We start from the raw sequence: 237,136 nt of genomic DNA, 5'->3' as shown, positions 1-237,136 counted from the left end.
CCAAATTAAAATTTACTTCCCTGACAGTTCTTTTTTATGTTAGGACTAATGACAATATTGTAATTTTCACATCTTTCCGATTTTATTCTATCTTTTCAGTTATTTTCTAAAATCAGAAGCTTTTTCTTAAGCTGGTTGAGGCAACTATCGAAAATAAGTATTAAGGATGAATTAAAAGAATGCACTTTAATTTTAATTTAATGTATTAAGGCAAAGATTGAAACTTTTGACTTCTCCATTGATTAAAGATATATCTTAATGAGTTGAATTGGGTTCAATCGAACCTTTTATGACATAAAAGCTACATAGTTAATTGCAGAATTTTGTATTTTTCAAAATTCTTAAATATATTGGCAAAAAAGAGCGAAATATAGAAGTGAAAGTGATAATTATAAACGAAAATTTCAAAAACTTTAAAAGTATATACGTACATATACTTAACCGTATAGGGTTTTGTTTGTTAAATGTTAGGTCTTATTATGGGCTTATAAATGGTGAACCATGTGGAATAAACTCTTTAAAAGCCCAAACAGAATAGACAAATCCCGTAAAGCACTCTGCGCCTCTACTTTGCCTGTCAAGCAGCAACCCACCGACAGCCACTATCTATTTATTTTTACGGTTAAGTATACAAACCATACACATTATACATATTTATAATAAGTATCAAAAGCTGTGTAACGGAGAATTTTTAAAGATCTTCACTTTTCTAACCTTTTTGACCAGTAGATTATCCAATTTGACTCCTTTCTCAACCAAACATGTTGTTCGAATATAAAATAAGTTGATAAAATCCACTTTTATTATACTAAATTCACACACCATCCCTAAATGAAAGTGAGCTAATTTTTAAGTTATTACTATCGATGGCTTTTAAATAAATGAGTTAGTTTTGAAGTTATTAAAAATATTTGCGAGTCTATCAATTGTTAAACTTGAAAGATACGAAACAAATTCGAGTTCTAAATACCACAAACTGGGAAGGCGACAACTTTCTCCTTTATTTGCAATAAGGAAAGGACGAGAGTGGATATAAGGAATGAAGATTATAAATTTGGAAGAGAAGAACAAAGTTGGAGGGCTCCATGTTTGCAAACTCTGTTCTGTGCTCTGTGAAAATGACTAACAACATATCTTCGTCCACAGTCCTCTAATGGCCACGACGCCAACCAAAAGCCATTCTCAATTTCTAACCACAAAACCTTCTTTCACAACCCTACCACATATTAACTTTACTGCACCAAAATATCCATTCCACCATATATTTTATTCATCCTCTGTTTTCAAATCATACTAATGGTTCGGAAATTCTTTGTTGAAAAATTTATGTTGCGGATCCAAAAGACCCAGTTGAATCGAGTGAAACATCAAGCAAAGTGAAGGGAGGAGTCCGTACAATTGGTACAGCTTCGATTGTATCCCATGTTCTAACAGAATCGAGGAAAAGGTGATATGGGATTTTAATGAAATTAATTACAACTACATTTACCTAATTGAGATTTTAAAGAAAGCATAACATTTAATTTCATTTCATTTAACAGCCACACATGACAACCACCGCCACAAAATCGTAGGACAGTACAGGACACCACAACAATACTCGTGAATTTTTAGTTTTTTAGAACAGCACGTAAGTTAGCTAGCTTGTTGAGTCAAAAGAAGAAACTTTCATAAATGGAAGCTAATAACAATACTAAATAATAAATTGGAAAATTTTTCTTGGTATAAACCAACCTGAAATCATGAAGATTGAAGAACACCTCCAGTACATGATTGATTCTGTCGTTCTTTATTTCAATTTACATCATATATATATATAAATATTCAAAAAGAAGAAAAAGAAGAAAAAGAACCATGATCTTGCCAGATTCTAATATATATATTTTTTGTACAGAAACTATCCAACCAAAAAAGGAGGAAAAAAGTACAAACCTATAATCGAGAAGAAATTGGACTCACCTCGGTAAGGAGAATGAGGCATCGACATTACGCCACAGCAAAATCCATACATGAGTCATACTCACAAGACAAATCAGAATTCATGAGACAAGCTCGAACGAATCCGATTTGATTCTTCTTCTCATGGGGTGTTTCCTTTCAGTATATGAATCAAATTTGCAGCATTTGCTCTGATCTTTTCACTATCATCATCAATCAATGTCATACAGATTCCCAAAACGCCTTCTCTTCTTGCCTCCGCGCAGAGCCGCTCGCAATGGCAGCAAAGGGAAGTCAGTGTTAGAAGAGCATATTGAACTCCTCTTGGTGATCCATTTCTCAAAACACGACTCAAAATCTCCACACATCCCTTGAACCATTGCATCTCTTCTCGACCTTCCTTGCACTTAGCCAAAACTCCCAGAACCTCCACTGCTCTATCCAACCCAGAATTTGCGATTTTAAGCAAAATGGGAACAGCCCCACATTCCACAACCCGCAAACGGTTCCCAGGGAATGAACAAATGGCGTAAAGCGCAGTTGCAGCTTCTTTCTGCTCTCTGTTGTTGCCGTTTCGTAAGAGATAAACCAGAGAACGAACTGCATAGGGATATGCCCCAATTGTAGCTTTGTTTACCTCCACAACCGCTAAGCTCGTCAGCATCGTGGCCGCTACGGCTCTGCAATCGGCGGACCTAGCTTGAAGAGCAGCGACGATGAGACCAATAGCCCCTTCTGCAACCAAACCCACTTTGTTATCATCGTCCAAACTAAGATTAAGCAAGAGGGAGAGAGCTTTCTCTTGGAGACTGGGATCGTCAGAACCAACGCATTTAAGAACGGCCGAAACGGCACCGGACTCGGTCAATCTTCGACGCACAGCGGAATCGCGCTTTGAAACCCTGGCGAGTTGATTGAGGCAATCGAGCTTGGAATCAAGGGAGGAAGAAGGAGAGATGAGAATCGAGATTAGGGTTTGAGGCGGCGGATGAGGGAGAAATGGCTTGGAAAGGGAAACAGGGTTGAAATTTGAAATTAAGCTTCGAAGGGCATGGTTAGGTATTAGAGAAGGGTTCTGAGGAAGGGGCAATTGGGTGATAGGGCAAGTCCGGTGACCGGCGTCGAGCCAGCGTTGGATTGAGGAACGATCAAAGGTGTGGCCGGAGGAAAGTATTACAGGGTCCGACATTATCTCCAGAGAAATAGGGCACTTGAAATCATCAGGGTATGGAGCCGCCATTAACGCCCACACTTAGTATTTCTTCTGAGGAATAAGAAATCTAACAGTGAGTTGAGGGTTTATGAGGTTTTGGCTTTGGATGCTCCAACACCATAGACTTCCATTACAGAGAAAGAGAGAGATAAAGAGGAGAGGAGAGGAGAGAGAGAGGCTCTCTATGCTCTTTTATCTAAATCCATCTTTCTTCTTTGATTGAAGCAACAAAGCACACACCCTTCCAATTTACCTAAACCCCACTCACCATTTCTCTTTACTTATAAAATCATCATTTCTTCACACCATCAATTCATTTTTCACTTTTTTTGTTGAGGCCGAAAAGGAACGTCCTCACGATAAATATACCTGCGGTGAAAAATGGAGCCTCATTAGTCTCTTAATTTCCTAAATTATATCACTTTCTAATATTCCTATTACCTTAATAACCTTATAAATGTGTTTGAAGCGATGAATTGGTTATTACAGTCGATGATTAATTGAATTATATTACTTTTAAACTTAAATGGGTGTCACAAATGTAAATAAATTTAGTAGAGGAAGAAGTCTCAATTTTACAATTGGTTCCAACAAAAGAAAAAGAAAATATAAGAAAGGGTATTTTGGAGATTTGAGACGTAGGTTGGTTGGTGGTGTGTGTTTTTGGACTTTGGTGAAAAGGAGTTTATGAGTGAGGGAAGAAGAGACTTTCTTAATTTCATTACTTTAATCCTTGAGTTGACAATCACAAAGGTTGCGTATGTATTATACCTTTGAGTTTTCACACCATCTAACCATATTTCCCCATTCCAACCTTCTTAATATTTCAATTTCAATGCTTTTCTTTTTCTTTTTCTTTTTCATTCTGTCTAAATTTAGGTCCTTTTCCTTTTTAATTCAATATTTTATAAAAGGACAAATAATACTATTGTTTGAATTTTTTTTATAAATTAACCTTTTAAAGTATTGAATTGTTATTTTCATACAAATTTTAAAGACTAAATTAAGAAAGGAAAAGATCAAATTTTTACATCATTGTTTTTCTCATTCAAGAATTGAAAGATAAGATTAAAGATTGACACCAACATCAACCTTCAACATTTGATTTGATAGTTGATATTTTACATAGATACAAATTCATTAAAACTAGAGTTTGTAAAAATAATAAAGAATAATTTGTGGTTGAAGAATAGAGATGATTGGTGGTATTATCACATCGGCTCTTAAAGAAGTTAAAGTTAGTCATAAAAATAGATTGAGATACCTTGAGCTACTTCCTTTACCAACGGTCTCTCTTTTTCCCCCTTTGAAAATTGCTTATTCTTGGACCACTTTTTGTCTTTCAAGAACCTTAACTTTTCGTTTCTAACTATCGGCAGGATTGTATCTCTCCCTCTAAATAAAACTAAACTAAACCATATTCTTTATTTTAAATTAATGATAAACCTTACCTTCTCCCTATTACTATGAAATATAGAAATATTAATGATCCATTCTTTTCATCCAATTAATTGTAAAAAATCAACGTTAATATACAGTTAACCTTTGAAAAGTGTTGATATCACAAAAACATAAATTCAAGTACAAGTATACTGATAGTTTTACGGAGTTATTCATAATGAATAAATAGTTGTTTATTTGTCAAATTTACTTTAGCTTAATGTTGTTTACATCGTTTTTATTTTTAAAGGTTTAAGGTTCAATCTCCCTCAACTAGTCTTATTAGTCTTATTGTTAAAAAATAATTATCAATTTCTAATACGGTAATTAGTATCTTACCATTTAAATTATTTGAGTTGATTTTAATAATTATTTATGTATTTGAAATTTAATTAAATGAAAGTTTTATAAAATTGCCTTCTGGGTGATTTGTAGATAGGGGAAATATTTATGTCCATGAGAAGATAAGGACCAATTATTTAATGAAATAAAATTTATGCCACTATTTGATTGCTATGCCATAATTTGATATTGTATTTTCTCAAAGTGATATTATTAAGAAAAAAAGAAAAGTTGTCCGTATTATTATTGAATATATAAATCTTTATAATTTAAAGGGAAAAAAAAAAGTGTGATGCCATGTAGTTAGGCCATTGGATTAAGCTACTAAAAATGACTAACAATGCAACTAATCGAACATATTACTTTCTTTTCTTCCCTACTAAATTAATTAAGTTATCTTTTTTCTTTCTCACACATGGTCTAGTATTTGGTGACGTACGATTTAAATATGTATTTAGTGAATAAAAAACATGTGCACTAATGTTTTTTCTTTTCTCTTCTTGTTATGTACATGGCAGAATTTTAGTATTGTTACATTTTGTGGAAGCTTTTCCTAACAACATAAAATAGTTGTGTTACCAATGGATCATCTTGCAGATATGACTGAAGTGACAGGGTTGGACACTGAGAAAATAATTTAAATGAGAAACCTAATCTATCAACCAACAAACCACTTCATTTCTCAACTCATCAATTGTTTGCTTCTGCTTTAACTTACCTATCAGAAAAATCAATCAACCCAATCATTTATATGAACAAGATTACTAAAAATGACTGTACTCACTTAACAAACTAACTTCCTATGCTTTGAAGACGCACAAAATGGCATATTAACATTAGGAGGAAAAGAAAGAACTGAAACCAAAATATAATACTATCTACCATCCAACATTGTTACCGTTACGTCATTTGACGATACAATGTCGTGGCCTTCTGTAAACAAATCTGTATCAATTGAGGCTCTCGTTGAAGTATAGGTGGGTTGTCTTGGTTGTTGCAGAGAAGAAGATTCACTCTCCAGCATTAGAACCAATGACTGCAGTGTTGGTCTATAAGCTGGAGAGTCTTGAACACATAACATTGCTACATGTATGCATTTCAATACTTCATTCTCAGGGGATGAATCGCGAATAGAAGGGTCAAGAAGTTCAATCGCTCTTCCTTCATTCCAAAGTTTCCAAGCCTGAAAAAGGTTTCCCATATTTAGTCTATGATTATCCACTCCTCAACATACATATTCAAGTTTACCAGAAGACGGTAAAAGAAAGGGACTTACATAGCTAATCAAGGTTAAGTATTCAGTGGAGCGAAAGCTAGTGTTCCTCCGACCACAAATTAATTCCAATAGCAAAACACCAAAACTATATACGTCTGATTTCACCGAAAATAAACCTTCCATTGCATATTCCGGAGCCATGTAACCACTGCATATAATGCTTTGAAAGGTTAGATTTGTTGGATCACTTAAATTAAGGGTGTTGTATAGGTAAGTTGCTAGTACTTACTATGTGCCAACAACTCGAATTGTATTGGTCGCCTCATTTTGGTTTCCACCAAATATTCTAGCCATACCAAAGTCCGATATCTTTGGATTCATGTCTTCATCTAGTAAAATATTGCTAGCTTTCAAATCTCTATGAATAATAAGAAGTCTCGAGTCTCGATGAAGGTATAGCAGCCCTCGGGCAATTCCCTCAATGATTGACAACCGTTTTTTCCAATCTAGTAGTGCCTGCTTGTTTGGATCTGCAGCATTAACATCAAGGAACAAAATATTTAAATCCAAAAATTCATGTTTACGAGTTTCAATTTCTTAATAACAAGCCAAAGTAGATACCGAAAAGAAACCAGTCCAAGCTTTTGTTTGGCATATATTCATAGAGCAGCAACTTGTCCTCTCCTTGAATGCTGTAGCCCAACAATCTGACGAGGTTTCGGTGCTGTAACTTTCCAATTAGTATAATCTCATTCTTGAACTCTTCTAGACCTTGGCCAGACCGGACTGAAAGCCTCTTGACAGCAATTTCTTGTCCAGATGGAAGCTTTCCCTGCCAAAAGAAAATAGAAAGAGAAGGCTTGTTATTTAACACCAACTGAGCTTATTTTCTTTGTTCCGCAGCAGAAAATACAGGAAGGCTTGGTTACCTTGTATACAGGGCCGAAGCCTCCTTGGCCAAGCTTGTTTTCCTCGGAAAAGTTATCGGTAGCTGCAGCTATACAGTTGAAATTGAACATTGGCAAATCTGGTCCACTCAATTGTTCACCTTCTATGCCTAATTCGTATGGCCCTGAAAGCTCTGCAGAAAGTTCTTTGCTCTTGCTCAGGTCAAACATTGGTACTTCAGTTTTGTTCTGAGGTTCACTTGTAGAAGCAGCTGGTGAACCAGAAATTGCGAGAATTTAGCATGGGAATGGAAACAATTTTCTAAGCCAAGAGAGAACCAGAACTAAATATATTATTCAAACCTTTCGTTTTGCCTCTGAATTTCCATAGCAGCAATGCTATTATGGCCACGGCAGCTGCTCCTCCAAAACATATTGCCACTATCACGCCAGTTGACAATTTGCCCTCGCTATCTACAGGTGCTATGAGTAGAAAATGACAAGGGTTAAACATCTCCAAACAACATGAAAAACATCAAAACATAGCAGATGTCTTCCGAAGGCTTTCTATTTCTTTCTTTCAATAGTCATAGAAGTTAATGTGGATTTACTTCTTGTTAATGAAATTGGAGGATATCCTATAAAAGTATTAATGAGGGAAGGATATAAAGACAGCAGGCATGAAAACGAAAGAGACCTAACCAATTCTAAACCACGTCCATTAAAATCTGGTATAACATAAACTGGAGAAAAGAGAAAAGGAATTACAAAGTTTTGAAAGCTTACTCAAATCAGAATGAGCGAGACGAAGGTGCAAAGTATTCCCAGCACCCTCAAATCTCTGAATATCTTTTAAGGGTCCATCCCAAGTAGCGCACCCAATTCCAGGAGCATCCGAATATGCAACACACGAAGAATTGCTGGAACAACTATCTCTACACGACTCCACCACAAATATTCCAGTTATGAAATCGGGCAATTTCACAAATAGTAGATCCACAAATCCGTCTTGCTCACCATCTTCAATAGTTCCATTTGGATTACTTTTCATTCTCTGCTCAAGCAATGGAGTCTTCCTCCGACACCCATCTGACCAAATCCCTCTGTCCCATCGTTCTTTGTTTTGGGGTATAAACCCTTGAGGGCAGCTACACTTAGGACGACTCTTTTCAGAACAAATCCCAAAATCCCCACAAAAATTATAGAAATCGCAATCGTTCGAAGGCAGTAAACGAATGGTATCCCATTTGCGAGTTGTTTCATTCAATCGTTGCTGTGCTTCTTTACCATCCCACTGAATTTGAAATTTCAGCTTATCCAAATCATTCAGAGCTTGAAAAGTTACGCTAATGTTATTTCCATCTTCAGGGGTAATCTTGAACCCGTACAACGACGTAGAACGCATAGTTGGAATCCCAGAGAAAATCTGCTTATCCCAGTGGCCGCTTCTCCACCATCGATTATTCCCATTCCAAACGATGATCTGTACAGCTCCACGGGGATCCACACCCAGACAGTAATTTCCGACGGCCGGATTAGTCTCTGATTTCCACGACATAAACATTCGTTTCTCGCCCATTTGTGGGTTCACTCTCACCACCATGTTCGGAAGAAATGTATCTGTGGGGTGTTCGAAGCTGCTCCAATGAACTTTCGACGAGTCGTCTCCACTCGAGAGAACCAAATTTCCATGGTTATGAAGAGTTAAGTTTCTGGGCTCAAACGAATTCGCTGTGACATTGCTTGTCCAAACAGAGAAGTTGTTACCGTCCTGAACGACCAAGTTCCCGTCGTCTCCGATTATCAAAACCCCATCTCTATTACGAAGTGGGCTATCTCTATTCGCAACCCAAATAACAGACTGTTCCTCGATCTTGTGATACCATATTCCGACGTATCGTAATGAAGAATTTATGGGGCTGAAGAAACCCAGTTCGTAGGACTCGTTCGGGGATATGAGGGTTTCATTACTACCGTCTCTTAAACCTCTACCCCTTGTAATTGAATTTGCTGAATCGCAAAACAGAGGAGAAGAACAAAGGAAGAATGAAATAACAAAGAATTGAAGAAACCCAACAACCTTTCTGCAATTACTAGCCATATCAAGATGTCTTTGAACAGAAATACTGGCTGTTCGGAAGAGATGAAGAAGAAGAAGAAGAAGAAGAAGAAGAAGAAGAAGAAGAAGAAGAAAAAGAAGAAACAAACAAGTTAAAATATAAAATTCAAAGAAAAAACTTCAATGGCGGCGTATTGCTAACATTCTCTGACTTCAGAGAAACTGGTTTGATACGAACAACCAACATAAAGCCCTTTTAGGTGAAGATATGTATTCGTTTTCATCACAATTGGAGAAGTTTCAATGAAAATGTTTGGCGCAAGACCACTCAAAATTGCAGTCAGACTCATCTCTCTCCTACGCCTTTTTTAATATTATAAAAATTTACATTACACAATTGTTGTGAGGTAAGATATTTAAATTTGAATAACTCCTTTTGTCGTTTCCATGAGCTAATATTTTAACTCAACTGAAGTTACAAAAACAAAAGAAATAGGTCATTCTAATTGCTGAGGAGGAAAATTTGCGAGCTTGATATTAATTTCATATAATTCAGCTTACACATTTTATCTTTTAAAAGTTAAAGTGAATCCAGAGATTCGAATATTACCATTGTATGAAGTTTAAATAACACTAAGATAATGGTGGGATTAGGTTCACTAGACATCCACCATGAATAGTACAGAGATAGTAATTTAAATATTTAATTGGGCAAATGAGAGAGTGGTGGATCCAAATTGCAATGCCTGCAAAATTTTAGTGGTAGGGTTAGTAGGGTTGAGTTGGTCATTTGATTCAAATCATATATTTATTGATCTTCATTTTTCAACTTCCTTTTTTGACATTTGAATATCATCGATGTAAATTTCATATTTAAAAAGAAAAAATGGATTGATGCAATTGCAATTGTTACTCTATTTAAATTTTATGAATATTATAAAGATAATGAAATTAAATAGAAAAAAAAAAAGATGCAAGATTCATCAATCCAAGAAATAAAAATAATGTAAGAAAAAAAAAGTTATAATATTAATATAAAAATAATAAAGTCCAAAAATCAAAGGGGGGGGGGGGGGTCAGAAGAGAACACCCACGTGGAAAATTCGTTGAAAAAGGTAAGAGTAGCCAACTCTGACCGTCCTAGTTGGACTGCGAGGGTGGCATCAAATTCAGCCACGTGGTGCCCACAAACACCTTAAAAATGGGTCCATGTTAGTTGGTATTTTACTATTATTATTAATTTGATTTTGTGTCTCTTTCATTACCATCGCTAACCTTCCCAATCACCATATCATTAACAACTCCATATACTAAAACATTTTCTTAATTCCCACTTTTTTATTCTATTAAAACTAACTCCAATTAAAAACATAAAACAAAATTATACCTTTTAATCGGTACACCTGTTACCAACAATTATAAACTTAATTCTAAAGATGATAAAATTCCAACATAAAAGTACAAAAAAAATAAACAATTATTTTATTTAATTGTTTTTTAGGTCAAGGTCTTTAAATATTGCTATTTGGGACTTTGCATTAATCTATAAAAATAAATAAATTGTATTAATAAGGGTTTGAAAAAGGTCAATATAAGGGCCCCGATCGACTTTGTTTGATTCATCGACTATTCGTTTTTATTCAATACATAGCATAAATCAGACACTCACATAGTCTATTGATTGTTTTGTTTTGTCTGGATAACTTTTGGCAAATGGAATTTAGAAATGACAGTAGTTGTACCTCTCCACATGATATATGAATTGCTTCTTCTTTTTTTTTTTTCCTGATAAATTGTTAGAAAGAGTCTGCATCTTTTAAATCAACTTTTGGCAATAAAGTAGAATTTACAGCTTATGAGAGATAGAGAGAGATGTCCAATTATTTAACTTTAATGTTATGTTTCATAAGTACTAAACCACTTTATTAATGGATTTTAAAATCTTTTACCGTCCCGATTTTTATGCAATCCCCTGTATATTTAAAACATAAATTATGAAAGTTACCATAATTACACAAGGTTAAAAATAACCGATTTAATTTGGATAGAAAGTAATTTTAGAATCGAAAGTCTAATGTACCATATTTATTTAAATTATGAAATGAAAGGAATAAAGTGGGACCCTTTTACCTTCGTTCAAATTACAATGATGATAATAATAATAAAAAAAAAGAATAAATAATGTTAGTAATAAGATGTGTGAATATATTTAAAGATCACGAAAAGGGAATTGATGTCGAGGAAAACGCATAGAAATCATATAGAATTTGTTAGATTGGATGAAATCTATGTATGAATCAGGATTATGAATATTATATTGTTTTGACTTTGGGAGGAGAAAAAAGACACCCCAATGTCATCACACGTTGAAAGATAATGTGAATTGCAACCTCTTTTCTAAATGGTGTGTACTCTACATTATCAGTATAATGTTTTCTTTTCTTTGCTTAATTAAGTTTTTAAAATGTTTCGAAATGACATCATGATAGTTTTGAAAGGTATTTTAATAACAATTTCAGTATTGAGAATTAAACTTATAAATGTAAATTTTCAAAATATATATATATATTTTTTTTGCTCAGGTTTTAAAATGTTATCCCTTGATTTATGAGTTTTGGATTTAATTTTAACTTAATACTTATGACTTAAAGTGTCACAATGAATCCAATATTTAGTGGAAAAAGGAAGTTTAAGAAAGGTAAAAGGTTGAGTTATAAAAGTTGTTCCGGTTTTAAAAATGGTTTTAAGGAGCGTAAAACGTTTTGAAAATGGTAAATGGAAAGGTTGAGGACGAACAATAATGAAATGGCTGAGGGTAAGAGGCGTTGGCGTGTGTCGTAAAGTTAGGCAACGTGTGCTCTATTCCCTTTCAACGCCTTTCAGTTTTTCTTTCCTTTCCTTTTTTTTTTTGTTTCTTTCCATTTTATATATTTTATTTAATTTCTTCTGCCTCCCAAATCCACCATTTCTTTTTCCCATGACACAAAGCTTTTTGTTTGTAATAACTTAAAAAAAAAAAAAAACAACTGGCTAAAGTGTCTAAAAACGCTCTTATATTTGATAACTCTTACTTAAAAGTGTTTTTATATACAAGTTTGTTTGTTTTGTTATATGCTTTACTGTAAAAGAAAAAATTAAAAAATATTTTGAATTAATATTTTAAAATAATGTTCGTCGGAGTTAGTAGAGTCATCGACGAATAAAATGGTTAGACGTAGCCAAAGTTGGCCTTCAATGATGATCGTCAGAGTTGGGTCCAGATGGAATTTTTTTTGACAACTGATCAACGTTGGCAAGCATGAGTATAAAACATCAACTATATACGTACAAGATTAATTATTGAATTGAGTTTATTTGCCCAACTCACAACAACAAACATCCTTTTAACTTCGACACGAAATAATTTCAACATGTTGATTTAATTGTATGCATTTAATAATTAAAAATGAAAGTGAGTTTAATTAAAAAATAAGATCTCCAACAAAAGTTGTCATTGTTTTTTAAGCCATTGTATTACTATTATTATTATTGTTGTTGTTGTTCTTCTTGGATAGCCATCTCTATTATTAGTGAGGATTTGTTTTTAGAGAAATGTTGTTGTTATTATTATTATTAGTAGCAGTGAAAGTTGACAGCTGCTAACAAAACAATTTTAATTATATCAGTATACTTTTAGTGAGTTCTATATTGGGCAAAGTAACTTTTGTTAAATTTTATTTTTCTCGCATCATAATATAAAATGAAAATGAAAATGAAAATGAAATATACATTAATTAAATTGATTTGCTTATATACCGTACGAGTTTAATTTATATACCAATTAAAAATTGACTTTTATGAAAATTCAAAAGTTCAAATTAGCACATTTATTAATTTAAAATTTAGTCAATACAATACATGGCCAACATTTAAGGACATAAAGTTAGTATTTATTTATTTATTTTTCCAAGTTATTGTGTGCATGAATGAGGTAGGAATTGAATAAGGAAAATGTGAAAATTAAATAAAAGAATAATACCTAAAGAGAAATGGAAAAAAAAAAGGGGTCATATTTTGCTTTGTTTTATTATAAGAATAAAACTTTTGTCCCACACCACTGCTATTATAGTAGTACACGTTGTACTCAACTTTTACTATATTTAATAGATACAATTCGTTTTTTCTTTTAAATCTACATGACCTTCCACCAAGTTTAAAATATTTACGTCCATCAAAAATTTAAAATTGATAAATTATTTACACTACATACAAATTTCTATGCCGAGTTTTTGTATTGAGAGTGAGTCTTTGCCGTTAGATATAAATATTTTGTTCTTTTTTGTTACTCTTAGAAAAAACCAAACTGATAGTGTGAGGATATTGTATTCATTTAATATACCATAATATTTTTTGGAAAAAAATCCAACGACACTTTCTTAAAATATTAAGGCAATTCTTCCAAAATCGTTTATTTATCAAACTCATTCACCAAAAAGAAAAAACACGAAAAAGTCTTATAAATAATTCTGAAATGGTACAAAAATCAAGAAAATGACATTGTCTTTCTATATATTCTTAAATTAAAGACTTTAGAAAAGTTAATCAAAATCCAAAAAGAAAGAAATTAGCAATAAGGAGGAATTTTCTTTAAAGACAATGAATGTAACACCTAATTGTGTAAATAACAATTCCAAGTACTTTATAAAATTAAAGTAGATGTTGATTAAACATCAATACATATACTGTAAAATGGATTGTTGACTATGTTGAAATTGTAATACATTTTTGGAATTCAAAGCAAACCAAAAACGAAAACAAGAAAACCATCAAAATGTATGGAAAAAAGAACCTACAAATGTTCGCCCACAGAATGGTATTCATTGATTTTGGCCACAAATAATTACCTCAAACACCCACTTGCCCCTCCCTCCCCCCAAAAAAAAAAAACGTCATTACAATAGCCCACATCTTCCCCCTTTCCATGATATTTCTTCGTCCAAATACAGAGTTAAAAACCCAACTTGGTGTCCTTACAATTATCCCATCTGCATATATTCTCTTCGTTAACGGCGTCTTGTGTTATATAAATGAGTGAGTGATAAGGGGCAACGCAAAAGCTAAGTTGAAATTTTTAAAAAAATAAAAAAAAATGAAGAAGTTGTGCGAGCTGTGTGGGTGTGTGGCTACAGTGATGTGCGAAGCAGACGCAGCCATGTTATGTTGGGGCTGCGATTCGAAGGTCCATGGGGCTAATTTTCTAGTGGGGAAGCATTTGAGGGTTTTGCTGTGCCATGATTGTCAAGCCCCTACCCCTTGGAATGGTTCTGGTCCTAACCTTGTGGCTACGGTTGCCTTTTGCCACAATTGTGTTCACAAAAAAAGGCTGAATAATGGGAGACGGTGTGAGAAAGCTTGTGGGAGCTCTAATGGCGGAACTGCACCTATTGGTTGTGATGATGACGACGACGACGACGACGACGATGATGAGATTGAAAATCAAGTGGTTCCTTGGTTATCTTTGTCCCCTAGCTGATTGGGAATTACTTTTTGGTTATGTCTAATGATGTAAAATGTAAATTTATCCTTTAAATTATGAGTAGGAATTTCATTTTTTGTAAGTACCATTCAATAAACGTAATGTAGAAAGTTTGAACTTTACATCTCAATTATCTGTTCTCGCCCAACCAGAAAATTGTGTAAATGAGAGTTTGATTGTGTGATGATTAAAACTAATGAAGAAAAATGGATAGATTGTGGTATAAAACAAATATATTATTACAAAATAAACTATTGGTGTTGCTACAGCTCACTGTTTTCAAAACCATGTATTAAAAACTGTAGACTAACGAGTAGAGAAAAATAAAAACAACTCTAAGTTTGTGGGCGAAAAGAAATTTAATTACTTCGTTCTTCCTCTTTCATTTAATTCATGTTAGTTAAGTGTCTTTTATCTTCTTCCTCTTCAACATACCTCTATGATATCCCGATGACCATATTAGTGAATCATTGTTGATTGAAACGCTCTTTATAGAGAAAATAAAATAAAATAGAAGAACATATGTATATATAAAGCGTTTAGGAGAAAGGGGGGAAGTAAATAATAATTGATAAAGTCCTCTTATGGAATAAGCCATTTCTTATTAAATCATCGCGTTTGGTTTTTTACTTGCATGAATATAAAATTAAACCAATTACTTGCAAATTCATCATCCTGTTGACTATTTTAAAATCTTAATTAAGCAATGTTTTATAACTACAAATTTAAAAAGGTAATTGAAATGAATTCGATATCTAATAATAATCGAAATGTATAAAACATTTTTAAATAATTAAAAATAAAATATAATCTATTAATAATAATTTTTTATTAGTGATATGATGTATCACAAATAGATTCTTATTACTATATTTATAAAAACATATATAGCACAATACTAAATGATTTGTTGATATTTTAGATTTAGTTGTCGTATTTAAAATGAAGTTTTTATTTTGTTTTACTTTACTTTTTAATTAACATGTTCAAGAATTCAAATATTTAATAATATGAGTTTCACTTCAACTGACACCTATATATGCTTGAGAACGAGAGATTTTGGATTCAAATTTCTCGCCTTAGGTTGTCCCGAAAAAGATTTCAAATCTTTTGCTTACTTAAAGAACCAAGAGGAAAGAATTAAATGATTTTTGATTAGACAAATTTCCAAACATGTGCTTTATTTTTTTTGGGGTACTCAGGTTTTAACCCACTTTGTTAGAAGGAACGGCTCACGGCCCAAAGGCCAACGTCTTGTGTTGCTGCTACTCTCGGTTTAAAGCTGAACCGCAATCACGTTGGAATCATAAACCAATGGTTCGGTTTATTTTCTTGTTTTTCTTTTCTTTTCTTTTCTTTTGGGTTTAAGACATTTCCTTCCACACAATTTTACAAACTTCTATGGCCAAGTTAGAAACCCAGCCTCCTCCTTGTCTCCTTGTTTAAAAATCAAATTCTAATCATAGATACTAATTGTTATTTCATTACAAATACATAACAAAAACTTCAGTACATGCAATGTAACATTATGAATTGTTTTTACACAACCGACAAATATATGATTTATGTTTAAATTACTACTTTGAATTGCTTTCCATTCTAATAAACATGTGTTAAGATGACCACCTATTAAATTGTAAGAGGGTTTAAATTTGTACTTTACACTCCCTAAACTGAAGAATTAACGAGGACTTTAATTTGATATATTTTTTTATAGCACTTGATACTAAATAAAGAATTTCAAATCGTTTAGGTCTTGGTGGTATATAAATACTATGTCTCTTTTAGCTACATTAGCTTTTTTTTATCGATGTAAATATATAGTGGATTATGTATTCTACTCAAGGCCTTATTGGATATTGAAACTAAAGCACTAGGATTTGATAACTACCTCCTTTAATCACTTGTTAGGATTCTTACAAAGAAATTGAATGTTGGCATCTTAATTCACCACGAGTAGTCATGGTTGTAAATATTATTATTTGTAGACAAACTATCATTACTATTCTCGTTACTTTGATTTTAAGCTTAATCTTTAGATTTACGCCATATAGGCGTTTTTTAAAAAAAACTTAATAAAAATCAGGTTAAATCATATAAGATATTATTGAATTTATGATAAAATCTAATTATGCTCTCTATATTTTGAAAAGAAAAACATGGATTTTTAAAACAAGACTTTGTTGGAGAGATTTAAGGCTAATATAAAGAACACAAGTTAACACGAAAATCATTAGAAAACATGTAATATACTATTAATTTTAATTTTTCGTAACATGAAAACGAACATTTGAAAACACATCGGAATTGAAAAATGAACTAAAATCAAGAAGAGAAAGAGTAAAAAAGTAGTATTGAGAGGAGATTGATTTTTGGATTTTACAAAATCAAAACTTCAAAATCCCTCTCTCTCTCTCTCTCTCTCTCTCTCTCTCTTTCTCTCTCTCTATTAGCATAACACAACACAACATAACAAAACAAGGGTTAAAAATGAATGTGAGTGATGCAGTGAAGTTGACCTTAAAAGAAAAAGAATGGCGTGAAATTAGGAAAATGCAGATCCAGCTGTACACGCAAAACACAATAAGGGAATATGGATAAGAAAGAAGCTGACCTAACTAACTCACAACTCCTCACAAAAATAATAAATCAAATTTGTAATAAAATTATTGAGACAAATGGGCCCCGCCCACGTGGCTTCCACCCTCTCTCCAACAGCAAATCACTAAGAACACCTTCTCCCCAGTTTTGCCTCCCCCACCCCTCGCCCGTCGATGCCATATCTTTTTAAATTTCAAACAAAAGCCAGTGGGAAAGGGAAAAGGGTAGATAGTATGGTATTATTATTAACAACGGGGCGTTAATTTTGGCGAGTAGATAGCATAGCATAGCATAGGGAGAGCACTAATATTGATTTATCGATTTCTGCTTACGTGGCACCACCTGTATCGTTCTTTTTATTACAATATAGGGGTCCCACCATTATTGCCCGCCAATTTAGACCCCATTTTAAAAACGGATAATATTATTCGTACTCACTCTCTTACAACAGCATCGTCGAGAGATTAAAACCCAACATCCGAACAGATTAAACCAATTTTGCAATTAATAGTAACGCACTCTATAATTATATTGCTCTTCCTCACCCATTCTTTTTGCTGTGTTTTCTTTTTCCCTTTCTTAGCCAACCCCCACCCCCACCACCACCACCACCCCCCCCCCCCCCTTCTAATAAAAACCCTAAACTTTCTTCCTTTTTTTGTTTTTTTGTTTTTTTTGTTCTGCTTTTCTCACAATGGCTGATTTGGAGAAGCACGACAGGGTGGTTGGTGGGAATGCTTTTCTTTCTGCAGAGGAAGACAAGCTTCTCGATGGAGTTACATTGTTGGATTTCGATATGTTGTGTTCTACCGTCGCGATGCAGACCCAGGGCAAATGGGCCAAGTTGGAGACTACTGAAGATGCTACTACCGGACCTGAATTTGGTGGAGTTTTTAGGATGTGGGAAGGTGAACTACTTGATTGCTACGATGACCGCCGTATCGCTATTGAATCGGCATGGTTAGACTTTCTTAATCGACCTTTTCTTTTCTCTGTTCAGCTTTTTTTTAGGGTTTTTCTTTTGGGGAGCTACATAAATTGTTCTTTCTTCCTTTTTTTTTTTTTCCTTTTCTATGCTCGTTCGAGCAAAGTGTTCTTTCCCCCTTCTTTTTGTTTTTCCCTTTTAGGGAGGGGAGAGGGAAGAAGCGATTTCTTCTTAGGTTGAGTTTTCTCTGCACAATAAAAAGGGTTTGACCAGGATATTTTCCTTTTTTAGTTGGAATATGTCTCTCACGTTTCAACTAGTGAGTCTAGAAAAGTCAAATCGATAGTCTCTGTGCATAATTTTTCCTCATGGTTTCGGAGCATCTGTAATTGGTTGTGCTTGTCTAACAGGGGATTTATGTTATGTTTTGCCCAAGTTTGAAACTGATAATTTTCTATGAACGGGATGTTTGCTATATTTTCTGTTCTTTTCACATCAAATTAATTATGTTTTTGATCTTCATGTGGTAACAGTAGCCTTTATTAATGATGCAGCTGTCCGTGTCACAGATTTGGGAAGAATATGGGAAGGGCTGGTTTTGGCTCTTGTTTTCTTCAGGTAAATTTTTTCTTGGCTGCTTGAAAGTTTGAAAGGAGAGGCGGAGAAGTTAGATATTAGTTTTCTTTACTCATCAAATTTTTGTAATCCGTAGAATTTAGTTCTTTAGTTTTGAATAATGTACTTTTTGCTATAATTTTAAATATCCATTTGCAGGGAACGGTTTATTTAGTTCTTGCTCTTGGTGCCCTGTGCACCTTCATTGCATTTCTGGTCACCAAACGCCATTACTTTTTATATTCGGCAATTGCTTTCACCATTTCAACAGTTACATATTTGGGGTTCTTCCGCACCCAGATGAGAAGAAAATTCAATATAAGGGTGAGACGTCTTTTTCTATCAGCATTTTATTGTTAGCTGTTTCCTATTTCTACTTGATCATTATTGGAATTGTAACACGTTCTGTTTCAAGATTGCTGAAGTTGCTATGCTCTAAATTTGTCTTTTGCCTTCTCTGAACAATTTCTTTGTTTTTTTCCCGTTTAGATCGAAGTTATTATTAATTTTGTAAGAAATTGCCCTAAAATACAGAGGTTCATACAGGCGCAAAAATATCCTATCCCCAACAGAAAAAAAGTGGAGTCAACCTAATTATAGAAAAGGACTCCATCCCAAAAGAACAAGATTAAGCTAAGGCCTGCTGAACAACGCCCACGAGGGTGCATTAAACCTAGCCACTCCCAAACTTTCTTGTCTTATCTTTCCACCTCTTTAAAAACTTTATAATTCTTCTTAGTTCAAATGTCCCACAAAAACTACAAAGAAGTTTGTATACCACAAACTTTACCCTGCTCCTTGCATAAAGAACCTTGTGCCTCTTCGAGAGTGCACCATTGTACAACCTGCCATGTAAACATCCCAATCTTCTTTAGAATTCCCTTCCAAAGTGAGGAATAAGTAGGAGCAACAAAGGATGTAGAACAGGACAACTTATGAAAAAATGAATGGCAAGAGAAACCCTTAGAAGGATCGTGTACTATCCTAGCATCGTGATAGTAATGGGGTCGGAGTATTATTGGAGTATTAAGGTATAGTAGTAATTAGCTAGAAAGTTTGCTGTACTTGTTGGTTATAAATAGAAAGGGAAGGGAACAAAGAAGATGACACTATTTTGGTGAGCGATTTAGGGTTTGCGAGTGATCTCAAGAAGGGAGGGTCTAAGTACCTCGAATAACTTGGTTTATCTAGTAGTTTGGTTATCTATTATATCTCAAAATATTTGGGTTTTATTACATCCTTTCTCTTAGAATAACATGCTAGTCTCGCAGAAGAGAAATTAGTCAAAGTTGTAGTTAATTTTGTGTGTAGATCGTAATAGACGGCATACCACGGAGTTGTGCTTGAATGAGTAAAAAAGGTTTAATTAAGGCTAGAAGTCAAACTAATTCCTTCATCTTCCTTTTTGTTATTAGATTGTGTAACTGATAAGTTGATAGTCATAAGTAGCCAAGTAGGCAAATGGAAAGATATAGAAATTCAAATGACTAATTGTATGTTTGTGATGGTCCTTTTATTTCTTAGGAGTAATTGTGGGTAGAGAAAGGCTAGTGTGAGAATTTTTGTGTGTTGAGGGAGAATATTTAGAGAAGTTAATGAGACGAAGTGAGATAAGTTGAGAAGGTGTGTATGAAGCGAAGTAGAGTGAAATTATTGAAAGATGTGTAGAAAGTGATTAGGGAAAAAGAATGTCACCATGGTTAAGCCTAATGCACCCTCCCAATCATTTTGATGTTATCATTGCTTGCAAAACTGGTGTAAATCATGCCATTTTCAATCCCATTTCTTACCATGTTTGAGGTTACCATTTTTTGCTTCCATCTCCATCATTCATACATGGTTTAAAGTTAGAGCTATTTTGTCAACTTTCTCATACTATTGTTGAATTGGAAATGTGGCAGCGGTTTCTTAGTGGCTAATGTGTAGGCTAATAATTTTTGTTTTAGGGAGGAGATAATTCCTTGGACGATTGCATCTACCACCTTATCTGCCCCTGCTGCGCCTTATCTCAGGTCCGTCCATCAGTATTTGCACATCAAAGCCTTATATTTGTTTTCAACTTCCTACTTCTGTCGTCTTGTGTAGGCAACCTAAACTAATTACTCAATTGTCGCTAATATATTGTCAATGTGGAACAGGAATCACGAACGCTGGAAATGAATAACGTCCAAGATGGCACATGGCACGGTCGGGGTGACACAATATGTATTGGTAGTTATGGTGATCCCAGTCGATTTGTGGAGCTAAACCCACCTCTTCCTGTCTCAACCAAATTGCCTGAAGCCTGTGGCACTCTAAAGGATGTGGCAAATGAAAATCACTCTTGAACCTGTGCGTGCATGTTGCAAGACCTCGGTAGCTCTGCCTACCACATGCTTCCGAGACTCTCCATCTGATTTATACCAAAGATAACCAGGACACTGTCATGTTTCAGCAATTGCGCCCTCAATTGATGAAGGTCAAATTTGGAGCTGCTGCTTTACTCTTGGGGTGTTGCCTCCTAGAATTGGTTAGGCGACTCTTGATGCAATGGAGATGTGGTTTTGGAGGTTTGGGGAGTTGAAAATGACTTCTTTCTTGGATGAAGATTCTGTTTTATTTTTCCTTATTCTTTCTTATTTATCCTATGTATGTTATTCTACCACTGTAAAACCCATGATAGCGTGTTCAGGTCGTTAAAACATCACTTGCAAACTTGTATATACCATACCAAAATTTTATGTATCAGGTAGATGATGCAGCCCTTGAATCTGGCTGTTTTCATAATTTATTCTTCTTAGAATCAACAAAGGTTCAGAATTCCTTGTGAAGGAAATGAAACGGAAATTTCTGATTTAAATCCGATGCTTTTATGATATCATTTACCAACTTGTAATTAATGGAAGAATTGGCACATAGGAAAGTCGTGGGTTTGTAAAAAAAAGTTATTCTTTGAATAATTTTATAGTAATTGAATCATATTACAACAAAAGATTGAACCATCTTCGATTTTAACGGTAAGGAGTATATTCTATTCATTTATTTGCTTAACATTACAATTACATTCATACATTATTTCTTAGTTAAAAAGCAAATTAAAAGAATAAAATTTCGTCGGGCATAAAAAAGTCAAATTCTAACAGGTGCGTGTACACACACATACAGAGAGATACATGACGAGTCAAATTTAGAAAAAAAAAATAAACTATGAAGGATTAAATGTAATGTTTTAGCCTAGAAATGTTTGATTTTCTTATCAAGAACTTGATGGTACACTAGTCCTGTAAATGAACATAACAATCAATTGTATTTGTTATTATTACTTTTTATTATAATACGTTTGAGACGAGGGGTCAAGAAAACTTAGCTTATGTTCAAATACTACCAATATATGCTAAAATCGAGATAAAAGAGTTAATCGAATGTACGTAGTATAACAAATATTGGTTGACTATATTTCTTTTTCCTTACAAAATAAAGTAGTCTTTTTCATTGTGATTGTTTATTTGAAGAAAAATGTTTTTAAGAAATCGTTGATAATATAATCATATTTGAGTTGGTTGATAATTTAAATACTAATATGAAATGTCTACTGTTTTTTTAAATCTTGTTTAGTATATCTAATTTCAATTTTCTTGTTTTCTTGTTACATCAAGCTAGATTAGTCTAATAATAATAATAATGTTATGTCATCCATTTTGTTGCTTTACAAAAAAAATCACTAATGATAGCCTAAACCATAATAAAATTATAAATTAAAGTCAAAATGAGATATCATAATAAATATCATAATTAATTGTTAATATAAAGACAGAATGCCGTCAAATTTGGTTAGACATATAACTTCTAAAAAAACGAAAAAAGTTAAAGGTTCCAATTTTTAAAACAAAACAAATAAATGAAAATCATGAACTAAATTATTTAGGGAACAGTGACTCAATTTTTCTTTTACTTTTTAGTTCAACATATAGAATATAAGAAGGATTTAAATCTTTCCGTTATCGAAGAACATGTAGATGTCAAAACCATTAAGTTTCACATTAACTCCAAAAAATTAACTATATACCAAATATTGGTTTTAAAAAAATCCAATCGAATCCTCAAACTTAAAAATAACTAAATTAGCAGATACATAATTTAGGTTTATGTTTGGAGTTATTAATCCTGAAAGCATCCTAATATTTTTTTTAGTTTTAACGATAGCATAGCATGTTGTAGCAAAATAATTTTTTATAAAAGTAGAAGTGATTTTAATACCAAAGGAAGGGATATGGTTTTTAACATTGAAGTTTTCTCAAGAATATTCCAAGAAATATCTATTTGACAGCCATTATTTTAGAAACAAACCTAAATTTATTTATTAAACAAAAGAAAGCAATTTTTGTTTTGTTTTTTTTTTTTTTTTTGTAAAAAAAAATATGTATGTATAGTTAAATATGGAATGAAAGTAATTTATATTACCAATTAAAAACAATATGTATGTAGAAGTAAAAATATTGTATTTGCAGCTTGAAAACACCAATTTTACATTATGGGTTTAATCAATCAACCAACACCCAAAATTAACCACTAATTACAAATCCCAATTTTAATCAAATTCACTTTCAACCCTCTCTTGCTATTGCTATGGCGATACTCTGCTACCCGTTCTTGTTTCCGATCCACTTCCCCGAGCTTCTTCCGCCACCGGACCTCCCATCATACCCATCGCATACGGCGGAGCCCTCGCAGCATTTTGGACTCCATAATACATCTGCTGACTTACGCCATCAGCAGCCATCCTCACCGCTTCCGCCTGTGGATCATAACCACTTACCGGACCCATTCCTCCCCCGTACACTTGACCGCCCATCGTAACTGGGTGGTGATATGCTAAGGGCACTTGACCGCCACCCACCGGTTGGAACTGTTGAACGTACGACGGCTGAGTCTGGATCGGAATATGCTGGACCGGAACATTTCCAGGCGGAATCTGTCCGGGAAGAACGTATACAACCTGTTGGTGGTGACCCGGATAATTTGTTCCCGGGAAATAATGCATCATCGGGCTATTCGGATACCCCGGCGGTTGAGAGAAAGGTATAGCCGGAGGTTCACAATTCTCCGGCGTTTTATCAACCGGCTCCGCCCTCGGCGACGGCGTGTCGGGACGGGTTTTAACTGGGGGAAGATTGGGCATCGAAGTCACACAAGTCGCCGACGGCACAACAGGGGAAGGCGATCCAGGATCCGAAACCGAAACATTCTCAGACGGATTCAAATTAAATCGACTCTTCGATTTGGGTTCTCGTGAATGAGTCGAAGTATCATCCTGATTGTCCAGACCAAACAAATAGTCCGGTACTTCAGAGACGATGGATGAAACTTCCGACCGGCCACGCTCGAGCTCTGGCACTGGAGCACCGCCGTTGAGAGCGTCAAGGAACCAGTGATCCCGATTTGTAGAACCGCCGAGCAGGGAATTAATACTACTGGCTCTGGAATCTTCCCCTCTAGGAAACAGAAACAATCGGAGCCTCGCCGATTTCGGATTGTGATTCTGTACAAGCCGGTCGTACTCGTCCATCATATTTTCCACATCCTCGTCTGTTGACACTGAAATCAAGGCGTCGAGATCTTCATTGGGAAGCTGGTACTTTATGCTCATGTTAATTGTACCTGAACAAAACAAAAATTCAATTCCCCTTGTCGAAACTAGAATTAATTCATAAACCCCCAAATTTCAAAGAAAAATCCGGGCATCGAAGTTAAACTTGCCAGTGATCTTAGCGAGTTTGGCAAGGAAGTGGGAGAAAGTGGTGGAGCGTTGAACAGCAACAATGCGAGTCTCACCACCGACGTATCGGAGTTGATTATCGTGCGGTCGGGGTAAGATATTGCCACCGAAGCTGCACATGAATCGAACTCGAGCATGTGGGTCGTTAGATAAATTAAAGTGGTGGTCGGATCTCGGCGACGACGCTACTGAGTCGGTGGCGTTGGAGTCGAGCTCCGACGGATGAATCGACGCCATTTTCAAGCTTGAAGACTAACCAGAAACACACCTACAAAATCAAGAAAAATAGATGAAACTCTAATACACACCCAATTGAGGGAATTTCTTGGTTCTTGTCTTCGAAAATTATATGGTTGGATTTATATTTACAAAGGTGAATCATGATATTAAAATTACCGAGTACAAACAATATATACTCACCCCACAATTCAAATTCATAAATTCTCATAAACGATCGATCATTCATTTGTTTGCTTTTCTGTTCTTTTGTTTTTTTTTCACGCTGCAAACAGCCATCCTTATTAGATCCATCTTTTTTATTTTCCTTCAGTTTTATTATTATTATTATTATTTTATTAAACAAACCAAAGATCGTTCCATCTTATCTCAATCCATTTATTTTTTCAACATATAATTGCAACCATAGAACAGTTCCTCAACTCAAGAAACAAAAATAAATAGAACAGCACTTCTTTATGCAAATTTAGATGTCATTTGAAGAGTAAATTCGAAAATAATTATAAATAAAGGAAATATCAACTAAGAGCAACAATTCTATATATCTCCGCCGCACTCTAACCAATCCCAAGAAACAATATGACATGCAAAAAAAAAAAAAAAAACCCTATAATACTGTAATTGATTACCAAAGAAATGGTTGAAAGTAGCAAAAAATTATTTAAGAGAGGAAAAAAACGGAAATAATTTGAGAGATGAATTACCAAAAATATGAAGGGAATTACTTGAAGTTGAAGACTGAAGAGAAAATGAAGAAGAGGAGGCTGGTGAGTTGAGTTCACCTTTCTATTTTTTCCATATAGCGTACATTTCAGGCTTTAAATCTGTTTCATACTTTTTTTTCTGGGGGGGGGGGGGGGGGGGGGGGGATTAAGAAAAAGGCAAATTATTAATTTCCTTTTCATAATCTTGAGTTAGAGTGGGAACCCACAGGGCCCACGCCTTTTCGACAAATTATAATCTGCGACGTGGTGGCCTATCCACCAAAGGGTATGCTATCCTACGCCGTTCATATTGCCGCCCCACCAATAATCATTGACATCTGGCTTTGGGCCCCACTATCAACGTGGTTCTCTCTCTTTCCACACCACTTGATCAGCATTCCCACATGGAGAACCCGTACGAGCGCCCGCACCTGAACTCTTTTCTGCTGTGATATATACACACGTGTATATATTAATCTCCTGAAACGGTTCGTTTTGCGCGCCACTTGAGCGAGAGGATATTTATTTATTATTGTTATTATTGTTTTTTTTAATTCTCATAAATCCGAATTATTGTTTTTGTGGATTCCGGAGGGGACTTTGTTTCGTTGTTGTTTTATTCTCATTTTTTCTTTTCTATTCAATTTTGAAAGAAATTTGGTTGTTGAATATTAATTAATTTACTTTAAAGCGCAAAAGTCAATTCTACCCCTCATCCTTCATTTATATATATATATATATATATTGGTTACATTTTTTTAAAAGAAAAAGTGTCCTTGAAATTGGTATTTTGTGGGAAAAAAAACTATTTAAAGCTTTCAAAAGTTTAAAAAGTGTCCTACTATGTTAGACGAAAATTGATGTTAAATGATTCAAATTTTACATATTTTCTCATCAACCAAAATATTAAATTAAAATCTTAATTTTAAATTTATTTGATTATTAACACAAATAGATCACGTACACAACTGATCTAAATAGTTATTTTTGTAATTAACATAGAATTTATTGTCAAATAAGAAAAATATTTTGACTATTAATTATACACCAATAGATTTATATGGTGTTTTTTTATTTGAGTAATTATTGTTTTAGTGCGTGTTTAAGGAAATTTTTATATATTTTTTTGTGAGATTTTGTAAACATCGATGTTGATGGATATTTCAAAATCTTAGTTTTATATAAATTTTGATTTGATGGATATTTATGAAAAAATTATAAAAGCACAAAATTCAAAAAATAAACTTAAGTTAGTAAAAAAAGTATTTTATTTTTTAAAAATAAATAAATATGTCTATTATTTATATTAGTGTCATGTTGATATTTATTTCATGTGATTTATGGATTTTTTACGATATAATGAAAATATCAGTTCATCCCTTTTATCGATATTAAATCCATTAAAATATAAATATTGACATATCGATGTAAATTTTAATTGTAATTAAAAAAAAAATTATTTGGTTTAAAAGTTGGATTAATTAAAATATTTTTTTTTTGTTTTTTAAGTTTAAATGTATTTATGAAATATTTTCAATAATTTATAGGTAACTTTGAAATAAAACAATAACATTTTTTGTAAGAATGATTTTTTAACCATTTTAAAAAGCTTAAGAACATTGTTGAAACCTAAAAAGTGGTGAGACATTTTTTAGCCAAATAAGAAAGTTGAAGTTATTTTTTATAATATAATCTATTTGTTTTCCTAATAATTCACTACCTCTTCCTTTTATATTTAAGTGGATGATGACGCAAGACAATAATTAATTCATCATAATGATGGAAAAGATTCAGTTTTGGTGTGAATTTGATGCTTCCTAATCAACACAAATCCTTCATCCAATTGGATGGTTTATTCTTATAAATTTTCAATCATTTACTTAATGCTTTCTCTTTTTTTAATTAACCTAACCTAACAATCTATCATTTTTCAATTCAACTATAATTTAGTTCAAAAACTTCAACTACCATTTCACAAGCTGTGGTTTCTAACTTCACAATCACTATTGTAAAACTCAATAAAAAAAAAAAATAATAACTCTCCTTTATCCAACAATAACATCTAAAAAAAACTAAAATTATAATCAATTAACGATGGTTAATATTTATAAAGGTCGATGTTCTATAAATTTAAAGCTTATTACGAATAGATGTTCGTATTACTTAAGTTGAAAATGAATGAAAAATAAAATACATTTCCATATATTTATTTTCTTGAATTTCCTTTTCATATTACTAAATACTAATGTAACATTATTTTCAGAAAGAAAAAAAAAATCATGTAATGTAGTCTCTCAAAATAAATTTAATTTAATATTAAAAGATAACTAAATTAATTTAAACCACAAGTTTCTCTTTTTTTTTTTAATAAAGAAAATGACATCACAATTGTATTAAGATATTTAATTTACGAAAAGAGTCGTTGATACTTGATATGTAAAAGTATATTTAATATAATCAAATTACTCAGTCCTATTAGATAATCACTCTATTTATTATTAATAATAATAATTTAAACATATTTATCCTTAATTTCTTATAATGATTTAATTTGGTATTACTTGAAAAATTTATTCTTAGATGAAATCCAACCAATGATGTATTAGGAAAAGCGACTTTCCCAGCAATGATTGAAGTATTTAAAACACTGAATTTATATTTGATGTTATGAAAAGCAAGTAGTAGGAAGAAGATAAGCGATGGGCAATGTATATTTTAATTGGAGGGGAATGAGTTATGAGTTGTTGGTTTGGTTGTGTGTGCTAGCTTGGGATGGAAAAGGACATTATGTAAGTTAGTATTTGCACTCTTTCCCTACCTTCCGAATCTTCAATCTTTGGACAATATGCCTTTTTCTTAATAACCAAAACAACCTTTTTCTTCTTCGCTAACTGCCATTTAGATCTACGACGAAACCCCAAAATTATGCATCTCCATTTACGTGGCCCCACCGAAGAATTGTCCCCCACTCTTTCTTTTGTATTTTGAAACGAACACCGTAAATGGAAATCTCCGACTCTCTGTGGTACTGCCGTGGGAGATCGCAGGCCCAATAGTGGAAGCCCATATTCTCTTACCTCATACCTATCACAAAATTCTCTTAATAAAATTTTGAATGTTGTTAAAAAAAAATGGTAAAATTATATTGGCAAAATATAAATAAAAAAAATCATATATTAAAATTCGAAAAATTATCAAGAATTTCCATTTATAATTTCATTCAATTATGTAAGAAAAATAGATGCATATTGCAAAACCATTTTACTATAGATTTTCCCATACTCACATTATCGAGAATGATTTTCCGATTAATGCCTTCTTCAACCCATAGGAAGAAAGTAAATAAATAGAATGCAACACCCTAATATTAACTAGGGATAGTTTGGAGGAATAACTATTTTAAAACTATAATGATCATCTATTGTTACGGTAAATACTATTTTATACTTATCGATTAGTTATAGTATTTAATGTTATTTGCTATATATATAAAAACTTTTGTTAGGATATCATTCTTTTAACATTTGAGCATTCATGCAATAAAAATGTGTTAGGATAGAGTTTTATTGAAATACCTAATATGTTTTGACAATTCCTCACGATATTCTTTATGCAAAAAGTTGTTTCAAAGTCTATCTATCTTGAAATTTGAAGGATCACTCACTAATAAATATAAATATATATAGTTTTGATCAGATGCTATTTTATGACTGGATTTTTAATTAAGTATATTCTATTTTATTTTTCAAACTTTTAAAGTAAATGTTTTATAAAGTTTAGTCAATAAAATTTGAAAATGGAAGAAAAAAAAAAAAAAAGCACCCTACTTGACATAAATAATATGATATGATATATATATATAGATTATAATGACGGGCTAGTGATGTCATCAACTACATAAGAACTAAGAAGGCAACTTGGAGGAATGGCAAAAATCAAAACGAATGAATGCTATGTAAGATTTTCAAATCAAAGCGGAACAATACATTTATATTTTAAAATTTTTGAAAAGACAGCCCAACATTAATCAAATACTATAAAATCAGTGGGAAAAACCTAGTTTGATATGATTTGGGGATTGAAATTATAGTTCATATTTGGAAAATTAATTGGCATCTTAATCCTTCCATAAAGGAAGAGTTGGAAATTCTTTTTCCACATAATAATGTACCATATATACCATATATACCATTTTCAAGTGTGTAACCTAAAAAATTAAAGCTTTAACGACCATTCAAAAAGTTTTTAAAATAATTTCAAAGTATATTTTAAATCATTTTTATTAAAAATGGTTTTTTAAAACGTTTTTTAATCCACTCAAATGAACTTAAAAATTCATTAGAAAATGAAAACTAGTAATTGACAAAATAAAATAAAAATACAATGGAACTCAAATAATTTAAAACATATAGGGTAACACATAGTACACTATTCGGGAAATGAGCCACAAATTATTATTATCTTTATGAATTAAGCTTATAACTCACCACCTTTATTATATATTTTTGGTGTGTTTCCATGTCAACATCTCATAAGTATTTTCTAAACCAAAGCTAATTTACTTTTTTTTTAAAGAAGAAAATTTTTATTAGGACAAAACAGAACCGACAGCACAAATCCTGCCTAATAAAAAGTCAAAACTAAATATTTAGGATGTGGTCGGAGAAAGGAATAAGAGGGAAAAGGAATAAAAAAAATGAGAGATTGTGAAAAAAAAATATAATAATTTTTTGTTTGGGGAAGGAATAAGTGATTATTATTTGGAAGAAGGAATAAGTGGAAAGATTATGAGATATTATTTATAATATTTGATTGGAGAAAGAATAAGTGGGAAAGAATATGACAATTTATTATTATTATTATTATTATTATTTTAATTTATACAAATATAATTTTTTAAAGATTCATATTGTAAATCTTATACACAAATATTCGTATTTTATTTAACAAAATTTGAAAATTTTATCAAAAAAACATGTCCCATTAGTTTTCGTAAATACGATGTCAATTTTGAATATTTTGTATGTAAGTTTTCCGTGCCAAAAAAATTAATTGATGTGTTACATGTGAAAGAAAGTATAAGTATTTTCTTTAAATTGATGTTGTAAGTGCAATATCGAAAAATTGGGTGTCGATTTATTTTTTTTTATTATTTTTTTAATTCGTACCCATGTATTTTTAAAAATTCGAATTATAAATCCAATATACAAATATTTATATTTTATTTACCGAAATTTGTAATTTTTATTGGAAAACATGTTTCATTAGCTTTTGTAAATATGATGTTAATTTTGAACGTTTCGTTCGTAAGCTTTTCGTGTCAAAAAATTAATTGATGTATTACTTGTGAAAAAAATTACATGTATTTTCTTTAAATTGATGTTGTAAGTACAACGAAAAATTACGTATCGTTAACAATCGATTTAAAAAAAATTACAACCAACGTAATAGCATTGAAATAAAATGAAATATGAGAAACAAATGTTTTTTTTTCTAGTGCAGTTAAATGATGAACATCAATTATATAACTCTATTTTGAAATATAATATTAAAATATACAAAATAATAATAATAATAACTTTCCATCTTTTAAGGAAGAAAGAGAATAAATAAGAAGGAATAAGAGAGGATTGGGAGGAAGAAAGATAAAGAGTAAAAAGGAATAAGGGGATTAAATATATTTCTTTCCCTCCCCTTATTCCTTGTCCCAAACATGGAAAGTACTACATAGTTCTTTTCTTTTCCTTACATTCCCCCGATCATACCCTAAAATCAATCTTGTTTAATAATTATTTTATTTATTTTATTTTTTTTAGGAAACTTATAAACTAGTTGAAGGATTTTCGACGTAAACTTTTTATATGTGGTTTGAAAAAGACAAGTAAAATTTTGAAAACTAAAACAAAACGAAGTAGGATTGTTTTCTAAAATTTGTGTGAATATTCATTCGCATGTTTACTAGAAAAGATAAAAATCATTTTAGATATTTGTTTTGACAATAAATACAATTTTTAAGATTTTGAGAAATTGCCACGTGGGTCCATGATCCAAAATAACTATTATTTTAGATTTCTCAGAGAGAGAATTATCGTTTTTAAATATCTTAAAACTAAAGTTAAAACATTTATTTATTTATTATTCTTTGATAAACCAATATAACAACGTTTTAAAATTCAACCTTTAGAGGAAAGTATAGGATAATTTCTTAATAGATCGTCAGTTTCTAAAATTTCAATACATAAACAGGACGAAAGAAAAAAAAAAAAACGTCTAAACAAAAGAAAAATATTATATTATATTATGTTTATTTATTTATATTAAGAATCATTATTCGTTTTATTATTGTATAATCTTCTCACTCACATGTTCTTATTAGACAAAATTAAATGAATAAACATGTAGGACAAGATCCCTCGTTAGAGCATTGAAATAATAATAAATTTGAAAGATAATAGTTTTTTTATTTAAGCAAAGTTAGATAAAAATAACAATAAAGAGAAAAGCAGTTTTCTTTTTTCTCTTTTTCATAGCCGGAAAAGGAAATTTCAACCAAAACGACGCTATCTCGGCTGGAATTAGACGATGGAACCCCATTCCAGTTTGACTCCATATCTTCAGGTCTGGGCTTTATGAAATTATAGAATCCTCCCCTTGTTCTACGTTTCTTCATTATCGTTTGTCAAAATCAGTCGCTATAATCTTCCCCACTTTTCATACTTTGCTTCTGCTTCGAACCCATTAATCTATTCTTTTTTTTTTTTTTCCCTTTTTTCAGTCTTGTTTATATTACCCATTATTCACCTTCTTCTTCCTCGCATTCATACTACCAACTTTGAATTTCCTTAGCTAAGGTGCGCGTTGACTCTCTCTCATACGTTTCTCACTCTGTTTACTGAATTAATTTATTTCTCACGTTTCTTAATATTTAATTTGTTCGTGTATTCATGTGTTTTCCTCTTATTTTAATCATTCATGCATTTGTCTTCATTACTCCTCGTTTTCCTCCTCGATATTCTGGATTCCCTCTGGTATCTTCACTTCGTTTTTTCTTTCTTTAATAGCCCATTTTGAAATACCCATCTGCCAATTCATGTTTTGATGTATTCTCCTGAATAGAAAAGATTCACTTTGATTTGTCATTTTTCTTTGATGGGAAAAACGGTTTTTCTCGACTGTAACCTCCCTCTCATCCGTGTTGATAAGGTGTTGGAGAAGTTTTTTGGTTTTTTTTTTGCTTTCTCTGTTTCCAAAACAAAAATCTCGAGCTGTGTGATCAAATGTTTTTGGTTTAACTTGTGGTAAAACTTTTACCAATTATGGAAATCACCAGCCCCCTTAATTATTTTTCTGCTAAAATTTTCGCCAAATTTGTGCTAGATTTTTTTTATACAGCTCATTCTTTCTGTTCTCCAACCTGTATATTTAATGATGCTCATTCACACTCCCTCTCATTCTAAATCATACTTTGCATATAAGAACATCAAATTTCTACAACTCTCTGTCACTGTGTTTTGATTTTTTTTTTTTTATACTTTGTTTTATTGTTTGGGAATAGGGATCTACCATGAATGGTGCTACTGAAGAATCTGGGGCTCCAGCAAGGACTGAGGTTTGTGCTTATTCCTTTATTCTCATGTTTGTGCTTAATTAATCAAGGAATAGCTATTTTTTAAAAGGTAAGTTGTTTGATGATTTTTCTTTTGACTTTTTAAGCAGGGGAAGTTCACAGCTCTGGCAGTTTGCTGGGTTCTCGGTTTGGGTTCCCTTGTTTCTTGGAATAGTATGCTAACTATTTCAGATTACTATTATCAATTGTTTCCGGTAATTATAATCAACCTTATGTTTATGCTTTTTGTTTTTTAAACACTGACTATGTCATGTATTGTGTTCATATTAGTCATATGAGTGATTTGGGCTATTTTCTTTTAGCTTTATAGAGTAAAATATTTCCAAACTTTGAGGGAAGATAAAAAACTTTCATGTTTTCAATATTCATTTCTAAATTTTAATGATTACATGCCAGCCATCTGAGTGATTTGTGTTTTTTCGAGTTTATTTCAGCTGAAGAATTATAATCCTCTACTTTTTTTGAAATTTTGAAGCACTATCATCCATCGAGAGTACTGACTCTTGTGTATCAACCATTTGCACTTGGAGTGATTGCAATTCTAGCATATCACGAAGCAAAAATCGATACACGATGGAGAAACATACGTGGATATGCTCTCTTCTTCATAAGTACTGTGTTGCTCATAGTTGTAAGTAACAGCCACTACTCTTTAAATTGAGATGCATGTGTACATGATTTATAGTTCTCTGTTTCTTATTTTCAGCAAGTTAAAAAGACACTGAATGTTGTTTGCTGATTTTATTCTTATATTTTACGATAGTTGGATTTGGTTACCTCTGGAAAAGGAGGAATTGGACCATATATTGCTTTGTGTGTCATTGTTGGTTCCTTTGGAGTCGCTGATGCCTTCGTGCAAGGTGGGATGGTTGGAGATCTCTCTTTGATGTGTCCTGAATTCATCCAGGTCCTTTTCTAATTATTTTTCTCTTTATGGGGCAAGGGGACAAAGATTTGATTTTGTACCTACTTATGTATGCAATTCTTTTACAAGTTGTTATTTTCTCACTGCAGTCTTTTATGGCTGGATTGGCTGCCTCAGGAGCTCTCACCTCTGGGTTGAGGCTAATAACAAAAGCTGCTTTTGAGGACTTTCATAGCGGTCTTCGTAAAGGGACTAGTACGTAAATAAATTTCTATTAATTGTTCAACCGCTCAAAGCTTATAAATTGTGAAATAAGCATCACGTAGCCTGTACTTTGTGATCAGTTCCCTTAGTTCAAAAGATGGCCTCGCTCTTGCTAACTACAGTTCAACTTCTTCTTTACTATTTTATGCAGTTCTATTTTTATCGATATCTGCTGCTTTCGAGTTCCTTTGCGTTGTTCTCTATGCCATAGTCTTCCCTAAAATCCCTCTAGTGAAGTTCTACCGTAAGAAGGCAGCTTCCGAAGGATCGAAAACTGTGTCATCTGACCTTGCTGCTGCAGGCATCCAAATTCAGTCAAACCAAGAAGTATGACAACATTCACTATGTTCTTTAAATTATATTACCAAAAGAAAATCTTGATTCTGATCAATAAAGTTGTTTTTTGATCTCCATAGGACAAAACCGAAATACTCAGCAAAAAGCAACTATTTCAGAAGAATATGGACTATCTTTTTGGCGTGTATCTGATATATGTTCTCACATTGTCAATCTTTCCTGGCTTCTTGTATGAAAATACCGGAGAACACCAATTGGGTTCATGGTAGGTACTCTTGCGAATTAGACATACAAACCTTGAAATCTCTGAAAAATAACCAAACTTATGTCAAATGTCTTCTGCTGCTGATAATTCAGGTACCCACTTGTTTTAATAGCAATGTACAACGTCTGGGATCTGGTAGGCAGATATGTACCTCTCATCAACTGCCTCAAGTTGGAGTCGAGGAAGGGCCTGTTGATTGCGATTCTAAGCCGTTTCCTACTAGTCCCTGCATTTTACTTCACAGCAAAGTATGGTGATCAAGGGTGGATGATCTTGCTCACTTCATTCTTGGGATTGAGCAACGGCCACCTTACAGTTTGTGTCTTTACTGCAGCACCTAAAGGCTACAAGGTCAGTTGATGGCCTGCAACAAATATCTTAACATACTTAACTTTATATTAGAAAACATATGCACATAAGAAGCAAGATCATTCATTTTGTGGCGAATCTGATATATAATTTGGTTATTTTGAAGGCACCTGAGCAGAATGCATTGGGGAATTTGCTTGTAATGTTCCTTTTAGGAGGCATTTTTTCTGGAGTTGCTCTTGATTGGCTGTGGATCATAGGAAATGGAAGCTTTTGAAGCATAAGTTAATATTCGCTTCATGAACAACGACAAAGTGGGGATATGGAAAGCTTTTAGATTTTAAACAACAGATAGATGTTATCATTATTCCTATTTTATGCTTTTCCTAATTGTAATTAAACCAGTTGAATTTTAGAATGCTATCTGAGTTCAATCCATCTTTTTTTGCTTCTTTTATTTTTATTAATATATATATATATTTGAAGCTTTCAAAGTTTAAATAATAGTTTTTTACGAAAATACATTTTTTGTCTCTATGTTTTAGGTATAGTTTTCATTTCATCATATTTTGTTTTTATCTTTTTTTTTTTTTTTTTTTTTAAATTTAACAAAAATTTGAGGACTTTTCCAAGTTCGAACAGTGAGTGGGCCGATCATTGACTCTCGGGTCCATTGGGCTTCATTCCCTCCTACGAATCAAAATGATATCATCATTTCTCGAGTCTATTACTTATTGCTACTAGGCCCCGTCTCAAAATAAAATGGGCTCTGGCCGCTAAACATTTTTATAAATATCAAAATTCATAAGATTCTACAATTGTTTCTCATCGATGCTAATAATAATAATAATAATTTCAAAAATAATTATTTACCTTACTCTTAGATGATTTTATACGAATGTATAAAATTAAGAATTTTTGGCCCATTGAGGTGTTTCTTGGTTGAAGAGGAAGAGATAAATGAAGAAAACAGAATTAAATGAGAGAATTTTCATGTTATTCAGTGTTTCCATGCACATAAGACAATGAGTTTCCTTGTCCTAAAAATAATAATATTTTGAAGTAATAAATTTTGGAGGCCTAAAATAGATTAGAATCCTCAAATGCTAATGGTCGGCATGGACTGCTACAAAGCATAAACACATGAGCGTTTTCACAATCTCATTTCCTTTCAATCTAAACTCAACCATTAAATTTTCTTAACAATTTAGTTCACCTAAAATATAATACAAAATGTAGTCAATTTTGTTGATAAAACCAGTACAGTTTTTGAACCAAGTTCATATTTTAAAAGTCTTCATGTTTTAGACAATATGACAGTAGGGTGCCATCTTCTACACCAAAATTCTGTTTATATTCCTTTCCTCTCCAACCAAATAAAATTATTTGTAAAAGAGCAAAAGTAACATCATTGTAATTGTAATGAACAAAAGAGAAAAATAGTAAATGCATTTAAGACAATTTCAGTTGGTTACTGAGAAATTAGGATTCCAAAAAAAGAAATAAACAGCAGAAGATGGTTGTTCTTGCTTCTCACATCAGATAAGACATGTAAATATTTTTGTTTAAAATAAAAATGTAATTTAGAAAGCTTGGGGTTGATTTGGATGGAGTGGAGGGACTGATATGAGATTACTGGTTTTATTTTGCTAATGAATTAGTCAAGCTTTACGAGAAGATGATAAACATCTCGATCTTGAATTGAAAATCGTACTTAGTTTCAGTAATTTGATCCTAATCTGTTACAAAATCAAGATTTGGGGTTTCCGATTATTACGGATGTGCCACTTCCTTCCTTTTGGGACTCTCTCTGTTTCGTTTTTTCCCTAATAAATGTTCATTATATTTTAACGCCTCTTCCTTCCTCTTTTTCACCTTTTCTACTGCATTTTTCTCTGCTGCAGAGATTTGGGTTTTTTTGGGTTCTGGGTTTTGTTCATCTGATTGTCTTCTCCAAGAAAATTTGATCTTTTTTCGGAGCGATAATGGAAGAAGAAGACGAAGCACTTCCAGACCATTTGCGGTGCAAGAGGACTGATGGGAAGCAATGGCGTTGCAAAAGAAGAGTGATGGATAATCTAAAGCTCTGTGAAATTCACTATCTTCAAGGCCGCCATCGTCAGTGTAAGGAGAAAGTTCCTGATTCTCTCAAACTTCAAAGGACGAACAGAAAATCGATTGATACAGATTCGAATGTTGAAAACGTCGTAATTAGGGCGTCTCCGAAAGCGGCAACACTAGCAAAACTAATGAAGAGGAAGAAATTAGGTGGAGCTTCAGCCGCATTGGATGGGATGCTAAATAGAATGAAGATGAAGAAAGGGAGTATGCAGTTTGAGTTGATAAAGATGGTGCTGCGAAGGGAAGTGGAGAAGAGAAGAAAGAAGAAGGATGTTGAGAAGGCTAAGAAGAGGATGAAGAACTCGGGGAATGAAATTGAGTTGGAGGAGAACAGTGATAAGGAAATGACGAGGCAATTGCCTAATGGACTTATGGCAATTTCTCCTTCTCCATCCCCTCTTCAATCTGGCAATGAAGGTTCTTCTTGCGGAACCAAGATTGGGGCAGAATCCAGACCGATTCAGCCACGGCGATTTCGTTCCAAGAATGTCAATATTCTTCCAGTTGGCGACTTGCAGGTAGAGCTATTCGCTGCTGTGTTCCACTCATATGGTTTGATTGGAGATTCTATTTGTTGATTTCACTGGTTTCTTCTATTTAGTTGTTTGGTTATTTTCCCCTTAGGTTCTACCATATGGGCGTAATGTGGGGAGATCGAGAAAATGTAAGAGGAAGAAATGTCATGGGTGTCAGAAAAGTACTTCTTGGAGCTTAACTCAGTGTTCAAGTTGTCAAAAAACCTTCTTCTGCATAGACTGCATCAGAGAGAGGTAAGTGTTGGGCATTTTGTTCAACTCGGCCTAATCCATCGATGATCACTAACTGGTAATCAGATGTTGGTTGGTTTAATCAGAGTAGGCATTATTAAAGTATTAGAATGTAAACAAAGATTTGTTTGAGGTAGTTAAGTTGCTTAGGTTAGTTGATACAAACGCTTGGTATCTCCTTATCAACACTTCTATGTCTTACAGAAAGCCATCCTTTTGAAGCAGGCAGATGGTACTTTTCTTTTAATTGTATCTTCCTCTTCCTCGAGGAGTAGATTGTATATCCCATAGTTATCGTATATGAAATTTGTCAACTTGAGATAAATGGCTTTCCAGGATGGTTATTGTATATGAAATTTGTCAACTTGAGATAAATGGCTTTCTTGGGAAAACTTACACAAAATTCAGATTATAGTGCGTTGCATTGAAAGAAAGAACCCGAAGCAACACTTTTAGACATCATCACTGTTCCCACAGAATTCCAAGCTTTCATGAGAATTTTGTCAGTACACTGATGAAACGAGAAACATCTTTATGTTTCACACTATGAACTTTACTTTGTTGAGAATCCCACCTTGGAAAAACCATGGGACCTTACACTCTTAATGAGATAGGCGAGCTACTCCTTTCATTAGAAATTGATTTTGAGATGGAACCTCATGCTATCTAATATGATATTAGATCTCATAAAAGCCAAATGGTATTAGGTTGAATAAAAAGAATTGAGATATGATCAAGAATGGTGAACCTAAAAGAGGCACCATCTTGAGGGGCACGTTGAGAATCCCATGTTGAAAAAATCAAGATACCACCCACTCTCAATAAAATAGATGAGCTACTCCACCAATATTCAATTGGTTTTGAGATTCTAATGTACTTTTCACCCTTACCCTTTGTTGAGATGAGATGATTCTTGATGATTCAGGTACTTCGATACACCAGAAGAAGTGAAAAGGGCATGTCCTGTCTGCCGTGGGATTTGCAACTGTAAGGACTGCTCAGTGTATCAATCTTTGCACACAGAATGTAAGGTCTGATATGAAAGGCTTATTTGTGTCTAGACCATGGTTCTTGCAAAGTTGAATGTCGGTGCTCATCAGATAAATGAATTTCAGGATTTTTTGGGAGATGGCGTTGGAAAAATTCTACGTTTCCATTATTTGATTTGTGTTCTTCTCCCTATACTCAAACAAATAAACACAGAGAAGGACGCCGAGATAGAAACAGAGGCCATGGTAAAAGGTAGTGTTAGATTCATCAACTTTTTGGTGTTATATTATTAATTCTGATTTAAATCTGAATTTGTTATTTGTTTGCAATTTCCCTCTGAATTTCTTGTATGCAACAGGGATAGAACTTTCTGAAGTTGATATCAAGCAGGATGAATTTGGCAGTCTTGAACATTGTTGGTATGCTGCTTCATATTCTGGAACATAGTACTTGTTTCACTTCTTTTCAATGTTTGATTTCCTTGTTGTCTTCTTTATGATTGGTTGTGAAATTGATGTACAGCAATAACTGCAAAACTATTATTGCGGATCTCTACAGAAGTTGCCCAAGTTGTTCTTATAATCTCTGCTTAAGTTGCCGCCGTAATATTTTTCTTGAGGATTCCAGTGGAGTCTGTAACATGTCCATTCCGAAGTATCTTAATGGAAAGAAAACCTGTCTGGCTGATAAAAAGAAACTTGTGAAAAACAAGAAGTTAATTCCTGGTACTTGGCTTCCTTCTTCTAAGTCGTTGCACAAAGGAAGAATTCATAATAGTGTTAGACATTTCTCTTGTCCGTCAAATGAATGTGGCAGCTGCAGTGATAATAGCCTTCTTGAGTTGAGATGTATTTTTCCATTAAGTTGGACAAAGGAACTTGAAGCGAGTGCAGAAGAAATAGTATGCAGCTATGATTTTCCAGAGTCTGTTGATGCATCGTCACACTGTACTTTGTGCTTTGGTGAGGATCGTGATGTTGATGAAACTGAAGAGTTCCAGAAAGTGGCCGTTCGAGAGGATTCAAATGATAACTATTTGTATTATCCCAGCCTTCTTGACATCCGTCTTGATGACCTTGAACACTTTCAGAGGCACTGGGTTAAAGGTCATCCGGTAATTGTACGTGATGTTCTGGAAAATTCAGATCTGACTTGGGATCCAGTAGTGATGTTTTGTACTTACCTTGAGAGAACCATTTCTAGATTCGAAAATAGTACGAGCCTCCCAGAAGCTTCTTGTAACATGGACTGGTGTGAGGTCAGCATTCTCTACCGAACTTTGTTTTTGCCTCTTTGCATAATGATTTTTTTTTTTTTTTTTTTTTTTTTGTTGATGGTTTGGAAGATTCTATCTTGTTTGCAAGTTCCTTTGTATGTGACGGTGACCTTTGAATTCTTCATGCAGGTAGAAATTGGCATTAGGCAGTGTTTTATGGGTTCTCTGAAGGGACGGACACGCACAAACACTTGTAACAACATGTTAAAATTAAAAGGTTGGCTCTCTTCCCATTTGTTTCAAGAGCAGTTTCCAGCTCATTATGCTGAAATAATTCGAATTCTACCACTTCAAGAATACATGAACCCCATGTCTGGTCTTCTAAATCTAGCTGCAAAGTTACCACAGGAAATTGCCAAGCCTGACATGGGTCCATGTGTCTATCTTGCCTATGGATGTTCTGAAGATCATGTTTTGGTTGACTCTGTCTCCAGATTATGTTATGACTCGTATGATGTGGTATGCTTATTTCTTCTCAATCATTAGTTAGAGTGATAACTTTCATTCAAATATTAGATGGGCTGTTAATTCAGCATTTGTATGGCAGATTAACATTTTGGTCCACAGTACAGACGTCCCTGTTTCAACAGAACAACTTACAAAAGTTATCAACTTGCTTCAAAGGCAAAGGGCTCTAGGTGAGTCCTCCAATACCTCTACTAATCATTCAAGTGTGGAGGAAGTGGAATCTTGTAAAGCTGGCATTGAAACACCCGTCAGTAAGAAGTTTGCAAAAGTACCCTGTTTCTCTGCATCCACTGATCAAGTGTTTGCTCAGGGCATTAAACGCCCTAGTATGACCTCTGACAGTGCATGTGACTCGGATCCTGAACCATTAATGTTCGAATGCAAATCTTCCCAAATTAGTGAGACAACTGGACCTCAAACAAAATTTAGGGAACAGATAGAATCATGTCTTGTTGTTGGAAATAAATCGTCGAAGACTTGTGGTGCCCAATGGGATGTTTTCCGGAGGCAAGATGTTCCTAGGCTATCAGAGTACCTTCGGAAGCATTCTGATGAGTTCATTCATAAGCAAGTAAGCCCAGAAACATGTATTGCCCTGTGTTTGCATGTGTTGGTTGACTAATCACTTAGTGCATATCATGCAGGTTGTGCATCCAATTCTAGACCAGAGTTTTTTCCTTGATGAAGCCCACAAATTGAGGCTGAAGGAGGAGTTTCGTATGTATTGTTTACATTGTTTTTCCATACTGTGTTTCTGTTGAATACTGATGGAGTATTTTATACTTTGTGCTGTTAGAAATCGAACCATGGACTTTTGAGCAAAACATTGGAGAAGCCGTTATCATTCCAGCTGGATGTCCATACCAGATACGGAGTCCAAAGGTCTGAAGAATAATGCAGTCTTTTACAAATTTCTTTTCAAATGTTTATTTTTTTAAGGATTAAACTTTCGTAGGGCCTTCTTGCTAAACATTTATTGTTTCTTTAAAGCCCGTGATTTCATTTAGAGTTCTTATTAGCACTATAGAAAGCCTTGGATGTATTTGAAAAGGTTAAAGTTATTGGTTTGGTCCCCCCTGCAAGGTTTATTTATCCCTTATGCAAACATAGATGTATAATGGTTTTCTAGATGGGAGAGGGGCTCACCTATTCTAATTAATGGGGAACATGTAGGATCATTTTTAAGCCCTTTTTTTTCTTTAATAAATAATTATTTTGATGTGTCCTTGTCCTAATTTTATTTCTCGAGTAGAAAAAAGAATCAACATCTTCTAATAGATTATGTTATCTTTTCTATTTGAACTGCAGTCTTGCGTACACGTGGTATTAGATTTCATCTCACCCGAAAGTGTTGGCGAAAGTATCCAGTTGACCGACGAGGTTCGACTACTTCCAGAAAATCACATAGCAAAAGAGAAGACATTAGAGGTTAAAATCTCAACCATCCTAAGTGGAAATGCATACATACATTTATTAACTGGTTAACAGCATGGTTTTAAGGTCATCTTTGTTCTGAAAGCAGGTAAAAAAGAGGGCCCTCCATACTATAGATGCAGCTATAAGACAAGTTCGGGAGCTTACAAATGCATTGCAAGAAGTATCCCATTGATTGTGTAAGGGTTTTTTTTTTCTTTCTTTTTTCCTTTTTCCTACCTTTATTTTTCTTGGCTCTCAGCATTCTTTCTCTGCCGTTGTCGGTGGCTAATATGTATCGAATTGGTTGATTTGATGCTCAATTTGACACACTTATAAAATCTCTTTGGCATTCTGCCGTTCAATATCTCCTGGGACTGTTTCAAGATGAATACATAATTGCACCTCACGTCAGTCTTATGTTTGTGGTTTCAAAGTTCTTTTAACGGATCCATGAGTTCTATATAACGATAACAGTGAAACTTTTGCAACTGTGTCATAGTGTTGTGGCCCCAACTTCGATTTCATTTGATGTGTTTCATACATACCTCTCTTGTAATTGTCTTGGTATTACAATTGAAATACACGTCTTTTGCTGGTCAAGTTGCTCTCGGTTGAAGCATTTTGGATTGTGAAGCCTTGGCTGATTCATGTTTTTGCTAACTTCCTCTTCTTAACTTAAGAAGCTGAAGCTCAAAGATAAAATTTGTTTTCATTAATCTTAAGCTTGGGACCAAAAACAGTTGCATAGACCACTCCGTCCCGTTGGTTACAATCTCACCTTCAACTTTCAAAATGATCTCATCTTCAACTTTCATGTTTATTAATGGTTACAATTAGCCGATTGTTTTTAAATTAATAGTTATAGTTGGGTATTTTTAAATTTAAAAATAAAATAAAGATAAAGATTCCCTCTTATAGCACATACCTCCGGCTCCCTCCTCTCCTTCCATCTTCCCTCTTCATCTCAATCTTCATCTTCATTAGAAATTACCGGATTAATATAAACAATTAGTACTCGAACAGTAGTCATCGCCACACCTAAGGTCACGTTGTTGGTTCAAGCGAGCATTAGTAAACAACAGAGTTCGAAACAAGAACCCATAGGACAACCCATCTCATCAAACGAAACCCATTTGATTTCAAATAAAATGAAGAAAGGGGGTTTTAGCGAAGCCGCCAAAACCCTAAACGTCAAGATTGGAAAGGAACTGAAATGAAGCTATGGTGACATGGCGACAAAATGAGATTGAAAAGCTTAAGGAATTGAAAGAGGAAAAGGAGGTGAGAAAGGGAAAGTAGCATAGAGGAGAGTGAAATCGAAAGAGGAAAAGGGAATTGGAAAGAAATTCGAAGAGGTGTTGAAATCAGAATGTTTAGTTTGGAAGAAAGATTTTGGGAATTGGAGTTGGAGAAGAAGAGAGTGACGTTTTGAATGTGCAAAAACTATGAGAATGGAAAACCATTTGGATTTCAAGAGTTTTGTTGTAGGTTTTTGTTACTCTGTTTTGAAGTTAGACGATGGTCACTCCGATGTTCCATCAAATTTTCTAACAGAAGTAAATATTTCGTTCAGATCCACCTATGTCTACACTTTTCCGTTTACATGTGGATTTGGAGTCTGGATTCTGATCATGGAAACGAAGATGGGGATGGAAGGGGGAAGGAGAAGAGAAAGGAATGTTAGATGAGACACAATCTTTATTTTTATTTTTATAATTTCAAAATATCAAATCATAATTATTAATTTATAGTTCTTTATGCAATTCTTCAAAAAATGAAAAAACATTGGCATAATTTTTTACTTTTGATTAAAATAAAACTTTAATAGGTTTCTTGTTTGAAAAGAAAAAAAAAGTAAATTAGTTTATCGAACAAACTCTTTTATAAAAGATTAACTCTAACAAGCCCTAATCTATTGATTGATGTATCAAAGGGTTAAACTTCTAATTTTATATTAGACACAAAAGTTAAGTCTTATACCCAATATGTATTAGGGACAGTAGATTCATTAGTTACAAATATCAAGACCTAATTCACAAAATCAAGAGGTCGGCAAATTGAACATTTACTAAATGAGTTCTTTGAAGTTTAGAGATAAGAATACCGACACGTTTAACCTCTACTACACAGTCAAGAGACAACTTATTAGAAATCCTCGTGGAAAAAAATTGAGGGTGTGTTTGGGAGAAGGAAAGAGTTATAGAGGAAAAGGATTATAATAATCCTAGGATTATAATAATTCCAGTGTTATGATAATATGTGTTTGGGGGAAGATTATTATTGGTAGTGTTATGGTAATATGTGTTTGGGAGAAAAAATATGAAAGGTAGTGTAATGATAGTATGTGTTTGGGGGAGGGATTATGATAGTAGTGTTATGATAATATGTGTTTGAGGGAAGAGTTATGATTGTAGTAATTTAAAAAACAATAATAAATTTTTTATTGGATTATTTGGGTAGGATAATGTAGGGTTGTAAGAAAGTAAAAATATGATAAGATAGAGTTATTTAGGGATTAGGATAATCCTAATACCCCTTTATCATAATCCTTGGGCCAAACACGGTTTGGCTCAATTCCCTAATCTTTTTCCCCCTAAAACCCCACCCCAAACATACCCTAAAAATAAAAGAGGGACAGTTGGGAAGTAAAATACTTTCCCTGTTGCTTCAGTTAAAAGTACCGTGTAAGTCTCAAAAGAATTGGGTTTTTATACCACATTATTTGCTTTTACTCTCGTCTACCGCTTTCCCCCTCAGTTTTGAACTCAAAAAATCAAAACAAAAGTTCGGTGGGAAAATGAGGTGAAAAGACAAAACTTGAGTAACGTGGATCCAGCTTATAGTAAGTAATTTGGCCTTTACATTGTCAAAATTGTAGAGCAGAGAGACCCTCTCTATGGCGCCATCAATCCTTCTATTGTGTAGGAAAGAGATTTCGCCCAATCGGCTCTTAGTAACAGCGTTTGCAGTGTTTGCATCACATTATACTCCGGATCAAGTTTCCTCTGCCAACCCTATTCAAATATTAAATAAGATTAGAAGTAACAATATGAGGCTTAGCCAATTTTCGGGTAGTCATCACAAAATGATCTGTAAATTTCCAAAGCAAAATTAAGATTGTTTTCTCCTAAGAAATAGCTTGTCTCAATTAAGATGGCAAACCACCCTTTATGACCGAGGGGTTTGGGCGAAAACAATTCCTCTGCTGGAATTAAAGGGAAGAACTATATGAAAAATAAGGAAATGGATCGAAATTTAACTGAAAATATGCTCTTCAAAAACAAAAAAAAAAAAAAGGTTTTTAAAAAATAAAGTCCATTGTTGAAGGAGAGAAGACCGTGGTGGACTAATTTTAATATAATTGAAGAAATCTCAAGAAAAAAGAAAAGGAAAGATCTCTTGTTTAATGTACAACTTAGATCAGAAGGCAGTGCATGAGAATATATTCATCATTCAACTGCAGAAATATGGGTTATCATCATCAAGATTCAAGCCTTTCAAAATCAGCCTTTATCTATCCCCGTTTTAGTTAAAACAGAAACTCAATCAAGGACAGGAATTGTACTGGAAATTGGAAAGACAATGTTGTGAATATGGGAAAAGCAGATAGACCGTAGACGGTACCTCAAGAACCAAGGTTGTAACCATCACAGTGCAGACATTTCCATCAATGTTGACTCTATAACGCCTCACTTTCTCCAGTAATTGCTGCATGGCTTCAGCAGGATGCACTAAATCAGCTTCTGGCGTAGCCCAGAAAGAAAATGCCTCCGTCACTTCCTGCAAGCATGAGATCAGAAATACTCTCACAAAGAGCAGAATGAAAATCCACAAGAGAAATTCAAGTGGCGAAAAAACAACTTGTCTCAAATCCACAAGGGGGAACAGACATGAATACTTCTTACTTCTTGACTATATTGAAGATCAAAGATCACTCCCTAAGACTAAAGTTAACCACCAGGTTCATTCTACTGTTATAGGTAGGGCTAGAAGACTAAGGGTCTGTTTGGTTTGACCTCTTCATAAATGTTTATATACAAAATTGTGTTTGTTTTGGTTTATATTTATGAACAAATTTCATAAAAGATACGCACATTTCTTTTTTTCATAAATATATTTTAAAATTAATTGTACGTTATCTTAAAATTATTAAATTTTTAGTTACTAGAAACTAGACATTAATTTAAATTTTTGTATTAATTTTTTTTGAAAAATTCAATTTTAAAAGCACAAATATCTTGAAAAGTAAATATATAATTATAAAAAAGAATTGATTTCCATCAACAAAATACAAATAAGATAAATAATTTTTTTTCGAGATAATATAATATCAATTAGACAAAAAGATTTGCAATTCGATCACGTTCCTTCATTTATCTTTATTTCACGAACCGAACGATCATGTTCTTCATTAACGTCCTCATGATTTCTTTCACATATGATAAGTCGAAATAGATTTGGCCGAGAGAGAAACATTTGCTAATCTCTATATTTTAATGTGTACTCATATACATTGAAAAAAAATATTCAAAGTATTTAAAAATAGAAAACAAAAGAAAAACAAAAAGAACGACGGAGTAAAAAATAGATAGTAAAAAGGAATAGAAAAAATAAAGGAAGAAAAATAGATATTTGGAAGGGATTTCTAGTTAAACATAAAATAAAAATTTATTCAAAAATTTGGTTGCATGTGTTTTCTTTAAAATGATTTATTTCATAATCTCATTTTTTCAAAAATTATTTCAAATGAATGTCAAACACCTCAATTTATCTTAAAATGAATTATTTTAAAAATTAAACACTTCAAAAACTAATCCAAACATAACCTAATACTCCTTGTTTAATTTTTCTTCAAAAGAAAAAACAAAATAAAAACATTGAAGCTACGTAGGTAGGGCTAAAAAATATGGGTTGCCTTTGAAAGAAAAGCTATGCTTATTGCTTAAGCAAGATAATAGATCTATGTCAGTTGACCACGAGAAAACTTACAAGCCATGTACTTGTTTTCTTATTTGCTACTAAAGAGTGACCATCACACCGAAAAATTAACTTCAAATTCCAGGATCTAATTATAATTACTCCAGAAGCTCAAAAACAATAGAGATGTACTGGGATTACCTCAATAAATGCCTCTGGATCAGGGCAATTTTGATGTTTTGATAACCTCAGGGTGCATTCTGCAACGGTGCGGCCATCCCTTCGGGCAACTGCCTTAAAAAATTCTAGTAAATTTACTCTATCGTTTCCAGAAAGTTCAGCAGTCATGCCTACATCGAGGAAAACAACGTGAGGCTTTGAATTGAATAGTCGCTTCCTACGGGACTTTCCATGAGGCACCCTAACAAGGATATTCCCAGGATGCATGTCTGCATGTATAAAGTTATCCACCTGATAAGAGGATATCAGACTGTCGTTAGAATAAAAAATATGCAATGCTAAATAATAAAAAAGAATGGCAGTGCTGGACAAAAACATGCACGGAAAAGAAGAATGCATAAATCATGAATTTAACTGATTGCCTCGAAATAGAACAGAATTCTTCATAACCCGAGAAAAACAAGTAGAGTTTTAAATAAGGAATAACAATTGACAATGCTGTAGAAATGCAGAAGTTACATTACCAGAAGCATTTTAAGAAGTGCATGAGTCCCAATGTGTGCCAATGCAGACTTCAGTCTTTCATTTCCTTCCAGCTCATCAACGTAGTGTGAAACACTTTCCCCATGTTCATAAGTCTCCACTAAAACAGCAGGATGTACGAGGGGATACACAGGTTTCGGAAATGAAACATCCTTCCACAGTCTAAAGTTATAAATAAAGCGGCTCAAATGAGCAGCTTCCCTTGCAAGATCAACTTGAGACATCATAAAAACTGCAAATTGTTGCACGCTTTCATCCAATCTCAACCACTTGAGAGTGGGAATAAACTTTGAGATTTTTGCTACCAAGTCAATTATAATGAAATCTCTCCTAATTGATTCACCGACACCAGGGTGTCTAACTTTTACAGCAACTAACATAGGTTTCACTTGTTGACCAGGATATCGAAATTTCAAATAAGCTCGATGTACTTGAGCAATACTTCCTGATGCTACAGGAGCCTCTTCAAAATTTTCAAATATCTCAGAAAGCCTTCTACCAAATGCCCGTTCAATAGTTCTTTTCGTGTAGGAAAAACTATGTTCTGGAGCCTTAGTGTGAAGCTCTGATAACTTGGTACATAAGTCCCTAGGGAAGAGATCTGGCCTTGTTGCTGCCCACTGACCCCATTTAATGAATGCTGGACCTCCTTTTTCCAGTGAACGGTGAACAACCTGAAGCCAGAGTCTTCTGAAATTGCATCCAAAGGTATCCACAAATGGAGCCATCAGAATGCAAGGTGAGAACAAGATGGCAAGATATAGTGCTCTAAGTAATAATGTCATAACTTCTAATGTGGAACGTAGTAGTGAAACCATGATGGCATGCCCATCTTCTGCACGTACATAGAAAGAATTAGGAGATGGGTAGTGGCCTGCATTTGCGAATGTTCTTTGGGCTGCTAGCTCTCCACAAGCGAAAGCAAATATACCAGGAACTATCAGGTAAGAACGTGAAATGGCCAAGATAAATGCTTGAGCAGCTTCGGTTATGGGGGGAAAAGCACGACCATTGGAGGAGAATTTGTAGGAAAACCTTTTCCGGACCAACTGAGCATGTAGTTTAATGGCATTACTGGCTGTGACGACACCAAAACTTCTGGAGTTACTAGTCCCGTAAAAGCTTCTCCAAGTGCAGTGAGATGGGGAGGAAGGATGTCCTCTGGATAAAAAACTATAATGTGAGAAAATTTTATTACGAAAGAGAGGCCAAACTGCAACAACTATCCCGCTCTTCCTTGCTTCTAAATGGTTCAGTCTTTGGCTTGTAATGAGGGAACCTGCTGTCTTCTTTATATTCCCCAGCATCAAATACCTGAAAGCATATTAAAATTAGTTTAGCACAAAAATCGATAATTAATACTAAGAAGTAAGAATGCGGGAAATGTTCGGTTTAATTAATTCATGTTAATATTCTCCAAAAAGAAGATGGCAATTCATGGTTTCCACAAGAATGCAAATTGCAGTCGTAAATTATGTAACTCATAATTGATTTATCCACATCTACAAAGGTATTCCACGGACTTACAAGCAAATTACGCTATCGAAAATATAATGAACGATAAATGAAAACAACGAAACGTGTTTGCTTTAACGCTTGCGAGCTCGTCCCTTCCATTCATCAACGGAAATTTATAGAACACAGAAAATGAACAAGAAAATACTAACTGCTCTTGTACGCCGTATGAACGGCACTGATGCAAAGTATAGGACCACAAATCACGATATTGTAGAATAAAAAAGTCTTAAAAGAAATGTATCCAAATACATGCCAAGAGTTGCAGAATTCATAAGCTCACGCCCAAACTCTTGTTTCGTTTACAGGAAATGGAGACTTAGAGAAGAATCAACACAAAAAGGACTTGCACGATATATATATGAAGAAATTACACTGTAAGATCAAAAGGCACAGTACCTCGACATGGTGATCGAAAACTTGACGAGGAAAGGATCCGGGAATCATGCGCAGGTGGTGAAAGATTCCTACCAGCATTTTTTTGAAGAATTCAACCTTAGGCACTCTCCTTGAGCTTGGGCATCACCTGACCAAATTGAGATTCGGTTTTTTAGGGTTTTTCAGAAAGCTAAGTTACCTAAACGATGTAAGAGGTATAGGAGTAACTGAAAACGCCGTCGTTGCATATATTTTCTTTTTAATTGGGCTCAGTCTTAAGGCCCAACTTTCCAATGCTTCTCATGGGCTTTACGCGATTCGGCCCAATCTGGAATCACATTACAAAGGGTTTAGATTAGAGAAAAAATGAAGTTCACATAATCTTTAGAGAGACAGAAATACAAATTTTAGAGAATTTGTAATTAGGTACGTTGTTAAGCTAAGTTCACGTTGACAATATGTTAATCACTTATAATTAGGTATATGGGTGAGTTGTTAAGCTAAGTTCATGTTGACAATATGTTAATAACTTATAATTAGGTATATGGGTGAGTGTGAATAAGAGAAACTATAGACAATGATTAAAAGATTGGTATTGTATTAAATATATCTTTGTTATTTCAATATTCACATCAATACATATAAGATACATCGTTGGTATACGTTAAATGTTCCTAACAAAGTATATCAATTGCATGTACAATCAAGTATAAAACAAATATACCAACTATTTTTTTGACTACATCATTACAATAATGACGATGACAGCAACAACAATAATAATAAAATCTTGAAATATAATTGTAGTTATTTAATTTCGTTTTTTTACTTCCACAGAATGTGAAAATTAAAATATTTATTAATATTAAAAAAAAAAAAAAGAACTTTACCTTTGGTTAATGTGAAGTTGTCATACATCTGAACAAATGGAAAAAAAATGATCAACCTAACAATAATAATTATGATTTGGTGGGGTGTTTTATTAGAAAAGAAGATGTATAGATTGATGAGAATATATGATAATATAACTCAAATTATTGCTAGATTGTGAACATAATTGGTGGTTGAATTTTCTTATATTCTCATTAAAAAAAACAAACAAAATTGAAATAATTGGTTCAATGTATGAATTTAAACATGAAAAACAATTATTTAAAAGCGTAATTAGGAAAAGAAAAAAAAGGTTAGAAGATTAGATAATGGTGCCCACAGGATGAGAAATACAAAATGTAAAAAGAAAAATAAAATGCTTTTGACTTTTGAAAAGGAGGATGAAATAATTGAATTTGGAGTAGAGATGCACAAAATAAAACAAAATGGTTATGTGTAATTAATTTAAACATTATTCGACTGAAACAGTTCAAATCAAAAGTTGAAGAGATTTATTTTTAATAGTGTATTTTTAAAAATATTGCCAAAAATATGGTAGAAAGTAAAAAAATAGAGTGATTTCACGTTATTTAATATATATATTTTAATATTTAATATTTTATAGATCCTATACCTTTTTTCAGATATTTAATATATATATATAAATTTAATATTTAATATAGTGTAAATCCACACTTTATTTTTAAGATAATTAATATATTTACATGACTTTGTCCAAATCACTCTATTTTTCCTTCTACTTTATTTTTGACAATATTTTAAAAAAATATATTATTAAAAATAAATCTTTCAAATGAATTTCAAATCAAAAATCCCTCTTCCCGCTCAAATAAGTCTTTGTCGATCTCAAACTCACATTTTTATATTTTTATATTTACATTTCATTTGATAAAATTACAAACAAAGCTGGGACACTTCAAAAAAGAAAAATAATGATAATAACTAAATTAGGTCTACTTCGATTGAATTTTTTAATTACAATAAATTCGATCCGATCGGTCCAAATTTTAAAAAGTAAAAAATACGTCTTATTTTTTAAAACAATTTAATTGTTACGTGATTATCGTTTGATTATCTTTTGCATTTTTGTCATTAAATTACCTTTTCATTATTAATTGATTATTTTCTATTGTTTGTATTTTAAATTTTAGTTCTCGATTATTTGATTATCTTTTAATTATCATTTGATCACTTTTTTTTCTTCTTTTGACCTAGTAATTTTTTATCAACCAACACACTTTGCCGGTGATCACCACCATTGCTTTGCTTAACTATTACCGTTCTACTTGTCTTCGGCCAAAGCTACGATTCTTCCATGCACGTTTGCTCACTACTCTCTCTTAAACGTCTTCCAACTGTAGCCAGCATTTTACCTTCGTTAGCAACCTCTATACTTGTCGTCGACCACTGTTGCATGTTCAGTCGTTGAGCAGAAACACACTTGCCTTCTGTTTTGAAATGTGAGAGTGAGGGTGACGGCTTAAGTGTGTGAGGAGGTAAAACATCTCAGGGAAAAATGGAAATATGGAAAAACTATATATGTAATATTTAAAAAGCCCAAGGTACATTTTTTAATTTTTCTAAGTGGTTTTGCACTATTACAATTTTCCAACAAAACTTCTTTCTCCTAGTTTCCACGTTCTTACAATTTTTCGATGAAACTTGTTTTTTTTAATTTCCACATTCTTGCAATTTTTCAACAAAACTTGTTTCTTCTAATTTTCACGCTCTTACTACAAATTATCATGTCTCCCGACACACGTGGCTGACACATATTTGTGCACTTTTTTTCCATTGTTTCGTAAAAATTAAAACAAATCACCAAGACTCCTTTTCGATCCAAATTATCATGCTTTGTTGAAAAGTACGTGAAACACATCTAAAAAAACTATATTATATACATGTTTGAGCTTGCTTTAATAAACGAGAGAACTTTTGAAAGAAAGAAAAAACGTCTAATTTGAACCGAATAGAGAATAAATCATAGAAAACGTAACATGGATTAATCACTTTAGCTCAAGTTTAACTTGATGTCTCTACTTAAGAAAAGTGACCTACAAAGGTAAATTTTATAAACAATATTGAAGAATAGAGAGAGTGGGGAAGTGGACGAGAGTGTGAAAACAAATGCACATCTCAATGGAAGATGACTGGACCTAACTTTAATACATATAAATTGATTAAATTGTCATAATATCATGGTCAAACGGAGGGAAAAAGTCTACATCAACCGAGAAAAAAAGTAGTTTTATCTTGTAATCACATCAACAGAGTATTGAGCTTCTAGATGATCACTTTAACCAAATCAGCAAATCAAAGTCTCATTTTCCCAAAACACAAACTTTCTTCATTGATAAATAGTCAAAATACGAGCCCACAAGTCGACACCTTATTATTATTACTTTTTTGGCCTACTTTTAGGCCACAACCTCAGAATTAAAAGCATAAATGTAATGATAAATAATCTGTTTTTATGCTTACTTGAGGATATTGACACAACAAAGCAAGCAAACATGAATCCCTAGCAAACGACAAACCCACTTGAATTGGAAAAACTCGACATTAGGGGATATGGGATGATAATGGGAACCCCAATTATTAATCATTGGACATTTTTCTCCTTCTAAAACCATATTATTATTATTGTAATGCCACAAATTTCTTCTCTTGTATGTTTGGGTTAGTTTTGTCTTTAAGTTGAAGCTAAGTGAGAAGAAGAAAAAATAGAATAAAAACTACGGCGCGCCAAGAGACACAAACCCACTTTAGGGTTTTTAATTTACTTGTTCAAATTACTCACAAACGTTGTTTGTTTTCTTCGTTTTTTTTCTTTGGGCGGCTGTGAGAGAGAGAGTGTGTGTGTCAAACTTATTTTTTTTGAGTCAATGGTCGGCTTAGTCAAAGATGAAGCTCCATAGATATACACATTATTGCCAAAATTTTACATATTACTTCAATCTATTGTTCTTGATAATGATAGGAAATTTTTCAATAAATTATGAGTAATACTTCATTTTTGTTTGAATGTACGTCTACTTTCATGCATTTTTTTCCTCATAATTCATCATCCTTCCTTCAAACAATAATTAATTTTTTTTAAAAAAATATATAAAACAATAAAATTAATGAAACACATAAAGATATGTTATAATCAAAATGCAGTTTAAAGTATTTTTCATAAACTAATTTGTGGAATGAAAATAGAAGGAGATAAGTTATGTAGAAGGTTTTTAATTGGACAGGTGGAGGGTGGGATTTAAAGTTGATGATATATCCAGCTAATGGGCAATGAATGAATAATTAATGAAAGTGAAGTATGTGTGTTAGGCAGATTTAATTCGAAATTTGAATGTGAATGTGAAAGATTTTGAGGTGTAAATGACGTTTACCTTACGTGTGGTGGTGAAGGAAGGAGTTCTTGGGTTTTGACCTTTTCTTCGGTAAACTGAGTAGTAGTATGCTACAATAATTGCCTATCTACATCTTCAATTATAAAATATTTGATTATAACATTGTCTGAAGTTTAACTGCTCAACTCTGAGATTAGAAGTTTAATGTCTTCTATTATTAAAGTTTGTATTACTTTAAGGCTCGAAATAACTATCTAATTTTATTATTTTATTTTTAATAATTTTTAAAAATTTTGGTATGATTAATCTCTAACAAATTGAAGTAATTTTATTTTGAAAAAATCAAAATTTTTTTGAAGTGTTGAACATGATTATTTTTACCATAAGAATAGTAATTTTAGTAATGTAAAAATCAGGCTAAAAGCATATTGATTTTAAATGATTGCATTTAATATACCATGTCTAAATTTAGTAAGTTGAGTGGCACGTGCTCCTTTTGTCCCATTCTTAAATCTGCCTTTGCATGAAGTAGATTATTATTTTTTTATATATATAAGCAGTCAAATACACATACAAATAATCCTCATCCAATTAGCATCAATAATTTTGTAAATTTTTATAAATAATTTTAAAAATATAACAAAAAAAAACGTCGTAAGTATTCACAAAATATAACAAAAAAAAGGAAAAAATTATCAAAATTCTTCGTGTCCCTTTCAAATGTATTGCTATATTTTATAAATAATTTTATTTACTTTTTTATTCATAACAACTCTCCTTCTTTAGAAGTATTTATACTAACCTTCTACTTTTAAAGAAGTTTGCAGATTGAAATTGCTAGCATGTTTCTTATAAACAAAATGAGAAGTTTGTAAAGCTAGTCTATCAACCTTTTAAATTTACAATATTGCAATATACTTTTAAAATCTAGTTTCTCACAATTTTTTTTACTGTCATTTTCCTCTTTTCAAAGTAAATTTTTAAATTTTAGTCAAATGCAAAATAATTTGGTGAATTTGATTGACGATGAAGATAGTTATTTTCATATACATACTTATGATCATTTATTTATCTAAAAAACTTTGGTTACAATCTCAATAGTTTTAAAAATTCTTTGAACATGAAACTAAGTTATGAAAATAAAAAATAATAGTTTTTAAAATTTAAACTAACAATTAATTAGTTGTAATTTTTTTAATCATAAAACTATAATATCTATTTAATTATAAATAATAATAAAGAAAAAAGCATAAATTTTGAAATAACAAAATCGTTATTAATTTAGAGTGAGATGATATATATATATATATATATATATATATGTATGTATATGAAGTCAATTAAAGAGGAAAGTATAACATAGAATCCAAAATAAAATGTTTTATAAAAGAATTTGGTGGGATATGTTTTCATACCATTACAAAATATATATTCATGAGAAACATGGTGAAAATTTTGAACAGTATTTTTAGTTATGAAAAATAAAGTTCGAGACCGCCGACCTTTATTCCAAAGATGTGTTACTAAAATCTTGTAATTTACTACGAATTTTCCTCCCCTAAATTTTCAAAAAGCATTTTTTTGTTTTGTGTGTATGTTCACACATTTTTACACTATTATTGCTATGTTGTCCTTATTATAAAAAGAAAAATGTTGGAAATTATGTTTAATACCCAATGAAGAAAAATGTGGGGTTGAATCCTTTCATTCTCCTTTTTCGTTTTCTTTTTCTTATTCAGTAATTAGTTTATATATATATATAAACATAGAGACACATGATAGTTGACAAGATTTTTATTTATGGAGTTTGAAGCTAGATTCATTTTCCATAAGTTTTAAATTGCTTTCATATCATCATATTGTCTTACAATAAAAAAGATATCCCAATTAATAAACGAAAGAGCATTACCATTAAAAAAGATAGTATATTATTTACGTTGATAGGGAACAAAAATTAATTTAGCAATGGAGAGAGAAAGAGGAGGTTGGATTAAAAAGGAAACAAAAAGCCCAAAATTACACAAGAACCTTGCCACTATTTTTTAATTTTAAAAAAGAAAAAGAAAAAGAAAAAGAAAAAAGTAAGCTTTTTTTAAAATTATAATATTAATTTCAGATTAAAATTGAAATGGTCCCCAGGAGTAAATGCGAGGGGGTGAGAGGGTACCACGTGTTATGGCCTTTGTCAACCCCATTGCCACGGAAATGAATATAATATTTATCACCTTTTATATTTTCATGAAAAGAGACTGTTCCTCCTTCCAGCTGGACTCGACAGCTGTCCCAACCAAACCCCTCCGCCTCCCTCCGGGAACTTAGACTCACTGTCGGGTAGCACTACGACACTCCATATTTCTCTTTTTTCTTACCTTAATTTAATCCCCACCCCCCCTAATTAACACAAATCCCTTTTTTAATTTTAATTTTAATTTTAATTTTAATTTCCCACCACTTAACCTTACCTTTCAATTATTAAACACTCATCAAATCATTAAATTTATCCAAGTATAGGTCAGTTTTTTTAAATTGATTGTCTCAATTGTAGATTATTATTGTTTTTTTTTTTTTTTTTTTTAATTTGTATGGATTAGCATGAAAAGTACAGTGTAACGTGTAAATAAAGTATCCTTATTATATTAGGAAAAGCAATTGTTTATTAGTTTAATAACACTGTTTTGTAATACATGTCAGTGACGCCAAAATGATATGATGTAAATACAATCTATAAGAAGATTTTGTTCGATTTTTTAATTGATGTAATTAGAATTAATTAATGAACTAAGAAACCAAATAAAGAAAGGAAAGGGTAATTAAATATTAAAGATGTGATAGATTAATGATATGGAATGATAAAAAGCTTGCCATTCATAGTTTGACATGCAAGGAGGAAGGTAAGATTTGCTTCCGAATGCAGAAGGTTATGGTTATGAAAATGGATATACTAATAATTAATTATAATCTAAATATATAATTATCTAAATTATTTATTTATATAATTATTGTTTATCTTAATTTATCAATTTAATACCTAACCTTTTAAAAAGTTTTTACTTTCATCCTCCATGCGTTGATTTTTTTTCTCCATCAAGTCATTGTTATTTTCATAAAATGATTACATAATGTCAAAATCTACTTTTTTTTTTTTTGGTTGAGTTAAACAACAAAGACATATATATCAATCACTTCTAAAATAGTAATTATGTAATTGATATCATATGAATTAGGGTAACTTTATCCAACACAATCTTAACCCTCACAAAAAAAGAAAAAAAGAAAAAAAGAATATACACTACCTTTTGTTTTGTTTAATTTGTGTGATTTATAAACTTTAAATTTCACAATAACTCATTTTATTTTTAAGATTGAGTTAATTAGGGCTATTAACGCATTCAATTAGTATCTTACGATACTATTTAAAATATAAAATAATTATTAAGAATTTGAAATATATCAAGAATTTTTTAGATACAAGATTGGTCATATATCTAGTAAATTTCTTCAAAGTTGATGCATGTTTATAGTTAACATAAAATTAATGCTTTAAAAGACTAAAATATTCACTTGAAAAAATATAACCAAAGGAAAATATTGGCATAACAATACATTAGAACAAAGATCTGAACATTTGATCTGAAAGTTAAAACATGTACGTCAATAAATAACTCATGTTGAGCACATATGTCCAATCATAAATACTAACCTAAAAAAAGAAGCATAAGAGATAAAACTGAGAGAGACTTGTAAGTTTATTGATTTTTCTGTATTCCTTGTTACAAATATTACAGCATACATGTATACTTATACACAAAATTAAGGAAATAAAAGGGAAGAATAATGGTGATAAATACAGCATAATCTCCTCCTTGATATTTGAGCATAATCTCCTCCATGAAATTTGAGCATAATCTACTCCATGATATTTGCTCTAATTTCATTAATAAGACTCATTAGAGAAAAAAGAGAACAAAAAGGACAGAAGATGGTCTAAATCATACATTTAGGCACATAATGAAAAATATTGAAAAATTTTACAAGGCATCATTTCTAAAATTAAAGCCTTTATGATAATATCTCAATATTGGGAATTACATGAAGGCGGGATTAACATCCAAAAAATCGGAAAATTCAAACTTAAAAAATTGGCTGCAGTAGCTTTCTCTATCATCTTGATCAGTCCCATTCCCATTGGTTGTACTGAAATATGTTGAATTTGAGTTCAACGGCGTCGAGCTTGAATTCAGAGTCGACGTTTCCGGCGACGCCTCCATAATTTGTTCGTGAAATTGTTCTTGTTCTCGTTCTCGTTCTCGTTCTTCATGTGAACCATAAAAACCGTAACTTTGAAACTCTTCTAAAGATGAGTAATTAAAACCGTTCATATTATTATTAATTGAGGCCATTTCGTCATTTGGGTGTTGACAATTTTGGGAGTAAAAGTCAGTGGTGAAATTTGATGATGACTGGAACAGTAATTGGTGGCCGGAGGAGTGATAATAGTGGGGTTCTCCGCCGTAAGAGGTGGTGGTGGACGGACTGCAACCGGCGGAGACTTCATGGAGCGGTGGAAGAGCTGAGGATGGGTCAATTTGGTGTTGGGGTTGTTGTTCTTGTAATTGTAAATGAGAGATGATCATTTGGGAATATTGTTCTTGATTTTGATCAACGTTTTGAAGTAGAAAATTTGGAGTGTGATGTTGAGAGAGACTGTTAGAGGTAATGAAAGAGCTGGCAAACCTAAGGACTTCAGGGTTAATTGTTGAGTTGTGTATTCCAATTAACCTTGAGAAATTGTTGATTTGGGAATTGGGACTATTGTTGTTGTAAAAAGATGACCCCAAAATTGAAGATAAATCAAGAAGATCAAGCCTGGGGTTGTGGGTTACCGGATCAATTCCCATTCTCAGTAGCCTTTTCCTTATGTGAGTGTTCCAGTAGTTTTTAATTTCGTTATCGGTTCTCCCTGGCAATCGAGCCGCAATTGCAGACCACCTAACAAAAAGAGTTGAAAAATAAAATTAATTTAGAAACTGAAAGTAAACATAAGTAAAATAAAATTAGTTTGGTTCCATAGTTAATCATATTTCTTCTCAAACTTTTTACCTTATTTATATATATATTTTTAGTAAAAGAGTCTAATTATTAGCTAAATTTAAGAAAAAAAAGGTTTCAAAAATTACATTTCGAGGTGTTTAAAAGCATTATTTTCAAAAAAGGAAAACTACATATTTGGTAGAACTTACTTGTTGCCCAAAATGCTGTGAAGTTGAATGATAGTTTCTTCTTCCTCAAATGAAAATCTTCCTCTCTTAATATCGGGTCTCAAATAATTTGTCCATCGAAGACGGCAGCTCTTCCCACATCGTTGTAGACCTAAAACAATCACAACAAAGTTTAAGAAAATAAGAAGAAAACACTAAATTTTTACAACAATTTAATAACAAATTCGAAAACTTGATGGATTTAAAACAATCTCTCAATGGAGAAACTTTTGAAAATTACCTGCATTTTTGGGAAGAGTTCTCCAATTTCCATACCCATGTTTCTGTATATAATCAATAAGTTTCTGATCTTCTTCAGGAGTCCATGGACCTTTCTTCAAACCTTCTTTCTCACAGCATGGGGTTCTTCCCATTTTCGCGTGATGAAAACTTCGGAGATTTCGGATTATTCGACGGTGAAATTCGAATACGAAGTTTGTATGTTGTAAAAGGGAGATTTTGGAGAGATCAGTGAAAAATATGGATATATGTAGGGACGTAAATGATATGAAACTCTATAAATAGAAGAATGGGAAAGGAAGTCAAATGGGTTCGGTGCCGTCCACTGTTTATTACTTTGGGTGAAAACGATGACGTGTCCTCTTTTTTTTTTTTTTTCTCTCTCTCTAATGAAAAACTAAATTACCAATATAATTTAAAAATTAAAGATGGGATTATTGGAAGTATATGTTTTAATGATAACATAATTATGTAAATCATATGGTATAATGTGTGTGTTTTATTTTTATTGATTAGTGTGATTGTGAAGCATCACTTTCTAGTCTTCACATTATAAAAATAAAGCTGTCATTGACGTGGTGAAGCCACGTGGCTCATCTTGTTCATAGATCCTATGGCGCCACCCCTCTCATAGTTTTTCTTTTTTTTCCTTCACAATATTACATTTGCATGGCTTCCTCTCATTGGTTAGTCCAACTAGTCAACATTTTCCCCTCTAAACTCCAAAAAAGAAAAGAAATTTTTGTTTGATAAGCTGAAACATTGTGGCAGGTAGTTTTATAGCAAATCAAATTGTGAATATTTTCTTTCCAATTTTGTTTGGGGGTAACAATTTTTTTCTCCAATAACTTCAATACATAATAGTTTAGTTTATCACCTTCGTCTTATATTATATTCCATACCTCACACAGTCTCTATATTTAACCGTTTGTAATGATATAATTTTTATCCAATGTTAAATATATATGGTTTATATAATGAGATTTCATAAAACATATAGACAAATAAAACAATTGTGTTATGAATTATAAGTATTGAATTTTCTCTTTTTAATAAAAAAAAAAATAATAAATATCACATCAAGAGATCTATTCGGTGATAATAGGAGTAATTAAGATGGGAAGAGGAGGAATTCTAAAAATATTGAATTTATGATATGAAAGAGGAAGATAACTTGTTAAATTATATTTTCTTGGATGGGATAGTGATAGAAAAGGGGGGGTTGGATTAAACCAACCAGTTTGTAACACGATAAGCTTATCAACCTCCGCACGCTATTAATTGCTATTCTTATTTTTATTTACAACTTTGTCTGCTCCATAACAACCATTTCTCCCTTTCCCCATTTACCACACTTTTTCCAGTCAACATATGTACATAACATACCTAAGGAAAAAAAACAAAACAAAACAAAACAAAACAATAAAGGTAAAATCAAATGAAAAGGCATATAATTTGTGAAACATTTGTGAATTTGTTTTTGCTTCTTTCTCTCTCTCTCTACCAATCTTGTCGGTCTTAATAAGTAATCAATGGCACAATTGCTATTAAATTTGAATTTATGTGATGAAAAACCATATATTTTATGAATATTATTTTCCATGGGCTATAAGGAATAGAGGCTCAATCTGAAAGCTTCGAAAAGTTAGAGAAAGACCCAAAATTGGTCGAGCTTTTGGGTGGTTTTAAAGAGAAAAAAAAGAAATAGAAAACGATAATTGTCCTTTAAAAGATACTCACTACTAATTATTACGTCGAGTTTTATTGATTGGGTCCCTGAAGGGTTAAAAGAAATGTAAAAGGTATTTTGATATATTTATTTATTAATCGAAGGGGAAGGGCAAATTTGTCCAAGAAAGAGGAATTTTTGCAAGCATTCACACTGGAGATGTGTACGGAACTGGGAGTTGTCTTCAATGCCCAATTATTAGATGATTAACTGTAGTAGTTGCTTAATCAATCATTTGATTTTCTAAATCTTTTCAATTAGGGATCTTATGCGTGTCTTCATCGGAGCCGTTCAAACTGACAGATCGTATGACCTCATCAGTCCATTCCTGAGCTGCCACGTTGTCCATGGCTGCTTGTCGGTCCAGTATCGACATCAAAAGAACGTCTCGTATTTTGTTTTTGTTGGAAAGTCTACCCGTTAAAAGATTTTCAAACTACGTTATGTATTTATTTTCTTTCAAATCTGTTAAATTTGGCATATTTTTCCCTCTTCTATATTGTGTTGTTTGAGGGTGTGAGAGTTGTATTCATGCATGAATGAGAAATACGACGTCGGGAAACAAATACCAAATGATATTAATCCATGCATAATTTTAAAATTAGTGAAAATTTCAAAGTATTGTATCTTTAAAGTTACAATAAATACTATGATGATTAAATTAAACAAAACACTCTTTTTAGGATAGGTTTAAATTATGTCTATAGGTTTGGAATAGTTTTGGACTTTAAAATTAGTTTTAGAAGTACCTTTAAACTTAAACTAATGTTTTAAAAAATATATTTCAAGCTAAAACTGCAAAAAAAAAAAAAAAAAAAAAAAAACACACACACACACATTTATTATTTTAAAAGTTGCTATTACTCTTTGCATTTCATGAAATCAAAACTACCATTAAAACATAAAGTTGTTTAAATGTTTCCCTTGAACAAAAATTGAAACCTAAACATCACACATTATTCCAAGTCATTGCCACATATTCCAAATACCATATTTGTTTTCAAATGAAGTGCCTGTTTTCTTTTCTTTTCTTTTTTAAATAATAAATGACAAGGTTTTAGAGGCCGTTTACCTTTTTCTTTTTGATAATTTTTATTTTGCTAAAATGAAACTTTTTAGAATCTATAAAAATAATCGAATCTTACTTCTCCAAAGTTTAAGAATATTTTAATACAATTTAAACTATAGATTAACGATACCCTCCACAAATTGTGAAAAACTCTAAACATGACGCATGGCAACTTTTGGAACATACCAAGAGGCTTTGTAGTGATAGTGCTAACACAAGTTAGCCAGTGAATTCTGGTCACTATAAAACATAACTAGCTACTAAACTCTCATCAATTGAACACCTCTTTAGAACTAACATACACTTAAAAAATACAGTATTACTATTACTTGAGCTTTTTTCAAAATTACTGAAGAAATTACATGCTAAATAAAGTATGATGACCCTTTTAAAAAATTAATTTAAGAATTAGGTTCAAGCTAGTCAATGGGCTTCATATTAATATTTAACAAAGCTATGACACGTATAAGTTAGATATATGATATATAGAATATTAATGAACTTTTAATGGTTGAAGCCAGCTGCCCACCAATTCTACTTCAAAATTTATTAGTAATTTTCTATTGCCTATTGGTCACTTCTACCATGGAAAAAGTGAATGTATGCGAGGACTATATTACACATTGAAGTTGAAAATCATGTCTACAAGTTTCTCACCCATCTTAATCTCAAATCAGTACGGTCAAATAATATTTTATCAACCCTGCAACATTTCCTCTGGAAGGTTTTCTTTCCTAACCAGGAATTTCTAAGTTTCATATTGATTAAACTTTAGAATAATCTGATGTTTGTAGAATCACTTCTAGATGTAATACATCCATATAGATTAATAGTTGCATTCCTTCATAAGAAAAATGTTTTAAGAAATATCATTGAGAAAATGCTTATCAACTAAATGTGAGCCAGGCTCACATTAAATTATCTAAATCAACCATTTAAAACAAGCAAATGATCCGATTAAAAAAAAAAAAAACTCTGTTCCCCATGCATAAATTAATTAGCTTATTTGGTTGGATTTTCTTAAATCTAATAATATCTATAAATTAGTCAAGGAACTTAATATATGGATCATTGCTAGAAAAGACGAAGAAAATCAATTTAAAAAATAGGTCTATAAAATTTATCGGATTCTTTAACTTAGAATGGCACACTTTATCAAACATAAACATATACGTGGCTAAAAGTAAGTTAAAAGACTTTTATAGCAATTAATGTCAACTAATAAGACTATAAATATATATTTATTGTGGGCAAATTACAGAAATCTTAACTTGAAAACCCATGTGAGCGACGGTAGATGCAGGGAAATGAGAACAATCCAAGTCATCGGGATCAAATTTATCGAGACGGGCCATAATTCTCGTGGTAGCAAATCTTATATCCATCAATACAAGGATACGGAAAAGGGGTTTTTCTTCGTTTACTTCTATAATTATTTTAATTGGATCCTTGGAATGCTAATAAATATTAATGGTCCACAGGGTCATGCTACTGTATTCTAGGCTTCTAGCCAATTAGGTTTATTACTTGTCCAAAATATGTGCTTTGGGGATTGTTTTCTAAAATTAATTGCTACGTGTTTACAATTGAACGGAGGGCAAACATTAGACAAATTGGAAGATTAACAAGAGTATATGTTTGATAGTTTAATTCTTCGCCACTTCAATCTTTCAAGTTTCAACAAACGTTGAGTAGAGGGTGGGTAAGTGGCTTTTCTTCACCATCAGGTTTGTTTATCAGAGTAGCGCAGTTTAGGAATTAGGAGTACTTTTATAAATAAAAGAAATGAAGTATAAGAATTGAACTCCTAATATCTCTTTATCAGTTACTACTAAATATTATAGATTGATAGGAAAAGCTAATAGAGTATTTGGATCGGTCATGTCCATCTTATAAAAGTTCAAAAACCAAATTTGATTTTAATCAACTTTTGGTCACTTTGTATTGATTTGGTTTATTTTTGTACTCAATTCTAAACTAATCATGCCAATTTTTTAGGTTACTTTTTTTTCTAGAAGGATGCAGATCTATTTGCGCACCTAATCGGAAGTTTGGAAACACACTGACTTGAGAACTATCATTTTATTGATCCATGTGGGAGGAGAGGGGACAAAAGGCAAAATAACAAGTTTGTTCCGTGAACTCCCATGATAGAGGAATTTCCAAATATCTTCAAGTTTGTGCAAGGTGGGGTACGAGAATTGTCTTCATTGGAATAAACCAGCCCAGGTGGCCAGATTTCACAGGACAGGATGATTTGAAATTGGATTGGCGTACAACCCAAAAAGGACTAACTTTCCCGTGGTAATTTTATAACTAGATTGGAGCCTATGTTTATAGCCATATTGACATTTTGGCTGAAATGGTAACCTAGGGCATTTTGAGCACAGCGTGCACAATAATGTACTACCAAAATCGCAATAAAAATCCAAGGTTGTGGTTTAGCCTAATAATCGAACTTAAGGGATTGAAATTATAAAAATAGTCGTTTAATTGGTCAACCATTCACATTATGGAAGATAAGCTTAGTACTTTACCGTAATTAACTTCCCCCAGGTCCTTTTTTCCACTGTTGATCTCCAAATGCGGATCTGCAGAAGAAGTGATTTTTGTTAGCTCAACTCCACCAACTGAATATCTAACTGCCACAAAATAAACAACTTCGTTTCTATGTTGATAAAAATAGCAACTGGGCACATTCGGAATTTCCCAAATTGATTCCACGTGTCGTTGAGGAACAGGGAAGAGGGATCTTATATACAACTACAAGTCTCTCTGTATTAGTTCTTACAGAAACAGGTCGCATATATTCTTTTGGGAGAGTATTGTCAGCATCACGTGTAAACCAAAGGTGAACCCAGCTCATATACTGGCTAAATAAGGTAAAGGGGGGCAAGGGCATATACTATTAAGGTAAGGGCATGGAAACAAGTACCCTTTATGTGGACCAAATAAAGGAGGCAATACTTAAACTACATATATATCGAATGTGCTCATCCAATATAATGACAATAATTATAAAAAACATACGTGTCATACATTTAGCAATGAAGTATATATTATTAATCAAACAAACTTCAGAATGGAAAAGTCCGGTGGGAACGTTTAACTTTTGCAGCAATGTAAAATATTAAATCAATCAACCACCATCCGTCGCTCTAGCCCAAAGTGTTTTCTTTTTTGGTCAACTACTTGTTTAACTGTATATCCAAGGATCTCTCTTCATTTGATCGTCTTTTGGCCAGGTTTCAAGGAACTAAAATTTTGGAAGATTCAGAGGGTTATGTAAAGTAAAGGCGTTGGAAGAGAAGATGGGATGCCTTACCAAATTTAGGTATGATAGACTGATAGGTAGTCTCAGCATCAAACAATTGATGAAGTGGATGCAGTCATCTCAATTATAAGATCGTGTAGGTGACCATTACTGACAAGAACGCCGCCTGAGGGAGATAAAATCCTACGGCCAGCTTGATCAGCAGCAAGATCAATGTCATTGCCTTTCCAGTCAGTCACCTAATCAAACAGAAAGAGCTCCATTATCACTTCATTTAGGTGTTTCGGACAGAAGTAATTGCAATATTCCATGATCGTACAAAATATAAAACTTCAATGATGAAGATTGCCAATCCAAATATCACCGACAGTCGAATGTAATTTAGTAGTAGCATGAATCATAATCATTAAGTTCTTGCATGCTACAATTTTAATTTTCTAGATCAACTAATTAATACGAGACTTACAGTCATTTTAAATTCTGAGCGGCCATTTCTTTATTGAATAAAAAAAAGGCCAAGGTTTTATCACTTAAAGCTACTAAAGCCATTTTGGGGGAATGCAACCAAGGAATAGAGTAGTATTCCCAGGAGAAGAGGTACCCTTGTTCGTTGGGAAATTTTTGTTTGTCCTTTTAGTGCATCACATAACTCCACTGATTTTTTTTACAGTTTTCACCTGAATAATAATTTATAGGTGTGTAGTGTATCAAAAGTAATAATAATCGTCTGTAGATGTAGATGTAGATGTAGATGTAGATGTAGATGTAGTAGAGAAATCCAAAAATAACGAGAAAGTTTAAGAAATCCTTTGCAGTAAACTGATGGCTGTGACCATAAAGTTGGTGTGATTATCATTCTAACTCCACGATAACTTTATATACCATATATTGACGTTGACGTGTAATACTCTGAACCAGGATGGTACAGTACAATCACTCGGAATCTCAGATATGCAGAAGGAAAGAAGCAAGGATAAGACAAGGCAGAATTGCTTCTAATGCTTTCGTGAAGCATCAGAGTCAGACAACATATTAATAAATAATGAATCTTGTTTTCTTCAGCTATCAAACGAAGTTTGGATTTACCTTGTAATATTTTGAAGATTTCTCCAAAAAAGGAGAGAAAAACGTAATGACAATAACATTGGAAATGACTTGGAATCCTGACATAAATTTCCAAAGCTTTAACTATAGCAATATAACTATCGTTCTGGCTTTTTCAAAGGAAACCAATCGTGTAAAAAATATAGTTCATTCGTTGACTCTAATTTCATTTAACGCCAAAACTTTAAAAGAAATGCCACAAACGTGCAAATGAACAGGGAAAACATCAAGCTTAAAACCCTTTTCAAAAAGAGTAATGTGGCATACCTTCCCACCGGCTTCATGCACACAAATCATGCCAATTGCATGATCCCAAGTCTGCATAGCAACAACATTAAATTCTTCTGAGGTGGCATTGCTATTCTTTGACATCACAAAAGGAAAACATAAAAATACCTTGATAATAGTTTGAGATCTTGCTCGGAGAATGAAGACAGATGCCCTACCAGAAGCCACCATGAAATACTTGCACAAACTGCATAAAAATGAGATGAAGAGGAATTAGTGAGAGTATTTATTTTATCTAAACACCACAAATTGAGGCATACAGACGATTAAATTATTTAGGTCATCTTCAAATAAACTTTTAGCTGTAAAATGCCGATGTCTAACTAAATATGTGTGGTGGAGGGGGAGGACATATTCAAGAAAAAGATACACGAGTCCTAGCAGATCATTAATCTTCGCAACTATACTATTGATGATCAAACTTTAGAAACCTAAGAAACGATGCACTGCAATTACTCATATTAGTGATTAGAAATTTAAGTGAATGAGTCTTGTTAGGAAAGGACACGTATATTATGTGGGTTGCAAATAGCCAAATACCTTCCACAACATGTTCGGAGAAGAAGAATTTGACCATTCCCAACTTGATCAGCGTTAGTTGTTGCTTGCAAGGAAGTTGATGGGGGAAGCGATTCCCACGTCTGACTATCTGGGATACAGAAACGTGCCTCACGCACAAGGCTGTATTCATCAACAAAGCATCTTGTCCAATTATGAAACATTTTGCTTGGGCTTTGTATATCTGACAATCTCCTTGTCCATGTTCCAGATCCAGCATGGGCAATCATTATGGCTCCTGACCTGGACCAGACACCTCCACGCTCAAGATCTTCAGAGTTGGACTCTTCAGACAAATCTCTGTGCCAGTTGGGGCATCCCATAACACCTAGCACAATTTCTCCTTCAACCACAAGAGCCAATCCGACCTGCAATTTTTCGGAGGGTTGGAAGATAGAAAAACAGATACCCAAATTCCAAAATTCATACTAAATCTTTCAAGCGCATCTTGTCTCCACAAATACAACATAAGTACTATGTAAAAGACTGATTAAATGGCATACCACATATAAGACATCATTTCCTCTAAGAAATCCCCGTGTACCATCAATTGGATCCAATACCTTCATTGGAATTCATTTAAAGCACATATTAGGTATGTTCACAGATAAATGAAACAGTATAAAGGGGAAACTTCAAGCCCTTCTATTTCAAATGAAGAGGTCTTCATAACTTAAAATCACATTAGCTGCGATGAAATATAGCATATGGAATTTCAATGGCAATTACAACTCTCAAAAACCAGAAAGTCGAGGAAACTAAAAGTTAAAACCCAACATAGAGAGAGACTTCTCAAGATGTTACAAATCAAAAGATAACAACACAATTAGGAATCCCCACCCAATATGTGGCTGGCTTACTTCCGAAAGCAAATGCAACATTCGCTCCCCTGTCGATTGCTTCCAGCACATCATCCTGAGTCAACTCATTTGGGGAACTTGATTTCTCAGTCACTACTGTCAGTACAGAATGTGCCAAATTGTTTGCACGCAAAAATGTAGAGTCCTCCTCAGCTACTAATGGAATAGATGGAAATAGATTACCCAACTCTGCAGCAAAAAAAAAGTGGAGGGAACAAAGGAACGATCAATTAACAATTACTTACGTTGGCTTGAAGAATTGTGTATCACCATAACGAACACCAAAAACGCATAGTGAGATTTAGAAATAAGATATAAAATGTGAAAACCAACAATTATTTTAAAAAATAAAATATAAAACCCCCAGCAGCAGCAACAACAACTAGCAATCATAGCGAGTAGAATGGTTGAACTATTGCATCATCCGCAGAATCAGGCACAAGTAGTATTTACACGACCAAAATTATAATAGGAAAAACCAACCAGTTCGATTGTACACAATGTAATTTTTTATTACCCAAACTGACAAGTGCCTGAACTCCAAAATCGGCAACAGTAACTGGAGTCTGATCGTTCTTTTCCAGAACCTGTCCATCAGCCGATAGAAGCGACGATTTCACCTGCCAATTATCAAAACATAAATTCATCTAAACCATTAATAGAGATTGGATAGACTGACCTCCCGGTGGTTACTCCCATACCATCACAGTAGAAGGTTCGATTCATCATACAACCATAATGCAGTCTTGTTAAGATTTAGAATTTAATATTTGTAATCTGTAGCTCACTTCCTGGACTTATTTACACATCCGCATCCAAAATGAACACAGATAACAAAATTAAATAGAAGAAGACAGACAAATTACGTCAACGCATATACGACAAGCTCTCTGCACCACATCGATAGCTGCTTCAAGCTCTTTTCTATATTTGGCATTCTGCATCGGCAATGGCAGACAGGACCTAACGACAGAAATTAAAAAAAGAAAAAAAAACCAAAGTATCAAGCACACATATGAATTTCCCATGAAAGACAAGAAAATCACAAGGATGGAAAGAAGAGACCTTACGTTGCAGTATCGACGTCGTGAAGTTACAGAGATACGATGAGACGAACGAGTCCATTGAACAGTTGAGAAATGAGAAGAAGAGTGAAGGAGAGCCATAGTGAGACTCAAAAGAGCAATTGTTATGGCGAAGATCAGCTCAACTGTGGCTGGCAATGAGCGGATTCAAATGACCACCATTAGAGAGAGAAAGAGAGATGGAGAATCCAATGGGCCGAATACAAGGCCCATTCCGGCCCAGTAATGACGACCTTCGACGAAGCTCCTCTCCACTCCGATTTCGTACGTAATGACATGGAAATGGAAAATTGAAAATTCCAATTCCTTATCCAAATAAAATAATCAACAAAAATGGCTTCCAATGGCAGCAACTTTTCTTTTAGAACACGCTAATTCATCCTTATCCATTCGCTTTTCTTTGCTTTTATATAACCAAACTCCTTCATTTCAAGTTCTTGGAATTTGAACCGGATTTGATTCCACCATCAATTGTTCGTGGCATGAGCAGGGTGTTTGGACAATTCGCGACACGGTGTATACAGAAGACGAGAGATCAGGCCGTGAAGAGCGATCCCGCTGCCTTGAAATCTCTCAAGGATTCTTCTTCTTCTTCTTCTTCTTCTTCTTCTTCTTCTTCTTCTTCTTCTAAATGCTACTCCGGTAATAAACTCAGCGCTGGTGAGGGCCAGAATGTTAAGATAGCTGAAGAATCTTTAAGAACTGTCATGTATTTGAGTTGTTGGGCTCCAACTTGATTTATTCATCTCTTGTACTGTTGCTTCAATTGTATTTTTGTAAATGTTCACTTTCTAAATGACATACTTTGATTGAATCTCTACTTTTGTTTTTACGCGATGATGATTATAGATCAACTTATTTTAATTCTGCAAAAGTGAACTTAACTCCCCACCATGGCTTGTTTGACTTCTTTTCTTTTCACTCTTCAATATTTCTATTTTTCTTACTCACTCTCATCCTTGTAAAACTAAACATTAGGGGAAATTTTAACAAAAAAAAAAAAAAACAAGTATACAAGACAGATTGTCCAATGAAACGTTGAATTTATGATGTTGGTAGAAATATTGAAATCCCAGTTTTATGACAAAAAAAATTAACCGAAATTGCTATAAATTAGTTCGTAAAAGTTTGCTTATAGCATAGTTAGACTAGGTTTGACATATATAATGTAAAAGTTTGGAGATGATGTTTCGAAAAAATAAAGTAAAAAAATAATTAGAGAATAATATTAGTTATTTGTAATTAATTTCAAAATTGAAGAAAATAAAATGTTTGCATACAAAATATTTATAAATTACATGTTTAATATCTTTAGTTTATTGTAAATAAAATTTTTATATGGTTAAAGTAGCTAACACTGATATGAAAATATAATAGAAAAATGTTTGAATGAGGTTAACCTCTCACCATAATTATATGTTATTATTTTTCAATTTCGATTTCTTTAATAAAGACCAAAACTTTGGAGATAGTAAAAGAATTCGAAACCAATTCAATCTCAAGATTAAATTAAACATTATTGTGTGAAATTATACTGTCCCTCCCATGTGCATGTTCATGTCCATCCATAAACCTTGAAAATATATTCAATAAACTAGTGTAATTGTAAAGAAATAAGAGAGAGAAAAAATCATTAACCAAAATTTACACTACGGTGGGAATAGTTAGCGGAAAAATTAAAATTATGTATAAAATATAGAAAACAAAATTATCAAATCCCCCACCCAAAAAAATGTCCAATCCCAAAGATGAGGGGAAGAAGGAATTCTCATTTATCCCTTCCTCCATCTCCCACCACATAAAAGCAAAAGCCGATAACCCTCTCTGCATCATCTTCTTTCTTTCACACCAGTCTTTCACTTCAACAAGTAACAAGAAATGATTTCACTCAAACCCTCCACTCACCACAACGGATTTAATACCTCATTCCCTTACAACTCTTCGAAATTTCAACAAAACCCCACTCCAATCATTAGAATAATTAAGCCCAATTTCGCACATACCAAAACAACTTTCAGAACCCACGCCGAGCAGACCGGATCGGGCAAAGGCGCTCAAAAACGGACTTTCTTGACCATCGAAGAAGCCGGCCTCGTAGAAGTATCCGGCCTCAGCACCCACGAAAGATTCCTCTGCCGTTTAACCGTATAATTTCCTCTGTTTTGGTCTCTTTTTCTCTCTTTTTTTCTTTATAAACTATATATATATATATATTATTGATGGTGTTGTGTGTGTGTGTCTGTGATAGATATCTTCTCTGAATTTACTGAGAGTGATAGCGGAGGAAGAGAAATGCTCGATTGAAGAGTTGAATGCGGGAAGATTATGCGATTGGTTTCTCAAGGATAAGTTGAAAAGAGAGCAGAATTTGGATTCTGCTGTTCTTCAATGGGATGATTCTGATCCTCTTTTCTGATATTTTATCTTCTACCAATTACACTCCCTCCTATTCCCACTTTGATCTCATATTCATATTTCCTCCGCATTCTGTTAAACCACAATTAATTTCGCATTATATTCGATAATTTAATTAACTTTTCTTTTTCATTCTTCTTTAAATTTAAGATTAACCATATTAAATTAGGTTAAAATGGTCTACTAACATACATCTCAACTAGTTACCATTCATAATTTAAATGGTTCTTTTTATCTTTACTTCTTCATTAATACGAGTCAAATTGAATTACTTACATAAATCAAGTTCTTCTTTTATTTGTTTTAATAAAGGAATGATTCGTATTTGTAGAAAAATAACGGTAAAAATCTATGCATCATCAAATGTATTTGTTCAATCCTTGAAGACATGCTCGATGTAGAGTAAGAATTTTTCCCCATCCATATGTCCTGCTCTCACTCTAAGTTAAGCGTTGTATAGCTAGACTTTCTAGTCTGTTTGATCTTTAGTTCACAAGTCCATTGCCCTTTGTCGTTGTATTTTTCGATCATTCTCCATTCGCTAACAAGTTGTGATTCCACCCTTCCTGATATGGTTCTTTAATATTATTAATGAGTTATTTTAAAAAATAACTAAATATTGATTTTTTTTATAAAATATAGCAAAATATATCTTATCTAAGTATTTTTACTATCTATAACAACTTTTTATTATTATTTATATGTTTTTTAAATGAACAGTGAGAATAATTGAAAAAATAAATTAAACGTAAAATAATAATTTATTAGACACATATGTATCAAAACCTATTCATTCATAAACTATATGATAGACAATTCCTTTCAAAATATGCTTTGTTTTTAATTGTAAAATAAATATGATTTTAACTAACACTTGTTTGTATGTTTGGTTACAGAAAATTAGTTATTGGTTTGGTAGATTACAAAAAATTCAAAGCATTAGGATAATGTTTATTCATAAGAGCCGAAATGCTATATTCTTCTCTAACTATATGATTATGGGTTTGATTTCTCTCTTTAAAAAAAAAAAAAAAAAAGGAAGTATAATTATGGGTGGATGGGAGAAAGAAACCAAACTTTCACCCGTTAAATACGCCAAATAGCTCTTTAATTATAGTTTCTTTTTTTCTAATAAGAAAATAAAACTCTTTAATTATAGTGGCATTAGTGGGGGTTGGACTCACTAATGTTTATTTGTTTCTGTCTACCAATGTTGAATATAGATACCAGTTTTGCTCTTAAATTAATCAAATTGCTACTCTAATACAACAATCACATATTTCATTTAATTCACACCATGTGTCCACCGTTCCATTAATAATACGAATTACTTTAGTTTACCAACTTAAACGATAATGGTCTCCTGTTATGAAATAAAAATAATAAATGCTTAGTCAAATTTATTGTTTATCCATATGTTAAATGAAAAAAATGATGAAAGTTAGGAAAATTGACAAATCGTATCCATAACTATATATATATATATATATATATATATATATATATATATTGAATTATTATTGATTGACTTTAAAATTTTTTTGTATATTATACTAAAATTATTACAATTTAGAACTCAATTGCAATATTATACCATGTTAGTGACTTGGTGTGTTTTTATAAAAGTTTACAAACACTCGATTGAAGATTCTACAAATTTACGATGAAAATTATGTGCCGTATCTTCAAATTTCAATAATTTGAGGTGGTATGTTTTCTTTCATCTACGATGGAAGAGTACTCAAACTGGAAATACTGATACATCATCATTCTTACAACAATTCAACAACCAATATAACTATTTGCTAACTTTGAAAAAAAGAAAAAAAAAAAAAAGAATTGAATTGATTAGATTTAAGGGAGGGGTGGGGGGAAAGAAGAAGAATATATCCGGAAGTGGAACCAACGGAGGGAAAATGATTTAAGAATTTGAACAAATCAAACAAACCTTCAAAGTCAGCACCAGCAACCACCTTAGACGATTGGTTATTATATTTTAATTTTACCTTTTTATATTTTTATATTTTGAATTTGAGACCAATAAGAAATGGTCAAGCAGTCATCCACTTATTTTAAAAAGCGTCGAATTACATCCAATATTTTGTATATAAAAAAAAAAAAACCCCACGATTTCGACACTAATTTCATATTATATTTTATTTTTTAATTAAATTCATACCACTACTCAATTGTTTTCAGTATGATAAAAAAAAAGAAAAGAAAAGAAAAGAAAAGAAAATAGTTATAGGTGTAAGTAATATAGAAAATAGAGATTGGTGGTTTGAATTTTTGGGTATCCAATAGTGTCTATTAGGAAAAAGAAAAAGGAGGAGAAAAATGGGGGGTATGAGGAAGAGGAAGGAATGATATTTTTGAATGAAAAAGGTAATTTGGATATAGAAGACAAAGGTTTTAGACGCGTGGATCGATCAGTTTTCCCCCGCTAATCATGAACCAAAGGACAACAACATTCAATAAAAAGCTAAAAACGCCCCTCTTCCGGACCTCAACTCTTTTTTCTTCACTTTAATTTTATTCTCTTCACTTCCGCTACTTCATATCTCTTTCTCTCTCCACCTTCTTGTCTTCCGCTTCCATCGAACTAAAAAGCGACCCCTCCTCCTCCTCCTCCTCTTAACGGCCACCATCAACTGCCCTGGCTCCTCCTCCTCCTCAATTCCGAACTTCAACGACGAGTTTCTTCCACTGTCCGATGCTCTGATTCAGTCTCGGAGGTTTCAATGATGGCTGTTGAAGACCAAAAGTCAACGTCCGACGGAAAGGTCTGGGGTTTTTTGAAGCAAACGTTTAGGCATTCCACTACCGGTGCTACTACTTCGTCTCGTACCTCTCATCAAACTCATCCGCCTGTGGACGGGACGAATCCTCATACCTCCGCCTCTGTCTCCTCTGTTGCTAGGTCGCTGCTTCCGACGCGGCGTCGGCTCAAGCTTGATCCATCGAATAAGCTTTTCTTTCCTTGTGAGTTTTTTTTTTTTTTTTTATTCCTACTTTTATTCGTTATATGAATTTTGTTTGATTCTTTTTTTAGTCGGATTTGTTCTGTTCATTCTAGGTCTAGTGCGTATGATCTCGATCTGCTGTTGACTTTTAACTATCAGCTACATTTCGGCTTTAGACAGCTGGAGTTCTCTAATTGATTTGATATTCTGGTTGATCTTAGTTTTAATTGATTCGTCTTTCTGTTTTTGAAGATGAACCTGGCAAGCAGGTCAGGAGTGCCATTGGAATAAAAAACACGAGCAAATCTTATGTTGCATTCAAGGTATGAATGAACGTGCTATTTGAGGCATACTGTTTTGCATCTTTGTATCCATATTTCGAGCATACAGATTTTTTTTTCACCCTGGACAGTGAGTTTGTGTGTTAGTATTAATAGCTGTAATTTCCAAAAATAGCTTTCTTTTTAATACTGTCTGTAGAATTCGACTTATTGTGATCATTGATTCATTGTGTTCGATCTTTCATACAGTTTCAAACAACTGCACCAAAAAGCTGCTTCATGCGTCCTCCTGGTGCAATTCTTGCCCCAGGAGAGAGCATCATAGCCACTGGTATTAATTTTCTCTCTGTTATTAAGTCGTATGTAACAGCTTCGATCGTTAATTGTGCTTAATTTCTTATATCATCTTATTATTATATATATTTTTAAACTGCTGTCGGTGTTGGATGGATCTTCTAGTTTTCAAGTTTGTTGAGGTTCCCGAAAGCAACGAGAAACCTGTGGATCAAAAGAACAACAGGGTTAAGTTTAAAATTATGAGCTTGAAGGTGAAAGGACAAATGGATTATGTGCCTGAACTGGTGCGTCTCAATCTTCCCTTAGCTCGTTTTTTCCAATTATTTACGTTTTGTGGGATGTTTTATTCAACAAGTTAATTAGGTCTTACAAATGTTCAATTTTGTCTTGTTTCACTTTAACTTGATGAGTCCTTAAGAGGAAACGGAATTGTCAATATCTAGATTCTAGAGTAGTTTCAGTTGACACTTGTCAAAATCAGAGGGCTATGTTCATCTGTGAGCCAGGTTTGGATGCTGTTTTAGTTACAAGTTCCACACTGAAAGGAGTATCGCTTGCGCACAAGAGTTTCCAATTCCGTACAAGAGTTTAGGCTGATAATTCGATGATCGTGAAACTTTCGTCGGATATTCTCATTAGAGTATTCATAACTTACTGTCGCTGGCATCCTATTGCATACTTTAATTTTGTTTCTAAGAGAGTCTTGGCAATTTTCTTTTTCTGGTTAGGATGTGTAGTGATAAGTTCATTAAGGTTATATACAAACTTTTGGCCTTCTCTTGAATGGTGTAAATGTTTCTTTCCGATTTTTATAGATTAGTTCTCAAATGATCTAATTGAGTGCGTTTTTATAACCCCAGTTTTGGCTTTCTGCCTTCCTGTGTATTTCATTTACCTGATGACTTAAAGATACTTAAACTTCAAATTTATGATTGTAGTATTCCTTCATTACTTGTTTTAAAATGTTCGTATCGACTAGAAAGTGCAAGTAAAATGAGTACTGATCGAACATTCTTTTTCTTCCTTGTTCTAGTTTGATGAGCAGAAGGACCAAGTGTCTATAGAACAGATATTGCGGGTTGTTTTCCTGGATCCAGAACGTCCCAATGCAGTAAGTTGCCTCCTTGGATGATAAGAATAAAAATTTCACTAACCCTCCCAATATACTCTAAGATTTTGTGAAAAGTTGAAAATCATTTGACATTTGTGTCCTTTTTGGAACGAGAGTTTTTGTGATGAATATAATTAACCCCTTTGTTTGGAAGTTCAAGGAAAAGAAAACAAGAAATTTACTAGTCTAGCCACAATCTATTTTGAAATCTTGTGATTTGAGACATAAGTAGTAATCCCTTTCATGTCTGATTTTTTCAAGGCTTTAGAAAAATTGAAGCGCCAATTAGCGGAAGCCGATGCTGCACTTGAGGCACGCAAGAAACCACCAGAGGAATCTGGCCCAAAAATAATTGGCGAAGGGCTGGTTATAGACGAATGGGTGAGCTTATCCTTGCTTACTTTTGTTATACAAATCTACTAATATTTTGAATGTAATGAATATCACTCTTAATGATACTTCCACTTTGTGGTTTTTCAGAAAGAACGGAGGGAAAGATATCTGGCAAAACAGCAAGTTGAAGGGGTAGATTCTGTATAGGTTTGGTTTCAGAGATTTTTTTTTTTTTTTTTTTCTTCCGGCAATGGTTCTGTAATTTGAAAGGGATTTCCAAATCAACTCTCGAGTATCGATTCTACCCTTAAAAAGTCATGTAATCTTTTTCTTTTTCGTATATTATCCAAAGTATTGTTTAGGTGAAGATGAACTTGTTTTATTTTCATTGAACGAAACCCCCCAAGGTCAAGTCTTGTGTAATTTGGGACACCGACTGGGATTACTCCTTTTATATGTAGATAAAGATAATATGATTTGTTTCTGTCTCGCTAATAAATTGTCTGAGGTGGAATTTATCATAGAATTCTACTTGTATAATCTTATTCTATTAGCAAATATGTTGAAAATTTTATTGTAAATTTGGCAGCAAAAAATTGAAATTTCTGTTTTAATTTTGTTCCATAGTTAAAAATCAGCACTGTTGTCACGTAGTGTTCTATCTCATTTAATCCTACCCGAAAGTTTTAAAGTTGGGTTTAAGACGAATTTGTGAATTAAGTGTTTCTATTTTTTTTTTTAAAAAAAATTATTTTCTTTTTAGGAATTGTTTTTTTCAATAGGACTTTCAAGTGGATTGATTTTCAAATTTTCTTTCCACTAAATACATTTTTGGAAATTTTGTAAAGTGTTTATTGAGTGTAAACAATTAAAGATAGGATTATCTGTGATCGTCACTAGCTTGAGACTTTTTAGAGCGATTCCAAAAGTAACTATCACAGAAGATTTCTAACAAAAATGAAGTATATGATACTCTCAATATGTGTCGGTCCTATGTTATATAACTCCGGCTTAGTTGTGTGTGCTTGGAACCTCATCCAATCCAAATAGAGCATCGTCGTTTACAATTTTCTAGTACCAAACGCCTACACAAAGGCCGGCTTGGAACTTCGATGGCAACGCTAGCTTTGTTCTGCACTTGCTCTTCTCTCTGCTCAAAACTTTTCAGCTATAAATTGGAGGAGTTTCATGTGTGACCTTGCTAACACCACCCATAACCACACACATACACAGAAACTGAATTATGGCCAAGGCTACCATCCCAATTGCCATTTTCCTATTGGCTTTCTTTCTTCTCATTTTCTCTATTTCTGTAAAAGGTCGTACCTTGTTCCCTAGGTTTTTCTTTACCATTCATTCTAAAATATAAATAATATAATTATCTTTATGCTTTGTTTGGAACAAAAAATGAAATTTTTAGCACTTGAAAAAGTCATTTCAATTTAAGATGGTTAATAGATAACAATCAATTATATTATTGATAAGTGATACAGAGAAAAGAATAATTTTATCCAAATTATTTTGAGTTGATTTTAAATGTATTCGGGTGTATAAAATTAATTTTTTGTCTTTTACATTTATCTTGAAAAGAAAAATAAGGATGTTGAGAATTAAAGAGAAAGGAAAAGAAATTGTTGATTCTGATTTTGTGAGTTTGAGAATGCAGGTGAGGTTGTTGCGGCAGAACCAAGCTTGGAGTTGCAATGCAACAAAGCTTATGGAGTAAAGAGTGGAGACACATGCTTTGCTCTTGCTCACACATTCAAGCTCTCCACCGACCACTTCAATTTTATCAATCCAAATCTCAATTGCTCTGCTCTCTTCGTTGGCCAGTGGCTCTGTGTCAATGCCTTCCTTACCTGAACTTAATACTATTCCTATTCCTATTCCTATTCCTCCTTTGTCTCGAATAATATTTTAAATACTTAAAAAGTCACAAGGCATATTCTCTCAATAATACAACCCTAGATCTTTCTTTATACTTATTGTATTTTCACTCAAAAGTTTGTTTGTATGTTTGGGTTAATTAATTATATGTAATCTGAATAAATTTAAGTCTTAATTTTGCATTATTGGAATATTATTTGATATGATGAGCAGAATATATTGCAGTTATCCGTAAAGCTAAGGTACACATATCAGAAATTAAGTCAAAATAAATACGTAACAACAACTCCCAAACATCTTTCCTCTTTATCTTCGCAACACCGTGAATCGAATCACGTGTTTTCCTTTTACAACCATCCTTACATTATCTATTCGCCCAAAATTGATTAACGTTAACCCTTTTCAAAAAAGAAAAAAAAGATAATTAATAACTATTTCGATTTTAGATTTTGGTAATTTGTATATTTTCTTTTCTTAGCCATTTTTTCAAGGATACATTTAAATTCTTAGCAAATTTTAAAAACTATTTTTATCTTAAAATTTTAAAACTTCAATTCAGATTTCTTTTTCTTAAACAATACAAATAAATGGACAAATATAAGCTTTTATATGAATTCTAAACCCTAAATTAATTTTTTCAATCCAAAAAACCTATTGTAAAAAAGTATTTATAATAATTCAAAAAGACAATTTAAACCAGTTAAAAATCATTGTTTAACTTGTCAAGTAGTTCTATCACATTGTTTAATCCTATATAACAAAGTTTCAAAGTAGAGTTTGAGATGGCATTATGATGTTTTTCTTAATAGAACTTTTTAAGTGATAGAAGCCAAATGAAAATCACCTAAATGGTCAGTCACCAATCCCTAAAACAAATTCTGAAATGTACTTCCATATATATATTTCTATTAATATTGTATTAATCTATCAATTTAATTTTTTAAATTCACATTTTCAATTTGTACCACATTTATTATTGAAAATTTTGATTAGTATTTTTTCCGAGATGAGAAATATATCACTCTACATCTCATATATAACCTCTACAGTTTAGGTAAAAATAAAATTTCACATTGGCTAACAAATGTCATTTATAGTTCGAGTGATGGAATAATAAAAGGAGAAGATTAATGTAGATAGAAAATATTAAAGTAAATGTGATATACAATGGTAGATTATACATAGGGAGGATCCAATATTGTAATTGATATTGAGGCAAGAATTTATATGGATGGTGGGGAAGCAAGTTGGTGGGTGGTTGAACTTGAAACATATCATCCAAATCCAAAAAACGTATTATAAATTGTATAGTACCATCCGCCGCCTACTCATTGCTAGGGCCGGCAGGTATATACGTTTTGGAACTTTGATGGCAACGATTTTGGCTTCTTCTTTACCACCCCAATATTATTAATTTTGGACCTATATAAATAGAGATTACACTCACCCTTTTTACCTTACCAAAATCAAATTAAACAAAAACTAAATAATATATAGTATATAATAATGGCTAAGGCTATGATCATCTCCTCCTCATTGCCCATCTTCCTATTGGCTTTCTCTCTTCTCATTTTCTCTATTTCCGTCGAAACTCGTTCTACTCCCTTCCGTACGTTCATCTTTCATACTCTCCTTCAATTCAATTCAATTCAATTCATTAATATATATATTTTCAATTCAATTAAAATGAATATGGGAGATGAAGTGTGAGTTATAATTTAATTAACGAGTGAATTAATTGAAAGTGCAGGTGACGGTGCTGAAGGGTTGGAGTTGCAATGCAACAAAGTTTATGGAGTAAAAGATGGAGACACATGCTTTGCTCTTGAACAGAAATTTAAGATCACCACTGCCCACTTCAATTTTATCAATCCAAATCTCAATTGCACTGATCTTTTTATTGGCCAATGGCTTTGTCTCGATGCTGTCCTTATCCTCTCCTAAATTAATCACCGAAGCTTGTAATTTCAAATAACTCTTTTTTGGTGCTTACTGGAAAAGTAATTTATCAAACAAGTCTCTACCACACACTCAATAAACCACCCAAATCTCCTCTACCCTTTGTGTGTGTGTTCTTTGTAATTTTACTTTTGTGTCTTTTTCATGATTGTGTTTTTGTTTCTTTTCTCTTTCGGTTAATTTTGGTTTTATGTAATCTCAATCCTATTCTTAACTTTGTTGGTTAAGATATGATTCCTATAGCTTTAATTTTGTATTGGAGAATTCGATACCTAAACTTTTCTTACATTTTTACCTTTCTTCTTAAAGGATGAATTATACTTATCCATTTTGAGTCAAAATAATACCTACAACAACTTTCATCCTCTTCTATCTCTCTCTCTCTCTCTATTTTTTCTCTCAAACGAACGCGGTTGGAATAATTTAAATCTTTTCCAAATGAGATCAAATATACGATCTTTGTTTGGTCCCGATATTTTGAAAAATATGCTATATACAAACTCTCTATCATACTTAGAAATACATTTGTATCGTGAAATTTTACGATATTTTCATTTTAATAATAATAATATTATCTTATTTCTGCGCTATTAGAACTTTTCAAAATTAGCTTCTATTTTGAACATATATCCATCTAAATTTGTTTGTTTAGGAGGAGGATAAATATATGTTTGTAAGATTAAATTTATGTAAAAATCAAATGGTTAAAGCTTAAAATAACAATTTTTTTAATAAATTAATTAATAGTAAAGTTGGCCTTTTTAGTTAAAATCTATGGGTAAAAGATGACATTTTATACTTGACCTATTTTTGTATTGAATACGAGAATATGTATATATATATATATATATAGGATCAAAGAATTTGAGAAATCCATATTCTTTCCTTTCTAACGAAAATGAGTATAAATAAAATTTAGAGATATGGGAATTAGGGAGTAAGATTGATGACTAAGATCATAGGTAACATGGGGATGATATGGAATATGATTCCTCAACATCGTTAATTAATTTAGGAGGAAAAAAAAGTTATGAAAGCGAAAGAAAAAAAAAAGTATATAATGTGTAAATAATATTTGAGTGAAAGTTATCCAAATTAAAGTATGAAAAAAGGGATATATATGATAGTATTTAGATGTTCATAGAAACACCGTGAAGAAGTTAATTGAGCATCTTTTTAGCTTTTTTTTTTTTTATTTTTATTGTTGGTTTGGAAAAAAAGATAAAAAAGATTTTGGAAGGGTCTTTTTCAAATATATATATATATATATATATATATATAGAAAGAAAGAAAGAAATTAAAAGAAAAAGATTTGGTGAAGGCTTCTTTTTTCTGCATATACATATACATATACATATATGACATTCTTCTATTATCTTCTACTTTCCTTTAATATTTTCACCATTAAAGGGTAAATCTCTTAAAAACAATCTTCATTTCTTTCTTTAAAAACAATATTTACAAAAGTAAAGGGTTCGTTAATTGATTCTCTACAGCTTCTTCACTATTTTAACAACACAGATTGTGTGTGTGACGTCTTATTAGCTTCTTCTTTATTCATTATTCATTATTCCCGTGAATCAAATTAAATGCAAATCTTTCTTTACAATCCCCATATCTATTTGTTCACTTCTCAACTTTTCCTATCAAATATGTCTCGATCTTCTATTTCCCAAAATTTTTCATTCATTTTTTTTTAATATTTTTCTCGTTACATTGGGACCGAAATATTCGGATATTGTACTCTTCTTGGTCGAAGATATATACTTTAATAAGTTAAATTAAGTTTAAAGTGATGGAATGAGTTTTACCCTTAGACAATGCGTGGATTAAGGGTTTGATTAGGTTTAAAGTGATGGAATGAGTTTTACTTTTAGACAATCTTGTTCTTTTGCAATGAATGAGTTTCATCACTTTATGATTAAGATCAAATCTCACTCTTTAACTAATTTATGGTTGAGAGGTAATTTGAACCCGTAATCTCTTGTCCTTGAAAATATACATATGTCAATTAAGTTAAGTTCACGTTGGTTCACCGATAAATTTTAAGATAGAATTCTATACTATCAAATATTGATTAGATAATTGGTTTACGTCTATTAACAATAAAACATTAACTTTTAAATTTGTGATATATTACATCACTAAATTTTAGTTGAATATATAAAACTTAATTCAATAATAATAATTGGTATATATATTTCATCGGAAGGTTTGATTTTTCAATTTTTATAATTATTTTACGTACTAGTAAAATTAGGTTAGTGAACTAAAAATAAATAAATAAAAGGAAATTATTTTTTAGAAAAAAGGTTAAATAAGTTAAAAAGGATATATTAGATAGAGGATTAAAATTAATTGATAGGAACAATGACAAAATAAACACTTTAAAGGCCTTTTAGAACATTTCTAAAGTTTAATTAGAAACATATTATTTAATAATGTTCATTTCCTTTCCAATGTCGGTCGCAGTTGAATATAATACATAAATTGTTGACATGCTATGACTGTTAAATAGAATATTAATTTTTGTAAAGTAAACAACATGTGTTGTGTAAGCAGTAAGTAAGAGAATATTAATTGAAAAGTGTAGTTAAAATGAGAGACATCATAAAGTACTCCAACTACACACAATGACATAGCACTGATGTGTATCAAATTTTATCTAAATTCACAGATTTACACAGCAATCAAAGATCCCATAACCTACAAAAGAATATAAAAGGAGAGAAATTTATGGGTAAAGTGAATAAATTTTCAAAATTTTTGGAATAAAAATGATGAAACAATTGAAAATATAACCCTTAAAAGAAAAAAAAAAAAAAAAAGAGAGAGAGAAATTTATAGGACAATCCATGTCTAGATTGATGCACACACGCTAAGAATTTTCTCCCATTTTTCAAACCATTCAAGGATTATAGAAAATAGAAGTTAAAAGAAAAGTTGATGAAAGCTTGTTTGAAACACATAGTCTCTTTTAATTCCTAAAGGCAAAAGGAAACCAAATGGAAGTGAATAATTTTTATTATTATTATTATTATTAATCGTAGAATATATTCTCTTCTCACTATATACCAATAAGAGAACGAGAGGTATACATAACCACTACAACTTTTCAAACAAAAAAGAAAAAAAGAAAAAATTATAACCAAACTTATGTCAACGTCAATAACCCTAAAGTCTAAATTAAATTACACTAAGAAGAGAAATTTAATTAAACTGTCTTGATGATTTGATCTCCTCCTCCTCCTCCTCCTCCTTTCCCCATCTCTAAGGCTCCAATTTGGAAGTTGTTATCGGTCACGAATCTTGACCAATACCAATGTGTCTTCCACACTTTACTCATTTCTTCTATTGGAATTCCTTTTGTTTCTGGCAAGAAGAAGTAGATGAATATTGTCATCACACACACCCAGAACGCAAAGAAAATGAACAGACCGAACTTCATGTGGCATAACATCATCAAGAACACTTGCGCTATTGCAAATGTGAAGATCATGTTTACAGATACGTTGATACTTTGAGCAGCCGAACGTATTTCCAATGGAAATATCTCACTTGGAACCAACCATCCCAAAGGTCCCCATGACCACGCGAAACCAGCTACATAGATACATATGAATAGCACCACCACAACTGCATACCACTGGGGCAAATTCTCCGCTATTCCACTCACTCCAAATTTAGCTCCAATTGCCGCAGTTACAACCGCCTATACAATTCACATTATTCAATAATATGGTCCACTAACTTCGAACTTTATAATTCAGACACAAAAAAAAAATCAATAATACCTGACAAATAAGCATTTGAATGCCACCTTCAATGAAAAGGAATCTTCGACCCCATTTATCGACGCCGTAAATCGAAACGATTGTGGCAGCGACATTAACAGAGCCAGTGATTACAGCAGACATTAAGGACGCGTCGGATTTGAAACCGATGGTATTGAACAATACAGGAGCGTAGAACATGATGACGTTGATGCCGGAAAATTGTTGGAAGAAAGGAATTAATATAGCCATTGTGAGGTGAGGTCTGTATTTTCTCTGTAGCAAATTTGTCCATGGATGTTCTACTTGTTTAGAGGCTTCACTGGCTGCAACTAAATCTTGAAATTCTTCTTCAACATCTTCAACTCCACGTACCCTTCTGAGTTTCTTTTTGGCTTCATCGATTTGGCCTCTTTCGATCATTGAATTTGGGGTATCTGGAAGAACCAATGATCCAATGGTGATTATTAAGGCCGGAACCATGGCTCCACCCAAGCTCAGACGCCATCCCCAACCGCCCTTTATCTTTGCGAAGAAGTAATTTAGAACATTGGCTATTAGAATACCAACCGTCACCGATAATTGAAACCCAATGTTCAATGCTCCCCTGAATCTGTATGGAGCCATTTCCGACAAGTATAGCGGTACCGACTGAATTTCACAAAACACAATGTGTTACAATACATTCAATTAAGTTCTAATGAATTCATAATTAAAATTTATAATACTAAATACAATCGTATTCTCAAATTTGTTTTCATAAATATTAATAAATTCTTCGTTAATAATAACATGACGAGTCTCATTTTATTTTTAAAAACATGTTGACGTGACACACAATAAATGAAATAAATATGTTATTTTAAAACATCGTTACTTTTCTCATTCTAACAGAGATAGGAATTGTTTGGTTGTTTTATCAAAATATATAGTATCATAATAAAAGATGCTTTATTGATTTGTTGGCAAATGTTGTTTTCATTAGTAAGAAACAAGAAGATGAAGAGAAGACAATAACGTCATTTTTCGAAGACCCAATTTTGCGTTTTGGAGTTGTCCTTAAAAACGTTTTTATAAATTAATTGATGATTAATTAATTAAGGGGAAGCAAAAAGGGGTTGAAAATGATATTTAAAAATAATTAATTTGTAATTTAATTAGATTTAATGAACTCCAATAATTTTTTTAGTTGGCCAAGTTAATGTGATCTCAATGTCTAAGGGACCTATAATAAAACAACAAAAAGATGGATCTTTTTCATTATTGTCAAAAAGGTTCCTACTGCCAACAGCAAAGTACTTTCAACTCTTCTTCTACTTCCTTCTTTTTTTCTTTTTTTTTTTTTTTTCTCTCAAACTTTTTGTTTTTCTGAGGAACAAAACAGAGTTTGGAATCATAAAAGAAACCAGATTTATTGTGAGAAAAATGAAAAAAAGAAACATATAAAGGAAAAGATAGAAGCACATATCAGAATCAGAAATAACTCTCTAACAAAAAAGGACATATTTGTCATTTTCTTAGCAGTTGTCAGGTCCATTACTTCTTCAAATACCATTACTACTACCTATCCCTTCCCAGTTTTATTTACTTTTGATATCAAAAGCCATAGCCACCCAAGCAAACCGGATAATAGATATTAAATAATCCCCAAAGAAAAAAAAAATCTCATTCCATAACATAGGGAAAAAAAAAAAAAAACCTAAACTTGACTCAACCGACAAAAATGTTCATTTTTTATATTCTTATTCATTTTACATAAAAAGTTATGTGCAACTTTAATTTATTATTTGTTATGTGGTCATATTCTATGTAATTTATGGATCCTACTGTTCTCAAATGCTAAAATTTTCTCACTTTTATACATCACGTTAACCTTGAAAAGAAATTGTTATCGTTATTATTGAGAGAGAAGATGAGGGGTACCTGATTTGTAAATCCAATACCAAAACCAAGCAAAACGCGACCAAGAATGAGCATCCAAACGGCTTTAGCAAAGCCATTAATGATGGCACCACTACAGAACAAAACGCCGCCGAAGAGCATCGACAGCCTACGACCGAACTTACGTGTCACCGTCGAGGCTACGAGTGAGGCAAGCAGCGCAGCTAAGTATAACGACGACGTGAACATCGTCAAAGTTGGACTATCGTATTTACAGTATTGGTTTTTGGTTGCCATCAAATTCTTTTTCCGGTACACATCCGGAAAAAACTTCTCCAGAAACGAGTCCATGGACGTCACACCACCTAATTAATAATAGAAAAAACCCAGTTTCAACTTTTATATATATTTATGTAAATGTTCTATAAACATAGCTCAACACAGTTAAAACATCTCACCTGAAATTCCAATATCGTAACCGAAAATCAAGCCGCCCATAGCAGCGACAATGCATGTTACGGTAACAAAGGGAGTAAGATTTCCGGGATACTCCTTTTTGGTATCACCGGAGACGATTGCAGCCACAGCAGGCATTTTCACGAACAAAATTCAAACAATGCAGCAAATCAAAAAATGAAATGAATAATGAAAGAAAGAGGAAGCTAGGGAAGATATGGAAAATATATAGAGAACAAAAGGCAAAAGATGGAGAGATAGAAGGGAATTGGGAGTCATATTTATAGTGAAAATCGCAACCCCATGTAGCTTTTGCAAAAGCTATTTTGTTTTACAAAAAAAAAAAAAAAAAAAAATTATATATATATATATATATATATATATATATATATATTAATTGGTTTCATTAAGGAAATAGAATAAAAATAATAATTAGATGGAAAATATTTGGGGGTTATCTTTTGGTGAAAGAATTGGTGGGGTGTATCCACCGTTGATGGGTGTGGATGAACAGAAGGAGTGATGAATCGGAGGGCTTGGATTTAAAAACTTCATCATTTCATTAATGCTTACAAGATAATTCGTCGGTGGGGGTGGACCCCATCTAAACGTCCAACTTGGATTATGCAGCGAAACTAAAGCATTGGAATAATTTTTTCAATTTTTTTGACTTTGCTGACTCAGCTAATTTATAACTTTATAATTCTTTTTTTCGAAGGTTCTTTACGGTTTTCCTTTGGGGGGGATTGCCTTATCAGTGTTTGGATAACGTCGTATTTAAAGATGCAACGACGTCGTAAAACGAAAAGATGGAAAGCATGTGATATTGATACGTGGGGTATGGGAGTACGCATATCCCGTAAATACGGTGATTGGAGACGTCGGAGGAGATTAGGATTGGTATTTTCTATGTAATTAATACCTCTGATTGCGGGTATTTTCGGTATTTAAATACCAACTTCATTTATCTATTTTTACTTTATCCTCATAATACTAATAATATTTGGATACATCTTCATAAATTAATTTCTCACATGCATAAATTTTATTTCACCCATTAACTTTACACACAGTAATCTATCATTGTTGACCTTTAACTTACCATATTTCTAATATAAAGAGGATTGCTAACATCTAAATTCTTTTATTAGTATCAATAATTAACATATTTATTTTCCAATATTAGAATTTCTTTTTTGTTAGAAGGCATTTATTATATTTTGAATGCCTTCAATGAAAATAAGAAAAGGTTTACAAGACAATCATTTTTTTCTGTTGGAAACGAAAAGTTACATTACTGATTATATGATATAAGTATAGAGATTTTAACAAGATAAATAATAGTTAAGTTTGAATTAATAAAAACACAATAAAGTTAGTCTTTATATATATATATATATATATATATATAGTGTTTTTTTAAAAAAAAAAAAGTATTCAAAATTAAATAGACAAACAAACGAAACTCTAAAAATATAAACACTAAAAATGGACGTGGAGATTTATATAGTTCACCAATAATTTTGTTATTAGAAGATAATATTAGATAGTATCAATAAAAAAAGATGCTAATATCATTCTAAACATTAGACCCGAAACTTTACGTATAGTCATTTCAAAAACTTTAGATAAGACGACATTCAAAATATTTGAATATAAAGAATATTTTAAGGAAGTTTCTCTTCTCGTTCAATCTATAATTTTGTACATAAAAGATTCTTAAGTAGACAAGAAGAACACTCATAGATGAAAAAAGAAAATAGTTACAGAGAGAAGAAATAAATAATAATGTGTGTAAATGTATGTATATTTAATATAGAGAATAAAAGTGACTTGAATCAAAAGTAAAGGTTGAAACTGAGGGCGTGGACTAAGTGTGTGGATTGCGGTGGGGTCGTTAAAACTTAAAAAGAAGGGATACCCCTATGTATATATATATTATGCATAACAAAGCTTTATGTGCTGTGACCCTGACGTAGTATTTCGTTCTTATGGTACAACAATTTACACGTCAAACTCTTAAATAAATCAATCTTTCATAACTAAAATATCACTCAAAAACCCTATCTCTTATTCCCTTTCTAAATTACATTCTATAATAGCTCTCTAGGTTAAGATTTGATAAATTTTTTCTTTTTTTCATATATAAACCAATAAATAAATTAGACACTCGATTTTTGTTTTTTATATATAATACAAAGTCTTTGTCATAACAAATAAAAATTATCATCTAATTTTGACAAAATATTTACGTTAGGAACTAAATTTTTACAAACAAGTCACCTTAAGGTAAGAAAAAAACAATTGAAACAAATTTTTGATAGTACAGAGATCGAATTATTACAAATTAAAATTTCAAAGTGTAAAAATAAAATCGCAAAGTTTAGAAACTTAAATTTTAATTTCACGAAATGTTAGTAAGAAAAAATTGGAAGTTAGAAGTCATGACTTTTCTCGTTCGACCTTGCTTGTCGTGGTGGTTGTTTTAATCATTGAATTATATGCATTTGGAAGAGATAAAATGATCATTGATTGCCAATAGTTTTCATTAATATAGTGATTATTGATTGCCAAGAGTTTTTGCATCGAAATATTTTGAAAATCTGAAGTCAATTCAATAAATTAATTTTCATATAACTTTGAACTTTCTTACTAAAAACGTCCATTGCCCAAAGAGACAAAATCCCCTATTTCAATTATATCATATGTAAGGATATGGATGGATAAATCCTTTCTCCAACCCTCAATTCGATTCTATCTCAATTTTTGTTTTACAAAACCAATTTCAGATTTGATCTGATCTTTTTCTTAGCTCTTATTAAGAATACCCTAAGAGTGGTATACTCAAACATAAACTTTTTACATTAACTTAATTCTTAATTGAGAAGACAAAACCTGACAAATATGAAGATAGGTATAGATAGAGGTAGTTTGATTTGAAGAGAATTGAAACGATAAGGATTAGGAGTTGGTCAAAACGTAGAATTAGCTCAATTTATGGAAATTGTCCATTTTTGTTAGCCTTCTTACGCTCTTTTTCTTGTCCTTTTCTCTATTTCCCTTTGGTAAAAATCACTTTTATATATATTAACATTATGTCATTCTTATTAATTATGACAACATCAATTTATCAATATATAATCTTCACCTTATATTATTTTTACTATTTTAAAACCTTATCCACAAACCATCTATACCAATATATACATACATCATCACAAAACGAATACATTACATATGATATATATGGATGCTTTTTCTTTTTCTTTTTCTTTTACTTTTTAGTTCAAAGGTTTGGAATTTTAATATTTATTTACCAATAATTTGAATATCTCATCTTTCCTAAATTGCTTTATACATACATGTTTTTAATGAGTTAAACTTGGTTTAGCTTCTGCAACTTTTAGAACATAAATATTTTACTTGGATACAAACAAATCTAATTTTTGTTTGTTAGTTCTATGTACATTTGAATCTAATGACCTATTATATTATATTATATTATATTATATTATATTATATTATAAAGTTAATTATTTCAATGTTACTTTTGACATTGTTATATTTAATTTGCAATGAGCGTTTGCTCCATGACATTCATGATGTTATTATTAATTTTCTAAGAACAAAAACGATTTTTATCCTATTTTCTTTTTTAGTTTTCTGAATTCTAAAAAGGTAAGAATGTTCTCTTTAGTTTTAAATTTAATTTTTATTTTTGGTTCCTAATGTCCATCGGTGTGAATTCAGCTACACTACAATTTAATTTTTATTTTAACACTTTGGATTTTAAGATTTTCACTTTAAAATCAATTTTTTTTCCGTTAAATATACATTTTGGTGTTTAGTATAAATGTGTGTTAATTAATCTAAAATAATTAGAATTAGAATGATTTTAAGTTTTCACTCCTTTTAATTATTTTTTAATTTAATTAATACACTCGAAATTAAAAATATAAAATTTGAAAGGTAAGAAAACTAAACTGAAACAAAATTCAACGGAAGTCCATCTCGAAATTGAATAAAAGTTTATGGAGGGAAAAAATGGAAAAGATATCAATTTATACTAAAAAAAATGCATGTGGAAGAAGAAGTCAGTGAAAGAGATGATATTGAATGTTATGTAAAGTTATTATTAACAGTATATCAGTCAACATGATTGTTTGACTTTATAATAATTTGGTGAACGTAACACCCACTACTCGAATGGCTAGACTTCCGAAGAAAATAAGTATTCTCATTGACTCGTAGGTCTTGGGGTTATCTTCATTCTTTCTTAATTCTTAATTCATCTATTTTTTCCTCATTTTTCCAATCTCTTCTCTGTTTTTCTATTTTCTTACATTCTTTCTTTCTTTCTTTCTTTCTTTCTTTCTTTTGATTCAAAGAAAAATGGCTACAGTTGGAAGAGTCCTCTCCGGTGAGGGTATAACGGAGTATCCAGGAAAACTCACTCCCTTCGTCACCATAACATGCATCGTTGCTGCCATGGGTGGCCTCATTTTCGGTTATGATATTGGGATTTCAGGTACTAATTAGTTTCCTCAATATCCCTAATCATGTTTCAAAACTACGTGAGAAAATTTGAACTGCTACTACACTATTTCATGTCTTAGAGAAGTATGTTTCTTAAATGAATTGAAAAGTTGATGTTATTTAACTCTTCATTTCATAACTATACTATTAACTGAACATTTAAATTTCAATACAATCAATGAATTGGAAAATTATTTGAGGTGGGGTGACATCCATGGACTCATTTCTGGAGAAGTTCTTTCGGGATGTTTACAAGACAAAGATTCTGAATTCCACAAAAAACCAATACTGCCAATACGACAGTCAAATTTTGACGATGTTCACGTCGTCGCTCTACCTGGCAGCGCTCGTCTCCTCGCTCATTGCATCGACAGTGACGCGTAAACTCGGCCATAGGCCTTCCATGCTCCTCGGCGGAATGTTTTTCTGCTCTGGCGCCATCATTAATGGTTTCGCTACAGCTGTGTGGATGCTAATTCTTGGTCGCCTTTTACTCCGCTTCGGTATTGGATTTACAAATCAGGTCGATACTAAATTTTAAGAAGTGTCTAAAAGATAATATTTTGGGTAATGTGTCTTAAAAAGTTGTTATTGTTGTACCATTTCAGTCAGTGCCACTCTACGTTTCTGAAATGGCTCCTTATAGATACAGAGGAGGTTTGAATTTGTTCTTCCAATTATCCATTACAATAGGGATTCTTATAGCCAATGTTGTTAACTATTTCACATCCAAGATTAAGGGTGGATGGGGATGGAGATTGAGTTTAGGAGGAGCCATAATCCCAGCTTTGATTATCACCAGTGGATCAATTATTTTACCAGACACTCCAAATTCAATGATTGAAAGAGGACAAGATCCTCATGAGGAAGCCAAAATTCAACTTAGAAGAGTTCGTGGAGTTGAAGATGTTGAACAAGAATTTCAAGATTTGGTTGCAGCTAGTGAAGCTTCAAAACAATTCAAACATCCATGGAAAAACTTGGTGCAGAGGAAACACAGACCCCATCTCTGTATGGCCATTCTAATTCCTTTTTTCCAACAGCTCACTGGCATCAATGCCATCATGTTCTATGCTCCCCTCTTCTTCAACTCTATTGGGTTTGAATCCGAATCTTCTTTGATGTCCGCCGTCATCACTGGCTCCTGGAATGTACTTGCCACTGTCGTTTCGATTTATGGTATTGATAGGTGGGGACGAAGGTACCTTTTCTTCATGGGAGGGATTCAGATGTTGATATGTCAGGTACTTTTTTTTTTCTTCAAGTGTAGAGGTCAATTAGAAAGCTTATTGTTCTTACTCTTGTAAAAAAGGGAGAATTTTCTTATAGATGACCTTTTTCAAGGACCCAATGACAAAAGGCTTAGGTTTTGAAGGGTTAAGTTTTTTGACATTTTGCTTACATCATCAAATGGTGAAATCATGGTACAAAAAACATGTAGTGAACTTAGCTGCATAATGCTCACTCTTCATTCTTTTCTTAAGATATTGCTGTAGATGTTTCTTTTTCCAAACATATGATATTCATTTCAATTTTTTGAGAACAAAATTTTAAGAAAAAACAGCAACTTGAGTAAATCGAGTAGCTAGAGTGGGTACCAGGTAGCTAAACTAAGTATCAAGCAACTAGAATGAGTGTCAAGACCTTAGCTACAGTGCAGAACTGCACCACGCCTGCTTCTCGAGGTTGTTATGTTAACTTCACCATGTGATGATGAAAAAAAGAACTTAACTTTTCAAAAGGTGGGTCTTTTTTCATTTGGATCCCAGAAAAGAGGTAATCTGCATGAAAAACCACAAAATTGATGTGTTGTATTCTTGGATAGGCGATTGTAGCGGGGGAAATTGGAGCGATATTTGGAGTAAATGGAATGGTAGACGAGTTGCCAAAGTGGTATGCATTTGTGGTGGTTCTATGCATATGCAATTATGTTGGAGGTTTTGCTTGGTCTTGGGGACCTCTTGGTTGGCTTGTTCCAAGTGAAATCTTCCCATTGGAAATTCGTTCAGCAGCTCAAAGTGTGAATGTTTCTGTAAACATGTTCTTCACATTTGCAATGGCGCAACTTTTCATGACAATGCTTTGCCACATGAAGTTTGGTCTCTTCATTTTCTTTGCGTTTTGGGTTTGTGTAATGACACTTTTCATCTGCTTCTTCCTCCCAGAAACTAAAGGCATCCCAATTGAAGAAATGATCAAAGTTTGGAAGAACCATTGGTATTGGTCAAGATTTGTGACTCAAAATGATTCCCAAATTGGAGGGTTAGAGATGAGGGAAGGAAGAAGGCAACAAGTAATCTCAACTGTCACACCATCATTGGATGTGGTTTATGAGATAAGAACATATTGATTGGTCTCTGTGACAACTTACTACTTAGAACCAATTACAACTCTCAATTTGCTTTTGCTGTTTCTTTATCTATAAGAAATGAATTTATTACACTCATGTGTTGTTCAGGTAGAGATGTGTGTAGATCTATTAGATGTGGAATTTAACCATGATAGAGAGCAAAGATCATAAAGGTGTGGGATCTCATTTTGTTTGATGAGAAAAAGGTTTTTGTAACTTTTTTTTTGTTCCGTAGCGTTTATCTCTATCAATAAAATAAAAGTCGATCTTATAGATAGGATACATATCCACATTTTAAGTCCCTAAAACTTATTGAAAGGAAAACTATTCTTTTATTCTTTACGGATTCATTCTATGGATTGGAAAAAAATTGAAAGACATCATAAGATATATAGATTACTTCTCTCTGATTGGTCATTGATTTTGAGATATAACTCTATGTCAACATCCATGAAATTCAAACAAACATCTAGTCCAAAAAGAATGAGGATTCTGATCAAAAAAATGAAGAATAGATAATATATGAATAGTTTTGAGAAGTGTAGGGTTTGGATAAGGAGTTCGTATTAGAAGACAATCCCATTGGGAGTTTGTGTACAGTAACGAACAATGGAGGTATGAGTGTCACATTACAAAACTAAGTAAAATCAGTAAATAGACAAATAAGATACCCAAAAAGCTAACAGACAGCACACCGAAAAGGACACTCTTATCTTAATTTCTTCATTTCCACTTGTTCTAATTACTAATTTCCAAACGTTATGTCTTTTTCAAGCCTTCTATTTTCCAATTTAAAATATGTATGCATTCCATAAATTCTTTATTGTTTTTTTTTTTTTTAACTTTTTATTTTGTTTATTGTTCAAGAAACAAGTGAATAACATCGTATCGAAAACCAAACAAAAATAGAAATTCTTTGGTTTATTTAGGGGCATTCATCAATTTGGGCTGAATTACAAATCAACTGCATGTCGTTTTTCCCAAAATGATGAATACACCATATCCCAATTGAGACAAACCGATGTGTCGGAATGGCATTTAAAGAAAAAGAAAAAAAAAACTTCTGAAATTAAATTATTTCAACTCCTAAACAATGGATAGATAATCATTACTCAGAAAACAGATGGGATTTTGCCTCTTTCATGGGAACAGAACACAACTTTAGCCTCCAATATCTTTCTTGGCTTCTCCAAATTCTCCATCCAAGAAATCACCTTCACATTTCAAATTCTTTATCCTCCCATTTTCTGGTTTCAACACTTCTTTATCCTCTGCTTTGAATATAATTCAACTGCAATTATGTCTTGCTGTCCTCTACGACGAGAACGTCAGCTCATGAGATCATCCTCTTTAAAAGCTTTATTGTCAAACCCATTTTGAGAATTTTCTGCCCAAGTAAAGCGAAGTGACTTTTCTTCTCTTTACAAACTTCTGTAACTCTCCATATAGTCTTTCTTTTCCAATAACATGGATGTTGTGCCTCAGTTATCACTTCATTCATCTCTGCAATAAACAATGGAACACTTCTTATGAGAGAAACGCAGTGAATGATCAAATTTATATAGTAATATCCATCAAATAATCGGGGTTTGGGACTACTTGAATGTATTTCTTGTCCGATGTTGGGGGATTAATAAGATGGAAAGGTCCCAAATGTAATTATCAAGTTGTTAATCTGATCCAGAGTCCAAACTTCATTTTTGTAAAGGGAAAATGATCCTTTAATACTTACAGGGATTAGAGGGTGACAACAAAAGGTGGGGCGTCTCTACGTGGACCTGCGACAGAGCGGTATACATAAACACTTTCAGCCTCACATTCGTCATTTCCATCATCCTTAATGACCTCAACATTCAACCTAGGCACCTGCTTCGCCAAGACTCGACACCCATTCATCGTCACCTTGCAGGCCGACATCCATAGTGATCTCATGGATTCATACCTCTCCAAACCAGAAAGCAAAGCTGCATTTCCAAATGGGCTGTCTCTGATCTCCAGCTTCTTCAGCTTTGGACAACCACTCATAACACACTGCATTCCCCAGTCAGTGCTTCCAGCAAAAGCCACTGAAAGAGTTTCCAAGTTTTTTGCATATTTCCCGATGTATTCAAATGTTAAGTCCGTTAACAAGCCTGAAATGGCGAGTCTACGCAGCTTAGAACAAGTTTTCACTACGGCACCAAAGGCCTCATCCATTGGTTGCTTTGTAAGATAGTCTGGTTGGTGGGGATTCATAATGCAGAGACGAAAATGGGTGAAATCTGGGCAGTTCTGCACAATGGTGGCCACAGCCTCATTCGTCATCTGATGGCAAAAGTAGAGAACGTAACGGAGTTTACGACAGCCATAAGAGACTGCGAGAAACCCCGACTCAGTTACACCATGGACTAAATTGTCAGCAAACGGATGTGCTGGAAATACACGGAGTTCCTCGAGCAAGGGGCAACTCAGTCCAACGGCCTTCAGGCCCTTGTCTTCAACTGTGTCTAAAACCTGCACCAGGAACATAATATTAGAGAGCTCAAATATGAACAGTCATAGAAGGAACCTAGGTGCCTGCATCGCATATCCTTGCTCTCCCTCTCTCACTCATTAATATTGAACTAAGGAAAGGAAGGGAGAATAAAACCCGGGCATACCCAAAGACGGCGAAGAACAGGGCAGTGGGAAAGGAGTCCAGCAAGTTCACCACCGTGTAGAATAGCATAGCTCAGATTTAAGAAAGTTATATTTGCACAGGCAGGAAAAAGAACTTGGAGATACAACACTGTCGACTCCAACAAACCAGAGAGAGTGTGCAGATTCTTGCAACTTTTAAAAGCCTCTTCAAGGTCGCAATACTGCCGAAGAGTGATCTCTTGCGAAAAAGAGCCCATGCCTAACTCCGTTAACTGAGGAGTGTGAACAAGCAGCCTCTGCAATTGTTCCAAGTTTATATTCCTATTGACCTTCAAAACCTTCAACGATTTGCACCTTCTTACCAGCTTCTCAAGGGCCTCAAAACTAACATCACTATTCAAACTTGCAAAGTTGAGTACTTCCAGAGATTTCAAAGTATCTGGGAAGCAACTCAGCCAATTTCCACTCTTGTCATTAATGTCATTCTCAAGTATGTCAAGCTCAGTCAAGTTCCTGAAACCAAATGAAGAAGTCAGAGATTCGCTTTATTTACTAAATATCATTTTCAAGAACAAATCTAGTAAAAAAGAACACATTCATCAGTTTCTACTTTTGATAACTGTTGACAAGGTCATGTATTCTACGTCTACATCACAAGTTTTAGAATTTATGACAATACACTCAACGCCATTTATTAGCATTAGTAAACAGTATCCACCTGAAAAATAATAAATAAATAAAAGACAGTCACCCCCCGCCCCAAAATTGAAGCTTCATTAAAGACAACAAATTTGGGGAGGTGGCAAAATCAGTGGGAGCCATGGCAGTAGGTTGAAGATTCCTGTAGAAAGAGATGGGCAGAAGGGCAGATTTGTTCAATCACTGATCTTCCCATATTATTAGTAGTTAATTAAAAGTTGATAATAATGGAGACAAAGTTGCAGGGATGTGATATGCCAACGACCATATGACGGGGAAAAAAAAAAGCAGGTTAGATGTCGCATCCAAGAAAAAAGAGAAACAGAAAAATGAGAGGTGGAGATGGCAAAAGTTAGAAAAATTTTATCATCGGAGTTCAATCAGTAGGAACTGATGCTCTAATAAGCACAATAACAGAATTATACGTAGTACAATTGTATGTATTATTAGTTCCCATTCCATTTTGAATGAATGAATGAATAAAGTTCATAACTTTTCAATATGATTCCGACATGATACTGTTTGGGTGGTGTCCATCAGCAACCCCATATAAAGCTAATTGAAAGAAACGAATCAGTGACCAAACTAACCAAACATTGCTTTAATTTCATAACCACGACGGAAATGAAAAAAATCCTTTTTCTGTGGAGGCATCTAACACAAAAGAAATCCATATTCCAAGTTGGAAAAAATAATTAATAAAATATAATAAAATTCTCTGTTCTTACAGAAGGGATCTCCCCAAACAACCCAGATCTCATCGTAATGAATCAGAGTTTTTAAAAGAAAGAAATGACGTACTTGCAGTTAGTGGCAATGGCGGCAAGGCCATCGGTGCTGAAGCCATCGCAACTCATCATTGATAGGGCTTTGAAATTTGGAAAGGAACGACTCAAAAACTCCAAGCTTTCGTCCGTTACAGTCATTCTTTTGAGCCTCAATTCTTCAAGAATTGGGTATTTTGAAGCGAAAGCAACAAGCCATGAATGAACATCAGCTCCCCAATTTGGAGGCACCAAATTGAAATCCGAAAACCTAGGTTTCCCTTTCAATGTCACACTACGAATGTTCGGGAACCGTCGGATTACAATTTCCGGCGAAACAGAGTAACAATTCCCAATGAAAACATGGGTTCGAGACCACCGCTCAGCGTTGAACCAATCTTTACAAACCAAAGACACAGAGCTTCTATCTTTGTGGGATTTCACCAAACTCAAAACTCTTTCCAATACCTCATCTGGGAAAATTGAACCAGCCCGATTCGACTCATCCGAGTCACCTGACCCTTTCCTCCTCTTCGAACTCATTCTTCCCCTCAAAAAAAAAAAAAAAAAAAAAAAAAAAACCCAAAACAAATCAACTTATCTCAACACCCCATAAGGAAAATCAACAGAAAACCTCCACAAAAAAATTGGAATTCAAAAATGTACTTGTTTAGAAACCATGAGAACAGTTATAGAACGAGAAAAATTCACCCCCAAGATTTCCCAGAAACAAAAGAGACGAGAAGTAATTGAAACCAAAATGAAGACTGAATTGTTAAACAAAAAGGGAAAATAATTGGACGTGGAAAACAAAGCAAAAATAGCTGGTTCGGGTATTTCTCAAAAACAACATAAGAAAAAAAAAGAAAGTAAAAAAGCTACAAGAACTTGAAAAGCCGAATGACAAGGGCTTTAAAAGAAAGAGTAAAACGGGGCCTGTGAAAGATCAGGATCTCATATCCAGTTAAAGAAGAAAGAGGAGAGAAACAGAGTAAAGAAAGAGAGAACCGAGTTGACTCAGTGCTCTCTTTGTGAAACAAATAATAGAAAACAGAAAAATGGGATCTTTTGTAGCGATTGGGAACTGGGAAGAGCCAAAGTGAGAAAGCCAACTAATTGCGTATTATAGAAAAAGCAGAAACAGAGCAAACCAAAATATGGAATACGTTAATAACTTATTACATATTAAATTCAAACTTATGTTAATTTAATGAATATTAATGTTTATGGACTGAACATAATAATTCAATTAAAGCTCTTTTTTTTATTATTATTATTTTGTTTTAAGAAAAGAGGGAAAAAAAAAAAACCAAACAAGAAAGATAAATAAATAAATAAATAGGAGAAAGAAAAAATGGTATTGTAATTTGTAGGTGAAAAGAAATTAAATGAAAATTGAGGTAGATTATTGTGAATGGGCAATTATATGTGAAAGCGGCTCTCACTTCATCTCATCATCACATATTTCACCTCTTTTTCCATATCAAAATAACACTTTCTCCATCTTATCCCTACTCTCATCCTTAAACCCTATAACCCTTTCCACTATCACCTTCACTTTTATTTTACTTTTCTTTTCTTTTTTAGTTTTAAGCATTATACATTGATTCAATTTAGTTCTAATTGTTATTTATATCGTTGTTTGGTTTAGCGACCAAACAATATTTATGTTTTGAGCATGCACTTTTCAATGCTTTCTCTTTTTATTCTATGAACTTTGGGTCTTACTTTGAAAAACCCTTGACATTATTAACCACAACATTTAATTTGTGTCCAATATATGTTTGATATTGTCATAAAATAAAATTTTTAAAAAAAAAAAAAAAAAACAAAGGGCATGACATAGTTATCCAAATTTGAAAAATGAATTGATCTTAATTTGTCAAAATTTTAGTTTAGATCTCTTCTTCTCATGCATTATGGCTATAACGTTTTAAAACTTGACTTAGTCAATAAATTCTTTATTAATGTGAATACTTTTATAACTAAATGAAATATAAAAAATGAATAAAGTGTTGATTACAATATAAAATATATCGATAATGTAAGAAAAAAAAAATAAATAAATAATTGGAATATTTTGATAACCACATAAAATGTTATGATGTAAATGGGCATCAAATATGATCGTCTCACACTACTATTGTTAAGTACACATCAAAAGCGACCTTTTATAGCCACAATCAATATGCTCTTTTACATTAATGGCATTTTACATCATCTGTTATTTTTACTATAGAATCCTATAAATTAAAAGTTATTGATTGGATTAAAAGTTTATGGATATAAATGTAATAATATATTTTGAATACATTTAAATGTTATAACATATAGATGTATGAAAATAAAGTTTGAATTTAGGGGTTAGTCAAACCCTGATTAACATCAAATCCAAACCTAACCCACATAAAAAAAAAGGAAAACACCAAAAGAGTTTTAACTTCACTTTCCACTTTGAAAATTGAACAAACTTGATTTGACCCAATGATCATCTTTTGTTTATTTATTATTATTGTCATTAAATTGAGTTCAATATATCGATTTTTTAATTCATACTATAATTCAACATATATCTTTATGACAAGACTAGAAGTCTATGTTTTGAATAACGAAAATTGCCCAAGTTTAACATTATATATTATTCTTATATTCTTTAAGAGAAAAAGAAAAAGGTTAAACCATCTATGTAACAATTAGCTAATTCATAAGTAAAATGAGACATGGAATTTTGATATGATTTTTGTGAGAGTGGTTGTCAAGATCACCATCTGGTAAAATTTTGAATGATTCTTTTTAATTAAAAGTGATATTAATTTAATGTATTTTTTAAAAATAGTTGAATTAATTAGTGGAGGGCCAAAGCTATGTCAAAATTATAATGATAATAAGGGTAGGGACTTTATGATCCTAAGCCTCCTATTAGATTGCTTTTCTTTTTTCCTTTTCCCTCTCTCTATATGTATCCTTTTTGAACCATTAGATTGCTTTGTTTGAGATATGATTTGTGATAATTTTACATGACATACAATTAAACCATTTATATTGTATTTATTCAATGTCAAATATTAGACTCCTCACTTTGACTATCAATAATTTGAAATTTGTAGTAGGCGTAATCTTCAAAAGAAATCGATACATACTTGACTTGGTATGATATACTTCTACTCTTTCTTAAGGTAAACAAAAACCTAATATATGAAAGTAATTATCAACCAATACAACATGCTTTTTTCGATTCAACATTCGCAACTAATCAAACTATTAGCTTACATTTGTAATTTAAGAAAAATACGACTTACAAAAGAAAAGAAGTCATCTAATCTTTGATGTCAAAGTCAAAGATAAAGGACCATATAGTGAACGAGAGTTTGTTAGAAGTTTTAGTTGCCTCGTGTGAAATTAGAAGGATATATTCATAGGAATTTTGATCATAGATTTTACCTATATATAATTCTATTAGAATTAAACAATAAGCTTTTTCAATCCCAAAATTAGTCCAAATTCACTTTTTTGGACTTCAAATTTAAGATATATGAAATACCCAATAAGTGAAAATCGATATACATTACAACTTGAACACAAAATCTTTCTTAATCATCTACTTTTTTGATAGCATTTTAAATCATTCAAATTAATTAACCTAAAGGCTTAACTTAGCATTTTATATCCACTCGATAACGATGAATACAAGAGACTAGTTAGGTTAGTGACCAAATTTTGGAAGTTTTAGAAAATAAATAATATGAAGTTTATTTTCATAATATTTATTATTTGTTAATTTAAAGAAGAAAAAAACTATATGGTATATTGAATTGTCATGAGATCTTATTTGATTGTAATAAGCAAAGGTTGGGGATGGGAAAGTGGGGGTGTTGTGGGGGGTCAGGTGGCGAGATGGGAAATGTATTTGAGTGAGTGGGGGGAAGGAGTCTGAAATCTCAAAGGGAAGTAAGAGAAGGTGATTAATTAAAAAAAAAAAATGGTGATTAATTGAATTAAAAAAGTGTATTAAAAAGAGGGGTTTGTGTTTTTTAAAAGGAAGGAATAATGAGTATGAATGGGTTATTGTGGATTTAAAATGAAAAATGTCACGTGACACCCTCTCGTATTGAACTTAAATTCCACGAGGTGATCCATACAGCTAATGCTCCCGAATCTCTATGATTAAAGATAATGATGCAGTAATTAAAACATTAATTTATTTCAATCTTACATGACCAATCACATTACCTACCAGCTCATTACTATCTGGCCTCAACTCCATCAACTAAACCTTCCCATCTATTTAAACTCTCTCTCTCTCTCTCTCTCTCCTTTTAATTAATTCTTATGCTTTTTATTCTTCTCTAACTACTTACCTTCATTTTCATTTGTATCTCAATCATAATCATAATTATTATTACTATTATTATTATTATTTGGTATGAAAGGATTAAAGAAATGATCAACTGTTCCTCTCCACTAATGACAGTTTAATTACCCAAATGTATAATTGAATTTATGTCTAACATTCGATTTTTTTTGCTTTCTATTTTGATATCTTTCTAAAAAAAAAAGAGCTAAAATTTCAATACCTACTAAACTTATGATGTAAGAACAAAAATAGAAAGTACTTTTTGATAATTCATTCTTCACAAACGAATAGTCGTTTTCAATATGAATTTTACACAATTTTAATGTTCAAAATTTTACCATTAGCTCACAATGTTATATTTATTTTCATTTTTTTTCCCGAGTTCTTAAACAATGCAGTGATATTAATTGTTTTTTTCATGAGAAAAGAAAAAACAACATATGTGTTATGAATTATGTGGATGAAAGAGTAAATATAAGAAATATGTGAAATGGTAGACCTACGATACAACAAGGGCAGAAATGTCGATAAATTTTATCCACACCGTGATAGATATTTTTCTAAAGAATCATCAAAATGAAAAAGAACTAAGCCAAATAAATAAATAAATAAATGTAATTTTTTTAAAACAAGTCAACATTTAACGATTTTTTATATTGCTAACATATTGGTTGATATGCTTAATTGGACTATAAAGTCGTATCTAGAGGTCCCCTCGATTTTGAAGTATATTTGATGTCATGCTTCATGTTATTGAGGTTCACACAATTTTGTTTTATGCATCGAGAGTTGAATGCTAATTATGCTCATAAAGTTAACCATAAAAAACTAAGAAACTTTATTCAACTATTAAAGGTTGATCGATTGTATATAACTATTAATTGTTTGATTATAATCTTAAAAGAAAAAAAGACGGAAAAATATACAAGCATTTAACAGGATGAGTTTTGAAAGGGAAGGGTAAAATAAAGTTGTATGTGGAAGAAATTGGTTTCAGAATGTGATAATATTGATGTTATGAATTAGTTAAATGATGAGGTTGATTGGCACAAAGATATTATATAATGTAGTAAGAGTGAACATTATTAGGTGGGTTTTTGACCTTCACTTTCACTTAGAGTTAGGCATCAAAATCAATTAAGAAGGGGTGGGATGTAAAATTCATAATTGAAGAGGAGACAAGCCGCCGACTACATCAAAGATTTACAAATCTAAACAATATATATATATATATATATATATATATATATATATATATATATATATTTACTCCTTTACCCTTCTTCTTCTTCTTCTCCTTCTTCTTCTTCTTCTTCTTCTTCTTCTTCTTCTTCTTCTTCTTCTTCTCCTCCTTCTCCTGCTCCTTCTCCTGCTCCTTCTCCTGCTCCTTCTGCTCCTTCTTCTGCTTCTTCTCCTCCTCCTCCTCCTCCTCCTCCTCCTCCTCCTCCTCCTCCTCCTCCTCCTCCTCCTCCTCCTCCTCCTCCTCCTCCTCCTCCTCCTCCTCCTCCTCCTCCTCCTCCTCCTCCTCCTCCTCCTCCTCCTCCTCCTCCTCCTCCTCCTCCTCCTCCTCCTCCTCCTCCTCCTCCTCCTCCTCCTCCTCCTCCTCCTCCTCCTTGAAATTATGAAGTATAGTTTGAAGAGAGGAAGATGGTTTTTAGGTTAGAGAGAGGGCACTGTAAAATGTTAATAACTCAAAACTTTTCTCTTTTATCTTTTTACCCCTTTTACCTTCGTTTCTTCCTTCCTCATCTTCACACCCAAATCTTTTTTCAAAGATTCTGTTTTAAATAAATGTGTCCCGAAACCATACAATAACATCATATAATATCTTTGTGCCAAATTTTCAATTTTGTAATGTTTAGATATTAAAAAAGAGAGACATAGATAAAGTACTATTCGTGTCAAGTTGTAAATTATACTACCAAAAAATGTGTCAATGTTATGTTTTCTTTTCTTTTCCTTAAGAGAATCGAACTAACTGATTTCGAAATTGATATGATATCTACCTCAAAGATGAAGGGTCCGATTTCTCATCTTCATAATTGTTGTATTAAAAATTTTTTAATTAATATTACAAATATTATGCTAGTTGAACTATACTTATTTTATTATAAATTAACTATATTTTTAGTTATTAGTTTTGTGTTCATGTTGGTATTTTCAAGTTTGGCATTCCATCATTTTAGGTTATAAAAAATGATTTAATAACTCGGTGTATGTGTCAAGGTGCGAGAAATATTAATTTGTTGATTAAACAGTATTTTTAGGATTTTTTTTTTTTAATGAAAATAGTCATTTAGTATATGAATCAATTTATTAATTATATTTTAAATTTTGTAGCAATATAGTTTCGATTGGGAACATTTTCACAAAAATTAAGTGTTAATGTAATAACTAAAAGAGAAATCCTTAGTATTAAAGAGAACTTTATCAAGAATGTGTTAGTTTATACACAAAAGTTTTACATTCAAAGAATACGAATACACAAAAGGGGTCTTAACACGTGGCACCTCTCCCTTTGCCCCATTTTTTCTTAGTTGCCCTAAACTCCACACTTCACTTCTTCATTTAATTCTTATCTTAATCCTTACTGTTACCCTCACCCTCACCCTCAAATCCATTATTATACTTTATTAAATTTAAATTATTATGGCTGTCGGGAAGGAAGTATGAAAAAATTTTATGTTAAGTAACAAAATTTTACTAACAATCGTAGGGATTAGTGGTCGAACTTCGACCTCTAAATTTATGTTTATCAGCGTAATAAAATGAAGATTATAAGATATTAAATAATTTTATCATTAAGGTTCAATTGGTATCGTGGTGTAGTTGGATGCGCTCCTGGATGGGCTGGCCCAACTCATATGCAGCCCGGAAATTCATATTTATGTATAGAAACAATTTCTTTAGTATCCAAATTGGAAAAACAAATTGAATAGGGAATGGATATGATGCAGATGAATTGATGGAAAATGAGAAAAACAAAACCTTTGTTATATATATTTAAACAAACGTTGGGAAAGCGGTTGGAGAGATATTAATCTCGATCAAATTCTCCTCCTCCAACTGAAAACACTCCGATGATACTCTCTTCTTATCCAAAGCTATCTCGATGAGTTCTTCATCCCTATCTTCATCATCCCACATAAAACACACATTCTCCATCTCATCTGCCGCCGCCGCCGACGAGCTATCGGAGTCCGTTTCCGGATAATATAGCGACAGAGAAGGATACCTCTCCATTGGATTTGATCTCATGTGTACTACCGTCCCATCATCCTTAACCTGATCCTCACCTTCTCCTTCTTCTTCTTCTTCTTCTTCTTCTTCCTCCTCCTCCTCCTCCTCCTCCTCCTCCTCCTCGTAGACTTCGTAAATGACCTCCAACGGCGCTCTGACATTCCATTGTACGAAAGATTCCTCGAAGCAGGAAGAAATGGGAGAACCACTCCAGTGTTCTGGTGGTTGAGTAAGTTTGATGGATTGGGGGTTGGTGATGGTGATGGGTTGGTGTTCGCGTTGAGTTGCACCGAGGCGGAGGAGGGAGAGAAAGAGAAATCCGGCGAGGAGAAGCGACGGAGAGAGGAGGGAAGTCCAGAGAAAAGGAGGGAAGAAGAGGAGAATGAGAGTGAAGAAAGAGAGAAGAGCTGAAAACAGAGGATGAGAGAAAATTGACAGTGAAGAAGAAGAAGAAGAAGAAGAAGAAGAAGAAGAAGAAGAAGAAGAAGAAGAAGAAGAAGAAGAAGAAGAAGAAGAAGAAGAAGACATTTGTGGAAAATTGGAGATGAGAAGAAGAAAAAGAAGAATGAACTAAATGTATGATTATTTAGGGTTTATGAAGCCAATGCACTTTGCAATTTGCGATGTAGGGAATGTGAATGAGAATGTGGATGTGGTCCGCCATTTGTCACTCCCAAACTTCTTTCTTTTAACACTCCCCATGACCACAACCTATAAACCCCTTTCATACATTATCTTAAACTTTTAAATCTATCACTAAACCTCAATTAAATTAGTGTTTAAATGTGTTAAAAAAACAGATTCCAACCTCCATATCATAATTTTAATATAGAAAAGATCACGTTGATTATGGTTGATCGAACAAATTTACAAATTTTAAGTCTCGTAACAATTGAATCGATTTAAAACATAGTTGAGATGTACAATTTTCTAGTGAGTGAGGTAAAATGGTTGGCGTCGAGCACATGAAAATCAATCTCTGAATGGTTCTCTATTCTTTGACAATTTTATCTAAACAATGATGATAAGTTTTTAACTAAAAGAGGAAGATCCAAAATAATGAAAAAGGTGGGTGCAACTTAATCGAAAAGTTGGCTAATTAAATTGTTTGTTGTTACAACTTACGATTAAAATATTATTTGATTTTTTGTTTTATCCTTCGCCCTCCTTTCATTGTACTAACTAAACTCCAATTAACTTTAATTTTTAGTTTAAATTTTGATACGATGGTTTCTTAGTTCGATATATGATGTATATGTGTAGACTAATATTTGAATAAAATGATGATGTTTAGTTTTCACCGCAAAGATATCAATTAACGCATATACAATTACAAAAGTCAAATAAGTTCATATTTCCGAATATAAACCTACAATAATCTAGTGCTTAAATCACGAATCCAAACTTGGTTCTTTCACTTCCTCTAGAAAGAACAAAGTTCAAATTCTCACTTCATATTTGCAATAATTTTGTTAAAAAAGGAAAACTTATATACAGATTTGAGTCTTCTGATTAAAGAAACTAGCATTCTAACTGCATATTAATCATTTAGACCATTATGAACCTTCCATTATTAGACATTGAACAAAACTAAAGAAGTCAACAATTAAGGCAATTGATGAGAATAATGGATTAAAGATGTTATTTTTGTACTTGAGTAAGCCTTAATGATCTATAAAAATAAAAAAAAAAGGAAGGAAGCTTAAAGAAAGTCCCAATAATTGATTTTAAAAATATCAAAATGTTGAATGGAAGAGATGAGGTCCCATAAGGGATTTGGGTGTGGTAGCACTCTATAATTTAGGTGAAGAATTGACTGAAAAATGGAAAGAAAAAAAAAAAACCCATGAGTGAGAAGAAGAAAAAAAAGTGTCCTTTATTATTCTAACTTTATTTTCCTTTTTTCATGAACATTATCAATACATCAATCTTTCCATCGAATTATTTCTTTTTCTTTTCTTGCTTTCATGTTTGTTGCAAAAAAGGACCTTTAATTTGTTTGCTTTCATCCACAGCTACCATTCCTCTTTTCTTTTTTGCTCTATGACATTGAAGTTGTGTAGCTTTGTGGGTCTCTCTCTCTCGTGTTTCTATGATATGGTTTGTTAACCACTTTTATACCTATTTTGGACTTTTTGTGTCCAAAAGGGATTTCAATAGAGATACTCATGAATATATAAAAACATAAAAGATACTCATCTATTCTTCTAACCAAATTTGGATGTGATGCTATTAATTGTTTTTTTTTTTTTACTTCAATCTAGACCGTTCATTTCTAAATCAAATTCAATTCCTTTGTTTTCTTTTTTTTCATGTTTAGTTATGGCCTCAATTGCTTGGGCGGTAGCTTTATATGGTGCTAAAGAAAAGTTATGGGTCAAAGAGACTTTTCAATTAGAAAACTTAAAAAGAAAATTCCTTTAAGAAAAAAAAAATAATAAGAAGAAGAAGGGAAAGTTTAATTAATTTTGGGTATGTGTGACGTTTGGTCATGTTTTTTGGGTAAGGAAAATGATGCTTCAAAAAAGTACCAAAACTTTACTTTTAAGAAAACGATGGAATAAATGATTATATATGATTGATTGTGATGATTAGCTTCAATAACAACTACTTTATTTCATTATTATTTAATCTTAAAAATGGTAACTACGAACGTATCCTTTTTAAGCCTTTAATAATCATAATTAAATGACAAAAAAAATTAGTGTTTAGAGAGTGAAGAGTTTGATGGGAGACAAGAGAGATCAAGTAGTCCATCAACTCTGTGTTGAGTTGACGACAGTGACGTCGTGGGGTGACCTGCGGTGGTGAGGTTTAGAAAGCATATAGATGCTTTCTTTGGGATGTTCTTCACATGGTTTTTGGGACCCTTTCATTTCCACTACTTTCTTCTCCCATTGGTTTATCATATGTGTTCGACTTCCCTCTCTCTTTACTCCCATTCCTCTCCTTCACACATACCAAGTTGGAACCGACTGGTAAGAGTTTTCATATAGATATAATGTTAGCTCATATACACTCTAATGACTAAGTTAATATAAGATTATTTAGCTCGATTAATTAAGCACATAAACAAGTAATTATTCTTTGAGGTTGATGTGGTGGAGCTATTCCATAAGGACCATTCAATTCTTGTTTGAGATATGTAAAATATCGATGGTGCCATAGTAGGTACCAGTCTTTGAGGTTGTTGCAAAGTGTACATTTTTGCATCATAAAAGGTGTTCTTGAGATCACATGGTGAGAGTGTTAAACTTGTATAAACTTTTTCTTTATTAGTAAATAGATAAATTGTAAGGAGGTGAGAAACAATAAACTCAAGGGTATAATATCCATTTTGGTCTAATCAATATGATTGATTTGCATTATATAACTTTTGAATTGTATGGATTTAGATTTTAAGGTTCAAATAATATTGTTGTTTTGAGTTCAAATGATTTATAGCTTTAAGTTTGTTTGTGTGATCTAAGATAAATCGGGTTAAAACAGATTTACATTCCAAATTAGCCTTAGGTTTGTTAGGCATTTCTAGGCTCTAATTTTTTTTTTCATTTCAATTCATGATATCATAATTTATTTAAAGGAAAAAAGATAATAAACTTATAAAGGAATACATAAATCTAAGATAATATTTAATTTTCGGCTTTAATCTCTTTTGATTTCATATTTGTGATGTTATATTTTAGTTGAAAATAAAAGATACCATACTTTTTTTAATTAAAAAAGATCATATATGAATTGAATTTTGCGAGCCAAGAAACTTCAATTTATCACCAAAGAAATAAACATGTCTTTTTCTTTTGTTTTTTGTTTTTAACTCACAATCTGCTCTAGAATGAAGCTCATGAAGAGGGAATCACTCAACTGGGGATTATAATTGTTTGAAGATAAGTTTGTACACGTTTATCGATGAGCAGATTCTCATATGTTCGGATAAAACCATGTAGGCTAAAACTAGAAACATATAATACAATAACAAGTTAATCCGAAAACATGATTATCAATCTTAATTTGAATTCACATATCATACAATAACAAGTAATATATATATATATATATATATATATATATATATATATATATATATATATATATATATATATATATATATATTATATCTTTTATACAAACCGACAACAAGCTTGTGCCAAAAGTGCGGCTCAAAGCAGATAAGAATGAAAAAAGAAACTGAAGGAAAATAATGGTATCCTAGAAATGTGTGACAACTCCCACTGAACCTCAGTTATTTAGTATTAAAAACAGCAATATTGCTTAATTTAATATAACATTCATAAGATGGACAGGAATCACCAAATAATTAAAACCCATATAGTTAAATGAATGATGCCGTAAACTAAGATAATTTTAAAATGAAGAATCATCACAAAGTGGCACAGGTTTAGCTTTAAAAGGAACCAATCATTCGAGCACTAACCATTAACACTAAAAGAATCATTAGCTGCAGTTATCAAGCTTAATATAGTATAAAATATTCAACTCAGTATAATACCGAAGCTAATTTTCGATCCCATTTTCATCACTAATAATCAAACAAGAGGCAATAATCAAAGTTCTTGTTTCTCATTGTCTATGCTTGGCAATTAAGCAAGTTAATTATCATTCATTAAAGCAAATAAGGACTGTTTTTTCCGAAGTTAATTAAACAAGCTTGAGAAACTTCTTTTAGTCACCCAGAGTAAAAGATTTGAGTTGTGGGTTTGAGAATTAATCCCGACAACCCATTGACAACAACACCATTTTGGTTAATCTCCTTTACAGATATAAAGCTAAAATTCCTTAGTTTCTAGAATTTTTGAAGTTTGAAAAAGAAACTGAAGTCTCTAATGAGAGGAAGTTTTGGGGTTCGCCAGTTCATCAGCCAGATTGTACAGAAACATATAATTGAGAATTTCAAGCTCTTTCTAGCAAGGAAAAAGTAGAACAAACAGCTGTCATCAATCAAAGTCGATTGCTTTCTCATCATTTCTATTCCATTTCCAAATTCTACTTGATCTCTCATACGTTACAAACCATTCCATCATACACCACACCAAAAAAGGAAAGAAATAGAGAAAACCCAAAATCCCACACTTCATCAAATTATGGAAAAACAAACGAGCAAAATACATATGAAGGGAAGAACATCAATAATGACACAAGATTGCGAGGAAAATATGGTTCGATTTTTATTAGATAAAGAAAGAATGAGAGGAAGTACATACAAAAGTACTGTTCAAATTTATCAGAGAATTTGAAAGGGACTAAACCAAAATGCTACCCTTTATCAACGAATTTGCCTATCAATCTGTCTGTAATAATACCTGTACAAAAAAAAAAAAAAAAAAAAAAAAAAAAAAGAAATGCATTTCTACCCCACCCACCATCTTCATCTTCAACGAAAGATTTGAAGATTTGGTCAGTGGGAATGTACAGCTACTTCTTTTTCTTCAACCAAGATCTGAGATTCCAGATCCTTAACTACAGCTTTCTTCCTACCACCACAACCGCGTTTCTACAACAATATGAGTACAGATTGTATTTACAGAGCCCTCTGGGTTGTTGAAATTCACATCTCTGTCCAAATGGGCAATTTCTTCTTTGGCCATTCATCTTCTTCTTCGGCAAATAAGGCTACGGATATCTCCGCTAGCTTCTTTCTATTTAATGGAGATCTGAATCGTCTTGTGGGACGAGCATTTGGCGCTTCAATCTCGTCGAAATCGCTGGAGTCGTTTAATTCAATGGCGGTGCGAAACGCACGGACCTTCGAGGGAGTGCTATAAGCGAAATGCGAGTCTTTTGCAATCAAAGTCTGTAAATGTGAATGAAACCCTAAATTGATGAGAATCGTTGAATCACCAAATGAAAGAAAGTGAAGAATGATTCGAATGATATTTACTTACCGCTTCGCTAATTGTTTTCGAAACGCGGATTAGCTGTTTCAAATCATCATGTTCCACACCGCAGAGAACCCTAATCTGATGGAGAAGATAAAGGGGGGAAAATCTATTCAGAAACAATAATCAAATGAAAGATACAATTATCGAAACTATTTCAATCTCCTATGGAGCACTAACCAGAATCTCCTGAGGCAGAGCCTCGAGCAGAGACCTATCGGCCTCCACCGCCGTACTGACAACGTTGCAGCGCCTTTTGGACGGCGCCTTCGGTGTCAAGTCGATGGATGAATCTTCCTCATTGCAAGAAATCACGACACGTTTCCTTCCTAAACCACGAGTATATCTCACGACTCCGAAATCCAGTCCTTTATCAGCAGCAGAGACGACGCTTTTGGATTTCAAACAACCGGTCTTCTTTCCCAAAGCCATTCTCAATTCTCAAATACTCGAATTAAATTAAACCTATTCGTTTTATCTGTATTAACGAGCGGAAAAGAACAATAATCAATCATTTAGAACTAGAAGGAAAAAAAAAAAAGTCATAAAAAGAAAGTACCGAATCCTAAAAAAAAACCCTAACAAAAATCTGATGGAAGAAGCAAAGGAGTATTTGAGCGAACAGTCTCGAAAAGCAGATTGAAAGTGACGAATAAGGAATCGAAATCGGGAAGGAAACGAACCTGATTAAGAAGGAGATTCGAATATCTGAATGTATGACTATCTGTTTTTGTGTTTTGAGATTTCGAAGAAAGGTTTTTGCTTATGCTCTTGAAATGGAAACTCAGGGAACTACGGAGTTGCTTTTAAAATTGTCGATACTCTGTGTTATATAGCGGTGGAAAAAAGATGGGGGATTTCTCACCTTTCAAAAAAATAAAAATAGAAAAACAGTAAAAAAAAAAAAAAAGAAAAAAGAAAAAAAAGAAACCCGACGCGTTTTAGAGAATCCGCTCGAATTTTCGGAGGAAAAATCTGCGTTTTTATCGTTGGTGTCATTTATCTCCTTTGGCGGTTAAAAAAGTAAGTGGACCAACGAGGAAACGAAGGAAAAAAAAAAAAAAAAAAGAAAACTAGCCGTTGGGAGTAGTGGGACACGTGTTGGCTTCTAATGGGATGGATCCTTCAGACTGATGACGTGGAGATATGGTCGGTCCAAGTCGGCGGTGCCGGTTCCTTCTCGAACACGTATTTTTTTTCTAATTTTTAAAATTTTTTTTATCTGTACGTGGGAAGTTTTATATAAAAAGAAAAAAGTTAGGCAACCAAGATGAGAGAGAGAGAGAGAGAGAGAGACGTGTCCATTAAGCTAAGCTTAAGGTGGTGATGACCTAACACGTGTATATACAGTATAGAATCGACGTCGTTTTGGGTAAGGTGTATGGTTAGAGGGAAGTAGAAGATTGAAACGGGGAGGGGGGGGGGGGGGGGGGGGGGGGGGGGGGGGGTTTGGTTTATTCTAAGAAGGCGGGCGGCAAAGGAGTTGACGGCTATGTCTGTTTTTCATACACATTTTTTTAAAAAAAATAAAGGGTGATATAGTGAGTAGTGAGTGAGTCAACAACGCGTAGGACCAACCACATTTCATCATTTGAACTTTAATTATAATAAATAAATAAATAAATAAATAAATAAATAACGCGTTGGACTCGGACCATTATGGTCAAAAACATTCACATTCCTCTTCTATTTACTTTACTTACTCTTTCTCATCTTTTTCTGGATTTGTTAACAAATTCATCCAATTTGACCAGAAAAAAAATATATTAATTTGCATTTAAATATTATTTCAATTATTGTAGTTTTTTTTTTTCGATTTTGTATTACTGTACTTCATTTTAAGTTAATTTGATTATCGTACTTTCAATCCTTTCGTAAAAGTGATTATTTTAATTTTTATCATTCTTATTTTTTAGCTCGCTTCTTAAGATTAAAATAATTGTCTTTTTAAGTTTAATGATCAAAATAAATTATAACCGACATTTTGTGAACGTAGGAAGCAATAATGAAGTAACATGAACATTTTCAAAATATAAAATTTAAAATAAATAAAAGTCAAAATTAGTGTTTAGACCATTGATTTGATTTGATTAGATAATTAAATTACCTTGCTCTTTTATGGTTTACTTAATTTGAACACCAAATTAGTTAGTACAATTTTCTTTTTGGGTCTTTTTTTTGACTAATTTATTTTTCTTCTTTGGTATACTATTTTACTAGATGTTGAAAGTTTGATATGGATGAACTAACAAGTTGCCGAAAATGACATTCACAATAGAGTTGGGTGAAAAAGCTTTCATAAATAATGATACAATTTTTTGCCTTTTAAGTAATTAAATTTATACAATTTTTTAATAAAGGATAAAATGAGGAAAAAAAATGTCTCCATTTATTTAATATAATTTATTCGTCATTCTTGTATAATTAGTTAAACATATATAAAATTATATAAACTTTGCTTATTTATTCGTGTATTTTAGTAAGGAATATAAACTTTATGGTGTACTTTCTTTAACACAATTGCAAAAGTAGTAGACCCACAGAAAGAAAAATTAGTAAAAAGTAATAGTCATATTATATTATATTATATCATACATAGATATACGAAAATGATGAATCAATCCACCTAATCCATCCAACTAGTGGAGTTGGTTGGCTCCAATTATTCCATCATTAATTCCAGCTAAATAACAACACACATACATGGTTTTACAATAATTACATGTATCTATTTAATATATTCTCTCCTCTTCTAAGATTGCAACACACACATGATTTAATACTAATCTAAATTAAACTTTCAACATTTATTAATTACAATTTCATTACCTTTAATTAATTAGTAGTTATCGGGGATTCTTGTTTTTCTAAACAATATATATATATATATATATATATATATATATATATATATATATATATATATAACTAAGAAAATAAATGCATTTGAAATAATATATTAAATATACACACTTTCTTCTCCTTTTTTTCAAAAGAAAATATATATATGTTTGTGTGTGTGTGTGTGTTTTGATTTATTTTTTGACAGAACCATAGTATAGTACCCTAACATTTTAAATTTTATGTAATAATAGAATAATGACGTATCAAAATAGATCACATTGACACATTAGTTGCGTTTGATTTTGAAATATACCTTAATTTCAATTTTATAATAATACAAAAATAGGTCAACTATCGACCTGCAAAACATTGAAACTTATTGTTGTCCCCAAAGAAAATGCAATTGAAAATTATCCAATTGAAAACTCGGGCAATTGAAAATACAATTTGTTTAGATTAAAAATGAATAGTGGAGATGGCGGTCCATGAAATTACTTGATTGAAGAACGATGATGAACGAGGAACTAAGTTCCTTGCAAACTGCTGGTTCCAACATAGTATTGATTAGCCCCTCAAATATAATTCAATACTGATCTACCTGAGTTTAAAATTCCTTTTATTTTAACTATTTACAAACTTATATATCCTCAAATCAAATATAAATCATTTTCTTCGTGCCTTTTGATTAGTGGGAGTATCAACAAATTTATATAGGAGCATTATACATACAGAATGTAATTGAAAGATTACTACAAAGAAAGATAAAAACAACGTATATGTTAACTTTGATTACTTAATACACTACAACATCTTCGCATGCATATTTTAATTAAGCTTTGGGTAGTATACTAAACTAAAATAAGGGAAAGGGGAGAGATGAGAGGGTAAAGTCAAAGAGAGCCTGCTATGAAACAGATGAAAGAAACAGGAACAGAAAGTATTTATGTTTGTCCTTTTCATATGAATTAAACTATGCAAATATTTTTGCGAACTTTTTGTTTGGTATCATAAAAAATAAGAGAGGTTTTTTTTTTTCTGGTCCATCCTCCTATTGGCTGCTTTTGAAGAGTATATCATCAAAATAGGAGATATATTTATACATTAATGGATGAATAATACACTTTTTAACTTATTTATACGTTTATAAATTAAAAGAGAAATGTAGACTTTGGGTATTTTAACTTATTTATACGTTTATAAATTAAAAGAAAAATGTAGACTTTGGGTATTTTAACTTATTTATACGTTTATAAATTAAAAGAAAAATGTAGACTTTGGGTATCTTTGAAGACATAATCAAATTGCAATAATGCAGATTAATGCAGATTTAGGGTAATTTGGGAAAGTATTAAAATCACACATCAAGCTAGCACAGATAAATCTTAGTACTTCTTCACAAACTTATTTTCATCCTCTGGTTGGTGATTTTCCGACTATTGGTTGAGGTGGTTTCTCATTTGAATTCAATGACTCCATGAACAGAACATGATATTCAATTTTAATTTTGAAAATATTATAATAAATGAAATTGACTTTGGAAAGTACATTCACAAAATGCTCAACAAGTGCAGCCTGTTAAGGTGAGTTTGAAGAATCATTCAGAAATAAGGAAAACAAAACTTAGAGAAATTGATTGTTATTTCCCCTACGAGAACAACACACTTTTAAAACTTCAACTTGTAAAAAAATCAATCAACCAACGTATACTAACCCAAAAAATTAATTCAGACATTGATTTAACTGTACGCATATCCTAATGACATCAAGGTCTTGACATTTGAAGGATCTAGCTAGTAATCACGTACCGTAATTGTCGACAGTTGTTTAGTATAAGACTAAAAATTTCATATCACAAATGCATGATTTACCAATATATATGGCACATAGTTTTCATCCTCAATAAATATTTAAATTTATAAAAATCAAAAGTGAAAAGGAGAAGAAAGCTAAGATATTACCAAAACAGTAAACCAATACGATTTGGAGTGCCAAAATGATGAATAGAACAAAAGCTTCCAATGTAATAAGTTCTTTGTGCTCGTGAAATGCTCTCATGATATTAAACATATTATATGGAAGTGGCTGTTATAGGAAAAGGAAATAGAACCTATCCAAAACCACCGTCGCACTTGTAAAGTTCAGATAGGGTGGGAGGGGAGGGGGAGGGCAGGTGAAGTATATGGGAAAAAAAAAATTGGATTTGAATCCATGGCTAGCGCGCGCGCGCACACACATATATAAAGAAAAAAGAGGGATAAAAGAAACCTTAGGTTACCACCGACGCCGGCGCCACAAAGAGTAGGAAATTGATCTGCTGCCATTGGGGGAACAATTTCTGTTTGTAAATTGGATTTAGGGTTCTCCATATCGATATAAACACCAAAAGATGGGGAGAAATTCACAAGTGTTGATAAATTGGCGTAGAAATAGGTCAAACTCTCTCTCCTTTTTATTGCTATTTATTCTTTATTCTACCTTAGTGTTAGTTTTAATTTCCATCAACCTAACCATAGCCTACAGAATGAAATTGATGTTTATATTGAAAATATTCATAGCAATGCATTTATATCCTCTGAAAAGTTCTAATCCTTTTGCTGTGGATTTTTGCTTGAGAATTCAATCTTTCCTCTCAGTTTAATAAATGAACATTCTATTAAACAGTTTTTTTTCTCCAATTAAACCGTAAAATTTTCAAATTTTTAGTTAATGTATATAAAATGGTAGGTTATATGCTAATCATTTTTTTTTTAAATTGAATTTATAAACACTGCTCCCTACCTCCAATTTTCTTTCTTTTGTTACATATATTTATGAATTTGATCATTATATTTTTTAAAAATGTAAATTTTGGTATGGAGAGAAAATAGACTTATTTAGATGATGCAAAAATGCACGATCTGGATTTAATAAGTTGTAATTGTGTACCATTATTTGGAGCTATTTCGCTCGGACAAAAATAGATCTATTTGATAAGAGATTTACACGAGATAATTATAATAGATAGCAAGTTTAGTAATAATAAATAGTGTATATAAATATTTTTAAAAATTGTAAATATAGTAAAATCTAAGATTTTATCTCAATAATACTCTTATGATTTTTGGTGTCAAGGATAGTGCGTGATCATGGCCTTCTTTATTTTGAAAATATTGGGGATAGACTCGGTCAATGCGTCCAGAATAAATACTTAGAGCAAATGTACCAACATTACTAACCTTGACTTGGTTTGATGTGAAGTAATGTAATGATATCTTGCAAAGTTTTTACATTTGGAAAGGTTGGGTTAAATGTGCGGAACACAATCAATTATTTAATAATTGATTAATGACCGATTCTAGAAAGATCATAATGAAATTAGTTGATCATCAATTAGATAAATCAACACCCTTTAAAGAAAATAAGAAAAGGAAAAGAAGACAAATATAATAGAATTGAAAGAAAAATAGGGGAAACTTTTTTCCAATTACTTTTATAGAAATTACAATCTCAATAAAGAAGATCCTGAAAAACGAACAACTACAATATATCTTCTTACAATAAGTATATAGAAAATGCCCCAATGCCATAATTTAAACTTATGACAATAACATTTGGTGAATGAAATTGACTGATTATCCATCAGATCATCGGTCACACGCTCATTCCTCTCTGGGCCTTGGCCCAAAATTATTCCAAGCATTTGGCCCATTTTGATTATGGTAGAGATTGTTATTTTAGCTTTGAACCACAACAAACACAATTAAACATGGTAGACAATAGTTGTTCTTGTTTAAGGTTTGCGGAACTTCTTAGGTATGAAAGGATATGGACTAATTTTTGTATTTACAGCTGGCTAACAAAGTTACAAAATAAATACACTAAATTACTTAAAAAATAATCTAAACTATAATACTCATTGTGGGTGTGGCCTGCCCAACTCACAATTCTTATGGTAGAAATTGACAAAGAATTTCATTTTTTTTTTGTTAGTTTATTGATTTTATGTGGAAGTTGGAGAAATTAAGTTTTAGTTTTGTGTTGTGAATTTGTCTCCCGCTGTTTCCTTTGAATTTTAATTTCTCGCACCCGAAAGGTATTAAGCTGACTAAACTAAAAGACAACTGCTCCTCTTTCTTTCTTTCTTTCTTTCTCTCTCTCTCTCTACGATTCCATTCAATTTTACCGATTGAACCGTCGAACTTCTTCGGGTTTCGCCTTTGAATTGCTTACTTCCCAAGTTTTTTCTCCATTTTTCCCTGTTCTTCAAATCAGATCTAAGGTTTTGCGATTCCACTTCTTGCCTTCCCTTTGCTACTACTGCTTTTGCCATGGCTGGTCGCTACGACAGAAACCCTTTCGATGAAGAAGAGGAAGTCAACCCCTTTGCTGTGAGTTCTCTCTACCTTTGATCATCATGCTTCTTCTTAGGTCTTCTAGTTTTACTTCTATCTTTCAGTAATGGAAGTGTTGCTCGACTGTATGTATTGCTTCGGTTTATTAATTCGATAGACTAGGTCGTTTGAGTATGCGGTGGATGCGGATTTCCGTTTAGCTTAGTGGTATTTTATTTCTATTAATTTATTTTTGATGGTTGGATTGGATCCCTTCTCTTTTCATCTTTCCATCTCCCATATCTCACTAAGACAAACGCATAAAGGATTTTCCCTCCCTAATAATTTGGTTTCTCTCAACATGAATTACGGTCCTGATGGCGCTTCAAAGATGCAATAGTTGATAAGTTTAATTTCATTCAGTATCCAATTACTGAAAATTTAAGCTTAGTCTTGGTTTCTGCATTTATTGGCGTATATTGTCGGCGTTCTATTCTAGACAATTGGGTGTTCAGATTTTTTCCGATCCATCTGTAGACCAGTATCCGGCTGTTGGGTGAAGGTATCGGGGCAGTCAAATTATGACGGAGGTGCTTTCTTTTACATCTGAAGCAAGGAATCTGACCTTTTGTGTTAAACCACTACTGTAGCTACTTGCCCCCTCCCAACAACCCCTAAACAAAAGTAAATAGAAAGGGGAACGAGATTGAAGTATTCAGTTCATCGAGTTTGGATAAAATTTGCACTTGTGTTTTTCTCTTAAGAGCTATACATCTTGGTTTAATAAGTTCCTGCCTTCATTTTTTTCAGTTACAAAAAAATTTGTTTATTAAGATGATTGTTTGTAACATGACATTCATTGGTTAAAGTGTTATCTTGTCAAATTGTTTACTCATTTGACCAAATATATATATGCAATTTTTCAGAATCCTGGAAGTGTTCCCGCTGCCACAAATTCCAGACTTTCACCTCTTCCTCCAGAACCTGTTGATTTTAATTATGGTCGTGGTGCAACTGTTGATATACCACTCGATTCAAATTCTGAAGGATCAAACTATAAGGTTTTTGAGATTTTATCGTGTGTTTTATTCTTTGTGCCACCATTGATCTCCTGGCTTTGCTAATTGCACTATGTTTTAATTTTACTTAGGATTTAAAGAAGAAAGAGAAGGAGCTTCAAGCTAAAGAGGCTGAACTGAGAAGGCGGGAACAGGTACTTCTTAAAGACTGTACAAAATCTTTGAACATGTTATCATTTCCAGTTGTTATGTCTTAAGCACAATGCTCGTTAGGTACCAATCAGGATCATTTCCTTGTATGATTTTTATTTCTGTTACAATAGTATACTTGAGAGTAGAAAAAATGGATTTTGCAAATATTAAGAATTTATTATATAACTAACCACAACATATTAGCCAAACTCAATACTGGTGCTAGTTCAATTTATACATGATATTGAATAGCCATATTTCAAATGGGAAAAAATCCTTGGTAGGCTTTTGTTTATCAAATTTAAAATTTAATGTTATAGACTTATTGGTCCATTGATAGTGCTAGAGTGGATGAATGTTGAAGCATCTACTGACTTTATTTAATTCTTTAGCATTCTTGGTTAAATGCAGGAAGTAAAACGGAGGGAAGATGCTGCAAATCGGGGTAATTTATTCCGACCATTGAAATCCTTATAAGGATGCTAAATTGCCAGTAGAACTCTCAGAATGTGTTTCATAAACTTAGAGGCAATCTATCTTAATGGGACCATAACTTTGGTTGTGTGAAGTTTAATCAAAACTATTTGTATTAGAATATATGAAAATGCACCCAATACTTTAGTAATAAAAAAATTGGGAAAATTCAAGGAATTAGAGGGTATGATATTATAACATTTACAATGGTGTTCTCCCTTGTGGGCATTCCTTTTGGTGCCTTGAAAATAATTCTATAACAGTTAAATTGTGTTTCATATCAATTTAAGTTAGTGTCCTTATTCTTAACAACCACCGAGAAGGTGAACTAGAGAGATATGCCTCAACTTATTGAAGAAACACATTCTCTAGGCGACATGGTTTTCCCAATGCAGCTTATCACCTGATCTGTTTTTGTTTTGCAGCTGGAATTGTACTAGAGGAGAAAAATTGGCCACCTTTTTTCCCAATTATCCACCATGATATTGCAAATGATATTCCTATTCATCTGCAAAGGTTGCAGTATGTTGCGTTTACTACATTGTTGGGTATGTGAACTTGTGGACTATCTCCACTTGATCTCGTCCATATGCTGTTATTACTTATATTTGTACTTTTGAGTTTTCTTATGCAATAATAACGAGGCAGTCTCCTTTTCAAGAACTTATATGATGAATGATGATATACCAATCCTAATTTTGAACCTGCTACGTTATATGGGCACCGTTATTGAATCTTACACTCACAATTTGATTGGAAGAAATAGACACTGTTTGAACAAGACTATTGTTCTCCCTCTGTAAAGTTTCCTTATTTCTTTCTTAGATGAGTATTGGGTATTAACAACATAATCTCTTACGCAACCTTTTGACAGAGAGGTTTCCTTGCAAAGTTGCAGTCATTTTTTTCTTAGATGAGTTATCACTAAAATATTTTGCAAGAGGAACTGACATAAGGACATTGTCATGTTCTTGTGGTGATCACAGGACTAACTCTTTGCCTCCTCTGGAACATAGTAGCTGTTACTACGGCGTGGATTAAGGGAGAAGGTAAATTAAAATACCATTTTAGTAAAAATGATTTATCCATTACAATTAACGGTTATCTCTAATGTTGAAACAATTGCTGCTAATAATCTTACAATTTCATGGTTGTAGGAGTAAAAATTTGGTTCCTTGCTGTCATCTATTTTATTGCTGGGGTTCCAGGAGGGTATTTCTTGTGGTATCGCCCACTTTACAATGCATCTAGGTACCCTTTTCATCTTTAAACTTGTCTTTGACTTCCTCCTCTCCTTCCTTCTATGTGAACGCTTTTTTTTTTTAGTTGACATGGTACAAATAGATAGTTACTGTTTTAGGTTAAGATTGATTTCCTAAAATATTAAATTGACAAGCTACCAGACGTAGATATTGTTGGATTAGTTAGTAGAGTTTTAGTTACTGTCGTATATTCCTTTTGTGTAGTTGTTAAGGCTCCCAACACTTCCAAAGGTGGAACTCTATATTCTATGCACATGTATTGATTTGGTCATGAAGAGATATAATTAGCATTGTTTCTCTTTACTGTTGCAGGAGTGAAAGTGCTATGAAGTTTGGATGGTTTTTCATGTTTTATTTGGTAATGGTTTTTTTTTTTGTTAGTTGATTATTTTAGCTTTCTTCTAATTGAACACACGTTCAAAAATTGGGATCTCTTATCATTACAATTTTATTTACTTTTTTCCTACAGCTTCATATTGGTTTCTGCATCTTTGCTGCAGTAGCGCCTCCAATAGTCTTCAGGGGAAAATCTCTGACGTACGTTCCTTTGTATTAAACCATTTATTATGCTTGCTGTTAATTTGTGTTATCAATATGATTTGGTCGATGAAGCTTCAAAATCTTATAGTCAATGACTTTACTGCATATATCAAGAATGGTTCATCTTCATCTCCGTTTCAGCTTAATTTTTTCAATTAATATTAATTTTTTTGCATCGAATGTATTCGAGAGTTGTATATTGCATGGTTCAGTTGGTTATTTCTTGTTGTTGACTCAGGAGACATTTGAGACAAGGAGTGAGCTTGTTTGGTCCCACAAATTCCTTGGACCAAACAAGAAGTGGAGTTAGCAACTCCACTCTTCCAACTCCAATTCCTTAATATCATTGCTAATTTTGTCTTAAAATGTTCCAGAATTTTCTCCTTGTACTAACAATTTGTGTTTTTGGTTGTAACAGTGGCATCTTACCTGCAATAGATCTTATTGGTTCCCGAGTCTTGGTTGGGGTAAGGATGTTCTCTCTTACTTTTATCACATGACTGGGAGATTCACTTTTGACCCTACTAATATAATATATTTACTTGCTTTTCAGCTACTTGTTTTGTTTTTTGTTTTTTATTTAAATTCTAAACGTCAGCTTACTTTGTCAGACCCATAAACATGTATCGGAGTTTCTGGTTTGTTTTGGTCTTTTTGGTATAAGATGGTTTTATAATACTAGGAAAATAATTTAAATGAGCAGGTGTACCAGATTTTATTGTCGTCGGAATTTCCCTTAGGAGTTAAGGAAGTTTACTTCCTATGATAAATCCTAGGAAAATTAACAGTAGAAAGTTGCCTCAAATTTATTTGAGTACGAAATTGTTACTTTGTACTCCGAGAGCCTGGAGGTTTCATCCGCCATTTTTTCTGTTTGTTGCAGATATTCTATTTCATTGGTTTCGGATTATTCTGTCTTGAATCAGTTCTCAGCATCTGGGTTATTCAGGTCAATCATGTCTCTCCCTTTTTCTATCCACACGCTTACAAATAGAAAACAACCGAATTGCTAGCTAACTCATTTCTTTACATTGTTCACCATCTCTTTTGTCAATCAGCAAGTATACATGTACTTCCGAGGCAGCGGTAAAGCAGCTCAGATGAAGCGTGAGGCTGCCAGGGGTGCTGTGAGGGCAGCCATCTGATGCTATGGTCGCGTAGAACCACCACAAATGATGAGCTTCTTCCTAGATTTTAGGTTGTATATGCACTTAGCCACGGGATGTGGGTAAGTTTACAGGTTTGTTTTAGGTTGATGGCTGTTCAGTTCCGTTGCTTCATTTTTACCAGCCAACTTTACTGTATGTTTTTTCCACCCCTGATGTAATTTGATGCTAATCGTAGTAGTCAACTTTATAAACGTTCGTATTATATTGTTGAGGTTGAATGAATTCTGAGTTCAATTTTTACGCATTGCTTGAGAAAGTGGGTGTCATCAAACGTCTGTTCCATTTCGAGAGAATTGTTGGTAAAATGATTATAGTTTATGAATGGAAAGCACCAAAGTAATTAGGCTGAAATCTGTCGTTATTTCATATGGTTTCATTGTCAACGAGGTAATCACTACTTTTGAGCACTCACTTTGAAAATAGTCTTTAGTTGGCCATTAGGCACGTGGACGCGTTTTTAAATAAATTATATCCTAAACTTTCATGGTAGAGAAATAAGGTCACTAAGTTTTGGTGGACATGTTTACATTTTCATTTTATCTTTATATATTTTCATGAATTTGATGAAGGGTGAATAAGATAAAAGAAATAATACAACTCAAATATATATTACTTTGATCATTAGTTTGGTAAAATTAAGATGTAGATACCTCAAAGATATCTATTGACAATGATATTTTAACAATGTTTTCGTCCATATTTTTATAGAATTGAGATTTTAGACATATTTGTTGACTTTTGGACGTTTTGGACCTCAAGGAAAAAATCATTATTTAGCTTTCCACTCACCCTCCAATCACTACCAGACGGATTCTTTCTTTCTTGCATGTGTTGTTTTCCCATTTACTCCTTCACATACAAAACTTACCTTTTTGGACTTCAAAAGGAGGTGGAAGTTACTTCCCCCTTTTGGTAGATCATGGACTTGTCAAGTCTATAAATTAATTATACACAAACAATTAAGCGAGATTTCTTAAACCAAACAATAATATTCATTAGTCCAAATGTTTCGGTCTAAGCATCACATCAACCATAATAAGATGAGTTTGCATTGCAATGTAATTTAGAATTGAATGTTTTTTTTTTAATATAAGATTTCTCTTCATTTTAAACCTATCGTTCTTTTTCCTGTTTTTACGATTTTATTTTTATTTTATTTTCGATTCTTCAACGGTTATCTATATATAAAAGGATGAAGAAACCAATTACAAATGATAGGTAAATGCATAAAAGCTCAAAACCAAATACGAGAATTATTAAAAGACTCACTGCATATTTAAATCAGAATTAGAGAAATCCAATTCCAAAACATTTCAAGAAAACCATAATTTAAAAGAAAGTAACAAAGAAATTAAAAACTCATACATAGCGATCCAACTTCCAACATAACATTACTTATAATTATATATTTCTATTAATTTTATATATTAGTCTACTAAAACTGCAATACATAGCCTTTTTTTTTCCATTATGACGAAGCTTAATTACTACTTATAGATACTTTCCGGCTACCGAGCGGCCGTGTCAAAGAAAAACACTCAGAAGCCGCCGCCGCCATTACCGCCCTTCCCTAACAATAGCCGATACATTTCTTAGCGCAATCGATGGTGCAGCCACCACCGCCGCCTCCACCGCCGTAACCCTTGCCCGATCGGCTGTAGGAGGAGAAGCACTTAGCCGGACAAGTCACCTTCTTATTGAAACAAGGACCCTTTTCTTTACAAACCACAGGTTTTCTTATGATACCACCCTTGCCGTAACCGCCTTTGGGGCCACCGTAGCCGCCACCGTATCCACCGCCGACGATCCCCTTGTCCCAACCCTTTCCGAAACCGGGTATGTCGTCAAATCCGTTTCCGGGTCCGAACATGCCACCGAAGCCGCCGTCCTTCCGGGAGGTGGCGAGAGAGAGAGATGGCGAGAGGAGGAGAATGGCGATGAGAAATGGGAAAATGGGGATGAAGAAATTCATGATTTTTTGTCTTCTTTTTCTTTTTTTCTTTGTGGGATTTGCAAAATGTTTGGGAGAGAAAGTGAGGGATTGGGCAGAAATTAAAAGTGGGTAAGAAGATAGTGGGAAGGCAGCAAACGCATTTATGGAAGATGGTAATGGAGGGGCAGTTGGCTCCTCATTAATGGACTCAGCTATCAACCTTTCTTTTCTTTTTTATCTTTTTCTTCTTTCTCATGAATGTCAAATGTGCCATTCTAATTTTATGATTCATGTTACAAATATAATGTTTGAGATATTCAAACTTAGAATCCCACTGCCTTCATCCAAAATTTTATGTTAGGAGGAGAAGCCTAAACATCTTTTAAGTTTGGATGCAATTCATGTCACATCTTCAAATTAACTAATACTATTAATTAAGTTAAATTAAAGTTGAGTCTTAAATTTTCCAATTTTTGTCTATTTGTTCCTAAATTTAAAAATGAATTAGAAAAATCTTTATTAAGTAATTCAATTTTACTTCTATTTAATGGTTTGATTGATATACTAACACGTCCATGTAATTTGGATGGATGTTTATTCACCTTATAAATTATTAAAATTAGGAATTTATAGGTTAAAGTAGATTCCTATTTGGGTCTAACTAAAAGAAAGTAAAGTATAGAATTAGTTGTCGTTCCTTAAAAAAAAAAAAAAAAAAAGTTGGTTTTGCAGCAGTTTAAAACGCTATATTGTTTGTATTATTAAATAGATAATAATGGAGGATATAATTAACCAAATGGGAAATGAAGAAAATAAGAGAAGATTTCATAAAGTTATATCCAACTCCCAACCATGAAAGCACAAGCACATGCCCCCTTTTCTCAATTTCCCCTGAATTATTTCAATCCCCACTTTAATCAACCCATTGACTAAAGTCACCAAAAATACTATTCATTCATAAATAACATATTACAATTACACTATCATTTCTTTAACCATATATATATGCAAATATACACAAACAATATCCCTTGAAAAGTACTGATCAGGAAAGCAAAATAATTGATTTTTTAGCAAAGAGAAATAGAATAAGGACTGAAAAGATAAGGCGTCTTCTTGAGTATATCATGGAGAAGAATGTGGGAAAAAGGCATTTGAGATTTGTACTCAAAAGTTGATGAATATTCTTTTCTTCATCTAATAGGGCCCTCCTCTCTCTCCTTTACTTTACTGTTTTAGTAAGAAAGCAATTACTTAGTTGATCCAACTAATGAGTTAGTGTACTACATATAGGTCTCATGCATATCATGATTTTTCCGGATCCCTTCCTTTGCTTTACACATTTGACTAACTCAAACTTTAACCAAATATATACGACAAGTGACATGCAAAAAAAGGTACATATGATTAACATAACAAACTATGCTTTCTAATGTAAAAAGTAATGCTTGATCTAGTTAAACACGATCAATTGAATCAATGTTGATAAATAATAAATAATTACAACTACTAACTTGACTAGTAAGTGGGATATGAAATTGATCAATAGAAATGTTTGAAAACTTGGGAAGTAGGCCATAAAAACAATCAGTAGTGGATGACTCTCAAGTCTCAAACAATTAAAGGATAAGATACACTTGTATTTCTTTCCTTTTTGGGAAAGAAAGTATATATTTATACAGATTTTAAATAAAAGTAAGAATGATTTAGTCTTCTGTAATTTTAATTTTGTAACAAAATTATCTTTTAACGTACAAAAGTTCGTCGAAATTATACGTCAATTTTTATTATTTTATGAATCTTAGATTTTGTATTTTGTATAAGAAAAATTGAGTATCAAACCTTAATATTAATCTTTAAAATAAAAACGAAATTGTTACAAATTTTAAAATAAAATAACTAAATTGCTAAATAATATAGCTAAAGGAAAGACAAAGTGATTACAAACTAGGATTTAGTGACAAATTAAAGTTGTTAGTTGTATTAAAGTTTAGAGATGAACAGTGAATAATTAATAAATAAGGTATACTTAATTTGAAATAAATTGGAAAGGAATATATAACAATATGATAATTTAGGCCAATTAAGCAGCACCCTACCAGCAACACAAGTTGTCGAGCAAACATCATATCAATCTTAGAATCAAAAGGCTAATTTCATAAGATAAACACTATTATGTTGTTGTTATTATTATTATTATTCCTATTAACAGATTCTCAAATTAAAATTAATTAAGTGATTATAATTGTAATTAAATTTAGATATTGTATGAAGTATCAACCACTGATTACGACATTTGGTTCCCTCAATTAATAGATTAGCTGTACCATGCTCTTGTCCTTTCATAGTTTTTATTTATTAAATTCAATCTCACCCCCTTGACTTTTGCTCTCATTAATACGCATTCCTTTTTTTCTTCTTTCTTAGGTTTAGATTTTTTAAGTTGTACAATATCCAACATCAAATCGTGGACTTGTTATCAAATTTTGCACAAAACATCAGTTGTAACACTTTGTTATTGATAAAGGTTTGTTGGACTGAGGAATGATGGTAATGGGCTTGGAGGCACACAAAAGCAGCCCAATACTGATTTGCATTGAGGTGATCTTTTTTTTTAAAAAAAAAAAAGGAAGAATTTATTGGAAATTGTAAGGAAGGGCTGATTTTGTGTGTTTCACGTTTCATTTATGTTGAATTCAATCCTAAGAATCTTATTTATTATTATGAATATTATCTTTGGTTTTGGTAAAGTGAAAAAGTGTGGTTTGTTTGGTTGCACACATTTTTCCCAAACGCTCCCCTTTCACATTATGCATAACAATGACAATTAAAAATGGAATAAATCAGATTTTCTTTTCTCTTCTTTTGAGTTTGTTGGGTTGGTTCATGACATGGAATCTTTACAGTTTCGGAGTGTGGTGGTGGGACAAAGGCAAAGCACCGCTGTCATCTCTGCCCCCACTCATTCATTCATTCATTCACAACCATTTCCATTTCCATTTCCATTTCCATTTCCCCATCTCACTCTTTCCATTATTCAATTCCATTCATTTCAATAATTTTGCTTTATTCTGTCCCCTTTCTCTTTTCCTCTCTATATAAATCCTAATGCCTTCCCACTCCACTTTCAACCAACTCTCATTCAAAACCCTTCACTTCCTCACAATATCTAACGTTCTAAATCCTCCACTACTCATGGCCGGTCACAGAAGCGACTACATCACCGGCGCCGCCTACTCTCCCAGGGCTTCTGCCCGTCCCATTCCCAAGCGAGGACAGGTCAAATTGGGGATTATGGTGGGTCTTGCCCACACCGTTGCCTCTATCTTCTCACCCACCACTCGTCGGACCTAGACTACAAGGCGGCCAGCGGTGGCTCTCACACTGAACCGCCCGGCCCGACCCGGCTCACCCTTTTTTCCTTTTCTTTTTCCCCTTTTCATGAGTTTGATGATGGAAGAGAAGAAACGGCATGGAGAGATTGGAGAGTCTCGGAGCTGTTTTGGTCTCTTTTTGTAAAAACAATTTTTCTTTTTTCTTTTTTCTTTTTTCTTTTTTCTTTTTTCAATTAATGGGAAAAAAATGGAGATTTCCTTCTCTATTTATGATTTTGTGCTCTTAGTTGTTTAATTCTTCTTTCTTAAGTATAATAAATTATACAAATTAAACATAATACTCCATCCCAACATTTATTATTTTCGCACAGCTCGAACTACAATAATTAATTAATTAATTAATTAATGACAATAATAATAAAAGAATCTACAAATAAAGATATATAGAAGTATTTTCATTGGTATAATTTAGGATGGATAAGGTTTGTGCTTTGAACCATAAAAGATAGTCTTTTAAACTTTTGACTTATTCTTAAATTATGGACACCATATGGGAGAAGATCATGTTCTTTTTAATATTACAATATTAATCTTTTATTGAATTACATAACAAAAAATCTCACTTCTAATATTGTAGAGAAATATATTGTTACATTACATGATAAATATATAATAAAGAAATAGAAATGGGTAGACATGAAATTAAAAAGGGGTACGGGAAAACGATGTCCCTATAGCTGTATTGATAGACGTAATACGATCTCACCCATATAAGACCAAATCTATTTATTATATTTATGTCTATATATATTTTAATACAAAGATCTCAAATTTACTGAAAACAAAAGATGTCACACCCAATACATTGAATCCAACATATCTCTTTCAAATTTGCAGCCTCTCTCTGTCTTGTTTTTTGTCCACTAATATAAGATAATGATCCATAATAAATTAGATTATATTAAAGTAAAATCATACTCAATTATTTGCAACTTGGTAATCTTTGTTGTAATTATTGGCTTCATTTGATCTATATACTTTACTTAATAACACACATCTAGCTTTAATTATGTCGCTTTTTCTGTACTTTGTCTTTTGTTAATGCTAGCGAGGGTGACATGCATTAATTTAACATCACCCTTTTGTTTTTTTTATATCCCTTGGTTTATTTCACACCTGCTTTTACATTTTTATAAATCTTCTTCTTCTTCTTTTAAATGAATATTTACAAATGGGTTAGTTGTGCTTAATTAATTATTTAGTTTGGTTAATGCAACATGAGTTGGCTTTTCATGATTGCTCTTCTGTTCTTATAAAAATAGATTTAAGATTGTCTTGCTTTAGTCTCTTTTGGAGTTGGTTAGTTTCTAGTAGTTCAACGTTTATACTCTTTATTACTTATGCATTCATAGTACACGGCCTTATTCCTTTCTCTCTTTTCCATATCATTGTTCATGGTAAGAGATAAATGGTTATGGTATAGGGGCGGACACAGTGGCAGATCTAGAAAATATATTGACGGGAGCTAATATGAAAAATAAATTATATAGATAAGATTTAAACCTAAGTGGGAAAGGGACTAACCATCCGAATAACCACTAAACTAATGATAAATATTAATAACTAAGTAGTTGTATTTATATATATATTATATAAAGACAATAAAGTTGAGGGGAGGCTCGAACCCCTTAGCCTATGCTAAATCCACCGGTGCGCGGACAACGTGAGGATTTGAGTTAGGAATTTAAAGAGTCATTTCTCTATTTTATTCGATAGCATTTTGTGCCTCGTGTTTTGTATATCTATTTTTTTACCTATAATTTAAAAAATGAAGTCAATTTTAGAAATTAAAAGGAAGTTAATTTTCAAAACTTGATTTTATTTTTGAAATCTAACAAAACTATCTATCATCCACATAATTGAGAGTTCAATGTCTCATTAAACATAAACAAAAATATACGTCAATTAAATTACTAATTGAAAACTCCTAATTTAACCTATTTTTATAAGACTACACATTCATTGAGTTGAAAGTTAAGTATTTTTAACTATTTTAAAACCATTGTAATGAGCTAGGAGAAAAGGAACTCAATGTTTAAAAAAAAAAGAAAAAAAGAAAAAAAAAAGTGGGACAACTTCCATTAAAGGTTATGGAGCATTAATTGGTAGTGATAAGACTTGGTTAAGGTTTGTATCAAATTAAAGAAGAAGAAAAGAAAAGAAAAGAAAAGAAAATGGTTAAGGTTAAGTGAATCGGACCACCACAAAATGGACAAAGCGACCGCTAGTGGCGGGGCAGCCTTTTTAACTTTAGCTTATGGTGCCCCCATCATCATTTATCATTAATTAATACCTTTCTCTTTTTTGTAGTGGAAGCCATATGAGCACGTTTTTCTTTTCCCCCTTCTTTTTTCTCCTCTGATTACCAATTTTAATTCTTTTTTATTACATTAAAATGCCACTTTATTTTATTCTTCACATGAAAACTCCAAATTGCCCCTTCGGTTCTTCCAAGTCTCTCTTGTTGCCGCCACCTCACTACGCTCCCACCCATACCAAACTTTCAATTCTGACCTTTTACCTTTTACTATTCAATTCAACTATTTATTTTCCTTCCCGGTCAAGGGAAATATTCGATTATTATTATTATTATTATTATTATAACTTTACAAAATAATTACATATTTAATTGATGGTTTTATATCTAATTTTATTATAATTTATAATCTTTTTTAGTAAAAAAATTCATATAAATTACTAATAAGATTCTATCCATCACGAGAATTATTTGTCCTATTTGGCTGTTTTAAACCATTTTTCCTAGTTTCTTTACTAAACTTTTTTCATTTTGAATGATTCTTCAGTGAGAGATTCAAAATCCAGCTTGCTTGCTTGCTTGCAGATCAAGTAGTTTGAATAAGAAGCTAAATTTGACGTTATCTTATCTATGGAATTGGGAAATGACGTCACTGGCTCTACTAAAGAGAAAAGGTCAAATTTGTAATTAGATATAATATTATAAGTTGAATTGATTTTGATTTGAAAATTGACTAAGAGAGCGGTAGGGTCAAAACCTCTCATTCATATAGAAAGCAACCCGAAAACGAAAACCAAGACGCCAGTTAGGCAGGGTCAAAATCGTCTACTTCTACTAGGGCATTTCCGTCATCTTAACCTTCTCATTTTTTTAGCCTTTTTCTTTTCTTTCTTTCTTTCTATATATATACGAATTCCGAACAAGCTCTAAGCATTACTTAACAATCTTCTTCTTCTTCTTCTTTCTCTCACTTAATCAGAAGCTTAGATAGATGGCGGGTACAAGGATCAACGCAATCAACGGAGGAAATTTGTCGAGGAAATATTCCGACCGTCTGATTCCAAAACGGGGTCAAGTGAAATTGGCAATCATAGTGGGTATTGCTCACTCAGTGACTTCGATATTCTCCAACGGCAGCCGGAAATGACTGTGGCGGCCGAGGAAGGGAACGAGTTAATCGGGACCGTTGAGTTGGTTTTTTGAAAAATCGACGGTCCTGATTTTCCGAGTGTGAGCGGTTCAAATTTTATCGAACGTCACAGATTAGACCCTGAGAGATCTTCCGAATTGTTAATTGAAAGAAGAGGAAGAACCCGACATGGCCTTTTTTCCATGGCGTCAATCAATTTGTGTGTGTAATTTTTTTTTTTTTTTATCTTTATTGTTTTCAAGTAGTTGTTCATTTTATGGTGCGAGTGTGTCTGTAAATTAGCAAAAGTGCTTAATTTACTGTTAAATAATAATAATAATGAAGTAATGTAAATGAAGTGTTTGAGGGAATATGGAACTCTCGTTTTTGTTTATTTTGGTTATTGAATTGAAGGGTTAAATGAAAGATTTGATTTATAATGCTCAAGTTAATATTAAATTTAAGAAGGGAAAGAATGGGTTGATGAGATAAGGAATGAAGTGAGAAAAAGACAAAATCTGACAAGTTGGATGCGAATCTTTTTTGTGTTGAGAACAAAATCCAACACTCTGTCAAATAATAATATAAGTAAAATAGTTTAGAAAGATTGCTTGTAGGGTAGGATGAGGGTCAGTGCATTGGATTGAATCGAGGAAAGACGGATTCAAATTCATTGTCTCCATTGTGGTATAATATTTACTATCACCCCTCGCCCCCACAATTACAAATTTGCTGCCTTACTCTACCTTTTTTTGAAGAAAACGAAGAAATGCCATGTCTCTTTCTCTCTCTCTCTATATATATAATAATTAAATGTTTGTCTAATTTTTATTTTAATTGTTGTTGGGTTTTGAATTTGATTTTATTATTTTTCTTTTAAGTGTTTTGTTTCGATTTTGTTTCTCGAAAAATGGAATATTTGATGAAAAGCTTGAGGTTAAAAGTTTGGTCAATCTTAAAAAAAAAGTGTAAATCAACCTATTGAAGCAAAATTCATATATAAAATATAAGATTACATTATTTTAATATTTAAAAATTAAATTAGAAACAAATTCAAAACTTAAAAATTTTAGTTTTAAAAGTACCTCAAAAACTTTGAAGCTTATATTCATTTGTGTTACTCGATATTAAAGAACCTTTAGTATCTTTCGGAATTTTTTATTTTGTTTCTATAACTTCTAAAATTTTAAAACATCAAATAGAATTTAAAAGTTTGAATTTTGTATTCTTTTAACTCGTTCAATATTTTTAAAATTACAGACCTACTAAAAGTACTATAAACAATTTAGACAATATTTGATAATCATTTTATTCTTTTTTTTTTTTTAAAGTTCGTTTATGTCTTACAATGATCGTATGATTCTTAACCAAATTACAAAAAAATAAGAATAACTTTTTTAAACCAATTTTTTTTATAGTTTTAAATGTTAACTTAGTTTAAACAATTAGTAGAATATATATAAAAAAAAAAGAAAGTTTGAGATAAAAGTAGTATTTATAAACTTAATTTCTAGAAATTTACGAACTTGATTTGAAGAAAAAACGAATGTTCCAACAAGCGATTAAAGAAAAAATATGAAGCAAATAAAAATTAGATAAGGATAAACATGTGCCATAAATTAAAACTATATTGGCTTAAGTTTGTTTCAAATTTTAGTGGATAGGTTCTAAAATAATATTATAATTTATCTATTGAAATTTAAGTTTTGTTTCCTATTAGTTTAGTTGGTTTCAATATCTACACTTTCCATCTTTATTTCTCACTCAACCTTTTTCATCTTTAAATGAATTAAAAAAAAATATATAGTGTGTAAATAGAATTGTATATTTATGTCTTTATGTAACTATATTACATTTGTTTATTTTTTATTTTTAGGATTAAGTCTATCTCCTCCTGAATATAATAATTGAATTATTAGTAAAAACTCTAAAATTTAAAACTATTTGTACAAAGTAAATGATAAATGTATAAATTTTAAGGTATAAGTGACATTTATAGAATTAATTTTTGAAAATCAATTAGTTATCTAAATAGGCAAAAACTACGATTAATAAGTTATCAAACATCAAAATTTAATGTCCCTTAAATTATTGACGTTTTCATATACTTATTAAGCACATAATTAAAGGTTTGATTATATGTCCCAAGTGGTTATTTATTTTAGGAAATATTAAAAATTATATTGGAATCTTCATACACAAAACTTAAACTTTTTAAGATGTTTAATAAACTAAAAATTAAAAATTTAAACGTATGCCAATCAATTCCTAACCTAAAAGATAAACCAACATCAGTATTAGCAAAACAGAGTAGCAAAATTAGATAACAAATTGGACCCATTTCTCAAACTTGGTAGAGCATAAAATATCACAAATTTGAAACACTAAGAAAAAACAAAAAGTAACATTCCTAAATTATTATTATTATAAAAATTAGAGAACGCACGTTGAGAAATTAAAATGGTGAATAAATACAAATACATTTCCTTTTAAAAAGATATAAAGTGAATAAAATCTGGAATATCATCTCCCACAAAATAAGATGAACTGAATTAAAAGAAAAAATAAAAGAGAGGTTCTAGAAGAAATATATGGAAGTATATGAATCAGAATATTTTATATCAATAAATGAATGGGACCTTCACCATAAATAAAACTAATATAATAAAGATCGAGAAATTACGAAAAATAAAACCGGTGGGTTGGTATTGCGGGAAGAGGTGGGTGTGGGTCAGTGGAAGAGCCCACATGGCCACTCTTCTTTATTTTATTTAGAACACGTTTTTCATTTTATTTTCGTCAATGGATTTAGAAACAATTACACATATGGTGATTGCCTTTATCTTGTTCCCCACGGTCGAATCGAATCCCATTCTCTTTTTCATATTACCAAAAAAGCCCTTCTCCTCTCTAAATTATGAGCCCGAGCTGCCACCCCTATGTGGAGAAGGTGGTAATTTTGACAAAATATAAAAATGCAAAAGACAGCTGTTATGCATAAGCCAAGAGCCACCTACTAGCAATTCTAAAATATAACCCATGAGCTGTGTATAATAGTGTAAGCATTTTCGTCACCAAATTGAAGGAAGTCCTTATCTTCAAATCACAAATAAATGATTAAACTATAAATTTTGAGTTTGGCTCTCTATTTAAGTCCACCTCATTTAGCCTTTCGGAGCATCCAACACTTCAACACCAACAACAACAAAAAAAAAAAAAAAAAAAAAAATCTTTTACTTCTTCTTAAACTGATATCTCTAGAAGATGGGTGAAGAAGCTAAGATGATGAACAACATCAACGGTCAGAGATTGGGAAGGAGAATTTCTGGGCGTTTGATCCCAAAGAGAGGGCAAGTGAAGATGGGAATCATGGTGGGGTTGGCTCAAACTGTCACTTCTATCTTCTCTAACAGTCACAGTACTCAACAACAACATTGAACATTTAGATAGACACAAACGTACATAGCTTCTATGTAATTTTGAGGTTGAAGAGATTAAGGTTGTAAATTTGTAGTGATATCAATGTCAATTTTATAACTTTTCAACTATTCCTTGTAATGCTTCAACTTTTCTCTATCCTTCAACTTTTCTCTATGAATTGGGGGAGAAACACCAAAAATGAAAGAATCAAATCTGTCTAATTCTAAGAAATGGGTAACAGAAAAAAGAGGAAAAACTAAAAGAATTTTGTGGTTATTGGTGAAGTTTAACCGATCCGGGAGTTGTCTCTGCCGAATACAAGAGTGGTAGCCCAGTTGACAGCCACATAAAACCTGTTTCTCCAGCTGATTACACGAGTCAGATATGCAGATCGCCATATGAGCCAACTCAAGAACCCTGCTAGTGATATGCCTTTTGCATCCTGTTAATACCCACAATCCAAAAACATTTCACGACCCCAAAGTTATTGATATTTGAATAAATCAAGATTGATTGTTTTTTTCTTTTTACCTTGGACTGGCGTAGATCGACAAGAGCCTTGTAGCGACCAACTGATGCCATGCTTCCTAGATGTTTATACACAAAAGGGTCACCCAAAGGGATGTCTTTTGCACTCAAAGCCTTGCCTCCGTTCTGTTTTCCAATGCTATTGAACAGTTCTACAAGATACTTCCCTTCCCTCTCTGCAACCTGTTTCATACAGTTTTTGAAGAAATTGGTATTGATGGTATGATGGTTTAACTCAGAAATCTCATTAACTTAGGTATAAAATAACTGTTATGAAGATTGCAGCTTTTCTAGCCTACCTGAGCTAGAGCAGGAAGAACTGGTTTTCCTGTTTGTTCAAGAAAACCGGCACAATCCCCAAGTGCAAAAACATCTTCCACAGAAGGAACTCGCATCCATCCATCTACACCAATCCTGATCCACACAACAAACCATTGTAGACAGTCTTGAAGAGAATAGTGGTTATGGGATTGTCGAGGTTATTATAGATATATACCTTCCACCAGGGGCCTTTGGAAGATGGAGTGATTTCACAAATTCAGAGGGGCCAACGCCTGTAGACCAGACCAAGAGGCCATACGGAACTTCAGTACCATCACTCAGAACTATCTTATCGGCAAGCACTTCCTTCACAACACCTCGCATCAGCCGAACGCCACACTAATGAGCAAAACAGAGAATTTCTTTAAGAAACAGATTATAAGCAGAAAACTTGTCAGAGGGTTTGATGCTAGACTGTACTACCTTGGTCAAGTGCTTTGCTGCATAGGTCCGCAGCCCGAAGTCAAAGGAGGACAGAATCTCATTTGCCTGTTTATATAGGGATGTGTCAAAACCAACACAAAAGTAGAATGTTGTATCATCTTCTTAGTAATGTTGTGTGTCTGAAGTTTGAAATGAATGGTACCTCAATCAGTGTAACTTTAATGTCGTCTTTAATGTGAGCATAGCGATCTTGAACATCCCTTATGATGAAATCGCTCAATTCGCCGCTAAACTCAACGCCTGTCGGTCCGCCTCCAATCACCACGCAGTGGAGAAGGCGTTTCTTTTCTTCTTCTGATAGACCTGCAGTATACGGTAGCATCTAAAGTTATAAATCATCAGATGTATGAATGATTGAATTCCACTGCCAAACAGAATTTCCATCTATTTTTGCTGATTGCCAAGGAGTTTCAGCATGGGGACCTCTGATGACAAGGAGGGCCGAGCTAACCTGGATTTTCAGAGAGCATTAGATTTAAAAGAAGCTTTTTCCTAATTTCTTGAGCATGATTTACTTCACGGAGGAAAAAGGCGTGTTCTTTGACTCCCTTGACACCAAAAGTCAAGGGCTCAGCTCCAACAGCAATCACAAGCTTGTCATAAGCAACTCTAAATTGGTAAGTCTCGTGAGGGAGTTCACCATAGTTAACAGTCTCACAGAACACCTGGTTAATGAATGAAAGAAACGATGATGTCTTTTTGGAAATGAAAGATATAACAACACAGATGCATTCAAAATTATTTCCGGTAAGGAATCCATTTTAGTACTTTTAAGCGGTTGATAACCCATAACTCAGTAAAACAGATATTTTGTTCCCAATTCATCCAAATTAGAATGGTATTAAGTTAGAATAACAGAACAATGAAGCATCTGGGACCGAATAGTAACTGCACTATCTATATTAAAGTCAATAGGCATTAATAACATAAAAGGAATGCATGCAACTGATAGAAAAAGAAAATGAACTATCCACAAGATTCACAAACCTCGTGTTTATCTGTATCAACACCAGTGCAAGAAGCCAGATAAAAGTATGAATTGGGATCCTTTGCTAACGCAGTTTGTATCCTACTGACAGGCTCAGCTACAGAGCGAAATTCCAAGGTTCCAACACAAGTTGAAGCCAGAAGAGGAGTAAATACCATGTGATTTCTAGGTGATATGCAGACAACATCATAAACCTTTGTGTCAATTCCCTTGAGGAAACGACATGCAGCCCAGCCAGTGCCAAGGACAACCACCCTTGGCTTTTCCCCTGGCTTGGTTGCTTCAAGTCCAGGTCCAAAAGATGGCTCATCACTCTCTAAATCAGACTCTTCTACAACTCTTTCAGCTGATTGGAATTGGCGCTGTGGCGTTATACTTATTCCCCTGCTCCAGAAACTCACGTGATTCACTCTTTCAATATGAGGAAGGTTCAAGACAGAGCCATTTGTAGTGGTAGTGTTGAAGCTTTTATATGTTGATGCTCCTTGGGGATATGGATCCTTCTGGTGTGAATGTTTACTGAATGCGCTACCTGATCTTCTGAGTCCATTCCTGGCAATCCTTGATAAAACCATCTTGACAACAAGATTTGATAATACCTTTTCCCGTTCTATTGGATGCCAAATTCCGTAATTCTAGTCTGTTGGAACTGAAAATATAAGAATGAGCAAAAATATCAGGAGACCCTTTAGTCTAATTTATTGAAACTAGATTTCACCGCGACATGACAAGAAAACAAAAAACAACTTTGCTCATCTCATCAAATGGTGGCAGATACAAATGGCAGTCTCTTACATGTCTAATTAACCAAGGAAAAAAACAACAAAAACTCCCATCATTCCAAGCATCATCAGTAACCAACTCCTAACATTTACTTTTCCTTACCCAACAATTGTAACTACCATGGAGAAAAGACCCAATCTGCTTTTTCATTGTTTTTGTAGGGTAGGTTCGGGAGTAATTTTAAATTATGAATATCATATTCAAATCTAATCATTCAAAATTAATTTAATATTTGATTTCACACTTTTATACATGATTTCATTAACAAAGCTGATTTTAAACGATAAATAGATGTTTTGTTTGTAATATTGTATAATAGTTTCGTACTTTCATAGATATATGACCTTTTTTCTTAGTGTCACCCCGTGTTAGAGCATCAACACTGAATCTTTAATCTCAGACCTTAGGATTACAATAACGATACATACGTAAAATATTGAAGAATTAGACTATTATATTCAGCGCGCAATAGGCTGCAACCAACTAAAGAGCATTACTTATCTATTAATAATACAACACGTCTAGGAAAAATGGGAAAAGTTCTTGAAACCATGCTATTCCCACGACAATAATGAAACATATATGCATCCAATGAAATCTATAAATACAATGGAAGCATCTTCAAAATCACTAAAACCATAGATCTCAACCATTTACAGATTTAAAAACATGGCATCCCAAATAAAATCCAATATTCAAACTCCTGTAATATCATTTCTTAATTGATTTACTCTCTTTGAACTCTCTACAATTTTCTAAGGCACAAAAGAAACTCATAGGCAGCAATAACGACCCTTGAAAATTGGAGGACATAAAGAAAAGAAAAGGACAAAACTGTGACGAGCATTATAACAAACACATGCAACCACTTCCCAACAGATCTACAAAAGAAGCAACCACGTAACCGTTTCATACTAACACATTTCCATAATGAAATCAAGGGCAAAAATACATGTAATTTGTAAACCATGGAAGAACAAGACAGTAGGTGAAAAAGAAAACAACGGTTACTCAGTAAAATGCAAATAAAATAACCAGAAAAGGAGGAAATGTAGGAAGAGCAGAAACAAACAAGATCACTTTTTTTTCTCTCCTTATTCTTCTGATTGTGTTGTGGAGGAAGACGGCGAGCAAATTCCAGAAAAGTGGAGAGATTTTTTAAGAAGAAACTGATATGGGGTTTTTTCTATTTTGATTTTATGTAAGGAAAGTAATAATGGGCATGTGTTAAATGGGTGCAAAAGACAGAGAGGGATACGAAAAAAACGTCAACATTCCTGAGTACTTGGGGTGCAAGTAAGTAAAAAAAAAAAAAAAAGCTTTCCTTTTGTCATTATTTCATTTATCACATTCTCGATGCTTGAATTTTGGCAATGGGTAGAGAAATTTAAGGACTTTCCCGGAAAGTATATTGATTGAATAAAAAGAAAAGAAGCGGCTGCTTCTTTCACAGTTTCGTTGCGTGTTGTTGAACGACACCGTTGTGGAAATGTTTGTTACTTTTTCCCCTTTTATCAAAGTTTAAAGGAGCAACCATTTTTAAGGGGTTATCACTGTTTAATTGGTATACAGTAACCCAACCTTTGTTTGGGGGAAGAATTATCGTAACTCTTTTTTAAGGTTATTATAACTCATCTTCCCTCTCTTTCCTTCTTCTTAAACTCTTTTCAATTTAATAACCCTATATTTTCAACTCTCCCATAAAATTATCTTTTTAAACCATTTTTTCCAAACATATATCATAAAACTAAATAAGCATTAAATACAATAAATTAAGTACGGAAATTTGAACCTCTAACTCCATTTTTTTTAAATAGTTGAGCTATTTAACTAAAATGAAAAATGATGTCATATATAACCTTCTTTTTTTGTTTTTATTACGTCGTCGAGGCAAAATATGTTAAATTCGTATAAACCTTCTTAGGTGCAATAATAATAATAAATTTAAACAAGTTTCAATTTTTTTAGTTCTAACAAAGGCATGCGTTGAGTTCATATAATCGGTAACAAGAATTGATGTAATAAAAAATGATCTAATAGTAATAAAATTTCATTAATGGATCAATTGCAATAAATTTGAATCATAAATATAGTTCGATTAAATTTTGTTGTGTTACTTAAAATTATCAATTTTCAGTAAAGATTTTGATAATGATAACGGCAACAATAACGATATAAAAATTGATAATTGCTAAGTTTCTCTAAAACATAAAAATATTGGTAGTAATAATGGTAACCAAATGTAAGGACGTCGGATTGAGGACTCTGTTTGTAAGCTATTTGTGCATTTTTTTTATTAAAGATTTTTGGAAGTCGGTTACATGTGTGTGTTTAGGTTAGAAGAGTTGTTGTTTGACTTCGTTTAATAAAAATGGAAGAAAGAGGAAGTGAGAAAATACTGAAAAGAATGGAATGTTGACCAAAATTTTCATTGGTTGGTCCCATAATTTATGGGTAAATTCAAAATTGGTTTAACAATGACTTCCGCTTCAAACGGGGTTTCTTTTTTGCCATCTTTGACGACGCAACAACAATGCCATACATCAAATTCCTTTGGAAAAAAGTTGTCTTTCCCTCTTCTTGCGATTACGTAGCAATTCAAAGATGCCATCTTTACCATTACAGACCACTGTTTTAACTACTTAAGTGCATCAGTTAGACCAAAAATCGATTCTTTGTGGATTGGTCTTTTCACCTTTAGCTTTCAAATTAAAAAAGCAATTAATTCCATTAAGACTGCTTGAAAATCACTATCATACAATGCAGGATGTTAGACTCAGATCTTTGAGTTTGACACTTCTTTTATCTCCATGAAATTCTCATAAAAACTTGGTCTCTAGATTGAATGTGTGAGTGTGATGGCAGTTGACAATACTACTCTTACAACTAAAAAATGAACCATACTTGCACACTTTTTGTAACTTGTAAGTAGAAGTTTTCAATATACAATGTACAAACGAGGCCTTGACAAGAAATAATGAACGTCGCTAGTGTGGTTAAAGCTATGTTAGTTAATGTGGATTCGGAGATTTGTTTGTTTCCTAAGAACTATTGATACAAGGTCGAGATGCTATCAAAGTTATCTCTCTCAAATGTCTAACAATGATTGGATGAGATAAGATATTCAAATCATTCATCCATGTACTAAACAATTAGCTGATAGATAAATATTGTTTAAAACTTTAATGACAGATTCTTAACGTACGACAAACTTGCTTTGATTGCAATTTGAACTTTGAGAGACAGAATTAAAAGCAGTAATCAACAATCATTATTCCCGAATTATCATGTTCTTTTACATGGAGATAGGCCACACTAAGTTTTTTCTTCATAGGCATGTTCTTTCTTATCTTTTGCAAATTTCCTTGTCTTCGAGCTGAGTCCAGCTACAGTCAAATAATGAAAGCCATTGTGATTAGTGAACCGGGGGAGGCGGACGTTCTTGAATTACAGGAGGTTGATGATCCAATAATCAAGGACGATGAAGTTCTGATCAAGATTGTAGCCACTGCCCTGAACCAGGCCGACACGGTTCAGAGGAAAGGCTCTTATCCCCCTCCCAAAGGCGCCAGTCCCTACCTCGGCCTCGAATGCTCTGGGATCATCGAAGCTGTTGGCATAAACGTCTCCCGCTGGAACATTGGCGATCAGGTAATTGATGGGTTTCATGGAAATTCATTTCTACTTCATCTTATTGCACTATTCTCCAGTGTTTTTGGATCTTTTGTTGCTCTTGTTTATTGTTATATTACTACAGAAGGGTAAAAGTTTTGATGAGCTTTGTGTAATTCTGTTAAGCCCGTTTCTTTTTATGCTTAATGTTGTGATTATAACAATTTTATCACTCAGAGACGATTTTACTCTAGTTGTTTGAGGATTCTAAACGTTATTTAATTATCTTTTTTTGGGTAGGGAACAACTCCTAAAATACTATATACTTTAAGGAATTTAAATTACTAGCATCTGTAGCACAGGTATGTGCTATTCTTGCTGGAGGAGGATATGCTGAGAAAGTGGCTGCCCCAGCTGGACAACTACTTCCAATTCCACTCGGTGTTTCATTGAAGGATGCTGCTAGTCTTCCGGAGGTCGCTTGCACCGTTTGGTCAACTGTGTTTATGACGAGTCGATTATCGAGAGGAGACACATTGTTGGTATGATTTTGGAAAACTCCATTTTGGTTTTACTTTACTTGGGTGAGCTAAAAAGGACTGAAAAGGAAAACGAGAGAGAGAAGGAATTTTATTTTCTTTAGTGGATTTGTTGATTAACATTGATTCGGTTATAATCACAATTGAATTCATTTATTTATTACCATCATGAATGAAATAGTATTCAAATTTCAGGTTCATGGAGGCTCTAGTGGAATTGGTACTTTTGCCATTCAGATAGCTAAATACCAAGGAGCAAGAGTATTCATTACTGCAGGTTTAGTGATTACTTTGGTCTTTTATTGGTTCAATCCGGGGTTTGTCCTGATGTTTTTTAATATTCTTCGCCAGGCAGTGAAGAGAAATTAGCTATCTGTAAAGAACTTGGAGCAGACGTGTGCATCAATTACAAAACTGAAGATTTTGTTGCAAGAGTGAAAGAAGAAACAGATGGAAAAGGTTGTTCTTTAGTATCTCTATTATAACTGTTCGATGTTTCAAGGTTCCATTTCCTGAAAATTCTTGTTCTTTTCTAAGATTGTAGCACTGGAAATGAATGTGATATTGTATACCGTGACGCAGGCGTGGATGTTATTCTCGATAGTATTGGAGCCCCTTACTTTCAGCGAAATCTTGAAAGCTTAAACTTTGATGGTAGGCTTTTTAGTATTGGAACCACAGGGGGAGACGTAACACAGCTAGATTTTCGCAGTTTGTTTGCAAAACGCCTTACTGTGCAGGGTAAGGTCATTTTAAATTGAGGTTTGTTGAAATAATTTGCAGTCCGAGAGTCTATCCAAATAAGCTTTGATTAATTCCACCCAAATCAAAAACCCATACTAATGTCTAGAAATTTTAAGAGTTCAAATGAATCGAAACTTAAAAGTATGCAAATTTCAAATACATGTAGTAAACGTTATAGTAGCAATCGATATATCGTTATCCTTGTTGCACCATGTCTGTACTTTTGAGATGATTAAGATACTATACTCTTAAATACGCATCTTCTTCTCTGTTGCCACACTCACAATGTTTCTTTAATTTTTCACACTTACATATCATATTAAAACGAAAGTGAAACATTTTAAAAATAGAAAAGATTCCCCTTCGTTAATTCTTGAAAGTTCCCACTTTTCCTCCAACTTTAATACTGCACACGAGATCTTACAATAATTTTTATTCTTTGAATGCTGCACATCTGTCATCACAAGGAAAGACTCTATTTTTGAAGCATGGGTCCTTTTCTCCGATCCTCAATCCTATTTGGTACATAATCTTTCAATGAAGAAATACCAGGTTGTCAGGACAAGTAGCTTTTATATATTTTCGCGATGATATGATTTTATCCACTTTTGGTATAAACCCACATGGTTTTTTTGCTTTTGGTTTCATCCAAAAGGCTTCCTACCAATAGATATAGTCATACTTCTGTATTTATGATCCTCAATCCTATTTGGTACATAATCTTTCAATGAAGAAATACCAGGTTGTCAGGACAAGTAGCTTTTATATATTTTCGCGATGATATGATTTTATCCACTTTTGGTATAAACCCACATGGTTTTTTTGCTTTTGGTTTCATCCAAAAGGCTTCCTACCAATAGATATAGTCATACTTCTGTATTTATGATCATTCTCTTCTCAAACCAATGTTAAACTTTGTTTGCATCTAACATATATATGTATCATGTATACAGCTGCTGGCTTGCGAAACCGGTCTCCTGAAAACAAGGCAGTCATTGTAAGTGAAGTTGAGAAGATAGTTTGGCCGGCCATTGCAGCAGGCAAGGTGAAGCCTGTGATCTTCAAGTATCTACCTCTGTCAAAAGCAGCAGAAGGCCACAAGCTGATGGAGAGCAGCAAGCACAATGGAAAGATACTGCTGAGTCCATGATGGACATGGATTGTCAAAAGGCAAAGGTAAAAACATGATTGGTGATTAACTTTTGGTTGAAGTTTAGTTTGAACTTGGTAGGTTCTGGCTTCACTGTTCCCTGTGGACCCCCCTATAATAATACATACTGATGCTAGAAAGGGCAAAAGGGGATGTCATAAGAGACAGTTATTTAGTGGATTGTGTTTGTGTGGGCTTGTACATACATAGATACATACATGTTGTTTGAGAATTAAGGGTTTTTTTTTATGGTGATCGGTGGGAATTCTATTTGGGGTGTTGAATTTTGTCGTGAGCAAAGAGTAGAGAGTTTTCTAGCACTCTCAAAGGAGCTAGTATTGCTAGGCTACGCTTTTCCTTGATCTGTAGTTCTTGTTGAACTCTTGTATTGAGAATGTTGTATGTATTGCATAGCACTGGATTTGGGTGTTGTTTGGGTGTTTTCTTGTCACTTGCCAAATTATTAAACCGGATACTAACGTAGGCCTACCAAATTTGGCGGTAACAAAACAATATAATGTATTGTACTATGAGTATGACTTTGGGGTTGCTTTGCGGAGGACGTCAATCAATGAGGTGGTCGGATGAAGGAGAAGGTAATTTTGAGATTGAGGAAGACGATTTTAAAGAAAATCAAAGTCAAAGAGAGGACGTAGATGATGTGATCCTCTTCAATGACAAAAGAAAACAAATATGTAAAAACATAACAATTACATATGTGATATGACACATTCATTTTGCGTCATCCACAACCGAGCTTGCTAGAAAGTTTATCCTCGACTATAAAATAGACGATTAGTTAACATTACACGTCATATGGATGATTTTATTTCATATGATTTAAAATTAGGTAAGTGATTTTAAAATTTTATTTCATTTAGAACTAGAAAGATGTATTGTTTTTTAAAAAAGGTATTGACTATTAACTAAAATCGAAACTTTTTTTAGTGATAGGTAAAAGAGAGGATGGTTGATTTAAATCGAAGTTTTGGAATTCCTTCAAAACCACGAAGTTAACGCTATTCATAAGGCTGTATCTCAGTTTTAATTAATGCGACTTCAATTATGGGTTCATCCGTCTTCTGTTCTCTAACTTCAAAATGACTCAAATTATAGAGAAATGAAATAAAATTCGAACTCAATTTCCTAACTACTTAGCAACCCAAGGCAACAATCGATTAATTATAATTTATAATCTAAAAAGATGTTATTTTCTACCATAAAACCCAAAAGAATACAAACGGGGTGTTTTTCATATTTCCTTCAAAAATTCATCGATTCTAAAACAACTCTGCTTTACATTACAAAAAAAACTATTATGCTTTTTTTTGCCGTTTTATTCTCTCAAGCGCACCAAGGTGGCTGTCATCGTCCTTTTCTCCGTCAACCTCGTCCGAATCTTCTTTCTTTCGAGCAAGGCCTCCGAAAACTGCAGATGGAACTTCTTTTTGAGCAATTTGAACGTTCTCATCTTCTTCCGAGTCACTTTCATCTGGTAACTCAATGTCTTCTTGATGAGCAGTAACCTTCAGTCCTCCATCAGCTTGTGATTCAACTCCAGCACTCACAAAACCAACTTTGCGGCTGTTATCTTTGGATGTGTCTTCAATTGCAGGGGCCAACTGCCTCTCTAGAGCAGCCATCTCGTCTTCTGTAACCCCAGCCTGCTTCAATTTATCTTTTGCCTCGTCAAGGTTCAGCGTCTGATCCTTTTGCATTAGATACTCGGGCAGAATAAAATGTGTCTGAAGAACATAAAGAAGGAAAAATGTGTAAGATGAGTATTCCAAACAATTAAATTAATTAATTAATTAACCATGTGTTCAAGAAGGAAAAAACATGGTTCAAAATCACTATTTGCCCCTTTAACTTTCATCAAAATAACAATTTTGTCCTTCAACTTTGTAAGGATCATGTCCCAAAATTTTAAAATGGTAACAATTTAGTCCCTGCATTTTCCTCCTGCACTTCCGTTAACTGTCACTTCCCCATCATTTGCGTCCCCTCTTATTTCAAAATTCTTTGGTTTGATTTCAATTTCTTAGAAGTCGTCCAAAGAAAGGACGAGATGATGGTTCAGCAATGGAGGAGATTTTTATGGGCCGCGAGTTTAAACATTTTAAGTTGGACAGAAGGTACCTACTATGTATTTGGTGCCTCGTTTTTGTGGGAGAAAGCAGAGCTTTGCGAAAACTTAGCCAACAATCACCTTGGAAGTGGTGAGATATTGATAATCTCCTCTCCTTTGGCTCATCAAAATTGGGGATTATACAGTGAAAGGAGAGTCGAAAGAAGACTCGCCCTTCTTGCTGGAGTAAATGAGAGGGGTTTTGCTCGAGGAGTCCCTAAAAAATTTTACCTACATATTAGGTATAGAGAATTCAGAGTACTTAAACTGGGTAAGGTGAGGGTGATGAGAAGCTGACTTAGATGAACGGGTTGAAGCTTGAATTTGGGTGCAACTTACTTCAAAGTTTGTAGCTGCTGGAATGTAATGATGATCGAGAATAGGTTTGTTTTTTCTCAAGCAAATCAGGTACTTGATCTTCAATTATCTGGACTTTAAAGGATCGTTTTGCCCAAATCTTCTTCAATTTTTTCTTTCGGACGAAATACTTTGGAGAGTGAGGCAAGTGAGAGAACTTAGAACATTTTTGAAGCCATAATAGTTTCTTTTTATTTGAATCTTTGCTTCAGAAACATTTAGAAGATTGTGCATTTTAATTTCGATACTTTTCAGACCTCCAAAATTATCTCCTATAATTTTGAACATTTGGTTGCTTCAATAATCAAGAGCGGGTTTCTTTATTTTAATCCATTCTCCATAGCCTTCAAATTCTCATTTAAATACAAATTCTCTACGAGAATGACTAAAATTTTTAGAGCCTACATAATTTGCAATCCATGATGTAAAAAACCACCCCCAACAATATCCTTCAGAATCAATATTCACCCTTCAAATTCATCCAGTGGTAATGATCCATCCTCCTCTTCCAACATTCCCGCAACATGAAAAATCAACAAGAAAAACCCAAAAAATAAACCTAGAACGCTCACAACTTAGCTCATTTCAACTACAATTGCCACTAGAAACCAAATACCAGTAGAACCCACCCCAAAACCAAAACAATTTCCACAATTAAACCCCCCAAAATTCAGACTGAATATATACCCAATAACATTAATTTATTTGAGAACCGGAGTCTGCAGTCGATAAATGTAATGAATTCCCAGTAAACCACAACCAAAAAGGTGAGCAGAAGAAAACCCAACAAAGAAAATCATCAAACTAAAAGTACAAGAAGGCAATGACGAAGCAAAAGGGATGAGCCTTGAAGTAGTTCCACGTTTTCCCAGGAGAAAAGTGGCCGAGAAAAAAGGAACAAAAAGTGCAGAGAAAAAGAATGAAAGAAGGAGAGAGTGAAGGCTATTGCGTGAACTGGGGCCTGAAGAAGGAAGACATGGATCTAAATTGTTACTATTTTTAAAGTACAGGACCAGTTACTTCTGTGAAAGTTATAGACTAATGATGATTTTTAACCAGAAAAAACACTATACGCTGATAGCCCAAAGAAAAAGGAAAGGGGAAAAAATCTTGCAATGCATGAAATTGAGGTAGTTAACAATATTATTTCCAGATATACTGTATCCTAAGTTCTGCTGGAAAAAATCAACCAGGTCGGACAACAAAGTTCTCAAAGGAGGATTAATTTCTTGTCTCCATGAACAAAAGTTCACTGAATAATGGGAGGGATACATTAGAAGTGTTGAATAAGAACATACCTGGCTATAGCTAGCAGAAACACTCCTTTTGATACGAAGCATCTCTCTAAAAGTATCTTCATTTCCATGTTGCACCTCAAACTCATGCCACTTATTCCAAAAGTTCAAATCTGATCTAGGGTCTGCAAACTGTGAAGCAAATACATATATTCCACGAGCACGATCAATTTCTCCCAAACTCTTCTCCAGCTCTGCATACTTCAAGCACATAGTCTTCACATCTTGATCGGGAAGACCAGATTCTATTGCTTGTTCATAGATTTCTCTAGTTTTAGGAACACCAAATATCTCAGCTGCACGGGCAATGTATATTTCATACATGCTCAATTTCTCATTATTCGGAACAGCTTTAGTTGCCTGATCATAGACCTTCATAGCTCGCTTTGCCAAACCATGGTCTTCCTCGAGCTTTGCATATTGAAGATACAAAGGCCTAACTGAATCAGCGGGTGCCTGAATGCACAATCAAAATATAGAACCATTAGCATCATCAATGTCATTGTATTCCGTGATGTGAAAAAAGAATAATCTTAACATCATTCAACTCGGAAACAATGGCTGTGTGTGTGTGTGCATAACTACTGCAAGAGAGGGTAATTTAAATTTGTTTTTTCTCATAATTTTTTTATATTTAAAAAAAAAAACTCCACGCTGTGTGTGTGCGCGCGGGCGTGCCCATAACTACTGCAAGAGAGGGTAATTTAAATTTGTTTTTTCTCATAACTTTTTTATATTTAAAAAAAAAATCCACTATTTTTGCTTAAAATTTAAACACGAAACATTCAAAAGGCTTCACTTTTGATTTCTATTGCTATCAAATAGTTTTAGATCATTTTCATTTCAGCATAATTACAATAACTCTTTTTTTTCTTCAAAAGAACCAAGTCCATCATTCAAAGAAATGCAAGAGCTGGAGAAGAGATTGATTATACATACTGTTTCAACTGCATGCTCAAATAGTTCTCTTGCCCGCTCCAATTTTGTCTTCCCATATCTTTTCACAAATTTGGATAGATATGTGACCCATATATCTTTAACATGAGGATATTTAAAAATCTTGACGCCCCTTTCATATACCTTGAATGCATCTTCAAAGTACTTATGTTCCTGACCATGTCAAAAAAACATGTCAAAATCATATGAACTAATATTAATCCATCAACTGAAGAAAGGTAATATAAAATGTCATAAGACAAATTTAGCATACCTCAAGAAGCAAAGCATAGTTGATTATTATTTGTGGGGTAGCAATTCTTAAGTCAAGTATTCGCTCATAAACTGCTCGGGTAGACTCCAAGGTTCCAAGACTTTCTTCCAGATCAACATAAAAGGTCCAAAGTCTTAGGGACTTGTGGACCTTCATCTGTACTGGTTCATTCCCATCAGCAGCCACTGCAATTATAAACATAAACCAATGAGACTATTACTGTGCTCCATAAACCTTGAGCTCATTTTTTTTGTATGAAAACAACTTTCATTGAGAAAAACTGAAAGACTGAAAGGGCATACAAAAAAAAAAAAAAAAAAAAAGCCCAACAAAAAAGAGCCCCACTAAAGGAAGGGGATCCAACTAAAGATTAATGTTTCCTGGCGAATAGTTACTAAAGGAAGGGGATCCAACCTTGAGCTCATTTTAAATTCACAATGACAAACATAGGTTTGTTGAAATCAATATTATTTTGTTGAGAAACAAACTATTTAACTTACTGTTCAAAATATTCTACAAAATAACCTCTAATTTAATTCCTTCGTCTACACAACCAAAATACTTGCAACTAGATGCTAAGTAAGATGCTTTAACACAAGAAAAACCTAGTGTACTGTTAATGTAAATGAGAGAATCAGCAAAGAAAATAAATATGAATGCAGTTACTAATGAGAAAGCTTTTTGAAGTTACCTTTTCGTTTGACTTCAACAGATGGCTCAGCTGTAGCTCGACGCATGAGCTCCAAAGCTCCTTTAAAATTTTTATGCCTCAATTCCATTTCCGCCCATTCACACCAAATGCTAGCCAAGTTATCCACAGTCTTGTAGTTAACTTGTACAGCTTTGTCAAAAATAACTCTTGCATTTGGAAGATCTTTGTGGGCTTCATACAACTTGGCAAAAGCAACCCACAAGGTGTGAGGCTTACCTACTGCTTTCATAGGGTCCACTGTTCTCACAGCCTCAGTATAAGTCAAGATCTGTCTTGTGGGATTGCCCTCAAATAATTTAATCCTCCGATGCCATTGTTCGACATTGTGAGGATTTTGTCGTAGAAGAACGCTATTAGCTAATTCTGGCCTTCTGTCCATTAGATGGTCTAACCTAGCTAGTCTCAGATCAATATCATTATCATCATACAGCCAAAACCCTTGAAGTATCTTCTTCTCAAACTTAGATACCGATAAATCAACATCCAATCGTATGTCCTCCTCCTCCTCCTCCTCCTCCTCGAGGCCATTCTCTTGTACTTCATCTTCTTCATCACTCAAATCCATATTTTCCATTTTATGAGCTAGCATACTCTCCTCGAATTGAGAGTACGAATCAAATATCACACTAAAATCTCTTACGGTTACGACAGTAGTCATCCCTTCTTCAAATATATCTCTTGCCTTCTCGTGCAAATTCCTTCTGATGTAATATTCTGCAAGTGATGTCCATAAGCGCCCTACTTCATCTGTGAACTTCCTAATGCCACCCCTTATTATGGCATCAACATTCAACCCTGAAACTTCAGTAGCATGTCTAGTAAGCAAGTCACACAACTCCAACCACAGTCGATGCTTGGTCTTCCCCTTTATAGAATAAAATTGATCGTCGTTCAACACGGAAGCCAAATTCTCTGCAGCTTCTTGCCACAGATTTGAATTAACCAAAAATTCGATCAAGTCTTCAATATGTGTAGGATCATATTTTAAATACCTTCGATAAACTCTAAGCGATGTCTCAATTGGAATACCCTTTTGGCTAACAAAAACGAGATATGGCTCCCAAATGCGATCATGTTGTGTCACTGGAAGGGCACAGAGGGCTCGGTCAAATGTCCGACGCGTTCGTGTCACTAATTTCTGGTTTGTCAAAGTCTGTAGGTACATTATCCATATTCTTGGCATTTTATGCATAGTCACGAGCGCTCGTTCAAACGTGTTGTTAAGAGTTTCGTATTGAGAATGAATAATGGGAAGATTTCGTACCAAATCGAGGCGTTCGCGCAGATATGCATACCACAACTTATAGCTACCCGGGAGGGCCTTGAGAGCTCGCTCGTAGATTATGAATCGCTTTTTGAATGGTGCTTCTGCTCGTGCTATGAGGTAGCGCCACCACAACTTCAAACTAAAAGGATTTCGAAGGAGCTCTTCTTCGTAGAGAAGGTCATCCTGTGATGGATACAAATCTTGGGAAATCGACATTAAAAGAAACCTAACAGTCCTAACTCAACCAATCCTCCCACAATCAAAAGCTGTGAATGCTTCCTGACCCAAATTGCAGAGAGGCAATGAGAGGACAAACAATTATCTGAAAGTTTTAGGGCTGAGGTTAGATAGAAAGCAAGAGTGGATTGTGTAGAATGAACTCAAAGACATAGATACCACCCGAAACAGAAAGCAGTTGCTCCAGTGGCTTCCTTTTCAATAGTAAGAATCCTCTCCGACAGAACCCTAAACCCTTCAGATCAGGGAGGAGACGCCAATGTCGAATTCAGCTAGATTTCAAATTAAAATTGTTCCTGGTTCCAAACCTGGAAGTACCGAAGTAGAGGCGACGCCAATGCGCACGAAATGATGGCGGCGAACGAAACCCTTAAACTCGAACGGCGCGCGAATCATGTGACGGAGGAAGGAGTTTTGACGATTGGACGGCGGCAGCGCTGAGGTGCGATTAAATGGCTTTGAAATCGTATTGGCTACTCCACTAGAGAGGAGACACCGATGTTTATGTATTCACATGTTTTAGTTACACTAAATTGATATATTATTACTCTGTTGTCTTTATAATTTGGAAACATATTCTATAATTAATCGTCTTCGTTTCAAGAAATAAACTTCAATTTTGGTGATTTTTAATTCAACTTGGTTCAAGTATAAAATCTTATAGTTTGAAATTATTTCTATTGCAATCGTGAGACACCAGGTGGAGTATTAGTTTTCCACATGAGTTTTATATACCCTTTTTTCTGTATGTTTGTGGTAGTAGTTATAGTTTACAAACATATCGTTTCCTACCCACAATTATCGATCCATCATGTAAATAATTTTATTAAATTTCGATGCTAGTTTCCGTGGTAGAAATTAAATCATTTCACATTTTAAATTACTTTTATAACAACATAGAACTAAAAGAATACTTTGACCTTATATTGATTCTTTTCTTAATTGTATGTTAAATTACAGATTCAGTCAAAATTACAATAGAATATATATGGTTTATAATAGTTGGATGAAACCGTGTACTATATTCAAAGATTTTATCAACCTATAGGGAGTTTATTTGTGATATTTTATTGAATAGTGAAGGTTATGGTAACGCTTTGAATCATATACATTCGATTCTAACATCTAGCCAAATCACACGATCAATTTCATGATTGATTGTTTCTTAAAAAATTAGGTTTAAATTATATATTGGTTCCTAAATTTTATGTATTGTTATATTTTGGTTCACCAAAAAATTTATATAGAAGGCACCAAATACTATATAATAAACACACTAAAAATAAAAAATAAAAAATCTAGATGGAGAAGAATTGAACTCTTAACCTAATCATTTTGTGGTGACAAGCAACCACTACACCAGCATCATTTAATATATATTATAATATGACACTTTAAAACTAATATTAAAATACAAAAACTGATAACGTGAGGAAGCACATTTTGGCCTCTTAATAAATCCACTCCTTTGTTTGGAATAAACGCAGAGACTTAAGTTTTGGAGAGGAAAAAAAAACTAGTTTTAAGTTTGGGTTTATTTAATTAAATGTATTAAATATATTTACATTTTAGACATAAAAGGTTTACAAAATAAATGAGCAAAATTTACTGGTTACTTGTCAATTTAATTAATGTGATAATTCTATCTCTTAATTATTCACATACAGAAAGTCAAGTTTGTTGACAAAATTTTGACAAAATAGACCAAAATAAGTTATTTTTTCAAAAGTTCATTAACTAAATCACACATTCCAAAAATTAAAGAACCAAAGTTTAGAGATCAAAATAAGATTTTAGCAAGTAAATAAATAAATAAAAGAAGTATTAAGGTAGTTACAATTAGATTTAATTATATTCAAAATAATTCGGGTAATTATAATAAATAGCAATTTTTAAAATAATTATTAAGTATGTAGTAATATTTTAAAAGAATTGTAAATATAACAAAATCTATCGGTGATAAACTTCTATCATTGATAGACTTTTTGTTTATCAAATAAACCATAATTTGCTACCTAATCAATCAGACTTCTATTATCGATAGATTTCAACAGATTTTGCTATATTTGTAATTTTTTAAATACGTTTGTTATATACTAAAATTGGTACGTGCAAATTAAGCTGTGGGCCAAGAAAGATTTTTGTCAAGCCCAACGTTGGGGCAATCAATTAAAAAGGCCCAATAGTAATCAGATAAAAGCAAGAGGGAGAGACAGCATCAACCCCACTGTTCCGCCGCTCCACCGTAACAGAAGATAAATTTCCTTTTCGTTTCATTTTATTTATTTTTATTTTTATTTTTATTTTGTGGTATTTTGCTTTGCAACTGCCACACGCAGATGCCGTAAGCAGCAATAATAACATGTGCGAGCCCACACGCAATCTTTTCCCTCTCTCTCCACATTTCTTCTTCTTCTCCTCCTCCGACACGACCTCCGTCTCTCACCATTCACAAATCGTCTCTCTTTCTCTCATCAGGGTTAATATCTCCCCCTTCTCCTTCTTATTTAGATTGTTCTTCTTGTTTGTTTCCTTTTTGATCTCACAATTCTTTTACTTTTCCCCCCTTTTGCTGCTACTAATTATCCCGTTTGGCTGCTGAGAATTCGTAGGAAAAACCATGAATAATAAGTTTTTGGTTGTTGTTTGTCTCTTGCTCTACGATAACATTTCTCTTCTCTTTTCTTAGATCCGATTCGATTGAATTTTCTTGCTATTCCAAAGGGTTTATTGTGTTTTTCAATTTGTTCTTCATCCAACTTTAACCCATGTTTTGTTTTTCCTTCTTCACGTCTCTAGACTGAACGGATTTTGGTTTATATATTGTGGGTTTGGAGTGTTGATCTGTGAAATTCAACCTTTTCTGGATTTATGTTTACTTTATATCTGTGTTTTCTTCAGTGAAGAAGGTCTTTCTCTTTGCGCGTGTCCCGTTCTCTTCTCCAATCCTCCACAGAACATAAAACCCCCAATTTCTCTTCACCATTCGCACCCCGAAGATTGATTCAATGGAGGTCAAGCTTTGGAACGACAAGCGCGAAAGAGAAATGTACGACAATTTTGCAGAGCTCTACGCCATTATCAAGGCTACCGAAAAGCTCGAAAAGGCTTACATCCGTGACATTATTTCCTCCTCCGATTACGAGACCGAATGCTTCAAACTCATTGCACATTTCAAGACCCTCGCCTCGACGCTCAAGGACACAGTCCCGAGTATTGAACGATTTGCTGATACTTACAAAATGGACTGTCCGGCGGCGATCAACCGTCTCGTGATAACTGGGGTGCCTGCCACGGTGGAGCACAGGGCGGCCGCCGCTGCCTCCGCCACCACCTCCGCTGCTATTGTGGCGGAGTGTGTGCAGAACTTCATTACGGCTATGGATTCATTGAAATTGAACATGGTAGCGGTTGATCAGGTGCACCCCTTGCTCTCGGATCTTGCTGCCTCATTGAACAAATTGACCATTCTGCCCCCGGATTTTGAAGGGAAAACGAAGATGAAAGAGTGGCTTGGACGACTTTCGAAAATGGGTGCCGCGGATGAGTTAACAGAGCAGCAGGCTCGGCAGCTTCACTTCGATCTTGAATCTTCTTATAATTCATTCATGGCGGCTTTGCCTACTGCTGGTACTTGAATGTTAATGGTAATCTGGTGTGTATATAGATATAAGAGCTTATTGTTTTTGTCGTACTGCATAAGTTCTCTTTCTTCATAAATCAAGATGGGTTGTGCTCTTTTTCCCCTTTAATTATGGATGCCTGTTAAAGAAGATGAAGCTTTTTTTTTTTCCTTTAAATTCTCATATTCAGTTTAAGAAGTCTCTTGAATTTCTATTGTTGATTTAGATTGTTTCTGAATCTTGTATGTATTTCTGAAAAATGTGCTTTGGAACTTGTTCAAAGTAGGATTATGTGTTAGGTTTGGCTTGGGATGCCTGAACCCTTATTCTATGGTCATTGGTAGGTCTGTTCTATTAGGCTCTTACTTTCAAACTAATGGGTTTGTATAGTTCTTTATTGAGAAACCTACTTGGCTACTCATTTCACCTAATTATTGTTTGGAAACTGGTACTGAATTGTGCATGTGATATCCTGATTGTTGTAAGAATTTCTTTTTTGCTTTTGAACCAGATGCTGCTATGTGCCAAGAGCTATATCCACATCTGATCAACAAATCCTTTTTTAGATACTTTTGGGGTTATGTGGGGTTGGATTTTGTGACTTTTGTGCTTTCAGTTCCAGAACTCATGGGTTACATTGTTACAGTTCTTTATCAGAAACCTGCCTCGTTTCCTCATAACTTTTTAAAGTCTCTGCTCATATTATATTGTCCTCCATACTGAATTTTCTTATTAATAAAGCATGTCAATCTAAGTCATGGCAAGTATCTAGTGACAATCTTTGCCTTGGAGACTACTTTTATTCCCTGAAGGCGGAATCCATGACCTTCAAGTAGGAGTTCAAGGAAGTTGTACTGATGACTAGTTCATTGGCAAGGCTCCCAAATTCTTTAGCTACACCCACTTATCTTTTGGGATTATGGTTAGGCAATCTCTTGATGATGATTCAGATGTTGAAGTTGTATTTATATTGTAACAGAATTAATTATAGTTTGAAGATATCATTTGAACTCTAACATTGATATAATTTAATGTTCTCAAGATGCCTGTTTGGTAACCTCATGCTTTCACATCATTCCAAACAAAGACTGTATGATGGATGGCATCATGACAATGGCTCTGACCTAATTTGGTTGGGTCTGATTTGATTGAATTGAGCTATAAACTTGTGGTTAATATAGATTCACGTGAGAAGAGTTATTAGAATTCGTTTCAAACACTCAATCTCTCCATAAAGACTATATGTGACAACCTACTTGATTGCTGGACTATATTAGACTTAATGATGGGTTTTGGATTGGGTTGATCATCACCAAATTGAAATGTTCGGTTATCATTTAAGTGAACAACATTTTTAGCCTAATGATCAATTAGATCATATGGCTCGAGAATGAGAGGCCATATTTGAAGTTATGTAGATTAGCCAAATCTTGTTATGTGTGATCAATGTTCACTATAGCAAGACATTTGATTAGCTAGTCTAGACTTATGTTTAAGTTCATTCCTTGCATTTCTTTTCAAATTTGTCATCCTTCTTGATTATAGACATAATTTTTTTTACATCTAAAAGTAGAGTTTTAATGTTCTCATCTATACATCCGATGTCTTAATTGCTTGGAGCCTGGAGATGGGGCATCAAGAATGTGAAAAATACATTTTTTTTTATTTCAATTCCAAAATTTAATGAAGAAAAAAGAATGTCCCTTATTTCATGTTCAATTAAATTGAGGAATCTCTGTGGCAGTAAATGGCCAAGTTCAATAATTGGTGAGGCAAAAGTTAAGGATAATGCCATACCTTGGAAGAAGATAATGTACAACTTTTTGCTATAAATTTCATTCCAAGCGTGCAAGTTTTCTGCATAGGAATTAGGATAAACGCTACGGATGGACCTATTGCACTCAACATATCTATTCCATTTTATTTGTCATATTCTACTCACTGTTCTTATTATTTTTTCAGGGGGTCCTAATGAGTGAGATTTTGAATTTAATAGGTGATATGATTAATTAGATGTTTTAGGGGCTTGGCTATTCCACAGTTTCATGTTTTCATTCATTTGGAATTTCGATTCACAATTGATTTTATGATTTAGTTTGATATAACTATTCATTGTTTGAAATTGCAACATCCAACTCTAATAATTCCTATGAAGATTTTGAATTTAACTAAAAATACAAACTTTTTTTAAACATAAAATTGCAAACAATAAACAAATAATAAAACTAAACTTGGACTTGGAGGACTTGGAGAAGTAAACAATTGATCTATGACATCATTCAAGCTACGAAAAGATGCATGATTTATCATTTATTAATTATTTTTGTTTTTAAATTTTTAGCTAAAATTTAAATTTCATATATGAAATATGAAGATAAAAATGATGACAGATAGCTCAATTTTTTTCCGTTAATGATATCTATATTTATTGTTTCTTCTCTCTCTCTCTTTTTTTCCAGAGTTAGAAATATGAATATATTCAGTAACAGCCTCTATTTATGGTTAATTAAAAAATAAATAAACAAAGGATGAAACTTATTTAATGATTGTGTTTGATTTCTTGTATCTTTTTTCTTATTATTTTTATTTTTTCCAATATTTGAGGTTCTTTTAAAAAAATTAAAAATAAAATCGATAAAATTAATAAAATTTTGATAAATTTATTACACCCAATAATTTTATCAAATATTCTATTTTTTTACGGTTTTTCGTAAAGATGGATATCCATACATATTCCAAATTTTATAATTGAAATTTAAAACAAATATATGCATTCACATATTAGAAAGGTTAATATTAAAAATTAAATGTTTATAAATTGAAGATTTTAGAAAACAATAAATATGACTAGAGTTCAAACTCAATACGTCTTGAATGAATTTAAACACACACTATTGCAAGTTTAAGTTTGAGGTCCAGTATTTTCTTACAAACTAATATTCTTTTTTCAATATTTAATGCGTAGAAGCTAAAACTATGTAAACTTAACTTTTCCTTTTTGCCTTTCTTAATCTAAATCCAAAGTTATCCTTTTAATATAAGAAGGGAACAAAAAAAAGTTTTTTAAAAAAATAATTGTCTATTTTCCATACACACCTTAGCATTCTATAGAAAAGGTAAAGCATAATTTACAATAGTCTCTATGATTCTATTTAAAAAAAGGTTAAAAGCATAATTTTTATCAAAGCAAAATTATTTGGTCTTGGAAATTCTATTTAAAAAGGTTAAGAGTGTAACTTTTACATGTGTTTAAAGCATTGACCCAATATCAACACATAGGCATATGTTATGCACAATTTTATTAAAAGTTATTTAATTGATTAATGAATTGTAAATTAATAATTAAATTTATTTTAGTTATATTAAGTTGATTTAAAATAAATCAAGGTAAAAAGTAGTTGTAAATCACCATCATCAAATAGTGTATGGAGTGTCAATTGCTATAATTTTCGAAGGTTAGATGAATTCATGTATGGTTGAATATTTTTCTTAAAACGATTTAAATGACAAAACCCGTTTTTTACGATGCAACCAAATATCAAGAAGAAGGGTAAAAGCCATGTAGGAAGTTTGAACTTTGAACAACCAACAGCGGCTTAGCTTCAGTTAACCGTCGTGGAGCGCCTACGGTCTGAGTTCCCAGCAGGGCCAGCCTAACTTCGCTGTCTAAACGCCCACGTTTCATTGGTTTTCTCCGCCGGCGGCCATCACCCATCAACACAAACCAAACAGAGTATATACATACATATAGGAGATCGATATCCTTACGATTTTCTTTCTATTTCATTCTGTTCTGAAACATGGATCAATCCGAAGACTCAGACTCCATTCTCAACCACCGTGTCCTACTCCCCGACGGAACCGTCACGCCGATGATTCTTACTACCGACGGTTGGCTTCAGTGGTCGGAGAAAAGTCAACGGCGTTTGTCCATTGATAAAGAGGTTCTTGGATTCTCTATGGATGGTCCGAAGATTAGGATCAAAGCTCTTGTGGAGGACCGTGGTGGATTGCGGTGTTTTGGAAACAGCGGAGCTTTGGTGAGGAAGGAGTTTGTATTTCAGCCTCTTTCCGAAGAGTCGCGGGCGCTTTGGTGTCTGAAGCTCCGTGAATGCATCGATTTGCTTGGTAATATTATCGTCTGGAATTCATTTTTGGTTCTAATATTGACTTTGGTAGTTTAGGAAATGCATGGAACGACAAGTAAGGATTTTGCTGTGTTCTGATTTGTTTGTGCCTTTTGGTTCCGGTGATGATTTAATATTTTGGATTCTCTCGAAAGCCAAATAAAAACTCATAATCTAATTCTTCGTTCTCGAGACTATTCATTCGGCTTGATTTTGACAAGGAAAGAAAATTCATCTTATTACGATTCTTCTCTTTGCAAATTCGCGTCGTCATATGTTAGTTCCGGTATAGGATGAATGTACGATGCATATTGTAAGGTGCGTTAGATTCTGGGCTGATTACGAGTCCGATAATCCTCCATGTTCGCTTAATTCGGAACGTTATTGGTATTCATTGATTTGGTTTTTTGATTACTCGTAGGCGACGCAAGGGAACATTAGTGTTTTTAGTGCTTCAAGCTCACTGTGCCTAGCTTTATTTTTCAATTGGTTACTGGAATAATGGCATCTCTGTTTCTCCAGGTCGCCCAAAAAAGCTGTTTGTTCTCGTTAACCCATTTGGTGGGAAAGGAGCTGGTTCCAAAATTTATCGAGATGAAGTGAAGCCCATTCTTGAGGATGCCGAAATCAATGTCACACTGCAAGGTGGAAATACTTTTAAGAGATGTAGACTAATATCACTTGTGAGTTTGCCTACTAGCATTTAATAGGATTTCACTAAGTTTGTTTCCTCTGAATTTTAAATCTTAGAGACTAAATATCAGCGCCACGCAGAGGAGGTGGCTTATTCATTGGATTTTACTAATTACGATGGCATTGTTTGTGTTAGTGGTGATGGAATCTTGGTAGAGGTTTGCCTTCTACCCCTACTTGCTTTTCAAATTTATATTCTCTCTGCATTTTTTTTGGCACCGTCAATAATTCTGGATAGTACATAGTTGCTTTAGCCTTCTCATTGTAAAATCAGTTTTTTCTTCTTCTACCCCTATTTTCGTATTCTTACAAGCATCACATTGTTTAGTAGGTAATAAACGGATTGCTGAGGAGAGATGATTGGGTTGATGCAATTAAGACGCCTTTAGGAGTAGTACCTGCAGGTACATTACTATTAGCTCAGTTCATATGCCATTTGGTTGGTATGGTATAACCCTTTTTTATTATTTCCTTTTTAAGTATTACTCTGAGCATTATTCTAACTTAACTACATTTAGGGTTTAGGAGGTGTTTAAATAGTATGCATGATTGATTTGTAATGATAAATGGCATGCTTGATTGATTTGTAATGACTTGTACCAGATCATATATAGTGAAAGAATTACATTTCTAACTACTCAATCTCAGATTATTTCCTTAACTATCGAAAAGACATTACCACTCTATTAGTATTTAGTCGGGTTTCTTGCGTTAATGGCAAACGTTCTACTAGCATTTACTGTGGTTTACAAATGCTTAGGCACCGGAAATGGAATGGTGAAATCACTTCTTCATTCAATCGGTGACCCTTGTACAGCACGCAATGCTACTCTTGCCATCGTTCGAGGTTTGCATAGTGCTGTCAATTTCTTTTCCCTGTCCTTTTCCCCAATCTCATCTCTAATCTTTATTTTCTTTCACTTCGTGATTGAGGCAGAGTGCCTGCAAATTTTTATTCCTTGTAGGCCATAAATGTTCATTGGATGTTGCCACCATTTCGCAAGGAGAGGCTAAACATTTTACCGTGTTGATGCTTGCTTGGGGTATCTCTATTATAAAACCTCTCTCTTTAATGTGATCTACAGTTCAGTTGAGATTAATTTCCCATTTCTCGTGGAAAAAGTACAAAGATTTTCCGTTTGGTCGATGCTGCTGTTTCCATCTTGTTTTAAGTTTTGATTGTAAGATGAAATAATTTTAATTTGTCCCCTTAATCAAGTATTGCTTCATTTCAGGATTGGTAGCAGATATTGACATTGAGTCGGAAAAATATAGGTGGATGGGAAGTGCTCGGTTAGATATTTATGTATGTATGAGTACCTCATAAAAGATGATCATTTTTGATACACACTCAATTTATCTCTTTCCGTCATAACTTGTTTGTAAACTCTGTGAGAACAGTTATGCTATATACAACAACAAAACAACCACGCTAAAAAATGAATGACATATGTCTAAAAATAAGATGTCAATTGGCTGCTGACCGGATTATAATTTTAAATCTTCAAGTATTTTAGTTTTTCTTTTTAATTTATTTATGGTGAGTTTTGTTTTAGATGCAGAAAGCTCTGTTCTAGAACTAATGAGTACCCGTTGTGTGATTTCAAATATTCTCCTGAAGTTCCCTCAGTGAATAATTGGTGTTAGAATGCAACTTTTTCTTGTGTTTAGGCTCTCCAACGAATTATAAGTTTGAGGCACTACAGAGGAGGTGTTTCTTTTGTGCCTGCACCTGGATTTGAAGATTATGGAGAGCCGACAAGGTATGATTATGAAACTGCTAGCGTAGTAGAGGTTGACAAAAGTGATGGTGTGCCCATTAGTACTCAACGGCATGGCTACGAAGGACCTAATATCAACTTGAAGGATTTAGAATGGAGAAAATTTGACGGACCTTTTATTTCAGTCTGGCTTCACAATGTACCTTGGGGAGCTGAAAACACCTTGGCAGCACCAGATGCTAAGGTAGGTTTGTCTTACGTTGTTAGAATACTAATGAGAAATTCCCCTTGATATTGCAATATAGTTACAATAATGTTCTTTTACCTGCATTAAGGATGTGGTTGTCAGTTTCCACACGCCCTTTGTATAGGATCCACCAATTTGGATACCTAGGTTGAAAGTTATCATCGAGCCTCCTGTTAAAGATAATCCAATTCCAAATGACTCTTCAATCGTCTTTGGTAACTTTCATTTCCACTTGAGACTGGCAAGGGAAAATGCTATTAAAAACGATCTTGCAGGAGAAAAACTTAGATAATCTTTCTCTATTGATATTTAAATTAAACAATCTCCTTGAGGTTGCCACAATGCTAAGCGGTTTCTTCTTATCCTGATAATCTTGCACCAATTCATTATTTTGAGTGTTCTAGTGTTTGTGAACGTTTACATTAGTAATGTTCTACCCCTGAGAACTTTTGTGCAGAAAAGAGTTCTCTGGAATCTAACGATCCAAATAGGGTTTTTTGTGATAGTGTTTTCTGAGAGACTGACTGTGAGATAATATTACTCAAGTGGTGCTGGTGCTTGATACAATTTGCTTTTGTCATTCATCAACAGCTCAATTATTTATTGGAAAATTTTCAATATATAAAATCAAATGGAGTAATGTTTTTTTATTGCTTCAATCCTGCATAACAAGGTTTTCCTTCTGTGAATGGTGTGTGGTTTAGTTGCTAAGTTACCTGTTGTTTGCTAATGCAGAGTTCTCTAAGTTGGGTGCCTAGGAATTTTACATACGAGTTATTACTTTATCCCATGTGTTTAAAGTTGACATATACTGCCGTGGTCAATTGATATACAGATGTCAGATGGCTTCTTGGACTTAATTATTATCAGAGACTGCCCAAAATTATCTTTGCTGTCGTTGATGACTGAGTTAAATAATGGAAAGCATGTGAAGTCTCCATTTGTTACATATATCAAGGTTCATGCTTCGTTCTGTGTTGGCGCCTTCTATCTTCTTTCAATCATCTCATGCGAAACTGTGATTTGTGACAGAAATTTATAATTTTTCCTCTTGCATTTTTGTTCTGGTCTTTCAGTTTTCTCTTAAGATTTCCTTCATGTTGGGCAACTAATTGTAGGTCAAAGCATTTGTTTTGAAACCTGGCACACGGGTAGAGGAGCCAAGCAAAGAAGGAATTATAGACGCAGATGGTGAGATCTTAGCTTTGGGGAAGGGAACTCTCACGACTGGTCAGAAAACTCTTATGAATTATGATGAACTTCAAATCAGCGTGCATCAAGGGCTAGCCACTCTATTTTCCCCCTGTAGGAATTGATCAAATCAGATGATCTTGATTAAATTTTATTTCTGACTAGGAACAGAGAACAACCCTGATTTTTTCCCCTTAACTGTAAAGAACTAATATATATAGCAATTTAAGAGTTGACAAAATTGAGTGCGCGACAGTCTTGGGAAATTTCAGTTCATATTTGTTCTTCATTCTCAAACATTACTTTTATTTGAAATAGTTTGGAGTGCTTCTGTTACAGACATGGCATAACACAAGCAGAGACACCAAACACACAAATATTGATACCAAAATAAAGGTATTCACGACCTGGTTTAGATTCACAAAAACTAGTGTTTCTCGTTGGCTTTGTCTCAGACCCTTATAAAAGTCTTAAGTCCATTGCTCATCTGCTGCTCAACCAATCTTGATGGCTGTGCTTAAGCTCCTTTTGATGTCATTGCAGTATCCGTTATCTTAATTTGTAGCTTGAGAAGTATTCAAGAATTCAAATAATATACCAAAAAGAAACTCTACATATTTTTCCTCGAACAAAAAAAAAAGATATTTGATATCTTTCTTCATTCATGCATTATGTTAGATATCAAGGAAAATCTTGTTTTACCTTTTCGTAGGTTGTTTTTGTTTCACTTTTGTTCCATATAAGCATGTTTTATTTTATTTTTAAAAAATTTCTTGCTCAATTTTTCTGTTCTTTTTTTCCATCGACAACTTGATATGGTTATCTTGAGTACATTTTATCTTCTTTTTTTTTTCTCATTTCTGTGCGTTCTCAGACACCTTAACAGTTTTTTTTAATAAAAAGTAGTTCGTCAAAATTCTTGCTACGATATAAATTTGTCGGTGATAGAAGCATCACTGCACTCTGTTTGGTATAGGAGAGTTAGCATAAGGTATGTACAGCATTCAAGAAAACGAGTAACAAATCACGAATCAATTAGGGGTTGTGTGATAAGCATTTTGGATTTTTGAGAATCTTTTTGTAGAACGAAAACCATTCAACTCAAAACACAGGACTAAATACTATTAGATCCTTAGTCTGGACAAAGATATAAAATAGAGGGGGAAAACATCGGTTGGAAGGAAAAAAATCAATCCAACAATAAAAGATTTTAAAACTTCAACATGGTTGTAGGTTTGGCTGAACAATTAAATTCATCGATGGGAGATCTGTAACGTTGTTGAAAGGATGGGAGCAAAATAGATCTTCAGCCTCAAATCGATTTATTTATTTAATTTTGTGCAATACTTCAATGACATCTTCAAAATTTTTGACATTTGGAAAATTGTATCTTTTCCCACCTACCGCTACCAATAACGTAACCTGGTTTGTTTAGAACCAATGATTAGTAGAATAAAATAGTAATTTAGAGAAAGATCATTATTAAGCAATTCAAGTTACTTTACCATAATACATTGTTCTTTATCTTTTGCAGGTGTATATAATGAAGATCTCAAAACACTCTAATTCTTTCTCAAAATCATCGATTTATTATTAACTCTCTTCGTTACTTGTAGGCTTAATATATGAAAGTTAACTAAATGAAAATCAATTTTAATGAAAAGAAATAACAAGGGTTCAAGACTTATAAACCAACTTGCTTTGATATCATCATAAATTACCAATCGACAAAAAAGTTAGTGGATAAGGTTAAATTTAGTGTACTATCTAACATTTCCTCCCACTTGCGTATTTTAAATAGGAAAAAAACCCAAGTAAAAGTGTATATTGATTGAGAAAGGAAATTATCGATTTACCGAAAACTTGGATCGTGAAGAAATATAAATAAGTCAAACAATTTTCTCTGAAGGTAATTATAACATCGTTTAATTTTCAAAATTTTTGATTGAGTACGGATAATTTGGTTTGTTGGGGTAACTTTTGAGAAATTTAGGTAACTTTTTAGAGTTAGGAAAAACTTTTGAGTTTTTACTATTCATTACAACTTCTCTGAGTTTTTTCTTCCATTTTTTACCTTAGATTTGTGTCTGTTATTTTTTTTACTCTGGATTTTGCATTTTGAATTTATATGTTGGTCGAAAATTTTATTTTCCGTTAATTTTGAAGTTTTTTTAAGAATCATAATAAAAAACAGAAGATGTAACACACAATTTTATGTAAATTTTACAAATTTTCTTTAATTATTTTTTGTGGTTGAAATTTTCACTTTCCTTTTATTTGCAAAATTCAAACCATGATTTTAATCATCTATGTATGGAAACTTAATAATCAAAACATCTATTTATCAAACTCGACATTTGAACAGACGATGAAACTAGATAACATGCTTTTGAAGAATCTCAAAGGGGAGAGCAAGTTTATGCTTCATCATCAAGTTTGAGTTTATATGGTATCTTGTAAAATATGACCCTCGTGAATATTTTTGACCATTTAACGAAAAAGTTCATCTCATTTATCTTCATACTTTCCTTTAATCTTCTTTATCTTCTACGAACCAGTGTGTATCTCTTTTCCATTACATTATACTAATTATCATACTTCAGTATATTTGATGTTGCTCTTTAGTATTATACTTTAATGTCTGTATTGTATTTTGTACCATTATCGTTACCTTGACAATTTATGACTTTTCGTGGATTTAGTGAAGTGCATTTAATATTTCTTTAATAAAAAAGGTGTATCTTTAATGTACTAGTATCTTTTTTTTTTTTGAAATTGATGATATCGTCACATCATATCATATTCTTATCATATCATATTCTTATCTTATATATGTATTTATGTCATGTTTCATAAGATCAAGTAATTCCCAAAGAAAGTATTCTACCTTACCTCTATTCATATTTAGCTGAATTAACCACTCATAGTGTCAACTTAATTATCAAACTGTAGTACGTTTGACGCTACATTGGAGTAAAGATCTCTTACGAAGGTTAGTTTGAACAATATTCAAATAGAACTTGAGAAATTGGTCAAGATTTGACCCACGATAGATAAGATATGTCAACAACAATAATTATCAAACAAGTACAAGATATAGTATCCAAACTAACAATTAACCGTACATCCGAATATCAATCGAGTGAAATTGTGGTTGGTCCAAAGTGATGGAATTATAAAAAAGGAAAGAAAGGAAAAAAAGAAAAGAGGGAGACGGAATAGGAAGGGAACGGAAAATAAAGACGGCCCCAGTAAGAAGGACACGACTCGACTTGATTCCGAAGCCTCGTGGATTGATTGTATTGTATTATGATATTGCATCCTATGCCATTATTTATTATTGATAAAGGATTGATTGTATCGTTTGTTGAAGAAAAAAAGAAAGAAAGAGAAAGAAAATGATTTTTTCCAAAGAAAGATGCAATTTTTACTTTCGTCAAATTTATTTTTATTTGGTTTAAATAGGTCGCTGTCTTCTCTACAAGCCGTCTCTATGGTCTGATACAAATCCTGTTAGGCTTCTCGTCCCATGATTATTGCAGATCAGGTCGCAACTACCACCATTTCAACTCTCCTCACTTTCTTTCTCTTTTCTTCTTTCCTGTTCTAGGGTTTATGCCCTCCAACTCCCATGTCTTCTGCCCTTACCACTGCTTCTTCCTCCTCCTCCCCTCTTTCCTCTAAATCTTGCTATAATTCCGACTGTAAGGAACTCAGGCCCGACCGCTCCAGAAAGGGATGGCGTCTTCGCACCGGCGACTTTGCTGAACTCTGTGATCGATGCGCGTAAGTCTTATCTCTCACCTTTATCAAAATTGTTTCTTTCCTTTCCTTTTACCCCCCACTCGGTTTGGCCTAGTTCTTAGTCTGGACTACTTATCTGGGCATGTTTGGAGTTTTATTTGCTTGGTTAAAGGGAGGGGCTTTTCTTTTGCCCCGTCCACTTTAATCGCAGTCTTTTTTGTGAGGATGTTTTGACACTGGTTCTGTCAAGTTTCGAGTTTTACGGGTTAAGGTTCTGGGGATTAGTTTACAAAACTCAATGAATTATGGTTGCAGTTTCTAAATACGGTGAAACTGTATTTTCTGTTCTAGAGAGTTTACCGACGTGTGTTGTGGGGTAGAAGATTTTCATTGCGAGATTTGTTTTCCGATGACCTGTGAGAGTTAGTTGATTCCTGTTCTGATTGGAAGTTCTTTTGTTACTGAACCTGCAATTTTTCTTATGATATGCACAAAGTGACTGTCGTTCTTTTCCCCCCTTGCTTCGAAATTATTTCTTTCTAGGAAGTTGGAGCCGCTCGGACTTACTAATATTGTGGGCAATTTCTTTCTTTTGAATATCCGTAGTAACTCATATGATGTGTGCATGTGGATGGATTTACCACATTTGTTTAAGAGTGCTGAAATATAGTAAACAGATACCATACGATGGTGGTTGTGATGAGAGGATTTTTTTTTTTTTTTTCATTAAAAGGATTATGTCGATTGAAATTCGTCTATGTCTACGAGTGCTTACGTTTTCTTGTAACACCGTACACGAACTACTCAATTGACTACGAACATTTTAAGAACTCTGTTCAAATTCAATTCTTTTTAGTTCTGCTTACGAAGAAGGAAGATTCTGTGAGACTTTTCACTTGAATGCTTCTGGTTGGAGGTGCTGCGAATCATGTGGAAAGGTGAGTTAAGTTAATTTCTATCAATTTATATACTCTATCTTGTAAATGTGACCATGCATCTCCCAATCCTTACTTTTGGCTTATTTTATACATATTTACTAACGAGAAGTCTGTCTCCAGCGGGTTCATTGCGGGTGCATTGTTTCAGCTCATGCATTCACCTTATTGGATCCTGGGGGTATCGAGTGCATGACATGTGCAGGGAAGAATGTAATCTTAGTAAGGATGCATCTCGCTATTGTTAATTCTTTCATTGATATTTCTTTTAATTGTTCATACTTTATTTTTATCTGCTTGTTTAGTTGTGACTCATGAGTAAAATATTGCCATTTGAAGTTTCATTAGTTAAAACTTCTGTATAGACTATCCTTTTTACACATGGCTACTTTTTAATGAGAGATTCTGCCTCAATGCTGATGCAACAATTGCATCTCTCTTGGTAAACTGTAACATTGATCTCACAAGGAAACCGCCTGGTGAAATTGGAAATTACGAAGACAGTACGTAAATTTTATTCTTCAAGTCTAGTCATAAAAGACACGCTTGTTCAAATGGAAAGTATTATTTAAATTGATATGCTATAAGTTGACAAAGATACCTTTTTCTCAAAAAAACTAACCAATTCTGATACCTTTTCATAATCCTTACTATGTTTTTTTGTGTCTTGCTTTTTAGTGTTTATTTGTTAGGTTTTATCTTCTTACTGTTAAAAGTAATCCTCAGTTATTTTAGGCATTAACTTTTGAAATTTATGTTAAACCCGGTTTTCTATCTTGGGTTCACTCTCTAGTGTTAGGATACGGTTCATGCATGTGCAGCTTATGGAATTATAAGTTATTAGTTTGATTGAATTCCCACATGTTTAACTTTCTAAGTCAACTTTCTCGTTTTTGGTTCAGCCTCTAAATCCAGCCTGGCCACCGTCTTTGCTTTTCCATTCAGCTTTGCCTGACAGACTAAAAGAACTATCTGTTAAAAATTGGACTCAGTTGGCTGGATCAGGTCCTGTACCATGGCGCCAAGCTCCCAGTATGTTCAATTCTTCTCTCCCTTCTGGTGAATTGCATCACAGAGCACCTTATGAAGTTGACATATCAGCTGCACTTAACAAACTCAATACTAGCGAAAGGTTGCCTGTATCTTTAGAGAAAAGAAAAAACGAAGACTTCTCTCAAAGATTCTTGAATGGGAGCCTGAAGCCATGTGGGCAGGATTTATGTGAAAATGGGACTGCAGGTGTGCATCATTTTTTCCTTCTATATTTTATGTTTTGAAGACGAGTAGATAATTAGTACGAAGTTGATATGTAGTCACTATGGTGAGAGCAGTGTTTTAGTTATTATGAGTGTGAAGTGTTGGGTAAACCTGACTAGTGATATCGTGTAGGAGGCATTAAATCTGAGGACAAACCTAGCTCATGTTCTAATATGCCGAAACAGTCTAGCTTTGTGAAGGAGGATTCATCTACTATGCAATATGGTTTGAATATACCTTATGCACCTCCAAATGAACCAAGTGCTCGGGGTAGGATTTCTGGAACTCATTTGAGACCAACACCACTATCTTCTCTGCCAAAGCAGATCCATACCAATTTGCAAAATGGTGCTGACTCTAACGAAACACAGCTGCGTAATGGAAGGCCTAGAGGAGAATCACGTGGAAAGAATTATTTGCTTCCGCGATACTGGCCTAGATTTACTGACCAAGAGCTACAACAAATATCTGTTGAGTATCCTCAATCTTAGATAATTATAAAATACAAAATAAAATTGTTTGTAGTTGTTGAAGGCTTGTAACTCTGATTACTTGGGTTCTTACTCTTTAAAGCATTTCAGTTAAATCTTTACTGAAATATTCAAGGATCTTCAAGTTCCTGTGCATAATTTTGTCAAATTTTTTAGAAGTATTAGCTAATAGCCTTGACAAGATTCAAGCTCGAATTCTGTAATTACTCCATTGTTTGAGAAAATGTTGAGCGCTAGTGATGCTGGGCGGATTGGGCGTTTGGTGCTTCCTAAAAAATGTGCAGAGGTAAATAGTCAATTTCTAGTCTCTATTGGGGTTTTTTCTTTGGAAGTTTTGAAGTAGCCATTGTTTTTCAATGCTTGAAGGAGGTCTTATTCATTGTTTTAGAGAAAGTTGTTAAAAAGCTAGTATCTATTTTTCTCTATTCATGTTGATATCTTTTCACTCCGTTTTGGATTTTGTATCTTTTGAATATTTATCCCTTTTCATCACATCAGTGAGAAGATGTTTTCTGTTTTTTCAAAAAATACTATTTATTAGTTCAATACGTATGCTACTGTCTAATTTTGGTTGCAAGTCAATTGTGCAGGCTTCATGGGCTGAAAATTTTAGTGGTTTCAATCTTTCTAGCCTAGTAGCTGTAGTTCTAGTGTCGTACCTCATAGTTATTTGATACTTGAGATGGGTTCTTAGACGCAAATACCTGAACTTCGTGAAATGGTTGCTGCTTTTGATCTTTATGCATCTTTTTCCTTGTTATTTTGCTTCGTATATGGATAGACTTTACGTGTTTGTTCTGTCATCAGTCAGTTGGTTATATACTGTCATCATGCAGGCCTATTTTCCATCAATTTCCCAGCCCGAGGGATTGCCTCTAAAAGTACAAGATGCAAAAGGAAAAGAATGGATATTTCAGTTCCGTTTCTGGCCTAACAACAATAGCAGGATGTATGTTCTTGAGGGGGTTACTCCTTGCATACAGTCCATGCAACTGCAAGCAGGTGACACAGGTAAACATACAACTAGAAGAAAATACGTAACTCTCAGCAGCAATCACACACCACAGTTTGTTAAAAATTAGGTTTGATTGGAAGCTTTTTGTACACACCTGCAATGCCCTTAAATTGCCAAGGCCAGTTTGATAGTAATGTTTTAAGTTCTGTATCTACAAAACTAAGGCTGCTTCCTTGTAATTTCTATGTTCATTTGTTTTTTTAGTCTCGCTTTCTCAAACTTAGAATACCAAAATATATGTTCAAAAGCTCTCTTTTATAGTTAAAATTTTGGCAAAGATTTTAAGAATGATTAAAAAAATGAATGTTGCAAGATATTTTAATTGTTGATACCAAGGTTATTTTAAATATGTCAAACTTACAACAAAAATGCTGCTTGGTAGTTATGGTTTGTTTGTTTGTTTTGTTTTCATTTTTGTTTATTTTTGTTTTTTTAAGGGTTTTCCTGTATTTATGTTCTCTCATGTGTCCTTTATGTAGAAAAATGGAATTCATTTTTCTTTCAGGAGTTTTCAGGCTTCTGGTGGTTTCAATTGTGCTTTTAGAATCCTATCAAAATTATATAAAAAGGGTTCTCAAAAAAGTAATCTGTAAAACAAATTGCTAAATAGTTTGTCAAACAATCCTTAATTGATTCATGAATCGTTACTCATTTTCTTGAATGCTGAAACTTATATTAGTTTATATAAATATTAACTATCCATGGTGACTACTTACCTAGGAATTAATTTCATGAGTTTCCTTGACACCCAAATGTTCATCCTGTTGTTGGGTCATGCGGGTTGTCCCGTGAGATTAGTCGATGTGCGTGTAAGTTGGTCTACACACTCATGGATGCAAAAAAAAAAAAAATATTTACTATCTTTTATTTATAAAACCATACATTTTATTTGATGTCATATATTGCTTATGGTCTCACTCATGTTATGGGACTGAAATCTCCTTTCACATTACCAGTGACATTTAGTCGGTTAGAGCCAGAAGGGAAGCTGGTTATGGGTTTCAGAAAGGCCTCAGCTACAGCCGACCAGGTTATCCATTTTCAAGATAGCTTACGGCTTTTGTGTATGTTGAAAATTTTGAGTGAGATCCAGAATCTTAATGCCCTTAGAATATGAAAGTTAAATGCATTATTTTGTATGCAAAACGTTACATGGATTCATTATGTGTAAAGATATTTAATTGTTCACTTCTTTTGGGATATCAATTTTTACTATAAATGTCTAAGTCGCAATAATTTTGCACCTGAGACTGGAAACAGAGTATTCTGATTGATTTTGTAAGTTTTAGATTGTTGAAAATGTGACATTAGTGCTTACTGGAAAAAAAAGTTGCATATATTTACAACTAAACGAGAATATGAATGCCTGTCTGCAAATGCTCACATGTAACATCACTTACTGAGTTAGTAATTGTCATGGCAGGTTCTGTGATATAAATTTACACTTATTGAGTGGTTACGTTTTCCAGATTATGTCTAAGTTTAAGCACGAGTTTCCATATTTCTTTACCATCAAAACAGACTATCTAAAATTGTTTGTGATCTAACTCTATATTTTCTTTGGCAGGAAAATGAAACAAACAAGACCAAGAATGGAGCTCCTGTACAAGGAGATGTCAGTAATATAAAAGTTAAAGTCAGTAAAGTTTCATTTGCTATCCATTACTTTAAACAATAAATATTGGATCACCTTTCTTTTCATGAATCAACCAGGCTGAACTGGCTGATCCTACTTCGTGGACAAAAGTTGATAAGTCTGGATACATAGCGAAAGAGGTCTTGGGTGCCAAACCTTCAATTTCTAGAAAGAGGAAAAACAGCACCCTAGGTTCTAAGAGTAAGCGCCTTAGAATTGACAACGAGGACATGATTGAGTTGAAGATAACTTGGGAAGAAGCCCAAGGATTGCTTCGGCCTCCTCCAAACCAAGTTCCAAACATTTTGGTCATTGAAGGTTTTGAATTTGAGGAATATGAGGTATAACTCACTACAGCTATGTATTTATGATTCCATGTATCCGTTATTAGCATTTCAATTCTTTGTGAACTGACAACCAACACATCCTTGACTCAAAGAAGAAGAAAAAGATAAAGAAAAAGAAAATCAATATATCCTTCTTTGGTGCTCATCACGGAATAAAATACTTTGGCTATGATGCTCTGAATACCAGCAACTGGTTATATATGACCCTTATACTTTGCTTATGTCGACTGTCATATGACTAGTGGAAGTGAAATATTGCAGCCAAATACTATTTGCAAAATGTTGGAGCTACCCTATCTTTGGGCAAAATGTTGACTTGCAACTTTATTGCTAGGAGTTACCCTTATGATTTCGTGCATAGTAACTAATTGGAAATCTTTTAGGAACAGTATAGGATGTCTTTGCTCAATATTGGTTGGTTAGAATGAGCTGACCAGTGTGGTACTTAAGTGGCTTGACTCTCCCACCCCAATAAATGGCTTTTGGTGTGCGTTTTTTAAGGTGCTAAAGTACCTAACAAAATCCTTTTTGTTACCTTTTGGTTTTGTGGGTTAAATCATTCTCATTCTTTCGTATCGACTTCTTTCTTCTATATATAACTTATCCAAAGGGAAAGAAAAAAAAAAGCAGCTAGAAGCTATATTCACATTCTAATTCAAGGCTCTAAACTCAGGTTTTAAATGCTCCTCACTGCTTTTGGATCCAGAAAATGTTTTAATTTATTTCATTAATTAGAATGAACATGACAATAATTTTGGAGGTTGTCCTTTCTCTTTGATCCAATATTTGCCGTGATTTGGTTGCCGAGGTGATTATTGTTTTGGTTTTGGAGTCGACCAAGAACCAAATCGATCGATTTTCATCTATTTAAACCAATCACTGGTAAATAACAAAACCAACTAATTGATTTTTATTTGGTTTAGTTTATTTTTGGTTTTGGCGTTTCTTTTTTCTTACGAACCTTTTTTTTTCCGACTTTTGTTTTGAATGTCAGCCTTAGGTTTTGGAGTTGAAGTAATTAGTGTTGTTTATATGATGTCTATTTATGCTGCATGTATAAGGGTGACGGTAACATCAATATTCTGGCTTATGTTATTACAGGAGGCACCTGTACTTGGGAAGCCATCAATTATACCACCCGATAATACAGGGTAAATGACCTCTCTTTTCTGGTGGGTTGATCACTTTCGTGTAGCTTTTCTGCACCGTCATGATGTTCATTTTTCTGTTGTGTGCTTCGCCTATTTATGGGCAGGACTGGCTGATTTTTCATTTTGTTGCTGAAACTTCTATCTGTTATCTGAAATGATTAAATTTGTTTGTGTTTTTTGCTATTTTTTCCTTTTTCCTTTGTATTTGAAAATAGCACGTGTCTTGTAGCCTTTTGTTTTGTCTTCCTGTGGTTATGACATCTTACCATACATATATATTATCCTTGCACATTCCAAATACTTTGGTTCATTTTCAGTGAAAGGATTCAATGGACGCAATGTGAAGACTGTTTGAAGTGGCGAAAATTGCCAGCCAGTGCTCTTCTTCCCTCAAAATGGACTTGTTCTGACAACTCATGGGAACCTGAGAGGTAGCAAGGATGCATTATTCTCTATTGACTTCTCTAGTGTTATTTATTTATCTTTATCACAATGAGATCTAAGACAGTAAGCACAATTAGTATTTTTCTTTTCATCTCAGTGCAGCCGTATAGTGTATAGAGAGGAGCTTTCTCCTATTTTCTACAATATATTTATTTTTCGTTTGGGCTTCTCATTTTATCATGGTGCTGTTACCAGAGGTTAATTATTTATTCCTCTTTGGTTATTAATGAAATGGGATTTGATATGTCGAGGTAACACTGTCAGACATGTTTCATTAGAATTCACGGTCCGTTCAAGGCACTATTTTGGAGGAAAGGATTAAAATGTACTGTGGGAGTTTCTTGAGGAATTATCTCGGTGCTTTTGATGTAGTCGGTGTGGCCTATATGGATATTACTAATAGAATTCTCTTTGCCACTAGATCTTTTTGCTCAGCACCTCAAGAGTTGTCAACAGAGCAGCTAGAAGAACTACTTTCCCCGGGTAATTCAGATGTGAATTGTTCAAAACAAAAACTATCACATCTTTGATCGTATCTTCATGCATGATGAATCTCGACTGATTTAATTGTATTTTGTTTACAATGTTCCTATCCTAATCTGCTTTTTGCTATTTATAGTTGCTCCTGTCAAGAAAATGAAGGCTGCCAAACTAGAACCAGATAATGTTGAAGCTCTGGAAGGACTTGACACACTTGCAAATTTAGCCATCTTAGGAGAGGGTGAGGCAAGCCAGACACCTGGCCAAGCAACCACAAAGCACCCTCGACATAGACCTGGATGCTCATGCATAGTATGCATTCAACCACCGAGCGGGAAGGGACCAAAACATAAGCAGACGTGCACTTGTAATGTGTGCCTGACAGTAAAGCGTCGGTTTCGAACATTAATGCTTAGACGAGAAAAAAAGCAATTTGAAAAGGAAGCAGAAACTACGCGCCAAAGGAATCAATTTTTGGATGAAATGTTCCCGGATAGATCAATGGACGATGAGTCTCTTACTTGCAGTAATACAAGTACAAGTAAGCTTATCGAGGAAGGAAAAATGAACGATGGCTCTGATGAGGATCCTAATAGAAATAAGCCATCCACTTCGCCTTTTAAAGGCCAGATTGATTTGAACATGCAGCCCGAGCGGGAGGATGAGCTGTCACCAGGTTCTGATTCTGGAAGCATGATGAAAATGCTTCAAGATACTGGGGACAGGTTTCTTGAACAGCAGAGGTCGAACTCCGGTGGTACTCGAAGTTCATCAAGCGATCCGTTAGAACCTGGAGGGGAACGCGAACACAAAGGTGAGAGTAGTAGCAATGTCATTGATCGCAGTAGCAACAATTTAGACGTTGACAAGGACCATCCTGCAACCTTGTCCTTGAATCCTTCGGCATCCATGTCAGCTACAGGTTGAATTAAAACATTCCACTTAGATGCGGGCACTTCTTATATACATTGCATTGGTGGGTCAGTTTTTGTTGTACATTCATCCACGCTGGCCTTCATCAAGTTGCAAATCTGTACATAAAGAGGGTTTAGAAATGTTAATGAGGATCGAGAAATCTGTACCTTCAAACACAACCACCCTTAGTTTTAGATGACAGCGGAATGTTGAGCAGATAACTAATGAAATCTCTTATTTAATCAACCATTTGAAATTGGAAGAGTGTTGACTGAACACTTCATGCACAATTATTAACAGGTGAAGCTGGATTTCAGCACTATTGAAACGGAACCTCGTTTTCAAGTTTGACTCTAATACCATTTCTTCACAATCTCAAGGAAAGATGCAGACTAATTAATTGTTAATAAATTATGTTCCTCACTTTTAGCTTATTTGATAATGTTGATTAAAATATACTTGCAATAATTGTTTACTCTTTATTTTGTTTTTTGAAGTCTAAATTGAGATTTTAGCTTTGGACTTAAAAAGAGAACGAAAAATATTCCCACTTGTAACACCAATGTTTTTAATCGTATTCTTACTTAAAATTATTGTTTTGATGCTAAAACATTTGGTTGTAAATGATTAATATGTCGCTTGATTTAGCTTGAGTTAATTAGATTGGTATAATCCTGGAAAAGGAAATAGATTGATATAAAAATTGTTTGTCTAGAGAAACAATCTTTTGGTGATTTTTTTTCAAAATTATTTTTACTTGTTTTTTTTTTAATAAACAAATTGGTGGAACGATTATTTACTAATATATTTAATACGATTCTGGGGAACTTTGACGTTATTTAAAAGAAAAATAGTGGAATGAAGCCTAAGAAGCAACATTATTAGTTTTTTTAAACATGTAAATCTAAAGAAAAGTTTGAAAATTTGCCTTATTTTTCCAATTAAATTCAAACCTAATTAACACTTTTTCTGTATCCAATTTGTCTTTAAAATACTAACATTCATATATATAATTAACCCATGACTCTCAGTATCTACTTAATATAATTATTTTGTTGAAGGAATATTTTTTACCTGTTTTTCTCCTTATGACAATCGTAATAAAAATATTTTATAAAAGAATTTTACGAGATCTTTTAGTCTCTATTCTATAAAAGAATTGAGAATAGTTTGTTACTCAATTAGAAATTTGTAGAAGTCTCAAAAATTATAAACAAATTAATAAAATGAGATGATTTTAATTATTAATTTAAATGATTTTGTTCAAGTCCCTTTTCTTTTCTGATCTAATGAATTGATAAAATGTTACCATTAGACAAATTTAGAGGTAAAAATTCTAAGATTTTTTTAATTTTGAACTTGTTTTTTCCGAAAGGTTAAATAATTATTTATTGAAAAGTGAAATAAATTTTAATTATAATTAAATTAGAAGACTAAAAATCAATCGTAGGCAACAATACTAAATACTTGATAAAAATATTTATCTAAATGTGTTTTTGCATAATTGATTACATATTATTTAATTTGAAAAAATTGATTCAGTTATGTATTTTTATTACTGATAAAAAGCATTTAAATGAGCTGTGAGACCAAAATGAGCATTGCTCAACTAAGGTGTAATTTAAATTCTCCACGCTATTGTATATTGTATCTGTGATTGGTTTAAATTGAACTACATTGGTGTTACAATCACATTATTAAATTTTCAATTTAATCATAACCCTATGAAAAGAATAGGAAAATTGTTGTAATTATATTCCTAAAGATATAAAATAAATGGGAGTATAAATGTAAGAATATAACTTAGCATTTTTTTTAAAAAAAGATGGGGAACTAATCAATGAGTAAAAATATTCACATGAAACAATGATTAAAAAAAAAAATTAAAAACATGCATCCACAACTTTTTGGTACCAACAACTTTTGATGCTCAACATTTTGTTCAATCTTCTATCCTCCTCCTAAAGTGTTTCAGCTTCTGACTTTCTTCTACAACATTTGCAAGAGTTCCTGTACAATTTCGGAGATTGGGGGCCGAAATTCGGGCTCTCTCTGCCAAAAGGTTGGCAGAAAATGTTAGTAAAGAGAAGTAAATATCTATGGTAACTTGATATGAAGCAACAGTTGTAGAGAATGTTACCATTATACAAGAGGAAATAATATCAGCAAAGCGCGATAACGATTTAACAGGATACATGCCATTAAGTGATGGATCGACCATTCTTGATAATGCATCGATATCATGGAGCCTTGAAACAGCCCATCGAACAAGAAATTGTTCTCCTCGAGGCAGTGATCTAGAGTTCCACAATCGAGTAAGAACATGAATATTGTAACTTAGGAAAACAAAACTAAAAGGTGAGCAAATAGTGAATAATGGATATCACTGATTTAGGATTTGCATACCGGTCACAAGACTTTCGACCAGTCAAAAGCTCTAGCATTACGACTCCGAAGCTATAAAGATCACTTTGGTAAGTGTAAGTTCCTAGCTCAAATTCAGGAGCACTATAACCCTGAGCTGGGAGGAATCGTGCAGATGACTAAGTAATAAAATTTGTGTTAGCAACAATGTATTTCTCGCAATTTCTACATTTAATAAGTTCTCATATGCTAATTGATTCTAGGATCTGGATAAAGTACCTGAGTAGCTGAAGGCAGCAGCCGAGCTAAGCCAGAGTCAGAGACTCGTGGTTTTAGCTCATTGTCCAAGAGAATGTTAGCAGACTTGAAATTTTGGTGCATGATAGGCGGTTGACAGGCTTCATGCAGATACCTATCTCACAAGAGAATGAAAGAACTTAATACCTTCAGTACTACACCATTTCATTGAAATCTGTCTTGCAAACTCAATTATTCATTCACTTACTCGAGGGCACGTGCAGCTCCAAGTGCAATCTTCACACGTACATTCCATGAAAGCTTTTGATGCATCTCCTTGTCGACATGAAGTGCGTCATAGAGTGTGCCATTTTTGCAGTACTCATAAATGAGTAGATACTGTCCATGCTCAGCACAATATCCCACAAGCTCCACAATGTTATCGTGCCGAATTTGACATATAATAGACACAAGGTTGTGAAAATCATCATCATGCCAATGAGTTGAAGAGGATCCATCCAGTTTCTTAACAGCCAGAAGCTGAAGAAAATTTTTTGACTCCATCATAAGGAAAGTAAAAGTAATAGGAATTTACCTACTTATTTTAGAGTGATTAAATTATCTTACCCTTCCACTTGGAAGTTCAGCACTATAGACACTACCAAGCATTCCTCTCCCAAGAAGATTATCTTCAGAGAAACTATTAGTATACTGCTGAAGTGACGCGATTGTGAAAACTTTTAAAGAACTTGTTTTCAGTTTTCTAGGTACTTTACTGGGCACTTCAGCCGCCACAATTGGTTTTGCAATCTCCTGAGTTGAAAGGAGTGGAAAAGGAGGGGGAGGAGGTGGTGGAGGGAAGTCGTCTATGCTTATGCTCGAACTCTCTGTATGGTCTCGTCGGAAACTCGTACTAGAGGCATCTTTTCTTTTCCCATTTGTGTCCTTTCTATCATGTAGCCTTGGGGTTGTAAAATCCATTATTCTATCCTTCATTCTGTCTCTATCAAGTGGCTTAAGAGTGGTCTCCTTTGGACCTTAAAAAAAAAACACGTCTATTAAGTCAGGTTTCACGTAATATTACACATGAAGAAAGGCAAGATTGCATAAATTTGACAAGTGAAAAATTAAAAGACGACAGAGAGATGGGATGGTTTGTACCTTTCTCCATGTCTACACCTTCAACCGAGGGCTTCATGGGTTTAGGCTTATAATTAGAAGCCATATCAGCTTTGTCACGAACACTCTTGTTGTCTTCTCGACGCTTGCTTCTTTTCAAGCATATTGACACAAGAAGACAGAATCCTAATGCTACTAATATTCCTGTGCCAATAATAACAATCCAAATGATCCGCTTAGCAGAGAAAAAACTCCTTGCTCCATCTGATGATTCAGGAGTTCCTGGCCACAATGGCTGGCCTGCACCTGCCTGTCTGGTTGGTGGTCCCACAGTAACTGGCGCAACAGCAAATGGTGAAGGGGCTAAAGCAGGTGCAGACGGAATTATCGTAGTATTGAAAGGGTTCCCATCTTTTCTGCATATATAACAACAACAAAGTTGATAGGATATAATATTTCCTTCTAAAAAGGGAAAAACCAAGTTAACTATGAAAGAAGAGGAAAACAAGATATGTGAAGTCATGAAAATGTATAAGGGAAATGATGTCAGTTAGGAACTTGGTTCCACAAAGTCTCAGGCCAAAAAAAAAACCCTGCATGCATAATAATCGTATTTTCGGAATAAAATGCTTAAATTCACCTGAAATTTGGAATGCCCAACAACTTTGCAGGTATAGGTCCAGAAAATAGGTTGTTCTCTATATTCCTGCATACCAGTGAGTAAATTTTCAAATGTAGGACAAAACCAGCAATTCCCAAACAATGTATTAACTTCAGCATTAAGATACAATCCTTTATTGGATGTAATGAACAAAAAACAAGAATGAAGTTTTTTTTTCCAAATCATAGATGAAGTAAGAATAGTACAAGTCTGATAACGGAAGATCCTGTAGAGCGTCAAGCATCCCAGAAAGTTGATTGTTCTGCAAGTGTCTGAAGACAAAAAATTAAATATGCATATAACCCACTGGTAAATGTGAAACATGGAGAATTGAAAGTTCTTGCAAATATCAACTCACAATGTAGTAAGGGATAACAAATCAGCCACCGAAGGAGGCAGCTGACCACTCAAGTTGTTGTTTGACATATCCCTAAATAATAGAAGATGATCAGACTCAAATTTCAGCGAGGCTATCTGAGTTAAATGAAGACACTCACAAGTTATTCAAGCCATTAAGCAGCTGGAAGACATCAGGTATTGCCCCGGTAAGAAGGTTATTATTTAGTGACCTGAGGGGCAATGAAGGCAGGCATCATATTGAGAAAATTGGATAGAAGATGACCTAAAAATTGGCACCAAGATAATAAGAAAATTCGCTCGTCAATAAACTTACAGGTCCATTAGTTGTGTTAGCGAGGCCAGTGCAGGGGGGATGCTTCCAGTGAATTGATTTGCTGATAAAGAACTAAACAACGAAAATGACAAATGTTAAAAATACCAGAAGAGAACCACTACAAAAAATGCAAATAGTATTAGTTAGCAATGACTAGCTGGTAAAGTTTTTCAAACTGAAGAAATTGAGAGGTAACATACAGACTTCTCAGTGTAGGGGGCAGTGTAGATGGAATATTCCCTCCAATATGATTGTTGCTAAGATCCCTACTCCATAAAACAGTAGAAAAAAACTTCAAAAGACCATACGTGTAGTTATGCAATTAGATAATGGATATGGACCCATCTTTAAGATTCAAATTCACAATGAAGTTGAAACCTACATTGATATTATTGACTCGAATTGGTCCAAGCTAGTGCCTAGCTCTCCTCCTAAATTCAATCCACTTAGTTGTCTGTGGCAAAAGCAAATGACATTATTAACAGAAAGGAAACTGAAGTTCGCTAAAAAATGATGAATGGAATTCACATACAAAGCTGTTATATTTGAGAATACACATTCAACCCCTTGCCACTTCTCCCCACATGGATCACCTCCCACAAGAATCCATCCTCGCAAAGGAGGGTACCCAAGAGAAATAAATAATGCATTGATTGCAGCAACTAACAATAAGAAAAAGAAGAAAATCAGTAATGAGTAAGAAAATGACAGTAACGAGAACAAGAAGCAAGAAGCAAAAAGCAAAAGGCTAAGGGAGAGCAGGTTTCTATTTACAAGCATTTTCCATCTGGGTTTTTTTTCTCAATCTTTTCAGTTAACCAAACAGAAACGATAAATCTCAACCAGTGTCCAGATAAAGTAAAAATTAAATAGAACACTTTGGGTATCTGCCTTACCATCGCGAAGGTCAGTATCTCCAAAGCAAAAAGGGTTGATGGAAACCAAGAGCAGCCCAATTAGGATCTTCATGAACAAATTCCAATTAGCACAACCCATTAGCCAAACAGAGCTCTACTCAAAATCCCACTTGAATACTTTCGTTTCTTTTATCTGGGACAAACAATCAGCCAAATCTAAGCTTCCCCTCTTTCAAGAACACCATACGTATAAAAACACTTCACCATCAAACAACCCAAAGAACTCCAAAGCATCTAAGAAAAAAAAAAAAAAAAAAAAAAAAAAAACTCACAACCCTGTGATGGAGAAAACAAGGTAAAGAAGCACAAAAATCAACAAAAGGTAAAGATGGGTCAGCCTCCTTAGCGAAACATATGGATTATCTTTCACACCAGAGACGAAAAAGAAAAGGGAATAATGAATAGAAGCAAACAAATACCAGATAGAGCAAAATGTAAGTATCAAGAAGTGGAGGAGGAAGTAATGGAAGAGCCTTTTTCTCCTTTAACTTTTTTCAAAAATTAGGAATTGTATGAAGCACCCTGTTCCAGCAGAGAAGAAAACCAAAAAGGCAGAGATGCATAGAAGAAAGAAAGCAAGTGTTTTTAAAAAAGAAAAGTAGTATATATCCCCATCCTTTAAAAAGGAACCAAATATGATTCTTTGTGCATGTGGAAATTTGACACTTTAAAACTTTGAAAATAATAAAATTGTATGTATAGTCTTGTAAACGGTCGAAATTAGAAATTAAAAGTCGGAAGAAAGAACACTAATCGGAGACACTGCCCACCGGCTACTAGGGACCACGCCTGAACGCCCAATCTCATCCCTTCTTCCTTAAGAATTTGTCTCTCTAACTACCGTAAATCCCAAAACGTATCTATTATATTTTACTAATGTATATATAAATTATAGTTTCTAACTTAGTGCTGATATTTTAAAGCAACAGTATTTAGAATTGATTTTTTTTGCAATATATATATTACTAATTCACACGTTCTCGTTGCTTTAGAAATGGAACGTTGAATCAATATAAATTTTATTTATTTATTTTACCGAATCATATTAAGAAAATCTTTGTTTAGAATATCCCAAAAGATTTTAACAAAATTGTGGTTATTTATAGATATTTATTTTATCAAATTAGACAAATACTCTATTCTTAAAATTTCACATTTTAATGAAAAAGATTTATTGATATTATTATTTACGGTGTATGTTCGAAATTTTAAAGAAAAAAATCTTAATTTTGTTAGACCATTCCAAAAGATTTTAATTAAATTTTAAAATAATTATTGTACTGATCTCAGAAAATTAAAAATTGGAAAAACAATTTTTTTTAAATTAAACAAAAAAAGAATCTTGAAACAAAACAAAGTTCACTTTTTTTCTCTCCTTTTTTTTTTCTCTGTTGAAAATGTTCCAAATACAAAAACTTGTATTATTATATTATACTTACACAGGCCCAAAGAAATTGAAAAATACTTGTTTAAAGTTGTGAAAGAGTGACTCGACTGATATCTATAGTAATTTATCTTCAATCCCACTCCAATCCAAGACAGTGACTAACAAATCCTGTTTGGCAACAATCATTATTTGGCTTGACTTATATGACATTTTAATTAGGAAATTCATTCATCGAGTAAACCAATTAATTAGCACAACACAACCTTAATTTAATCTGCCTCAACCACTGTGCTGATTTGGCTTTTGATTGTATGATTTTTAAACTATAATTATATGGTTGGCTTTAACTTAGAGAACACACTATTTATAAATTAAAACATACTAGCAATTAGCAAATCCCATCATATCATATTACTTTCTTTCAACACTATTCAATTTCTTGTTATCTTAATATCAATTTTTTTTCAAAAGGTCAAGTGAACTAGTTCATGTGTTGCCTATTTCAAATTGGTAGATAACATTTTTTTTAATTTTTTTTTTAAATATTCCCACTTAATATCTATTTTGATTAAGTTTACATAATTTTAGAATTCAAATAAGCCATATTTTTAATTCCTTTTTGTCATGTTTATTTCCTCAAATTAATAATTATATAATTTTTAAATTTTATCTTATATATATAAGTTTTTTTTTTTTTTTTTTTTTTGGACAGAAAAATTGTTGGAGTGAATTGATGGGGAAAAACAATAACTTTTTGAATATGGCACATATATATAGATATAGTGTGTCTCACGTTAAAGACATAATTTGCATACAATGATTATGAAATTAGGTGTTAAAGATTCAAAACTAAATAACTTTACAAGTGATGGATAAAATAAATAACTTTCCACTTGAACGATGGAAGAAAATTATGTGACCTTTACCATGTCACCCTCTCTCTCAATTGAGCAAAAGAAATGTTTGGTGTAGAAGCAACAACAGAAAATAAAAACTAATAGATTGCTTGTATTTCACTAGACAAAAAGATTCACATGATCATTCATCATATTTCAATTTTCAAATGTTAGATTGCCATGGAAAGATTGTCGATCTTAACATAGTTTCAATTGGTTAGCTAAAAGATACCAATTTCATCAAATTATTGGAAGTCCATATTATTATGGTTTCTCGAGCATAGCTTTTGAAATTGCAAATTGTGTATAGATATTTCAAGAACAAAGGGAGACTTGATTTTTAATAACCATTAATTATGTTTTCAAGTATTAGATTTTAGTTATTCAATTTCTTATAGAAAATGATAGCTGTTTATCGTTGTCAGCAAGCCTGAAATAATTTTTTTATACCTTAGTTCATTTTGGTATATGTTTCGTTTCTTATTCCCATAATGACTACTAAATAATCACTTATATTGATTTTTATTATATTACTTACTTTTATTAGCTAAGCTAATCTCTCGTTATTTCATTATTATTGAAATTAATCACTTTTTGATAAATCAAACATACTATTACTTCTTAATATTTTTAACCAACTATAAAACGTCCTTACATATTTATTTATCATTTAAGCAATAATATCATAATATAAGGAAATTAGGGAGCTGTTTGTTTATTTATTCATGTTTGAAATGATATCAAAGTTAGTGTGACAATGACTTGACCAACAATTAGTCATACATGCACACTATGATTAGGAAAGAAAACATGTACTTTTTTTTTTGTTACAGTAAAATTGACTATCAAACTTTCCTTTTAATAGAACTTTAATAGAAAAAGGGAATGGGTTGAATATTTTAGGGCAATATAATCGACATGTAGCAAAGTAAATTTTGCAATGGATAGTGGTGTAGAAGCAAAGTCACAAAACAACTACAATAATAGAAATAACAAATAAAGTGGGCCGAGCGGACAGTTTTGGGCCCAAGGCCCAACCACATTTCAGGTTGCTTTTGCTGAATCCCAAAAGAACAAGAGGGGGCGTTTCGATTGGTTATGGGTTTGATTATAGACTCAGGATGAATTGGAAAAGAACCCACGACGAACATTTACAATTAAGAAAGAAGGGCATCATCTGATTGGTCTGTCAAAGTTGCAAAAATGACCGAGGATGAAGGTTTAGAGCTAGTTATATAATTATTGGCTGTTGTTTGATCAACGTTGTGATAATTAATGTATAAGTGTGTTGTCTTGTGGTACCCCGACCCATCCACTGCCTTTACACACTGTTTTTCTTTATAATCTATCACTCATGTCTGCTTTTCTTGGACCACCCTTCGTTAACACATTCAATTTTCTAAATTATGACAACGTCATTAGGACCTTATACTGCTAGTTTACGACCCACATAGGTATGTTATGTATACACCTTTTATTTCAGGTGTCATCAAATTCATATATTATGTGTGTGTGTGTGTGTATTATTAGAGCTAAGATCAAATTCATGTGTTGCTCACAAATCCGCCGCCCATTACATATAAATCAAATCAAAACGATGGACACACATCACGAGCCCCTAATTCCTTATTTATTAATTTATGCATCTCATCAATTGGTATAAAAAGGTTAAGTTTTTTATTTTATTTTTTTCTTTTTCCCTAATTAATTAATTCGTACAATCCGCCGTAAGTGGTTGTGTCTTTAAAATTCAATTCATTGATATTTCACACTCTGAATTCCCAAATCTTCTACCTCTCCTCAAGAGTCAAAATTACAATGTTCTGAAGGCCGCCCTCGCAAATGGGTTGCTGTCTTAGTTCCTCCCAATCCTTCAATTCACCTAACAAATTCCATCCCAGTTCCGTCAATGCGAACAGAGACCCCCCGTCTTCCATGGAGGAAGAGACCGTCAAAGAAGTGCTCTCTGAAACCCCTGCTCTCAAACCGCCGCCGAACAAGAATTGTCCACCCGAAGAAGACGAATTTCACAAACCACTCGGTGATGAGACCGAGAAGAAGCTTTCTGAAATTCCCATTAACGGAATTCCAGAGCAGCCTTCTGAATTCTATGAAATTTCCCATATGAACAAGTGTATCTCAGTCTCCGCCGCTACTTTCACCGATCAAGCGGACGGGGGAGGTGAAGTTCATCAAACGGGTTTGAAATCATCGCCAGTGAAGTTGACGAAAAATCAATCTGTTTCCAGTGACGTTGAGTTAAAAAGAGAAATTCCGCAGAGCAGGACACTGACCCGGAGATCCGACCAGTCACCAGTTCGACGAAATGGCGCAGTGGGTTCGATGAGAATGGTTCATAACAGAGACATGAGTCCGGCAATGGCGCGGCGAGGATTGAGAGCGGAGCCTCCCCGGAGAGACCCAGATGAGAATTCCAGCCGGAGATCCCAATCGCCGTCTACCGCTCCTTCCGACAGCGCAGGGTATAGATCTGCCCTCAGTCGGACACCGTCAACGAGAAAGTCCGGTAAATCATCCCCCATTAGGGCGATGACAGCGACAAGTCAAAAAGTAGTAGAAGAAAACAATATCGTAGATGGAAAATTCAACACTCAGATTGAATCACTTGAGAACCCTCTGGTTTCATTAGAGTGCTTCATCTTCCTCTGATTTTGTGTGTGGGTTTCACTTGATCTTTCATTTTTCTTGTTTGATGTTATTAAAGTTTTTTGAGTGAACATTGAGGTAAATTTAACAACAACGGCGGGGGATCGCCGGAGAATTCATTGAAGGTCACCGGAAAGGTTGGTATGTTGGAAATTTAATTTTCAAATTAGAAGTAAATTAATGGAATTAGATTTATTTGTTAATGGTTGTGATTTGAATAAGGAATTGAGGTAACCGACGTAAAAGAGAAGACAAAATCCGCCGCATAAATCACTGTTGATCACATGGTTTAAGAGGGAATGGGCTGTAAAATGTTAATCACATTGATGATGGGTTTTAGTTTTAATTTTGAAGTATAATCCAAAACCGCAACCAAAAATGGTAGAGCCGCTCAAATTGGTGGCACAACTTTCAATTCTGAATCACATTACTTTAATTTTTAATTGAAGGTTTATTATCTTGAGAAACTTCTAATTCTAAACAATACTTCTCCAACTGTTCCTTCACTCCACTCTTTTAAATTCTCGATGTACTTGTAACTGAAATTCCAAGTTTGGAATTCTTTGTTGCTCAATAATATATATATATATCTTGGGAAAAACTTCTCTATTTCTTCACTACGATTCCAACACACATGCAGTTAGAATGAGAGAATTTGCCAATCTCAATGAAAATTTTCTAGATTTGTATACCTGTCACATGATAGAGATAACCCAAGACATAAGATTGAAAATATATTTGACCTACTTTCTAAATTATAATTTCTGACATACTTTCTAAGTTTTAATATGTTTGCCTTTTTGCAAAGAGAACTCAATGCATACATAGATGGTAATATTACTCTTTCACTCTCGTTCTCTTCTCCTAATAGCATTCTCTTTACAAACAATAAAAAGAATATTTTAATTAAACTACTGCTGTAAAGAGAAGGAACAAAATTCTTAAGTTTCAAAGATCAAAGTAAAATGGATTTGAACTTTTATTAGGAACTTTTATACGTAATTGTTTAATTTTTCTTTTTGATTTTTTAAGCATGAATCATAAACTTGGGTTTTGTATATTACATGAGTTAAAGAAAAACAAGTAAGCAAACAACCCATCAACTATAAATTAAAATTTTCAACTCTGTCTTACACAAAAGCTAAGTAGATGGTAAGCTAAAATGAGTTGATACACAATTATACATAAATTCAAACTTAAAAGAAGCTATCTACAGTTTACTTTAAAATAATACAAAAACAATATGAAAGTTGGTGCATTTTATGTCAGTTTCTTAATTAAAGAAAAGGGTTATGATGTAACAAATTTTTCTATTTTTGAATTGAGAGGATGAGAAGAAGGAAGTTGAAATTCAGATAGAATTGGGAGGGAAAATGGAAGAATGGAAGAACTCCGTTTTAAGGCCGTTGAGAATAAGGCAGCTAAGTGTGTGGTGGTCCAATGCCATTTGGATTCATTCCAACACTAAATACCAAATCAAATTTGTGGCTGCTTTTGGTAAGTGGTAACTTCAATTCAATATATTTTTTTAAAAAAAAAAAAAAAAAACAACTTTTTGTTTTTGAGATAAGAAAAAAGGTGAAAAAAACAGTTTCCTTTCTAGTGGAATCCTATGGAAATTGGAAAAAATGGCTTTTAGGTGCATCACACATCCATTTTTGTACAATCTTTTATTCAATGGGTTTATTACAATTTGTCACCTAACAATCTTTTTTCTTTTATTCTAAAATATTTTCTTTATGGTTGGGAGTAATATGGAAAGATAAGCGAAGGCAATGGTGTTACTTTTGTGTTAGGATTTAAATTTTGAGGTTGAACAATGATGAAGTTATGGCTTACTTTGTTGGGCCATTTTTAGTGCATTTCCAACGTCTATCTCAAATCTTCACAGTACAAAGTGGTTTTCATTGTTTTTCGTGTTAGATAATTCCATAAAACGTTACAAACTTCCATGCAATATTAATCAAAAAGAAAAAAAGAAAGCTAAGTGTAAGAGATGGAAATTACATTATACTAGCTAGTTCATGTCCTAGAAAGACTACACGTGACAAATATTTAATAAGAACAACTTCGGGTGATTGTTTTAATATGTCTACTAGCATGTTTACGCTGTTTTTTTCTCCTAGACAATTTTTTATTTTTCTTTTTAAAAATATAACTTTTCTAAGTGTTGGCTTTAACTTTAATATATATTATTTGTTGAAATACTTTGCTTGTAAAAACACTTTTTTTTCTAATATCGTTGAGTTTCATATCATTCTTAAAGAGCAACTCATGTGACCAATATAGAAAAATATTTCGATATAATACTCAACTTCACATATGCTTAAAAAGTCAACTATATGTGTTTTTTTTCTTTTTTTTCTTTTTTTCTGCCACCTTTTAGGTTGGTTGTTAAATTGAAAGGAAGTAGACAAAGAAAAAGGCTAGGAGACAAAAAAATAAAATAAAAGATTAAAAGCAGAAAACTGTGAAAGAAAAAGCAGAAAAGAAAAAGGATCACTCTGCACTCTACAGTGTCGTGAAAGGGAAAGTATTAGGCCCAAATGATTGATCAGCCCATTTCACTTGTATTGGGCTCGATGGTTACACACGAAGCCCATATTTTCACAAAGTTCACATCCCCAAGTTATATTTTTAGAAATTATTTTTAGCTTACAAATCACGGTTGGTTTTAATTTTAATGTACTTATTGAGTACATTTTTCGAGAAATAAATATTTTTTTTAAAAATAAAGATATTTGGTAACCACTCAAAAATATTTTTATAACGTATTTTAAAATATTTAAAATAAAGTGAATTTTTTGAAAAATATTTTTTTTTCAAGATGATCCTTGTATTTTAAATTTACAAATAATTTAACCGTGTTTCTATAATTTCGATCTTGTAATAGTTAAGCTTTTATTAGATGAGTACTCATCAAACTTAATTATTATTTTTAATTCTCTCATTAATCATTCTTTACAATTTATAAATAAACTTGGTTTTTAAGTATCTTATCAATTTTATGTGTGGAAAAATTATTTAATAATTTCTTTTCGATATAAATTACAGGGTTAAAAATTGCAAAGTAAAATCACTAAATTAACAATACTGATAAAAGTTCAACGGCTCCATTATTATATTAAAAAAAAAAAGTCTATATAATGGCATTTTGTTAATATTTTTATTATGTTTTATCGACTTCTCTAGGAAATATTATATTGATTCTCTCGTGTCGATATCAAATGTGTGGTCACATTACACCTGAGTTTCAACCAAGGCCCTAAAACAACTTTGTTTAAAAGAAAGAAAAAAAAGGTGTCCAGGTTACAAACTTTGAAATGCTTCATACATTAGCACAAGGGGGATATTTTTTAACTTTAAAAAAATGTGTGAATCTTCTCAACAGATAAGTGTGATTTACATATATATATATATATATATATATATTTAAAAAAATATGTAGAGCTGAGGCATTTTAAGTTAAACTAAAATGGTTAATTTACAAGATCTATGAGGAAGTGATTATATTTATATAAAAGAGTAATATCAAATTGATCATTTTATAGCCACGGATGTTTAACAATAATAACAATGATAATAAGATACATAAAAGTAGCAATGTTTGATATTTCATAAAGTCTTGGTTGTTTTTAGAAAATATCTTAAAGTAGTGGGTACCTATGTATAAAGATGGCCCAAACGCCTCCTATTTCAAGTAGACATATAGTGTGTGAAACTGGTTCCATACACGCATATAAATAAAAGCCACCTAAGATTTACAAGGCTATATGCTATATAATATTGTCATACATATCACAATAAAAACCAAAGCAATTTGAAGTTTCATCAATCAAATTAAAAATAATAATAATAACATGAATGAATAAGACATCAATTAATTTTGTTGATTGAAAAAACATAAAAGTGGTGTAATAAAATGCAAAATAGTAGATAAGTTCCAAGATGAACTACATGTATGCTTGTTGCTTCCTACGTGTCATGAAAATATATTAATAAGAAAAGAAACTTAAAATTACATATAAATAAAGTGTATTTGTGAGATTTGATTTAATTAAAGAGATAGATTTTCTCGTAAGAAAGCTAAGTCTTTTGATCAGACTCGTCGGATCGATTCATAATGTGGTCTTTGGGCGCAAATGCTTTGCACATTTCCTGTAAGTCGAGCCGCTTTCGCTCGTCTTCTTAGTTCCCGCTTCGTTGCTCTAGTCTGACTTCTACAACTCAGTCTAAACTCAGTTTACGGATAAAGAAGGAATTTCAAAAAGTCCGGTTCAAATGTTCATCCTTGGAAGCTTTTAAGGTAAATGAAGGGTGAGACTAAAAGTTGGAGAAATAAATACTAACTTTATATTTTGTTACTACTTCAATTTTACTTTGTAAGAATTACTCGATTGCTTGATACATATGATCTCAAATTAAAAAATTTTGTATAACATGTTATTTTGTATACTTATCTCCTTAAAAAAATAACATTTGTATTTATTATTTTATTGAATATAATCATGGAATACCTTTTTACTTTAGATCATACGACTCAATATAAGTGGCAATAATTCTTGATGCTTAATTCAAAATTTAAGAGAGTTGGCAAAACAAAACAAACCAAAAAGCAAACAGAAAAAGAGGGTAGATGGTCTGAAAAGTCTAAAGACATAGGCTCATAGAAAGGAAACAATAAGAAAGAAGAAAAGGGACTAGGTATTCTCCAAATAAGTAAAAAACAGACATATGGAATTTTACCGATATTACCATTCAGGTTGTAATTTATTTCCTTTTTGATTTACCATACACCGTGAAGAAAATCAAAACCTACTTGAAAAATAAGTAAATAAATATTCGATACTGCAAAGCTAACAAAAAAAAGATATCGAAGAAATCCAGCAGAGATCCTATTGATGTGTGTGACATTGGAAATCTAAAACGTGGAACTTTTTCTATGTTTTAGCCAACACACTTTCGGCTTCCAACAGTAAAGCTAAGTTTTTACTCAATAACATAAAAAGTCATTTTCCTATCACCTAACCTAATCTTAAAAAGCAATACACCAATTTAGCATGCTTCAATCTAACCCCAAATCATTTCGCTTTATACTTTTGCATCATAATATGACGTAAAATGGCTTAGATTGGACAAATTTCAATAAAATTTTAGTTCTAAGAGGAATACTATCCGCATCCTATCCTGGTTGAAAATTGAGATATCAGTAAAGCAAGGAATACTGTCCATTTGATCTTTCTTAAAATCTCAACCCTCCACATTTGTTTTGCTGAAACAAAATAGCATAGCATAACATTAGTTCATACCAATTCTAAGGACTTCACTATGTACAATAAATTTTAAGTTCAAATGTCCTTTCGGTATTTGCAAATTATAATAATAATAATTATTACTTAATCAAATTTTAATTAATATTAATCTGAAATTGCCAATTTTAAAATTAATTTACAGTTTCGGAACTAAATTTAAAATTCGAAAGAACCACGACTAAAATAGAATGCAAACTACTTAAATTTAAAGCTATACTTTAGTATACAGAAAGTGAAATGGACAAAAAACAACGAAAAGAGCAAAAGAGCAAAAATATAGAAGATAATATATTCGATGAGGAAGAGAAAGTAATAAAATGACAGAAAATTCTGATAAGGCATCGGTTGTTGCAGAGAGAATCTGCAGAAAAGGTAGAAGAAGACCGAATGGCGTTTGTACAAATGGGAAAACGATCTTGCGAGGGAATGGCAACGGGCATTAATGGTAGCCAAATTAGATTTGAAAAAGGAGAATTTGGAATATGGGCCTTCCTTCCATACCCCCCCCCCCCCCCCCCCCCCCCAACCAATCTGAACAACATCAACAAAGAGCCTTTATTGGGAGGATCAGTCTTCTGTATCACCCTACCCTATGATCTAGACACGTGGCATTTGGGGGTCCACCCAAAAAAATCCTATCCCAAGCTTGTGGTAACCCATTAAGAAAGAAAAACCGAAGAGGGACCCCACCATGAGAAAATAATGTCATGTGGAAGACTTTAGCATAGCTGATGGAAAAACAGACAATTATCTCCAAGACTCAACTTTCAATAGGATAATGACCCTACAGAAAGGTAAATTGAAAATGAAGACAAGGGTCACGTAGTTGGCTAGAGTGACAAGTCATTAGCCAAAGGATGATCCTCATCTCCCTTCGCAGCATTATGTAATTCTGCACGGTGGGGAGGGCGATGGCAAAAGACCCCAAGATTCTATGGGGGAGAGAGAGAAAAAAAGAGAGATGGAGTGAGACAAAAAATAGATTATTGGTTAAATGGAAAAAGTAAAAGGGCAATGGAAAAGAGCGTGTGAGAGCTATAAGACCTAGAAATCCTCTAAAGTTACCAAGATGTTCAAGTTTCTCCACTTTGCCTGGTATAGGAGACAAATCAGTGGATAAGATAGCCAAACTCTGATTTGATTGATCAATACACCAGTTTCTGTTCCATAGGACACCATTATATACTAATTTGATTCAAACACCTCTAATTCCTAGATTTCTAATTAAGGCTTTAATCCTCATATCTGTAGTTCTTAACCTAGATCATTTTATTTTCAACATTAATACTTCGGTGTAGGTGTGTATTTCTTTTTTTTTTTTTTCCTTGAAAGAGTGCACACAAGCCAAAGTTCAAAACAAAAGAACTAAAAAAGTGTTTTGACCTATTGATTTACTTTTATTCTGAACCACAAGGCTCAGTTTCTGTTAAGTGGGGTTTTGGACTAATACCCCACAGGGTTCCTGCAGCAGTATTTTTCTGTTAAATTCATAACGGAGAAAGGGTTTGAATTGTTATAATCCTTTTCTGTAAAAAATTGTACTTTGTTGTTTAAGAAGGTTCAAAAGGAAGTTTATTCCTTGCTTTTAAGGAACCGTAGAGATGGTTAAGGAGCTTAGTGGAACATAAATACTTTTATGCCCGTGAAAGAGGCGAAGACCGAAGACATACCGTTGCACATAGTCACCTTCCTTCGTTACTTTTGCCGCAACAATATTCGATATTGATATGTCTCTGTAGGCTCTCTGCCCACTGCAATTGCTATTAGCTCTCCCTCGCTTTCTCTCTCTCTCTCTCTCTCTCTCCCCTTTTCCTTCTCCTTCTCCTTCTCTGTCTTTATCGCTGTAGTTGATGGAATTTGAGCATTCCAACATGACTCCAAGGAGAAAAGGCCGATCTCATCGTAGAGGCTCAACATAAACTGCGCAGCTTCATTGGAAGGCCAAAAGATTACGCTTTGCCCTTTCTCATTTCGCCCTCCTCCTGTATACAAAAAGGTGAATCGTCTTTTGTTGTTTTGGTTCTGACACTCCTGCACAAACTTCAGATTGCAACTGTTCTTGTTTGTCTCTGCGTCTGTGAATCCTTTATAATCTTCCTCAAATACCCAGAAACTATCACAACCTGCTCTTCATTTCAGGACATTTTGGGATTAGCTGCAGAAATTTTAGAGTTTAGAGGTTGACGTTGTATTAATGGGATTTGTGGAAGGCATAGAATGGATGAATACTTACAGTAGGAAGCAATTCAAGAAACTGTTCTGGAGGATGAGAGCTGCAATGAAGAAAGCCATCAAGAACGGAAGCAAGCAGCAGTTCAGGTTTCAGTATGATCCTTGCAGCTACGCTCTAAATTTTGACGATGGATTATGCAAATTTGAAGCTGTCGCAAGTGAAACACATGCAAAGTTTCAAGCTAGTTCAAATTTGAATCACTCTGCTATGTGGGTTTTTGTACTTTTGGTGAAATCTGAGTGAATTTTCTTGATAGGCAGATTGACTCTTTGCCTGTTCATTTTCTTCTTCATTCTTGATTAGAAACCATCTAGTTCCATTTCTGTATATCTATGCTTGTGATATGATCTAGAATTATTAATTGATTTTGGTCTTGGTTTTGTTTTGAGAGAAACTGTTCCTAAGGTTTCCTTTGTCATCCTTGATCAATTCACTCCTTCATTTCAGGTTCTTTCATCTACCCATATGGCAATCTAAGTGTTTAGTATTTGTTAATTTATTTTCTAGACAACCCTACTTCCTGCGTGGACAAAGGTTATTTTCTAACAGCTGAAATTGAAGCTTCTGCAAAGTTTCAAAGATGCTAACAAGTGATAACGTTGGAAGAAAATGAATATAGAATTACAATTATTTTGAGTTAATGAGACGGGTAAGTAAAAGTTTCAACCAATTAAATTAGACTAATTCTGGCATAATTATTTAAGTTAGCAGTACTGTTCTGCTCAGAAAAATCCTAAAATCTTTGTCACAATTTAGGGTCCGGCCCCTCTTCAAACCTAGCGATGGACAAACTTTGCACAGTTTTGAATTTGAAGTTGAATCAAATCATATGCCAAAATTATTGAGAAGTCACTAACAAATCTTCCAATGGGACCATAATTCACCATTTGCAACTTAGTATTAAATAGTCGATTTTATCAGGAAGGCCCAGAAAAGCAAAAGATGTTTGTAAAATGTTATCATAAAACTGAGATTCAATTTGAGTCTTATCTTCAAGTTTCTTAGAGGTCCTAATTTTAATGTTAAACTTCAATCACCATGTACAGACATCATTACCCTGGGGGTGAATTATATTTCAGTAAAATAGTAGAATGCAGGGGGAGTGTAAGGAATGTGGATGGGAAGGAATCAGAGATTCAGAATAAGGAATGGAAAAGAAAAGGTTACGATTTTGCATCATGTGAGAAGATTAATACAGATAGGGTTTGCTAATATCTGTGAAGAGAATCAATATCAAACTTGTATGGAACCTGCAGAGAAAAGAGAGAAACAAAATGCCAAAAAACAAGGGTAGAGATAGAGCATGGTAAAATTAAGGGGCGATAATAGAATTATTCAACATTCCCGAAAGGGAACGGTGCAAAGTTTCAGTATTGAGCCCACACAAAGGGAATCATTCCCTCGTTACTCAGTAAACTTGTTAAACTTTGAACTTAAGAGAACGCTTTTCCATCATATATCCCTATTTCCCGCAATTAAAAAGCAACAGATAACTTATATCTGCCAAAGAACGAAGCATGGCCACATCGAAGTATTTCGTAGACACAGCAAATGTAGAATGAGACGAAAAGAATCCAGTCAAACTAAAATAAAATCTTTCTGCTTTGCCCTTTTTCAGGGAGGTCCGTTTTAGGTTTTTTTCAGTCATTACAAGTTGTTTTGGCTCAGACTGACGAGTGTCCTACGCTCGAAAGAGGTATTGTTGCCTCCTTGCTTTCGGAAGAGAGGTAAAGAATCCTATGACAGATTGGTTTCTTCACTGTGTTATGGAATATTAGGTGGGAGAAGAACAGACGAACTTTTCATGGAAAGAGTAGTTCTTGGGGGAAGTGTGATGAGAGGTTCACTTTAATACTCTCTTTGTGTTTCTTGCAACGATTTGTATTATATTTTTTGTGATGACCAGCAGTTGGAGAACTGTTCTGTAATTGTTTTTCTGGTGGCGACTTGTTGGTTCAAGATGGTTTTCTTAGGCCCCTTTGTTCTTTCATTCAAAAAGAACATAATTACTCGTGGACGACCGTAGTTTCGTATTTTCTTGTAATATGACAGTGGTAAAAAACAGATGTCTAGTAAAGGAAATCCAGAAATTAAAAATAAAGAATATAAACATCGAAAAAGCAGGCTAACCTTGTGCATGTTTCTGGTTAGTAAGGATAACAACCTTCACCCAGCTGAGTTTAAAGCATTGTAATTTGTAGCATGTGTCCAAGGACGTCTTCACAAAAGCGCAGTTGGAAACATCTATAAAAGCAAGCAATGCAATTGCTCTATCCTTCTCTTCCATTAAACTTTTCTATTACAAGAAAGAGCGGAGTATTTCATATGAAAACTATTGATTCACAAGTTTCTCAAATAAGTAAATGTAAACTGAGCATGACTTCGATGACGATAATATCTTGAGAATATGTGCGCAGTTGGTCCAGAACACCGACAAATATCAAAATGATAGTTTAACAAACTATCGGTGCTTGTCTTCTGTAAAAAAACTATGAATGCTCTTAATTATTGGTTAGTAGTTATCTGAGTAATCTCCGAAAGTTTAAGAACGCATCATATGTTGGTGATTTCAAATCTTTAACTTTCTGACCTGCATTTCAAATAGCCAAGTCATACTGCATCCTTCACTGTTGCCCAATCTGCCATATTTTGACTCAAATTTTTATCTACACTTCATGTATAAGGAAATACATGATTAGCAAATAGTAGAGTGGAGACGGTACCAGTGAAGAAAAGACAGAAAATACCCAATAGAAAAAGAAACAATACGGAATCCATATAATGCCCATCAAATGAAACGACAGGTCACATTTCGTCTCAGATTCCATCAAGAATTTCCGACCAACGTCAGCACGTCCCTAGCCTTTACTTCATTAAGCCCCTTTTCCTGGTTTTCTTTACATCGCCTGCAAGTTAAATTAAGAAAAAAGAAAAATACTAAATTATAGGTAACGTTTAAATCTTCCACACAATTGTCAAAACAGCAGACTGCTCCACTATATTTTACGCATGCTGATGATCGACCGGGATGTCAATTCCTTTGACGCGAATAAAAGATAAATAACTTCCCAACTGTACTTCGGCTGTTATACTCAATCGACTTAAACTTTAACCAACGAGAATTTCCCTAATATTTTTTTAACGGCAGAAGCTATTTTATTAAATTCATGAGTACGCAATGTAGTGAGGAATTTGCAAGATCAGCCCTAAACCATCTTTAACAAATCAAGAGTTTCCCGTCGTTGTTTTTTTATATATAGAAAAAGCCAGGTAGCCTGATCAGTTATTTAACCTCGGCAATGGAATATAAGTAAAGAATTACCAGTGCTCCAATCTTTCGTAGATGATCAATCCAGTCGAATACTGTTTGACACCGATGCACCGCACTCAACGCAATCGAAATTTCGCAATAACTCCTAATCACCGCCCAAATCATTTCCATCCAAAACAACGACCACAAAAATCAAAATCCCCCGACCCCTGTGCCATTGTCTTGAAACTACATAATCAAAGCACAATGAGAAATCCAAATCCATAGTTAACAATCTAATTCACAATGCAGATCTCCAATTCAACACGGAGATGAGATTGGCATCAGAGTGAAGAAAACCAATTTGAAGATCACTCCTCGAATTTTCCCGGGAAAATCGAAAGGAAGAAAGATCGCAAAATCGTCGTTGTTAAACGGAGTTCAAGGTCCGATGATCGGCTTTATTTTCAGTTTTCACCCAATGGACCTCTTTCTTCTGGCTCACGTTACTGGTTTGACTGGTCAACGATATAGGCCCACTTCTTTGGGCCTTGGCCCACTGAGAAATGCTGCCCTATTATTTTTATCATATCGCTTTTTCTAATTATTTTTGTGTTTGTCTCTATAAGTTTGAAACTTTTTTCTTTTTATTTTTTTAAAATATTTATTGAATTTAATAGTTAACGTTTGTAATTTTGAAGATTCATAGATCAAATAAATATATACATTATACCAAAACTACTATTTACCTATTGATTTACCGCTTTAAATACTTTTGTCAATTGTACAAAAGTCTACGCTTCAATTTTTTTTTAACCAACAGAATGTAGTTTTGAAATATGAAATTAAACTATAAAATATTTTATAATTAGAGTTCTTGATAGATGTCTATTAGTAGCTATCGTCGATATACTGTAATATTTTACTATATATAATGTTTTTTTCTATATGACTTTTGATAAAGAAAAAAATATAGGAATTAAATCATTGATGTACAGTTTAATTTGATTAGTTTACATAGTCAATGTTGATTGGACAATATAAAAGCGCATGAATAGAACATATGAACTTTACTTTATATCTTACGCGTTGAGTATAGTGTAAAGGTAAAAAGTTGAGGATGTGATACATGTGCTGATTTTAGACTCCACAAGCCTCCAAATGATTCCACTTGAATATGGTACCAAAAAGAGTTGGACATCTCTCACCTACAACCATATGCCCAAAGTTGCTAATAGTTACTTTTCTTTTAAACTCTTTGATTAGAATTGACATTGTTCCACTTTTTCAAAAAGTATTTGTATTCACGAATTTTGTTTTGTTTGCTATACATTTAAGATGTATTTTTTAGCCTTGATAAATATTACTATAAATATCTTTGCAAGCAAGTGGTGGTCGCAGAGTAATAGATGATGGCGACAATTTTGTTGATGGTGGCCGATGGTAGACGAAGATTAGTGGATAATAATAGACATTTTAAGAATTACGGACACAATTTAAAATTAAAATTAAAATATATATATATATATATATATATATATATATATATATCTGTAGACACCTCTTTCTAAAATCCCACAACAGCAAAACTTGATATCAATAATTTAGAATTAGGCATGCGTTTGTTTGCCAATCGAAGACGCCAACGCCGACCCGCAGCGCCTGGTGCATCACGTGCCGCAACGGGGTTCAAAAGTCAAACAACGCCTACTTCTTCTTCTTCTTCTTCTTCTTTTCTTGTTCTCTTTTCTAATTACCTTTTAATAAAGACGACGCGGGAAGACTGACAATTAAAGAACTTTCCCTCCACCCATTGCCATATGCCAAAACCCAATTGGTTCGTCACCCTGTTTATTTCACCGCCCATGTTGCCCTTACGTTCGTTTTAATTCTCTAATTAATAAAAACTCCATTATTCTTCTTAATACTGATTTTAATATTGACTTATCCTTTCAGACTTTTCCACCTCTGCCGTTTATTTATTTATTTTTAATGTAACAGCCAGCTCTTGGATTTAAGCCTATGTCTGATTGTCCAACTTCATCATTGATTTTAATTTCGATTTCAATTCTAATTACTTTATCCTTACCAAACATAGTATTCGTTGGGTATATATGAAATTATGAATCATAACTTTGTCGTTTTGAGGTTCCAACGTTGATTGTTTTCCTTTCTATCCCTAGTTCCTACTCCACTTACGTTTTCAAAAACCAATATAATAAAAAATTGACCCAATGGAACTTATGGAAACTTGTGCCCAAGTTCTTATGCTTATATTATATTCATGGTGTTTTGTGAGTTGGATTGCCTATGAAACACTTCTTACCCATTCCGATTGTAAGCTTCATTTAATCCAAGTAATTTTTGTTAAAAGATAAGTCAACCCAACTATCTAACCTTTGGAGTAGAATGTTTCATGTCACGCAAAATTTTTTGTTCTGAATAATGTCAAAATGTTCTTAGTAAAAGATTGATTCAACTGTTTTTATACATTAAATCAAGATTAATAATTTGATTTCAATTTATATGATAGGCTTTTTTTTTTAACAATCAATTATTAAAAGATTGATATAAATTAAATAGAACTAAAGTAAATATATGTACTTTTAAGTTATAATTATTTTATGTAAACCCGTTAATCAACCAAATTCATAAAAAAAAATTATTTATTTAAACTGAAAGCACTTATACGAGTTTATAATCGGATTCGAGATGTATAGATTAGATTGGATTGATGATTTTTTTCCAAATGATTGAGTTTTTTTCTAGAAAAAAAAACCCTACCTGTATTGTTTATATTGCTTCTTTTTCATTTTTTTTTTCACTGTTATTTTGGTTTCCCTTTGGTAAATAGATTCCAAAATGTAAAATAAATTTTATATTTTCACTAATCAAACAAAACGATTGTTAATTTCATCGACAATTGTCACGACCCGAATGAATAATAAAATCTTACTTTTGAAAACATAAGAATAAAACGATGTGAAACGCGTAATGTGTGTATTAATTTTTGCTTTGACTGATTTGACTTAACTTTTACATAAAAACTGACAATTACAACTTTAGTTTTTCAACTTGACAGTAATTAAAGTGAGCAACAAGAAATTCAAACCAATTGATATTCTAAATGACTGTATTTAATTTTTTTAAATAATTGACTTTTCCCAATTTGAATCATCACCATTGGATTGGATGCACATATAAAACTAGAAAAATATAAGAACGAGAATATGATATGTAACATGTTGGAGAGAGAATAATAAACAACCATCGGTCAGATTAAGAAATTTCCAACATATTCCTTCATTTACTTTGATTATGATTTTGACGAGATTGCTCGCATGGGCCAAGATGTCATTTTCATAAAGACTACATGCTCAAGTTATTATTAGAAAAATGATTGATGACATGTTGTATATATATATTATCCCCTTTGGGTATTTCATAAAGACTAAATGCTTAAGTTATTATTATAAAATTAAATTTAACACAAAATGTTAATCTGTACTCTAAAGAGTCAACGAATACAATTGAAATTTTGCTTTATACTCCAAGGGTTGGAGTTGTATACGGTTTACAAAATGGGTAGAGATGAGTAGTTATGTTTCTTCATTTGACTATGAAAATTTGGTTTGTAAACACTGTGTCAATGTTTCAAATAAATTTTCCTTCTTTCCATATAAAGCAAACAAGACAATAATGATCGTATGAGATTTTCATATTTTTTTAACTATACATTTGAATTATTGGTCAAGTTCTAAAACGACCTTTTGTTAGATTTCAAATGTTTGGTTTTTCTTTTTAACCCTGTAGTTAGGAAGAAAACAACACAACAACTAGTTCGATACTAAACTAACACAACTCAACTAGCATAATCTTGAATCATCGAGTTCAATCTCCTCCTTTACATGTTATCAATAATAAATTAAGAAAATGACACTATTGTTTAAAGATGTAATTTTTAAAAAACGGGAACAGCAGCCTAAGGACTTGTTAGATACACTTTTGATTTTTGATTTTTAGTTTTTTAGATATAAGTGTATAATTTGTTTATTTGTTTTAGGGGTTTTGTCGATGTTTAAAAAACCCGGTCAAATTTTCAAAAATTTAAAAATAGATTTTAAGAGTTTTTTTTTATAAGGGTAAGATTTTTTATTTCTGTTATTTAAAGAAAAACAAAAACTAAGATAGGAATTTTGGAGGAAAAAACTGACCAAAGAAACTAACTTTCTAAAATCACTTTTAAACCAAACAATAGAAAAATAGATTAAAAAGATAACCTAGCTTCAAATTACGACTAAATAACTTTACTTTACGGGTTATTTTTCTTCTTATTGTTTTTCAAAATTAAGTAGAATTTAGTGTTTTTTAAAATTAAGTTCGTAAAGACCTATTTTAACCCTAAGTTTATCAGTTTAAAAATAAAAATAAATAAATTTTATTTTCAGAATTTGACTAAAAAATAGGTATATTCTACTCAAATATGATATAAATCATAATTTTAAAAATAGTATTTTAGGAATTCAGGAATTGTTATGAATGGAAAAAAAAATATAAAATTTTCAAGTAAATAAAAGGGAGTTTAATTAATTTTGTTATATTTTATAAATAATTTTCGTTATTTAACGATTATTAACATGACATTTCATGCTGTGAAAGATCCAATCCTCATCTCCGATAATTATTGTCTAGAAAAAACATGCATATCTTAATTCAATTGAAAATACAAAGTATACACGAAAAAAAAAATTCCTCAATAGATTAATTCATAAAATACTCAAATAAAAAAGCTATCGGATAACATCAAAGAGAAGAAGGAAAAAAAAAAAGATACGAGTGACAACTCCATCAACTTCGACACATCTCATTATCAACTCATTCAACCAACTAAAATTGTGCAATATTGTTTGGTGGTACGTGACCATACACATAGTTGACTCTTACTAACCGTAAAACACTAACATTAAAACCACAATCCACAACAACAAATACTCTAAATACAAATTCGAGAGACTTCTAATTTTCTATTCATACGTGATACAAATGATGCAAAATTACAACTCACGCTACAACAGTCTATACAAATAATTCTTATCCAAAACCACGAACCTCTACTTACTTTAATTGAATACTACCCGAGTCTTAAAGCTATCTTTTATTGATTATACCAATTTCGACCACGTGTACAACCATGCATGCATTTGCCATCGTATTTATATAATCTTAAAAAGGCAACTTCAAACTCATGGTATTATACCCACAAGTTACAGTAGCAAAAAACAAAGAAAACCACACGATATATGTGTGTATACATAAAAACAAAGGTTCAAGTTCGTCTAGATAGGATTCAAATAATACAAATATAACTGAGACAAGTTTGAAAAATGTTTTTTCTTTATTTCAAATTTATAGTATATTATATTATTTAAACGTGATTAATTAGGAAAAATGTGCATGATGATGAGATGGTATAATTAAAAAAGAAAAGCAACAAATTATTAACCTGAGTGAGATGTAGATTATTTTGTAGGAAGCAGCAATGTTCCAGAGAAGGAAATAAAATCACAAAAACAAAACTTTGGTAATAAAAAAAGGAAAAAAGAAAAAAAGAAAAGAGAGGTAGCGTGTAGGGTGCATGAAAGAGATATAAATCCAAAGTAAAGAACCGCCATCTACTTTTTGTAGGAATATTTGTTACCGTTATCTTCGCCGTTACGGGTGGGGGAAAGGCGCGATGGCTAATTGAAAAGTTAAATAAAGAAAAAAAGGAAAAAAGAAAAAAGAAAATTGAGTGCGGTGTTTTATTTACTTCGCTCACGGCTTTTCAAAGTTTCATACTCAGCATAATTTTTTTTTTTTTTTAAAAATAAAAATAAAAATAAAAATAAGAACAAATGAGCTTGAAAATCCGGGAAATAATAGTAGTAAAATTTCGCACAAATTCACAAACCCTATTTAAAATTACGGAATCCGTGGTCTTCACGATTCGATCCCCGACTTTGTCTTCTCCTTCTCCTCCTCCGCTTCTTCTTCGTCTTCTCTCTCTTCGCGGAATTGGGGACGAAAACTCCCACCGGAACTTTCTCTGAATTTTACTTTTATTCTTCTAGTAAATGAATCCTTCTGTTTCTTTAGTTCCTGGTGATTTCGGATGAAGACTTAATCAATCCTCTCTTCTCTCAATCGCCGGTGAGGTTTTAGGATTTCAAACGTTTCTCATCGGTTTTTGCTTCCAACGCTTTCTCTTCGCCGGTGTTTTTCTTTAACGATCATGTTGATGGCGGGTGAAGCTTCTAATTTTCCTCTCCAGTATGCTGACGATGATTTTGATGAAGATATGTCCATGGAGTACGAAAAGCTTTTACATCTACTGAGTGAGGATCTGGATCCTTTGCAGGTAGGTTTGGTGCTGCTGATTGTAGGAGAACAAGGGTTTTCCTTTTTTTTTTTTTTTTTTGGAATTGAAATTAGAGGTCTGGGATTTTGGGGAAACTTTAGCTACAGTTGCGATTTCTTCTCTTGGATTGAAACCCGTTTGAATTAGTTGGTGCTTTTAGGGTATGATCAGTGCTGACAGCTGATTCACCTAAAAATTATGAGTGAAGGGGCTAAGTTCATGGTACAAAGCAACGTTTATTTTCACATGGGGTGGAATGAAGGAGAAAGCACTAGATGAAGCTTTATATTTCTTACTCATTAGGATTGCTACATTATGGGCAGAAGGACGACGCTTATGTAACAATATTAAGTTTATCTAGTTGGAAAATTGCGATTTTCTTAACTCAGTTGGTTCAGGGTGTGATCTTGCCAGTTAACGTATTCTTGGGATGCTATTTGGGTCCTTCTGTCCGCAAAGTCACTCGACAGTTGACACCCCGCATCTAATGAATGAGATTAAATTGAATATGGTGTTGTAATACTCTATGGCTGTTGCATTTGTTTCGTGGAAATTTGTTGAAAGGGCGATATACCTCCAATTCTTTGTGTTTCTTTATGGACCATTCTTCTGTAACTTTTAAGCTGAATATTTAGGAAAGTGATATTGGACTTTTGGCCTCTAATCTAATATAAGTGGAGAAATAAGGGGATATAGCAAAGGACATGGTGTCTTGGTCGTTCTCTTTTTCCTTTCAATTTTCATGTTATTTCTTCGAACATGATACCTGCATAATCTTTCAATGTGAACTCTCTTAACTATTTGTTTATTACTATCTATTGCAGATTAAAACAGAGGACTTGTCACCAAATAATGCATCGACTGGCCAACCAGCTTTTGATTCTTCCAACCAAGAAAATTTCCAACTTCAAAACGGTTAGTGTTAATGAATGTTATATCGCAATTGTGCCATTATTTTTTCTTATAACATGAGAGACTGGGTTCTTCCTCTAATGCTCAGAGTAGTAGGATGTCATTACTTTGAGTTATTACTTTAATTTCATGTATTCCACCATCCATGGCTGGATTGGGATGCTAAAGGTGCACCAGAAGGAGCTAGTAAGGGTTTGGCTTAGCCTTCAGTCACATGAGCTCTTTGACAGGATAGCACTTTTTACTCTAAAATGGAGTAAGGTTAAAACTATTTGTAACATTTGTATTACTCTTAACTTCTTGGTCTCGAACCTTTCTGTGCAACAATTAGGGGTTTTGACGAGTCCTTGACTTTTAATTGTAAGAAGTAATACAGTAACGTGTTATGTAAATGAATAACCCCAACAATTATTGGGCAAAACACCCAACACTCTCAGAATAATGGATACTTAACCATTACATTTATTTATCTAAATGAATAAAATTGTTCAAAATAGTACTAAACCAACATTCAAAAACTAGATTTTTTTTATTTAACCTTCTTTTGTTTTTCCCAGTGTTCAGAAAGTAGAAAGGGTTTGAAGTGTCTTTCAAAGGTTTATCTTTTTCTATTCATTTTTCCTTGTCTAGTGTTAAATAATATGTTTCAAAATAGTACTACAATTAAACTCTTTTAAGGTTTTTTCTATTCATTTTTCCTTGTTTAGTGTTCAAATATTATGTTTCAAAATAATATTAAAATATAATTCTTTTAAGGTTTTAGATTGACCCTTAGCCCATAGCTTTATCTTGACTTATGAGGGTAAAGCACTAGAGTTCCATTTGGCAGATGTGGTGATAATTGATATTTTGTACACATTTTCTTGATGACTTATACTTGGTCTAAGAACTGGCCTGTCTCTAGTGAAATTAAGTGTTTGAGATCAATTGTTTCCCTTTCAGTTGGTCTCATTATCAGAACCTGAAATTCATCTTGATATGTCGTTTTGACAATTGCAGATATATCTCATGGTTTCATGGATGTAACATTGAAAAATCATGACAGTTTGGACGGAAAGGGCACAGAGACCTTGAGATCCTCAGAAAATAATTCATGTGCGTCAGTAGAGTTGCCTTCATTTGATGCAGAACATTCTTCAAAAGAAGTGTTTCCTACTGAGTCCACAGTAAACGCAAGTTTTGATTTTGCGACTGATGTTACCGATTCTTATTCAACTATGCCATACTGGATGAGTACCGTGGAGCAACCGTTTTTAGTTTCTTCTCAGTACCTTTTTCCAGGAGATTATGATTCTCCGCTTGTTTCTGGAAATGGGGACATGACAGTCAACAGGATGCATGAAGTAGAGTTTCCATCCAATAGCCTGTGCTCAAGTACTACAATGGATTTGTATGCACAGGGGGCTACTGATCACAAATCACTATCAAGAGAATCAGTCTCAAAGGATTTAATTCTTGATGGGTATTCAAATGTAAAGGGATGGGATCAGAATCGTAAAAGTGGAAACTTTATTTCATCATTTGATGGAAAATATCCATTTCATGCCAACAATCTTCATATTGGCCGGACATCCATGGGGTTTCCAATGTCTACTGAGCTGAATTCATCTTGCAAAGAGCTTGTTAGTCAAATTAAGAATGAAACGATGGATTCACTGGTTGAATCTTGTAGTGGTCCATGGCAATCTATGATGGAGGAGAACTTGTTTTTTCCATCACAAAGAGTTTTTCGTTCTGAAGATATGGTTTGTGGAACGTCTGGCAGACCCTCCAGTGATGGCAGGTATCAGAATTTATATATAACTGACCAATACTCTCCCAATGGTCATTCATCTAATTTAAGCAATCAGCCTTTGGTTTTCATTAAGGATGATAGAGATCACAAATTGTCTGTGCGTAAGAGTGATATAGATCATCCACAAGTCAGCCCTGAATCAACTCACAGTAATTTGTCAGACAGGGCCCATGTGGAGGATGATCCAGATATCTGTATAATTGAAGATATGAGTCATCCTGCACCATCAAACCGATCTCTTGTGGTTGGAAAATCTGTTGCTTCACAAAGTTTTTCTATAGTCAGTGGCTCTTCCACTTATACGGGGATTGGAAGTCTGAGAAATAAGGCAAAAGACATAGACATCTTAAAAGTTGCATTACAGGTTTGTTCTGTTTGGTTCTGTTTCTGCAAATAGTAACATGTGCAGAAACAACGCCCTTGAATGTAAATGAAAATTGTTCCTAGAGCTTTAAACAATTTTTCTCTCAAACTTGTTTCGTTCATTTACTGTTGATTTTCTTAAATAATTAAATAAATTGTTGACAATGTTGAAGAGTATGGAAATATGTTGACAATCCGACCCAGGTTTAATCAGAAGGAAAAAAGAAACTGAAGCTTAATAATGAAATTGTTTGGGACTACCTTTTTTGTGATTTCGTCCATTAATGATGTTGTTTGGCTGAGAGAAATAAAAACTCAACACTTTGTCCATTACTTGCGAAACAGTATTTAGGCTAGGCCATCAGATGCTCGTGAGTTTTAATTCTGAAACAGGCACAAATGTTTTTTTTTTTTTCATATTTCAAATATGGAAGTGAATGTTTAAACCCACAACCTTAATGCTCATTTTATATGTATTCTTCTGCACATTTTCAGAAAGAAACATAACTACTTTTAACAGTCACTGACATGGGTGCTGCTTATTTATTAATTTTTTCAATCACATTTTTCTGCAGCTTCTGAGTCTTGACTTTTCAACAGATGCAAATTTCGTATTTAATTATTCTTTGTTATCCTGACTGTATCTGTTTTTGTTGCACGCGTTCTTGTTTGCATTTCGACTTGTAAAACTTTAACTTAGTTCTGTATCATTCTCTAGTGTTTGTTTATATTTCGGCCATGTTGGTAAGACTCAGGTTATCGAGCTTTGCAGGATCTTTCTCAGCCAAAGTCAGAAACTAGTCCACCTGATGGTGCTTTGGACGTTCCTCTTTTAAGGCATCAGGTTTGGTATTCTTTTTATAACAACCTTTTCTTCTCTACAAGCATTTCTAAAAGTAATATGTTTATTAACTTTCATGGATGTTTGGACAGAGAATTGCTTTGTCATGGATGGTTCAGAAGGAGACATCTAGTGTACCTTGCGCAGGGGGGATTCTTGCAGATGATCAGGTTTCGATTAAGAATTTGTTCAATATCTGAAGATAATATGGATTTTATTTGTTCTTCTGTATTGACCTGGGGAATTACTTGCAGGGACTGGGGAAAACAATATCGACAATTGCTTTAATACTAAAGGAAAGGGCTCCTATTAGAGCTTGCCCTACTGTTAAAAATGAAGAGTTGGAGACTTTAAATTTGGATGAAGATGACGATATACATCCTGAGCATGATGGACCCAAACAAGAATTTTCTCATCAAGTTTCACCAAGCAAAGATTTAACTTTAAGCAAGAACACTTCGGTACAAGCTAAAGGCAGGCCAGCAGCCGGAACTCTTGTTGTTTGCCCAACAAGTGTGTTGAGGCAATGGGCTGATGAATTACATAATAAGGTTTCCAGTAAAGCTAATTTGTCAGTGCTTGTATACCATGGAAGTAGTCGAACTAAGGACCCCTGCGAGCTGGCCAAATATGATGTTGTTTTAACAACGTACTCAATTGTGAGCATGGAGGTACCAAAGCAGTCTGTTGTTGATGAAGAAGATGATGAGAAACAGAATGCAGAGGAACAGGCTATTCTACCCTCGCATTTGTCTTCAAGCAAGAAAAGGAAAAACTTATCTGGTTCTGATAAGAAACATTCAAAGAACAAGAAGGGAGTGGACAATGAAGTTTTTGAATCAGTTGCCCGCCCTCTTGCTAAAGTGAGGTGGTTCCGGGTTGTATTGGATGAGGCCCAGAGTATCAAGAATCACAAGACACAGGTAGCCAGGGCCTGTTGTGGTCTGCGGGCAAAACGGAGGTGGTGCTTGTCAGGAACTCCTATTCAGAATGCAATTGATGATCTTTATAGCTATTTTAGGTTTCTTAAATATGACCCCTATGCTGCATATAAGTCGTTCTGTTCAGCAATTAAGTTTCCAATCAACAAGAATCCAACCAAAGGATACAAAAAACTTCAAGCCATTTTGAGGACGATAATGTTACGTCGCACAAAAGGTAATATCATTTTGTGCATCGTTTTCATGGTTCTGAGGATTTGGAATTATTACCTGTCTTTGATTTTCTTCAAAATTTTGTAACACTGCCATTTCGCCCCTCATTGACCTTCTACTTTGACTGAAGAATTGAATTTATATATTCTCTGCTGGCTGAGGTGGTCTGTCCCTTGTCTATTGTCTTATTTACATTATCTTTCCATTTATTTTATAGATTATAATGCAGTTCCTATTTTTTGTTGCCTTGCTGATGTTTTGAGAAATCTCTCCGATTTACCATGTACAAGAAATTTTCTTTTTATTATTTTAAAATGGGAAATAACTTGACAACATGCTTGAAATATTGCTGATGATGAGCCAGAAATCCTCGTTGTCTTTATGTGTTTGTCTTGTCGTGATTTGAGGAATTGAGGATTTATGGATCTCAGATCTGCCAGCTCTAGTTGAGATTCAATTTAATTTTTGATTATCTATAAGGCCTAAAACTTACTAGCCTGTGACAGGACCGGGATAATTTTTTTATGACAACAATATGCCTTTTTGTTAAACTTAGTTAGATATTGTATTATCATTTTAATAATTTAAAAAATGTGTTTCCTGAGTTTTCTTTGTTAGACATTCCTTATGACTTATTTTATATAACTTAACTTGATTCTAGTTACCTACTTTAGTAAAATGTACGTTCAAATGATTTTGTAGGGAAATTTTATTAGTTTTTTAATTGTGCCATCTGCTGGATTTGATTGGACACCATATTTTACTTTTCTTTACCCTTGTAGATCTTTGTTGGTGTTATGTGAACTTACCAATTTGACTTGAATCATTCTATGGCACTTCTCGTGTAGCCACACTTCTTGATGGGCAACCCATTGTTACATTGCCGCCTAAACACGTGGAACTGAAAAAGGTGGATTTTACTGAGGAAGAACGTGATTTCTACTCTAAATTGGAGGCTGATTCAAGGGCCCAGTACGAAGTACGTTTTTTGAAAAGGAAATTGTATAGTTTGTTTTGTATGCCTATTGTATAGTTTGTTTTGTATAGTTTACATGAAACTTCTGTTACAATATCTAGTTTTCTTCTTCTTTCAATTATTACTTACCAAGAATCTTGCCCCAGGAATATGCCGCAGCTGGAACTGTTAAACAAAATTATGTGAACATCTTACTGATGCTTTTGCGCCTTCGACAAGCCTGTGATCATCCTCTTCTTGTTAAGCCTTATGACTCTAAAACTTTATGGAGATCTTCAGCTGATGTGGCCAAGAAGCTTCCTCGGGATAAACAAATTTTCTTATTGAATTGTTTGGAAGCATCACTGGCTATTTGTGGCATCTGTAATGTATATCTTCCACCCATTTCTTCTTTTTGATGTGAAATTCTTTAGTTAATAATAATATTATGGTTTAACACATGTAGAATGAAGTACAGCATCCAGTTCAAACTATCTGTTTACTTATAAGTTATCATGAATAAAATATATGGATAGCTTTGTTGACTTTTTGCTTAAATAATAATTACGAAGCATGAAATTTTGATGAAAAAAACCAAATAATAATAACAATAAAGTTCCAATGGTCATGCTAGGGTTCAAGGAAAAACACAGGCACCACTTGCGTTTAGTTTTTCTCCTTCAAAAATGAAATTTTGATGCACCTTTTATACCTTTTAAGTGTCGAACATTCTTCGAGGTATTCTGTGAATTTCTCCCATAAAAAACCACTGCTTGGGCTTTGCATTTCTAATGATGTGAAAGAGATATATGGCAAGCTTATATCATAACACTTTGCATGAACGAGCTTTTTGGCTTCCTTTTGTGTCTTCATCCTCTCTGATGCATGAGCAGTTCCCTACTTTTACATCTAGTCACTTTAATCAACAGTTATGGTTCTGGGTACAAAAAAATAGACTTTTTTGGCTTTTTGCCTCTTCCTATGTTGATGTATATTTGAAACTGTTAAAGTTAAATATACGTAAGAGCAATATCTTTTCTTCATTCTCCCTTGTTACGTGCACCTCTTGGGTATATTTACTTCACTTTTGATCAATTCTATCTCAGTGTTCTTTTTGTCACCTCATCGGAATTTCCTTTTATCAATTTTACTCAAACTTCTTTGATAATTTCTGTAGGATCCACCTGAAGATGGGGTCGTCTCAGAATGTGGTCATGTTTTCTGCAAGCAATGCATTTTGGAACACCTCTCTAGTGATGACTGCCAGTGCCCTATTGCAGGGTGCAAAGTTCATCTTAATGCATCTTCATTGTTTTCCAAGTCCTCGTTATGCACTTCTCACTCTGATCAGCTTGGTGAGGATAATTCTGGGGTTAGCTCTTGTTCCACCGTTGGTGACTCAGTGGAACTCTCTTCATCAGTTATGTATGAATCTTCTAAAATTAAAGCTGCTCTTGAGGTTCTGATGTCATTGGCTAAACCAAAGGAATGCTATTTAAGAAAAACCCCTCCCCAACTTGCTGTTGTTGGAGCCAGTGAGAAATCAATGGATGCTTCATCCACAGAACTGCGTCTGGAAAGTTCGGAGTGCCAAGATTCTACAAACAAAAGCTCTTGCGAATTGGTTAAAAGAGGTGGAGAAAAAGCTATAGTCTTTTCTCAATGGACGGGAATGTTAGATTTGCTCGAAGCATGTCTAAAGAACTCCTCCATTCAGTACAGAAGACTTGATGGTACCATGTCAGTACTTGCTAGAGATAAAGCCGTAAAGGATTTTAACAATCTTCCGGAGGTTTGTCAAATGATGTGGCCCTCTACTAGAGTATTTTTCATGTTTCTTTTAATTATTTTTACTATTTTTATTTTAATTAATACTTCTGTAGTGTATGCTAGATTATCTTTCCCCCTTTTAATTTAGTTATAGGAATACTGTGTTATTTTTACTTTCCTGTTTGCTTACATGAAATATGATTCAATAATTTTCCTTTATGATAGGTGTCAGTTATGATCATGTCTTTGAAAGCTGCTAGCCTTGGTCTAAACATGATTGTTGCCTGCCACGTTCTTCTATTGGACCTCTGGTGGAATCCTACAACTGAAGATCAAGCAATTGATAGAGCACATCGAATTGGGCAAACTCGTCCTGTGACAGTGTTGAGATTAACTGTAAGAGACACAGTTGAGGATCGTATTTTAGCCCTTCAGGTACCGATCATATGTTTCATTTCCAATTTTGATTCGAGAAGCTCTTGTTTTTTTCTATAAATCAGTATGCTGAGCAAAATCCAGTTTTTGCCTCATCAAAGGTTGGGACCTAGGAAAGATGAGCAGTTTAGCTAGGTAACTTGTTTGTTTCTGATACTTTCTTGGACCTTGTATCAGACACTCCACTCACTTTCGTACACATTGTGTACTTAATAGACACGTGCTAGTACAAGATTAAGTTGTGTTGCACATGCTGTTACAGGCAGTTCTTGCACTAATGTTAATAAGCAGGGGCATTGTTGTGTAGCCTGATTTCCTGCTGCCATTTCTGTTGGTAAATTGATTGTTTATATATTCTCTACTTCTTTGCAGCAAAAGAAAAGAGAGATGGTTTCATCTGCCTTTGGAGAAGATGAAGCAGGTGGTCGACAAACTCGTCTCACAGTTGAAGACCTGAACTACCTTTTTATGATGTGATGATAGTAGATATAACTACAATTATTCTTTGGAATTGGCTGATTTAGTCTAACATCATATGCACATATCATATCGAAGTTTTAGGAGGTGAAGGCTGGCTGCATTGGTTCTAATTTTAGAAAGCAAGTTGTCCCAACCATATTTAGGTTAGATGGCCAACCTTATGTCACTTTGACCAGCAGATTTGACGACACAGCTCCTTTTACCAGAAGATTTGTGAATAGCAACTATAGAAAATCTTTGAATCCATTTTTGCCCACTCATTCTTTTCCTCACTCACAATTTGATGATCCCTTTGTGACTTCAGTTTTACATCCCATTCCCTTAGTATATTCCACAGGTTGTAAAGATCAGAAATTTATAGAAAGGATAGAAGTTTCAATCTGTTAAAAGACTCTTTTCTTTTCCAAGTGTAAAAATATAGATAGTATTATTTGCTTATCCCAGCTCTATGGTGTTTGTTTTTCTCTCTTTTTTTTTTCCTTGTTACATAGATTATCATATTTTTGTAGTAATATTAATTTTATTGTTCCATTGGTTGAGGGAAACTGTAACTCCTTTGTGTTTTTGGAGGTGATTTTATTACTTGGAAGTATGCTTTGTAAAATTTTCACACTAAATGGATCTGAACGTTTACGAAGAAATTAAATATATAATCTGAATCGGACAATAAGAACAAAATACTTGGCGATGCATGGTTTTGTTCGTTTCTTAAAAGTTTGTGTTTAATTTATGTAGTTATGCGACAAGAAAGTGAAGATCAGGCAATTCAAATGTGGAAAAGTTGTTCGGATAACAATAATTTGCCATTAATCGTATGATGTCATTATCATTAAGATTTAAAAACTGGATTTAATCTTACCATCCAAAGCAGATAAAATTGAAATAAGAAGTAAAATTGAGTCTTGAAATGGCAATACTAAATGGGTGCATCTTATTTTATTCCAATTTCTATGTATCTTCTCCCCATCACACTAAAATAAAATAATAAAAAAAAAAAATGAATGCTATTCTTGGAAGACCTCTTATGAATCTCTGGCTCGACAAACCTTCCAAGATTTTGCCAAATTGAATTTGAAGACCACTACTCTAAACAACAACGATAACCAGCAGTATATTTTGGTAAATTAAATTAAAATACATGGATCATATGCACTAAGTTATATTTTATTATACTAATTAACCATATGTATTATTTTAAACTAAACAGCAGGTCAAGTTAATGGTTTTCAGTTTCAGTGTCCAGACTTGAAGATCAAAACTTTCCAATTCTCAAAACTTGGGGAGATGTCGTTAAATTATTGCATAATATATTAGATAACGTTGTTATCGATGTCAGTAATTATGTTAATGGATTCCTTCTTTTTCCTCTTAGCTTTATGTAATTAATTTTTCTTTTCTAATTATAGGGTTTTAATAAATGTTTATAGGACGGTCGAGAATCTATTTTGGACCTTCCTTCGACAATGTTTCACATCTTCCATCTTTTAATATAATTGTTTCAACCACAACTACAGCAAAATATAGAAACATACACTATTCAAGAAATTTGCAAATTTTCTTTTCTACGTTTTTTTCTTTTCGTATTTAGATCTTCAATTTTAAATTGTTCAATATTTATATTTATATATTAATTTGATTTTCAAATTTAAATATTTAAAATAAAAATTCAAAATTTTGCAATAGGTATCTTTATAAGTTATTTTAAATTTAAATTTATTATTTTTAGTTTTTTTTAAAATTAGTTCGAATTTTACAATTTTTTTAACTAACATCTTTTATACATTTAAATGAATTGAATGAAAAATAATTTCAAATCGAAACTTAACAATACGTGATTATAGAAAACTATTATGTTATAATAATTTATTTTGTAACGGGATTTATGTGTATTTGATGGTATTATTATTTTATAATTATTTTTTATATTTTAATGAATTATATATATTTTGTTATTTTCACATAATTAAATTATATTTAAACTAAAAAAAATAAGCAAAAATGTTATTAAATATCACACGAGAAACGAGAAACTTAAAACGATTATCAAACAAATGTTTCATTTTTTCAAAGAGAATAAAAGAATAAACAAGGAACAATAACAAGATCAAATCAATTTAGAAATTCATATAAATATAAATTTGGAGGTAAAATTTGCAAGATTTTTCTATAAGATTTGGGAAAGTTTACAATTAGGTGGATCTCAACATTAACCACGAGCAACATAATACCGAGGCTATATATATTTGATCTTTCTCCGTGATAAATTAATTAAACACCGAATTCAATATACAAACACGGACAACATAACATTGAGACTAGCTTTGTATGTATATATATTAACTACTCTCACAAGATAATTATATCTCTTTTTATATTATCAATAATAGTTTAAGTTCAACTAGCTTTTAAAGAATTATTGGTTCGAATCCCCAATCTCTAATGGTTTTTTAAAAAAACTGAAACCTATTCATTTGAACCCATCCCTTAAAAAAAAAAGTTAATTATTTTCATAGTCCTTTATTGACCACTAAAGTAATCACTTATATAGTAGTTTCCTCTTTTTCCTTCCATATGCCCAACATTTGTCTATTCCAAAGAATATTTTCAACATAAAGAAAGTGCTATTTATATAGGTTGAAAAAATATAACATGAGAAGAAAAAAAAAGAAAAAAGGTCACAAGTGAAAAAGGGATAGGGGTAGCTGCTGACTAGATATTTCCATATTTTTGCATGACCTAAGAAGATCTATTTTTTCATTTTATCTACCTATCTTTTCTCAATTTCCTTCATTCCCAATATCAATTCATGATTTACCCACAATTCCAATAGTTTAAAAACAATTTCCACATTTGTGTTTTTGTTTTAAAATTTTACACAATGTTTACTGCAAAATTTATATTTGATTTATCTTCGTTTTATAAATGTATAATTCTAATAATAATAATAATTAGACAAGAAAATCAATAGATTTTAATTTTATATATCCACAAAGAGAATCTTCCATCACATTCTGTCACCAAAAAGCCCTACTCGTTCCGACCCCATTCCCCTTTCCCCTATGCCTTCCATTCCATTTCTGTTCACTTCAATCTTCCATTTCAATTCAACATAATGCAACAATCCTTCATTTCCCAATCACCATTTCGAATTTTCGTACAATTTTGCTCGTGAAATGGATTTAAACTTGAATTCATATATAATATAATAAGAACAAAAGGAAAGAAAAAAAGAAACTATGTAGTATATACTGTTGGCCGGAATGTGATTCGGTTTTCAAGGTTTGATGTCATGCTCGTCGTCCCAAGGGATGTTTAGATCAGTTGCGGTGAAGGTGTTGATGTCGTCCCAGCTCCAGTAACTGCTCGACATGTCGCCGATGCCGCAGCCGGTGGATGGAAGCTGCCATGGATGATGAGTGGGTTGCTCTGTTTCTGTGGGTTTCAATTCTTGATCCGAATAATTGTTGAATTTTGGGGAAATTGGAGAATGCGTTGAGGTTGTTGTTGAAACTGCCGAGAAATCGGGGTTTTGAGAATTTAGAATACCGTAATTTGTGGTGAAATTTTCGCATTCCGCCCAATTGCTTGACGACGGTGGGGAAAAAATTAGCCCCTGATAAAGAGGAAGGTTTTGAAAATGATGAACGTCCATTTGGGGATTGATCAAGTCGGCGGCGGCGGTGGCAGCAGTGGATGAGGAGGATTTTTTGGAGTTGGTGGTTGGTTTCTTTTTGAGACGCTTGTTTTTACGGCCGCCACCAACAGGGACGTTTCGAAGAGTCCCACCTTTGGTCCAGTGGCGTTTACAAGCTCTGCAAAAATGGCGAGGTTGAGATTTGTTGTAATTGTTGTAGTAACAGAACTTCGTGTTGGTTGAATCACATCTGGGGCACTTCAATTGCTCTATCTGTGGCTGAATTTGATTCTGATTTTGATGTTGTGATCGTTTCACGCCGGAGCTTGGAGCCAGTTTTGGAAGCTCCAGTTTCTGTGCTTGCATTAGCGCTTTGCTCCAATCAAATCCATCGATTGAAACCTGTTTTGAACTCAAACCCATCTCTTAAAATCACTCAAAGATCACAACCCAGAAGGTAATTCACAGAAAAAGAAAAAATAAAAAGGAGAAAAGAAGACTCAACAAATCAGATGTTCTAACCGAGCTGAAAAACAGAGAAACAGAGAGATTTGCGGTTATATCGTCTAACAATGGAGGAAGAAGAAGAAGAAGAATAAGGAAATGAGAAGGAAGGGGAAAGCATGTGTTTAATGGAGAATAATTTTGAATGGAAAAACAAGAGAAAATGGTTTGACTGAGGATTCAAAGAGAGTGTAAATAAAAGTGGGGGAAATTTTCTATTGGCATGGCGAAATTTGGGTGCAATGCAACTGTGTTCTTGAGGGAGCTTTTTATTTATTGGTTTTATTTATTTATTTTATTTATAGAGAGAGAAACTTCAAGACTAAGGTGAAAGTGGGAGAAGACACGTGGATGAATCGGGGCCGTTTATAGTGCGTTTGCAATTTTTGGTTCTTTGTTAAAATAAAAGAACCAAAGAAAAGGTTTGATTGCCATGCATCGCAAATGGCAATCACATATATTACATTACAATATGTAATCATTTTATTAGGTTCAATTTACAAATTTAGTTTATGAATTAAAGTAACGATTAATAGTAAGATGTCTCTATCCGAATGGTTCCTTCCTCGAGAATTATGAGAAATTTAACATTGATGTTGAGTGCATTTTAATAATTAGAGCGTTGATTTGAGTTAGATGTTTTCTATCTATTTAGATCGTTGATTTTAAATTCATTCCTACATGCACTAAGATAAAAGTTTTCAAGCTTATGTTTATTTACAATGACATAAATGACGTTCATTGTACCATGATGATGAATTTTGTGATTTGAATTTGAGAGGGTGTTCATTGATTTGTTAGAGATCTCCTATTTCAATGAGAAGATAAATCCAATGTGGTTGATTATTTGAAGTTTGTCTCATTTTTCCATACAAAGTTGGAGGACATTAGAAAAGCACAATTCTTCTCCTTTCTTTCTCCTTACACATATAATTTGTTTTTATCTTTTTTGAAGTAATTCTATCGATGGATTGTGGTTTCTCCGATTGCTATCTTATGCAAATTAAATTATGTCCATTGACATTTTATTTATTTATTATGATCGGTAGTCTTCAATACTTTCGTGTATGTTTTATTTGATAATAAAGTATAGTGTAAAGTTATATTTTAATACATATGATTAATTTTTCTCATCGTATATTTTAATTTCTTTTATAAAAAATAATATTAACAATTAATTTGTAGAGATTTTCTTTTTACAAAGTAAATGGTTAGAAATTATTAAAATTGATGAAAATACATAAAATTAGAGAGGAAGAGAAGAGATAAGGATAAAAAAAAGGGGGGGAATGGGTAAATTAATGAAAAAATGATTTGAGGAAAAACGCAATAGGGAAAAGAATAATTTCCAAAACCATGAAACAAAGTTAGGAACATAGAGTGGGGTCCCACAAATGGGATGTTGGCGTCACGTGCTCCTCCAATTTGAGGCCTTTGCTTCCTTCTCCCATGGACCCATCCGCATGTGATTACATGTTCCACGTTGGCTGTCTTTCTAATATCATTATTCTCCACGTGTGGGCTCCTCCACCCTGAGCGTGTGAGTTTTATACCAACAAATATTTAGTCCTTTTTTTTTAATTAATTAATTAATTAATTATATATATATATATATATATATATATATATTATATTATTTTAGTAATTCTCTCTCACTCACCAAGAGTAGGAGCAGCCCAATAAGACCTACATGATTATGTGAGAGACTCTACTCTAATGTCCCCTTCACATTTTCTATCTCTATTTATTAAGATTGCTTGTTTTATTATAATATGTTATATCTACATAGTATTTTAATTTTTATACTTTATGCTTAGTACTCAATAATTAAACCCGGGTTTATTTTAGTTGTTAAATTTAAAGTTGTCGTTGAATAACTCGCGTTTGATATTTATATATATTTTTTCTATTACTTTGAAAGTTGTTAAAATGATACCATACTAATTTAAATTTCATCATTCAAATATTTAACATGGAATTAAAACACGAGACTTTAGCCAATCAATAATTTGGCACTTGTCCAAGAAGTTTACATAGTACAAAATTATTTAACATTTGATCTTGAAGTTTTCTTTTTTCTATATCTTTCCATCCACGTTTTAAGAAAATATATTTGATTTAAAACTTCTCTATCTTATATATATTTGTAGTATGTTCCAAATTTCAATTTTACACGAGATTGGGTTTGAATTTATTTATTTAATATATATTTGATTTCACCTGTAGGATTTGAAATTCACAAAATTTTAATTATAAGATGTAAAAGAGAAAAGTAAGAGGAATGCATGGATATATAGGATATTATATTTAGGGTGTGACATAATGGTGGCCGTGGGAGAAATAGGGAGAAAAGGGACCACGAAAGGCACATGCTCTATGAAATTGAATAATGAAAGATTAATAATATTAGAAGGAATGAAATAATAATAATAGATTGATATTGAAAGAAACAAATAAATTAATAAGGAATGGAAAAAAGAAACAATATGATTTTATTAAGATATATATCATCCATCCAACGAAGCAAAGAGCATAATAATTAATGTGAAAAATCCCAAATCCAACCTTCTCCCTCAACCACAGAATCCCAATTTCAAAATACTATTTTATACTTTAGTTCTTGCATTTTTCATAAGTTTTCAATTTAGTTATTTGAAGTCAATTTTTATGAAAATTTATTAAATAATAATAATTTTAATGCATAATACAAATATAATAGCTCAATATGTTTCTTATTGCATTATGAGAGGAATGTCATGGGAGAATTTAAATAAAACAACACAAGTTGATGAAATGAGAATGAAAATAAAATAATAAAATAAACCACAAAGTAATGATACCTTACCACCACTTTGAAATATGATAAAATAAAAATAAATAAATAAATAAATCAGTTTAATTAGTATATAATAAAGTCATATCATATACAGATATTCTCATATATTCCTGTCACAACATTGATTGTGAAAAATCGTGCGTACCAAATAAAAATAATTAAAGTAGAAGAATGTTAAATTGGGCAGCAAAAGGCCATCAAAATAGAATGATGGCGGCATATAATATTTAATCCTATTTAAATTGACCTAAGTTTGAATACACATGGAAGTCAATGATGCATCCACTTGGGGTTTGGGTTGGCTATACCGAATAAAACATTTTGTTTAAAATATAACTAATCAAGTATTATAATTTTTATAAATAAAAATAATTTTCTTTTTAGATTAAATATAAAATTTATCAAAGATAAAGTATATACACTAATAATGAAAGAATATTTTTTTGATTATATCAAAAATGTTAATGTAATTGGCACAACCATGTATAGTTGTGTAGCTTCTTACAGGTTGTTAAAGTGTAGCTATTCTACATTTTTTTTTTCTAATAGAAAAACCATATCAAATCAAATCCAACATTCTAATTTATTAATTAAGATTTAAGACTTTATACTAATAAACATGTTAGCATTTCTTTATTTATATGTTTTTAATGTTGTATTCATATATATTTACATTTTCAAAAAGAAATATAATTGGTTATGCATTTATAACTCATTTGGTAGTTTTTATTTTTTATTTTTAAAATATTAAGTGTACTCAGTAATATACCTATGGTAATAACGTATGAGATATAGAATAAAATAATAGAAAAATTATTGTGTTAAATAAAATTAAATTCAAAGTAGATTGAATAATCAAAAATTTATTTAGTTCCCCAAACTCTTAACTAAAATATTATTCTATTTCTTAGTATTGAGTTAGCTTAAATGTCTATTTCAACCAACATCAAGTTTAATTTCGATTTTGTTTTTATTATTCTTCTTTGTCCTAAAATTGGCAATTGTCTTGGTCATGATCATTATTTTATTCTCAAACACAGTGATTAGATAAAACATATGTTTGAGTCACATTAATTAATTAAGACTAATTAAAATTAAAAAAATAAAATAAAATTGTAAGTCAAGTAAGAGTCATAAAAGGACAATGAAGAGTTGGTTGGTAAATGTGGAAGAAAATAAAAGAAAAGATGTGTATGCAAAGAAAGGGTAAGGAAGAAGTAAGGAATCTTAAATAAATAAATTTAAAAAAAAAAAAGTGTAAAATGACTGAAAACTCCCTATTTCCTAATTTAGTTTGTGATGTGTCTTTTGATGATGGTGACAGCGCCACATTATTCAATCTTAACTCAACAAATTGATATTTATTTTGTCTTAGCCTTTCTAGTTTTCATGTAAAGACAATGTCAATTTGAATATGGATTCTGCTTTCGGTTTTTAGTTTTTATAATTAACTATTATAATTTTATAGGTTTAACATGAATTTGGTTTTTAAATTAGTTAAATTACATATTTTATTTCCTAAATTTTAAAATTCGTCATATTAGTTCTCGATGGTTGAGAAAAAAGGGGTTGTAATATGGGTTTCTTAAGGTGGAAGAAGCAAGCAGCAGACAAAACAACAAAAAGTACAACTTTGCTTTTGCCCTCTCCCTCTCTCTTTTTTTACCCTTTTTTTTTAGATTGTTCACACAATTTTCTTCTTCAGCTTTGTCATTTGGGTATTTAGCTTCATCCATAAGGTTGTTTTTCGGCTATATATTGCAGAATTAATTTCATCCTTATAATTTAAAAAATAATAATAATAAATTTTAGTTTATGTGATTTTAACATTTAATTCTATGATTTAATATATATATAAAAAAAAAAAAAAAAACTCATAAACAGTTCTCTATGGATTTTTTATTACTTCATAGGGTTAGGATATAGGGATGACAGAGGGTTGGTAGGAGTCCTTTTATGACGGTGGTTATTGGAATATTTGTTTTAAATTTGATGAATCCCTAATTAATATTCCAATATAGTTTTTTTTGCAATTTTTGTACGGTAATAAATAATTGTTTGATCACACTTGAAAATGCCTTATTATAAATTTTGTTATATCATCACAACTAAAATTGAAAATTATAAATAGATTGGATCAAACTAATTAGTTATAACAATGCAAATTTTAATTCAATTTGAGTTCAAAGTAGAAAATTGGATTAAAAAGGGTATTAGGCTTAAACACAAGTCTAACTATCAAATGGATCCGAACTTACCTTATAAAAGATTTCGATAAATAGAGGCCTAAGTTGAAGACTTGGATTATTAGACGTTTGTTGTATTTTAAAATATTCCGTATGTCAAATTTCATGGGAAAGTTTAAAATAGTTTGAAAATGTTTGAAGCTGTCCATTAGTATAGTATTATTTTCTTAAAAATAAAATGATTTTATTTTCTTAAAATTCATTTTCAATAAATTAGTCGCTTCACCACTGTGTGCCATGCACGTGTCGTTTTGTGGGATATTTGAAGTCAACGTCAAGTGGAAAGCATTTATGACGATTTTCTTGACATTTGCGTTTGCTTTTCCCAAATTAATTTTCTAATTACAACTTTACTTTCTACTCAAATTCTAACCCCAAAACATTTATTTTTCATTTTTTAAATCGATTTTAGTAACTCATTTTTTTGCTTCTTTTTCTTTTTTCCTGAAAATTAACCTTAAAAAAATAGGTGTTTTTATAACTGATCCAGTTTTGTTTTTTTTCTTTTAAGAAAATTGTTTTCCTAATTAAGAATAAAAATTGAAAAAAAATTTAAAAATATATTTCGTATGGAAGCATTTTCAAATACAACGTAACAACACAAATATAATAAATATTTAAATTCTATCGATGATAGACATCAAATATACTTCTATCGTATATATTGTTAATAAAATTTGATATTTTGTTATATTTTGTAAGTATTTTCAAATTTTTCTTTTGTTTTCGGAGAACAAAAAACAAAACCAATTAAGAAGAATATTTTTCTCAGTAAACAAAAGAAAAATTCAAACAGAAAAAAGAAAACAAATATTGAAATTGAAATTGATAGCCAACAAAACTTAGATTTTATAGAAACTTGGGAATATAGAGAGTGTATGTTAGATTATTTTTTAAATCGTTTTAAAAAATTAAAAATACAAAACAACTATTAATAAAATAGGATTTAAATTGTTCATATAAAGCAATGCAACTTAAAATTTTCTCTTTTTCCATCCTAAATTCAAGGATTAAACTATTGTTTGATACAGAAATCAATATTCCAAGTTTATAAGAATGGTATATTTTTGTAAGCAAAAAAAATATAAAAAAATTGTTTTTACTCCTAAATTAAAAGTCATGCATAAATAGATGACTTTTACATATTCTACAAATAAAGAGGTGATATGAATAGATATCATCGATATCGAACCTCCATTAATGGAGTGAAGTGCGATGAATTATACGATATGTAATATTTCAGGTTTACTCAACCTTTTTCATCTTCGTCAACTTTCAAAACTTTGTATATCGTAATAAATAAATAAAGGAACGAGCACCGTACAAAAAAGCAACGGTCAAGAGCGTTCAATGGCTAATTGCTTTTCTTCTCCTTCTTACTGTTCGCGGAAAAGTCAAAATGGAAACAAAATATACAATTTCAATAGAATTGGAGGATGAAAAATGGTGTAAAAATTCAACCTTTTTTGAAGGAATTTTATTAATTTTATGTTTCAATTAATCTGTTCCTGATTTCTGCTTGGAATTGTAATTCCAAAGAGATGGGTATGGTGAAGTTCCAAGAACATGGGGACTCAGACAAAGAGGAACATGTTTCATTGTCTCATCACAACATTCCTAAAACCAATAATGATTTTAATAAAACTCGAAGATATGTTTTGATATGCGCAATCTTTGCCTCCCTTAATTCTGTGCTTTTAGGATATGGTATTTGTTCCGTTTCTCTTTATAAATATCATTCTATATGATTTTCCTGTTCTGCTTTTATTTGAATTCTAATTTTTAATATGCAGATGTTGGAGCTATGAGTGGAGCAATAATCTTCATTCAAGAAGATCTCAAAATAACAGAAGTTCAAGAAGAAGTTTTAGTGGGAATTTTGAGCATAATTTCATTATTAGGAAGTTTAGCTGGTGGAAAAACATCAGATGCCGTTGGAAGAAAATGGACCATTGCTTTTGCTGCTATTGTCTTCCAAGCAGGGGCTGCCATTATGGCTCTTGCCCCTTCTTTCGGTTTTCTGATTGTAGGTCGGCTCTTGGCTGGTATCGGTGTCGGTTTTGGAGTCATGATTGCGCCTGTATACATAGCTGAGATATCGCCCACAGCTGCTAGGGGATCTCTCACTTCTTTCCCTGAGATCTTTATAAACTTTGGGATCCTTCTTGGTTACATTTCAAACTATGCCTTTTCAGGACTTCCTGTTCATATAAGTTGGAGGGTTATGCTTGGTGTGGGAATAATCCCTTCAGTTTTACTTGGTTTTGCACTTTCTATGATTCCTGAGTCGCCTCGGTGGCTAGTGATGCAGAACAGGATCGACGAGGCAAGAATCGTGTTGTCGAAAACTAATGAGCCCGGTGTCGATATAGAGGAGAGATTGATGGATATTAAGGAAGCTGCAGGGATTGCTAATAATGTGAATAAGTATGAATCTAAGGCTATTTGGCACGATATATTGCGGCCAACGCCTTCGGTTAAGCGAATGCTAATAGCTGGTTGTGGGATTCAATGCTTTCAACAGATTACAGGCATTGATGCAACTGTTTATTATAGTCCTACTATCTTTAAAGAAGCTGGGATTGAAAGTAACTCAAAACTTCTTGCAGCAACTGTTTGTGTTGGATTCACAAAAACTTTGTTCATTTTAGTAGCTATTTTTCTTATTGACAAAGTGGGAAGGAAGCCACTGCTTTATTTGAGCACAATTGGGATGACAGCCTGCTTGTTTTGTCTAAGTATCACTTTAGCTTTTTTGGCTCATGGAAAACTTGGGATTGTTTTGTCAATCTTAGCAGTATGTGCAAATGTAGCTTTCTTTTCAGTTGGGATTGGTCCAGTTTGTTGGGTGTTATCATCTGAAATCTTCCCATTGAGGCTCCGAGCACAAGCATCGGCAATCGGGGCGGTTGGAAGCCGAGTCAGCAGCGGTTTGATCACGATGTCGTTCCTCTCGGTCTCCCACGCAATCACAGTAGCAGGGACATTCTTTCTGTTCTCATTGATTTCTATGATGTCTGTTTTTTTTATTCACAAGTTTGTCCCTGAGACAAAAGGGAAGTCCTTGGAACAAATTGAAATGGACTTCCAAGGCGATGAACAAGGAATCAGAATACTAGAAATGACTGATACTGATCGATTAGTCCACAAATAAACTCCTTTTTCTTTTCAAACAACTCATTCTTAGTTTGTAAATTTACTCCAAATATAGGGAAGTTTTGTCAATATATAACTTCACATATTTTATTAAGTAAAAATTAGGACTTCATTTTTACATGGAGCGGAGAAATTCAACCTCTACAATGTTGAAGGTAGAAATACCGATTAAAATTAAAACTTTGAAGTTTAAGATTGAAAGTTTTCTTTTTCGAGAACAGAAACAAACAAACATGCATGAAAATCCAAGAACCAAAAATGGTATTTTAACCTAAAATTTAAATAGAGTTTTGGTTGTTAGCAAAAAAGAATAAACACATGGGAATCGTGCAAACAGGGGTGTAATGAAAGCTTATCTGTTGATTGGACAAACACAAAAAAACAAACTGTAGTGTACTGGAGTGGATTGTATTCAAAAGGGCTTGATTATTGAGGCTTCATTTGAAAGAACTCTCACCTTTTGTGAATCAAGAAGTTCTGAATGGATAAATTTGAGCACAAATTCGTGGAAGTCAAAGGCGGATTGAAAATCCACGTAGCGGAGATCGGAACCGGTGATCAGTTTCTCCGCCGGATCGAAGCTTGCTTTTTTCTTTTACTATATAAACATTTTCTCAATTTCTCCGATGTTTGTTTGTTACAGGTTCGAATGTCGTGGTTTTTCTGCACGGTTTTCCGGAGATTTGGTACTCATGGCGCCACCAGATGATTGCTGTGGCCAACGCTGGATTCCGAGCAATTGGTCTCGATTACAGAGGATACGGACTCTCCGATCCTCCAGCCGACCCCTCCAAGGCTACTTACAGCGATCTCATCACCGACCTCCTTGAAGTTCTTGACTCTCTCGATATCTCCAAGGTACTAACCCTTCACTCAAATTCAATCCCATGTCCTGTAATTTTAATCCACTGTAGAAATTGGTTAGAATGTCAGATGGATGTTGTATCCAGATGACCCAAATTTATTTTCGCTGATGCCAAATGAACTGAAGTCTAAAAAACGATGAAAACTGACATTTTACTCGCATCACAAAGCATTGGTCAACATTAGAATCTGCAAGCAAATTTGGGTCATCTAGAGTAGTGAACTTAGGTAATTTAAACAGAATATAACATTGGTTGGTGCTTGTGAGATAAACCAAAAGTTACTTTTCATTGTTTTTCAAAATCTAAGTCATTTGACACTAGAGTAACTAAATTTGCGTGATCCCTAGGATAGTGATGCTCGATCTAGAAGGAAAATTATGGCCGTTGTACCATTTCAGGACACCGCTACATCGTTTCATTGCAGCCCATATGTTTTTCTGGGTTCTGGTTTGAAATAAGAATAGTCTAATAGTATCAGTGGGAAATTGGGAATAGGTGTTTCTTGTGGGGAAAGATTTTGGAGCAATGCCAGCTTATTACTTTGCTCTCAAACACCCAGAGAGGGCATTAGGAGTTGTGACATTGGGAGTGCCATTCATGCCTCCTGGAAGACGTATCAACTTTATAGACTACCTCCCTGAAGGCTTCTACATATCAAGATGGCAGGTATTAAACTCAAGCATATGTACAAATCTTCATCACGATGGTTTGGTTGTTTTGAAGTTCATTTTGTATGATTTCTTGTTTAGAAACCTGGACGAGCTGAGGCCGATTTTAGTCGCTTTGATGCAAAAACAGTTGTTAGGAATGTTTATATACTTTTCTCTAGAAGTGAAATCCCAATAGCTCAAGAAAATCAGGAGATAATGGACTTGGTGGATTCATCTACTCCTCTGCCTCCTTGGTTTACTGAGGAAGATCTTGCAGCTTATGGAGAGCTCTATGAGAAGTCTGGATTTCAAACTGCATTACAAGTTCCTTACCGGTAAAGTAATGCCTTTTTGTTTGAAATGTTTTAAATTTGTTCTTTATTCTTAAAACTTAGGTAATGTAATGTCTTTTCTCTCTACTTTTGGCATAGCTTGCACATTGTTAATGAATCATGTAAAATCTATTTATCGCTTGTTAAGTTTCTGAACTTGGATTGATGAATTTACATGATAGGTCACTAAGTGAAGATTGGGGAGTGGAAGATCCAAAAGTGGAAATTCCAGCTCTTTTTGTAATGGGTGAAAAAGATTATGTTCTCAAATTTCCAGGAATGGAGGAGTATGTAAGAAGTGAAATGGTGAAATACTATGTTCCAAAATTGGAGGTCATCTTTCTACCAGAAGGATCTCACTTTGTTCAAGAGCAATCCCCTGAAGAAGTTAATCAGTTGCTACTGAATTTTCTTGCCAAGCATACATGATTAGGACATCCCAACACAGCTGAGGTTAAATCTAAATAAACCTTATACTATCATGTACTTTTGTTGGTTTTGGATTCCAAAAACATGGCTACAATATGTATTATTGTATCTGATAAGTTAGAAGCGGACACAATCAATGACTTGTACTTATGAAATGCTCTTGTGGATGCCTATCTAAAGTTGCAAGTTTATTTATAAGAAGAGTCTTGTGAGAATTCAAAATTTGGGCTTTTTTATTTAGATTATAAAGTCTTCACCTTAGCTTATGGTTTAAAAAGTTAAACTTTATTCATACTAATCGAAATTTTTAATTTCGAAGAAACATTTGTGTGCATTACAGGTTGTACTTCGTATTTGTTAGCCAATCACACTTATCTTTAAATTAATAGTAACTATTTGTGAGACTTGGCTAAATTTGAAGTAAAGAAATAACAATTAATTAGTATCTCAAGTTGCCTAGTTATGATATTTTATCCAACGTAATAAGTTTGTTCTTTAAGACTATACCCTTTTGTAAGAGTTTTTTTTTACAAATGTCTCAAATGTCCTTCATTATTATTTTGTTCTACTGAAATTAGGTGTTCTCTCTACTAAAGTATGATAAATTATGATAGAAAACTAACCATTTAATTATCTAACAAAATTAATTTTGTTGAATTCTCTCCTAAAAGAATAAACGAGAATAATTATACATGGATGAAATCAATCATTGCACTCGTATTTTTCTTATATTAATCAGGAAAAAACTTGAGTTCAACAAAATTGCAGTCATCTTTTGTGTAACTCAACTAACATCCAACAAAAATGTATCACGTGATATTTTGTTTTTTATGATTCTTTTAATTCTTTTAAAGTAAAAATCGAGTTGCACGAGATTAGTGCAGTCTAGGTTGTACTCAATCATGATGTTTTTCAACGGTTAAAATCGTCCTTTTTTAAAATCAAATTTTTTATAATTTTTTTAAAAGGTATAAACCTCCGTAAAACAATAAAATGATAACAATAAATAGATATAATGGTGAAAAGTCTGTGTTTGGTTTTTGCGGACACCAAGAAAGTCAACCGCCCTCAAATAACGACTTTTATTTATTTATTATTTTGCTTTAAAAACACCGAGCGCAGCAGTTGGTTGGAAAATGGAAGCAGAGCAGAGTCCGAAATCTCTTCATCTTTCACCCACTCATTTCCCTTACTTCTCAAAATGGATCGAATTCACCACAATTTCATCCAGGTTGGAGCTCTGAAGCTCCATGTAGCCGAGATCGGAACTGGTAATCACTCATCTCATCGTCAGTTTCTTCACCGGAACTTGTTTTCCTTACAAAAGTAACCCACTCTCTCTCTCCCTCTGCTTCTCCTTTTCCCGTTTTTCTTTCAGGTTCCAATGTCGTCGTCTTCCTGCACGGATTTCCGGAGATATGGTACTCATGGCGGTACCAGATGATCGCTCTTGCTGACGCCGGATTCCGAGTACTCGCTCCCGATTACAGAGGATATGGACTCTCGGATTCCCCCGCTGAGCCTTCCAAAGCTTCATTTAGCGACCTCATCAGCGATCTCCTTGGGATTCTTGACGCTCTCAACATACCCAAGGTACTAGCTTTGATTTGGTTGTAATCATATTGAAGTCAATGGAGTTCCACTTGAGATTGCGTTGCATTGACTACAAGGTGTTTGATAAAATGAACTGCTGGATGAATTGATTAAATGGAGGGGAGTTTAAAGTAAAACATACTGATGTTCATTGAATCAAACCAGGGATATTAGCTTTTTATTTTATGATTTAAAGTCAAAGTCATTCCAATATAGCTAACTAAGGAATCTTCTAACATTACTTTGTATAGGTGTTTGTTGTTGCGAAAGATTTTGGAGCATGGCCAGCTTACTACTTTGCTTTGAAACATCCTGAAAGGGCATTGGGAATTGTCACATTGGGAGTGCCATTCCTTCCTCCTGAATCTTTGAAGCATTCCCAAAGCAACATCCCTGAAGGCGTGTATACTTTAAGATGGCGGGTATGCAAATGCTCTATCACACATTGCCTTACACTCTTCCCTTTTAAAAGAAGACTGAATGGAAATATTCCAACCCTGTGTTGTTTGAATGCTCTGTCTTGACATGTATATAACAATTGATGAAAGAAACATTTATTTTCAAGTTGTTTTTGTTAGAGAATTGATATAATATCAAATCTACCTTAGTCTATCGATTTAAACTTTTTGGTCAACGTGTGATTTAACATAGTATATAGTAGAATGTCTAGTTATGTCTCATCTACTCCTCAACTAAAATTGATTTTTACTTGTTGGGTTTTTCCTTTAATTATTTCAAGCCTACAAATATTAAGCTGCTTTCATGTGAGTTGATGATTTAATAGTTTTTACTTTTTCTTTTTTAACAAATGGACCATTCCTATAGCAAGTCTGACTATTCATTTTATAGTTTTGATTCTGGATAGATATTTCTGTCTCAATAGCTAATAAGTAAATACGTAGTTCTTCTATGAATAAATGAATCTCTTATACTTTTAGGTTGTTTTTCGAGTTTCGTAACTTTTTTTTGTCTGTTTGTTCTGTTTTCACCCCTTTATTAACTTGTTGCTTCAACTTTCCTCTAATCAAGGAACCTGGGCGAGCTGAGGCGGATTTTGGTCGCTTTGACGCGAAAACTGTTGTCAGGAATGTTTATATCCTCTTCTCCAAAAGTGAAATACCTACTGCTCAAGAAAATCAAGAAGTAATGGACTTAGTAGACCCATCCACCCCTCTTCCACCTTGGTTCACCGAAGAAGATCTAGCAACTTATGGAGCTCTCTATGAGAAATCTGGATTTGATACTGCATTGAAAGTTCCTTATAGGTATGCCATTTGAGTTTTTGAAATGAGCACATCTTGTTTTACGTACTTGGATAATTCTATTACGTTTGATATATGATGGATTGATGCACATTCACGATAGGTCGTTCAATGAAGATTGGGGAATAAAAGATCCAAGAGTTGAAATTCCAGCACTTTTTATAATGGGCGAAAAGGACTATGTTTTCAAATTCCCCGAAGTTGACGAATACGTAAGAAGTGAAAGAGTTAAAGATTTCGTTCCAAATTTGGAGATCGTCTACTTACCAGAAGGATCTCATTTTGTTCAGGAGCAATCTCCCGAAGAAGTCAATCACCTATTACTTACTTTCCTTGCCAAGTATATTTGACAATGGACACATATAATTAGTCAAACATTAGCATGACTAAATCATGTAAGAACTTTGAGGTTCAAATCTCCCACTTAAATAAATCTGTGACTAGTTTCTGATCCATCCTCGTGACTCTTTCGATCTGCTTTTGTTCTTAAATTCAATCAATTGTTACAATATGTAAGTTTACCAAATAACATCAATAGCGTATTTTTGTAATGTGTCAACTACACCATCTAAATGTTAGTTGTGAGATAAATACATTTAGAATTTTTAGTTATATTTGGTGTAGCTTAGTAATTTTGAGCTCTTACTATTTATTTTTTACCTTGATCATTCAACTTGTACGTTTGTGTCTATTTTGTCTCAAACTTTAAAAAAAATTCTATAAATTTTCAACTTTCAATTTCTATTTTCAATACGTATTTAAACTTAAAATTTGTTATTGAAATAAATAGATATGAAATTTAATATTTAAAACATTGATGCCTAAATTACAACAAATAAATAAACAAAATTTGTAATTGATCTAAAAATATATTTTATGGTTAACTTTTTAAAAAGCATATTTAATATGATTAAGTTGAATAATATATGTGGATGGCCAATAATTGATATAATGTTTTATAATAAGCCAAAACGATATTGAATGCTATAGTAGGGTTGATAGAAATATTCCGACTAATTTATTAACAAGTATATCTACGTTAAGATTATTGATTGATAGAAAGACGATTGATTTACTGGTTTTTCATTATGATTTATTTATTTCGTTATAGACAAAATGATATTTTATTATCTCACTTAAAATAACGAGCCTCACACATAAACACGTAGTACCTATTTTGAGGCAAGATATTCAAATATGAAATAAAAATTATAATAAAATAGTCTTAAAAGTCCTTTTTTTTTTTTTTTTTTTTATATAGAGCATTGTTTTTCTTAAATAGTAGCACATTTTTTTTCTTTCATTTCTATAATATTGTAGAATTTCTTAAATTATTTGTAGACATTTTCTAACTTAGCATGTTTGTCTACTTATTTATTACTTTTACAAAAACATAAATTAGAAACTAAAATGTAAATGTATATTTCATAAAAGAATTGAAAAAATATTTTTGTTATAAAGAAACATTTGTTTTTAAAACGATAATTAAAAATGTTTGTAAAAACCCGTTGTAATGTTTTGCCTTAAAAGTTAAAACTAAAAGCAATCGATCGAGTCAATCAATCGGAAGTTAAATTCTTACATTTCGAAACTTAACGTCGAAGTGTAATGTTTCATTTGGAGGTTAAATAGATCAGTCTCTCCTTCCCTCGGCCACAGCTCTTCGATTCAGATCTCTACCTCGTCGGTCAATTAACTCATCAATTCCACAAATTCTTGGTTTGAATCACTCTCTCTCTATCTATCTGCTGTTTGTTTATCTCCCTACCAATCTTGAAATTTTGTACTGCTTTGTTTCTTTTCTTTTTTAATTTTGTGAGATGGATTTGGATTCTGCATGCAATTTCCGTAGGTTTCGTTGCCGATATGATCTGTACATTATAATGCTTGCAAATTTGGATTTGCTGTAATTTGTGAATTTTTTACAGTGTCTGGATTGCCTACATGATTTTGATTGTTGATTTATAATTGCAGTAGTTTGTGGGAATGAATAATGAGAATTTCTGCTTCGGATCCCTTACTTTTCTTCTTCATCCTTTCCCCTTCCCGCGAATTTCGGCCTGATCTCACAGACCTTCTGTGCTCTAAGGTCTTTCGTAGAAGTATAGTTCTAAGTGAAGATTGATTGATAGCATGGCTATACATAAAGAGTTAGGACAAAGAATGTAGAATGGAAACTTTGTTTATGCACTTTATTTCAAGGTGATTGATGTTGATAGTTTCATATTTCACGCACTGTAATTGATATTTCTTATTCGAACATTATTTATCAAGCTCTTGAGGTTTCATTTTTCTTTTTTCTTTTAATTTTTTTTCCTTACAAGTATTTTACTGACGAAATTTCAATCCTAGGTGCGGAAGACAAAATCTTTCCTATTTGAAGTCAGTGATTGTTGGTTTGCATTCTCATACAGTTAAAGATGGTAAAGGCATTTATGTTATTGAACCATTTATTGTCTCTTTTTGTCCGCATTCTTTTGTAAATTTATATGAAATTATCCATAATATTTTATTTTATTTTTTAATTGTCTCCCCATTAATTAATTTCTTAGTGCTTTCTTGTTATAACGAGTTGAAGTTTATGAACGTTGAGGGGTGAATTCAGCAATGCTATTATATCAAATTTTGTTTGGATTTTTATATTCACGAGTTGAAGTTTATGAACGTTGAGGGGTGAATTCAGCAATGCTATTATATGAAATTTTGTTTTGATACAATGTTATATACTCTCAGAATTATTCATTACTGTAAATAATCAAGATGCTGGATAGTTCCTAACTTTTACTGTGCCATTCAGAAACTCTTGTGAAAGCGTTTGAGATTAGTGGATCGGGCTACATATATATTTTGTTTGGTGTCACTGAATCTGATATCATGAACACTTTAATTTACTTTAGAATTGTGATGGGAATTAGCTTGAGCATCTTGCTCGTGAAGATTATTAGTGATTTCTCTTTTTTTAATTTGGATTTTATCATGTATTTGATTGCATATTGTTTCTTGTACTAGTTCTCTCTCTCCCTGGTGGCATATTTTTGACTCTGGGGTTTCATGAATTTATCTTTTTCTCCTGCCCCCTTATTTTCTTTTGACGAATGTTATATACGTTGCATAGGTTGTTCTTGCTGCATCCATTGTTAGCAAGTCTGGGAAAGGTGAGATACTTACTTTACCCATTCTTCATCAAATTTTTTTAAAATTTTTTCATAATGATGGTTTTCATAGTTAGCTTCTTACACCTTATACTCGTTAGCTTCTCTCTCAGACGGGCACAAACACACACTTTTTCTCCCTTAAATTTTAGATTCAAGTCTTTGATAAATTTAGCTACTATTTACAAGGCTGTCCTTTTGGATGCATTCTTTTTGCAGTTCTTGTTTCCAGACAGTTCGTTGATATGTCTAGAATCAGAATTGAGGGCCTTCTTGCTGCTTTCCCAAAGTTGGTCGGAACTGGAAAACAGCATACATATGTGGAGACTGAAAATGTTCGCTATGTTTACCATCCAATAGAAGCTCTGTACTTGCTTCTTGTTACAAATAAACAGAGCAACATCCTTGAAGATTTGGACACCTTAAGGCTCCTTTCTAAGCTTGTATCCTTTTTCGAGACGGCCTATAGTTATTTTTAGTGTTGTTAATGTTGATCTTGTGTTGAATTTGGGTATGTTGGCTCGTAATCTTTCAAGGGGACTAACAAAGTTTGCATACGTTAGAATAAAGCAAACACGTATTGACAATGTATTGTAAAGGAAACAAAATGTTACATAGTTCATTTTATATGAAACAAAATCAAGTTTTTTCTAGTAAGATCATATGTTTTCCTTTTAAGAATATTATTTTAGGTCTGATAATGGGGTACCCTCCATCGTGTGTATGTGTGGGAGTTTTGTTTGCATGGTAAGATAGTTCTTTACGAACGTTTGTGTTAAACGCTCTGAGAATGGAGTTATGTTGGAGTCCTTAAGTTATTCTAGGTGCCTGAATATTCACTCTCTATGGATGAAGAGGGAATCTGCAAGACAGCTTTTGATTTGATTTTTGCTTTTGATGAAGTTATTTCTCTTGGGCACAAGGAAAACGTGACTGTTGCCCAGGTTAAGCAGTACTGTGAGATGGAGAGCCACGAAGAGAAGTTGCACAAGTTGGTATTGCAGAGCAAGATCAATGAAACTAAGGATGTCATGAAGCGGAAGGCAAGTGAGATTGACAAAAGCAAGGTATTCTTTACGTGCCCTTCATCATTTTTTTTCGCAACTAATAAACTCTTTTGAAAAGAAAAATTGTTTTCTGATAAAATAAAATAAAATTTGATAATTTGTCATATGTATTGCAGATTGAAAAGAATAGGGGTGACAAAGGAGGCTTTATGTCTTTACAGTCTATGGGATCGGGAAAGATTGATAATGGACTCGGTGACATGGGGATATCATCAGGTGGTGGAGGTGGTTTTGGTAGCAGTTCTGGTTTTGGATTGGGTGCAGATGTGGAGTCCTTTTCTAGCAAGCCTAAAGGTTTTTCTTCGTTGAAATGCACATTTATTTCAACATTTTATGAATGTTATCTATGATGAGTTGTTGGTTTGTTAAACATATTTGTAAGCAGTCACTTGTCCTTGCATCAACACCATATACGCTACCAGCATTATCTCTCAGTAATTTGTCATATATTTTATGGCCAACGAATATAATCACGTATTAAGTGGACACTTACCATTCTACCTTGTATGTTTGTTATTAGGCCGTCCACCTTCTTCTGCTACTGCTCCCCCTAAAGGCCTTGGCATGCAGCTTGGTAAATCCCAAAGGACAAATCAATTCTTGGAATCTTTGAAGGCAGAAGGTGAAGTAATAGTTGAAGATGTACAGCCAAGTGTTGGTCCGTCTAAATCAGCTGCCCCACCCCCAACCGATCCTGTTACTCTATCTGTTGAGGAGAAACTCAATGTGTCCCTGAAACGAGATGGTGGAGTTAGTAACTTTGACCTTCAGGGAACATTGTCCCTTCAAATTCTCAACCAAGAAGATGCCCACATTCAAGTTCAGGTACTTTAGTTCAATTTACATCAAGGATGCTGTATAATAAACACTACAACTTCTCTAAGTGATTGGTATCCCCAACACATATCCTACAATTTCCACTGTTTGACTACTTATATTAATTGATTTCTGCACACCTTATAAACTTTCCTTTAAATATGTATGAAGCTAAAAGATTTTCATCGTTGGATTGTTCACAAATTTGGCACTTGGGACAATTTTGACTTTAAATTTGTTCCTATAGGATTCTAAACCATCTCTTGGGTACTGCCTTTTGTCTCATCTTGTTCTTGTTGTGTTATTTTGATTTGATTTACAGTGCTGGTTTTGTTATTTGTTTCACTATCTTGATTCGTTATGCCTTGTTTTCAGATTGAGACTGGTGGAAACCCTGGCATCCTTTTCAAAACTCATCCTAACATGAACAAAGAGTTATTTTCCAATGAAAACATTCTAGGCCTGAAGGATCCTAACAGACCATTTCCTACGGGTCAAGGCAGTGAGGCTGGAGTTGGTCTCTTGAAGTGGAGAATGCAAAGCACTGATGAATCAATGGTACCATTAACAAGTGAGTTTGAATCTTTTTCTTACAGTTTTCTATTATGTATATTTTTTAAAATGCATACTATACTTATAATGAGGCTTCCGTTGTTGCAGTCAACTGCTGGCCCTCTGTTTCTGGAAATGAAACCTATGTTAGCATTGAATATGAGGCTTCGTCAATGTTTGACCTGCGGAATGTCGTCATCTCAGTGCCTCTTCCTGCTCTTCGTGAGGCACCCAGTGTAAGGCAGATTGATGGAGAATGGAGGTGATCTTTAGTCTCTTAGTTTTCACCTGATTTATATTCTTTCGCTGAAATCATGTCCTACATAGATTCTTTGATCGAAATGGGACTATCCTTGTTGGACTATGAAATACGTTTTACTAAAGTAATAAAGTAATTTTTTAAAGCTCGTTTGTGCTCATAAAAATGGGACATGGAAAAAAGAAACAATTTCGTAAACTTTTATTTAACAAGTCTCAATGTTGAGAACTTTCTGAAAGGCAAAACTTATTACGATTTTTATTAAATATAAGAATTACATGACTCTAATGAAACGCATCCAGATCAATATCCTTTTGAATTTAGAGACCCATTCAACACCTATTTTTCCTCAACCTGCAGGTTCGATTCCAGAAATTCTGTCTTGGAGTGGTCTATAGTTCTCATTGATAACTCAAACCGCAGGTATGTAGTGTTTGGATTCTCTCTTCGCTAGACGTTGTTGCACTTTAATTGCATGCTTGTGTTTACTAATCTGTTCCATTATCTTGACAGTGGGTCTATGGAGTTTGTTGTTCCTCCAGCCGATTCATCAGTATTTTTTCCTATTTCTGTTCGGTTTTCAGCAGCTACCACATTTAGCGACCTGAAGGTTTTTTCTTGTTCTGTCCTCTACTTGAAACCGGATATTAATTACAAACCTCTCGATAACGTATCCTGCCCTTGTGTGTGGAATAATCTCACTAATAATTGCACCGATACCTAGATTTTAAGTGGTAATCACAATTAAAGTGACAGCTGCATTAGAGTGGAAATAGCAGTAAATGTGAGTTCCCGTAAGAACTAGTGTAGATGGAAGTGATTTAGTTTGAACAGAAAGTTTGTTAGACTAACCAAACACCTTTTACGATATAGAAACCCATACTAGACTCTCATCCACATCATTTTATTCTGTAAAGAGAAAATAAGATTTGAACTACGCTTATTCTCATTCTTGATTCGATATTTCCAGCTAATTTACTAAAACATTGGTCCGTAAACTCCACTGTTTCAGGTTGTTAACATTTTACCTCTTAGGGGCGGTGCTCCACCCAAATATGCTCAGAGGACACAGTTGATTGCGGAAAATTACCAAGTCGTTTGATTGACGAGGTTTTCTTCATCGAATTTTTCCTTACATTTTGCACTGATAAATTTTTTTTATTGATTTGGCCAGTTTTACTTTTATATATATTTACTGTTTTGGAATCTGTTAAGAGGGAGAAGCGGCCTTGATTCATTCAGTTTTTTTCTTTGTTCCATATAGAAATATTACAGGATAAGGGATCTAATAATAATAGTCTAGAGATTGTTAATCCTCATTTCAAATGTTGTGATGTTTCAAAGTCACGAAGCCTAAGAGTTGCTCCAACTATTAGTTGATAAGTACAAATTTATTGAAACACTGGTTTGGGAGTCAGTCGAGAAGGGCTAGGAGTAGCGTCGAGCCGTTATCTCATGAATTTACCAAATTGCTTCCGAAGACTTGTGTGCCTATGAAACAAGATTTTTCGTCAAACCAGCC

The 237,136-nt window shown here is 33.1% G+C and overlaps 33 protein-coding genes and 2 long non-coding RNA genes across 57 annotated transcripts; 20 read left to right on the top strand and 15 right to left on the bottom strand.

Annotated features, from left to right (window-relative positions):
* Nucleotides 1-5,569: 5,569 nt before the first annotated feature.
* On the bottom strand, nucleotides 5,570-9,526 carry LOC103484569 (G-type lectin S-receptor-like serine/threonine-protein kinase B120). Its single transcript, XM_008441709.3, has 7 exons — nucleotides 7,823-9,526; nucleotides 7,400-7,519; nucleotides 7,079-7,308; nucleotides 6,771-6,981; nucleotides 6,439-6,679; nucleotides 6,210-6,357; nucleotides 5,570-6,116 (listed from the first exon to the last, which is right to left on the bottom strand). The coding sequence occupies exons 1-7, from the start codon at nucleotides 9,135-9,137 to the stop codon at nucleotides 5,808-5,810; spliced, it is 2,574 nt and encodes an 857-aa protein (XP_008439931.1). The 5' UTR covers nucleotides 9,138-9,526; the 3' UTR covers nucleotides 5,570-5,807.
* A 4,482-nt stretch (nucleotides 9,527-14,008) lies between these two features.
* Nucleotides 14,009-14,740, top strand: LOC103485314 (putative zinc finger protein At1g68190). Its single transcript, XM_008442864.3, has one exon. It carries the CDS (start codon nucleotides 14,224-14,226, stop codon nucleotides 14,605-14,607), a length of 384 nt encoding a protein of 127 aa, XP_008441086.2. The 5' UTR covers nucleotides 14,009-14,223; the 3' UTR covers nucleotides 14,608-14,740.
* A 2,701-nt stretch (nucleotides 14,741-17,441) lies between these two features.
* Nucleotides 17,442-21,590, top strand: LOC103484568 (uncharacterized). Its single transcript, XM_008441708.3, has 5 exons — nucleotides 17,442-18,171; nucleotides 18,691-18,754; nucleotides 18,911-19,075; nucleotides 20,698-20,763; nucleotides 20,890-21,590. Exons 1-5 carry the CDS (start codon nucleotides 17,906-17,908, stop codon nucleotides 21,076-21,078), a joined length of 750 nt encoding a protein of 249 aa, XP_008439930.1. The 5' UTR covers nucleotides 17,442-17,905; the 3' UTR covers nucleotides 21,079-21,590.
* Nucleotides 21,591-23,208: 1,618 nt separating this feature from the next.
* On the bottom strand, nucleotides 23,209-25,593 carry LOC103484567 (uncharacterized). 2 transcript variants are annotated; one of them, XM_008441706.3, is made up of 3 exons: nucleotides 25,448-25,593; nucleotides 24,488-24,774; nucleotides 23,209-24,388 (listed from the first exon to the last, which is right to left on the bottom strand). In XM_008441706.3, exons 2-3 carry the CDS (start codon nucleotides 24,741-24,743, stop codon nucleotides 23,355-23,357), a joined length of 1,290 nt encoding a protein of 429 aa, XP_008439928.1. In that variant the 5' UTR covers nucleotides 24,744-24,774; nucleotides 25,448-25,593; the 3' UTR covers nucleotides 23,209-23,354. The 2 variants fall into 2 exon arrangements, with proteins under 2 accessions (XP_008439928.1, XP_008439929.1); XM_008441707.3 differs by having other exon boundaries at nucleotides 25,469-25,589.
* Nucleotides 25,594-31,924: 6,331 nt separating this feature from the next.
* LOC103484566 (equilibrative nucleotide transporter 3-like) lies at nucleotides 31,925-35,541 on the top strand. Of its 10 annotated transcripts, none has more exons than XM_051088627.1 (11): nucleotides 31,925-32,065; nucleotides 32,223-32,298; nucleotides 33,003-33,056; nucleotides 33,164-33,268; nucleotides 33,550-33,705; nucleotides 33,838-33,981; nucleotides 34,089-34,194; nucleotides 34,355-34,530; nucleotides 34,620-34,765; nucleotides 34,858-35,116; nucleotides 35,241-35,541. In XM_051088627.1, exons 3-11 carry the CDS (start codon nucleotides 33,012-33,014, stop codon nucleotides 35,349-35,351), a joined length of 1,248 nt encoding a protein of 415 aa, XP_050944584.1. In that variant the 5' UTR covers nucleotides 31,925-32,065; nucleotides 32,223-32,298; nucleotides 33,003-33,011; the 3' UTR covers nucleotides 35,352-35,541. The 10 variants fall into 10 exon arrangements, with proteins under 10 accessions (XP_050944584.1, XP_050944583.1, XP_008439925.1 ...); XM_051088626.1 differs by having other exon boundaries at nucleotides 33,161-33,268; XM_008441703.3 differs by lacking the exon at nucleotides 32,223-32,298 and having other exon boundaries at nucleotides 31,964-32,065.
* Nucleotides 35,542-36,690: 1,149 nt separating this feature from the next.
* On the top strand, nucleotides 36,691-42,476 carry LOC103484564 (lysine-specific demethylase JMJ28). Its single transcript, XM_008441697.3, has 12 exons — nucleotides 36,691-37,713; nucleotides 37,820-37,965; nucleotides 38,888-38,993; nucleotides 39,078-39,204; nucleotides 39,311-39,371; nucleotides 39,475-40,210; nucleotides 40,358-40,687; nucleotides 40,776-41,267; nucleotides 41,341-41,413; nucleotides 41,493-41,578; nucleotides 42,005-42,124; nucleotides 42,219-42,476. Exons 1-12 carry the CDS (start codon nucleotides 37,060-37,062, stop codon nucleotides 42,303-42,305), a joined length of 3,018 nt encoding a protein of 1,005 aa, XP_008439919.1. The 5' UTR covers nucleotides 36,691-37,059; the 3' UTR covers nucleotides 42,306-42,476.
* A 2,302-nt stretch (nucleotides 42,477-44,778) lies between these two features.
* On the bottom strand, nucleotides 44,779-49,852 carry LOC103484563 (uncharacterized). The gene is made up of 5 exons (XM_008441696.3): nucleotides 49,667-49,852; nucleotides 47,734-49,066; nucleotides 47,231-47,500; nucleotides 45,737-45,892; nucleotides 44,779-45,126 (listed from the first exon to the last, which is right to left on the bottom strand). Exons 1-5 carry the CDS (start codon nucleotides 49,672-49,674, stop codon nucleotides 45,007-45,009), a joined length of 1,887 nt encoding a protein of 628 aa, XP_008439918.1. The 5' UTR covers nucleotides 49,675-49,852; the 3' UTR covers nucleotides 44,779-45,006.
* Nucleotides 49,853-57,605: 7,753 nt separating this feature from the next.
* Nucleotides 57,606-61,923, bottom strand: LOC103484562 (transcription factor MYB41-like). Its single transcript, XM_008441695.3, has 3 exons — nucleotides 59,386-61,923; nucleotides 59,127-59,256; nucleotides 57,606-58,875 (listed from the first exon to the last, which is right to left on the bottom strand). Exons 1-3 carry the CDS (start codon nucleotides 59,516-59,518, stop codon nucleotides 57,972-57,974), a joined length of 1,167 nt encoding a protein of 388 aa, XP_008439917.1. The 5' UTR covers nucleotides 59,519-61,923; the 3' UTR covers nucleotides 57,606-57,971.
* A 2,699-nt stretch (nucleotides 61,924-64,622) lies between these two features.
* LOC103484559 (putative PAP-specific phosphatase, mitochondrial) lies at nucleotides 64,623-70,565 on the bottom strand. 3 transcript variants are annotated; one of them, XM_008441689.3, is made up of 10 exons: nucleotides 69,332-70,565; nucleotides 69,133-69,229; nucleotides 68,784-68,886; nucleotides 68,247-68,455; nucleotides 67,910-67,969; nucleotides 67,389-67,774; nucleotides 66,957-67,035; nucleotides 66,828-66,878; nucleotides 65,508-65,695; nucleotides 64,623-64,773 (listed from the first exon to the last, which is right to left on the bottom strand). In XM_008441689.3, exons 1-9 carry the CDS (start codon nucleotides 69,430-69,432, stop codon nucleotides 65,546-65,548), a joined length of 1,236 nt encoding a protein of 411 aa, XP_008439911.1. In that variant the 5' UTR covers nucleotides 69,433-70,565; the 3' UTR covers nucleotides 64,623-64,773; nucleotides 65,508-65,545. The 3 variants fall into 3 exon arrangements, with proteins under 3 accessions (XP_008439911.1, XP_008439913.1, XP_008439914.1); XM_008441691.3 differs by having other exon boundaries at nucleotides 69,337-69,502; XM_008441692.3 differs by lacking the exons at nucleotides 69,133-69,229; nucleotides 69,332-70,565 and adding an exon at nucleotides 68,968-69,118.
* A 500-nt stretch (nucleotides 70,566-71,065) lies between these two features.
* LOC103484560 (uncharacterized) lies at nucleotides 71,066-71,898 on the top strand. Its single transcript, XM_051088625.1, has 2 exons — nucleotides 71,066-71,496; nucleotides 71,600-71,898. The coding sequence occupies exons 1-2, from the start codon at nucleotides 71,230-71,232 to the stop codon at nucleotides 71,765-71,767; spliced, it is 435 nt and encodes a 144-aa protein (XP_050944582.1). The 5' UTR covers nucleotides 71,066-71,229; the 3' UTR covers nucleotides 71,768-71,898.
* A 2,364-nt stretch (nucleotides 71,899-74,262) lies between these two features.
* LOC103484561 (vesicle-associated protein 4-2) lies at nucleotides 74,263-77,235 on the top strand. Its single transcript, XM_008441694.3, has 7 exons — nucleotides 74,263-74,748; nucleotides 74,982-75,052; nucleotides 75,260-75,341; nucleotides 75,470-75,591; nucleotides 76,341-76,418; nucleotides 76,680-76,799; nucleotides 76,899-77,235. The coding sequence occupies exons 1-7, from the start codon at nucleotides 74,508-74,510 to the stop codon at nucleotides 76,956-76,958; spliced, it is 774 nt and encodes a 257-aa protein (XP_008439916.1). The 5' UTR covers nucleotides 74,263-74,507; the 3' UTR covers nucleotides 76,959-77,235.
* Nucleotides 77,236-77,589: 354 nt separating this feature from the next.
* On the top strand, nucleotides 77,590-78,843 carry LOC107990452 (lysM domain-containing protein ARB_00327-like). The gene is made up of 2 exons (XM_017043740.2): nucleotides 77,590-78,070; nucleotides 78,418-78,843. The coding sequence occupies exons 1-2, from the start codon at nucleotides 77,995-77,997 to the stop codon at nucleotides 78,612-78,614; spliced, it is 273 nt and encodes a 90-aa protein (XP_016899229.1). The 5' UTR covers nucleotides 77,590-77,994; the 3' UTR covers nucleotides 78,615-78,843.
* A 4,762-nt stretch (nucleotides 78,844-83,605) lies between these two features.
* LOC103484556 (sugar carrier protein C-like) lies at nucleotides 83,606-87,015 on the bottom strand. The gene is made up of 4 exons (XM_008441688.3): nucleotides 86,710-87,015; nucleotides 86,294-86,616; nucleotides 84,392-85,021; nucleotides 83,606-84,309 (listed from the first exon to the last, which is right to left on the bottom strand). Exons 1-4 carry the CDS (start codon nucleotides 86,843-86,845, stop codon nucleotides 83,812-83,814), a joined length of 1,587 nt encoding a protein of 528 aa, XP_008439910.1. The 5' UTR covers nucleotides 86,846-87,015; the 3' UTR covers nucleotides 83,606-83,811.
* Nucleotides 87,016-90,964: 3,949 nt separating this feature from the next.
* On the top strand, nucleotides 90,965-93,870 carry LOC103484555 (sugar carrier protein C-like). Its single transcript, XM_008441687.3, has 4 exons — nucleotides 90,965-91,235; nucleotides 91,444-91,766; nucleotides 91,852-92,487; nucleotides 93,069-93,870. Exons 1-4 carry the CDS (start codon nucleotides 91,100-91,102, stop codon nucleotides 93,591-93,593), a joined length of 1,620 nt encoding a protein of 539 aa, XP_008439909.1. The 5' UTR covers nucleotides 90,965-91,099; the 3' UTR covers nucleotides 93,594-93,870.
* A 625-nt stretch (nucleotides 93,871-94,495) lies between these two features.
* Nucleotides 94,496-98,812, bottom strand: LOC103484554 (protein AUXIN SIGNALING F-BOX 2-like). The gene is made up of 4 exons (XM_008441686.3): nucleotides 97,713-98,812; nucleotides 96,233-96,725; nucleotides 95,326-96,086; nucleotides 94,496-95,096 (listed from the first exon to the last, which is right to left on the bottom strand). Exons 1-3 carry the CDS (start codon nucleotides 98,216-98,218, stop codon nucleotides 95,331-95,333), a joined length of 1,755 nt encoding a protein of 584 aa, XP_008439908.1. The 5' UTR covers nucleotides 98,219-98,812; the 3' UTR covers nucleotides 94,496-95,096; nucleotides 95,326-95,330.
* A 6,190-nt stretch (nucleotides 98,813-105,002) lies between these two features.
* On the bottom strand, nucleotides 105,003-105,938 carry LOC103485313 (uncharacterized). Its single transcript, XM_008442863.3, has one exon. The coding sequence runs from the start codon at nucleotides 105,795-105,797 to the stop codon at nucleotides 105,033-105,035; it is 765 nt and encodes a 254-aa protein (XP_008441085.3). The 5' UTR covers nucleotides 105,798-105,938; the 3' UTR covers nucleotides 105,003-105,032.
* Nucleotides 105,939-110,430: 4,492 nt separating this feature from the next.
* Nucleotides 110,431-112,013, bottom strand: LOC103484553 (F-box protein At4g05010-like). Its single transcript, XM_008441685.3, has 4 exons — nucleotides 111,850-112,013; nucleotides 111,347-111,644; nucleotides 111,173-111,247; nucleotides 110,431-111,081 (listed from the first exon to the last, which is right to left on the bottom strand). Exons 2-4 carry the CDS (start codon nucleotides 111,596-111,598, stop codon nucleotides 110,836-110,838), a joined length of 573 nt encoding a protein of 190 aa, XP_008439907.1. The 5' UTR covers nucleotides 111,599-111,644; nucleotides 111,850-112,013; the 3' UTR covers nucleotides 110,431-110,835.
* A 5,887-nt stretch (nucleotides 112,014-117,900) lies between these two features.
* On the top strand, nucleotides 117,901-123,232 carry LOC103484552 (secretory carrier-associated membrane protein 5-like). Its single transcript, XM_008441684.3, has 12 exons — nucleotides 117,901-118,377; nucleotides 119,247-119,381; nucleotides 119,471-119,533; nucleotides 119,943-119,976; nucleotides 120,431-120,553; nucleotides 120,992-121,054; nucleotides 121,163-121,256; nucleotides 121,580-121,625; nucleotides 121,737-121,804; nucleotides 122,226-122,274; nucleotides 122,691-122,756; nucleotides 122,866-123,232. The coding sequence occupies exons 1-12, from the start codon at nucleotides 118,318-118,320 to the stop codon at nucleotides 122,950-122,952; spliced, it is 888 nt and encodes a 295-aa protein (XP_008439906.1). The 5' UTR covers nucleotides 117,901-118,317; the 3' UTR covers nucleotides 122,953-123,232.
* Nucleotides 123,233-124,229: 997 nt separating this feature from the next.
* On the bottom strand, nucleotides 124,230-125,105 carry LOC103484551 (uncharacterized). The gene has a single exon (XM_008441683.3). The coding sequence runs from the start codon at nucleotides 124,946-124,948 to the stop codon at nucleotides 124,547-124,549; it is 402 nt and encodes a 133-aa protein (XP_008439905.1). The 5' UTR covers nucleotides 124,949-125,105; the 3' UTR covers nucleotides 124,230-124,546.
* Nucleotides 125,106-135,190: 10,085 nt separating this feature from the next.
* Nucleotides 135,191-137,966, bottom strand: LOC103484550 (internal alternative NAD(P)H-ubiquinone oxidoreductase A2, mitochondrial-like). The gene is made up of 8 exons (XM_017043870.2): nucleotides 137,391-137,966; nucleotides 136,855-137,068; nucleotides 136,546-136,706; nucleotides 136,383-136,448; nucleotides 136,135-136,298; nucleotides 135,938-136,052; nucleotides 135,642-135,821; nucleotides 135,191-135,552 (listed from the first exon to the last, which is right to left on the bottom strand). Exons 1-8 carry the CDS (start codon nucleotides 137,964-137,966, stop codon nucleotides 135,397-135,399), a joined length of 1,632 nt encoding a protein of 543 aa, XP_016899359.1. The 3' UTR covers nucleotides 135,191-135,396.
* Nucleotides 137,967-141,393: 3,427 nt separating this feature from the next.
* On the top strand, nucleotides 141,394-144,650 carry LOC103484549 (uncharacterized). Its single transcript, XM_008441678.3, has 6 exons — nucleotides 141,394-141,825; nucleotides 142,149-142,328; nucleotides 142,521-142,602; nucleotides 142,677-142,784; nucleotides 142,908-143,066; nucleotides 144,023-144,650. Exons 1-6 carry the CDS (start codon nucleotides 141,511-141,513, stop codon nucleotides 144,217-144,219), a joined length of 1,041 nt encoding a protein of 346 aa, XP_008439900.1. The 5' UTR covers nucleotides 141,394-141,510; the 3' UTR covers nucleotides 144,220-144,650.
* A 720-nt stretch (nucleotides 144,651-145,370) lies between these two features.
* Nucleotides 145,371-151,957, bottom strand: LOC103484548 (uncharacterized). The gene is made up of 6 exons (XM_051088623.1): nucleotides 151,588-151,957; nucleotides 149,901-151,510; nucleotides 149,210-149,394; nucleotides 148,939-149,109; nucleotides 148,003-148,455; nucleotides 145,371-145,964 (listed from the first exon to the last, which is right to left on the bottom strand). Exons 2-6 carry the CDS (start codon nucleotides 151,402-151,404, stop codon nucleotides 145,536-145,538), a joined length of 2,742 nt encoding a protein of 913 aa, XP_050944580.1. The 5' UTR covers nucleotides 151,405-151,510; nucleotides 151,588-151,957; the 3' UTR covers nucleotides 145,371-145,535.
* A 1,669-nt stretch (nucleotides 151,958-153,626) lies between these two features.
* On the top strand, nucleotides 153,627-155,177 carry LOC103484547 (vacuolar protein sorting-associated protein 28 homolog 2). Of its 2 annotated transcripts, none has more exons than XM_008441676.3 (2): nucleotides 153,627-153,904; nucleotides 154,327-155,177. In XM_008441676.3, exon 2 carries the CDS (start codon nucleotides 154,434-154,436, stop codon nucleotides 155,061-155,063), a length of 630 nt encoding a protein of 209 aa, XP_008439898.1. In that variant the 5' UTR covers nucleotides 153,627-153,904; nucleotides 154,327-154,433; the 3' UTR covers nucleotides 155,064-155,177. The 2 variants fall into 2 exon arrangements, with proteins under 2 accessions (XP_008439898.1, XP_016899348.1); XM_017043859.2 differs by lacking the exon at nucleotides 153,627-153,904 and adding an exon at nucleotides 153,939-154,063.
* Nucleotides 155,178-158,536: 3,359 nt separating this feature from the next.
* On the top strand, nucleotides 158,537-163,303 carry LOC103484546 (sphingosine kinase 1). The gene is made up of 10 exons (XM_008441674.3): nucleotides 158,537-159,176; nucleotides 159,698-159,820; nucleotides 159,926-160,026; nucleotides 160,200-160,272; nucleotides 160,629-160,715; nucleotides 160,834-160,911; nucleotides 161,104-161,174; nucleotides 161,540-161,833; nucleotides 162,672-162,794; nucleotides 162,955-163,303. The coding sequence occupies exons 1-10, from the start codon at nucleotides 158,849-158,851 to the stop codon at nucleotides 163,150-163,152; spliced, it is 1,476 nt and encodes a 491-aa protein (XP_008439896.1). The 5' UTR covers nucleotides 158,537-158,848; the 3' UTR covers nucleotides 163,153-163,303.
* A 3,123-nt stretch (nucleotides 163,304-166,426) lies between these two features.
* On the top strand, nucleotides 166,427-175,688 carry LOC103484545 (B3 domain-containing protein Os07g0563300-like). Of its 3 annotated transcripts, none has more exons than XM_051088620.1 (14): nucleotides 166,427-166,813; nucleotides 167,628-167,709; nucleotides 167,830-167,928; nucleotides 168,609-168,945; nucleotides 169,096-169,438; nucleotides 169,644-169,740; nucleotides 170,291-170,465; nucleotides 171,426-171,499; nucleotides 172,037-172,084; nucleotides 172,183-172,446; nucleotides 173,554-173,603; nucleotides 173,921-174,034; nucleotides 174,469-174,530; nucleotides 174,667-175,688. In XM_051088620.1, exons 1-14 carry the CDS (start codon nucleotides 166,659-166,661, stop codon nucleotides 175,452-175,454), a joined length of 2,688 nt encoding a protein of 895 aa, XP_050944577.1. In that variant the 5' UTR covers nucleotides 166,427-166,658; the 3' UTR covers nucleotides 175,455-175,688. The 3 variants fall into 3 exon arrangements, with proteins under 3 accessions (XP_050944577.1, XP_008439895.3, XP_050944578.1); XM_008441673.3 differs by having other exon boundaries at nucleotides 166,428-166,813; nucleotides 172,037-172,105; XM_051088621.1 differs by lacking the exon at nucleotides 166,427-166,813 and having other exon boundaries at nucleotides 167,633-167,709; nucleotides 167,819-167,928; nucleotides 172,037-172,105.
* Nucleotides 175,689-177,231: 1,543 nt separating this feature from the next.
* Nucleotides 177,232-182,066, bottom strand: LOC103484543 (protein STRUBBELIG-RECEPTOR FAMILY 3-like). Of its 4 annotated transcripts, none has more exons than XM_051088622.1 (17): nucleotides 181,833-182,066; nucleotides 181,393-181,647; nucleotides 181,029-181,158; nucleotides 180,879-180,950; nucleotides 180,697-180,762; nucleotides 180,497-180,568; nucleotides 180,321-180,392; nucleotides 180,182-180,253; nucleotides 180,030-180,095; nucleotides 179,803-179,868; nucleotides 179,205-179,578; nucleotides 178,671-179,080; nucleotides 178,312-178,583; nucleotides 178,086-178,218; nucleotides 177,849-177,958; nucleotides 177,583-177,739; nucleotides 177,232-177,494 (listed from the first exon to the last, which is right to left on the bottom strand). In XM_051088622.1, exons 2-17 carry the CDS (start codon nucleotides 181,490-181,492, stop codon nucleotides 177,432-177,434), a joined length of 2,235 nt encoding a protein of 744 aa, XP_050944579.1. In that variant the 5' UTR covers nucleotides 181,493-181,647; nucleotides 181,833-182,066; the 3' UTR covers nucleotides 177,232-177,431. The 4 variants fall into 4 exon arrangements, with proteins under 4 accessions (XP_050944579.1, XP_008439889.1, XP_008439890.1 ...); XM_008441667.3 differs by having other exon boundaries at nucleotides 177,849-177,985; nucleotides 181,833-182,064; XM_008441668.3 differs by having other exon boundaries at nucleotides 177,849-177,985; nucleotides 181,393-181,546; nucleotides 181,833-182,064.
* A 3,472-nt stretch (nucleotides 182,067-185,538) lies between these two features.
* On the top strand, nucleotides 185,539-186,366 carry LOC103485312 (uncharacterized). The gene has a single exon (XM_008442862.1). It carries the CDS (start codon nucleotides 185,539-185,541, stop codon nucleotides 186,364-186,366), a length of 828 nt encoding a protein of 275 aa, XP_008441084.1.
* A 5,488-nt stretch (nucleotides 186,367-191,854) lies between these two features.
* LOC107990435 (uncharacterized) lies at nucleotides 191,855-197,579 on the bottom strand. Its single transcript, XR_007823098.1, has 2 exons — nucleotides 197,231-197,579; nucleotides 191,855-196,814 (listed from the first exon to the last, which is right to left on the bottom strand). It is a non-coding gene; the product is annotated as an uncharacterized LOC107990435 (long non-coding RNA).
* On the top strand, nucleotides 192,487-194,302 carry LOC127150599 (uncharacterized). Its single transcript, XR_007823097.1, has 2 exons — nucleotides 192,487-193,671; nucleotides 193,815-194,302. It is a non-coding gene; the product is annotated as an uncharacterized LOC127150599 (long non-coding RNA).
* A 5,432-nt stretch (nucleotides 197,580-203,011) lies between the features above and the next one.
* On the top strand, nucleotides 203,012-212,724 carry LOC103484542 (helicase-like transcription factor CHR28). 4 transcript variants are annotated; one of them, XM_051088618.1, is made up of 12 exons: nucleotides 203,094-203,555; nucleotides 204,380-204,470; nucleotides 205,467-206,250; nucleotides 206,428-206,626; nucleotides 207,398-207,469; nucleotides 207,559-207,636; nucleotides 207,721-208,624; nucleotides 209,469-209,599; nucleotides 209,743-209,964; nucleotides 210,753-211,367; nucleotides 211,571-211,780; nucleotides 212,153-212,724. In XM_051088618.1, exons 1-12 carry the CDS (start codon nucleotides 203,430-203,432, stop codon nucleotides 212,255-212,257), a joined length of 3,537 nt encoding a protein of 1,178 aa, XP_050944575.1. In that variant the 5' UTR covers nucleotides 203,094-203,429; the 3' UTR covers nucleotides 212,258-212,724. The 4 variants fall into 4 exon arrangements, 3 of the variants coding, with proteins under 3 accessions (XP_008439888.1, XP_050944575.1, XP_050944576.1); XM_008441666.3 differs by having other exon boundaries at nucleotides 203,012-203,555; nucleotides 205,467-206,626; XR_007823096.1 differs by having other exon boundaries at nucleotides 203,091-203,555; nucleotides 205,467-206,626; nucleotides 211,571-211,915.
* Nucleotides 212,725-215,221: 2,497 nt separating this feature from the next.
* On the bottom strand, nucleotides 215,222-216,677 carry LOC103484541 (dof zinc finger protein DOF1.4-like). 2 transcript variants are annotated; one of them, XM_051088617.1, is made up of 2 exons: nucleotides 216,400-216,677; nucleotides 215,222-216,296 (listed from the first exon to the last, which is right to left on the bottom strand). In XM_051088617.1, exon 2 carries the CDS (start codon nucleotides 216,258-216,260, stop codon nucleotides 215,535-215,537), a length of 726 nt encoding a protein of 241 aa, XP_050944574.1. In that variant the 5' UTR covers nucleotides 216,261-216,296; nucleotides 216,400-216,677; the 3' UTR covers nucleotides 215,222-215,534. The 2 variants fall into 2 exon arrangements, with proteins under 2 accessions (XP_050944574.1, XP_008439887.1); XM_008441665.3 differs by having other exon boundaries at nucleotides 215,222-216,677.
* Nucleotides 216,678-222,892: 6,215 nt separating this feature from the next.
* On the top strand, nucleotides 222,893-224,698 carry LOC103484539 (probable polyol transporter 4). Its single transcript, XM_008441663.3, has 2 exons — nucleotides 222,893-223,187; nucleotides 223,274-224,698. Exons 1-2 carry the CDS (start codon nucleotides 223,022-223,024, stop codon nucleotides 224,632-224,634), a joined length of 1,527 nt encoding a protein of 508 aa, XP_008439885.2. The 5' UTR covers nucleotides 222,893-223,021; the 3' UTR covers nucleotides 224,635-224,698.
* A 140-nt stretch (nucleotides 224,699-224,838) lies between these two features.
* On the top strand, nucleotides 224,839-227,135 carry LOC103484540 (uncharacterized). The gene is made up of 5 exons (XM_008441664.3): nucleotides 224,839-225,190; nucleotides 225,280-225,494; nucleotides 225,998-226,168; nucleotides 226,252-226,487; nucleotides 226,667-227,135. Exons 1-5 carry the CDS (start codon nucleotides 225,118-225,120, stop codon nucleotides 226,911-226,913), a joined length of 942 nt encoding a protein of 313 aa, XP_008439886.1. The 5' UTR covers nucleotides 224,839-225,117; the 3' UTR covers nucleotides 226,914-227,135.
* An 883-nt stretch (nucleotides 227,136-228,018) lies between these two features.
* LOC103484538 (uncharacterized) lies at nucleotides 228,019-230,223 on the top strand. Its single transcript, XM_008441662.3, has 5 exons — nucleotides 228,019-228,184; nucleotides 228,292-228,506; nucleotides 228,758-228,928; nucleotides 229,536-229,771; nucleotides 229,872-230,223. Exons 1-5 carry the CDS (start codon nucleotides 228,115-228,117, stop codon nucleotides 230,116-230,118), a joined length of 939 nt encoding a protein of 312 aa, XP_008439884.2. The 5' UTR covers nucleotides 228,019-228,114; the 3' UTR covers nucleotides 230,119-230,223.
* A 1,044-nt stretch (nucleotides 230,224-231,267) lies between these two features.
* On the top strand, nucleotides 231,268-236,933 carry LOC103484537 (coatomer subunit delta-like). Its single transcript, XM_008441661.3, has 12 exons — nucleotides 231,268-231,487; nucleotides 232,121-232,191; nucleotides 232,884-232,923; nucleotides 233,140-233,363; nucleotides 233,745-233,987; nucleotides 234,104-234,281; nucleotides 234,508-234,812; nucleotides 235,179-235,374; nucleotides 235,464-235,617; nucleotides 235,975-236,037; nucleotides 236,128-236,224; nucleotides 236,627-236,933. Exons 2-12 carry the CDS (start codon nucleotides 232,189-232,191, stop codon nucleotides 236,714-236,716), a joined length of 1,593 nt encoding a protein of 530 aa, XP_008439883.1. The 5' UTR covers nucleotides 231,268-231,487; nucleotides 232,121-232,188; the 3' UTR covers nucleotides 236,717-236,933.
* The last annotated feature ends 203 nt before the right edge of the window (nucleotides 236,934-237,136 follow it).

Source organism: Cucumis melo, chromosome 8 (genome assembly GCF_025177605.1).
Source record: "Cucumis melo cultivar AY chromosome 8, USDA_Cmelo_AY_1.0, whole genome shotgun sequence".
Lineage (NCBI taxonomy): Eukaryota > Viridiplantae > Streptophyta > Magnoliopsida > Cucurbitales > Cucurbitaceae > Cucumis > Cucumis melo.
Note: the sequence above shows the minus strand (reverse complement) of the source record. Positions and strands in the feature narration are given on the sequence as shown.

What these genes read in the sequence shown, in the direction of transcription:
- LOC103484542 (XM_008441666.3), top strand. Translation starts at nt 203,430, where the DNA reads ATGTTGATGGCGGGTGAAGCTTCTAATTTTCCTCTCCAGTATGCTGAC. An exon ending in AGGATCTGGATCCTTTGCAG is followed by an intron (nt 203,556 to 204,379) that starts GTAGGTTTGGTG and finishes TATCTATTGCAG; the next exon opens with ATTAAAACAGAGGACTTGTC. An exon ending in TCTTAAAAGTTGCATTACAG is followed by an intron (nt 206,627 to 207,397) that starts GTTTGTTCTGTT and finishes CGAGCTTTGCAG; the next exon opens with GATCTTTCTCAGCCAAAGTC.
- LOC103484559 (XM_008441689.3), bottom strand. Translation starts at nt 69,432, where the DNA reads ATGGCTCTCCTTCACTCTTCTTCTCATTTCTCAACTGTTCAATGGACT. An exon ending in GAAATGATGTCTTATATGTG is followed by an intron (nt 67,775 to 67,909) that starts GTATGCCATTTA and finishes GAAAAATTGCAG; the next exon opens with GTCGGATTGGCTCTTGTGGT. An exon ending in CTCCGAACATGTTGTGGAAG is followed by an intron (nt 67,036 to 67,388) that starts GTATTTGGCTAT and finishes ATTTTTATGCAG; the next exon opens with TTTGTGCAAGTATTTCATGG.
- LOC103484555 (XM_008441687.3), top strand. Translation starts at nt 91,100, where the DNA reads ATGGCTACAGTTGGAAGAGTCCTCTCCGGTGAGGGTATAACGGAGTAT. An exon ending in TTATGATATTGGGATTTCAG is followed by an intron (nt 91,236 to 91,443) that starts GTACTAATTAGT and finishes AAATTATTTGAG; the next exon opens with GTGGGGTGACATCCATGGAC. An exon ending in TTCAGATGTTGATATGTCAG is followed by an intron (nt 92,488 to 93,068) that starts GTACTTTTTTTT and finishes ATTCTTGGATAG; the next exon opens with GCGATTGTAGCGGGGGAAAT.
- LOC103484554 (XM_008441686.3), bottom strand. Translation starts at nt 98,218, where the DNA reads ATGAGTTCGAAGAGGAGGAAAGGGTCAGGTGACTCGGATGAGTCGAAT. An exon ending in GCCATTGCCACTAACTGCAA is followed by an intron (nt 96,726 to 97,712) that starts GTACGTCATTTC and finishes ATTTGGTTTCAG; the next exon opens with GAACTTGACTGAGCTTGACA. An exon ending in CTGTTCTTCGCCGTCTTTGG is followed by an intron (nt 96,087 to 96,232) that starts GTATGCCCGGGT and finishes TTCCTGGTGCAG; the next exon opens with GTTTTAGACACAGTTGAAGA.
- LOC103484540 (XM_008441664.3), top strand. Translation starts at nt 225,118, where the DNA reads ATGGATAAATTTGAGCACAAATTCGTGGAAGTCAAAGGCGGATTGAAA. An exon ending in ACTCTCTCGATATCTCCAAG is followed by an intron (nt 225,495 to 225,997) that starts GTACTAACCCTT and finishes AATTGGGAATAG; the next exon opens with GTGTTTCTTGTGGGGAAAGA. An exon ending in TCTACATATCAAGATGGCAG is followed by an intron (nt 226,169 to 226,251) that starts GTATTAAACTCA and finishes TTTCTTGTTTAG; the next exon opens with AAACCTGGACGAGCTGAGGC.
- LOC103484567 (XM_008441706.3), bottom strand. Translation starts at nt 24,743, where the DNA reads ATGGCGTCGATTCATCCGTCGGAGCTCGACTCCAACGCCACCGACTCA. An exon ending in CAAACTCGCTAAGATCACTG is followed by an intron (nt 24,389 to 24,487) that starts GCAAGTTTAACT and finishes TGTTTTGTTCAG; the next exon opens with GTACAATTAACATGAGCATA.
- LOC103484550 (XM_017043870.2), bottom strand. Translation starts at nt 137,966, where the DNA reads ATGGTTTTATCAAGGATTGCCAGGAATGGACTCAGAAGATCAGGTAGC. An exon ending in AATGCTCTCTGAAAATCCAG is followed by an intron (nt 136,707 to 136,854) that starts GTTAGCTCGGCC and finishes CGTATACTGCAG; the next exon opens with GTCTATCAGAAGAAGAAAAG. An exon ending in CCAAAGGCCCCTGGTGGAAG is followed by an intron (nt 136,053 to 136,134) that starts GTATATATCTAT and finishes TGTGTGGATCAG; the next exon opens with GATTGGTGTAGATGGATGGA.
- LOC103484551 (XM_008441683.3), bottom strand. Translation starts at nt 124,948, where the DNA reads ATGAATTTCTTCATCCCCATTTTCCCATTTCTCATCGCCATTCTCCTC.
- LOC103484556 (XM_008441688.3), bottom strand. Translation starts at nt 86,845, where the DNA reads ATGCCTGCTGTGGCTGCAATCGTCTCCGGTGATACCAAAAAGGAGTAT. An exon ending in TTACGATATTGGAATTTCAG is followed by an intron (nt 86,617 to 86,709) that starts GTGAGATGTTTT and finishes ATTATTAATTAG; the next exon opens with GTGGTGTGACGTCCATGGAC. An exon ending in GTATTGGATTTACAAATCAG is followed by an intron (nt 85,022 to 86,293) that starts GTACCCCTCATC and finishes TGTGAAATTCAG; the next exon opens with TCGGTACCGCTATACTTGTC.
- LOC103484543 (XM_008441667.3), bottom strand. Translation starts at nt 181,492, where the DNA reads ATGGGTTGTGCTAATTGGAATTTGTTCATGAAGATCCTAATTGGGCTG. An exon ending in CTGAACTTCCAAGTGGAAGG is followed by an intron (nt 178,584 to 178,670) that starts GTAAGATAATTT and finishes AATTTTCTTCAG; the next exon opens with CTTCTGGCTGTTAAGAAACT. An exon ending in TGCTGCCTTCAGCTACTCAG is followed by an intron (nt 177,986 to 178,085) that starts GTACTTTATCCA and finishes TTTATTACTTAG; the next exon opens with TCATCTGCACGATTCCTCCC.
- LOC103485313 (XM_008442863.3), bottom strand. Translation starts at nt 105,797, where the DNA reads ATGTCTTCTTCTTCTTCTTCTTCTTCTTCTTCTTCTTCTTCTTCTTCT.
- LOC103485314 (XM_008442864.3), top strand. Translation starts at nt 14,224, where the DNA reads ATGAAGAAGTTGTGCGAGCTGTGTGGGTGTGTGGCTACAGTGATGTGC.
- LOC103484538 (XM_008441662.3), top strand. Translation starts at nt 228,115, where the DNA reads ATGGATCGAATTCACCACAATTTCATCCAGGTTGGAGCTCTGAAGCTC. An exon ending in ACGCTCTCAACATACCCAAG is followed by an intron (nt 228,507 to 228,757) that starts GTACTAGCTTTG and finishes TACTTTGTATAG; the next exon opens with GTGTTTGTTGTTGCGAAAGA. An exon ending in GCATTGAAAGTTCCTTATAG is followed by an intron (nt 229,772 to 229,871) that starts GTATGCCATTTG and finishes CATTCACGATAG; the next exon opens with GTCGTTCAATGAAGATTGGG.
- LOC103484546 (XM_008441674.3), top strand. Translation starts at nt 158,849, where the DNA reads ATGGATCAATCCGAAGACTCAGACTCCATTCTCAACCACCGTGTCCTA. An exon ending in CGTGTTGATGCTTGCTTGGG is followed by an intron (nt 160,912 to 161,103) that starts GTATCTCTATTA and finishes GCTTCATTTCAG; the next exon opens with GATTGGTAGCAGATATTGAC. An exon ending in CATTTGTTACATATATCAAG is followed by an intron (nt 162,795 to 162,954) that starts GTTCATGCTTCG and finishes AACTAATTGTAG; the next exon opens with GTCAAAGCATTTGTTTTGAA.
- LOC103484563 (XM_008441696.3), bottom strand. An exon ending in CACTTCTTAAAATGCTTCTG is followed by an intron (nt 47,501 to 47,733) that starts GTAATGTAACTT and finishes TCCTCTTATCAG; the next exon opens with GTGGATAACTTTATACATGC. An exon ending in TTACAACCTTGGTTCTTGAG is followed by an intron (nt 45,127 to 45,736) that starts GTACCGTCTACG and finishes ATATTTGAATAG; the next exon opens with GGTTGGCAGAGGAAACTTGA.
- LOC103484564 (XM_008441697.3), top strand. Translation starts at nt 37,060, where the DNA reads ATGGAAGAAGAAGACGAAGCACTTCCAGACCATTTGCGGTGCAAGAGG. An exon ending in TTCCAGTTGGCGACTTGCAG is followed by an intron (nt 37,714 to 37,819) that starts GTAGAGCTATTC and finishes TTTTCCCCTTAG; the next exon opens with GTTCTACCATATGGGCGTAA. An exon ending in CTTTGCACACAGAATGTAAG is followed by an intron (nt 38,994 to 39,077) that starts GTCTGATATGAA and finishes AATGAATTTCAG; the next exon opens with GATTTTTTGGGAGATGGCGT.
- LOC107990452 (XM_017043740.2), top strand. Translation starts at nt 77,995, where the DNA reads ATGGCCAAGGCTACCATCCCAATTGCCATTTTCCTATTGGCTTTCTTT. An exon ending in TTTCTCTATTTCTGTAAAAG is followed by an intron (nt 78,071 to 78,417) that starts GTCGTACCTTGT and finishes TTGAGAATGCAG; the next exon opens with GTGAGGTTGTTGCGGCAGAA.
- LOC103484552 (XM_008441684.3), top strand. Translation starts at nt 118,318, where the DNA reads ATGGCTGGTCGCTACGACAGAAACCCTTTCGATGAAGAAGAGGAAGTC. An exon ending in CCACTTTACAATGCATCTAG is followed by an intron (nt 121,257 to 121,579) that starts GTACCCTTTTCA and finishes TTACTGTTGCAG; the next exon opens with GAGTGAAAGTGCTATGAAGT. An exon ending in TTCAGGGGAAAATCTCTGAC is followed by an intron (nt 121,805 to 122,225) that starts GTACGTTCCTTT and finishes TGGTTGTAACAG; the next exon opens with TGGCATCTTACCTGCAATAG.
- LOC103484568 (XM_008441708.3), top strand. Translation starts at nt 17,906, where the DNA reads ATGGCTGATTTGGAGAAGCACGACAGGGTGGTTGGTGGGAATGCTTTT. An exon ending in TTGGCTCTTGTTTTCTTCAG is followed by an intron (nt 18,755 to 18,910) that starts GTAAATTTTTTC and finishes ATCCATTTGCAG; the next exon opens with GGAACGGTTTATTTAGTTCT. An exon ending in CCTGCTGCGCCTTATCTCAG is followed by an intron (nt 20,764 to 20,889) that starts GTCCGTCCATCA and finishes AATGTGGAACAG; the next exon opens with GAATCACGAACGCTGGAAAT.
- LOC103484560 (XM_051088625.1), top strand. Translation starts at nt 71,230, where the DNA reads ATGATTTCACTCAAACCCTCCACTCACCACAACGGATTTAATACCTCA. An exon ending in GATTCCTCTGCCGTTTAACC is followed by an intron (nt 71,497 to 71,599) that starts GTATAATTTCCT and finishes TGTCTGTGATAG; the next exon opens with ATATCTTCTCTGAATTTACT.
- LOC103484561 (XM_008441694.3), top strand. Translation starts at nt 74,508, where the DNA reads ATGATGGCTGTTGAAGACCAAAAGTCAACGTCCGACGGAAAGGTCTGG. An exon ending in AGAGAGCATCATAGCCACTG is followed by an intron (nt 75,342 to 75,469) that starts GTATTAATTTTC and finishes TGGATCTTCTAG; the next exon opens with TTTTCAAGTTTGTTGAGGTT. An exon ending in GGCTGGTTATAGACGAATGG is followed by an intron (nt 76,800 to 76,898) that starts GTGAGCTTATCC and finishes GTGGTTTTTCAG; the next exon opens with AAAGAACGGAGGGAAAGATA.
- LOC103484569 (XM_008441709.3), bottom strand. Translation starts at nt 9,137, where the DNA reads ATGGCTAGTAATTGCAGAAAGGTTGTTGGGTTTCTTCAATTCTTTGTT. An exon ending in CTTGGACTGGTTTCTTTTCG is followed by an intron (nt 6,680 to 6,770) that starts GTATCTACTTTG and finishes TTAATGCTGCAG; the next exon opens with ATCCAAACAAGCAGGCACTA. An exon ending in ATTCGAGTTGTTGGCACATA is followed by an intron (nt 6,358 to 6,438) that starts GTAAGTACTAGC and finishes CATTATATGCAG; the next exon opens with TGGTTACATGGCTCCGGAAT.
- LOC103484566 (XM_008441698.3), top strand. Translation starts at nt 32,392, where the DNA reads ATGTGTTTTCCTCTTATTTTAATCATTCATGCATTTGTCTTCATTACT. An exon ending in GGGCTCCAGCAAGGACTGAG is followed by an intron (nt 33,057 to 33,160) that starts GTTTGTGCTTAT and finishes TGACTTTTTAAG; the next exon opens with CAGGGGAAGTTCACAGCTCT. An exon ending in CGGTCTTCGTAAAGGGACTA is followed by an intron (nt 34,195 to 34,354) that starts GTACGTAAATAA and finishes TATTTTATGCAG; the next exon opens with TTCTATTTTTATCGATATCT.
- LOC103484562 (XM_008441695.3), bottom strand. Translation starts at nt 59,518, where the DNA reads ATGGGAAGAACCCCATGCTGTGAGAAAGAAGGTTTGAAGAAAGGTCCA. An exon ending in AACTCTTCCCAAAAATGCAG is followed by an intron (nt 59,257 to 59,385) that starts GTAATTTTCAAA and finishes TGATTGTTTTAG; the next exon opens with GTCTACAACGATGTGGGAAG. An exon ending in CACAGCATTTTGGGCAACAA is followed by an intron (nt 58,876 to 59,126) that starts GTAAGTTCTACC and finishes TCTTTTTGTTAG; the next exon opens with GTGGTCTGCAATTGCGGCTC.
- LOC103484547 (XM_008441676.3), top strand. Translation starts at nt 154,434, where the DNA reads ATGGAGGTCAAGCTTTGGAACGACAAGCGCGAAAGAGAAATGTACGAC.
- LOC103484541 (XM_008441665.3), bottom strand. Translation starts at nt 216,317, where the DNA reads ATGGGTTTGAGTTCAAAACAGGTTTCAATCGATGGATTTGATTGGAGC.
- LOC103484549 (XM_008441678.3), top strand. Translation starts at nt 141,511, where the DNA reads ATGTTCTTTCTTATCTTTTGCAAATTTCCTTGTCTTCGAGCTGAGTCC. An exon ending in GCTGGAACATTGGCGATCAG is followed by an intron (nt 141,826 to 142,148) that starts GTAATTGATGGG and finishes TCTGTAGCACAG; the next exon opens with GTATGTGCTATTCTTGCTGG. An exon ending in AGAAGAAACAGATGGAAAAG is followed by an intron (nt 142,785 to 142,907) that starts GTTGTTCTTTAG and finishes ACCGTGACGCAG; the next exon opens with GCGTGGATGTTATTCTCGAT.
- LOC103484548 (XM_051088623.1), bottom strand. Translation starts at nt 151,404, where the DNA reads ATGTCGATTTCCCAAGATTTGTATCCATCACAGGATGACCTTCTCTAC. An exon ending in TGTTGAAGTCAAACGAAAAG is followed by an intron (nt 149,395 to 149,900) that starts GTAACTTCAAAA and finishes TTATAATTGCAG; the next exon opens with TGGCTGCTGATGGGAATGAA. An exon ending in ACTATGCTTTGCTTCTTGAG is followed by an intron (nt 149,110 to 149,209) that starts GTATGCTAAATT and finishes TGACATGGTCAG; the next exon opens with GAACATAAGTACTTTGAAGA.
- LOC103484545 (XM_008441673.3), top strand. Translation starts at nt 166,659, where the DNA reads ATGTCTTCTGCCCTTACCACTGCTTCTTCCTCCTCCTCCCCTCTTTCC. An exon ending in TCAGTAATATAAAAGTTAAA is followed by an intron (nt 172,106 to 172,182) that starts GTCAGTAAAGTT and finishes TGAATCAACCAG; the next exon opens with GCTGAACTGGCTGATCCTAC. An exon ending in AACTCATGGGAACCTGAGAG is followed by an intron (nt 174,035 to 174,468) that starts GTAGCAAGGATG and finishes CTTTGCCACTAG; the next exon opens with ATCTTTTTGCTCAGCACCTC.
- LOC103484537 (XM_008441661.3), top strand. An exon ending in ATCAATGGTACCATTAACAA is followed by an intron (nt 235,375 to 235,463) that starts GTGAGTTTGAAT and finishes CCGTTGTTGCAG; the next exon opens with TCAACTGCTGGCCCTCTGTT. An exon ending in CAGATTGATGGAGAATGGAG is followed by an intron (nt 235,618 to 235,974) that starts GTGATCTTTAGT and finishes CTCAACCTGCAG; the next exon opens with GTTCGATTCCAGAAATTCTG.
- LOC103484553 (XM_008441685.3), bottom strand. Translation starts at nt 111,598, where the DNA reads ATGGCTTTGGGAAAGAAGACCGGTTGTTTGAAATCCAAAAGCGTCGTC. An exon ending in CTCTGCCTCAGGAGATTCTG is followed by an intron (nt 111,248 to 111,346) that starts GTTAGTGCTCCA and finishes CTTCTCCATCAG; the next exon opens with ATTAGGGTTCTCTGCGGTGT. An exon ending in CGAAAACAATTAGCGAAGCG is followed by an intron (nt 111,082 to 111,172) that starts GTAAGTAAATAT and finishes TCACATTTACAG; the next exon opens with ACTTTGATTGCAAAAGACTC.
- LOC103485312 (XM_008442862.1), top strand. Translation starts at nt 185,539, where the DNA reads ATGGGTTGCTGTCTTAGTTCCTCCCAATCCTTCAATTCACCTAACAAA.
- LOC103484539 (XM_008441663.3), top strand. Translation starts at nt 223,022, where the DNA reads ATGGGTATGGTGAAGTTCCAAGAACATGGGGACTCAGACAAAGAGGAA. An exon ending in TTCTGTGCTTTTAGGATATG is followed by an intron (nt 223,188 to 223,273) that starts GTATTTGTTCCG and finishes TTTAATATGCAG; the next exon opens with ATGTTGGAGCTATGAGTGGA.